Source organism: Pleurodeles waltl, chromosome 11 (assembly GCF_031143425.1).
Source record: "Pleurodeles waltl isolate 20211129_DDA chromosome 11, aPleWal1.hap1.20221129, whole genome shotgun sequence".
Classification (NCBI taxonomy): domain Eukaryota; kingdom Metazoa; phylum Chordata; class Amphibia; order Caudata; family Salamandridae; genus Pleurodeles; species Pleurodeles waltl.
The window spans coordinates 532,758,006-532,963,286 of NC_090450.1; the positions used below are offsets into that span (position 1 = coordinate 532,758,006).

Here is a 205,281-nt window from a genome sequence, read left to right on the forward strand (position 1 = left end):
GCGAGATTTTACAAAAATCAGGTGGGCGGAGGGGGTATATTTTCCCCTCTGGCCTGTACTGACGTGGAGACAATTTCGGGAAGAAGAAACCAAAATTATAGCTATTTTTGTCTATAAAAAATCAGGAGTCTCCCATCTGAATCGGGACTGTTAGCATTTATGCTTAGTGGTATGCCTCGATGGGTGTTAAACATTAGCGCGCGTTCAAACATAAGCGTGTTCAAACCACACAAACAAGTTAACTGTCCACAAATCAGAATGTTATTACTCCGGTCCCCAGTTACAAATCCAAAGTCATGGTACAAGATAGAAGGGCAGGGTGTGCTCGTACATTACAGGGAGGAGGATCCCCATGAGGCGGAATCCCTGGGGACCCTTCACTGACCATAGGGCCCATACGTTCCTTCTGTGGACTTGATGCTCCCCCAGCCACAGCATTATTCAGATCTATCAATAATGCCTCAGAAACCGGGCTATCACCTCTGTCCGGTCACTACAGCTGGGGTTGGTGACCTAACGTGGCACTCCTCCCCATTAGGCACTTCAGAGGCTCTGCCCCCGAACTTCTTAAAGAATGACACAAATGACGCATTTCTGGTGACTTCTTCTCCATCTCGACGAATAGTCACTATTGCGCCCTGCCGCAGTACTACTTGTCACGGTGTGTGCTCAAATAGAAGTCAAAACATGTTGCCAGGGTGACGATCGCACACCATTATCCAGTTACCTGATTGTAGATATGCAGTCTTGGCTCACCTCTGCTGGTTGGCTTCATTGTTCTTCCTCTGCTGATTCCTAAGCACTTGCTGCCCATCTGAGCGGGCAGCATCCTGCCAGGGTGAAGAGGTATGGTATCCATGACAAGACATCTTACGCTCTCCTGGTTCTGGGAGCAGCCAGTGGTTAACATGGGGAGTTTGACAGTAGTCAAGCGCAAAATAATATATTGCCTTTCCAATGACTGATGATTGGTGCAGTGGCGGCCGGCAGCTTTAGGCGGGAGGGGCACACACACACACATACACACACTCATTCTTTCACACACAGACACGCACGCACGCACGCACGCACATCCATTAACAACACTCATACCATTCAAACATGCACGCACGCACCAAACATTCATTTTAAAACATCACACACTCATTCTTTCACGCACGCACATCCATTAACAACATTCATACCATTCAAACATGCACACATGCACCAAACATTCATTTTACAAGATCACACACATTCATTCTTTCACACACGCACGCACATCCATTAACAACACTCATAACACTCAAACATGCGCTTGCGCACCAGACATTCAATTTAAAACATAACACACATACACACACTTACCTTCAGCCTCCAGGTCCCAGGAGGGTTGGGACTGCTGCCTTCCCTCGCCAATGAGGGATGGCAGCAGTCCCAGCCTCATCACAGAGTGGGATTGGGTCAGTTCGGTTTTGTATTGATTTTAGACAGTTAAACGCGATATCTCATTTCGATACCTACCCCATCCCTCGGGTAGACAAACTGTTAGAAAGATTAGGTAAAGCCCGTTACTTGTCCACTCTGGACTTGACCAAGGGATATTGGCAGATACCATTGGCCTCTGAAGATCGAGAGAAAACAGCCTTCTCCACACCTGCGGGCCTGTATCATTTCACTGTACTCCCATTTGGACTGCATGGGAACCCGCCACCTTCCAGAGATTTATGGACCAGCTTTTGAGACCTCACTATGAATATGCTGGTGCATATTTAGATGACATAGTGGTCTACAGCGAATCCTGGGAGGATCACCTCACACACCTCGACAAAGTATTCCACTTACTATATGATGCCGGCCTCACTGCCAACCCTTCCAAATGCCACCTTGCCTGCAATGACATAGCATATCTCGGTTACTACATAGGAAAGGGACAAATTAAACCTGAAAGGAATAAAAGAGAAGCTATCCTACAAGTACCTGTCCCATCCACCAAAAGGGAACTCCGCTCCTTTCTCGGACTAGTAGGGTACTATAGGAGATTTATACCCAATTATTCCACCCTAGCTGCCCCGCTGACTGATCTGTTGAGGAAGGGACAGCCAGTAAAGATATCAACCTGAACCCCAGCTCAGCTACATAGTTACCATACCCTAAAACGATGTCTCACCACTGAACCGGTGCTATGCTGCCCGGACTTCACAAAGCCATTCCACCTCCAGACTGACGCTTCTGATATGGGTATGGGGGCTGTACTCTTTCAGAAGGATGAATCAGACAACAGTCACCCCATCGTGTTTATTAGTCGGAAGCCCCTACCCCGAAAACAGCGGTATCCTATTATTGAGAGGGAATGCTTAGCCATCAAACGGCCTATTGAAAACCTTCAATACTATCTTCTAGGGCACTCCTTTACTTTGTATACCGACCATGCTCCCCTTACTTGAATGTCCCGTCACAAGAACACCATGCCCCGCATTATCCGTTGGTTCATGGAACTCCAACCCTTTTCTTTTCAGGTACAACACATCCCAGGCGACCAACAATGCACAGCGGATTACCTATCTCGATACCCCATGTCCTCGGAACTCCAACAGTCCCTTGCTAGGGAAGGGATGTGTAGCCGGGTGGTTCCTGACCCGGCTATGCAACGCCGCGATGACTCAAGGGAAGGGTGCCACGGGGGCACTGCAGCCGTCACCCAAGAAGAGGAAGCCGCTGGAAACCCAGAAGTCTGGGTTTCCTTCAACATAAAAGACAGACTACCGACGCACCCTGCGTCGGGAAGAGAAGACGAGGAGCAGGACGAGGACACACGGAGATGAGACTGCACAACGCGAACCAGGGATATCTGACAGCGCGGGCTACAGAAGCCCCGGGAGGCACACTGACCGCCACGTCCCTGGAGGGCGGTGGCTAAGGCAGGTACGTTCTTGCCTGCATACCGGCTATCGGACACTTTTGGGAGGGGAGGAGGGTTCTGGGAGGAGGGAAGGGTTCAAAGGGGATGACTTCACGAGGGGTAGAGGACTAACAGTAGAGGAACCTGTCTGCCTGTATCTACAGGAGTGTTCGTTCCGTTTCTTCTATTTTTTTTCCCCTTTTCTTCTCTCTTCTTTCCCCACACTGGTTTAAAGTAGTGGCATTAAAGAAGGAAAGTTGCGGCCCCCCTAACACACTGCATGCCACCCTGAGGTGGACTGTCAAATTAACAGCCCCTCTCAGTACATTGTTAGGATATCTTTATTTCTCTATTTTCTTTTTTTGGGGGGATACTGGGACTATCCTTGATCGTGTATGGAAGTACTCTGAGAGCACAACCTTGGAGGATAGAGAATACTTAGGACTGGTGTGTACCCCAAGATCCCTCCCACCTCACCGTCCTCTGCCCTTTTTAACCATACCCAAGGTCCCTAAGTCAGAGACTTACCTTTCCTTTTCTCTTTCCCCCTTCCTATGCTGGCCGTCCAACATCACCGATCCTTCACCTGGGCGGAGACTCCAGAGGCTTTTACATGAGAGGACACCTGGGAAGAAGAACAGAATAGACCTTAAATACAAGCGCTGTTGGGACTTGATATAACAAACAGCATTAAAAAGAAACTCTTAAGGAAAATATAGAATAAAATTACCTAAACATACTGATCTTCCGATATGTTTCCATTCTGTCTGTGACCGCTACACCCACACCTCGTACACCCACCTTTTTGTGTCTCTAAAAGCTGGAGATCCTAGTCACCTTACACGCTCCATCATTGAAACCGACCTTACCACTCACGACTCTGCAAAAATCAACCTGGACCCGTCCGAGAGCACAACGCACGAACTAGGAACAAGGAGCAAGGAACTGAAATACGGGCCTAACCAGACATTATCTACAACAGCAGCCCTCCCCTCCTCGGTTCTAACAACAACCACCACCCAACCTCCTGGGAACAGGCAATCACCTGGCAGCTCCAAGGATGGCAACCCCACTGTGAAAGCTAATGCCAACAAAGACGTGCTCAAAGGAGGAAATGACGTAAGAAGGAACTGGTAGGGAACGGAAAGATCAGCACTTGGGTATCCAAACCGGCAACAGACCCCAAACTGGGAACATCAGTAAATGTGTCCCCCAACAAAGCCACATCTTCCCAGACACCTAGCTTAATGGTGAAAGCAGAGTATCCATCTTCAAATATGGCCATTGATTGGGGGATCTCGGCCACAAATGATCCCTCCTCGCCAGGAGAGGGGGTGGGCACAAATCTTGCAAATTGCTACAAATCCAATATACGGAAATCATAGACAACCTACATGTTCGACCTCCTCAAACCCTTCAATCGCGCTTTCAACAAACTCTCACCCACCGGACCACAGGAAAGATCAGAGAGTGACCAGCCTACCAGCTACCCCTTCACAAAATGCACAATCAGTGATCAACTCCTGGAGTCAGTCACTGCAGAAACTTGAACCTCTACCAGAGGCTACAAAGACTAACATACTTATTTTTCACCCATATTACAATTCTAAGGGCACCGGCGACATCCTGAATAGAGGAAACATTCGCCAGCTTCTATCGCATATTCCTTCTACAAGCAGCCTGAGCACCACTGATCTCCTGGCAGTAGAATTTATCCACCCAACCACCACTCCTGCCCTTGAAGCAATCAAGGCCACATGGAAGACAAGATCAATTGTCCAAACAATCCTAGCTGAAAGAGCAACTTTTGAACGCTGGGGCATCAGTATCACCATCCACTGTGAGGTTGGCTACCCGACTCCTCTACTATCATCAGGACCTAAACCAGAACAGATTAGTGAAACACGCTCTATACTCAAGAGCCCCTGGAGTTGCTCACCACCATCTTCAAGTGCTTCCACCATCACTACGCGCGAGTCCAGGAGCCACACGGTTTACACATCAACAGACAATCTTCAACTCTACAAGGACTTAAGGTGGATCTCAAGATAACTGCAACTTGTCCTGGTGACAAACTCCAGACAAAAGGCTGGGCATTACACCACTAACGGAAGCCCCCCTCTGTGTTCTTGGAATGTGAACGGCCTACTTTCCAAAGTCTGAGGTCACGATTTTATTCAATACATCAGCACCTTTAACATAATACTAATGCAGGAAACTTGGCTGGATGAACCATTTCATTTAGAAAAGTATACATGCTTCTTTACACCAATAACCAGAAAGGCAAAGTACGGTCACACCCAGGATGGCCTGGACAACTACGTTTCTCTAGCACTGTCTGTCAGAGCCACCCCTATGGTCTCCACCCTCTCTTTTACTAACATTGTAACGATCACCACATCCTTGGACGTGTCCACAGCAGAAAAAGTTCTTGTAAACACTTACCTTCAGCCGAAACTTAAATCTGACGATGCCACCAAAATAGTGGAACAACTTGAGACCTATATAAGCAGTGGAGATATAGGTGAAAGAGCAGACATTATTGATTCAGGCGACTTCAGTCTGCATCTACTTGGGGCCTCCACAGACAAAGCTGCAATTGCGCACTCCAGTGCCTGGGGCCTCCCAACACAGGGGGCCAACAAACAAGGGAGACCCACTTTGACAAGCAGGACACTGCTCAAAGGCTTAGAACAACTACAGAAGAGCCCTGAATGGCAGATTTCAGGAGGGCTCACCACCAGCGGCAACATATTTTTCTACCACAGCCTCTACAACTATCGACTACACGTTCGTCAGTTTGCCACTATTTGATCAAGTAGCCACCTATCACCTAGGATACAGGAGTGAAAGTAACCACTGCTCGCAGAAACTAACCATTAACCTGAAGATCTCCAAAATGGAAAAAAGCAAGTATCCTACACTACCAATTAAATGCAGGTTAAATGCGGGCAAGCAACTGTGGCTCTCGTATCCAAAGCAGCAATGGATCTGGCAGTTGACCTAGAAGTGAACAACAGCAGTGAGGTGCTGAAGTGGGAACAACTAACTACCAGGCTAAACATCAATTTTGCAGAATCAATCACCATCAGACGACCCTCAGCACAATCAGCAACAACTCACTTGCCACAGGCCCACAGAACTGCACTACAGGATGCAAAAAGGAAAATCATCTCCACCATAAGGCATCTCCACGGCTGGCCTGGGGACCCAGACCTGCACGAAACACTAAGGCACCACAAACAGTCATTAAAAAAGCAGAAATTGGCAATCAACAGGAATCGAAGCGAAATCTTATGGGCCAAGCTCCACTCATACGCAATGAGTAACAACAGCGCACGCTTCTGGCACACAATATGTAACCTTACACGCCCTTCACACGGCGGTATAACATCATACATACCAGAAGCTGTCTGGGTTCAACATCTTGGAATCCACTTCACCTGCCAGCCTTCAATCCAGGCACCACACAGCTCATCCACACAAAGAAACTCTGCAGAATCTCACCTTCCTCAGAAGTCTCCAGAGGAGACTCCATTCTCAGTATTCACTGATTCTGTCACTGTAGAGGACCAGATAGCAAAGGGCAGGAGAGAAGGTGCCCTGGGCCCCAACAGTCTTCCCTCTGTAATTTTTAAGCACAACAGCCCCTTCTGGTGAAAGATCCTTGAACCTCTCTACCTGGAAATAAGCCAGACGGGCATCATTCCACAGTCCTGGAAGGGGTCCATATTCTCTCCTATCTTTAAAAGCGGGGACAGGTCGCTCCCAAACAGCTATCGCCTGATTGCCCTAATAGATAACGAAGAAAAGTATTTTGCAGGTTTGCTGATGGAGCACCTGTCTGCATGGACTGTTGAAAAAGGAATAATTCCCAAGACCCAAACAGGCTTCTCTAAACAAACTGGCACCATAACAAACATAATGGCCATTGGTCTTTTAATTGACAAAGCTAAGACACAGAAACTGCAGCTTCACCTATGTTTTGTCGACTTTAAGGCCACAGTTGATCATGTGGAAAGGAACTTGCTGTGGAAGAAGTTATCAAACTGGGGACTTCCACATCTGCTTTTACATGTGATAATAGCTTTTCACACTGATACATAGGTCCAAATAAAACTTGGAACAGGCACTCATCTCTCAAGGAAAATTCCAAGTACCAAAGGTCTAAAACAGGGCTGTGTTCTGGCACCCACACTTTTTAATTTATCCTTAGCAGACCTGGCAGGCTCACTCTCTCATACAAACTTGCGTGCCCTAAAAATTGGAGACCTGAGGCTACAGTGCCTTATGTATGCAAAGGACCTCATGCTGAGTAGCCACACGAAAATAGGGCTCCAGAGGCTGATAAATGCCATTCAACACTACTCGGTTGCCAACAACGTGACTGCGAACTTCGAAAAAACACACACAATATCAATCAGAACCAAGGCACCCCAAGCGCGTGGTACTGGGGTAATACACAGCTTTTTCAAACAGAACCTCAGTGTCACCATTGACAAATCAGGGAACTTTGTCCATCAAAGAGGGTGTATAGTGATAAAAGGCCTAGCGATAGCACAATCTTTAAAAAGGCTAAAAGTACACTTGAACGGTCCCTCATATACCCACCTCCTACAAGTGGTAAAAGCCACACTCTTGCCCACAGTAACATACAGAAGTGAAGTACAAAGAGGCAGGGATTCAGAAATCTTAAATCATAGAGTAAGTAAAGTACACCGGATGATCTTCAGTCTTCCTAAATTTACCTCCCCCGCCCAGCTGAGACTGGAGTTCGGCCTACTGGATCAATCATTGTCAAGTTGTAGTGCATATATCAACTTCTGGAATAAAGCCCAAGGCACCACTTCGGACTCCCTCAACCTCCATCTGTGGCAGGAGCTCGAACGCAAGAACACCTCCCCGCTCAGGGTCTATTTGGATGGCTCACTCAGGGTGACGGGGCTCACCGGCCTCTGGAGGACCTCAGCCCGCACAGCGCCTTCAAAAAAGAAGCTGGGAAATCAATCAGGCTCCAATCCCTGCTGGAGGACAAAGCAGCCTTCTCAAAAAGAGCTCATTGAGCTCTCACGCGTGGACTACTGTAGACCTACACCTCTCTGGTACCACAGACATACATAGGCCTCGGTTTCTCAAGGCATATAAAGTTGCATTTTTTAAAGTGTCGGATAGGGTTTCTACCATGCACTCTAAATGCAGCCACCTGGCTAAGAAACGTGACAGACACTACCTGCCGCTTATGCGGTGAGGGCACAGAAGATCTCCAGCATGTTCTCTGCTCATGCGATCATCTTGTACCAGAAAGAAAAGCCTTATTGAAAAACAAATTTAATGGAAGAGGCCTACGGGCAAGGAGGCAGGCAGTGATGGCGTGTTTTGCACGTGGGGACCCACAACTGAACTGCACCCTAGTAAAATTTCTCTCCTTGGTAACACAAAAGCAGCATTCAATATAACAGCACCACCTTTCTTCAACATCTTATACGGTCCCCCAGGTATAAGACCCCTCCACTGTGGCCAGCTGGGCCAACACAGGTCCTCAACCAACTAGAAGGAAATATGAGCCTAATGACTGCTATAAAAATCTTAGATGGCTTAGGGAAAATTGTTTCATGTAAGGCTGCACCAACTGTTCATGCAATGGTCTCAGGCAACTATGCAAACAAACAAATAACAATAATTACACCTCAGGAAAGGGGTGGGACACTGGGAAGACAGGGCGATACTATAAGATGACTTTTTTTCCTAAACGCCTGATATTGGCACTCAATGGTACTAAGAGATATTTTAACTACAAGTAGAATGAGCTATGTTTTTGAGAAGCAAATTAACTGCCATGAGGATGGATCAGCCCAATTTAGTTATCACAACATGTTTTATATGCATCAGGAAGAAGTTTATAAATAAGCAATATGGCCACGTGTAAATTAACAAGACCGCTAATGTTGGCTTATTAACAATTGAGTTTTCACAACGTATTTTATATGCATCAGAAAGAAGTTTACAAATAAGCAATATGGCTACATGCAAATTAATAAGACTGCCAGTGATGACTTATTCACAATTTGAATGTATCTTAAACCTTCTTTATTGGTTTTCTTTTTTTTTTGCATTGTTATGTTTTAAGTGACTAAACAATAAATCTATCTATATGGTCAACCCAGGAATTGGGCGTCCGACTTTCTGCATTGTAACTGTTTTGCTAACACCCAGTCTCCTACCTCAATTGGCAGGTCTTTAAGTCCTTGCTTGTGATTGGCATGGTTTTTTATCTGCTCCTTCAGGTGCTCATCTCACTCATACATTAGCGTCACTACATTGTTTCCTTTGCTTCTTCAGTGACACCACTTCTGTGACCCATGTGGGATCCAGGTACACACCACGCAAACTAGTATGAGTGGGGATGGGCAATTGCGTGTGGTGCTTTGTTTTTGTACCTGTGGGCTCTCTCTGAGCACTGTGTCGAGCGCTTTCTGCAGAAGTGTTCTTTCAATTTCTACTTGTTGTACTGCCTTCTTTAATGTGGCCATGAACCATTCTACCATGCTGTTTGCTTATAGCCACAGTGGTGTGATGTTCCAACAGGGCCAGACTGGGAACCCAAAGCAACCCTGGCAAATTCTGTCAGACCAGCCCCCATATGGTGCTAGCCTGACCACTACAATGTGGGTTAGGGTCCCCCTTGAAGACAATTTGGGGAAAATGGCAAAAATGGTGCATTGTACAACACATTTCTCATTATACATTCAATTGTATTCATTTTTAAAGCATAGTAAATGATGACCTTGAAGTGCACCAGGATACACAGTCTCTATTGGGGCTCTTCAATGATTCCTTCACTATCACCCTTTACCAGTGCCTCTCGTATCTCCATAGCCCCTCTCTCACATGAATACATTTGTTTTATAGCACCTCTCATACCAATGTAGGGTGTCAGAGCACTTATATCACACACATACAGAGAAAATGAATCATACATGTTTAAATCAGTATATAGAACATGTTACATAAGACAAAGGGATTCATATGCCATCCATACTGGTAGGCATTTTTTAAGAGTGCATGCTCTGGGGAAGCATAAACTCAGAATTCAGAACATAACACAGTGGTTTGGATTCACTTTACTAATAACAAGTTCTACCCAAACAAACCATTTTTAGCAAAATTAGGATAATCAAAGACTGGGAAAAACATTACTTTCTAACCAGTACCATGCAGTTTACATGCAGCTCTTTGATGGGAGTTCATAGCTCACTGTGCTAGATTATGATTGGAACTTATGAACTGCACATTAACAAAAGGAGCTCTGTGACAAAAGCAGTATTCAACTGAGCTATGCACAGAAAACACTGATCTGTGATCTGCATAGTACAGATTCTTTGCAGCAGGAATATTAGCCTTCTGCGCTACCTTAGATGAACCAAAACTGTCACTAGAGAAAACCCTGATCCTTTTAATCACCAGCGTTATTTTGACACTTTTTTTGTTGCCCAAAACCTGTAGGATCTACAAGGAACTCTGCAATGCATTTAAAACTGCTGCACTGCTACAAAACCTGTCCCCTGGTAACAAAAGCGACCCCACCCTTCCAGCCTCCCAGGGAAATGCCTGTTTCCCAGTACGGCCTGCACAGCCCTCTTTTCTAATGTTTGAAGTCGAGATGTTTTGCAAATTCTGAAAAATCATGCCCATTGAAGGACAGTCCAAGTTTTTTCAACTAAAGAAATGCCCTAGGCAGCAAACATATAATTTAGGGCTGGCACTACAACGGATGTGCTGGTTAATGACAACTGTTTAACCAGTGGGAATCTTGAGTATTCATCCATACCAAACCATCAGGTTTTTACCAGACTTTAAGTGTCTGAGTAAATCAGCTGCTTCTTGGCACCAGACGTGACGTTTGTTGCTGGTAGCTCAGACATATGTAATGGGGAAGGAGCCTCTTGTTGAGCTGTCACTTGACAGGTGTGAGACTCGTTTAAGGTCTGTTCCACAATTTGATCAAGCCTGGGAAATCACACTTGGTCTCTTAGTGCTCTTTTAGTCACCACGAGGACTTGATGTTCTTCATGAGTGAGGTCAGTGACTTTCTGGTATAGATGCTTATGGATGACAATCCGCAACATTCTCAGCAAGATTCTGACTTGTTACTCCTAGCTCCTTACTCACATGCTTGAAAGCTGCTACTTCTTTGAGGTTTGCTCCTATGTTGAGCTGGCTTTTCACTCTTCTGCCATTGGTGTTGGCTTACCTTCTGGGTGTCTTCCCATAGCAAGGTTACGTTAGGGTTGCCTCAATAATGGTGGTGATTGACAATGATGGAGGTGATGCCTGTTGCACCATGAAGTTGAGTTATTCCTTGGCAAGAGACGGTCTCACCCTTGTTGGCGTTAATGGGTGTCAAGACATGTAATCACTGGGTTTTGGTTCTTTCAAGGTTTGTGCTTTATAAAATAACAGAAAGCAACCACTACTGCTGCATTCAGCTACTTTTAGCTGAGCTAGACATCTACAAACTGTCATGCATCCTTCTGGATGTAGGTCTCCTGTTCACATGTGCTACCATCATTGCAGCACCCAGAAATCACTTCTTACCCATGGCCAATCCTGACTATGTGCAATTCCTGTTCCAACACGTGCAACAAGATTCTGAAAAGCATATTGACACTTTCTACACCAGGCTCAAGGAGCTGGCGAGCACCTTCACGTTCCAAAACAAGACAGAGGAGATCATGGCCCAAACCATCCAGTGCTATGCCACTTTGAACCTGAGGGAGCAAGTCCTCCAAGAACCAGGCACACTCCTGCAGTACATACTGACACTAGGATGCTCTAATGAACTATTGAACGTGAGAGCGTCTCACATGGAATTGGTTCTGCACAAACAAAGAGTGAGCCGATAAGTCAAATTACACAGCCTAAACCTAGGGAGAAAGGGAAAAAGTGACAAAGAACCCACCACCTCTGCTGGTACTGGGGAGATCCGTTACACAGACAAAGTGACTGCCCAGCCAGAGGAAAGAAGTGTGCCTCTTGCTGGAAGGTGAATCATTTTGCGAGACTCTGTCACTCCTCATGCAACCAGAAGGTGTAGACCATGGAGAAGGTAAATGTGGTCACCAATTCCCAAAGCAAGACTGGAGAAAGTGACATGGATAATTATCAAGAAGATGCCATGGAACATATACCACCTCAGGCTCTGAAAGCTGCTGCAAACACTCAGACTGTGGGCTCACATTGCATATGGATGAGTGTGAGTTCCTACGATCACATATTACCTTTGTTAGGTATTGTGTTTGAGCTAGTGTAGTAGCACCAGCTCCTGCCAAAGTATCAGACATCAAACTAGCCCCTCCTCTGTCATCTGTCACAAAAGTGGCAGGATTTCTAGGGATGACTAATAACATTGGGTGTTTTATAAAAAACGTGACATCCCTTACAACCCCTCTTCCGTGAGCTCATAAAAACATCCACCCCATGGGCCTGGGTTGAAACAAACATCCTTTTCAAAAGCAGTAAGGAGGTGTTTTTCGCTGACACAACTTTCATATACTTATATCTGGCCAAAGAAACCGAGATTTCAATGGACACCAGCCCTACAGGACTCTGTGCAAGCTCTCCCAAAGACAAAAGTTTGGAGTGGGCTCCAGTCGCCTATGTCGATCATGCACTTACTTCCACAGAACAAAGATACTCCCAAGTAAAATGAGAAGCCATTTCAATACATTGAGGATGTCATCACTTCCCCTTGTTCTTGCACGGAAAGTCATTTGTGGTGCACACCAATCACAAGAGCCTGATCATGTTTGTAGTGATGTTGCCTAAAGACAGAGACAAGCACCAGGACCTGGGACTCAAGACCCTTGTAGTGGTCAAAGCTTTCTCACAGCAGGGACAAGAAGGGAGAGGTAGTAGGTTAGGAAAGGCAGAGAGGGCCTGGACCCCGAGGACATAGAACGGAACATCCTGTGCTGCCACACAAGACAGTCTTTAAGCGCACAAATAAAAGTGTTACCCTGCATCTATAGGATCCTGTGTGATCTCTTACCAAATGCTTGGGCACTCAAAAACTGGCGACAAAGGTGACCAGAATACATGAAATCCTGCACCACATACGAGGAGTGCAGGCCACAAATTTAAGTAAAAACCACAATAAACTTAATGCACTCTGAACTGCATTGTAGCAATTAATAGATCCAGTACAGCCAGTGAAAAAAAACCATCACAGGCAGAAACAAGCAGTAATGTTAGATTTCACAGGACGTGAGCTCTCTAACAGTAGTAAAGCAGGAAAAGGTGGATCGCTTTTAGAAACAGCGATGCAAGATCTCATGAGATGAGCAGAGAACTTTTCAGCATCGTTAAAGAGTTCTCCAACCCCAACGCCGTCACGCCCTCACAAGACCTGTGCAACTCCCTCGCCACCTTCTTCCATCGCAAGATCACCGACCTCCACGACAGCTTTGGACACCAGACCCAACCAAGCATCGCCGAACCCACACCCCCGGCCATCACCCTCAACACCTGGACCCACATCAACACTGAAGAAACCAAAACCACCATGAACTCTATCCACTCCGGCGCCCCATCGGACCCTTGCCCTCACTTCATCTTCAATAAAGCCGACGACATCATCGCCCCGCACCTCCAGACCATCATCAACTCTTCATTTTCTTCTGCTACCTTCCCCGAAAGCTGGAAACACGCCGAAGTCAACGCCCTATTAAAGAAACCTACGGCTGACCCAAGCGACCTGAAAAACTTCCGCCCCATCTCGCTCCTCCCCTTCCCTGCCAAGGTAATAGAGAAGACTGTCAACAAACAGCTCACCAACTTCCTGGAAGACAACAACCTTCTCGACCCTTCACAAACCGGATTCCGAACCAACCACAGCACTGAAACCGCCCTCATCTCAGTCACAGACAACATCAGAACCCTGATGGACAACGGTGAAACAGTCGCCCTAATCCTCCTCGACCTCTCGGCTGCCTTCGACACTGTCTGTCACCGCACCCTAATAACCCGCCTCCGCTCCACCGGGATCCAAGGCCAGGCCCTGGACTGGATCGCCTCCTTCCTCTCCAACCGCTCTCAAAGAGTTTACCTCCCACCTTTTCGCTCAGGCCCCAGCGAGATCATCTGCGGCGTACCTCAAGGCTCCTCGCTCAGCCCGACACTCTTCAATGTCTACATGAGCCCCCTCGCCAACATCGTACGCAACCACAACATCATCATCACATCCTACGCCGACGACACCCAACTTATACTCTCCCTCACCAAGGACCCCGCCAGCGCCAAGACCAACCTACAAGATGGCATGAAGGACGTCGCAGATTGGATGAGACTCAGCTGCCTAAAGCTGAACTCTGACAAAACAGAAGTCCTCATCCTCGGCAACACCCCGACCGCATGGGACGACTCCTGGTGGCCCACGGCCCTTGGCACCGCACCGACCCCCTCAGACCACGCCCGCAACCTCGGCTTCATCTTGGACCCTCTTCTCACCATGACCAAACAAGTCAACGCCGTGTCCTCTGCCTGCTTCCTCACCCTCCGCATGCTCCGCAAGATCTTCCGCTGGATCCCCGCCGACACCAGAAAAACCGTGACCCACGCCCTCGTCACGAGCCGTCTGGACTACGGCAACACCCTCTATGCTGGGACCACCGCTAAACTCCAAAAACGCCTGCAACGTATTCAAAACGCCTCGGCCCGCCTCATCCTCGACGTACCCCGCAACAGCCACATCTCCGCAAACCTGAGACACCTGCATTGGCTCCCAGTCAGCAAAAGGATCACCTTCCGTCTTCTCACCCACGCACACAAAGCCCTCCACAACAAGGGACCTGAATACCTCAACCACTGCCTCAGCTTCTAAGCCCCCACCCGTCTCCTCCGTTCCTCTGGCCTCGCGCTTGCTGCCGTCCCTCGCATCCGCCGCTCCACGGCGGGTGGGAGGTCCTTCTCCTACCTGGCAGCCAAGACCTGGAACACCCTCCCCACCAGCCTCAGGACCACCCAGGACCCCTCCGCATTCCGGAGACTCCTCAAGACCCGGCTTTTCGAGCAGCAGTAACCCATCTTCCCCCTAGCGCCTTGAGACCCGCACGGGTGAGTAGCGCGCTTTATAAATGTTAATGATTTGATTTGATGCGAGATCGCCAGCCTAAGGAAAGACAAAAGAAGGACAGCCTATTTAGAATCAGGCAAGCCCAATAGAAATGCATGAAGGCTGCTGTTATTGAATCAATCACAAATGTCAAGCACAGTGCACTCAAGTAAGAGAAGTCAAAAGAAAGCCAATCAACACAAGACTGCAACAAAATACAATAAATATGGAATATAACAAAAGCACAGAAAGGCCAGAAGGCAGCCAGAGTGCAATAGAAATGGTTTGATCATGCCTGCTGATAGCATTTCAATGAAAGGCTCTTCAGCATATCTTCAAGTCCTAGAACTATTCAGAATAACTTTCAGTAGCAATCTTGGAGCCAAGTAGAAAGAAAGTCTCAATGACTTAGACAGTGTCCTAGAAGCGATAGGTGAAAAAGATGAAGCCCAGTTGTAACTCACCAAGAAAAACCTGGGAGGTAGAGATAGCTGCAAAGTAATAAAAGGTCTCCATTCCGTGAAAGCGGCAAACTACAACAACATGCACAACGTGTTCAATAGTAAATTCCTTCAAAAAAAAATCTAGACACAAAAAAATACTCCTTCAGCCTTGCCTCACAGGGAAGGGGAGTCAATTATTGATTGCATCAGACAACTCCAACGACTAGTTCAGTACTGCGAAGTCACCAAATTTAATGAAGAAAGTGCCATTGGGCTAAGCACCATTGAAAGATGCCTATCTGAGTCCTTAAGACAGAAACTACTGAAGAAGTGGCAGACCCTAGACCACATACAGGAAATGACCTGCATAAATGATCAGGAAGAAGCAAAGAAAATGGAAGCAAATAAGGCATAAAAGTGGGAGCAAGCATTCTGTTTGCATGAAACAGAGCTCAAGAGAACAAGCAAAAACTATTGTGGAAATTCTCAATCACAAGATTAGTGTCGCTATCACCGTCATTGTAACAACTCAGTCCAACTCTTGAGCAAAAGACACCAACAGTATGAGATGAAAGGGTGTTCACCTACCTGCATGAAAGCAAATGCTCAGTAATGGAATGCACATGCCACAGGTGTGGTATGGACAACCACTATGTGTCAGTCTGCAGAGCCGACCAAAACTAAAAGGACATCCCTAAAAATACCACTGCAAAAACACGAAACATCACTATGCCAGAGCAGTGAGGGGCAGGAGCAGCAGTTTGTCCCTATCTCCCACTACCTCCAGCGGGGCCTCCCTAAACTACAGCTGCATAAAAAAATATCACAGAACGAAGCCCTGACCAATGTCATGACACACTGACGTGAAAGTCTTCACATGGATGGCCCACAAATCAATGCCATGCCTTGACAAATTCAAGACCATGGTCACACACAAAAAATAAATATAAGAATCAGAAGTGCATTTCATGGACGGCACCATTCCGCAGAGCGTCTACTCAGGTTCTGTACAGCTGAAGAACTGAAGCTTGTTGTCACCCTGTACACCTTTCAAAGATGACATTTCACTGACTCAGCAACATCCCAAGCTGTTCACTGGCCTAGGTAAGGAGAAAAACTATCAAGTGAAACTGCACATAGACGAGTCTGTCAGAGTTGTAGCTCAACACCATTGCAAAGTATCATTTAATGTTCAAAAGGTGACTAAAGATGAACATCAGGATCTCCTCAGTGTGGAAGTCATCAAAGAATCTACAGGGCTGATCCTGTGGGTATCCCTGTTAGTACCGAAAAGAAACTCTGGTGGCAAAGTGAGACTATGGTGGTCATGACAACCCTGGCGGTCGGAGTTAAAGCGGCAGTAAGACCGCCAACAGGCCGGCGGTAAAAAATGTGCAATTACGACCGTGGCGGAAACCGCCAACAAAGACAGCCACTTTAACACTCCGACCGCCACGGCGGTACAAACAAACAGCATGGCGGTCACCGCCAACAGACAGGCGGGAGACAATGTACCGCCCACACTATTATGACAGGCCAATCCGCCACCTTTTCCGGGGCGGATTCACCGCAGATAAAAACACGGCGGAAACAGGAATCCCAAAGGGAAAATGCTTACCTCTACACACCCCACGAGGAACGAGGACGCCATGGACTCGGAACTCCAAATTCTCCCTGCAATAGTCTTCCTGCTCCTCTACCAGGAGCACGAACGCCGGCGGTGAAGACCACGGTGAGTACTGCACCTACGATACAGGGGAGGCAAAAAACAGGGACATATACACACACAACACCCCCACCCTCACCCACTACAAGACACACACTAATGCATATCAATACATCACAGTTACACCCCCAAGCCCCCCGGAAGAATGCAAAGACAATAGAAAATGAGTGTAACCATTCTAATATATTAAAATCAAGTAGGTAGAAATATATATATATATACACCATGTACATAATATAAACCAAGCATAGTAGTCCAGGTAGTGCACTAAGAAAGTCCGTGGAACACTGGGACCACACGGTATGGGCGAGGCCCACACAAGATCCCCGACCACGACGGAGAGAACACTGCAGGGGCATCAGAGAGCAACTAAACAGGCACCTCAGGGGGAGGGAAAGGGGGGGCACCTCAGCCGCTTGAGTGCACGACGCCAAATCCACGAGGGGGCCACATGCCCACTGTTCAATCCTCAGGAGTGCAAAGCCACAGTCTCTCAAGTCTCTACAGTGGGTGGTTTGCCCACTGCCATATCCTGGGGAATGCAAAGCCACAGTCTCTCAAGTCTCTACAGTGGGTGGGTGGGTTGCCCACTGCCATATCCTGGGGAGTGCAAAGCCACTGTCTCTCAAGTCTCTAAAGTGGGTGGGTTGCCCACTGCCATATCCTGGGGAGTGCAAAGCCACAGTCTCTCAAGTCTCTACAGTGGGTGGTTTGCCCACTGACATATCCTGGGGAGTGCAAAGCACCAGTCTCACAAGTGGATGACAGTCCCCACTGGGTCTGGAGGGGGCATGGTGCCCGGAGTGCTTCATCCTGCCAAGGATTGGGGTAGTAGATGCTTTTCTCCACTCGTTCTGGAGGGGGCTTGGTGCCCAGAGTGCTTCATCCTGCCAAGGATTGGGGTAGTGGATGCTTTTCTCCACTCGTTCTGGAGGCGGCTTGGTGCCCAGAGTGCTTCATCCTGCCAAGGATTGGGGTAGTGGATGCTTTTCTCCACTGGTTCTGGAGGGGGCTTGGTGCCCAGAGTGCTTCATCCTGCCAAGGATTGGGGTAGTGGATGCCTTTCTCCACTGGTTCTGGAGGGGGCTTGGTGCCCAGAGTGCTTCATCCTGGCAGGAATTGGGGTAGTGGCTGCTTTTCTCCACTGGTTCTAGAGGGGGCTTGGTGCCCAGAGTGCTTCATCCTGGCAAGAATTGGGGTAGTGGATGCTTTTCTCCACTGGTTCTGGAAGGTGCTTGGTGCCCAGAGTGCATCATTCACCCCGTGACGGACTCAGTTGCGTCAGTGCCCTTGCCGCTCATGGGCCAGTGGTGCTTGAGATGGCGGTGCCCTGTTCAGCGGTGCTTGAGACGGCGGTGCCCTGTTCAGTGGTGCTTGAGACGGCTGTGCCCTGTTCAGCGGTGCATGAGACGGCGGTGCCCTGTGCAGCGGTGCTTGAGACGGCGATGCCCTGTGCTTCAGTGCTTCCGGTGCTTGAGATGGCGGTGCCCTGTGCAGCGGTGCTTGAGACGGCGGTGCCCTGTGCAGCAGTGCTTGAGATGGCGGTTTCCATTGCAGGGTCTCAGCTGCTGATGGTCCTTCATGGCCCAGCGGGGCTTTTGCTGGCGGTCCTTGACGGGCCAGCGGGGCTTTTGCTGGCGGTCCTTGATGGCCCAGCGGGGCTTCTGCTGGCGGTCCTTGATGGCCCAGCGGGGCTTTTGCTGGCGGTCCTTCATAGTGGGGCTTTTGCTGGCGGTCCTTCATGGCCCAGCGGGGCTTTTGCTGGCAATCCTTCAAGGCCCAGCGAGGCTAGTGCTGGCGGTGGCCTCCTGGGCAGGTGGGCTGGTGCTGGCCTCCTGGGCAGGTGGGCTGGTGCTGGCGGTGGCCTCCTGGGCAGCTGTGCTGGTGCTGGCGGTGGCCTCCTGGGCAGGTGGGCTGGTGCTGGCGGTGGCCTCCTGGGCAGCTGTGCTGGTGCTGGCTTCCTGGGCAGGTGGGCTGGTGCTGGCGGTGGCCTCCTGGGCTGGTGCTGGCGGGGGCCTCCTAGGCAGCTGTGCTGGTGCTGGCGGTGGCCTCCTGGGCAGGTGAGCTGGTGCTGGCAGTGGCCTCCTGGGCAGGTGGGCTGGTGCTGGCGGTGGCCTCCTGGGCAGCTGGGCTAGTGCTGACGGTCCTGTCCTGGGCAGCTGGGATTGTGCTGGAGGTGGGCTCCTGGGCATCGGGGATGATGGCGGTCTTCTCCGCCTTGCTGCTCTTCCCAGACTTGCCGGGTTTCTTGTGGCCCTTCCCCACCATGGAAGGTGTCACAGCTTACTCCACACTCCCACCGGGATCCCTGGGAGCGGTTTTGGTGGCTGGAGTCTTCCCCCTCTCCCGCCAGGCACTGGCCAACTTCTGATGCTTGACAGGTGGGGGACTGTCTGTGCTGTGGCTCCGTGCCACATTGGCTGCCCTGGTGGCCGGTGCACTCCTGATTCCGGTGACTACAGGCATCACTGGTCCCGGAGATGTTGTGGCTGAGGTGCTAGTTCGGGACCTATGAGACGGACAGGGTGGGGGAGGTGTGGGAAAGAGGTCAAGGTTGGACAGGAAAAGTTTTTTGGACACACTGGGACGGGTAGCTGGAGGGGGCTTGGTAGTGGAAGTAGAGGTGGTGGTTGTAGGAGGTGTACATTTGGTGACTTTGGGTGAAGGTGCATGCGCTGGAGGCTGTCGTGAGGTGGATGGCTGTTGGGTGGGTGTGTGCCTGAGTTTGTGTATCCTGGGAGGGGGCGTCACAGACACACTGGGAGAGGACACAGGGGACGTGTGAAATGGTAGTGGGGATGGTGACTGCACGTGAGCGGTGTGTGGTGGTGGGTATGCTGGAGAGGGACGTAGTGGCTGTAGAGGTAGTGCATGCAGGTGTGAGTGTAGACAAGACTAGGAGGGAGGAGGGAGACGAGGAGGGGGACACAGTGGAGGCAGTGGATGTTGGTGTGTCTGCATGTGTGTGATGCTTGCGTGAGTGCCTGTGGGATGTGTGGTGCTTATGTTTGCCTGAACTTCCCTTGTGTGTTGACGTGTGTGCACGTTGGTCTGTAGGTGTGCTTGGGATAGGCTGTGGTACAGGGGATTGGGTCAGAGTGGAGGAAGTTGGAGGGGGGAGGCTAGAGACGGGGATAATGGCTGCCATCAGTGCTGAGGCCAGAGTTTGAAAAGCTCGCTGAAGGGCCTCCTGACCAGAATGAATGCCCTCCAGGAATGCATTGGTTTGTTGCAACTGCCTCTCTACACCCTGGATGGCATTCAAAATGGTAGACTGCCCAGCAGTGAGGGACCTGAGGAGGTCAATGGCCTCCTCACTGAGGGCAGCAGGGGTGACTGGGGCAGGGCCTGAGGTGCCTGGGGCGAAGGTGATGCCCACCCTCCTGGGTGAGCGGGCACAGGGCAAAGGCTGAGGGGCTGCTGGGAGGGCAGTGCTGGTAGGGGGGTGGCGGCTGTACCTGTAGATGCGGAGGGCACAGATGTTGCCGCCACCACAAGGGAGCTCCCATCAGAGGACGAGTCTGTGTCACTGGTGTCAGCTCCTGTCCCCGCCGTGAGTCCGTAGTCTCGCCCTCCAGGGCCATGTGGGATGTAGCTCCCTCGTGCTCCGGTGCCACTGCTCCTCCGCCTGATGATGCTAATGCACAGAAGAACAGGGAGACCACAAAAAGGGGGGGGAAGACAGAAGAAAGACATGTTGAGTGCATGCATTACCGCTACCGTTGGCGGACACGACAGACCCAGAAGCCCCCTGCACTACGCTCCACTGTTCAATTCCTGGGAAATGGCCTACAAGGCTATGGATGACATCTGCATACATAGATGACACAGGGGCATGACTAGGTGTACTTGGCACTCTACAGAGGTGGGGTGGGGTGCCACATCGCCTGCCTTACGGAGGGGCCTTGCCTACAGAACTCGTCCTGGCCTAGGGAAACCCACAGCCCACCTCCCCCACCCAGACACCTCCACTGCGCGCAAAGTCAGCAGAATGAGAGTGTACTCACCCCCTTGTGGCTGCTGTGATGCCCTCAAGCGCCCATCCAACTCTGGGTAGGCCACCGCCAGGATCCTGAACATCAAGGGGGTCATGGTGCGACGGGCACCCCTCCCACGTTGGGAGGCCATCCCCAGCTGAGCCTCCGCCGTCTTCTTGCTCCAGCGGCGAATGTCCTCCCATCTTTTCCGGCAGTCGGTGCTCCGTCTGTGGTAGACCCCCAGGGTCCGGACATCCTTGGAGATGGCACGCCAAATATCTTTTTTCTGGTGGGCGCTGACCTACATGAAATGTACAGGGGAAAAAGAGAAGTTATTACCAGCTGCACCGTCAAAGTGATTGGCCCCCATCCCTGCCCTTGCCATGTGGCACTTGCATTCTCCGTCTTTCATGCACGCAGCACTCTCCCCCCTTCCTTCTTACATCCAGCCCTCTCCACACAGGCATAGCCCATACAACATGCTCCCTGTGTACTTACCTGTTTGTCTGGAGGACCGTAGAGTAGCGTGTACTGGGGGAGGACCCCATCCACGAGCTTCTCCAACTCCTCTGATGTGAAGGCAGGGGCCCTTTCCCCAGACACTCGAGCCATTGTCTCTTCCAGACTGAGGTCACAGCAGCACTTGCAGTGTAGGTCCTATCCTGTTGAAGAACAGGTATTGAGTGATTGAACAGATAGAAAATGGCGGTCACGTCTGCGGCGGTGCGTACCATCACCGCCGGCGTACATCATCATTGGCTCCTGGGACCCATAGGGTCCAACGTTAACCAATGCAGCATTGCGCCGCGGTCTTCGACCGCCTACCGCGACGGTGTACAACGCCAGCCCAGTTACCTCACATCCCATTGTCCCACTTTACAGGTCAGGCAGCCGCCATTTCAGGGGCCCACATGGCTTCATTTCCAACTGCGTCACACATACCTAGGCCTAGACTCAACACACATAGAGGCCACCTTTTGTGTATGATTGGTGTTCTGGGTAAACTGTGTTTACATACCTCTGAGTTGTTTGACTCTGTGCTCGCTGTTGTCCTTCATAGGCACCGTGCGCTGGGACATGTGAGGAGATGGCGGCATCCTCCGGTGTACCGACCGTTGGTTGACCTTTCGACAATGGAGGAGCGACATGTGATTATCACATACAGGCTTGATCGTGCCACAATCCAGGAACTGTGTACCCAGTTGGAGCCAAACCTGTTGTCAGCAATCTGCCATCCCACAGGAATCCCCCTGAACTGCAGGTGCTGTCAGTGCTCCATTTCCTTGCAAGTGGGTCATTTCAAACAACAGTGGCCATAGCATCAGGGATGTCCCAGCCTATGTTTTCCAACGTATTGTCCAGAGTGTTGTCTGCCCTTCTGAAACACATGCGGAGCTACATCGTTTTCCCTCAGGTGGAGGATTTGCCTAAAGTGAAAGGTGATTTCTATGCCCTGGGACACATCCCCAATATCATAGGTGCCATTGATGGGACCCATGTGGCTTTGGTCCCCCCCACAGGAGTGAACAGGTGTACAGAAACCGGAAGAGTTATCATTCTATGAATGTACAGATGGTATGTTTGGCAGACCAGTACATCTCCCATGTGAATGCCAAGTTCCCTGGCTCAGTGCATGATGCCTACATCCTGCGTAATAGCAGAATCCCTTATGTGATGGGTCAACTCCAGAGGCACCGTGTGTGGCTATTAGGTGAGCACCTGGAGTGGAGGCAAGTCAGTGGGAATGGTTGTCTGGGTCTGGGGCTATCCCTCCAGGTTAGTGCGTGTCTAACAGTTGTCCCTCACCATTTGCAGGTGACTCTGGTTACCCCAACATGTCATGGCTACTGACCCCAGTGAGGAATCCCAGGACCAGGGCAGAGGAACGCTACAATGAGGCCCATGGGCGAACTAGGAGGGTGATTGAGTGGACCTTCGGCCTCCTGAAGGCCAGGTTCAGGTGCCTCCATATGACAGGTGGATCCCTATTCTATTCCCCAAAGAAGGTGTGCCAGATCATCGTGGCCTGCTGTATGCTTCACAACTTGGCTTTGCGATGACAGGTGCCTTTTCTGCAGGAGGATGATCCAGATGGCGGTGTTGTTGCAGCTGTGGAGCCTGTGGACAGTGAAGACGAGGAAGCAGAGGAAGAAGACATGAACAACAGGGACTCAGTGATCCAGCAATATTTCCAGTGAGACACAGGTAAGAGTACAGACCTGCCTACTACATGTACTTTAACACTAATACCTCTCTACTGTCTGTCGTTTTCACCCAGTGTATGGTCACTGAGTTGTCACTTTCCCTTACGATTTCACAGATGTGCGTCCCACTGTGTGACATCTGCTTAGATTCCTCATGGACTAGAGCTGTGTGACATAGGTATGTTGACATTATAATTGAAAGAGCATTTTGTCACTGCAATTGATAATACACTATTTCAAAATCACAGACAGACTCCAGATTGTTTTGTGCTTTAAGTGTGTTTATTTTAGTGCTCAATATTGGAGGGAGTAGTGAAATGGTGAGGGGTGAAGGCGGTGGAATGTCCATGGCAGAGTCCAGTCTATTAGTCTCACAGGTGCATTGCCCAAATGGGCATAGGAAGTGGAGCTGGGGCAGTTTAGGGATGGACAGGGTGACAAAGTGGGACAGTAGGATGACAATCAGGGTGGTCTCATTTCTTGGCGGGGGTCTTGGCATCGTGCTCTGTCTTTGTCCTGGATCTCAGGGACCGTTTGCGGGGTGGTTCTCGCGCTGCAGGGGGTGGGGTGCTGGTGTGGTGGTCCTGTGGTGGGGCATCCTGTCCACTAGTGCCGGCGGAGGTGGTGGGCAGTTCATCATCCATGCTAGTGTCAGGGGCCCCTGTAGTGCCACAGTGTCCCTCCTGGTGTTGAGAACTTCCTTCAGCACCCCTACAATGGTGCCCAGGGTGGAGCTGATGGTTCTGAGTTCCTCCCTGAAGCCCAAATACTGTTCCTCCTGAAGGGCGCTGGGTCTCCTGAAACTTGGCCAGTACCGTTGCCATCGTCTCCTGGGAGTGGTGGTAGGCTCCCATGATGGAGGAGAGGGCCTCGTGGAGAGTGGGTTCCCTTGGCCTGTCCGCCCCCTGTCGCACAGCAGCCCTCCCAGTTCCCCTGTGTTCCTGGGCCTCCGTCCCCTGGACCGTGTGCCCACTCCCACTGCCCCCAGGTCCCTGTTGTTGTTGGGGTGGTGGGTTATCCTGGGTTCCCTGTAGTGGTGGACACACAGCTGATTAACGTGTCCTGGGGACGGAGCTATGGGCCCGCTGGGTGGGTGCTGTGCTGGTGTTTCCAGAGGGGGGAAGGTCTGTGGTGGCCTGTGCCAGTGGGAGGGGAACCGACTGTCCCGAGGTCCCTGATGGGCCGGGCTGGTCATCTAGATCCAGTTGGACAGAGGTGCTGTCATCACTGTGGGCCTCTTCTGTTGGTGGTGTGGGTACGTGTGGACCCTCCTGTCCGGTGACGTTGGGTAGGGGTCCTGCAGGGGTATAAAAGGATGGTTATTACATCTGTGTGTATCGTGGTGTGCAATGGGTGGATGACCATGTACTCCAGTGCTTGCATTCCTGTGTGGGACCTTGTGTGATGATGGTTTAGGGGGTTGTATGGGTATGTGCAGTTGGCATGCTTTAGTGATGGGTGTCCATGCTTTGTTGTTGCATGCAGGGCTTGGTGTTGGGATGGGTGGTTTGTGATGTTGGGAAATATGTGAGGAGTTGGGGTGCTGGGGGTGAGGGTGAGGGTGGGGGTATGTGATAGCATGCAGGTACGGTGGGGGATGTAATAGTTAAGATTTGTCTTACCAGAGTCCATTCCTCCAGCTACTCCTGCGAGGACCTCAGGATGCAGAATCGCCAAGACCTGCTCCTCCCATGTTGTTAGTTGTGGGTGAGGAGGTGGGAGTCCACCGCCAGTCAGCTGAACCGCCTGGTGGCGTCTTGAGACCACAGAACGCACCTTTCCCCGTAGGTCGTTCCACCTCTTCCTGATGTCCTCACGATTTCTTGGGTGCTGTCCCACTGTGTTGACCCTGTCCAATATTCTTCGCCATAGCTCCATCTTCCTTGCAATTGAGGTGTGCTGCACCTGTGCTCCGAATAGCTGTGGCTCTCCCCGGACGATTTCCTCCACCATGACCCTGAGCTCCTCCTCCGAGAACCTGGGGTGTCTTTGCCGTGCCATGGGGTGGTGTAGGTGATGTGTGGGGTGGAGTGTGTGGTGATAAGTGTGCTGATATGTAGTGGTGTGTTGTGTGAGTTGCGTGGAAGTTCTGTGGGTGATGGTGTTGTGTGCCTGTGGATGCTGTTGTTCTTGCTGGTGGTGTCTCTCTCTGGCTTTCTTTCGGAATTTGTGGTTGTTGGGGTTTGTGGGTGCTGTGGGTGTGTGTTTTATATTGTAATGGGTGTGTGGGAGTGGTGTGTGTATGTGTATCAGGTGTGTGTATTTCGAATTGTCCAATGTGGTAGTGTTTTGTAAGAGTGTGTGTATTTTGAGCGCGGCGGTGTGTACCGCCAATGGAATACCGCGGTTGAAAGACCGCTGCGTGGATTCGTGTGTCGTGATAGTGTGGGCGTATTTCTCTTTGCGTGACGGTGGAGGTTTTCTTTTCGCCAGTTTATCACTGACCTTTGGTGTGGCGGACTTGTGTGGGTGTCTGAATTTTGGTGGATTCCGAAATGTGGGTCATAATAGCTGTGGCGGAATTCCGCGCCACGGCGGTGTGTTGGCGGTCTTCTGCATGGCGGTAAGCGGCTTTTACCTCCATTGTTGTAATGACCGCCTACAGAAGAAGGCAACACAACATGGCAATTGAGAGGGAACGGCACCCACACCTATAGCATGTTCATACTATCTAATGAAGCAACTATCTTTTCAAAATTAGACTTAAACATAGGATATGGTCAACTCAAACCTCTCAACGACTCCTGGAACATCACCACTTTCAGCACGCACCTATAATTATTCAAAGGCTCAGTTGTGGTATTTCTTTGGCGGCAGAGATCTTTTGGAAACCCACATGAAGTGTCAGCAGACACACCATGAATGCTTTCAACTAAGATGATAACACTCTTGTCTTTGAAAAAACAAGGTGTCAACATGATATAATGCTGAAGCACATCTGCCAGGTGCTACTGGAGGCAAATGCAACACTCAGTGCTGACAAGTGTGAATTTCAGAAGGGTCAACTGAAGTTCTATGGACGGATATTCTCTCACAAAGGCATGAAACCTGTCCCAAAATCCAAAGCACTCAACTGCACTCCATAACCACAGCATCTCAGTGAGCTTCTATCTTTTCTAGGGGTGGCCAGGTGCAGCTCAAAATATGTCAAGAACTATGCTTCAATCAGTGCGCCAATGAGCAAACTTACAAAACAAGGCAGAACTTTCAAATAGCCAAATGCGAACAAGCATTTCAGACCATCAAGAAGAAATTCAGCGGCACAGAGAACAGGGAGTATTTCAACCGTCAACTATGCATGAAATCAGGGTGAAGGCCAGTCCTGTCAGACTGCCACAAATCAAACAGTGGGGAATCCTTCCTCAGGAATATACCAATATGTTGTGGCATAACACATCTTGTGCGTGCCCTCTGGTAGGCATCCATCCTTCCCACGTCTTCACAGAGTCAGGTCTGGGCATCTATTTTATTATTAAGTAGGGGTTCCCGGTGCTTAGGCAGCAGGTAGGGCAGGCAGAACAAACAGAAATAGAACATACAGGTCTTCAGGTTCTTGTGAAAGATGGACAATGAAGTGCAGCTTCTCAAAGACTTGGGTAAGGTGTTCCACAGCTTGGGGCCAAGAAATGAAAAAGAACAACGTCCTATCTAAGGCAATTTGATTCTGGGAGTCATACACTGGGATCGGTTGCTCGACTGCAGCGGGCAAATGGGCTGGTAGGGTGCCCCCAGATCTTACGGGTACCGGGGACCTATGCCTGACCTAACCTTGTGCACATAGCATAACGCTTTGAACTGTATTTGTTTTCCCGCAGTGAGCCAATGAAGCTTGCGAAGGAGACACAACACAGAGGCATGTTTTGGGAGTCCATATAAAAGCCTGGTGGCAAAGTTCTCGACTATTTATAGGCATCTAATGGACACCTTGTCTGCCCCTAAATAAATAATGTTTCTGTAGTCTAATTTTGATAATATTAGGGCCTGAATAACTGCCCTTTGGTCTAGAAAAGGGCTCATCCAAATAATTTTTTCAGCCATTTCAGGACTGCAAAACAAGTGGAAATTATCTTAGCCACCTGAGGTTTCATCAACAGATTCTTAACCAGTCAAAAGCCTAGGCTCTTTACTTAGGAACCCAGTTTAGTAAGAGCTCCTAGGGTCTCAGACCAGTGCAGTAGACTTCAGAACAGATGATTCTTGCCTACGACCATTACCTTGGTCTTATCGCCATTAAGTGCAAGCAAGTTGATTTTCATCCAGGTAGAAACCAGACCCAAGCATGAGTGCTGAGATTCAGAGTTGTGGCCCTGAGCAGACGAGAAAGAGAAAATGATTTGAATGTCATCTGCATAAGAAAACAGGGTGAGGCCACAACTTTCTACCACTTCTGCCAGCAGGCGTATATAGATATTAAATAACATCGGATTTGGGCTCCTCCTTAGGGGACTCCAGAAGTAAGGGCATGAGGCTTAGACATAGAGCTGGATGAAAACACTTGAATGATGCAATCTTTCAAAAAGAGGACATCCAGGATAAGGCTATCCCTTGGAGACCCAAATTCACCAGTCTTTCCAGAACAGTGGTATGTGACACATTATTGACGGCTGTTCCACCCCATCCATAAGTCATCTCAGATGTTCCATGACTCCCAGGAGGACGGACTCGGTACTGTGTCGTGCTCTAAAACCTGATTGAGAGAAGTGCAGGAAGTTTTGGGATTCCACAAAGGTGGTCAGTTGCGTGATCTCTTGTTTCTCCAGGATTTTGGAAAGAATGGGAAGCATCAAGATCAGCCTAAAATTAGACCAGTTAGAGGGGTCCAAGTGTGTTTCCATGCTTGGTGAATGTGACACTCTTGAAAGGATGAGGTGAGCAGCCTTGCTAGAAGTTGTATGAGGTTTAAGTCCAGTAGGCTAAGATTGGTCGAAGGGAGAGGATCTGGCAGGGAGACAGATTTTACCAACCTCAGCAAGGTCAGAAAAATAGGGGTACCCAAAGGGGTCAGTAAATTCTTTTTTTGAATACATCAAGTCTCTGAGCACTCTCAAAGATTCCACATCAAGTACTTTGTATCAGCAAGCTTTTATTTTCTTATCAATGAATCACAAATGCCCATCCCAACACATGTTTCATCATACGTTGCAGGTGTCGCAACTGACTTCTTAAGGGCTGGCTACAAGTTCTTTTGTCAGAAGTCCCTAAATGAGTTCCAAAATTCAAGTCCTCTGTATTTCTGTATCTAGTATTATTCTTCCATAATGCATCTATTTCGCTTCTTGGGGAGAATGCTTTCCGGGGAGAGTACTCCTGAACCAGTGTCCGGGACACTGGATTTGATTATAATTCGAAATACGGGTTCGGGGACACTTTTCTAGGGAAGCGAAATAGATTAGGTCACAACAATAAATATGATACTGTGATGAGTTCACGCCGTGATTCTAAAGAGAGTTGCATAAAAGGAGGACTGATCAAGCCATATTGGTGCAACCTCGTTTTAGGGCCTTTATCATAGTATCATGGAATGCCCTTTACGTGATGATTGCAGAAAGTTGTTATGCTCCTAGTCAATCTAGCAGATCTAGCTGACATACTAAGGGAAGTGCGGTATTGCCTCTCCCAGCAAGGAGCGCCGGGTAGTCCCTCGAAGATCGCTCGGTTCCAGTCACCAAAATATCCCCAGGACCACAGGCTGGGATATTACCTGGTGGCAGGTGGGAAAGCAGAGTCAGGTAGGAGTTTGCTGCGCGTCCTGGACAGGGCCGGGCTGTTAGGCAAGTCTGTGCTCCTAGCTGCTGGGACACCGGAGGCCTCTCTCGTGAGGGACTAGTTGCTGGCCTGTTCTGAGGCAGGTGGGGCCGGGGGGAATGAGTGACATGTAGAGCTTTAGGCAACAGTCCATCTCACCAGCTGAAATGTGCTGCCTACCAGGTGCTCCTTGTGGGAAAGGGGTAGTCTCCCTTGGTCCCAAGCACTGTAGTTGCTGTAGGCAGGGGCTGCGCTGTACTCAGAGAGCCTCCGCTGTTGCAATCCTTAAGGCGTTTGTCCCTAGGATCAGTCAGTCAGAGCAGTGTGGCAATCCTCCTGGGGCAGCAGCCTTTACTCCAGCAAAGCTTCTTCTTAGTCCAGTAGTGTACTACTCTAGTGGGTCAAGAATCCCAGTACTTATACCAGAAAGTGCCTTTGATGTGGGGAACTACTACAAAGAATGCTTGCAAAGTGCACAGGTCCCCCTTTCAGGTCAGCCTCGGCTCCAGTTGGCCAGTAGAACGTAATCAGCCTCTTTTTGTGGGCTTTGGTCACTACCCTTTGAGATGTAAGTGGTAGCCCTTCCCAAACTCCTCCCCAGGATGACCCATCAGTACGCAGATGAATGCAGATGTAGCTGAGTATCCTGTGTTGTGGGTGTCTGAAGCAAATTCACAAGTGAAACGGTTACTTAGCCCAAGCCAGACGTGTATTGGAGATAGGCTGTAGGCACACGGGGCAGAGAGTGCAGAGAAATGTCCACTTTCTAAAAGTGGCATTTCTAAAATAGTAATAATAAAGCTGACCTTTTATCAGCAAAGATGATTTATTATTACCATGCCAATGGTACTAAACATGATGCAGCTACTTCTCTCAGATCAGGAATTACATCTTAACGATATTATGAAGAATTCCCAATGCTGGCCTACGCGAGGGGCAGGCCTCACAGTAATAAACAATGCTTTTAGGAGTTTTTCATTACTAGGATATGAAAAGCTTAAAAGTGCATGTCCTGCCTTTTGTTTACATGGCATCCTGTCCTATGGGCTACCTAGGGCCTACCTTAGGGGTGACTTATATGTAAGAAAACTGAAATTGTAAGGCTTGGCAAAAGGTTTTAAATGCCAAGTGGGGTGGCAGTTAAACTGCACACACAGGCTCTGCAGTTGCAGGCCTGAGACGAGTGTACAGGGCTACTAAAGTGGGTGGCACAATCAGTGCTGCAGGCCCATCAGTAGAATTCAGTTTACAGGCCCTGAGTATATACCACTGTACAAGGGACTTACGTGTAAATGGAATATGACAATTGTGGATACGCCAATTTTACCATGTTTAGGGGGAAGTACATGCACTTTAGCACTGGTTAGCAGTGGTAAAGTGTTCAGAGTCCTAAGTCCAACAAAAAGATACAGCAACAAAACAGGAGGTAAAGGCAAAAAGGTCTGGGGTAAGGCCACCCTAAGGATGCCAGGTCTAACATTCGGAATCAGGGACTGATATCAGAGGTAAAGAGTCTTACCATGCCTTAATGCTGAAGTAGACTCTTACTAGAAGGTGAGATCACCAAAGAGGTAATCACACAAGCCACCTTAAAACTACTGTACAATAAAGCCCCAGGAGAAGATGGCTTCCAGGGACAATTTTATAAATAGATTAGAGAGGAGGCAATATACTTACTTCATGAGGCCTTCCAAGAGACAGAATGCACAGGAACCTTGTCTGCTTTGTTCATTGATGCTACAATAGCAGTACTCTCGAAACCAGGGTGAGACCGATTTCTATGCAGTATCTACTGCCCAAAATCACTTCTCAGTATGGATATTAAGATGCAAGCGAGTGTACTCGCTACATGCCTTATGAAGGTCATACAGAGCTTTATTCACCATACTCAAGTAGGATTTGTGCCAGGATGAACATTTCATAATTACCTACATTCCCTGGCCAAGCTTTTGTAGTTGAAAAAAGGATTCTCCTGAAACCACCTTAGCCTTATCTCTGAAGGCCGAGAAAGCATTTGACCGCTTAGGTTGGGGCTATATGTTCCATACTCTGAAGACTGGGACTGTGACTGAGAGACAATTTCATCAAAAAGGTTCATTGCTTTAAACCACCCCTACAACATAGATCAACTGTGGTGCTTCTTGTCTGACCCATCCACAGTGCACAAGGGCACCCATCATGGATGCCCCCTTTTCCCATTGCTATTCCTCCTGACAATGGAACCATTGGCCGCAGCCATGAGACAAACCTTTTAACTACTGGGCCTATTGTTGATTGGAGCACAGTTATATTGATATCTAACTCCTAAACTTTTTACTGGATTTTTATTGTATTGGTCGTATTTTTATCAGATAAAACCTCGTCTATTTTTCTAAAACCTGTGTGGAGACTCTTTTATGGTATTTCCATTGTACTACTGTGGGTGTCTGTTGCACAAATACTTTACACATGGCCTTCTAAGTTAAGCCTGTCTGCTCTGTGCCAAGTTACCAGATGGTGACTAGGATTGGTCCCTACTTGGACAAGGAGTGTATCTCTGCCAACTAGAGACCCAATTTCCAACACTGAGCTGTATAACTTGGAGTAATATCTACTGGACGGGGCATGCTCTGTGAGTGAGCCCTCAAGTGTAATATAGTCCAATGTCGATGGGTGACCAATTAGGTTATTAGGAAGTAGTCAAAGCGTGATTGTGTTCTGCTGAGAAAAAGGAGTAGTCTTTTTCTTGTGGCTACAGGTGGCGCCATATATCCAGCAGTCCTTGGGCAGTAAGAACGTCCCGCATTAGCACTCTGTCCCTGTTATGTGTGTCAAGGGCGCCGGTATGGTCTAGTGCTGCATCCAAGACCAGGTTTCAGTCTCCACCTGTAATTGTGTATGAAGTGTTCACCTCTATGAGGATCCTATTAAGTCAGAGGAGAAAAGTAGTCTTGCTCCCATTAGGTGCATAGATGGATCTCACACTAATTATTTAGTGCAGAGATCTTCAAACTTTTTGGAGCCGAGACCCTCCTCTCAAAAATGTTTAGGCATAAGGACCCCCTCCTGACACAAATTTCTAGAACCTGGTACTCCTCATCATTGACAACCATAAACATTCCTAATTCCCACGGGAAATCATTTTTACAGTGAGGAAATAATATTAAATAGTGTTTAGCAAACCAAAGGTCAGTGGGTGTGCAGCATGGTCAAAGGTGTGGCTAAAAACAAAGGTCCTCATTTATGAGGAATGAATTTGGCATAGGGCAGCACCACAAGTCTTCTTGCAACACTGCCCTCCGCCAACATAAAAGGGCAGGAATGCACTGTATTTATGAAATCCAGTGCATTCCTGTCCTTTTCCCCTGCGCTGGTGCACTAATTGCTGTCTAGCGCTATTGTAGGCAGGATTGTTTTTGTGCAGAAAGGGCCTTCTTCCTGCACATAAACAATCCAGAGAGGCATTTTCCTATTTCTATGTGTTCTGCAGAATGGAAAGAGGAAAAAACATTTCTCCTCATTACACTCGCTCTGGGGCGGCGTAAGGTTTAGGCACTGCCCCAGTTTATGCGATTTTGTAAATCTGGGGTAGTTTCAAAATCCATGGGTGTTGTGTGGGAACACCCACCCCAACGCCCATGGAATGGCTCCTTGACGCACAGTAGGGCAACGCTGCAGCTTGGGCTACTTTGCCTTACTCCATATCTAGGAGGCCATGCAAAGCCACACAGGGTGGCTTTGCGTCACCTCATACGTATGATTTAGAAGGCTGTGCCACCGGAGTGTAAAAAAAGTGATGATCCAGCGGTGCAAGCCTCTCATAAATAAGCCCCAAAATATTCTGTAAGATTTTTTAGGTCTTCACCGTCCGGTAGCTACATATAAAATAACAGCCAGCTTAAATGAAATATTAAAATAAGAAAGTTGTTACTCGGTGGGAAATGTAAAAGTAGTACATTATGAAACCTCTATTAGTTAATTCGATGCAGAGGTCTGTGTGTAACCAGGGAGTCACAGAATTAAATCTTGGTTGGAGAATAGTGACTTGTGTATTTTCAGTGCTACGAGGTCAGTGCCTCTGACAGAAAGCACTGTGAATATATAAGTCATTATTTTATACTTGCATTACACGCAGAATAAGATAGACTGCTACAAAATGTGCAAATAGTTTTTACGATAAAATGGGGCCTCCAAAATGTACATTTAAGTAATACCAGACCAAATGTAATACCATTTTTTTCATAGCTGTCCTTTCAACACTCTCAGGCGTAGTAAGCGCTATGTAAATACAATTACAATTAAAAGCATGCACTTCACAGCCCAGTTTTTAACTTGTTGCACTACCACTGAAAAATAACAAATATTTATAATCACAAAGCTTTGAATGATTGGCTCCAAAGCATACCTTTACGTTTGCAGGTGAACTCATAGCGCACATGTGCATTTCCTTCAGGAAGCAGGCCCTCTGGCAGGAAGGCTTCTTTAGCTGTCTGTGCAGCTTTGTTTCACAGCACAGGAGACTCAATGAATGAAAGTTCAGCTGAAGCATTTTAATGATCAGACAGTTGGTTGTCTTTTTACAAAATGAAGTGAGTCTGGAGGAATGTGCGCCCCCCTTTACAGGACTCCACGACTCCCCTGGGGGTCATGCCACACAGACTGAAGACCTCTGCCTTAGTCTCAATTGGGTTTTTCACAAAGACTTATCTTCTATAATCCAAGACTGGAGGATTGTACAGAGAAGGGATTTGTGTATGAGAAATGCTACTCCACGCTTTTGGGAGCTAAGTGTAGATGTGGAAGGGTGGTCTGGAATAGTCTGACATTTGGACCTACAACTTAATATGACCTTTGCCACCCATTCTCGTTCATGTTTTTAAGTGTCCTTCACTGACAAGTGTGTCTCTTGTATAAAGGCTATTTCAGCTTTCCTCAAGGCCAAATATGGTGTTACTTTTTCCTGACACAGTTCTTCAGCCCTTTTATATTTAAGTGAGGGTAAGAGGTTTAGACAGCCGGTTAGGGTTAGGGAGAAGGGACAGGTATAGGGCCTCTTGCTGAAGAAAGCTATATACAGAAATGTGAAGTGAGGGTGGAGAATGCAAATGATTCTGCTTGTGGCTGGAGAGATGTTGAACAGAGAAAAATGTAGAGGGAGGGAGAGGCTAGGATAGGAGTCAAATTAGAGGAAGAGGGAAAGCGGCCTTCAACCCTTCGGGATGTCAGGGATGAATATATAGTAATATACCAGTGGAAAATCCATACAGGATCTATGAATGTCAGTAGTGGTGAAAGTGAGTGTCACAGAGGTGGAAGAAAACATGTGCACTATCTTGAGGACTGTTAGTGGTGTAAGAAACTCCTCAAGTGGCTCTTTGGGGCAGCCAGAGAAGTGCCTTGGCCATATCAATAGGTGTAGTGTATGCCGCTGCTTGTGATATGATGTCCCAGAAGAAACGGGGATGTGTGACAGGGTGATCCAGCCTATCGATATGCTAAACCAGTGTGTTTGTTTATTGGCGCATAAATCAGTCTTGGAAGGAGTTTGATGATCAGAAGCGGGACAGAGGAGGGCTTTATGTGTGACTGGGGTTGAGGAAAAAGAAAAGGATGATGTGTGGGAGACTGCTGTCAACCTTGCCCCCTCATCATGACTCTAAAGTAGTACTAGGCCCAGGGATATTTAGGAGGCACCATATGTTCACCAGGAGAAGTAGAGATGTATGTGTGAGACTCTGACTCTCTGGTTGTGTTTCCTAACACAAAGTGAATGGTGTGGTGCGATAATAAATATCCAATGCAGTGGGGAGCTTGGAAAACTTATGAGAGAAGGAGTACACAATCATTTGAGACATATAACAGCATGAGACATAGAATAATGATAAGGTATGGTCTTGCCAGGTTGAGACTCAACCAGTAGGTACTCATCTGTCCAATTGTTCGGCAGTCCCTAGTAGTCTTATTCATGTATCCACAGTGGCATATATAGGGTGGTGAGTGTTTCTGGGGTAGTCATGAGCTTTAGTGGAAGATGGGATTTGACTTTGGGGAGGTGTTATTTGTGATTTCCTTGACAGTCTTAATCACTTGTGTCCTCTCAAAGTGCAACCAAAAGGGACGTTCACATGCCCTGCCGGATCGGTTCATATGGCCTTCGCTGCAGGGTGCCACATTGGGGCCCTTGAGCAATGATGGTGATATTTGTTGATGTCGATATTGTTCAGACTTGCTAGGAAATTAGATAGTTCTGTTGGGTCATGGAAGTCCCTGGAAGTTCCATTTTTCATGGCCCACATCATCACCGGCTCAAGTAGCCCTTACATGATATCCCATTTCTTAAATTATGTTATGTGCATTTGTAAAGCTCATTCTCACCAGTGAGGTGGCTGAAGGGCCAGGAAACTCTTGTGCCCTGTATTCTGGATTTTGTGTCCATCTAGGTCGTATCTTTGAGGAGAATCTGGTGAGTGTGTTTGTGTCAGAGGAAGCAACTTTTAATTGGTGAGACCTGAGTTAGGTGGAAGTCTCGATCTGATTCAGTGCACTCTCTGATATTCTAGTGGGGATGAAAAGGATAGGCCAGTAAGACGCAGAATGAGTTTGATCAGGAAATCGATCATGTCAAAGTTTTCCATCTTATCTGGGACACCATAAAATTTAGCATTGTCACACTGTCAGTGGTCCCCTAAATCCATTTTCTTTTGAGGTGCCAGATATCTTGTCCCATAGTCTCTGTACGGTCCAGCCACATCTCCTTTTGGGTTAGCCATTGTTTGAACCCTGCTACTTTGTCATGAAATGCCCCCATGTCTATTTTAATGGTTTTTATGTCTTGCTTGAGTTAGGTGACCTTTGCATTCATGTTGAGTAATTTGCACTTATACATATCCCATCTTTCTTAGAGAATATTTTTCTCCTCAAGATATTGGTAATTAATAAATCCTGTTTTGATGCTGATGACTCATATGCTATGATGAACATTTGTTTGATGGGTCTCCTAGCGTTTCCACGTGCATTTTCTTTCTCAGTAGTGTTGTCACAAATTTGGTGAATGGAATGTACATCTTTATGGTTTATATATAGAGTTTACAATGGCAGTTATGTATGTTACCTTTTAACCCTGATGAAGTCTCAGTGACTATTCTCGCTTGGCTGAAACGGCTGAAACAGTGACTGAAAATGTGAGGAACTGTGACTATATTGATCGGAAGAGAACTTCACAACAAGAAATAAAGCAACCTGGAATTGGAGAAAATATAAAAAAAGACTGCCATGGACTTTGTTTGAATTGGGAACGTGTGCCTTGGACCAGAATACCTGTACAGCCACATACATGTTCACCAACCTACCAGGCACCTATGCTTTGCCTCATTTTCACTCACACACACTCCTGCATCCGCAAAAGCAAAATTGGAGGTTGCTCATTCTCCTACATCGCACCCAAGACAGGGAATGACCCCCTCAACACATCAGAGCCTCCTCCACACTTCTTGAGTTCTGCAAGAAGCTGAAGATCTGGCTCTTCTTCTAAGCACCTTGGGGAACACACACCCACACTCCTGCCCAAGCACCTGGATACACTCTTGGGTAATTAGTGCACTATACAAATCAACATAACATAACATAACTTAACAGCAAGGTAGCTTTCAGGTTATTCTTACTGCACAATCAGCAGGGTCCTCGTGGTGGCTAAACCACAAGCTAGAGCGCCACTATGTGTTCACTCCAGTGTCACCTCAATGGACTTGGCTCTCCTTGCTGTGAAGAGTGGGCTATGGACCCTGTCAAGTTTAACAAAGGGTTCAAATGGGTGAAGGAAAGGCTCGGAGGCAGTGCAGCGCTATCATGCTGCTCCCCAATGGTCACCACTGCTCTACACAGTACAGCCCCAAGGAGAGACAGAAGGGAGGTGGGAGCGTGCGCTGAGTTCATGGTGCACTGCAAGGCTTCTGGTGTCTGGTTGAGGGAAACATCTGACGGCAGGTTCCAAATGAATCGCGGGTACTTGGGCAACACACTCCTGTTGGTTATAAGTGGAGTCCCTGGCTACAACTGACAGGAGAGGCCATGTATTCTAGAAAGTCTGCAGAAGCCTCACAGAGAATTGGCCATCTTGGTCCGCTAAGTGCTTCTGAATGCCCCCCACCCCCGCCTCCAGTTGCTGGAACCTTAAGATAATAATTCTGTCACTATTCCAAGAATTGAGCTTATGTCTAGCACTGTTGGCTCTTTGATGTTATTGCTTTTGGATTTGTTCCAAATAAGAGGTATAGATATTTTCTTAGTTCCTCAAGATATGTATGACCTGTATTTTGCCTCAAAGGTAATTAGAATGTTACTTGTCGTCAGCCTGTGAGAACACACACTATCTCATGTAGTGTCCATTCTTCTAAAGATTTCTCTAGTGGTGGCCACCATATAAAGGTGAATGCTGGTTCCTTCAGTAGATCAATCAAGTTTCAACACCAGATTACAGAGTCACTCAGAATAAAAACCCTGGTGCTACTAACTCTTGGACTAGGTGAGCAGCCTCTGTGAACTCACCTGAAAATAGAAAGAAGTGGTAAGATTGTTTTAACAGTAAACAGTCAAATATTGATAGTCTTGCAGAACATGGCCGGGGTCTTTACTGTAAAGAAGAAAAAGCATACTCCAGGTCTCACTAATACCACACAAATTTGTCTACAGGAAGCAGAGAAAGTGATGATTTTGTACTTGGTAAACATTATGTGATATCTTGTCAAACCATCCATTCTTCTCAATGTCATGGTCGATTGGCTATTCTTTTACACACATTCATCAAACATAAATTTACTAATGTGTACCTGGATAACAACAATGTTGTTGGTGTCACAATATGGTTGTATCATCTTGATGACCCATTATTAATGTTGAATGTATATATATTCCAACACAATGCTTAAGACTATTAAACAATTGCATTTTGCAATTTCCCAGATACGGAACATAATGACAATATATTATTATATAGGTACATCTCTACATCACTGGTAAAGGTCTTTTGAGATAAGGGTTTGGAAACTACTTGGAAAAGCCCTGAACTTCTGTTAAATTCAAAGTCTAAAGCAACAAAATAGGAACTTGCTATTAAGATGAATCTTTCAAATTAGTTGTGTTTGTGTGAGTGCTCGTATTTGTAGGGATATACCAGCCAACACCACCTGCACAGGGTCTAATTCTCAGTCACTGATTGATTATGTAACATATTTAATTAATTTGTTCTATCTAACATATCTATGTTCTTCCCATGTTAGTGACCATAAATTAATTTTATGTCACACTTTTTTTACTATATCTTGAGGTTTTAGTTGCCACCTAACTGGACAGAGCTTTTAGCCCACAACTCTAGCAATCGGTTATACATGGTCACTGAACCCGTTAATAATCTATCTGACTTCATTATTTCACTAATTCAAGCAGACCCAGTGCTTTAAATGGGCCGGTACTCACAGGTACTGAGTACCGGCACTTTTTATTTTTACCGCTGTGAGTACCGGCACTTCTCTGCCTGCAATGAGAGTACCGGTACTCATAAAAGGCTTGTTGCTGCTTGTGCTTCTGAGCTCGAGACTGTGAAAGTGGAGCCTGCCTGGACGACACTTTGACAGCCAAACTGCCTTTGTAGCCCCGAGCTGAGCCACTGCTGAACTATTCAGCATAGTCTCATTTGCATAATGTCCAGTTGCCCAGGATCACACACTATGTTGGAGGACGGAGCATGGCCCATTAAGGCCCTGCACTGTCAATCTCGTTCACACTATCACGTGAATTTGTGAACACACTGAATCCAGGAAGCCCATTAACATGCGCAATTAAGAAAGCCACAAGCCACGGAGGTAAGGAGTTTAAAATGGCTTTTATCCCACCCGAGTGTCTTGCGTGAGTGTTTGTGTGTTGGCTTGCTTGTGTGTGACTGGTTTGTGTAAGAGAAAAGCGACGGAAAGAGGGAGAGAATCGGGACACTCAGGATATATTTCAAAGAAAATATGTGGAATGCTGTGTGGGTTCATGCCTGCTTGTTTATTTCTGGGTGGACGTGCACTCAAGAATATTTAGGTATTGTGCCAAATGCAAGCATAAAGTACGCCATTAACAAGCTGAAAATATTACAAAATAAGGAATATCATCATGTTTGGCCTACATTTTGTGTGACGAGTTAACCTATTCTATTAATACATTTCTCACGTGGTTTGGTGAGTGCTGCAACTCGTATAGAAGTAATTACTAATGCTGATATTCCAGTCAGTTTCCAGGGGCACACTGATTATTAATTTGCTGGGGCCAGTAGTGCTGCTGCTGATGGCTTGGATGCATTCCTGGATACACCTGCCTCTCCATCAGGTACAGTCAACTCTACTTCTTAGCGAAACTGGTAAGCACTTAATAAGATGCATGGTCAATTCCCTGTGCATAATGTTGGTGCATTAGTAGCACTTATCTCAATACACAGTGCTGGCCCAGTACAGCTAAATAAAAAGCGGTACGCAAGATCACTAAACATTGTGGCATTAGCACAAAAATTGGCCCTATTATCACAAAGCACCCACACACAATATGACAGTGCTTGTCCAATACAGTATATAGCAATGGAATACATTTGCATACTGTCTTGTCAATACCCAATATACCACAGTACTGGGATCACATAATACTGGCCTAGAACACTGTCCATGTCTAATATCACACACAGTGATGTTGAGAGTGCACCGTTCAAGATCTGTTAAATTTGTTCCAAGGATCCTTTGCCATGGCCATTTAACCTAACCTTTCACTTTAAATGCAATGGACTGTATACATATTTTTGAGGGCCATGCTGTAAATTAATATTTATGTAGTGTACCACATGTGCAGAGGGAATCTGCACATATGGTGTGTTTAGGACCACTGTCATGGGCAATGCAAGAGCAATATGAATACTGGATAGATGTATCATCATGTCGCACCCTTAGCCCCACCTCTAGCCCCGCCCACCAGCCACACCCATAATTCATTTTAATGAGTACCTGCACTTATTTTTTCCCATTTAAAGCCCTGAGCAGACCCTTTAGCAAAAAAATCAATTCTTTTTAGTCTTTACAATGTGGTTATTATTATTAGATTGGAATATGTATTAAAATTATAAAAATAATTAATCAACTATCTATTTTTAGCGAAGAAAATAATGTGGAACGGCATATATACGCAGAGCTAAACAAATTAAGGCGTAGGCAGTGCTTCTTTTACTGTCCCAGTAGGGCATGTGCAGTTCTAAGCACAAAAAAGGCTTGCTAACTGTAAAAAAAACGATTGTCACTGGGCATATCTAGACCAGGTGTGGTGCTTTCTTCAAGAGGCTGCTACAGCTAATACCTTCCAACAAGGATGGGTTCCAGTTGCACTATATACTGGGAATAAAACCACAAATCTACATTTTTTTATTTCCAAGTAGAAATGGTGTATCTATGTTTCTTCTCTGCATGCAGGAAATACAATTAACCTAATCGATTCAGGGGACTCAACTCTGTTACCTAAGCCCTCTAACACATCATTAGCAGCATCCCTTCATCCCTCCATCTAAGCAATATCGCATTATCTAAAAACGGCTAGCTGTTCAGCTGCAGAATGCTCTGACGATTCGTCATATTTTACAGTGAGAAAGGATCTACTAAGCTGGGAGCATTTTTATAACCATTGTTCAAAGAATGCTGTCAGTCCAGTACCTATTTCTTGGAGGGTGAGTCTCATTGTTCCTCTCGTCTTCATAAATGGGTATCTAGAGCCTTGCCCCAGAACTACTGGTAAAGTGCGCTCCTAGATGCCAGTGGTAAGCACTTTTGTAAATAAATCTGTTTGAACACCTTGAGAACTGGGTGATAGAAAGTTGGATCCTTCCTATTGAGCAATCTGGCTTCCTCTTTCAGCGATCAGTCTCTGATAATAGTGCTGTGGTATACGCTATTCTGGATAAATATAATGTTATTAGGTATCAGCTTGTGTTTGCAGCTTTCACTGATTTTACTCTAACTTTTGTTACTATAGACAGACCTACTTTATGCCGAGAGCTGGGTTATTTGGGTATCCCAGGCAGCGTATTAAAAATCCTAATTGTTCTTCACTCTGATACTTACTGTATGGTATTAATGGGCTCATACAAAAGCTTACCTTCCTGCATAAGCATTGAGAAAGGGCTACATCATTGCTCTGTGCCTTTTATAACTATTCATTTTTGTATTTACCAAAAATATTCTTAGGAATTAGAATGATTCTTCCATGCTTGAACTATATAGTCTTTTATATGCTGCTTTAGGAAGGTTATGATGTTATCTTTCACTTTACCACATTGACCTTATAACATGGTCTTGATGCTCTAAATTCCTTCCCTCAAGACCACATTTGAAAAGTTAATAATGACAACAATAAAACCTCAGTGAATGTTAAGTTTAATTGGAGATTTGAAACTAGGAAAATGAAGAAGGTTAAGCACTACATGTACTTTGGTACGGTTCCTCAACAAAAATGTAAAACTTCGTATTCAGCTTTAAATCTCACATGTCTTATCTCATTGAGGGGCAGTTTCCAAAATGTATCAGGTCATGGGGAAACAACACTTTTTGAATGCCCTGAAAGTGTATGAGATAAATGTGCATGCTACTCTACTGTTTCAGTTACGTTTTTTTTACGTAGTAAACTTTTGATTTTGAACAAAACCGAAGGGACATTTTTCAAGTAATTAATGACTCTACAAAAGAGTATCCCTGTGCAACTCATCCAATTAGAATTTGGAATTGTTAGTTTTTATCTCCCTTGCAGCAATGATCTGTTGGTGTTTCTATATTTTTAAATTTACAATCTGGACTTGTGTTTCTCTCAGCTTATCAACTTAGGTTCTTCGAGTCCTTAAAAGTTGCTTTTGAAGGATTTAATAAAACTCAAGTAAACATGTAAAGCTAGAATTATGTGCCATAGCTGAAAGTGGAGTGTAAGAGGGCAGCAGAAAAAACAAGTTTCCAAATTATGTTTTACACTGTAAGACTCTCAAATCCTGTATAAGAATAGCAACAAAAGCAAATAAAAGTATTTAGTCTCACTACAGGAGTACTCAGTACATCGCTTCTTTATTAAAAACTGAGAATCTTCTATTACAATCTATGCTAGGTAAACAGGAGAAAAGAATTCCCCCGGATTACACTAGTCTACTCTGTCAAAGTGATTTTCAAGATCTGAATCTTAGTTCATTTGTTTGTAAACTCTTTATACAGCACATTTATAATATTATTATAGGTTCAGTAGAACTCTAATGAATAGTAAAGAAATAGTATTTCAGTGAAGCACTTCAACTCATAACAGGAAGAAGTGCACACATCCAATACAGATATAGGGAAAATAAACATCTAAGAATGGTATCATTAATACCCGAGGAGGTACACAAACATGGACAGAAAGTAAAACATGAAGCATTAACAGTTGTGGGGTGGGAAGGGAACAGTAGTACAGAAACCAGGTTGCACTGTGCATGGAGATGGCCATGAGACTAAATTAGAAAATACAGACACAAACTTGGTTTCTCTGGTACAAACAAGCCATAATCACAGCAGTGAAGGAGGTGCATTAATGTTGATTGATGGATTGTTTGATGTAGTATTGTTATTCATAATGTTAAATGCCAATAAATGTTTGTTACTTTAAAGTTGTAATCATATAATTAAAAATTATACAAACTGAATAGTCTCTCGACTATTTATGACTTATGGATGTAGATCATCATTTTGCAGCATAAGCATGTTTAGAGCCATCTTCATGCACCCAAGAGGCCAAAATGCAAAGCTTTGAGTATGAGTAAATGTTTATGAAAAAGACTCATATGGTAATTTCCAGGCCTTGAAAAGTGTTTATTCAGTATGAGAAATGAAAGAAACAGCATTTGGAGTTATTTTGTGTTCAAGTGAAAACGTCATATTGTTTATGAAAATTGATCACCGGCAACCTTACTAAATGCACTAGAAAGGTCGAAAAAGATCTAGTTTCAAATATTGCATGTTTCAATAATTTCTACTTGTGGATGTAGATGTCTGTGTTTTATCATTTGTTTTAAGACAGTGTCTAATAAACATTTTATTAACTAAATAAAAATAACTGAGTAAAGATTTAAGAGAGCAAACCGGTGAATTGTTTACACTGTTTAGAGTAGGCAGTTTGGATTGTAGATTAAATTTATCTTTCAACACACAAGTTCTTCCGCCCTTAGTCTGAGCAGCTAAAATCCAAATGGGACAAACACACTGCACTGTGGAAAAATGAGCCCAGCGCAGTGGAGATTTTTCCATGCATTATTATCTCCTAGTATATATGCTGTCCTCTACTGTGGTCTGACTCATTGGTGTGTTTATCATAGTTTGGTTGTGATCACATAGGTGGATTTGGGGTCCGACTATGGATGCTTTAATTCTGTTTTTTTGTCTGCCACTGATAATATGATCGCTCACGTTAATGAAAGGTGGGTTCCTAAATGTGAATTGCACATAAGAGTGCCTCAGGTTCTGGCAAGTACACATCTTAGGACCAACGTTTTGGAGAGATGTAGTAATTTTCATCCACAGCTGGTTATTTTATGGTCCTAGCTCTGCTGTTGACCACTGTCAGCAAAGATATTTGGGTATGCACTACACGAAGTACAGGGTTGACCATGTTTTCACTAACCCTGCAAGCCATGCACTTATTTATGTGCTTCTACATAGAAAGTTGAGTTCTTAGCAAAGTTTTATCGTGAAATGACCTGCAAAGTTTTTAAATGTCCTAAATAATGAGAGCAGTAAGGCTGTTAGCAGAGTGTTGATGGTTAATTTATGTTTTAGTGCATCGAAAGTGTCCTTATGGCAAGGCGATTCCTCCAAGTGTTTAGTAACATTTGATCCCTGCTTTATTTACCCTTTGCCTATTTGCTATAATGTCTCTTTTTGATATACAAGTTGGACTTCTGATACCTACTTCTGTCAATCTGGTTCAAGCACCCTGAAACGTTTCATGTGACCTAATGATACCAACACATGTTCATATTATCTGAGATCTTTGCTCTGAATCCTGAGGTAGTCTGTGGCACTGGGCAGTAAACACTGTGGGTCCTGCTCAGTACCACAGTGATGTACTCTAGTACAGAAACAAGTTACTACCTGTGTTCATTTGACCTTCCAAATGTAGCTTGGTGGAGAAGCCAATGTTTAATAAGGAAGTGGTAGAAGTTTTGGAACTCAGCTGCAGCATGACACCACACCATTTTCCCACACAATAACCTAATTGTCTAGTGAGAGTTATTGTTTTTACAATGAATGGTCTTTATTTCCAATGAAAAACAGATGTTAAATTTGTGAATGACAAAACAAACCAGCTGCTAAGCTGCCTTATCACCAAAACATTTTTTAAGCACGTACACAGTACAATAAAAAAATGTCTATGCGCACTGTCATCTGAAGGGGGAAGGATCATGATTTCGTGACTGTTCCCAGAAAGGTCTGATCTCAGTACTCTTACTATTGATTTGCCTGTAGTTTCCAGCGAATGGAACAAAGGTGGCAGACAGAATGCTACAAATCAGTCAAGTACACCAAGATACGCCAACATTTTGACCAATCTCAAAGACACAAAGGGTACAGACCCAGCCTCAACCAAGGCAACGTGGAGTTTTCCAAAAATGTCACAAAGCACAACAGTATCCTAAAGATCCAACAAGACACCGTTCTAAGCAGAAATGGGATTTCCACCACATCAGATTGAATGGATTTGAGGTGCCAAAAGGGCTGGTCCAAAGTCAAGATTCCATTGTCCAGTTAATAGGGCTACTTTCCTCCAGTGATCACTGACGAGGGAGAAGATTTGAGGGTATGGGCAGAGCAGACAAAGTGCAAGGTAGGACCAGTTACACATACACTGCTCTCTAAAGTCTTACATAAATAGATAGGTTATCCAAGCAGAGTCTGATAATGCATAATGAAACGTCTTATTGGTTGTCACCCAGTGTGTGTGGTACCTCCGTGGCCAATTGCTGGTGAAATCATGAGGGGTGGCGTTGCTGCTACCTTGATGGAAGCATAGCAAGCTATTGTAATAGGTGACATCAGTTGTTAGAAACGTGGTAGGAGGGCATGGATATGTATCTGCTAACAAATTGCCTCTCCGGGTGTCTATGTACTGATTTGTAAGTGTAGAAATCTTTCTTCTACTGATGTTGAAGTCTGAATGGGTAAATCGCAGGAGTAACCTAGTTAAGCGATCCAGAGTATAACTGGAATGGGAGCGAAACTGCATTTACTTTTAGAAGTCAGAGGAGATAGTACTCCCTTTTGGTCCTCCTCAGCATCTGAGTGGTGTTTTGCTGCAACGATATGTCTTCTCTTTATGCAAAGGAATTTGTTCAAAGGTTGTTCTCTGATAGGTTCTACAGTATTCATTTTCAAATGTGAAACTGCTAATAATTTTTTGCAGCCTCACAAATAATCATTTCTTTGCCTGCAAAATAAGAAAAAAACATCAGTAAGTGCAATTAATGTACTGCAAGCACAACTACAATACATCACATATGCTCTGATTCAAAAGTGTAATTGCTTATTATCATGCATTCATAAACCTATCCCACTTACTATTATCCCCAAATTCTTCCTAGAAAACGTCAGCTCCTCCGGAAACACTGTGTTTCAGAATTCTACACTCCTACTCCTCGTGTGCTCATATACACAGTCTGATCATAACCTGAATTTAAATCTATTTTGTCTATCTGATAATTTGCAATGAATCTCTTCTAACGCTGACACATGGGATTAAGCGATTGTATGGACATAGAAACAACATTATTATGCCCGAGTTTCATATCTGATCAGGGTCCACCAGGAGTTGGTTCCAAGAGGTTCCACCAGGTAGTAAAGATTTATAAAATTATAAAATTCTTCCTTCATCCTGGCTGGCTGTTAGGACATTTGAAAACTCTTAAAATAGTCCCATGATAGCAGAATGGGGAAAAAAGTTAAGGGCACGGTGAGCATGAAGTGTGTGAACTGAAGTACACCGGACATAGACATGGACATGTCTGTCTCCCCAGTCCCTGGGGCCTGGTTATTTTTTACTATAAGGTTACCTCCAACAATTGGTTTCCCGTAATCATCTATCGGACATATGGTGCCTCACCCATCCGACTGATAGGGAATACTCATTACTCCGGGCTTCACAGACTTCACACCAGGATAGATGTTATTTTCTTCACTGCTGACTTAGTGTCCAGAGTCGGCAGGTCTCCTTGCTTGGCTTCTTCGTTCAGAAGTCTCGAGATCCCTGACAGCGGCTATTCGCACATCGCAAGGTGTATCACAAATACACAGAGAGATATCAATTACACATTCTGGGAATTCTACAGCACACTGGACACTGCTTCCGAGGAAGCAGAGGTACCTCCTATTGAGGTGTACTTGGATGCCCTTCACCTGCTAAAAATCACCCCCTTACAGCACTTAGAACAGGATACTCCACTTGCTATAGAGGAGATTCACCTGGCAACTATGCAGATGGCTATGGGTAAGACGCCGGCTACTGATGGCTTACCGGTGGAGATTTATGCCTAGTTCGCCCGCACCTGGCTCCTAAACTATTGCAAGTGTATCAGGCAGCCTGAAAGGAAGGTCAGCTTCCGCCCTCTTCGAGAGAAGCTATGACAGTACTTCCTAAACCAGGTAGGGATTCGTTATAGGTGGGCTCATATCGTTCCTTGTCTCTGTTCAACACAGATTATAAAACCCTAGAAAAAGTATTGGCGAATAGAATGGTCCCAATAGCGTGATTGATGGTCCACCCAGATCAAAATGTCTTTATTCTGGGACATAATACTTAACTCAGTTTGCACAGATTGTATTAGATAGTTGACTGGGTGCGCTCCAAAGATGCATGCCCCTGGGTCGCCTCCCTAGACAGTGAAAAGGCCTTTGATACTTTGCAGGGACCTACCTGCTGTAAGTGATCCATACATTTGGGCTGGGCCTGATAATCCTGTCATGGATACGATTGCTCTACGTCTCCAACAGCACATGTGAAAACAGGACAAGAGATATCAGATCCACTCCACACAGAGTTTGGCACATGTCAAGGGTGCCCACTCTACCCCATTCTCTATGCCATGACCTTGGAGCCACTGGCTTGTGCTCTGCAAGTGAAAGGACCTGAATGGGGCATATAGCTGGAAGGCCAGTGCCACATTAGTTCACTGTACGCAGACGACACCCTAATCAATCTTCGGGACCACTCACCAGTCATGGCTTATTTAATTGCACTGATAGAGGAATTTGGCAGGATGTCAAACCTATGCAACAACTGGGACAAATCAAATCTGTTTCCAGTACCACCACCGCAGCGCTTGGTATTATTGATCATCCCTCTCAGACATGCAAATAACACAAGTATGTACTTGGGGTCCAGGTATATCAAAGGGAGAAGGACTTGGTAGCCGAGAACCTAGGGAAAGAGGTGATCGACATGAGGTCTTCAGTGCCTTTTTGGTGTGGCCTATCATTGTCTACTGTGGGTTGAGTGGCTGTCTCGAAGATGCTAATTCTTCCTAAGCACCTTTACCACTTCTCAGCTATTCAGGTGATCCTCAAAAGAGAGTTTTTTTCTGGAGCTAAAATCCCTACTAATCTCGCTGATATGGGGGGCCGGTAGATGTAGAGTCTCCAGTTGCAAATTATATGCGCCTCTGGAGAAGGGTGGCTTGGGAGCCATAAACTACGAATGGTATTATATAGCTGCACAGCTTCATTGGCTGACAAATTGGCTGGTTGGGTGCTGCATCTAAGTTGTCGAACTGGCTTTCAGACCCACAACCGGATTCCATTCTAGACTGGCTGCAGGGATTGGATTTGACAACCCGGGGAGTCAGACATGCAGTGACTTGTCTTTTCATTGCACTACAAAATGGGAAAGATGCGCTACTCCCAACCCTGAGGGTGAGATGGGCATTGGACATGGGTCAGGAATTTAGGGATGCACAATGTGCACGGTGCCACCCGACAGTTACATTTATATCCCGTAACGCTCGCCTCAAGTACTTACAATTTAATTGTGTACACCAAATGTACCTGACGCCCCAGCAGCTAGACTGCATGTTCCCGAGGTCCATACGGATATACCCGCAGTTTCAAGAGGTCAACGCAGACTTCATCCACATGATATGGCACTGTCCGATAATCTCAGACTACTGAGAAGGAGTCATGACTCATATACTCCATATGGTGGGGAAGCAGTTTCCCCGAGCAGCCCTACACTGTATATGAGGGCTCACCACGCGCTTCAAACACACTCAGAATATGCACACATTCTTTGACCTTGCGAATTTCATTGGCTTGGAAGTCCACAAGGGCCACCCCACTGGAGAAATGTCTACTCGACCTAAAGAGTGGTACATATGCAGACACTGAGACCACGCAGTGCTTTAAATGGGCAGGTTCTATTCTTTATTGAGTCCCTGCACTTCTTTAATTTGGAAGAGGGAGTACCTCACTTCTCGGCACTGCTGCGATACATTTAATGGGAGAGCATCGGCACTTTTGAAGAGCAAGCAGGTACTCAGAAAACGGAAAAGTGAGTACCTGCACTTCGACATTTCCATTTAAAGCACTGGGCCACACCCAGTGTATTTGTATCACCGCTCAGGGACTACACGGATTGTCTACTTTCAGTTTGTTTAAGAGCTTTGAGAGTAACACCCCAGTATTGTCTTTGGAATTAACGATACTGAATTACCTGGATGATTGCACCCATTTATTATGCTTCTTATATTTTGAATGTGTGTTTGTATAATCTGCGGTACATATTATCTAAGCAGAAATGCCAATAAAGAAATACAGAGGAGGAAAAAGTGTGGGAATTGATTATAGGTAGGCGTTTGCTGGACCGAGGCCTCCCATCCATTGTCCAAACAATTGTTCGATTGTGAGTAAGTCACCTTGTATCTCTGTGCTTCAGATTTTAAGCATGTACAATGTAACATGCACAAACCAACAGTGCTTTGTGTTATTTATTACTGTCCCGGGGACGCGCCGAGAAACTTTGCCGGGAATCGAGGAGGAGGTGGGCAGCAGCTGTGTGCTGCCATCAATCAGGGCAGGAGCCCTTTAAAAGCACGTAAGCGCTCCCGCTCCGCGGGACGCGCCGAAAACTTTGCCGGGAATCGAGGAGGAGGTGGGCAGCAGCTGTGTGCTGCCATCAATCAGGGCAGGAGCCCTTTAAAAGCACGTAAGCGCTCCCGCTCCGCGGGACGCGCCGAGAAACTTTGCCGGGAATCGAGGAGGAGGTGGGCAGCAGCTGTGTGCTGCCATCAATCAGGGCAGGAGCCCTTTAAAAGCACGTAAGCGCTCCCGCTCCGCGGGACGCGCCGAAAACTTTGCCGGGAATCGAGGAGGAGGTGGGCAGCAGCTGTGTGCAGCCATCAATCAGGGCAGGAGCCCTTTAAAAGCACGTAAGCGCTCCCGCTCCGCGGGACGCGCCGAGAAACTTTGCCGGGAATCGAGGAGGAGGTGGGCAGCAGCTGTGTGCTGCCATCAATCAGGGCAGGAGCCCTTTAAAAGCACGTAAGCGCTCCCGCTCCGTGGGACGCGCCGAAAACTTTGCCGGGAATCGAGGAGGAGGTGGGCAGCAGCTGTGTGCTGCCATCAATCAGGGCAGGAGCCCTTTAAAAGCACGTAAGCGCTCCCGCTCCGCGGGACGCGCGCGGGCCAAGGGCGGGCCCGTCCTTGCCCGTCATTGCCAGGAAGAGGCAGGGCAGGGCTACCCCCCTGTCATTTACCTTAAACTGTGGTCCCAGATAAACCCTTTCCACCTGTCTGCCCGAAGGTCAAACCCAAGCCTATTTACACTGCGGAGGGGTAGCTTTCCCCCAAAGCTCCAGGCCTCTACCTAGCTATTGGTCAATTACTAATATTAACCTGCCTTTGCTCGCCCCGCTGTGATCTTACTTGAATCTCCCACTAAATATAAGGCCCTTGGTTTTTAGTAAAATGGGCCGACGACGTGGGGGGGGGTTTGGACGGGAAATTGCACTCTAACAAAACCCTGGACGGCTTTTTACAAAAGGCCGTTGGGGAACTTGAAAGAGAAATAGAATTAGTGCAACGTCGTCTTGCTGCCCCTCCTTCTGTATCCATTTGTTCACCCCATGTTAGCCCAGTCTCACAGCCCCACCCGCGGCTAGAGCTCCAGTCTGTCCCGATTATCCACTCCCCTTCTCCATCCAAAATCCCCCAAGAGACCCAAGACGACACTCCAATTGCACCTGCCATTTGTGCCGCACCAACTCCATTGGTCCAGTGTCCCCCAATAGAAGGTTCCCTTACTTTAACTGAATCTAATACCAAAGGGAAAAGGAAGCGTAGGGAACCTGTCCCCAAAAATAAACGATCTAGAACCTTGAGTCCCTCTAATCTGGCCCAACCTTCTATCAATGATATGGCTCCAATCTCCTCACACAATACCAATAACTCCCATGCAAATGAGTTCATTAGGGATCTCATAAGAGATGAGCTCTCTAAATTACTTCTTCCTATCTCCAACCGTCTTCAAATAATTGAGGACAAACTTGATAGTCTTACGAGCAGTCAGCTACCAACAATTTCTTTACCTGTAGAAATTCATTCTAATCATGACCCTATTGTTGCCATTAGTCACACTGACCAAATACCCAAAACTTCTCCTCCTATTCTAAATCATGACTGGTCCAGTTCTGCTAAAACCCCCAGTATCCCGACGAACAAGCCCCATATGGCCTTAGCTCCCTTATTAAAAGGAACCGCCACATGGAACAATCCAGCAACTAACTGGGGAGACGGCCCCCCTATTAGGGAATCCTCACAACCAGCATACCAGAAGATGGATAAGAGTAGTGTCTCTCAAGAACCTAAAGTGCTTCATTTACCACCTGAATCATGCCCCTATGTTCTTATTATTTCAAATGTTCCTGAACTCAAACCTCATTCTTCCGAATCCTTCATCGAACTCAAAAATAAGGTTATCCACTGGTTACATGTGAATGCGGGGTTTGCTTTTTCCATGTCATCTTCAATATTGATGGTGAGAAGGGTAGGGTGGGTGGGCCCTCTAGCGAAGATCGGTGTTGGGGATTGCATTGTCATTAATTTTAATTCCCCCGATCTTGTCCATCGACTTTCTCTAAATGCTAACAGATTTTATCCTACAACTGGCAAAACTTCTCTTTGCAGGTTACACGTGTTCTATCCACCTTCTATGTCGTCCTGGAGTACTCAATCACCACCATTATACGGGGCCGGCTCGGTTTTTCACACACTGCCCACCCCCGTAATCGGTCCTAGACGTCCTCTATCCTCTCGCTCTGAGGCAGATTGACTAGGAGATGCCTTTCAGGATGTGGTATTGTCTAACTGCGAAGCTGAGTCCATTGGCCTTATTGGTCTTAACATCTCAGCCGATTTTGTTGTCCCGGGTTCACCCAAAAGTTCAACATGTCAAGCAACTGAGGAATGCATTTCTAATCAGTCAAACGCTCCCTATACCTTGGGTCACACCTGCATGGTCAACTCACCAAATCCAAACACTATTGGGGTTATATCCAGCGAGGTTCTAAAGACACAGAGTAAGAAATCTTCTGATCTAAATCCACCCGAGGGAAGCACCATGGTTCTTAACAGTCCCCCCCCTAGTATTCTATATGCCCAGAATAAAGTTGGGTCCTCATGCTCAGAGGATCTCGATAAGGTGCTCAGCTGGAATATAGCTGGATTGGAAAGCAAATTACATAGCCCAGGTTGGGGTAACCTTATTGATGATCACTTGATTTGCCTTTTTCAAGAAACATGGGCATTAGAACCCAAATATAGACTCGGTTTCAAAAGTTTTTGGGTTTCGGCCCGTAAGTCATCTTCTGGGAGACCTTCAGGAGGGTTGCTCGTGTGGCTAAATACTTCTCTTAGGTGCAAGATAGAAGAATTAGACACTGGTTGCCCGGACCTGCAAGCCCTATCGTTAATGATTTCTGAAGAAAAACCCCTCCTTTTAATTAATATCTATAACAGGAATGTGAGTCCCCACTTTGAGTCTGACGTTCTGTCGAATTTGGACTATGTTCTTAAAAGTAATCCCTCCTCTTTTGTTTTAATTGGAGGAGATTTTAATGTTACCTTCGAACCTAATCCTTTAGTCCAAGGAATTTGTAAAGAAGAGGATGCCCATTGGGGCATCCCCCAGTTAGTCTCCAACAAAAAACCAAGATTGAACAAATTTGCTCGCTTTTTGGCTGACATTGCACTAGCTCATGGCCTCCGAGCCTGTAATGGGCGCTCACACTCGGATGCTATTTTGCGACCTACTTTTAGGCGCGGGAAACATAGCAGTCGCATCGACTACATACTTCTTGATATCCGTCTTTGGCGTTACATGGTAGATATGAGGGTAGATGAGCAGCCCGTGAGCGACCACGATCCTCTGATTCTATCAACCAGAGGTCTTTTTCCTTCGTTCATAGTGCCTCACTCTAGGTCCAATGTGTCCCAACTGGCCCTAACCAATAATAGATGCAATTTAAAATGGGAATCTGTTACCTCCTCTCCTAAACATCTAGCATCCATTTACAGCTTGCTTGCGAATCATATGGAGTGTATGATCCGGTTAGATGAGTCTGAGGAGGGCGATAGCCTTCTTACAGCCCACACTGTCCTGTTCCAATCTTCAAAACAATTTTTCACTAAAGAGACTGCTAACAACTCCAACAAAAAATACAATGCCCCTTGGTTCAACAATTCTTGTAGAACAGCACAACTAGCTCTCCTGGATGCAATCAAAGAAGGCCATGCTGCGACGTTAAGAATAGCCAGGGGCGCTTACAAGAAGGAATGCTCAAAGGCACGCAGAAGTTGGGAGGAGGCCAGATGGGCCACTATTCTGGTTTCAGCCTTATCTAATAATACTTCCAAGTTCTGGAAACTAATAGCTGATAATGACAGTGACTCCCCAGCCGCGCCTGGTTCTACAATCCTTTCAGCAACTTGGGTAGAGCATTTTGGGCAACTTTATGGAGGTCCACCAGAAGCTTCTCTGTGGCCCCCTAATGATTCAACAAACCAAGAGATCATTCCAATTTCTTTTTCTCTTTCCGAAACTAGAGCTGCAATAGACTCCCTGAAATGGGGGAAGGCTCCTGGCCCAGATAAAATTCCAGGTGATTTATATAAATCTAGACCTGATATATGGGCTCCCTACCTCAATTTTATCTGCAATGCTATTGCAGCAGGCGCACCAGTTCCATCTACTTGGAAAGGGGCTGAAATTGTACCGATCTTCAAAAAAGGAAATCCAAACATTCCGGCTAACTACCGTCCAATTAGTCTCCTCGATAACTTCCAAAAAATGTATGCGAAACATCTTCTGTCCCACCTTGAGGAATGGATTATAGAGTCTGAAGCCCTTTCTGATTTACAAGCGGGTTTCAGACCCGCAGTGAGCACAGTTGACCAAGCTCTAAGATTTATGTCAATAAAATGGAAGAATGTTGACCTGGGGGGGGGTAACCTTTACGTGGTCTTTATAGACTTAAGAGCCGCATTTGACCTGATCCCCAGGAATCTGCTGTGGTCAACATTATTAAACATGGGAGTGCCATTTGATCTCCTGAAACTCATAGCTCAGTTGCACCAAAATACCTTTGCCCAAATCAGGTGTGGACAGGGGGGCGAGCTGACTGACCCTGTAGCTATCAAAAAAGGAGTTAGACAAGGTTGTGTTTTGGCACCTACTCTTTTTCTGCTCTACATCAATAATTGCATCCACTACCTAGAGAACTGCATAAATGATTCTCCGAAACTAGGTGGGAAAAAAATCCCCTGCCTGCTATATGCAGATGATACGATCCTACTATCAAAATCGCCAATGGGAATTCAACACCTGATTAACCAGTTCTGTGCTTATTGTAGTGATTATGGTTTAGATGTAAACATTAAGAAAACCAAATTTATGATATTCACTACCTCTAAAAAACGATTGCGCACTAATATTAAGATGAATTCGATCCCATTGGAGAAAGTTGAAGAGTTTGATTACTTGGGTTTCAGATTATCTACATCAGGCAAATGGAAGGCAGCAATTGACAAAGGGGCTCTGATCATAAGCCAAAGAGGTGGGGCCTTAGTCCACAGATCTAGAAAGGCTCCGAGCCCCCCTCTGAACATTCTTGCGGGGATTTATAATGTTCAAATCAGAGCAGCAGCCCTATATGGAGCGGAACTTTGGGGGTCCCATAAAAACCTGGACATTCTGCAAACTAAGGAAAATATTTTCCTCAGGCAGGTGTCCAGGCTAGGTATGGGCACCCCAATGACCCCTTTAAGGCTTGACCTTGGCTTAAATGGCATTAAAACCATAGCGGCCTTAAGACCCCTTACCTATTGGATTCGTCTATGGAAATCTGCTGAACTAGAACCATACAGGCTGGCTATAAGAGAGTTGATAGCCGCTCCCAAGGCATTGGAGAGAATCCCTTGGCTGAAAGAGATGAAAATTGCCTGGGACAAAATGGGTCTTTCCCATTATTGGAACCACCCGGATCAAATCCCTGATAAGGCTAGGAGATTTGTTGCGAACAGATATTGGGAGAAAGTTAACGAAGATTCCCTGCACCAAAAGAGGGCGGGTAGGTTAACAATGGATTTTCTTCAAATTAAGCATGAACCCTGGGCTGAGAATTTCCTGAACCTCCCTATCCCTCCGTATGCACGCACTCTATACCTGCAGTTAAGATATGGTACATTGCCTACCAATGGTTTCACGGCCCATTGGCCTTCTAACATCGCTACAAACGACAGGTGTATTTTCTGTCAACATTGTAAAGAAACATCAGAGCATGTATTATTCTTCTGCCCTTTGTACAAGACACCAAGAAAGAGGTGGATTATCCCCCTCTGTAAAAACATGTCATTTCAGGATAGAGTAACTGCCATTAGAATCTGTACACATGATTTTTCTCCCAGGGTTGCCATTCCAGTTACCAAATACTTATCGGAGGCCTGGTACATCCGTCGTAAGTTCATTGCACCCAAAGGCTCCTGAGTCATTTCTATACTAGTTTTTAGAAGGATTTTAATCTTCTCCTTTTATCCTTTTTGTATTGCTTTTAGTAGGAAATTTCCATTACGAATTTGTTGCTTTTTTTATGACTACCAAGACTGCACAAGCTTATATAGCCTTCCCATATAGTTAGACTATTTTCAGTCTTTTTTGCCTTCTGGTTGTGCACACTGGTCCTCCAGACAAAAAGTTCTACATTTTAGTTTTTAGCTCTGTCACCCTTTCTATTATATCTATTTATGTCTTATTTTATTGTATTTATATATATGATGAAATGCTTTGTCCTGTTGTTCTTATTGTTTCAATGATCTGAGGTCTATTGGTTTTATATCGTTATTATGTTTTTAGCACATTCCTTTTTTAAGTTTGATTGTTATTACTATCTTAAATGGACTAGATTTCTAGACCGAATGAACTTAATAAAAAAGATACTGTCCCCCAAAACGTTTCCATACACCCTCTCTCGTACACATGCTGGTTCTTGCTGTCTGAACAGTAAACAACACACACAATGCCGCCCTATGTACAGTACTTCATTCTATAAAAACGTTCCTGCTACAGCATAAATGTGCTTTGTAAAGTGTTCTGCCGATTTTAGAGCTAGCTCTGTGCTATATAAAATACCAAAACATATATGGAAAGAAAATGTTTTCCTAAATGTCTAATAAGAGAAACAATACATATTGCTGCCTTTTCTGTATCACGAATTTTTTCCACATTCAGGCTTGTTTGGCATTTGTGCGAGGCCCGGGCCAATACTTAGGGCCTGATTTATACTTTTTTAGCGCTTCATTTGCCTAATTTTTTGACGCAAAAGCGGCGCAAACTTACAAAATTCAATTATAGGCCCATATTTATACTTTTTTTGGGGCCATAGTTTGTAAGTTTGCGCCGCCTTTGCGTCAACAAAATTACGCAAATGCGGTGCTAAGAAAGTATACTCCAGGCCCTTAATGTGGGTATTTGGACGTTTCTTCCAGGTGCTTCTTGCCAGGTGCCATAAGGACCTCTTTCTAAGTATTACAAAATGTATATATAATGATATTGTACATAAGCTGCCTGATTATTGATGACGACAGAAGGCTTGCTTTGAATGAAAAATCTATAAATCAGTCTTGCTGAATGTGGGGAGGGCCCTGTAAAGTATGGAGCATGGGGCATTATGTCTCTCGTCTTGTGCACAGTGAATGTAGAACAGTATCTCCCTTTATGTGTCCGATTCAGAAGCTTTTTGGGCACCCAAGTTCCACAATAATGGGCAACAAAATGTGTGAACATAAATGCTGCACCTCGATTCATGTAATAATGACCGGTGTAATTTTACTCTTGTAAAATATTCTTGCAAATATGGGAAATCTAACATTATGGATTTTTAAATGAAGAGGTACATGTGAGAATGCGGTGCTCTGGAGGAGGCCTCCACATTGCAATGATCACACATAACTTGCACATTTGTAGGTATTCACGAGGGATCTGCAGGCAGCTTTTCATCCTAGAAATGCACACAAAACTACTCAAGGGAAACACAGGAGTAGGTGATTTTCCAAAATGGGATAAAGGTAGGGGCGTAAGACAGTATTTTTTTTCTAACAAAGAAAACAAAAAGATAAATTATACTTCTGCAAAATCATCTTTTTGAACCAATCATTCATGCAGATTTTTCCAGCGTGAAATGCCTCATCGGTATATTTTGAGAATTACGAACTGAAGACAATCTACTACTTCTGCATAGTCCTTGTATTCTTTGTGAAAGCCATGAAAATTAGAAATCAACTCTGAATATAGGTACAATACTCAGGAAGTGGATTTCCGACTTTTAGAATTTGCACTTTGTAAATCAGTCCCATTTTCTTTATTGGTTTACATCAAAGTAATATGTTGAAAACTGCTCATGCAACTCTTGGCTTTCCTTGTGCTGCACAGCGGAGTTGCTAACCTGTTTACTGTGCCTATTACATACATAACACTGTACTCACACAGGATTTCCCTCTATTTGCTTGCAAAGTCATAAGGTCTGCAAGATGCCTCACTTTTTCAAGAAGAGTTCTGCACAGGATTTAGTTAGCAGTGCCACACTCCAAGCGGTAAGAACAGCTTCCTCGTCTACCATGGCCAGTCATAGCAGCAGAGCCTCCTCAGTTCCTAGACTTAGTCCATGGGCTGGTCTTGGTGGAAACATCAACAAGCAAAGTCTTATTTCTCATAACTGGCTCACTGGGATGATCCACGGAGTCTACCTTCAAAGTCCAAATGACTTTTGGGACTCACTGGGAGGGAAGCATTTGTCCTGCTTTGACTGGAGCGCTATCCAGGATCAACCGAAATTGTTAACATTGAAAGACTTATCCATTTAGGACTGAGTTCAACTGGGTTTTCCCCAGTTTGCATGGTTCTTTTCAGAGTAGGAGAAGAAGCATCTAACAAAAGGTAAATGTGATGTTTACCACCCAGGACATTGCCTGGCAAGGTGGTTGTTAGGAAAAGCCCAGTGAAGTGAGGAGGAATTGGAAGCAAAGGGACCAATGCTGGTCAGAGGCGAACTTGACAGGGAAAGGGTTGCATTCCCACAACCGGTTACACATTTACCATACTTTTAGGCAGACGGCCAGGAGCAGCCATGCAATAAGTCATGTTCTTCAGGAGGACACAGAAAAACTGAAAGGGAACCACGATTTTGCGCAGGTTATCATTGTGCCCTCCAAAGGGCAGATTTGACCATGCATACTTTCTCCCAGTCTCAAGACACACAGAATGAACAGGTTGAGGGGAAATAAGACCATAGTTATGGAGGATCAGGGGAAGGAATTTTACAAGGGAGATTCACTATGCCTTCTCTCACCAGGTAAATTGAATTGTGCCTATAAACTAGAATAATTTGCCACTGACTTTTTAGTCTTCGCTCAGTCTAGTAGATAGGTCAGTGGTTGTCTTTGTCTTTGACTAGGGGTGTTGGATTATGAGGAGACTGCAATAACCTTGTTGCATTTGAGATTTATGGGTCAAAAACACAGACCATCCTCAGAAATGTACTAAAGCTCTGGAATTAACGATGGCTTTGCCATCATGATGTGTTTCAGAAAACATCAAAACTTCACTTGCTGCCACGGTAGATAGCAAGCATAAAAGCATCAAACAGATTCCATTTTAATAATGAACTATGCTAAAATACATGTTTGGTCCGTATTATGCATGCTAAAGTCCTTTAATATAGCAAGGTATATACAAGGTATATACAAGAGCTTCGACTGCCAAATATAATTTAGCCTTGATTACCAAGTAAGAATCTGCTCAAATCACCTCGCCCCTTCCTCTTTTCTTAACCTGCGCTCTAAAATTATTTTAATTAAGATTCTTAACACTAAATAACTGTTTAGGTTTGTTTGCAATAGGAAACACCACTCACCATCTATTCTAGAGCATGGAAGCATATAGGATCTTGAATATATTGTTGACTGGAACCAGGCAGTGTTGGTGGGGTAAGGGAGCTTTTAGAATGTACCAAGGAGCTGGTACATTATCTGTCCTAATTGAGGGCAAATGTGATCAAATAAGCAAGGGTAATGTAAAGCAGACCTGAATGTTGTGTTATGGTAACTAACAAACACTGATTTCTCAGTAATTGATGACATTATGGGTGGGGTTACCTTTGCAGATGATCATCATAAACTATCTTTATTAACATGAAAACAAGTCCGGTCCCTCAAAAGGGACCTAGCACTATTCCCAATTTCAAATCTATATATCATCAAGGTACATAAATATAGCATTAAAAATAGTATATATATATTTACAAATGGACCCAATAGTGGGGGAAATCATGGGACAATACCCATTAATGACTTTCAGAAGAACAGCAAACTTAAGGGATAAATTAACGCACAGCCATTTCCAAACTACAAAAGCAAACTGGTTACAGAAAACTGGCTTTTGGAAGTGCAGCGGCTGTAAGGCATGTAAAATTGGGGTGAATAAGAAAGAGTACTCAACAAATACTGGCATGGAGAGAGTGATACGTAAGCACTTGAACTGTAAAAGTCGATTCACAGTATATGTGATTGAATGTCCTTGTGGGTTGAAATATGTTGGCAGTACCATATGTGAGACTAAAAAGCGAATTTTAGAACATATTCGAGCAACTATCAATATAGATAGGAGCTATGCAACAGCGAGACATATGGAACAGAAACATGATAGCAAGTGGGAACTCATGACATTCTATGTAATTGATCAGGTACTAAAATCACAACGCGGTGGTGACAGAGAAAAGAAATTGCGTCAACTAGAATCCAGACATATACTTGATATCCGATCTCTCACCCCGCTAGGTTTAAACCAGGATGAGGAGTTATTTGTACACCTATAAGAGTTGTCATAGCTCATAAGATGTTGCCATTCATTTATTTTATGTCATTTCCACCAATTGATAAGATGCTTTCTTTCCCGTTGTCATTTGTCAGATAGACATACAATTTTGGTGCTATCAATATAAATTGACTGAAGGAATAATACCCAAATATAAATTTTCTTCCATCAGAGGTGCAGGATTTAGCGAGGGCCTTGTTTAAAAGAAACTTTGGGGATTGTGCTATTGTAGGTAACATGCAATACATGAATATGAATCCAATGTGAATATAAATTAAAAACTAATGAGGGCCCCTATATTTTGTTAACACACCTCAGAAATTGTTTTGAAGTCTCCATTAGTCACTGAAACAAGATTTTATGACATATATTTAAAAATAATTTGATTTAATGAAATGCTATAAACTACATATACCAGAATGCAATGTGGAACTCAGTGAAAAACACCTTGGATTGTAGTCAAAACACTGTTACAATTTGGTAAATATGTATATAGAAAAACGTTTAATTTTTCTTTGTTAAAGTATATATATTTAGTGATGTTATGGAGTAACTCTTGATAAGTGGTGTAACCTGAGTATTTTTTCTGTTACTTTGGAGTACTTTATTTTAAGCGCCGAAATTAGCACACAGGAAACACCTGTGAACAAGGTCTGGTGAGACCGAAACACGTCAGGGGATTCCTGTTTGTTTGTTTATGATCTCACTAATGTATTAAAAGTTAAGGTATTTTTGGCACAACGACAGAGTGCGGTTTTCTCTTGCTAAAACAGAAAGAGAATCTTGTTTTTTGAAAATATGGTTGTCCTGCCTCAAACCAGCACCACCGGAGAATTAAGTGCGCCGTAACACGCAGATCAGGACATCTTTTCTTTCATATATATATATATATATATAGATATATATAGATATAGCTATAGATATATATAGATGTATATACACACACACACGCACACATAGCCGTGATTACTTTTATGTTTGTAATGCCAAAGTCCCCAAAAAGTTTTTTTTTTTTAAAGTCGAATTCATGCAGCTGATCGACCCTCTCTGGTGGTGCCGCTGAGCACTGGTTGTAGAAGACAGTGTTGGGGAAAGAATATTTATATATATATATATACAGAGAGAGAGAATGAGAAAATGAGAGAGAGAGAGAGAGGTAGCTATAAATAGAGCTACACAGCTATATCTTAATGGTACAGTTGTAGTTGATATTCTGTTTTCAATAGTTTGTACTTCGTAATTAAAAAAAACCTGATAATGTGATAGAGCACCTTCTTTTGTGCCTTGCTTCCTAGCTGAAGTAGTAGTCTTTAATCTTTGATTTAGATCACTTTCCTGTGACTATTAACAAAAAAGAAAATGCATTCTTTATATTTGTCAAAATCTAGGAATATTTTAGAAGTCCTCAAAATTACCTTCTTTTTCTTTCGCTTTTTGGTGGATTTCAGCTTTTTGCTATGCTTGAAAATTGCATGGAAGGTGTCCGGTGACATCTGACCTGTTACTTTAATTTTCAAACTATCCAAGTTGCCTGGTAGAGAGAGAGAGAGAACATTAGTTGTTAATGTCTACCCATAGTTGTCTTGAATAGCATAGCATCTTTTGTGGTACGGTTCTAGTTATCTAGCCACTGTGATTTCGTTAATGAAATAGCATTCTAATCATTTTCTTAACCAATCACTTAATCAATCACTTCTCCCTTCCCACTGACGACATGTAGAGCGCATGCTCCAATTTTTTTTTATCCCTTTATTCACTCCCGTTAACTTGCAAGGTTATGTTATTTGGGATCTTATCTCAGTGTGCGCAGCAACTTCTACTGTGCTTTGTATTTGGATTATCCTCCTCTTCAACCTCTAAAGTGTGTCACCTCTTTTATAATAGGACGGTTTCTGTTCTTAAGGTCTTCAAATATGGAACATCTCCCTTTTCAGTGGATGTCTGCTATTCCTCTTCTGAGGTTGTGCAGCCTTTTTTCACTCCAAGAACTTTCCATTGTCTTATTTGCTCACGCAGGTCTCTCCTAGCATCAGTGGCTGTTTAACCTTAATTAACCGCTGCGGTTAATCTTAATTAACCGCAGGAGAACTGTGGGCAGTTGTGTGCCCCGTCAGCAGCCTAAAGGTCAATTGGTCTACATAATGGCCTATACAGCTTGGTTCTAGCTATACATTTCATGAGGAACAGAACCCTGTGGGGAAAGCAATACATGATTGTGCGTGCCCCCCGGCGCTGTGAAAACACTTTCCTGGTTGCTAATGCTCTTATAGGTCCTTGGTGAAATACCCCAGAAGGAACGGTCAGATTTCTCACTTGTTTTTATGGTTGCTCATCACATTTGCATTATATTTTTGTTTATAGATTGTAAACAAATCAGTTGCCGACAGTGCACCACCCTGAAAAGTATTCAAAAAGTCCAATTCATTAACATCATTTTTGAACTATAGCCCGCTGCCTTCTGTTAGATACATTTTGTTTATAGATTGTACTTACTTGGGAGAGATGTCATTCAATAAAGAGAAAGTGCAAAAAGAAAGTAATAAAACATTATTTTGAACTAAAGATGTGTGTGTAGAGTACCACAGAACAATGGTGATGTACTTAGACACCGATACATTTTCTAAAAGGTGTTTCTCATGTTTCACTCACTGAAGGGGCCGGGTTAATTAAACTACGCCAACCAAGAAGGAGAGAGATCTAAGAAATACAAGTACTTTACAAGTTAGGTATGTCAGATATGCTGAAAGTCCAGAACAAGAAAAACAGTGCGCAAAATGAATACTGAAGGATGAATATGGACTCATTGTACTCCCACATGCAGGTTTGTGTAATAAAACAAATTAATTTGAATTTCATGTCATTTTACCTTTTTTACATTTGGCACAACTGCACAAGCACACCCTCTCTCTACATCCCCCCACACGCCCCCCCCCCACATACATACTTATAATTTTTTACAAACACACATATACATATAGATTGTTTCACTGGAAAGTTAAAGGTTAAAGTGACATAGTTAAGTATGGTTATAGGATCTTAACTTTCGTAAAAAATAAATAAAAATGCACTGAAAAAGCTAAAGGGTAAAATAGTGTTAGAGTTAGGTGACAGAATGAGACAAGAACTAACATTTATACATTTAAAAATTATTGAAACTGATGACATCATCCAGTGATTGTGATAGTGTGCTACAGGCGACGTGGAAGTAATTCAACAAATTTGTACCTAATTTTTTTATCACCAATCAAGTAATAATGGGCATAACCGTTAGCAACCTGTGAAAAACATAGCAAAACTCTCTGAACTCACCAACATTTGATGGATGTCACCCTGATTTTACTGGTATTCACTCACCTAACACAAAAAGGCCCTGATTTATACTTTTTGCCGCAAACCTGCGTTAGCTCAGGTTTGCAGGAAAAAATATAGCACCTTCTAGCGCCATTCCTAGATGCCGGCCGGGCGCCATATTTACGGAATGGCGGGAGCCGGCATTAAGGCCCTGTTAGCTAACAGTGTCTGGGAGGCATAGGTGAGAAGCAAGGCTTGTGCGCCAAATTATGGCACTACACTGTGGCAAAAAAATGTCCTCTGGGCATGGCCATTGGGGCCAGCGCCGTGCAAGGGCCCCGAGCAGCATTGGACAGAAAAAATAAATATTCACCCAGACTTACGTTCGGATGGGTCCCCCATCCGTGAGTGACCTTCTGGTGTGGATAGGGGTGGGTGGGGTGTCCCTGGGGATAGGGCCCCCGAGCGGCGTTGGACAGAAAAAACAAAATATTCACCCAGACTTACCTTCGGATGGGTCCCCCATCCGTGGGTGACCTCCTGGTGTGGATAGGGGTGGGTGGGGTGTCCCTGGGGATAGGGAAGGAGGGCACCTGTGGGCAATTTCCATGGTCTCCGAACGTGGAAATCTGCCTACAGGTCCCTTACCGCCTGCCCATACCCAGGCGTTAAATAATGGTGCAAAGCAGGCTTAGCGCCATTATTTAAGGCCCTCCTCTTCCCGTGCGTGATTTTTGCATGGGAGGATAAATAAGGCGCTAGGGTCTTTGAGGCATTTTTTACCCAGGAACGCCTACCTTGCATCTCATTGACACAAGGTAGTTTTCGTGGGCAAAAAATGATGTTAATTCCAATATTTTGGCGCTAGACATTTTTAGTGCCAAAATATAAATATGTAGTTAAATTTGCACCAGATTTGCATAAAAAAAAAGACGCAAATCCGATGCAAACAGAGTATAAATATGCCCCAAAATGCCTACCTAAGCTTTAATAGAGTTACCCACTTTTTACAAAATACTGTCTGCGCTTTACTTATCTTAATGTGATCACACTCTTAAAGATCTCCCATGACCTGCAATTTTGAGTCACAAATTTGACAGGCATGCATTACCCAGTGATAAGGCACATTAGCCAGGCCATTTGGACATCCCATCCTAGTTTAGCAAAATATACCACATAGTTACTGAGAAAAGTAGAAATGCATACAACGTTAGAGCTATTTTTGCAACCACATTTTGAGTCATACCATCTCTAAGTAGGTAAAGCCTACATTGGACATTTTTTAACAATGTTAAACGAAGTTCTGCAAATAAACATCTGCACGTTACGAATGTCCAATTTACATACAACCTTTCTCACAGATTATTGGAAAGAGCCTTTGTCTTCAATCTCCATCCTACTTTGAAACATGGCTCTGCGATTCACATGAAGCATGCTCATCCTTACCTTGTTTAACATAGAGTACCCATTGCACCCACAACTTTAGTGTTGGGTAAACTCTGCGCAATATAAAGTACAGAACCAGACTTGGTTCGTATATGTTTTTTATAAACACAGTAATTCTATACTGTCTACGACTATAGGCCCTTTATTACCAACTTACTTTTTTAAATGATGCAAATATTTATTGAGTAGTGTGAATTGCAGTGATATGGATGATGTAGTCAGTGATATCATCAACCAAATGTAATGTTACTTTAACGTCTTCAGTGAACTTCAATAGTGTATTTACATAAGTATAACTATCAAATGTCACTTTAATCTTTATTTTTTTAGTGAAGTTCTGACTTATTTTACTGGTATTTTAAATGTAGGTTGTGTAACACATTCTTCAGCTGGTCTTCTGGCTAGAACTTGCACTCTACTCTGTGCAAGCATCCAACCTGATTTCTCTGCAAACATCCATTAGTTGCATGGAGAGGAGACTAGACACACAGCTTTGTCTCTGGGCAACTTGTTTTTGTACTTGTGTTGTTTTTTAAAATGATGTTAACATTTTTTTCAGTTGAAACTTTTAACAACATTTTTCATTTTTTATAACAGTGTTCAACTACTATATATTTTAACTGTATTTTTAAATTATTTGTTATGTAATGTCATTTTTGGTATTTTTTTACGTTTTTGCACAAGTCTTTATGTTCTTTTCTATAATTGTAAAAAGAAAATTCCATACCACCGATACTTTTATGAGCCAAGTTGCTGCAGATGCCTACAGTGATACACTGATGTCATAATTCTGCAATGATCCAGTTGTGGAAGGGTTAGTGGATGTGTCGTTGGAGAATGCTGTTTCAGAATTTTCCCTGAGGCCATGATGATCTTCATTAGTCTGCTCACCAATCTGCCTCTGTAAAACACCAATCTTCCCTCTGTGGCAAATCAGATAGTGGCTTTCATTTTATTTATTTTTTTGATGTCCCCTCGGTACTGCAGTACTCCTGTGGTACCTGTAGTGCCACGTCACTCCTGTGGGGCCTTTACTTCCTTTTCCGGGTCCCATGATAGTACAGCGGGGTTCAGACATTTTTTAAAAAGTTTTGTTTATTATGAAGGAGTCATTCTTTTGCATTTGAGCTTAGGGATTTGCTGCAGGCCCAAATAACTAGGAGAGTTTGTCGTTTTTATTAAAAGATTTGTGTTTTCAATTGTTGCTATGGAACGTTCCTAAAAATGGCGCAGTGATACCAATGACTCACACTTAAACCTCATCTAATTGGTTTGTTGTGTTTGTATTCATCACATCTGAAGTATTCACAGCCTCCTTTCCTGCATTAGGAATTTGGATATTAGGTGGGTCACACCTTGTGCAATATGCCCGTATTGTTTTTGGGATTATTCCAAAAATATTTTGAAGAATGGCATCAGGAAGAGACCACACTGAACCTCAAGACCCCGAAGATGGAGGAAAAAAGCAGAGACCCTCCTGAATCCATAGTGTGGGAGTTTTCCACAATTCTACCCAGAGAGAAGTAGGTCTCCGCAATGAAGGTGACATGTAACATATGTCAGAAGGAGGTTAGCTAAGGAACGGAAAAGCAGTATGCCTTTGGTACTTCAGTAATGAATTAAAACCTGATTGGATGGCACTCCCTGCAGTGCAACACTGCTAAAGGAAGGCAGGAGGAGCAAGGGACGTCTACATATGGCACTTCCCTCCAATACATGATGGCTCTTGGAGAAACACTTCTAACAGATGCCCTAGTGGCATAACAGCAGAACTGTGAGCCATACTTTACTAAAGCAGGAATCTTCTGTCTGAACTGCGGCAAAGTTATGTCTGTCAGAAGTCAAAGTGCATCTGCTCAGAAGAACTAGATGGTAGCTCATCAGGCCACATGTATACAGTGATTTTTTTTTATTTCTCTTCCCAATTTTGGACACCCTGTTTTCAGATTTTTAGTTCCATCCCCCAAAAAAGAGAAGTTACCAAAAAATATTAAAATTAGAAATAGCTTCAAAATTAAAAAACAAGTTATTCACAGAACCATGTATATTGGTTTAATCCATGACAAAAATGTGCTCTTTGTTATTAATGTCCCTAGCTGTCAAATTTTAAAAACTGGGTCCAAATATGTGCACCAACGTTTTTCAAATCAAATAATATTTTTGAGCCAAGACCAGCTGTTATTGTCAGGAAAACTATTGCCAGCGTTGTTAAGTTCTTCCCTCAGCAAAAACGATTCCCATTTTCCTTGTAGCCTCGTTGGTTGCAGCGGCATCCTCAATCCCGGTGGCTCTTGCGGAGGCTGTTCTTAGAACTAGCTTCTTCAGGTTTAACTGCCACTCAAGCTGGTGGCTGCAAATCCTTGTGAGGTCAGCGCTCTAGTGTTTCTACCTTGGTCTCATGCTGAAGCTTCTCTCCAGCTGTTTCTATCTGGGAGCCCTGCACTTCAACTGTCATCCTGAGGAGAATAAGCAGGGTTCCTGAGGCGCTTAGTTTCATAGATAATTCTTCCAGTTTTGAGTAATTCATTATTTTTCTTGTTACGGTGTGCACACCGGCTACATTTCCCCTTTTGAAGAAGCTGAAGTTTTTCCTTCTTCCAACATCTGCCTATCGGCTTTCTGAGGAGAATTCGTTTTGGCATAACAGAACTTCAAGCAACTGCCGCAAGGAATCCTTTTGTATGATTTCCAGACTTACCAATATATATGTGTACATATATTCAAGAACTCTTTATTTTGCAGACTTGTCAGTCTTAGAGACAAACCTCAGTGCTCATACTAATTCCTAGAGAATGTGAGTGAGAAAACTGAACCTTGAGAAGGAGTTTTCATTTCCTGTAAAAGACATAAGTAGTTTGTATATTTGTGAACTTTTGAGCTGTTTTCCAGAGGACCTTGGAAACCTCTGACTCCTGGAGAAAAGAAGATATTAAGTTAACATTGTTCTCTTAGAGAGAGGCTAGTCTCTCAAAAGATCCAGGTTAGGAGAATGATAGAATTGGGTGAATGTGAATGGCTGAACAGTTGAATGTGTAGTAGGAATGTACTTATCTATGCTCTTATCACTGGACTGCCGGTCCTTCCTTTAAAGAAATCCCAATAAGAAGTAAGGTGCAGGTTTTCAGAGACACACACTGAATATCCTATCTTCAAGCGGAAAACACAGGCTGGAACTGGATCTGGAGGCGGGCTTTCTTTTTCTATTCCCATTCCCTTTTCCCGCTGCCGGATGCAGGGTTCAGATAATCAGTTAAAGTCTGAGCACACATCTTTTGGAGGGATTTGGGTAAAAGGCATCTACTCCTGTGGAAGTTTGATTTAATGGGTAACCTTCTGACAAATTGAAGTGCCTAAAAATACTTATTTCCACCCGAGCAGAATGGCTGAAGGTTTAGATTTTAATGCCTTGGCGGCACTTATGGACGAAATCCAAAAACAGTTAATCCTTACCCTAGATGAAAACAAAAACTTGAGAGAGGAAATAAAAAGTTCCCATGTTGATACCCAACAGCTCATGGACAAATTAAATAACTTCACTTCTGGGAATACTGCAGGGACTGGTGGGGTTTCAGGTAAAAACTTACCTACTTCTACCTCAGAAACATCCACACAAGTAATTAATTCCATCACCCCTATCATTCCTCTGGCCCCACCTGAACGTTTTAGTGGAGATCCTTACAAGGCGCAGATATTTTTAACCCAGTGCTCCTTACACTTCCTTTGTTGTCCTGTTATTTTTACAGAGGATCAGTCAAAAACAGCGTTCGTTTTGTCTCATTTGAGTGGAGATGCGGCTTCATAGTCCATGCCTTTGGTGTCACGAAATGACCCTATATTATATGATTTTGAAGTCTTTATAACGAAATTCCTTTGAATCTTTGACCGCAGAACAATGTCCCAAGAAACAGATAATGAATTACTAGACTTAAAACAAGGTAATAGGGATTTGCTCTTTTATCTGGCCCAATTCAACAAATTAATTGTGGAGACTGGTTGGCCCGAGAGCAAAAGGGCAGCGGTTTTTACCAAGGTTCGCGAGAAGAACTAAAAGATGTGCTATCGCAAATTCCAGATCTAGTTTTACAGATTGATCAGCGTCTGTTTGAAAGAAAAGATGAACGCAAGAGAGAATTTCATCCTATCCCACCACGTTTCGATAGGAGTAATGTGGAAAGTATCAAGACCCATGAGCCACACTCTTCGGAAGAGCCAATGCAAATCGTCAGTGTTAGAGGTCCCCTGTCTAACCTGTCTAAAAAGGAAAAGGACAAGCGAAGATCTAAGAATCTATGTCTCTATTGTGGGTTGTCTGGGCATTTTGTAAGAGAATGCCCAAAGAAGCCTAAACAAGATAATTCAGGAAAATAGAAAACTCATTCTACCAAGAGAGTAGCCCTGGTTGACTTACAACAATAACCAGCCCCTGAATCCCAGTTAGTGGCAAACACCGTACAGTCTGCTTTCCCTCATCTTACCATCTCTTTTGACCTCATCTTCATAGAAAAAAAGCTGCAGGAGGTTTCAGTAATGATTGACTCAGGAGCTACGGGAAATTTCTGCGACATCCAGTATGCCACAAAAATGGGAATACATTTTGTAAAAAAGAGAATAGCAGAGCCTGTTCGTGCGGTGGATGGAAGAAACTTGTCTTCAGGTCCTATCACAGATGAAACTCAACCTGTAGTTCTGAAAGATCATCTAGGACACCAAGAAAATATAACTTTCAATCTCATAGATGCTCCTCAATTTCAGCTGATCTTGGGCTTACCGTGGCTTACGGAACACAACCCTGAAATTAATTGGGAAAAGAGGACTGTCCAATTAAATTCAAATTACTGTCGGAAGCATTCTTATGGTCCTCAAGAGATAAGTAGTGCTCCATCTCCCACTCAAGTTTTAGCTACTAAATCCAATGTGATTTGTGCTATGGAAAAGGTTGTCATTCTCCCAGAATATAGAGAATTGTCTGCAGTGTTTGACTAAGCAAAAGCAGAGAAACCCACAGATCTTTTGATTGCAGGATCTAACTTGAGCCAGCTGCGAATCTACCTTGCAGTAGAATCTATGACCTTACTGAAAAGGAGAAGAGGTTCCTAAAATAGTATATGGAAAATATTTGGCAAACGGTTTTATTTGTCCCTCTCAATCCCCAGTCTCTCCCCCCCCCCCTATTTGTCCTCCCAAAGAAGAAGAATAAAGAGTTAAGAACTTGTATCAATTATACAGTGTTAAATCAAGTTACGGTGAAGAATCAGTATCCCCTTACCTTGATTTCAGTACTGCTAGATCAGGTAAAAGAAGCAAAAATCTACACCAAACTAGATCTTCGCGGAGCGTACCACTTGATTCGAGTTGCTAAGGGAGACAAATGGAAAACGGCCTTCCGCACGTGGTTTAGTCTATACGAGTACCAAGTGATGCCTTATGGGCTATGTAACGCGCCGGCCGCTTTCCAGCACCTTGTGAACGATGTTCTGAGAGAGTTTTCAGATCAATTTGTAGTAGTCTATACTCATTATATTTTAATCTTCTACCAGAATTTGCGAGACCATGTAGATCACGTGAGAGCAGTTCTAAAGAAATTGTTGGAAAATAACCTATATGTCAAGTTGGAAAAGTGTGCCTTTCATGCGAAGGAAGTAGAATTCTTGGGATTGGTTTTTATCGGAAAATTGAGTTTCCATTGATCCTGCTAAAATTCAAACAATCCTGGATTGGCCTTCTCCTAAAACAGTGAAGGAGGTGCAAAGTTTTTATTGGCTTTGCCAATTTCTACCACCGATTTATAAAAGAGTTTTCTTTTAAGGTGGTCCCCATTACAAAACGTTTAAGAAAAGGAGTACCCTTCCATTGATCAACTGATGCTGAAGAATCTTCAAAGTTACTCAAAAGAGCTTTACGACAGCCCCGATCCTTCTCCATCCTAACCCAGAGGAGCCATTTTTTGTGGAAGCTGACGCCTCCGACCAAGCGATTGGTGGTGTATTGTCTCAGAGGCACAAGGAAACAGGTCAACTTCACCCAGTGGCATTTCGATCCAGGAAATTAACTCCTCCTTAAAGAAACTATTCAATTGCTGATTGACAAAGAGCTATTGGCAGTGAAGGATGCCTTTCAGGAATGGCTGCATTATTTATGAGGGGCTCGTCATGTAGTCACTGTGTTCACCAGTCATAAAAATCTTCAGTTTTTAAAGTCTGCTAAGACATTAACTCCAAGGCAATTGAGATGGTCCATGTACTTTGCAGATTTTAATTTTACCATTACCTATCGACCTGGTTCTGCCAATGGCAAGGCAGATGCGTTATCAAGAATGCATAATATACCTGGAGCCAGGGAAGCTGAAAAGATTCCAATTATTCCAGCAGACGAGTTTGTTTGTACCTTACAATTTTCTGAAATAAAAAGTAAGGTTCTGGAATCCATGTCTGACCAAGAAATTTCAGATTGGGCCAACAAAAAAATAAGGAAGAAGGGTTTTAGAAAATATTCCTTTAGTTGAAAATGCTTTAATTTTGCTAACTCGTGAGTTGCAAGAACTAGCGCTACAAGCGTGTCATAATGATCCTTTAGTTGGGCATAAAGGAATTTTGAAGACTACCGAATTATTTAAGAGGTATTTCTGGTGGCCTGCTATGATCCCTCAAATAAGACAATACGTTCAAACCTGTGATAAATGAATTCGGAGAAAGACAACACGATTAGCTCCTGAAGGTGAGCTTCAGCCTATTCCATTGCACTATATCCCTGGCACACCAATACCATGGATTTGATTGTAGATTTACCTTCAAGTCAAGGTTTTGACACAATCCTAGTTTTTGTAGACACCTTTTCTAAAATGAGTCATTTCATCCCTCTGAAGAAGGTTCCTAGAGCCTCTCAGTTAGCACAGTTATTTTGACAGCACATAGTGAGAGCTCATGGCATTCGGGTGGTTGTAATATCAGATCGAGGTCCCCAATTCCGGAGGGCCTTTACGAAACAACTTGGAATAGACTCACGTTATTCTACCAGTTATCATCCTGAAACGGATGGACAGACAGAAAGAGTTAACCAGTAAATAGAGCAGTACCTACTCTTATATCTCCTAGACCAAGATAATGATTGGCCAGATTTCATTTGGACAGCAGAATTTGCGTACAACAATACTATTCATGTCTCCACTGGTTATTCTCTTTTCTATTTGAACTGTGGTAGGCACCCACACACTATCTTAGGAAGCTCAGTCCCAGCTGTGAATGAATTCAGTAAGAAAATTCAAAAGACCTACTAATCCGCTAGAGAACACTTGACCAAGGCGAAGGTCTCTTACAAGAAACATACTGACAAAAAGAGGAGAGGCAACCCTGGTTATTGCGAGGGCAAGAAGGTCTGGCTATCCACTCGACATTTACATTTAAGAGGGAACAAATAATTCCAGCCTAGATATGTAGGACCCTTTAAAATAAAGAAAATTGTAAATCTAGTAAAAGTCAAACTCGTTTTGTCCCCTCAGATTAAGGTTCATCCAGTATTCCATGTCTCGCTCCTGAAAAGAACCCCTCCCAATGTTAGGACAACCACCCCTCCAGATCCTATCCAAGTAGATTCACATTTAAAATATGAAGTGAATAGAATTTTAGGTTCAAAGTTTAAAAAAGAACATTATATTACCTCATTGATTGGAAAGGTTTTGGCCCAGAAGAAAGGTCCTGGGAAGCCTTCCAAAATTTTCATGCTCCCAGGTTGATAAAGCAATTTCACAACACTTTCCCCAACAAACCTTCTGTGGGAGGTAGTTCTTTGAAGGGGGTACTGTCAGGAAAACTATTGTCAACGTTGTTAAGTTCTTCCCTCAGCAAAAACGATTCCCCTTTTCCTTGTACCCACGTTGGTTGCAGCGGTGTCCTCACTCCCGGTGGCTCTTGCGGAGGCTGTTCTAAGAAATAGCTTCTTCGGGTTTAACTGCCACTCAAGATGGTGGCCGCAAATCCTTGTGAGGTCAGCGCTCTCTAGTGTTTCTACCTTAGTCTCATGCTGAAGCTTCCCTCCAGTTTTTCTCTCTGGGAGCCCTGCACTTCAACTGTCATCCTGAGGAGAATGAGCAGTGTTCCTGAGGCAATTTGTTTCATAGAGAAATCTTCCAGTTTTGAGTGATTATTTCTTTTTCTTGTTACAGTGTGCACACCAGCTACTTTTTTCCCTTTTGAAGAAGCTGTATTATTTCCTTCTTCCAACAACTGGCTATCGGCTTTCTGAGGAGAATTTGTTTTGGCTTAACATAACTTCAAGCAGCTGAAGTAAGGAATCCTTTTGTATGATTTTCAGACTTGCCAATAAATATATGTACATATATATTCAAGAACTCTTTGCTTTGCAGACTTGTCAGTCTTAAAGACAAACCTCAGTGCTCATACTAATTCTTAGTGACTGTGACTGAGAAAACTGAACCTTGAGAAGGAGTTTTCATTTCCTGTAAAATACATTAGTAGTTTGTGAACTTTTCAACTGTTCTACAGAGAACCTTGGAAACCTCTGACTCCTGGAGAAAAGAAGATATTAAGTTAACATTGTTCTCATAGAGAGAGGCTAGTCTCTCAAAAGATCCAGGTTAGGAGAACGATAGAATTGGGTGAATGTGAATGGCTGAACAGTTGAATGTGCAGTAGGAATGTACTTATCCATGCTCTTATCTCCCGACTGCAGGTCCTTCCTTTAAAGAAATCCCAATAAGAAGAAAGGTGCAGGTTTTCAGAGACGCACACTGAATATCCTATCTTCAAGTGGGAAACACAGGATGGAACTGTATCTGGAGGCGGTCTCTCTTTTTCTGTTCCCATTCCCCTTTCCCCCTAGTGGATGCAGGGTTAAGATAATCAGTTAAAGTCTGAGCACGCATCTGTTGGAGGGTGTTGGGTAAAAGGCATCTTCTCCTGTGGAAGTTTGATTTAATGGGTAATCTTCTAACAGGTATTGGCTGTAGGACCTGGCCTGTGGTCAGGGCCTGTGCCTAACCCACAACAATCGGCCATCACCCATTGCACACAGCCTTCAACTGTGTGCAGCAGGGACTGCCTGCACAACTTGGTCTGTGGCCACAGCCAGTCCGGGGTAGCTTGTGTAACTGTCTGCAGGGGACCTGGCCTGGCAGTTCGGACTATTCTTAATGGAGCTGGACAAGGACTCATTTGCATATGACCAGTGTCTGTCTAGGTTGGCTGACTGCGTGAAAATGGACTGGAATAGGGATTAGCAGTTGCCAGTGGCAGAGATTAATTAAAACATTTCTTCCATCACCTTGTTTTATGTTGAATTGTATTAATTAGGGCATATTTCAACAGATATGACTGTGTCTGACAGAGATTAAAGCACCATTGTGAGTCAATGACATTTTATAATAATTTTCATTTTTGGGCAAGAGACCATAAACACTTCACCTTGCTTCCTCTCTACCAATGCTTCAAGAATATCGTGTGCTGGCAGATCTCCAATGCTGTTATCATCTAGGTCCAGTTCCTTAAGGGTTTCTGAATACATTATCAGGCTAGAAGAAATAAGACAATCTAAAACATTTGTATTTCACAATGCACAATATGCAATACACAATATTAACTTAGAATACAGCTTGTAATTTAAACTGTCTACAACGATTAAAAGAATAATACTTTTATGAATCAAAAATGTATTTAATGTATTCAGTGTCCTGATTGGAGCAGTTATCAAATACCAATGCAGAATAAGTCCAATAGAAGTACCGGCAACTGGGCTGGTATCACGTTTGCACATATCTAGATCTGGAAGTCGTGCATATGGCAATGCTTTAAAAATGGCAGTTACTCTCTTATTCACACACAGCAAAAACTGCAGGAACTCTTAGTAAGACAAAGGTCCACTAATTACCTTGTGTGGGAAACGATAATGAATGCACCAGATAATATCCAAAACTGAGGTGTGTAGAATTTATTGGGTGCATTAATGATTGCATCTTTTGAGTTGTGATTGCAAAAATGTGGCATAACGTGAATTTGGTGCCAAGTGCACCAAAATCCACTTCTCCCAGTATCTACTGGGTGACTTTTCTCCTAGTAAGTTTTAATGGGTTTGACCTGCCGAAATTTACCTGAAGAAAATTAAGGGTAATAGTGTACGGTAACAGGAGTTACTACACAAACTGCAATTCAAAAGGTCACATGTTATGAGGGCCAAGGTGTCAATTAAATTGTCATTTGCCAACTTCAGCATACTGCACATCATTGGTATGGCATGATCTCATTAATTAGATAGATTAAATGCTACTAAGCAGAAAATGCAGCATCCCCTAGCTATACCAACCTGGCTTTTCATCCTGATAGAAGTCACGGGCCAGATTTATCAAACCTTCATGCAGCACAATGCAGCAAGCCACCTTGCTGTGTGAAAGGAAAAGTGAAAAATGTGCCATACTTACCATTATACAGTACATTCCTGTCCTTTCCTTGCACTGGTGCCCTTTTGACTGGCTAGCGCCAATGCAGGCACCCTTGGATCATGGTGCAAGAGGGCCTGCGCTGCAGGCAGAATTGTTTTGTGGAGGAAGCGACACCTTCCTGGACAAAAAAACAATCCTTAGAGGCATTTTCCTCTTTCTATGTGTGCTGTAGCATAGAAAGAGGAAAAAACGAGGAGAATTAAAGATATTGCTCCTCGTTACACCTCCCCAGGGGAGGCGTAGCATTTTAACGCATTTCCAGGTTTACCACTAATGGTAAATCTGGGAATGCGCCAAAATCCATGAGTGGATGAGTGGAAACAGCCATGCTCCACCCGTGGAACGCCTCCTGGGGCAGAGTAATGCAAGGCAGTGATTTGCACTGGCTTGCGTTACTCTAGATTTATCAAGCCACTCAGGGCTGCGCAAGGCAGCCTTGCGTAGCATTATAAATCTGACTTTAGTGTTGCATTGTCAATGCGCCCCACGGTGTCTAACAACAATAAGAGCAATATGAGCTTACAGTTTGATTTTTTTAAAATAGTAAGGGCCTTACTTATCAAGGTTTTGTGCTGCCCTTGCACCACATAAGCATTTTGCCTTGGGTGGGAAATGGTCATAATGCCATGAATTACCACTTTGCCATAAAATAATAACACTATATGAGGCCCAGAGTGTACTGGAGTGGGCAAAGAGCATCATACCTAGAATAACCTCCACTGAGAGGGGCAGTTGGCACTAAGCTCATATACACTAACACATGCATGCATGCACAAAAATCCTCAAAAAATGTGTACGACAACTAACAAACACAAGTTTGCACACAAAGCATACAAGATCATGTTTTCTAATACTTTCTTTCCACTGGTTGTCCAAACGCTAATCTGGGCTGCTCCTCTCCAGGCTTTAAATTGGATAAAAACATCTGTGTGTGGGGGTGGAGGGTCTAAAATGAGCGTGATCTGTGTAATTAAGGATGTGGCTTAACCACAGTAGCTAAATGTCTGTGTCTCCCATTGTGTGCAGCCCAGCTAGTATTGTGGTGCCTCTCTGAGCTTTCTGTTATTGCATCCAGATATATAACACAACAACTGACATACACCTAAAACTAGCCAAGACTAGTGGCTTTGTCAGTGATTGTTGGTTGTTTAAGATAAATTAGAAACAGCAATGATTTTGTTGTAAATGGTTAATATTGAAAATGTATCAATTCTGAAATTGTGAAACTGTGAATGAACATCACTGAGGCCTGTGGGAAGGGTAGTGCTCCTCAGAGTGTCTCAGTCACTTCTGTTATGTACACTCATTGTTAGAGGTGAGTGCCCTTTTTCTCCCCACATCTCCTTCTGTATATCTTATGCCTCATCTCCATTCTATTCAGCACTTTTTTTCTCTCTCCTGAATGCATTTCCTCACATCTCCATTCACTTCACCCCCTAAAACACACAACACTCCCCCTCACCTGTAAGCACTGGATTTTCTTTTACTTTTGCTTTGTCATTACTTTGTCAACTATACTCATCCTTCACACACATTTGCGCAGAATAACAACTGCAGCCGGAGTACGTGACCATTGTTCTGTGTGCTCTGCAGAGAGGCCAAGGATTGGATGACCATGTATTCCAACACCTTCATTGACCTACTGACAGGCACTGTGAGAAACGTGCACTGCCTTCAGCCCCAGCTCCAGACCTCTGAATTGTGACCCATCATGAACACCGTGAGGGGACTCAGCTCAAAGTATGCACTATGCAAGAATTATATGCTACATGCAAAAACATCCTGGAACCAGTGAACGCTCTTGGGGACTGGAAGATTAATTAAAACATGAAAAAGAACTAAATCGCTGACAAATAATCACTATAAAAATGTTTTACATTAATTGTTAAGAAATCGATCAGTGTTTTTACCAGTAAAGGACAATGGTATAGGGCCTCACAGGGACTCGTTTCAGTGTCCATTTAAAATTACTACCGAGGTTGAAACCCAGAGAGATCAGGCCCACTTAAGGCCTTGGCTTCTCCCCTTTCCCGCATGGTATGTACCTGCTGATGCAGTGGGCGTTCCCGGGACGGTCAAATTAGACGCTTTTCTAATTGTTTTTATGCAGGTGGAAGGTTTTTTCCGAACACCTGCACAGCAATAGGTACTTCATGTTCGTTGCGGCGTGTCAGAACTGTTTCTTCCTGGAGCAACAACATAATGCTTCACCTCAGGGCTGCGCTACACGGTGCCCGTGAGGGGAAACAGCGGAAAAGCCCCACTGTGAAAGTTGTTATCCTCCAACCTTGTAATGGATTTTGGCCAGCTTGATTTTGGAAAAAGAAACAAGCCGAGTCTGTTCTAAATTGACATTATATAAACGTGTATTGTTAAAATTGAGTCAGCAAAGAAATATAGGGCAACTTCAGCAACAATGTTGCCAGATGACCTTATAAGAAGACCACTCTCTGTGCAAGGCCCTTTCTTCCATGAATGAAGCCTTTCTGTACCAGAGTGAAAAGAGGTGGGCATGGAAAAGAGCACATTCTGCAAGGCTCTCCCAGGGGATCTGTACCATTCCTGCTCTCCTTTTCTTGATGAGGACAAAGCATGTGCTGCCCCTCCCCCTGTATTTTGATACACTAAAAGAAGAGCAAGCAAGCAGCAGGGGCAGCCGAAACAATCAAGAAAGGACTTCAAAGCTGATTATCCTGTCCCTTTCCACAGTGGAGTCTCCAGAAGTGAATTTTTAAGGGGGGCACAGAACAGGTGAGAATGTACATCACTATATATTCATTGAAAAAAACAAAGGTTAATGTTATAGTTAGGTGAATTTGTCAGTGACATTACATTTTGAAGTAAAGAAAACTCAGAAGTTTACCAGTTATAGTTAGCATGACATCACTCATGACGTTCTATGACATCATTTATGACATCTCAAATCGCATATTTGATGACATCACTATCAGCTGTCACTATTTTGTACTTACTTTTAGGCCTCTAAAGCCATTCTAGTTTATAGAGCAATGTGCACGAAGGAAGTTTGAATAATCTCTCATCAGTGATGTCATTCATCAATTATGTAATCGGCGATTTCATAAATGATTTCATAGGCCTTCACAAGTGATGTAATATGTGAGGTGATAAGCAGTGCATGGCAGGGGCATAAATTATAGTTAGCTCTGGTGACTATAAATGGTTAATTTCTGTGTTTATTTCAGTTAAAAAATGTAATGTGGTCGTTCACATATTCACCTAACTATAAAATTACTTTAACCTTTTTTCAGTGAATATATATATATTTATATATATATATACACAAATTCTTACTACTGAATCAGATGGCCAGAAGTACTCTCTTTTTATATCACCACTCTAAGTATTTAGCTGTTAATGTACCATTTCTACGCATGCTCCTTAAAGTGCTTTAATATAATCTGGATTACCTCTGTTATAGAAAACCCTAAATAAAAGATGTCTAATTTTGTTAGGGATTCGCTGTTCACATGTGTGTGTGTGTGACCTGTAGTTCTGACAGGGTCAACTCAGCTTTCACCCTTTATAGGTTGATACAATGGGTACCATTACATTGAATCATCTTAAAATCTGTTATTAAGGGTAGTTTGGAGGACCTTCTCCAAAGACATTGGGAGGAAATTAGTGCCAATGGTGTATATGTAGACACACATAGTACACTAGTTACAACAGGGGTTGGCGTCGATCATAATCCACATTAACATTATAGCTCTAACATGGGATTTGTGAAAGCCATTGTCTCATATCATGAGCCATTATTTGCTGACAAATTGTCTGCATTCAAGTATACAATTATGCCCACAAATATTAAATATATCCCGTATTGTGGCGTGCTAGGCTGAGCCCAAGTAAATACTCTGAAGAGATGCATGTAAGCAGCAGCTTCTGGCAGCCTCCAGGAAGCCAATAAGCCAGATACTATTTTCTGAGATGTCACTGTCCCTCTCCTTCTCAGTAATGTAGTCATTATTCTCCAGATACAATGAAGAGGCATCCATGAATTCTTCAAGGTAACCCAGAACTTATTCAGCTCTCACCGGCACTACCCAATATCTGCTGCAACAGCATCTTACAAAGGACCAACCTGTGGCACAGTTTTATCTTATGAAGGGAGTTGAAGATCATTTCAAAGCACTGGCATCACTAGAAGTAAATTTCACTGAGAAACTTTCATTGGCCCACAGGTAAAACTGGAGAGACCATCTATTAAGTTTAATCGTAAAGAGTGCGTGTGTGTCTGTGCCCTACCCCCCAGGCATGGACCAAAAAAGGAATTTTTTAAAATCTGTGGTACAGTTCAGCAGAGTATCTGCAGGGCTAATTAAAAAAATATAGCGGTCTCCTGTCTTTTTTAATAAACCTCTTTGGGTAGGCGGGGGTGGTGCATACATATTTGTGGGGAAAGGGGGAACGTGGCATCCCCTCCCCAAACCTTTGAGCACTTGTGCACCTCCCAATAAAGTAAGTGGCCAACTCCTGTGAGGGGAGGCAGCAGGAGTCATGGGGGCATTGGGGCTCACCCCCCGCTCCCAATGAGTAGACATTACATGAGTGCCTCAGGTGTTCCCCGGGGCACCCAAAACACATTGAAATGGTGCCATGGCTGCACACAGTGGTTTGATAAAAGTAAAAAAAAAAACACAAACTTTTTTTAATAAAAAATGCTTTATTTCAAATAATTTGAACCAATCAAGATTGCAATGTATGAATTTATGAAATACACATCTTTTTTTATAATTATTGGTGACTTTTTGACAAAGCCAATAGGTCTGCTTTTTATATGCTGATTGGCTGACCCCTTGATAAAGCAAAAAGGTCCACTGCTTTTCGTATTTTGAGCCTTTAACAAAGCCCGTAGGTCTGTCTTACTTAAAACAACACCCTTTATATTGTCGTCACACATGGTCAGCCATATGCCATATGCCATCCTCCAGGGCCCAGCTGAAATATTTAATTTTCTTTTGGGGAGGGGGCTGCGTGGCCCCCTCCCCAGGCCAATCTCGGCCCCAGAAACTTCGTCCCCCAGGGCCCAGCCTAAATATTGGTTTTTTTGGGAAGGGGGTCACGTGACCCCCCTCTCTCCAGGCCTATCTTGGCCCGGAGACCCCATCCCCTGGGCCTGGCCTAAATAATGAATTTTTGTAGGGGGGAGGGGGCCCAGCAGCCCTGCTCCCCCAGCCGATTTTGGCCCCAGGGACCCAATCCGCAGGGCCCGGCCCTAAATCCTGGGTACCGTCCAGGGCACCCAGTGTGCATTGGGGACCGCAGGGGAAGCCTCAAGGCCCCGCGGTACCAGCTGGCTTCCCGCCTCCTGTGGTAGCTGGCATTGCTTTTGCACACAGGGAGCTGGAAAACATGCAGCTCCCTGTCTGCAAAAGCAACTGCTTCCTCCGTTTCTCTGCCCGCGGGCAGGGAAACTGAGGAAACTTCTGCTCTGAGCCAGCAAGAGTTGTTTGGCAGATCTCCCTTACTCAGAGCTGAATGTTTGCTGTGACTTGGAGGGAACTGGCAAAACTCCAGCCAAGTTACAGCAAACAGATATGTCCCAGGGGTGGGCATCCCAGGACATAGCAGGAGCCGGCTGGGGGGTAGAGGTCCCCAGGTCCATTAATGGCTCGGCCCCCCTCCAATAAGGAAATAGCCCCGGGAGGTGGTGGTCCTCGGCGATCCCAAATGGACCCCCTTCATTATTTTACTTAAATCTCTGGGAAGGTCCCCAGGGCTGCAGGTGGGCCGGGCACCCCTCACCCTGTATTCTCATTTATTAATGCCCTTGGGAGATGGCGGTCCCCGGGGCTGCAGTGGGGGGCGGCCCCCGCATTGAATTTTAATATTACCCTGGGGAGGTGCGGGTCCCCAGGGCTGCAGTGGGGGGGCAGGCGGTCCCCGCATCACATTAACTTCAAGCACCAGGGAGGTGGTGGTCCCCAGAGTGCGGGGTGCAGCGAGGCCCCCTGCACACATTTTATCCATTGCCCCGGGGAGCCCGTCCTCCAGGGCCTGGCCTAAATATTTAAGCCCAAGGAGGTGGTGGGCCTGTGTGCCCCCCCTCCTTTTTGAATGCCCCCGGGACCTGGTCCACCCGGGGTCACATAAAAGAAAAGGGAGTGAGGCTGCCCTTAAAAAAAATAAATAAATCTTGGACAGATCCACAGATCCGGGAATTTTTCTGGGATTTAAAAATAAAAATGCTTTTCAGCCCTAGCGGGGTCTGTAAAGGACACCTAGACCAAGGCTAGGGGCTCAGTGTGAACCTACCCTAGTCCCTTTTCTTTTTCTAAATCTTTTTTTCCCCAAGATGACTGCCAACACTTCCTTGTTGAAGTGTTGCAGCCAATGAGATATCTGCATGGGGACAGTTGGGTCCACAGAGGATCCGTGTCCCTAGATATCTATATTTTTTCCCTTTATTTCTCCTAAATCACTGAACAGATTTACACCAACTCACAAAAAGCTTGCTTTCTGGACCAAGCACTAGCTTTCTGCCAAAAATGGTGTAATTCCGTCCAGCGGTTCAGGGTGTAGTCATTTTCAAAATCCCTATGGAAAATGGGTTTTGGGACCCCTCATGTTTCCTGGCCCCACCTTGATGGATCAGCCCAAAACTTTCAAAACAGCAGCTGACCTGAGTAAAGTATAAGTTTAGAAGAAAAAAATTGTGAAGATTCGTCAAGTGGCACCAAAATTATTTGAAAAACAAAAAACGCTCTTCCTATGGAAACTAGGTCTTGGCGACCACCAGTAGGGAATATATATAAATAACAATGAAATTCCTCAGGCTATAGTTAACTGAAGTTACTATAAATTGTCCCCCGCCATGCACAGTGTTATCATCAATGTAATGACATTTCAGATGTCATCAGTGGTGTCATAGAACATCATCAGTGATGATGTCAGCAGTGAAGTAATGTGTGAGGTCATAACCAGTGCATAGTGAGGGCACTTTTTCAGTGAATTTCCAATGTTTTTTGTAATGTGTTAAAATCTTACTAACTCCTCTTTAACTGGTATTTATTTCAGTGTGTTTCTACATGTCTTTTTTAACATAAAATAACATTTTATAACAATGTTTTAAAAAAAAAAATATATATATATTTTTTAATTGACATATGTGGTTAAATAACATTAGAAACCATCAAACCATAATAATAACAGTTTAAATAGGGTATTACAATATGTTTGAGGCCAACTCCTCAACAAGGAGGGCCTTCAACCGTTCATGGCAAGATTGGGTATGCTACAGGGCCTGGCCTGTGGCCAACCCTGCCACGGACAGCATTCAGCCACCCAGCCACAGAGCCCCCACATCTCTTTTTTCATTTCTTTCACTTTTGGGGTCCTGAGAATCCCACAGGAGCAGACAGGAGCTCTGCAGGATCATGAAAAGGGCAATTGTTTTAGGTTTTAGCTCAGAACCATTCCTCTGGAGCCCCTACCATAATGGCCAACGGGCAGGGGTAACCATATCGCAACCCCTTCTACCTTACTTTTTAAATTTTAAGGACACATGGAGGAGTCCCCGTGTCCTGTAATAGCACCTGCAACATTTTCCGGCCGATGGAGGGGGGAGCACTTGTGACTAATCAAATCGCTCCAAATTTTGAATTTGCAGCCCGCGGGACTCCCACAGGCGTCCCATGGGATGAACTGTCACTGATCTATACATTTTTAACCATCATTTCTCAAAATCCCCAAAAGCACACTTTCTGGATAAAGATTTAGCTTTCTGACAGATTTGGTGTGATTCTGTTCATCCGTTTTCTCATATTCTTGTCTTATTTTTGCTAAGGGTCATGCATATGGAAAAAGTGTTTTGGACCCTTCTTTTCATCAGGCTCCACTTTTCAGATCCCCCTGAAACTTTATGGGAAGATGCTGAGGTGGAGGAACTTTCCTCAAACGGCACTACAGTTATTAGCAGAACAAAAAACACTCTTCCTATGGTAACTACACATATAGCTACAAAGTAACAACCGCTACTATGTATTTTCTGTATATAAATACATACATACACACATACCTACAAAGTCAGCATAACACAGCTGCTTTGCAATAGAATTTGAGTGTGGCAAGGTGCAGTTCTGTGTTGCCTCCAGGTACACCCAACAGTTGTGGTGGTAAGGCCAACAGGGGCCAGTACAAATAGAGCTGCTGCATATGCCCCATCAAACCTTCCCTCTTGAAACGTCAGTGTTACACTGGCAGTTTTTAACCCTTCACAGGGCGTTTTGTATCAGTATGCTATGTATATGCAAAGCAACTGGAGATCTAGAATCTCTGATGCCAAATAGAGTCCATGATGCTTTTTCAGGCTTGATTTGGCAGCAGGCGAACTTGCCGAGGCCCACAATTGGGTACTGTAAAAAAAAGAAAAAGGAAATTGGGCATGCACTCTCACTGGGCACACCACTGGTCCGAAAGGGAAAACACTGCACACAACATGAGATGAATTATAGGACACAAGAGAAACAGAGGGCACTATTTCCAATGCTGGTCGCGTGTTTGAGGGAACTGGGTGAGCTAGAATTGATAATCTCCAAAGATGTTAGGTATACTGCGGGCGCCACAGATACTTGGAAGGTTTGGGACCTAAGGTGAAACTGTTAACATTGCCCTGGGTGTACTACATCTGAGAGATATAACATGGAGGCATTGGGGTGGGCACCTTTATAGGTAACCGCACATTGGGTGAAGGAGAGGGGCAGAAGTTCAAGATGAAACTTTACACATTGTGATTGGGAATCAGGAAAACATCACTTTTAACTCATGGGTATGTGTTACAAAATATCCATATTTTGGTGTCTCACATATTGTAGCTGAACGAAAGAAGAAGTGGCAGCTAGTTATTACACTGGATGATTTTTAACTGTGAGATATCAGTAGAGAGCGAAAAGTTGCACTGTGTAGCACATTGAAGGATTTGTTTAGGGAAAGCAATTTGACAGTGTGCAAAGAAAGGCCACAGAGAAGGCCCCTTCTAGATCTTGAACTATTTAGCAATGAGACTGTTGTGTAGCCATTTTAAGTATAGCTCCATGCACGTCAGTTTAATACACTAGGCCGCTGTGCACCTTGACCTAGATATATTTTATTCAGCTTTGCATTGTTATTTTTACAATAACCAGTTTTACGGTCTTATTTTAATTTCTTCTACCAAACTGTTTTGCTTAGTTCAGCACTGTGTTCTCAAACAATGCATTCTTGATCACCCTGTGCTTCAGTCAAGGCTACAGTCTGGTACATTGCTGGTAAACGTGGTAGAAGTTTAGTCTCCAACATTCGTAGAAAATACATATCCTGACGTAGGGACATTTTCTTAGAACATCTGCTGTGTTAGTTATAAAAACACTTTCTAGTCCTAGTGCACGTCAAGAGGGAGATTCCAGCCAGAGAACCACAACTGTATGCTGAATGCTCTGCTGCAGATGCTGACGCAGATCACATGCCTTTGCTCAGGTATGAGGGTTGATGTCCTCCCTGGAGAACCTGAAAGGCAGGATTAGAGCTAAACATGCTGTGCTCGAAATATGATTTAGATAGGGAATAGTCCATCGATTTTAGTGACACTACTGTATGATAGCATTATTTTTATGCTTCACTCTCATCATCACTATTCTAATATTGTTGTGTTGTGTAGTTCTGGTTATCGCAGCTCATGCTTTGCTATCCAAAATGCAGAAGTTTTATTAAACCAATCTTTAAAACTTATACTGCTTTCATTGTCATTTATATATGAGATCGCACTGTGTATGAGAGAACCGGTTGTGACCTGAGTGACCACGACTTCCCTGAGAAGTACCAATATGTCATACACTCGGCTGTCCAATCGTCTCTACCTCTTGGGAGAGATGAGGCACTGCTAGTTAGCCGGAGCAAAGCCCGGATTTGGAGTGACAAGTGTCATCCACCGTGGGTCAGACTCAGTCTCCCACACTGTGGACGATCTTGCTGCTCAAAATCCAGTAATCTCATTAGAATAATGAAAGCCCACGCGACAAGACATTCGGGACTGACTATGCCGAACTTGCTACGTTTATTAGCTCATCTCTGCAAACTTTTTTTGTTGTACTCAAACTCCCAAAGAGGAAGTTTGAGTAGCATAAAAAAGCAATGACCCAATATGCAGGAAGATTTCGCCTTGTCCGTCGGTCATTGAATGATTTCTCGATCTAGGACTGGGATTTTTTAGCTAATTAAATGTGGAATCAGTAGTAGGATGTTCTAGGGAGAGTGCTTGTATAACCCAGGGATATGGCGCCCTACAAATGTATATGACATGACAAGATGCCATGCCTCATTTGATGGTCATAGTCAGAGAAATCCAGTCAGGGTCACCCTGCCAAAATTAAGGCGCGGCGATAGTCATTGTGGCCCTGTTGTAGTGGCGGACAGACTGCTGGGTCATGGCTTTCTGAGAGTGAAGGCTGGAAACCATGTGGCAGAGGAAATGTGAGGCTGATGGAGGGTCAATTTGCTATTTTTAGGTGAATGTCTTTAATCCACCATCCTATAAATTAATTTTTTCACCTACAAATGTTCGTCAGTTCGGACCAGGATCTCGGTTCAAATTTATTAAAGAAGAAAATCGAAAATCAACAACATTATCAGAATTCTTACCCAGGGTAGCAGCAACAAAACTTACAAGGAACACATTAAAAGTGCCTAAACATAAAACAGAGGGCAAAATCTTAGCCATTCTAAGAACTGTTCATAGTAGAAGCATCGTAAAATATTACTATAAAAAGTGAGGGACAGGACCAAACAGGATGGGGAAGAAGGATGTTCCCCATGACTAGCTACTCTTACCGTTACCCTTAAAACAGCCCTAAAAAGCAGTAAAGGAAAGTTCATCAATTATTCCCCAATAATTATATAATACGTCCCTTGTTTTAAACACAGTACAGATAAAATGTAATCTTTCGTCTTTTCTGCAACCGGTGGCATATAATTTGAGCTGGTTCTTCGGAATCCAGATTTAGTTGAATTGTCAGAGGATATTCCATTATTTTCATCAATGTTTCCTTAACTTAGGATAGTATCAAATTGAACAAACATGGCAACTTCTAAAAAAAAATATATAAACAGTGAAAATAATTTCCCATCAACATTTTACTTTCAGCCCAAGCTTGCTGCATTTGTCTAACATAAATCCCAAGCGCAAAGCAAACCCACAAAAGGAAACAGATGTTTGCTCGCAGTGAAACGTATCAGCAAAAGTGCAATTATCCATGTAACCAGCAAAAATGCAATTATCCATTTAACCGGCAAAAGTGCAATTATCTATGTAACAGGATCTATGTCATGTAAAGCGTGCGACTACTGCCCAGCGAGATCGGGCTGCCTACAAAATAAAGAGAGTCCAGAAACCATATAGAAAACATGGAGCCTCGTATATATTTTCAGTAGTTGGCCAGTGTGCTCGAGGAGGGCTAAACACCAGAAAAGGTATGACGTATGCATGCTTTTCACTAATCAAAATAAGCAAATTTAAAAAGGCAAGCCCACGAACCAACCAAACTGATGGGCGTGGTTACAAGCCGTAGAGAAATAACAACAGGGACAGAGCTCTTTGCGGCACAACCCTAAAAACTGTGCAAATGCATTTTTATGGATCAATTCTGTTCATTTGTACCCACAGCAAAACAATCAGATACAGGCAGGGCCGCCTTTAGCACTGGTGGCGCCCTGTGCGACAGTCTTTTTTGGTGCTCCCACCCCATGACCACCTCCTTGGGTTCACTTACTACCACACAGAAATGTGCCCCTCATCTCTCCATAGCACCCCTCTCATATACATTTGTTTGTTTTTAAGTGCTTGTAAAGGCTGGCTTTACTAATCCACTCAGCTATCCACATAAAACATAGTTCTGTTCTTTCAAGCAGGCATATTAACCCTCTACACTACTTTATGGCAAGTCAAAGCTGCTGCTATACAAAACTCCAATCTCTCTTCCTAGCAGGAACATTAATCACAAGAAGTATCTTGACATTTTAATTGTTTCCTGAAGGCTGGACGCACAAGGAACTTTTCAGCAGGTGCTTTTAAATCTCATGTTTCGTAAGTCATTGCTAAACACAACCCCCCCCTGAGGTCAGTGCCCCCCAATCCAGGTCAGCACCCGGTGCGGCCGTACCGCTCGCACCGCCCTAAAGCTAGTCCTGGCTACACGGCTCATCACCTACAACCCAGGGGCTAGCAGCATCAAAATGATCAGCTGGAATCAGACAATATACACAGCTGTCTCCCTACATCCCTGGGTCTGGAAGCAGCATTAAGGCATTTTCCAAAGCAAAGCAACACAAACAGCCCCCTGGAACACCCAACCTCCTACGTCTCTTTTTAAGACAAAGTTATGGTGACCTTTGACTACTGTAAATTGGTTTGAAGTCGCCTGAGAGTGAGTGCACTGGCATAGAAAAGTTACAGTGCAGGTGGGTCTACAGGTGGCTCGGTTGGGGGGAGCCAATGCAGTACGTTGAGATAGGTCAGGTATGTCAACTCATTAAATTCAGAGGCCAGAATAGTGATAAATGGTGCCCACAGGTCGGGCTATTAATCACTACTGGGGCAATTGAGAGGAAGAGTTTCTCTATCCACAATATATACCATAGTTTATGAAGGTATGCAGTATAATCAGGACCCTCATGAGCAGCACACGGCGAGAATGACTTGGAGAGCAGCCCCCAAGGTCAGCGTCAGGGGATAGGTTAGAGATGTGAGGAGCCCCAGGATAGTGTAGGCTGGGAATCTTGGTATTGTGTTATTGGAGCCCTTGTCTATGTTATCCAGAATATGCCCCCAATAGCACATTAATTTCGGGCAATGCCAGAGCAGGTGCCTGTTCTTACACCCCCCCTCTAACAGTCTCTGGTGAGATTTGGGTTCCACGAGTGGACCTGAGCTGGCATGAGGTACCATAAGGAGACTATTTTATATGCTGTCTATGTGCTAGCCATGTTGTGAGCAGTGTTACATGCCCGGCAGTAGATGTCCTCCCAATCTTTAATAGAGAGTGCTCTGCCTGACTCTGCTTTCCACCTCCTCTGCCCCACTGTTTTCGCTGGTGGCACTTCCCCACCTAGTAGGGCATAGATCTCAGTTATAAGACCCTTGTCTGTCTTTTTAAGGAAGACCCTTTTTTCAAAAGGTGTGAGGGGCTACTCTGTGTGTGGTCTAATGATGCTTCTCGGAGGCAAGCAGGCTCCATTCATCCATAAAGCATAATTGGGAGGCCTGGTAGCAGGGACCTATCATGGGTAATGCAAGCCCTCCCTCACATGTTGAAGGGTAGAGAAGGTGTCTGTGGAGACATGGTTTCTCCCCATCCCAGATGAACCTGTTGATACCTCACTGCAAAGAGCGAAGGATGTGTTTGGGTGGAGTCAGTGGAAGGGCCTGAAAGATATAGAGGATCCTGGGTAGAACAGTATTTGTAAGCGGCGCCAAGTGCCCAAATCAGGCAAGACATGAGATGTGAGGGCTGTATAATTCCGTATTGCCATCCCAACCACTGAGAGGGCCAGCTTCATGCTGTGGTAGGGTATATACTCCCAGGCCACTTGAAAGGGAATAAGGAGTGGAGGTGGTTTTCCTGGGGCAGCATCAGCGATATGTTCAGGACCTGGGTTTTCTGCAGGTTTACTTTGAACCCTGATACCTCCAAAAAAGTGGAGCTCCATCACTAGGGCTGGCAGGAATGCTTCTAGAGCAATGAGGGCAAGGATGATGTCATCCATGTATAGGCTAATGAAGTTGTGGTCGCTGCCCAAGAGGATTCCAGTGATAGACGGGTGGTCCCTAATTCTTCGGGTAATGCCTCCATATACAGGGCAAAGAGGAGAGGGGAGAGAGGACCCCGCTGATGTGTACCTTTCTGGATGAGGAAAGGTTTGGACAGCATGCCGTCAACTCTTATTGATGCCCTAGGGGCACTGTAGACACTACGGATCCAGCTTCGGAATCTGATACCGAGGAAAAATTGTTTCAAGGAATCAAAGAGATAGGGCCAATGAACCCTATCAAACGCCTTCTCGGCGTTGATGGAGAGAAGGGTAGCATCCTTTTGGGAGCGGCTGATCCTGTCCATTAAATGGAGAATATGTTTGGTATTATTCCCTACAGTGGTGGTTGGGTTTGAAGCCGGCCTGGTCAGGATCAACCAGTCCTGGCATAAGGGGCTCGAGGTGGTGCACCAGGATGCTAGTAAAGAGTATGACGTCAATATTTAGGAGAGATATAGGTCTGTAAGACCAGCATAGGGCTTTGAAATAATTGAGACAGATACTTCCAGCATTGAGTCAGTAATGGACCCAATGTCAGCGAAAGAATTAAAAAGGAGGGTAAGTATTGGAGGCAGATCACGGCAAAAACATTTAGAAAACTGTGGTGTAATGCCATTGGACGGGGGGACATCATCTGCTTAAGGCGGGCAATGGCCGAGATCACCTCCTCAATCTGGATGTATTTCTCCAGACTGTTGGAGCTGCGGGCGGCAGGGGAGAGACCGCAGACCCCTCAAAATACCTGGGAAGGCTGGCAGCTGGTGTCTGTGGCTCTGGATATTGTACTGTAAAAGTCATGGAAAGCAGCTGCAATGGGAGCATCTCTGTGCTGGTGCGTATAATTTCAATAATATCCCTCTGGGTTCTGGTCCAAAGTGGATGTTCTAACATAAGCCGCATCGATTACTTCCCAGGTAAAATGTGTGCTTTAGCCATGCCTTTGCATATTCCACCCTATTGAGGTCTAGATGCTTGAGGATCAGGCACATTTTTTCTAACTCCTGGCGTACTATTGGGGCTCGTTTGTTTATGTATGATCTCTAACTCCACCACTTTCTGTTCCAGACTCACACTTTTTTCCTTGCAGTATCTGTTATCAGCCGCAGAGATAGCAATGAGTTCCCCCCTGACTACCAGCTTCAGTGTTTCCCCTATAGAGGCTAGTGGTGTCTCCTTGGTTTTGTTATTTCAGAGGTAGTTGGCTATCACCTCCCATAACACCTCAATAGTGGCTCGAGATTAAAGAAGGCTATTCCTGAGCCTTCAAAGAGAGGGCCTCTTCCAACCTGCATCCATCCATAGGACCAAGAAGAGGGATGCACGGTCCAACAAGGACCGGGGATCAATACAGACCTCCTGGACAAGGGCTTGTACCACGGGGTTGCCAAGAAATGATCGATGCAGGCATAGGTTTTATGTGCTGCCTAGTAGTATGTGTAATCTTTAGTGTTGGGGTGGAAAAGGCACCAGATGTCCCCTAGGCCACAATCACCCAGCCATTGAAGACCCTGCAGCAAGAAGGCACCGGTCTGAACGTTGACTAGAACAATTTAAGGGCCTGATTTAGAGCTTGGCAGATAGGTTTCTGCATCACAACAGTGACAGATATCCCATCCGTATAAATCTAAATCCTATAGGCTACAATGGGATTTAGATTTTGGTGGAGGGATATCCGTCACCGTTGTGAAGAAGTAACCCTTCCGCCAAGTTCTAAATCAGGAGCTAAGTCTGTATTCATGACTTGGTTCAGGTCCCTTCCCACCAGTACAGCAACATCTGGGGTTTGTAGTACTAAGGAGCTAGCACTCTCAATAAACGTCTCCTGGTGCTCATTGGTTGTGTAGATGGATGCGAGGGTAAAGCAAAAATTGCCCAGCTATAGCCGCAAAGCAATAAGGGGCCCTTTGATCTCAGCCACCTTAGTCAGGACTTTGCCGATGAAACCTCTTGAGAGTAAGATCACAATCCCCGCCTTTCTTCGCAGGGCCTGCAAACCAATACTGGTGCGGGAAGTAGCAGGTTTTCATCCTATGTTCATATCTGGAGTGGAGATGGGTCTCCTGTAGGAGATCAATGTCACTATCAGAGTGTTCAAAGAGTGAGAAAAGAGCAGGATGTTTAGTCTGGTTACTGAGACCTCGGACATTGAGGCTTAAAACTTTAAGCTCCAGGAAATCTGAAGAAAAGGAGAAGGGGTAAGAATGTGTCACACAGGTTTAATGCCATGATGCTGAGAATGCAGGGTAGGATTGATGGAGAGCGAACTATCACCTGAGCCTGCAGGGTGGTATCAGTAGGTCGTGTAGTGTGAAGGAGCGACTATAAGCATAAACAATCCCTAATTAACATTGTGAAAAGAACAGAAACATTAACAAGTTAATTGATAGTGGTTGGCCTCAAGGTGGACATAGGCCTGACAGAGGGGCTGGTCATGAGAGACAGTAAGAGTAGTAATTCTGCAGGCCTCCCACCACCACAGAACAAGTATGAAAGACCCTGGTGTAAATCAAGGAAATGAGGCATAGAGTGTGCAGAAGCACTGGTCATGAAAGAGGCTTGCCAGTCTTGGAGGCTAAGCTGCCCAGTACCGCCTGACATTCTTCTGCATGTTCTTTATGGCCGGGGCCTGGGTGCTTGCTTCATTTACCAGCTTTCTGACATTGAGGCCGACTCATGGGGGAGCTCCGGGGTGATCCAGGGATGGATCGAGGAGAGGATTCCCCTGGCAAGTTGAGGACATGGTGTGCTTCTCTGAGGGTCCTGGTTTGAAAAGGTTGGCCCTCCCAAGGGTAGATCAGTCTGGCGGGGTGCCCCAACCACAGGACACCTCCTTGGCACACAGAAATTCGGTGACCGGTTTGAAGTCATTGTGGCGCTGGAGGGCGAGGAGCGAAATGTCCTGAAAGAGACCAATTTGGTGTCCTTGGAAGTGGACAGGTTGCTGGTTTATAGCTGTCCTTGGGTTGGCTCCCTTAGTTAGAAAATTGTGGATGCAGGCCAACATGTCCTGTGGTTTGGAATTAGGGCCAGCAGTCAGCCAACACGATGTACCCTGGCCACCTATAGTTCAGATTCTTCAGCCCAGCCTAGAAACGCACGTAAATGGACCTGCACGTATCCCTGGATATCAGAGCCCACCGGGACCCCCAGTGGTGGACATTATTCTGCAGGGATCTATTCTCAAGGTCTTCTGCCTGTGCCTGGAGGGCATCGTATTGTTCATGAAGACGGATGACCTCCTGCCGCAGCATTTCAATTTCTTCACCTCGGGCGATCTCTGAGTCTTCCAGGGAGGAGACTTAGTCCCCCACCGAGGACAGGTCCTGTTTTACTTTGCGCAGTTCCTGAGAAAGGTTTCTTGTGTGGTCCCGGATGTCTGTTTAGACTGAGTCGAACAAGGAGTCCAGAAAGGCCCAAGTCACTGGAGCCTGGTTGCCATCAGAAGCCTCCTCAGTATCTGTCTGCAGGGGCATTGTGATGCTGGTGCTGGGTCTCGGGAGGCAGCTGGTGTGGAGCAGGTGAACATGTCCAGCACTGTCTGATCGCATATATCCTTTGCGGCCTCCTTGGCTCATAGGGTGGTGAAGGACGAGGACTCACTGGCCCTCGAGCTGCTCTAGTTTGCCGTTCTGCTCATTCAGGAGTCACCTTGGTGAGAAGTCTGCTCTCCGATGATCTGCAGGGGGCCCATGGACAGATGCAAGGTTTGTCCCATGTCCAGCAGGCAGGACCGGCATGGGCACTGTGTGGTGGCATGTTTGGGGGGATTGGGTGCCCTAGAGCTCTTTAGTTAGCTGTCCTCACCGACCTGATCCACTACAGACAGCAGCTCTTAGACCATGAGTCTCAGTACTCACTGCCCCGGGTGATGGCAGTCTGGGGCCATTTTCAGTGGGGCACATTTTCAGTGGGGCACTGCTGCCAGCACTGTCCTCACTGTTCTCCATTCACACTGGCCAGCTAGGAAACCAGGTCAGTTGCAGCCTCAAGCTTTCAGGCTCTCTGTCCAGTCTCCACTCCTGGCCATGTGCCCACGGACTTCCAAGTGAATCAGTGATGCCACAGAGACCTTGCTGGGCCCCCAATGTTTCTGTGGGTCAGGAGGGACCCCTCCTAGGTCTCCACTTGGGCCGGTGTCACTGCCGGCAAGGTAGGGGATGCCTTCCTCCCAGCTACCACACTGAGGCCCCAAAGAGCCCCTTTTCCACACTGCTGAAGTGTAACGTTGCAGGCGCTAAGAGTGAGAGTGCAGTGGGGAGTCAGGGCCTAGGGCTGCCATGTTGTTTCTCCTACGCTCGCTCCGTATGGACCACAGGAGCTCACTGGCAAGTCCTGATTCAGGGGCCTCTGGACGAGCCTGGGGAGACCAAGGCTGTCGGCTCACCCTCCCGGTGCTGTCTGTGGGAGGAGGTGCACCGTGTGACATCTGGCTGCCTCGCCACTCTGACTGTTACTGTCAGACACCTGCAATCTTAAGGAAGTTGCAGTTGGCTTCTGGGCCACCACATTGCTGCGCAAGAGCCCTTGAATCGGTGACGGGGCCCCGTGGGGTCCCCGGTGTTGTGCTAGGCAGTGATTGGTATTACACCTCAAAGCTTTACAACCAAATACTATGAATTACTAGCATCTGCCATCATTCATCAGGTATCATCAGTACATGCCATTGTTGTCATCATTTGCAAAGTGTATGCTCAGAATTGCCATCATTTGTCAGATATCTCCACCATATGTCAGTCATCACAACCGCATGCCAAGGGGCGTGGCCAAGATGGCGGACGGAGCGGACGTCTAATCCGTCTCCGCGCCAGGCCCGATTACTATCCTGTAAAGATCGTGACAGCCGGATTAGTCAGCCGCACGGCACGTCTCCTGGGGCTTAGCATGCTGCCTCGCAGCTCTTGAGTTGTGCACCAGTTGCCGAGGGAAACCTAGACCGGAGAGCGGAGTCGGGCCCGTGCGTCGGTGCTGAGTCGGGCCTTGCAGGCTTGCGTGCCGGCCCCCTGAAGTGCCTGGAGGAGGCCGCCGACTGTGGAAAGAGGGACCGCAGGGGCCTTTGAAGGCGGTGGAACTCACCGGGGCGATCCGGGTGGAATGGCCTGCCTCGGTGTCGTGCGAGCACGTGGCCCACAGCGCATCGGAGCCGCCTTACCTGGGTGCTGGCTCGCCCCGCGGCTGCGGCCTGAGGGAGGAGAGTGCGGGCCGTGTGGGCGACATGCGGCCCAGTGCGGCGACCGTGGAGTGGCTCGCTCTTTGCGGGGAGCGTATTGGGGTCTTTGCTGCACTCCCCTCCCCCACACAGATGGCTTGGATTGCTGGGGCTGAGTGTGCCGTGGAGGGGAGCGACCCTGCCACCTAGAGGTCCCTGGGATTGCGACAAGGGCACGGGCCTCGATTCGCCACATGGAGCACAGATTGCTGCCCTATAGCAGTCTGTGGCTTGGATCATCATCGCCATTCATGGAGATGGGGCGCTGGCTCGCGCCGCAGCCTGAGGTGAGGAGAGTGCGGGCCGTGTGGGCGACCTGTGGCCCAGTGCGGAGACCGTGGAGTGGCGCGATCTTTGCGGGGAGCGTACTGGGGTCTTTGCTGCACTCCCCTTCCCCCCCCCAGATGGCTTGGATTGCTGGGGCTGAGCGTGCCGTGGAAGGGAGCGACCTAGCCACCTAGAGGTGCCTGGGATTGCGACTCACGATAGAGTTTGAGCAGTGTTACAGCATCGTCCGATGACACAGAGATCGCTCACTTGTGCTGACCGGCATAATACAGGAAAACATTTCGTAAATAATATACAGTTGCCGTTTTTTTAAACGAGTGCCGCAAGCAAATAGCACTCGGGAACTGAGTAACCTAGTTTGGATACTTGCTTCACAGATGAGTGGTGCCAGCGTTCTCCGACAGTCCTGATGAGGCCTTGAGTTGTTAGGCCGAAACGCGTCGACATATTTCTAATGGGTCCAAGGAGTCTGGGCAAAAAATTAATTGATTCCCAAAAATTTGTATAGCACTACTTACTACCTTTCTAAAAAATCTTTTAGGTAGCATACAGCTGAGTGCAAGACCCTTGGCCACCATGTGATTGTTGATCACTACGTTTACTGTTTTTTTTTTTTGTGACTATCCTATAATATGTTGGAGTAGGGCACATGGTTTTAGACATTGTATGTATTGTCTGTTTCATAAGCCTGGTATTCATGTAAATGTGTATATATAAGTGTATATAGGTTCTCCTTAGTGTATAGATAAGCATTTTTCCTCTGACTCTGATGCTGTTGCGTATTATTAAATGAAATAAATAAGGGAAATAGCTTTACCCTTCTGAACCAAGAGTTACTATTGGTTCTGTGCAATAATTATTGAATTTGTCCCTTTCCTGCTAATTTTGTGTGAGTATTGTTGGGATTGCGACATGGGCACGGGCCTATAGCGGTCTGGGGCTTGGATCATCATCGCCATTCACGGAGATGGGGCGCAATAAATCAGATGGACCGCGTCTGGTGGGGTGGGACCCACGCGTGAAGGGTGAGCAGTTGGGCCCTGGGACCCCTCCGGATTCTTCGGTGACAGCTATCCTGGGGGCGCATACACAGAAATTTGAGGACATCCTTAATGCAGTACTGAGTACAAAGTCCACTTTGGAACCTAAAATAGATGTCCTGCATATTGATGTGGGCCACTTGCACAAGGAGCATAAGAAACTGAAAGAACAAGTCACCTCCGCTGAAGGCACAATATCGGAGCTGTCCCCCTCTCTGGAAACCGCCACCAAACACATCAAGGACTTGCAGAAGGAGGTTCTGCATTTGCGCCAATGACTTGAGGACCAGGAGGGCAGATCCCGACACAACAATACCCGTGTGGTAGGTCTGCCGGAGCAGGAGGGGGGGCCCTAGTATGGATCTATACATGAAGCAATGGCTGTCCCAATCAGTCCTACAAGGAAAACATTCATCTTTTTTCTCAGTGGAGAGGGCGCATAGGGTACCTGGCGGTCCCCCTCCGCCTGGGTCTCCTGCCCTCCCGGTGGTGGTTAGACTCTTCAACAATAGGGACACAGACCATACACTGCAGAGAGCTCGCGCCGATGGACCCTGGAGAATCAACAATGCACAGGTACACATTTATCCTGACTATACTCTTGAAGTACAACTCAAACGTTCCTAATTTCTCACGGTGAAGCGCTTGCTAAGAGATCACAACATTAGATACGCGCTGCAGTTCCCAGCGACTCTCCGTATCATAACAGACACTAACACTGTATTCTGTGCCACACTAGAGGAGGCCTGGCTCCAATGGCACCTTCATTACCCACTCAGCCGCGGAGGCGCAGGTCAGGGGGAATCCGCCTGGGGGAGCCAGGTGTACTCATGCGGCCCCTACTGTGGAGCAGGCTACTATGGAACGGGAGCGGGCGAGCGCAGAGGTGGAACTGAGAGTGGGCTCCCCTGCATCGTCGTCATCGTTGGAAAGTGTGGAGCGGCAGGATAAGACCCCTCTGGGTCTGGACGAGGAACAGCTCAGGGCGGCCTTGGGCGAGGGCCCAAAGGTGACGCCGCAGACTGCAGAAGATGTGTAGTAGTACGTGCGGCGCCTGGGTGGCGTGGTACGAACCCGCATAGGTTAATTGAAATGCTTGTCAATGCCAGCTTCACTAATGGCTGGATTAAGCTACTTTGTTGGTCTTACTCATTAATAGCACTACAGGTTACTGTGATTTGCATGTACTGACTGTGCTTCCTTTCCCTCCCCCCCTATTTTATACCTCGGTGTAATCATAAGTGAACAGTAATGTTTTTATTGCGTAGCAGCATTTCAGTGCTATTGGCTGACCTTCAGATTTTGGCTCACCCGGGGAAGAGTTATTTAATGTTATACTTATATTTTTTTTTCATGGGTTTGTTGGTTGGATTTCTGGCTGGAATTTCATGAGTGTGCGGCGTGGACTCTGGGCTGGGTGGGAGGGACTGTATCGGGGCGGCGTGCGATGGGGTGGTATTTGTTCTCCAGTGTAGCTTGTTTACATGGTCGTACCTCCTGGTTCCGTCCCATAAAATTACCTCCTACTTAAATGGCACAATATTCTTTTATAACATGGAATGTTAGGGGACTGGCGGGCTTTGGCAAGCGTCACAGGGTTTAGCAATTCCTGCGTCGTCACAAGATACAGGTAGCTTTGCTTCAGGAGACACATCTCACGGCACCGGACCTGGGACAGGTGCGCAAGCGATGGCGTGGGACATTGATTGGGACCACATATTCCAGATATGCTAGGGGTGTTCTGATATGGATGGCCCCTGGGGTACCATTGTTGATACAAAGAACTCAGATAGACCCAGACGGGCATGATGTCATCTTAGAGGGGACACTGGATGGGACACAGATTTCACTAGTTTCATTATACGCCCCCAACGCTAACCAGGCCTTATTTTTACAGACTTTGTCCATGTCCCTTCTCCTTATCCCGGTGGCACCATGTTACTGGGGATGCGATTTTAATGGCACACCTTGCATTGAATTAGATAGGTCTCGCCCTCCCCTGCGGGGAGCCCAGTCAGTTGCACTTGCACATCAGTTGCGCCTGTGTGCCTCCCATAATCAATTGCACGACGTGTGGCGTAATCTGCACCCTGCTGACCGGGTATACTCATTTTACTCAAGCCTTCATGCTCTACACACTAGGATTGATTTAGTTTATTGCAATTCGGAAGCATTGCTAAAGGTCTCCAGTGCGGAATACCTTGGGTGGGCCTTATCCGACCATTCACCTCTGCAGGTAGGGATACAATGGAGCTGCAGTCCTCCGAGTATACCAACTTGGAGACTGCCGGTTATGGCATTACAAGACACCGCTTACAGGGAGAGCTTGAGAGGGCACATTGAAACTTACTACGAATTTAACGAGAACACTGCGTCAGACATAGGGATCGAGTGGGATGCCTTTAAGGTGGTACTGAGAGGTCATGCAATTAAAACAAATTATGGGATGGCGCTGCTCTTGCGTAGGGAGCTCCAAGACTTAGAATCGGAGCTGAAACATTATGAGCAGCTTCTACCTACAGCTCTGGGGGTTGTAGCGTCCCTGGCGAGAGTGCGGATCGCCCATAGACAGGCATTGGATAGATTGGCCCAGCTAAATTACAGAGACTACCAGGCTCACAAACATACAGAGGGTGACAAAGCAGGCAAACTGTTGGCATGGCTGCTTCGCTCGGAGCGTGCCCAGACACCAATTACACCACTACGGGGCGGGAATGGTCAATTACTGAACACACAGGTGGACTTCAATGCAGCATTTTATGAATATTATTCGGCTCTGTACACAGATTCGGAGATGGGAGGGGGGGTGCAGTGGCTGAGGAGTTTCTGTGCCCCCTCCATATGCTGAGAGTGTCCCCTGCAGATAGAGAGGCACTTGAGGCCCCCTTACACCTTTCGGAAATTGAGGAGGTCATCAAGGGCTTTGCCCGGGGGAAGACGCCCGGCACGGATGGTTGGCCGATTGAATTTTATGCCACATATCAGGCAACGTTGGCTCCTAAACTGTTGAAAATGTATAATGCAGCGTATGACGGGAGGATCCTCCCGGCCTCTTTGCGGGAGGCGACGCTGGTGGTACTCCCCAAGCTGGGCAGGGACCCCTTACTACTGGGATCCTATCGTCCAGTATCATTGCTTAACTCTGATTACAAGATCTTAAGTCGTATACTAGCAGAAAGACTTATGCCCATAATCTGTGGCCTGGTGCACTCTGACCAGAATGGATTAATTCCTGGCAGAAACACCATCCTCAACCTCCATCGATTGTTCTCCATTATGGACTGGGCGAGTGCGAGGGGAGGGGATAATGTAGTGGCCTCGTTGGACATCGAAAAAGCATTCAACACTCTGGGGTGGGTCTATTTACTGAAGGTCCTGCAAACAATGGGCTTTGGACCTAGCATCATGAAATGGATAACTCTACTATATCAGGCACCATTAGCCCAGGTGAAAACAGGTGCTAGGATCTCAGAGCCTTTTGTGGAACTCGTCATGGTTGCCCCCTATCCCTTCTTCTATTCGCGCTAGCAATGGAACCCCTGGCGCGGGCCATGCGAATGAGGGCTCCCGAGTGGGGTCTGTGCGTGGAAGGGGTTTGGCATGTCGTCTCGCTCTACGTGGATGATGCACTGGTGTACCTTCGCGAACCCACCACGTCGGTGCCTCAGCTGATGGCGTTACTGCAAAGATTTGGCAGGGCATCCGGTCTTAAAGTGAACTGGTCTAAGTCCTGCTTGTTCCCTCTTACGTCCCTGACCATGGCCCAATGAGTACAATTACCCAACACTTCTCTGTCGTGGGAATGTGACACCATTAAATACCTCGGGTTAGGATACTCTGTTATGTAAAGGACTTACTAGATGCCAATATAGGCAAGTTACTGGCGGGAGTGAGATCGTCGTTACAATTTTGGAACTCCCTCCCGCTCTCACCGATGGGTAGACTAGCCATAGCTAAGATGCTGGTCCTCCCGCAACTGTTGTACCACTTCTCAGCTCTCCCTGTTTACCTCCTGCGGAAGTGGTTCGCAGAGATGCGATCGCTTTTTACTGCACTGATATGGGGCACAAGTAGAAGCCGGGTGGCTTTGTCCAAGCTCTATATACCTACATCGGAGGGTGGATTGGGGGCCCCGAATTTCGAGCACTGTTATATGGCAGTCCAACTCCAGTGGCCTATGCGCTGGTTGGCAGGGCACAACTTGCACAAATTATCCTCCACATGTCAAACAGTGAGCTCAGGTGGTCTCTTAGGTTGGTTAATGTCACTGCACCCTACTGGGTCTGTTAGTGGTAGTAATTTATTAATGAAAACTGCTAGGAGATGCTGGTTTGCTTTCACACGTAAATCAGGACAGGTATTTCCTTATGCACCACAGCTATCGCTGCGGGTTGTGCCGGAGGCGCTATTTCCCTGCACGATCCATCATTGAGAGCCTGGGAGGTAGCAGGTATAGTGGAATGGGGAGACCTATCTATGTGTAGATCACATGCTGGTCCCGCTTGACAAACTACTGAATGATTTCGGTCTGTCACCAGGGACTTTCATGGCATATGCGGCGGTGACGAGACAAGCAGCAGTCCATTGGGATACTTTGCATAGGGAACCGGATACATCGATATTGCTTCAAACGCTGCTGACTCGTGGGGGTGAGAGGAAAGCCATTACAAACATTTATAAAGCTCTACACATGGAGGCTAGTTGTCCCTTAACATCGCTCCGAGCGTATTGGGAGGATACGCTCTGCGTGAAACTTACAGATACACAATGGGAACAGGCCCTCATGGTTCAGAAAACTATCTCTGTGAATGCCCGTTACAAGTATGTACAATTTAATTATTTACATTATACATATCTCGCTCCCATGAGATTGGCACGGATTTACTCTTCAGCATCAGATAGATGCCCGAGATGCCACAATGGGAATGCGAATTTCTTACACATGGTGTGGACCTGCTCCCGTGTAGTTGAATACTGGGAAGCGATAACTGGGACGCTAAACAAAATAACAAAGAGAAACGCACGGCGCAACATGGCACACTATATGCTAGGAGTAACACATAGAACCCCTAAGAACAAATCAATGAATAAAATATTGGACTTAGCACTCATACTAGCAAAAAGATACCTAGCGATGTGCTGGAAGTCTGCACTGCCCCCCCCGGTCTCGAGATGGCTTGTTGATCTTCGCAACGGAATACTGGCAGAACAACGCTTATTATTATAATCCTATAATCAGGCGGGCCAGCTTCAGGACCCCCCAGATTGGACAGCACTTCTTGAAGGTGTTGAGAGTCAGCTCAGTCCACAGCCTGCTGTAGAATCTGATGGTTGAGGTGGAGATTTCTCTCCCTGCATCTGTGTCCCCCCCAGATGCCTCCCCCCACCCCCTTTGCCTCCTATGTTGGGACCTGCTGGGTTTTCTGCCCACCAGACTGGCTCGAGCCCTGAATGCTCCTTATTTTGCTTTCGCGTCTCCAATGCACACCAAGCTAATTGCAGTTTAGTTATGTTTTAGGCTATTTTATTCATTGGTTATCATACAAAATAAGTATATTATCCGGTGTCTTCTAAAATATATACCAGTGCAGGAATCCAATCGGTACACACTAGTCAATTTGATATGTACAACCTTATTACAGTGGATATCATGTGTAATGCAATATGTGACAACTCCGATGTATAAGCCTTGATGTGTTGCAGCTGAACAATTGACTTAATGTATAATTTTACACATGGACGTGTCTTCTTAAGTTCAAAATAAAGAAATATGGAGAAAACTAAATCACAACCGCATGCCAAGGTTCCCTTGACATGCCAGGTAGAGTAATGCTATTATATTCCCAAACACTTTCACCACATCTCACAGGCACACAAGCACAGAAACATAAATATAGATACGCAAGTGGGCACAGTCACAAACACACACACATGGGCATGTCTAGCAAATGCGCATACAAACACACTCAGGTTCATTAATTGAACTGACCTCATCCCTTGCCCCTTTAAATGAACTGGTCTTGTTCATCTCTTCTGTATTGCTCATGCAATGCTGCCATGACTTAGTGAGTGGCTTAGGGAATCTGGTATGAGGCGGCACCATCAAAGGTGCCCCTGAGCCCAGACAGACAGCACCAGCTCTTGCAATACCTGGAACAGTTATTTGGAGCAGGTTTGTTATATTGTAAAGCTGGTGGTTGGAGCAACCAGTGAGAATGGTTCAGCATGTGCTGTCCACGCCGGTCTCTCTCAAATCCAAGCCACTCCTCTTCATGAAGGTGCCCCAGTAGGCAATGTTCAGCTTCTTAGGGTGATCCAGCCTGCCAAACATTCTTCTGCACAGTGAGCAGACCAGGCTTTTCATCAAAAGCTGAGCATAACCCAAAAGCCACTTTATTCTTCACCCCCATCACTGTTTGGGCTAACAAATCACAGTGCCATTAACACTTGCCACCTCCAACAATGGGGATCCATCAACGTGTCCAAGCTGCAAACAGACCTAATGTCAAAGTGTGTTCTCTGGAGTAATAGAAGCACCTCAGACACATATGCTTGATGAAGGTGTGTGTTGGAGGACAGAGTCTATCCTTCAGTGCTGGGATTTTGCCAGGAATCAGTTGAAGTGCCTGGGAAGGGGGCATTATAATTATGAATCCCAGAAAAAACAATGCTTTTTGGATTTCAAATGTACCTCTTCCGTACCTGTGCAGAAGAAAGCAATCCATTGATAACACTCAATGGGCCTCATTTCAAGGGCTTTGTAGCCGTACCCAATAAGAACTCCCCATCTCTTAACAATGCTAGGGGGATCAGTAACACCAGAGAAGATGAAAACTAACATTAGGTGTGGGACCCTGAGAGGTCCCTGAGATATGTCAATTTACTGCAAGAAGCAGTCATTTTGAATTCAACTCTCACAGTTATTCCTCATTTCCTCTGGATTTTCTTCTGGAGATTTTTACAACAGTTCCACAGTACAGTAAGTCTGCAGATTTCTTCATTCTATTGGAGCCTGTAGCTAAAGTTACTGGCCTTACTGGAATAAAAAGGATTCAAGTATTGAGGCCCAATGTGTTTAGATTCCCAGACCTTGATTAGTTTACTCTGCAGATACTATGGGCCTCATTATGAGTGTGGTGGACTATAGAGCGCCACACATGCAGTGGCGGTCTGGACTGCGCAAATGCAGTGGTCCGACCGCCACATTACAACCCTGGCAGTTGGACCGCCAGCTCTGCCAGGATCTTGGATCCCGGCGGTCTGGAGGTTGCAGCGCTGCAAGCAGCATTGCCCTGGGGATTACGACCTCGTACTCCGCCAGTGGTTTCATGGCAGTAACACAGGCATGAAAAGGCTGGAGGATAACAGGTGCAGGGGGCTACAGGGGGGCCTCTTCACTGCCCATAGTCCCCCTGCCCAGCAGCCTTGCAATGTTCACTGTCTGCTGTGCGATCAGTGAGCATTGCCGCCGGCTCGATTAGGAGCCGGAGACAATGCTGTAGTCTGTTTCCCGCTAGGCCAGCGGGCTGGAACTTAGGTTTGCGCCCACTGACCTAGCAGGAAACCCATAATAGTGCTGGTGGGGAGGTTGCCGCGTAGGTGGCAGCCACCCTTTCGGGAGTTTGGCAGACAGAGTTTTCCATCCTCCAAACTCGTAAAGAGGCCCTATGTCTAAGTAGTATGCAACCAATCAGGCTTCAGCATATTTCATATTTCAGTCAGTAGTTATATGTGAGATGCATGTTGAATATTTAAGTAGTTCATTTAATCAAAAATATGCGGTTCAGGAGAAAATAGAGATAGTATGAAGTATGTCCCATCCAAAAACCTTGGGTGTTCTACGACGTTTAAAGCAACTGAAGAGTAATCAGATCAGGCAAGCTAAGGACAAGCTACATACATTAACATTCTCTATGACTTAAAAGCTGCTATTAGATATTCTTTAGAAAAGAAACGTTATGTTTTGAGGACTCACAAACTTAAAATCTGGATGAACCCCAAAACGCCAATCTCTCCTTCTTCACCTCTCCCATCAATGCCGTTGTCTGCCAAGTGCAATTTTGTGATCCATGCCCCAACTTCTACGGGTTCTTTAGTTTTTTTCTTTATTTCTACAACAAAATAATATATTTATACATGTAAAAAATGTGTTTATTGCACGAATTATTAACTGGACTGAGCTGTTTTAGATGTGCATGCCATTCTTCTTGAATTCTGTCGTTAGAAGTGATTCTAGATGATCATGTTTTATATCAACATAGGAACTGAGATACATATGCATTCCATTGGAAATGTAGGCAGACATAACTTGTTAATGCAGAGGACAATATGATCAACATTATAGACCAGACAAGTGACTACCTGTCATTAATTTTCAGCATTTTTGAATAAAAGTAGCACCAAAAGGGAGCGCAATGCCACCATATTCTTGTCATAGGCAGCTGGACTTGGAACCAAAGTAAGGTGCTGACGGGAGACACAGCCCTCTCTCAAGAGAAAACAACAAAGCCAAGCAGGAGGTTGTGTTTGAAAGCTGTATTTATATCTTCTCATACAAGTGTTTATCTAAAGCCTTCTAGATTACTGAGTGATTCCTGTCAATTAGAAATCTGTCTCCAGCAGGAGAATGGTGTAAGAAATTGAAGTCTGAGTATACAAACACATTAAGCACTAGAGCCTTCCTAAAGATTATTGAGGGTTTCCCGTCAATTTGAGACTGTCTCTGGCAGGAAATCAGGGAGCAATTTTTCCACTTCATTATGGTCAAGCAATGGGCGGAACAGCTGCTGCCAGGCTAATACAAATTAGTCTCCAGGAGCTTCAGACAGAGAAAAGATAACTTTCTGAAAGTTACTTTTCCTAAATGTTTTCAAAAAATCTGACTTCACCACTGAACTGGATTTTTAATATTGCAATTGGTGTTTGAATTGTTTTCTAGCTGGTCATAAACCTCAGATTTCACAGTTAATATTTTTATTGGCACTGTAGTTTTCCTCATAGTACACGAGTCCTTTACAGTGTAAAAAGTGGTTTGGGGCTTGTCACTGTAGGGACATGGCAACATTAAAGTTCTACATGCCACATTTTTAATACCATATACTGTAGCTTGTAGGGGTATGTGGCCTGCATGGGAATGATTTATTAATATTTTAAAGTACGGTTTTTCCCCTGTCAAAAGGGTCATATTTATTGGCTGGGCAGCAGGCTTAGACTGCAGCAGTCAGGTTACACTGGTAGACCTGAAGCCATGTTTTCTTTGTCAAATTAGTGGATGGCAGAATAAGTGCTGTATCATTTAACTTTTATTGTCATGAGTGTGATTTCTATGCCATATACTATGGCCTTGCAAGGGTGTTAAATATGACAATCAGGGATTTTGGCAATTTTAACTTGTTTTAGGGGTCAGAGCATATACACTTGGTGGTAGCGCTGTAGTGCGCAGAGTGTAACAACCACCAATAAAATTCAGCAAAACAATGAGAGTGACCAGGCAAAAAGGGGCATTTTCTGACACTGCCCTACAAAGAGGCAATCTATCACAAGCAAGCATTCTGCAAAACAACTAAAGTAAATAAACAATTACGTTATCAGTGTACTGTAAACTATAGTGATAGGTTGTTTTAAAGCCCTTTCTTTCCTTTCCATGCTAACCATAATCACTCCACACACTTTAGGCGTGTTTTACCATCAGAGAACTTAATGGTTTTTCAGGTTTTATAATAAAAATAGTTTGTTCACCTGCAATCTGAAAGCGTAACCAAATGCTAAAAAGATTATGTGAATAAATCACTTTGTGACTGATTGCTAGTTCTAGCTCTACCATTTTAACTAACACAATACACACATCCCTGTTTACTGGTTCATCGGTATAGTGGGCTGAACAGTGTGTGCCATGAGTCTTGGGACCAATTCCTAAATGGGGAAGATGGTGTGTCCTTTATCTGGTGATCAGTGAGGGATGGGAACAGACCAGAAGGATAAAGTGCGATGCATGTAACAGGCAATTCCACCCTTCCAGGGAAGTGACATATTGGCCTCTGTCTCCCAGAAGTGCCCACAGATGGTCAGTGGTGGAGAGTCAAGAGATAGGCAGGTCTGCACACATGAGCACCTCAAACAGGGTGAAGACACAAAAGAATCATCAGCTTCATGACTTCCTCTAGTCAAAGAAAACTGTAGGAAAGTGCCTCTTTGTGTATGGTCATCCCCCAATTTGTGCCCCCAATGCTGATGGTTATGACTCTGTTAGTGCTCTAGCACCTCATAACCAGGCCACAGTGCTCATGCTCTCTCCTAAAACTGTCTTGCCAACTTGGTAATTCTCTCATTGGCAAAGGCTTAACCCCCCTTATAAGTCCCTAGTAATAAGTCCCCAGGGCATGTTGTAAAGTGGTCCCCAGGGCTGCAGCACAAGTTTGTGCCACCCTAGGTGACTCAAACAAAATAATGATAGGAGGCCTGCCATTGCAGACTGCAGGAGCTGTGCAAAGTGCTCAAGTTTGATGGTGCCCACCCCATGAGTGGAACAGTCCAATGCATTGCCTTACATATAAGTCAGACATCCCTAAGGAAGGCCTCTGCAGCCCAGGAGGCAGGGTGCAATATATTTAAGGTGCAGGCATGTAAGCACAAGCGTATATGTCTCCGTAGTGTCTTCTCCATTAAAATAAACTATAAGTGATAACCAGTCCATATGCTAACATGGGACTTGAACCCAGGTAGATCCGGGTTGCTAGCTCCATTATGGTACCGCCTAGATATGTTGAGTTTGGTGTCAGACAACGTGCCTTCTCTCCCCTTGACACAGATGTGGTTGTTTTAAGGGATGGGTGGCATGTACCTGGGTGGCACCTTAGAGGTTACCTATCTGTTTGCCCCAACCTCTTTGTGCTCTGGCCAGTCAGGCCATGCTTTCCTGTGCCTTCGGCCACCAAGACAGGGTTCTGACCTCCTGCCAGGTAACATGGACACTCCCTGGAGTCAGAGATAAATGCTGAGGCAGGAAGGAGGTCACACCTCACGCCCCCAATTGGACTAGTGAATAAGCACATCAGGACAATGAGATTCAAAGGTTGCTATCTGTGCTGTCCCCAGAGGAGGAATGTGCCCCTAGGCACATTTCCTTGTGGTCAGGTGGGAAATTAGTTATGTGGGGTAGTGCACACCGCCAGCAAGATCACTTCCCCTCTAGGGTGAGCAGCCCACGTTTCTGCACTAAATTTTGATTGCTGCCATCTTAGGAGTGGCAGAATAAAGAATTCTGGGAAGCAAAAGTTGACCCACCCCACCGAATGTGGTCGCCTCAGGGGTGGATTACCTGCAGGCGCTAGCTGCCCATTGGCCACTAGCCTCGCACTACTAAATCCAGGATATAAGGGACACCTCTGACACCAGAACCTCAGATCTGATAAAGCAGCATCAGAGAAGGACCAAAAGGAGACCTGCATCACAGACAACTGCAATTTGCCCACTGCAACAAAGCAAAATAGGGATACCCTATCCCTGAGTCAAAATAATGTGAAATGCATCAACGACCCTTGTCCTTGGTTCAAACTCGGCACTCCAGACCAGATGGACCCCTGTGGACACCAGAAGCACCATCACTCTTTTTTGGACTAGCGTCACTAATTCCCTGCAAACTGCAGGTGAAAACACTCACAGGATCTGAAGATTCAACGGGCCCTCCATGAGATTGCCTAAATCCAGGTCATCCATTGTCATCTGGGAGTGTAATCTCACCTGCCTGAAGTTTCAGGCCACCACATCACTCCCCTGGATCCTGTGAAGTTCCCAAAGCTTTTTATCGCCTTTACCGCTGACAAGGCTTGTTGGTTGTCAGCCAGGCAACAGACCCCCACATTCGACGATGCAACTGCATGGCACACCGTGCCGCCTGCATCCAACATCATCAACTTAGCACCAGCTGAGATTTCTGAGTTTTTGCATGATCTTCTTCACTGCATCGTCATGTAAGCAGTAAAATTAGCACTAGGACGAGTCCCGCTCAGCACCACGGACAGCAGGGACAACTCTGCACCCGGATTTCATAGGCCAGGTAAAACTGAACTGACTGGTGTGGCCTGGTCCTAGGACCCCCACAACCATAACCCTGTAAGGATTTCACATAGCTCGAGTTTTTTGTATTGGTGTCGGACTTCTTTTGAATTGTGACAATTACTTATCATCCATATTGGTACTCTGAAATGGTTAGCAAATGTTCCTTTAAGTAAAGCCTGACTGCTCTTTGTAACACACCTAGGACTGAGCTAAGAGTTTACCAGTGTGAATCCAAGGATTATTTTTGAGATACTGTGAGAGTATTACATGGTGGGGACTAACCCTCACACCACATAATACTCCACTGTCCTACATCATAACCAGATCTTCTGGGATTCTTGCTTTCTGAAGACCTAACCACTAGTACATTAAGGCCCTCATTACAACCCTGGCGGTAAATCCCGCTTACCGCCGTGCTGACGGCCGTCAAGATACCGTGGACGAGGCGGAAATCCGCTACAGGTATTACGACCCACATCTCGTAATCCGCCACAATACAGACACCCACACAAGTCCGCCACACCAAAGGTCAGTGATAAACTGGCGATAGCAAAACCTACACCGTCACGCCAACAGAACTACGCCCACACTATCTCGACCCACGACTCATTGCGGCAGTCATTCAACCGCAGTAATCCATTGGCAGTACACACCGCTGCGCTCAAAATACACACACACTTACTAAACACAACTACATTGGACAATTCAAAATACACATACCTGACACACATACACACACCCACACACCCAATCCAATATAAAACACACACCCACATTACCCACAACCCCTTACAACGACCTGTTTGGAAGAAGCCCAGAGAGAGAGAATAGCAAACACAACACCAGCATCCACAGGCACACAACACCATCACTCATACAACTTCCACGCACCTCAAACAACACACCCCAACACATCCCCCACACATCCCAACAGACAGAAACTCACACATCACCCACACCACCTCAAAGACACCCCAGGTTTTCTGAGGAGGAGCTCAGGGTCATGGTGGAGGAAATTAACCGGGTAGAGCCACATCTATTCGGATCACAGGTGCAGCAGACATCCATTGCAAGGAAGATGGAGCTATGGCGGAGATTCGTGGACAGGGTCAACGCCGTGGGACAGCATCCAAGAACACGGGATGACATCAGGAAGAGGTGGAACGACCTACGGGGCAAGGTGTGTTCAGCGGTATCCAGACACCAGGTAGCAGTACAAAGGACTGGCGGGGGACCCCCACCTCCTCCTCCACAACTAACAACATGGGAGGAGCAAGTCTTGGCAATACTGCATCATGAGGGCCTGGCAGGAGTAGCAGGAGGACTGGACTCTGGTAAGTTACTACTATATCCCCCCACCCTACCTGCATGCCATCACAAACTCCTACCCTCACACCCATCACCGCAACACCCCACAGATACCACATTATCACAACCCACACATCCCAATACCAAGGCCTGAATGTCACACCAATTCATGGACACCCATCACCAAACCATGTCCAGTACAGATACTCACCCAGGCCCAAAAATTAACAATCACACAAGGCCAAAGACAATAAGCCAACCACAGGAGTAGAGAGTAACTCACACATTGGACAAGAGGGCACACACAGATACAATAACTATGCATTTGCCCCCCCAACAGGACCCCTACCCAACGTCACCGGACAGGAGGTGCCAGCCATATCCAGTCCCCCCACAGAAGAGGCCCAAGGTGACGACAGTAGCTCTGCACGCCTGGATCAAGATGACCAGCCCGGCCCATAAGGGACCTCAGGACAGTCGGTTCCCCTGCCACTGTCACAAACAACCACAGAACCTCCTCCCTCAGGAAACACCCCCACAGCACCCACCCAGCAGGTCCATGCCACTGTCCCCAAGACACATGCCAATCAGCAGTGTGTCCACCACTACAGGGACCCCAGGCAAACCCACTACCCCAAGACAATCAGGGACCTGGGGTCAGTGGCAGTGGGCACACGGTTCAGGGGGCAGAGGCACAGGATAACAGGGAAGCTGGGAGGACTGCTGTGCGACAGGGGGAGGACAGGCCCAGGGAACCCACTCTCCACAAGGCACTCTCAAACATCATGGGATCATACCATCATTCCCAGGAGACCATGGGCACGGTACTGGCCAAGTTTCAGGAGACCCAGCGGCTGCAGGAGGAACATTACCTGGGGATTAGGGAGGACCTGAAGTCCATTAACAACACCCTGGTCACCATTGCAGGGGTGCTGGCAGACATGGCCAACACCAAGAGGGACACAGTGGCACACCCACGGGCCCCTGACACTAGCCTGAACGATGAACAGCCCTCCACCTCTGCCGGCGCTTGTGGACAGGAGGTCCCGCCACAGGACCAACAGGCCACCAGCACCCCACGGCCTGCAGAAGGAGAACCACCCCGCAAATGGCCCCTGAGATCCAGGCACAAGACAGAGAACATTGCCAAGACCCCCGCCAGGGAATTAGACTCTCCTGATAGTCACCCTTCTGTCCCACTCTGTTACCCTCTCTACCTTCAACTGCCATTACTCCACTTCCTATGCCCCCTTGCACAATGCACCTGTGATGCCAATAGACTGGACTCCACCATGGACATTCCTCTACCATCACCCCAGCCCATTGCACAGCCCCTCCACTTATTAGCACAGAAATAAAAACCCTTGAATCACAAATCAATCTGGAGTCAGTCTGTACTTTCACATATGTGCTATTGCAAACTTTCAGAAAAATAGCAATGCCAATGTTCATTTTCACATACCAATGTTAGACAGGTGTTGGGCAGCAGTAAACATAGCAGAAGGCAGAAAGTGGTACACAGATCTGTAAAATGGAAAGCCAAACTGAACTGTCAGTATCCATACACAGAGGCAAAAAAGCAGAATCATGCAATTTCCTACAGTAGTCTGATATGAGAGGAGCAGTGCCAGTCTCTTACCTGTGTCTCACTGGAAGTATTGCATGATGATGTTGTATCGGTTGTCAATATCTTCTTCTTCTGCCTCCTTTTCTTCACTGTCCACAGGCTCCACAGCTGCCACAAGACCAACATCAGCCCCATCCTCCTGCAGAAAAGGCACCTGCCGTCGCAAAGCCAGGTTGTGCAACATACAGCATGCCACGATTATCTGGCACACCTTCGGTGAGTAGTATAGGGAGCCACCTGTCTGATGGAGGCACCGGAACCTGGCCTTCAGGAGGCCGAAAGTACTCTCAATTATCCTCCTAGTCCGCCCATGTGCCTCATTGTAGCGTTCCTCTGCCCTTGTCCTGGGATTCCTCACTGGGGTCAGCAGCCATGACAGGTTGGGGTAACCAGAGTCACCGGCAAATATAGAGGGACAACTGTGAGACATACACCAACCATTAGGGACTCTACCATACACAGACACCTATGTAATCCGTGTTGGGACCTTGGGCTCACCTATTAGCCACACACGGTGCCTCTGGAGTTGCCCCATCAGATAAGGGATGCTGCTATTCCTCAAAATGTAAGCGTCATGCACTGAGCCAGGATACTTGGCATTCACATGGGAGATGTACTGGTCTGCCAAACACACCATCTTCACATTCATAGAATGGTAGCTTTTGCAGTTTCTGCACACCTGTTCATTTCTGCGGAGGGGGGGGACAAATGCCACATGTGTACCATCAATGGCACCAATGATGTTGGGGATATGTCCCAGGGCATAGAAGTCACCTTTCATTGTGGGCAAATCCTCCACCTGGGGGAATACGATGTAGCTGCGCATGTGTTTCAGCAGGGCAGGCAACACTCTGGACAACACGTTAGAGAACATTGGCTGTGACATCCCTGATGCTATGGCCACTGTTGTTTGAAAGGTCCCATGGCCAGGAAATGGAGTACTGACAGGACCTGCACTAGAGGGGGGATTCTGTGGGATGGCGGATAGCTGACATCAGGTATGGCTCCAACTGGGCACACAGTTCATGGATTGTGGCAAAAGTCTGTAGGTGATGATGATGTGTCTGTCTTCCATTGTTGACAGGTCCACCAGGGGTCTGTATACCGGAGGATGACGCCACCACATCATCTGCCCCAGTGGACGTGGCCTATGAAGGAGAAGGGTGAGTAGAGGGTCACACGCCACATAGGTTTTACAAGGGTGTTTAGAACAAATGTGATGTAATCTGTGTTTAGCGCTGTATGTCCGCATTCCTGCACAAAACTGCAGCGACACAGTTAGTTGGCCTGCCATGTGGCCACCTGAAATGGCGGCTGCCTAACCTGTAAGGAGGGACAAGGGGAACTGAGGTAACTGCGCTGGCGTTGTACCCCGTCGCGGTAGGCGGACCAAGACTGCTGCGCAATTCAGCATTGGTTGTCATTAGGTCCTATGGGTTCCAGGAGCCAATGATGATGAATGCCCGCCGTGGATGTGACCGCCATTTTCTATCTCTTCACTCACCTGATACCTGACCTTCAACAGGAGAGGACCTACACTGCAAGTGCTGCTGTGACCTGAGTCTGGAAGCGACAATGGCCACAGTGTCTGGGGAAAGGGCCCCTGCCTTCACTGCGGAGGAGTTGGACAAACTGGTGGAGGGGGTCCTTCGCCAGTACACACAACTCTACGGTCCACCAGACAAACAGGTGAGTACACTGTGAGCATGATGGATGGGACATGAATGTATGGAGTGGCGTCGATGGAAGATACAGGTGGGGGGTGGGCAGAGGCCAGCATATTAGGATGGGCAGTGTATGTGTTTGTGGGCCAAGGTGGGTGGTTGTGGCCAATAAGTAAGAATAACCGGACGGGGAAGTAATATCCATTCCTACTTTACATTTCCTCTAGGTCAGTGCCCACCAGAAGAAGGGTATTTGGCGTGTCATCGCCAAGGAAGTGCGGACCCTGGGGGTCTACCATAGACAGAGCACCCACTGCCGCAAAAGATGGGAGGACCTGCGCCGCTGGACCAAGAAGACGGTGGAGGCCCAGCTGGGGGTGGCCTCCCAACGTGGAAGGGGTGCCCGTTTCACCATGACCCCCATGATGTACCGGATCCTGGCGGTGGCATATCCGGAGTTGGATGGGCGCTTGAGGGCATCACAGCAGCCACAAGGGGGTGAGTACTGTCTCATGCAGCTGACTCTGCGCGCTTTATGAGGTTTCTGGGTGTGGGAAGAAGGCTGTGGTTTCCCCTAGGGCAGGGCAAGCGTGCCAGGGGAGATCCACTGTTAGGCAGGCTCAGTGCCAGTCCAACCCCAAAAGTGGCAGTGGCCCTCTACACCTAGTCAGGCTCCTGTGGGTCCCAGGTGTGCATCAAATGGGTATAGGCACAGTCCACCATGGGCATGCGATTTTCCCCTGAACTGTTAGTGCATGGCCTAGGGCATAGGGCTGCTCCCTGTGTGTTGTGTCCGTCAACGGTGGTGTCGTTGCAGGCATTGACCATGTCTCTCCTCTGTCTCCCCCCTTTTTGTTTTGTCACCCTGTCCTTGTGTGCATTAGCATCATCTGGCGGAGGAGCAGTGGCACCGGAGCAGGAGGGAGCTACAATCCACATGGCCCTGGAGGGTGAATGTACGGCGTCTGAAGGCACCAGTGGGACGGCGGGTAAGGGGAGCTCCACAACGGGGACAGGAGGAGACCCCAGCAACAGTGACTCCTCCTCTGATGGGAGCTCCCTTGCGGTGGCGGGTACCTCTGTGCCCACCGCAACAACAGGTACAGCTGCCACCCCCCCACCAGCACCGCCCTCCCAGCAGCCCCTCATCGAGTTTCCCGTGCCCGCTCACCCAGGAGGGTGGGCATCTCCTTCGCCCCAGGCACCTCAGGCCCTGCCCCAGTCAGCCCTGCTGCCCTCAGTGAGGAGGCTTTTGACCTCCTGAGATCCCTCACTGTTGGGCAATCAACCATTTTGAATGCCATCCAGGGTGTCGAGAGGCATTTGCAGCAAACAAATGCATACCTGGAGGGCATTCATTCTTGCGTGGCTGCCCAACAGAGAGCATTTCAGGCTCTGGCCTCAGCACTGATGGCAGCCATTGTCCCTATGTCCAGCCTCCCCCCTCCAACTTCCACTACCCAGACCCAATCCCATGTACCTCAGCCTGCCACAAGCACACCATCAGACCAGCATGCACACTCATCAACACACAAGAGTGGACATGACAAACATAAGCACCACACATTCCACAGGCACTCACACAAGTACCATCCCCATGCAGACACACCAACATCCACTGCCTCCACTGTGTCCCCCTCCTCCACGTCCTCTTCCTCCCTCCCAGTCTCATCTCCACTCACACCTGCATGCACTACATCCTCAGCCACTACCTCCATCACCAGCACGCCCATCACCACACACCGCTCACGTGCAAACACCACACCCACTACCATTCACACGTCCCCTGTGTCCTCTCCCAGTGTGTCTGTGAGCCCTCCTCCCAAACTACACAAACGCCGGCACACACCCACTCAACAGCTATCCACCTCACAACAGCCTCCAGCCCATGCACCCTCACCAAAATTCAGCAGACGTACACCTCGTACAACCACTACCTCTTCCTCCACTTCAAAACCCCTCCATCTTCCCGTCCCAGTGTGTCTAAAAATATTTCCTCGCTAACTTTGCCCTCTTTCCTACACCTCCCCACCACCCGTCCTTTCCCTAGGGCCAGGATGTCCAGATCCCAGCCCAGCACCTCAGCCACGAAATCCTCCAGCACTGTGGTCCCTACAAGTCCTGTAACATCACGGGCCGCACCCATCAGGGCTGCCAGTGCGCCGCCTAATGAGGACAAGGATCACCCTATTCCGCCACCTGCCAAGGTGAAGAAGGGGACAACATGCCGTAACTACAAGCCGCACCAAGCAAGCAGCAAGGCCTCCTCCAAGGCAAAAGAGGGCAGTGCCGAGGTCCCAGCAGCGACTTCCAAGGTGGGGAAGGGACACAAGGCTAAAGGGAAGTCAGCTCAGGGCATGGAGCCTCAGGGTGAGGGACTGGTGACACCCCATCTGCAGGTCAGAACAGCAACCTGTACTACGGTGGACACTGCCGCAATCCCCACCACCTGCACCGCCACCTGCATGCCCACCTGCACGTGTACTGCCTCTGCTCCAGTCCCCAGCATCATCCCCAGTGGGTAGCCGTCCGAGGCTGCAGGAGACGTCCTGGTGTCTCCCTCCACAGGTGCTGACACATGCACCACCGCCAGCATGTCCGGCGCTGACACCGCCGCAACCACCACCATCTGCCCCGTGATGTACTCAGACTGTGCCACCACAGCCGACATGGACATCATCCCCAGTGGGCAGTCGTCCGAGGCTGCAAGAGACATCCGGGGCCCTGCACAGCGTACATGAGGCACCACAACCAGCACTGGCAGTACCAGCAGTTAGCAGGCTGAGTCGCCACAGGGTGGAGTGTGTCTCTGCCTCCATAGAGTATCATGCTACCTGTTCCCAGGACATCTGGTGGCTCTGACACCCAGGTGCAGGAATGGGAACTGCCACACATCATGTGAAGCACTCTGGGCGCAAAGCCCCCTCCAGAACCAGTGGAGAACAGCATCCACTACCCCAGTCCTTGGCAGGATGAAGCACTCTGGGCACAAAGCACCCTCCAGAACCGGTGGAGAACAGCATCCACTACCCCAGTCCTTGGCAGGATGAAGCACTCTGGGCACTAAGCCCCCTCCAGAACCGGTGGAGAACAGCATCCACTACCCCAGTCCTTGGCAGGATGAAGCACTCTGGGCACTAAGCCCCCTCCAGAACCAGTGGAGAACAGCATCCACTACCCCAGTCCTTGGCAGGATTAAGCACTCTGGGCACTTAGCCCCCTCCAGAACCAGTGGAGAACAGCATCCACTACCCCAGTCCTTGGCAGGATGAAGCACTCTGGGCACAAAGCCCCCTCCAGAACCACTGGAGAACAGCATCCACTAACCCAGTCCTTGGCAGGATGAAGCACTCTGGGCACTAAGCCCCCTCCAGAACCAGTGGAGAACAGCATCCACTACCCCAGTCCTTGGCAGGATGAAGCACTCTGGGCACCAGGCCCCCTCCAGAACCAGTGGAGAAAAGGATCGACTTGTGAGACTGTGGCTTTGCACTCCCCAGGACCAAACAGTGGGCAAACCACCCACTAGAGAGACTTGTGAGATTGTGGCTTTGCACTCCCCAGGACCAAACAGTGGGCATGGAGCCCCCTCGTGGAGCTGTGGCGTCGTCCCTTCATCCGGCTGAGGTACCCCCCCCCTCTCCTTCCCCCTGAGGTGCCTGTTTTTTTCTGACCTGATGCCCCAGCGGTGTTCTCTCCGTTTAGAGGCAGGTATCACGTGTGGGCTTCACCCATGCATTTTGGGACCACTGGTCCGCGGAAAATGAATGGAACACTATCCGGACTTGTGTAGTTGCTGTACATATTTGTATATACTGTTCTGTTACAGACCTGTTTCCATATCTGAATTTTAGATGATTACACTTGTTACATTCATTTCCTTTTATCCTTTGGTTCTTCCAGAGGGTTACGGAGTGTATTTGTAATGTTGCAGCATGTATTTGTGTGTATGGTGTTGTGGGTGAGGGTGGGGGTGTTGCGTGTGTGTGTCACTTTCTTTTTCCTCCCCCGTGTGCTAGGTGCAGTACTCACTGTGGTCGTCGTCGCCCTCTTTGCTGCTCCTGATAGAAGAGGAGGTATACCAACATTGGTAGTACCTGTAACTCGGGCTCCATGGCGTCCTGGTTCCTCATTGGGTGTCGAGAGGTGAGTGGTTTCCCTTCCAAGTACTGTTTCCACTGTGCTTTTGATGGCGTTGGTACCGCCCGGAAAAAGTGGCGGATTGGTGCCTTGTAATACAGTGGGTGGTACATTGTCTTCCACCTATCTGTTGGCGGTTACCGCCGCGGTGTTTGTTTCTACCGCCGTGGCGGTCGGAGTGTTAAAGTGGCTGTATGCGTTGGCGGTTTCCGCCATGGTCGTGATTCCCTTTTTTTTACCGCCAGCCTGTTCACAGTATTACTGCCGCTTTAGCACCGACCGCCAGGGTTGTAATGAGGGCCTAAGTGTTGGCTATTATAATGTTGGTTATTTACAGTTAAAACAATCTTTTTTGCTTATGACTTATTATGTTTACTAATCCTTTGTGAAAATACTTGACATCAAAGAATCACTCTGATTCTGCCCCATGAACTGTTTCGTAATCCCTTGTGATATTCACAACTATGCGTGACTACATTCTGCCATATGATGATGGGATGGATGTGTTTAAGGAAGCCAACAGTGACACTCTCCACAGGTATATCACCAACTAGCGGGAGGGAATGTAGAGGGCATGCCCACTAATACTCTTCTTTTTCCATTGACATTGCACTGACAGTTGATCTTGTCTCTTCACTGTCTCCTTGGTGTTGCTGTTATCTGTTTCCCTTTGAGTAGGGTAGTCTCTTGCCCTCCGCTCTTGTTTAGTGGCAAGGGATAATCCCGTGTTATGATAAGAAGGACCTTCTTCTCAGGCATCAGCCCAATTGTTGTTGACAGATACATTTGTTATAAAGTCATATCCATTTAAAAATCAGTCCATATAAAAATGTTCACTAAAGATGGCATTTAGAGCACTTGAACAGTCTCAGCCACTGGCAATCACCCAGACCACATTTCAGCCTCTCGTCCATTATTGTTGTTTTTTTGTCCACCATACCACTTTAGACGCAGGCCTGCCATATGCAAAACAGTCACAATCTTGCTCCGATCGTAGCAGTCCAGCTGTAGTACACAGGCCACGTCCTCTCTGAAGGGGAACACAAGGAACCCATGAATGGTTTAATTTTTTTTGTTTTCTAAATAAAATCTTATCCAGTGCGTGACCCCAGAGTGGTAGTCTCTTGACTCCCCTGGCCTCTGATCCTGATCCTACTAATGCTTCATTGACCTATATGGTTCATGAACAGCATCAGAACATTATGTTCTTGGAGCACGGAAAGACCATCCCCTATGCAAAAGTCTCCTGTACCACAAATTATGCATTTAACAAAAAAAAACATTTGCAATGCAATGGGTCTCGCGTTTGCTCGAGTTAGAGCTATTAGCATTGTAAACTCTTAACCTGACTTTTCTTGCCACATAGATTGAAAATTTAAAGTAAAACAGTTTTACATAACTAACTGAACTTTTCTTGCCATATAAACTGAAAAGTAAAAGTTTCACATAAGCGAGCCAACGTCCGCCATCAGCACAAAGCAGACACTCAAAGGGAATAAAAGTTTGCTTGTAGTGAAACCTATCGGCAAAAGTGCAATTATCCATATAACCAGCAAAAGTGCAATTATCTATGTAACCGCCAAAAGTGCAATTGCCTATGTAACAGGATTGATGTCATGCAAAGCACTGGACTAATGCCCAGCGGGATCGCGCTGCGAAATAAAGAGAAAAAGTAGTCCAGGAACCAGACGGAAAACATCAAACATCGTATGTTTTCAGTAGTTGGTCGGTGCGCTCGAGGAGGGCTAAACACCGGAAAAGGCATGACATATGCATGCCTTTCACTAATGAAAGCAAGCAAATTTTAAAAGGCAAGCCCACGAACCAATGAAAGCGACTGGCGAGACATGAGCGTGGTTAGAAGCCCAAAGAGAGATTACAGCAGGGGACGGAGCACTTTGCGCTCGCCCCTGAAAAGGACCAGGGTAGTATCAACCTTGCAGAAATGTTGCTGCTAAAGAAGATTACTGGATGAGGAACTCTTAAAGGGAATCAGCCCAAAGGGAAGTGTAAGACTTCCAGTTATGTCGGTGCCTTTAAAAGACCAGCAGTGCAGGGCATACACAGTTACACGGCAGAAGAGCTTCGGTTATTTATCTTTTTGCTTGCTAGAGCTAGACTGGCCTTATAGGGTATTGTAATTCATATGAACTCAACTATACTGCAAATACTGTTACCTGAACTATAAGCAGGTTGTGGCAGATTGCATCAGGAAAAGAGCAGAGATGGGTCCAGCCCAATAACCCTGATGATCAGGGGCATGGAGGGTCTTACTGGGGACCTGGAATAGCTGCAAAAAGCTGCAGGGCGTGCTGAGTCTAATTCTTGGCAGCATAGAGGTCACAGTTTCTGAATGAATACACCCACTCTGCCACAGAGTGGATTTCAGTCCTTGTCCGCTAGAGAATATTTTAGCACTGGCCAGACCTAATGTTTCCCAGTTTAGTACCCCGTGGACTAATCTTAGCCACTGCAGTCAGTGTTAGCCCATCTTTAGGGCTCTTTCTCTTTTTTTGATTGCTTTGTGTTTTTATGTGGGACCTAAAAGGCCTTTGCATAAAATAATCCCATCACACATATATAATCATGAATACTATGTAAATTCATTTTAAATAAAAATAATATCTGGCATTTGCAAGTACCACTTTGTAACCCCTGAGATGACAGTTCAAAGTGTCGCCTCATCAAACTGCTACCCGCCCTTCACCGGTGATTCTCACCACTCACTGAAAGTAAAAAGCAGTGACTAGAACAACTGGCATATCCTGGCCCAGAAACAAAGAATCTCAGACAGGCAGGAGTTTGAATGACATTAATCATTAACTGATAATCTGAACAACAATTTATGGGATGGCGTGGAGATAATTGTGGAAGATGCTTTATTTTTTATTAAATTAACACCATTTTAAGATTTTACTATTGATGATTTTGTGTGGGAAGTCTATACTATGTAAACCTTTTTAGCGAACTGATAATAAAGAAACCTAAGGTGAAGTTGTGCCTTTGTCAGCCTGAGAACCATGTGGATTTGTCTGCATCAGTAGTCCTTGGTCCTCAAAAGCACCAGCTTCTATCCATCCTGTGTTAAACAAGAACCAGAACTACAAAGCATTTTCACATCTAATTTCAGCTAAGGTGCCTAAATGATAGGTTTTAATATCACATCCATGTCTGCGGTTCATAAATTATGAATGTACACTCATAAATGGTTTTACTAACTCTTAATAATACAGCACATTGGTGGAGGGGATCGGTATTCCGAGGCAGAAATGCCTTGGAAAAGTATGTGAATATCCACAAAACCCCATGTTTTAGGGTGTTCACCTATTTTGTACATTTTGATACTGGACCCTCTTGTCGATGACGGGCCTAAAGGAGGGGGGGGGGGGGCAAGGACATAACTCCAGAATTGGCAGGGTTTAGGTTAAGGGGTTCCTCCGTGGGGAAACATTTTTCACGATGGAAAAAGGGAAAACGATAAAAAGGTTGCAAGTGCATTTGCATTTGGTCAGGAATTTTCACCTGAGCAACTATGCACATATATATTTGCTCAGGCGTATATGAAATTTACAAGCATTTCTGGAATACTTCTGGGGAAAAAGTGCCATAGGCAGCTTAACAAGAGTACTTACGGACATTCCTCTGTATACCGAAAAAGTTTAATATGAACCCGACATATGAGTAAGCCTACAGCAGTTCATTTATGGCTGATTTGTGTGAATCAGTCAGTACAGATTTCATCTTTGCTAGCCTGCCTGCCCATGTCAATGGCTTGTTGCAGATTGCCGGCCCTCAATTATTCTCGGAAGAAAACCTGAAACTTGTCTCTGGTACAGACTGAGAATAAAGAACCTACCCTGTTTTTCCCAGTTATCAAAGGGTAAATACTGTGTGATACAAAGAAACCATAGAGTACTATCTTAGAGTATTATCTGCTCACTGCAGGACAGAAGCTGGATAGGCTTCACTTCCTGGTGGAGACAATACATAGGTTGGTCTCGTTCACACATGGCCTCTAATGGTGTGTCTAATGTATGTGTTTAGCTGACAAAGGGCCTGATTACAACTTTGGAGGAGGTGTTAATCCGTCCCAAATGTGACGGATATACCACCAGCCGTATTACGAGTTCCATAGGATATAATGGACTTGTAATACGGCTGGTGGTATATCCGTCACTTTACCATCACTTTTGGGACAGATTAACATCTCCTCCAAAGTTGTAATCAGGCCCAAAGTGTTTTTGTGGCGGGGCAATGCTAACCTCTGCTGGTCAGTACTTCAATGTATTGATTGTAGAAGCAGCTTATGAGTAAGTACCCCCTAACACACACAGCAGCAGTAGAAGGGACTGATAGGCAAGACTTATCATAATAATGTGGCGAAGAAGCCAATTTGAAAGGAAAGCAAGGGCCCGTGTTAAGTACATGGTTCCAACAAAGTAATTTCTAGGCTTCTTAGACAGTTTGGTGTTTGCATTTAGGATCAATGAGTGGCGAAGCAAACTTTAGTAAGAGCAATTCCATCATTGTGATGGCAAAACACATTGGAGACATTGAATCCAAATCAGTGTGGTGAGGTCACGTGTCCCCTGGGTAAAATAGCACCTTTTTTCTTCTTTCGTCTCCTGGCGATACTGTCTGGCTTCCCGGGTGGAGGCGGGTCTGGTACTGTGTTGTCTTCTTCTGAAATAGCAGTATTAACACCTGCACTTTGGTCAGCTAGTTACAAAGACAAATACAAAAAGTTTGTTCAGCCCTCTGTTGATGCTCTTAAGTGTCTAACAACCACATTGTTGATTTTTGACAACCATACTCACTCTTAAGGTATCACATAATAACCAAAACAGCAACCCAACCCAGGAAGTGAGAAGGATGCTAAGTCAGAGTGCAGAATTATCTTCAAACTTCAACCAACCCAAATGTTTCAAACATAATTAGTGTGATTATTACAAATTCAATAAATTATTTGAGCACATATGTAATCCCTAATTTAAATTAGGTTTAGTAACATGTAAACCTACAGTTATTATATACATCACAAACAAAGGTATCGCAAGTTGTGCATGATATAAGCAGTCAAAATACTGAGAATTGTTTCCATAACCCAAAAAGGTGAAACCGTAGAATAATGTGTTTTGTAAATCACATGCCACCAGCAAGATATCGTCTCGAGCATACAGCAGGTGTACTAACTCGCTGAACTAAACCACCAAGCAGAAACTAATTTACTGAATTAATATATTTGATAAACATATTCCTAGTTGTTTTATATAACCAAGGTTCATCTTGGATAAGGCAATTGTTAAAAAATTATTTGAAACAAGTTTAACAATTTCCTGTATGGACTAAAATCCATGTGCCTAAATTTGAGAAGTTGTCAGGCTTTCTCTCAAACGTTTTGCGACAGTTGCGGAAAAATAACTATCTTAGTAAGAGGCATCTGCAAACGAGATACACTTTTAGAAACTTCTTAATGGAGACATGTGATTTCATTATTCGAAGTTCAGCGTGATCACACTTAAGTAGAAGGATGGGCAGTGTAGGAGGTGTCTAATTCTGTTTCTAGTAGATTTATTCAGAGCTCTGTGATCAAAACACAGTCACATTCTACATGGCACCAACTTTTTGTAACAGACAGAGTTACGGGTCAGTCAAGAACGCAATGCGGTCTTCTGACTTATCCTTAGTCAGGACAACCATCAGCAAGCTTGTTGACGGCGAGCTGGGAGTATTTTTGGTAACTAGCACTGCTGTGTGTTTGCACAGGCTGTGGCTTTATTTCTAGGGTTTACTAAACTTAAGAAAGGAGGCCTTTAGGACAGGGAGCTATGATCCAGCCAACAGAAAGTAACATTGGCAAATGGCTACATATTGTTAGCTTTTCCATACAAATGGTTTACACAGAGCTACTGGGAGGTGATTTGGAACAGTTACCCTGTTTTTCCTTCTTAGACCCACAGTAATGGCCGAAGATGGTGAAGGGCACATGGTATTATGAAGAATATCTGAAGCTGAAAGTGAGCGTAGCGCATCTGGCCAAACATGGCCTCAACATATACACGCATGGTGCACGTAGATGATGAACATCTTGGCGTACCTTCTGATAGGTCTGTCATTTCTCCAAATAGCGTCAGTTTTGTTACTGACAACAGTTCAGGGACACATAGCTCATAGTGATTCCGCACTCAGAAAGTTCCATTAGGGTCCAATATTCCACCAAAATTTTACAAACGTCAAAATTAAAATTAAAATCATGATACTGTCAACTCCAATTACAATGAAACCAAAAATAAACTGAGAGAACCTGGAAACCTGGAACCTAACGCCCTGCTTCAAGCCAGAAACAAGGAGAGAGGGAGAGGGAGAGGGAGAGAGAACATTGTGGCTTCGTTCACACTGGGGGAGAGAGAGAGAGAGAGAGGAGAGAGAGGAGAGAGAGAGAGAGAGAGAGAGAGAGAGAGAGAGAGAGAGAGAGAGAGAGAGAGAGAGAGAGAGAGAGAGAGAGAGAGAGAGAACACATTGTGGCTTCGTTCACACTGGCACAAACCGATCTCTCAAACATATCATACAAATGTATGTATAGTTCTGAAACAAAGCATTTATTTGAAATACACTCAGGCGGAATGGGCTGTAAATGTCACTTGGAGTCTTAAGTAACAATAACACATGGAAGATGGTCAGGAAACGTCAACTTTCATATATGTTATATATGACTCACACATCATAATATATGCAACATACACGTCATCTGAGGACGATGTAGTGGTGCTTAATACCACGTGTAATACATATGTGAAAGTTATTTATGTATCCACTTTTACTCATTCTAGGCTGCACGGAAATATAACAATTGTGTAAATGGATTTTACTTTTGGGGCAAACGCCACATAGTATGTTTTTAATGCTCAAGCCTAGTACGATGTAATCCAACCCCATATCCTTAAACGATAACTAGATCTTTCAAATACCAGGCCATACCATGTATCACCAGGGGCGTAGCTTACTCAGAGAGATTTGGGGTGTGTGAACCTCAAATTTACAAAGTAAAAATCAATGGGGGGAGGGATGATATGACCAAGGTTTGGAGTGGAGTGTTTCCGTGAGGATCAGGGTCAGTACTGATTTGCATCAAGTGGGCCTCTGCCTAGTTTGACACAGTGGGCGAAGAGCAATGGGTTGGAATGCTACCCTGAGCGATTGCTACTGGTTAGTCTATTTGCAAGCATTCATCCCATCACTTTTTGGGTGTTTGATTTCCAGTAATATGCCTGGAAACCTGAGAATAGCACAAACTTCCAAGCCTACGACCTCCAATGTTTGTAAATTACAAAAAGTAGTAAAATTGCTCCCTTTCAAGTAGTACTTTTGTGGGAGCAGATTTCAAAAATTTTTGGTATGCTAGTCACGATATATATTTAAATGTTTGCTCCAAAAAAATTAACCAGTTAAAAGCTCTTGGTGAAATGAGAACAACAAAAACAGACAGACATATCAGACCTGACTCAGGGCCACAGCTCAAATACCAAGCCAAAAATGCATTGTGGAGTGTCACACCCCAAACACCCCCTTGAAATGATGAACCTTCCCGTCCACCTGGGCCTGGTCATTCTCTCTGAGAACTCAATAACTAAGTCATATACAACACAACACCCTGAAGACCCTGACCTTGGGATCACTTTTTTAAATATGTTTTCAGTGCAGCAGTCTTCTTCTTCTCTGCTACAAGAAGTCTTTAAAGTAGAGTTGTCAAACTGGTGCATGTAGGCAGGGCTCCATTTTTCCATCTCGCATTTTACAATTCATTTTTTCAAGTGAGATATGGCCCCATGTACTGGCTTGGCTCTAAGGGTCCATGCAAGAGCCAAATTATTCAAATATTTGACATGCATATCATGCGATAAACCATTATGTAAAATTATCATACTGTCTTTTTAAAATAAATAGAAAATGTATTTCTTTACCTTTTCACCTTAGTACATCAAATTATCTCACTGCAAAGACAGACATTTATTAAAAATAATCGTTTTTTAAACTTAGAAACATTAATGGCTTGTCCCACAATGCCTATTAGTGAAGCGGCAAGTTAGTAGTCATGTAAATCCTAAAGGTGGATTAGATTCTTATTATAGATGACATACCATTGTAGTCTATTAAACTAAATGTAAGAGGTGCTTGTACAGCACACATCATAAACTCAAATATTTAAAAGTGCTGTCAATGTGATGATAAAGAAAATGAAGGCCTTTTTAAAAAAAATATTTGCCTAAGACAAATAGGATAGCCGGTATTGATTGCAGGTTATCTCGTTTCACCTTTTGAAATTCAGCCACCAGATGCATATCTCTATGTCTGTCTTGCTCTCTCTTTCTCCTTTTTTACATCAAAAGTCACAGTTTTGTCTTTTATTAATGGCAGAAAAACTAACCCTGACGTAGAATCAATCAGTCAATCAATCAATCAGGGATTTGTAAAGCGCACAACTCACCCGAAAGGTCTCAAGGCGCTGGGGGGGGGAGCTACTGGTCGAAAAGCCAGGTCTTAAGGTGTTTCCTGAAAGATAGAAGGTCGTCGGTCAGGCAGAGGTGGAGTGGTAGGGAGTTCCAGGTCTTTGCGGCAAGGTAGGAGAATGATCTTCCTCCGGTGGTCGTGCGGCGGATGCGAGGAATATAGGCGAGGGCGTGGTTGGTTGAGCGAAGGTTGCGGGTCGGGGTGTGAAAGGTGAGTCTGTCGTTGAGGTAGGTCGGACCCGTGTTGTGGAGGGCCTAGTGTGCGTGGATGAGGATTTTGAAAGTGATCCTCTTCGATACTGGTTGCCAATGTAGGTCTCTGAGATGGGGTGAGATGTGGTCGCAGCGTGGAATGTCCAGAATGAGGCGTGCGGATTTGTTCTGGATTCTTTGCAGTTTTGTCTGAAGTTTGTTTGTTATTTCTGCACATAGGGCATTTCCGTAATCCAATCGGCTACTGACCAAGGCATGGGTGACCGTCTTCCTGGTTTAGATGGGAATCCACTTGAAAATTCTGCAGAGCAGGCGAGGGTGTAGTAACAGGAAGAGGAGACGGCATTGACCTGCTGAGTCATGCTGAGTGTGGAATCCAAGATGACGCCCAGGTTGCGAGCGTGGGTGGTGGGAGAGGGTGCGAATCCTAGGGAGGTGGGCCACCAGGAGTCGTTCCAGGCTGAGGGGTTGGTGCCGAAGATGAGTAATTCTGTCTTGTCTGTGTTTAGCCTTAGGTGGCTAGCTTCCATCCAGCTGGCTATGGCATGGAGGTTGTCCTTTTCAGTGGTGGGATCTTTCGTAAGGGAGATGATGAGCTGAGTGTCGTCGGCGTAGGAGACTATGTTGATATGGTGTGTTCGTGTGATGTTGCCGAGGGGGGCCATGTATACGTTGAAAAGTGTGGGGCTGAGTGAAGATCCTTGAGGGACGCCACAGGTGATATTGGAGGCTTCTGATAGGAACGGCGGGAGGCGAACTCTTTGGGTCCTGTCCTTGAGAAATGACGAGATCCAGTCCAGGGCTTTGTCGCGGATTCCAGCGTTGTGGAGGCGTGTGCGGAGAGTGTGATGGCATACCATGTCGAAAGCTGGAAGAGGTCCAGGAGAATGAGTGCTGCTGTTTCTCCTTTGTCTAGCATGGTCCTGATGTCGTCTGTTGCAGCAATGAGTGCGGTCTCGGTGCTGTGTTTTTTGCGGAATCCGGATTGGGAGGTGTCAAGTGCCTTGTTGTCTTCCGGGAACCGGGATAGTTGATTATTCACAATTTTTTCGATGACCTTGGCTGGGTAGGGGAGGAGGGAGTTCGGTCGGTAGTTCTTGGGGTCGTCAGGGTCTGCCTTAGGTTTCTTTAGCCGGGCATTGATTTCTGCATGCTTCCATCTATCTGGGAAGGTTGTTGATTCGAAGGAGCTGTTGATGGTGTGGCAGAGATGGGGGGGCGATGATGGTGTTGGCTTTGTTGAAGATGTGGTGTGGACAGGGGTCCGATGGAGATCCAGAGTGGATGGTGGCCATGGTGTTCGCGGTGTCTTCTGTGTTGACCGGGGTCCAGGTGTGGAGGAGGTGGGGTTCGAGGGTGTTCGTAGTTAGCTGGTAGGATTTGGAGTTGAAGCTGTTGTGGATTTCTTCTATCTTTCGACGGAAGTGGGATGCAAGTGAGTTGCAGAGCTTCTGTGATGGCGGGGGTTCGTTGGAACATGCCTTCGGGGTGGTTAGATCTTGGATGATGCTGAAGAGTTCTTTGGTGTTGTGAGCGTTGGTGTCGATGTGGTTTTTGAAGTGGGTCCTTTTGGCGGTGCGTATCAATTGGTGATGTCTGCGAATGGCCTCCTTAAAGGTGCAGCAATTGGAGGCGGTGGGGTCACCGCGCCAGTTTTTCTCCGTTCTGCAGCAGCGTCGTTTGGATTCCTGTAAATCTGGGGTGAACCAGCTGGCCTTGATTCTGTGCGGGGTGTTAGGGTGTTTTTTGAGCGGTGCAAGGGTGTTGGTGCAGTCTTCTAGCCAGTGGTGCAGGCTGGTGGTGGCTGTGTTGGGGTCTGAGGTCCCAGGGGAGGGGGTCTGGGTGAGGGTGGAGATCAGTTGGTCCGAGGATATTCTGCTCCAGTTGCGTCGGGCGGCTGTGTGCGGTGGTGGTGAGTGACTGATTTTTGGTAGGAAAAGTGGATGCATCGGTGGTCTGTCCAGTAGAGTTCGGTGGTGTGGCTGAAGGCCACGTGTTTGCTGGTTCTGAAGATGGGATCGAGAGTGTGGCCTGCGGAGTGGGTCGGTGAGGTGACCAGTTGCTTGAGGCCGAGGTTGGCTAGGTTGTCGATTAGGTTGGTGGTGTTAGTATCGTTGTTATTTTCCAGGTGGAAGTTCAGGTCACCTAGGAGGATGTAGTCAGTTGAGGTGAGGGCTTGGGTGCTGATGGTGTCGGTGATATCGTCACAGAACTGTGGTCTCGGGCCGGGGGGTCTGTAGACCAGTGTTCCTCTGAGTGTTTTGTTGGCGTTTACGTAGATTGTGAAGTGGAGGTGCTCAGCGGACTTGATGATGTCGTCGGAGTTGGTGGAGACACTTATGGTCTTTTTGTGGACTATGGCGATTCCTCCTCCTGGTTTGTTGTTGCGGTCTCTTCTGGTGATTTTGTAGTTATCCGGTATAGCTATTGCTATGTCTGGTTCCGAGGCAGGGTTCATCCATGTTTCGGTGAGGAATGCGATGTCTGGCGAGTGAGTGGTCAGTAGGTCCCATAGTTCAATTGTGTGTTTGGGGACGGAGCGGGTGTTCGGCAGGATACATTTTAGGTGGTAGTCTGTTTTGGTGTGGTGTTCGGGGTTTGGCTTGCAGGTGAAGTTGCAGGCACTGCAAGAGAAGGGTCCTCTGGTGCGCGTTGGTGTGACCCGACAGCAGGGTGTGGAGTTCATCAGCAGTGTAATGTTGTGTGGTAGTACGGGAGCATGTTGGCCAGGGGGTCTGGCACTAGGCGCGGTCTTGGTGCGGACAGAGGCGGCCGACATAAGAGGGGTGGAGGGAGGGTGTGTCGGCTGGGAGGAGGGTGGCGGCAAACCAATGGCAGGGCGAGGGGCGGGCCAGTGGAGGAGCAAGGGCGGGAAAGACAAAAATACGAGGGGGGTGGGGCCGCGGGGACGAAGCGGCTACGGTGAAGGGGAAACCAAGAAAAGCAGAGAGCCCAACAGGAAATGCAGGCGGCTGGCAGCAGCGAGGAGCGAGGGGAGCGACCTACCTGCTTAAAGCAGGGTCGAAGGTCACTGTCCTTGCCGCGCTGCGGCCGGCATAAGAGGGGTGGAGGGAGGGTGTGTCAGCTGGGAGGAGGGTGGCGGCAAACCAATGGCAGGGCGGGGGGGCAGGCCAGTGGAGGAGCAAGGGCGGGAAAGGCAAAAATACGAGGAGGGAGGGGGGCGGGCCGCGGGGACGAAGCGGCTACGGTGAAGGAGAAACCAAGAAAAGCAGAGAGCCCAACAGGAAATGCAGGCGGCTGGCAGCAGTGAGGAGCGAGGGGAGCGACCTACCTGCTTAAAGCAGGGTCGAAGGTCACTGTCCTTGCCGCGCTGCGGCCGGCATAAGAGGGGTGGAGGGAGGGTGTGTCAGCTGAGAGGAGGGTAGCGGCAAACCAATGGCAGGGCGGGGGGGCGGGCCAGTGGAGGAGCAAGGGAGGGAAAGGCAAAAATACAAGGAGGGAGGGGGGCGGGGCCGCGGGGACGAAGCGGCTACAGTGAAGGGGAAACCAAGCAAAGCAGAGAGCCCAACAGGAAATGCAGGCGGCTGGCGGCTGGCGGCTGGCTAGAAGACCCGACCCAGAACCTCCAGACCTAAATACCAAGCCAAAAAAGCATCTATTTGGGGAATGACATACTCCAAACAACCCCCTGAAGTTACGCCCCTGTATATCATATGTGTAGAGAAAGAAACTGTTATATTTATAATTTCCTGCATCTCTAACAACCATTGCTAATCCAAAATTCCAGAATGTTCCTTTGTGTGGTGATGCCTGCTTGGGTTTTGTAGACGTATTGTGACATCATTCACCGGAATGCCTCAATAAGTAGTCTTAAGATTTTGTGTGTCTTGTATAAAAATAGTAAGACTTACCTTCAAGTATTTGACGGGCAATGTCCTTCCTAGACTCTATGGTGCTGGCTTGTCTTTCAGATCCCAGCTTCTGTGCATACCCTGCAATCTGAGTGATGAGCTCCAGGGCGCCCGTACATTGCAAATAGTTGCCATTTAGGTAAATCTCTCTGCCAAAATAAGAAAAAAATGCCTCTGGGTTACAATACTATGTTCAGTTTCAGTGATGTTGGGCTGATTTGCATATGGTTGGCCCTTCCTTGCACAGCAGAACGGAAACAAAAGATGGCATATAGGTATCTTAGAGGGTATTTCCCAAAAAGCTTACAAGACAAAGCGGCTAGCCTTCTCTATTAATTTACCATAACGTGGATATAGCCATCTGGGAACCACGTTGAGCGCCCCTGCTCGAAAAACAATGCAGTTCTTACATTTGTATTATCACTATTGAATATCACCTTTGTGACAGCTTGTTATGACTGGTAGTGCTAGCAAGCTTCAACATATAGCAGCAAATCAATCACACATAATTATCTCTGCAAATAATTGCATAACTATATCATAAATATCTAAAACATCAACAGTACTGAAACCTATCTGAGCATTTCATATTATAGAATTGAGTATCCAACCACCAAATCACCCTTCAAAGTCAGTTGAGATTCTTCACTACCATGGCTTGCAGGTACTCAGTAACAAGTTTGTCCAGGCAGATGACAATGTAATGGATGTGCAGGCATTTTTTGACTATGGTGATGCTTTCAAGTGGGATTTTTCTACAGCAGGCCGTTACTTGTTGCTTATGTTCAGTATTACTCTCCGCTCTGAATTAGTTTCTTAACTAGAGCCTGGTGTGTTGACAACCCATTTTCACAGATGATTTATCATGCCCATACCTTTTTCTTCAGGAAGGGCTGATTTGAACGCTCTGCAGGATGAAAATTAAGCCATATTTGAACACTGGAATGTTGAGAGTTCCACTGAAGACACTGGAGTAGATCCTGGCTAATAACAGCTGGTGTAAGCCTTCTGCTTCAACATTCCAATGTTTGACTTTATGTTTATCCCTTTTTAATTTAGAACAGTCTACGCTTAGTGGGTGGGATTTTCCGATGCGCTAATAGCCCACTGCAATGGGCTATACCTGTTGTTAAAGGTCCTCACCCTTGTTACAGGCCCTCGTCTGTGCCTCGGTCCTATAACTCAGATTCAGGGCCTTTAACAACCGGAATAGCCCTTGGCAGGGGCTATAAGGCAATATTTCCATGCTGCTATCAGGCAGTACTGTCTGAATTCCAGTCATTGGACTAAAGACAAGGATGACCATGCAGTCTTGCAGGAGCATTTTGGCTTTCATGGTTTAATACCAAGATCATGAGTCAAATTAACCAAATACATAAGGTACTTTTTGAGGATTCCCCACAAAGTGGAGGTTCTACAAGTGGAAATATCTTTGAATTTATAAAGTCTCCTCTCTGCATAGTCCCTCCCGCCCAAGCCATTTCTTTCTTTAGGAATTCCCTGAACCTTCTTCTCTGGTGTAGGAAGGTTTAGAGGGAATGAGACAGGAGACCTACGCAAGTGATTATTATGCCATGAGTTTCAACACTGGAGGTGATGCCAGCAGCACTACCGCATCCCGGTTATCGTCACCCTCCAACTTTGCAATAGGATTCTAGGAGCACCAAGGCATATTTGAAGAAGTGATAATCTTCAGGTGGAAATAGGGTATCTCTAAGAAGCATCATTATTCACAGGAAACCAACCTTCCCTTTATTTGTGGTTAACCAGAAAGTGCTCTGTGATCTCTGCAATACCTTTTGACATTCCACCCATGAAGGAGATATGAAACGGAAGTGTAACCCATATGCAATGTTATGCTTTCTAGTTTACACCACAGTCATGATGGACAGCAGTAACAGTAAACGCTTATGGTAGGTTTCTCAAAACTTCATATAACTTACTGGATAGCTGTTTCTGCCAATACAGGGCCTAGCATCGCCCCCGCTGGTGGACCCAAGTTGCAATAGCACAGGCTGAGAGAGAGGAGTTTTTTGTTTCCTTGCAAACCATAAACAAGACTCCGGAGCCCATCTTCTCCAAACCTGAAAAAAGAACACGTTAATTAAGGGAAACCATGTGAACAGTAGGCCAAGGGAAGACATCTAAACAGACATTGTGATACATCATTGATAATTAATGGAACGACATTTAGAAGAAGGAGGGATCAGTGCTTAATTTGAACCAGTGGTTGCAGGTGGTGTCCATCGCCCTAATTTGTGTGGACCCACACTTATTTTTCCTAATAAGTCTTTGAACACAAGTAAGAGACAGAATAACAACTAAAGCTTGAAAGACGGAGATAGAGAAACTCGGAAAAACAGTGACAAAGAAAGGAGGTATAAAACCTGAAAGAGTGGGATAAATTGGTAGGGAGTGTCTGGTGGTGGATAAAAGGCATGAGGTGAAATCAAGGCTACTCAGCCCTGACATTTGGCATCTTCGACATTGCTGAGCAAAACTTGGGGGACCAGCACTTATTCGTTTACAAATGAATCACTGGTAAGGGCTGAATTGTTGAAGCGTGCCTTTAAATAGCCATTTACGACACTTTCAATTACTTTTGTGATAATGCAGATCTGTATGCAAATGTTTTAGGAATAAATAATTATTTTGCAAGATGATTTATTTACACTGGTGCTTCCCTTTAACAACAGCTATCAATTCCTGATCAAGGCATTCTGACAAGTACAGTTATGAACATTGTCTATGAGGAACACAAAATCTCCTGACATTAATGATTCAACTTTGTCTTTCAGTCTTCAGCAAACTGCCACAACTAGTCTAACCAGAGTAGTCATATCTGTAAACGTATTTCTCCGATATCTTACCCAAGCATTGATGACAGCAACTCAAACTAGCAGCACTTCTGAGGAAGAATGCCTCTTCTTAAAGAGCCTGGGCCGTGGGGAAACTGTCATTGAATAGAACTGGTCAGAAATGAGGTGAAGGAACCCTTGGGGTCTTTGATGCTAATTTCATTTTTTAGGGGTAGTGGACACCCTTCAAGCTGGCATTCATTTGGAAAAAAACAGGTATTCGTTTGTTTTAGAAGGGCTGTGCTAAGGCATGCTCACCACAAACGAGATTTACAAGCCCTCTCTTTTCCCATCTGGACTTGTCTCTACGTGCTCGTTCATATTTTATCCGTACTTCTACTTCTCTCTCATTTTCTATTGCAGTTGGATCTTCTGCTTAAAAAAGAACCATTGTGAGCGGCATAATCGACATCATATGCTTTTAATTGGCAGCGCCTCCTTGTTATATCAGTACTGTAAAAGTCACAGCAATCTCAAAATGTTATTTTTCAAAGTTTCTCCTAAGGAGGCTGCATATGTCAAAAGCAAATATGTATTTAATATGAGTTGTTTTATGTTTTTTCTCCCAGAATTCGATCTCTTTTTTTTAGGTGGTAATTGAGTGCTTCCTTGTTAAATGAGTCTGTTACTGGGCGAAACTCACATATGTGAAAGTTGACTTGAATTTTCAACTGTAGTTTGCTTTTTCACCTGGGTCTCGGGATACTTGACATGCTACTAACTAGCTGGGTATGTCTTTGTTGATGTTTGCTGTGAACAACGTGGTTTTAAGCCTTTCGTTTTGGTAAATGTTTAAAAACAAGGGTGCCAACCGTCTTTATTCAGATTATTGCAATTATGTTAAATAGGAGAAAATAATAAATGTTGGGTGCTCTGTTGTTTATTTTTTAACGTTATCTTTATTGGCACATAGTCAAGAACACAGTTGAATACCAATGTGAAGTACCAGAGCATGGACTGAACACAAGTCCTAATAAGATGCCAGAGGTACCCTGGTTAGAAAGCCACAGTCCTACCCATGTTCCTTAAAGAAGTTCTAATGTGGGTAACCCAGACCCACAGAGCCCCAACGTCCTTCAATGAGCTGAGAGTTTGAGAGGATCGTGTGTGAACCAAAGGAAATACAGACTGTAGCTATGGATTGAAATTAAAAAATAAATAGTGGGCAGATGAAATTACAAATGGTAAACAGACAAATCCAGCATAGAAAAAAAGGGCCAGAGTAAGAAATGGGGTTGTCGTCACTGGTTAAATGCCCTTTGGGTGTGTAAGGTGAATATGGTAGTGCCACAGGTGTGGAGGAGGACAGCAGCATCATGTTCGGCACAAACAGTCCGTCTTTGATACCCTCTCATAGCTCCTACAGCCTATGGCAGGAGCATTATTCTTCTCGGAAGCTCGAAACAAGGTAGGAGCAATCTAAATACAGGGGGCGCTGCTCTACTGAGATCTCTTGTTATCATCAGAAGTTAATCCGGTGCTGTTAAAGGTATCAACCTGTGTAGAAGAGCCGGATGCTGGGTCCGCCCACCATAACTTCGCAGGTTCCCCCCAGCTCACCTGTCCACTTCCTCATAACATACAGGCTTTTCCCCCAGGTACCTGGCCCTGCCAATCCCCTCATATGACTCACCTTGTTCCACTGGAGACAGGCACCAATTGCGGTTTCGCTCAAATGACCAGCCCAGGGAGACAGACCGCATGGCAAGTACCTTCAGGTTTAGTTACCTCTGACGCATTGGAGCAGTCCTGTTAATGTAGCGAGCATCAGGCTGCTTTGATCAGGGGGGAAGAAGGGGACTTTTATCTTTACTGTCCTCAAATGTAACATCAATAAAATTGCAAATAAAAGCCTCGTTTGTGTCCTCCATTACCAGCTTGGACTAGCAAGGCAATCCTATGGACAGATGTTGCTGTCTTTGGGTCCCTGCAGAAGGATCTGGATTTCTGCAGTGGGAACTCTATGAGTTACTGTCTGCAGCACCGGCCCTCGGGCCACACCGCGGAGGTTTCACAAATAAAGGGGAACAATGGTGTTATCATACACTGATGATTGACTAAATGTTCATTTATCAGAGGGTGCTGAGGCTGTACACTGCTGGCTGTAATGGCATGCCGCCTCTTTGAATCAGTCTATTCTAGTGGCTGCAGAAAGACAGTCAGTTCTTGGCCTGCAGGAAGCGGCATTTCAACTGAGCCTGAGACCAAGTTCATGACCGCTATTCTCATCTGTTCTAAAAAGATGCGCCCCGGTCCAGAAGCAGGAACATATGTTTAGTGGGGCATGGCCCTCTAGTAATAACATAAATTAAAGGAATCAAAGGCAACTTTTATTGGGGTCTTCTACCTGCAGGCATGTTTTTGACACATTCTTCTAAGCCTAGCTGTGTTGAAAGCACAAAAAGGCATCTCCTATTGTATTTTTTAGTTCTGGTGGTATTCTGCCCTGGTGACATGCTAGAAAGTGTGTTACCTTCCAAAACACATTGGTCTGATATGAATGTAAGGAAATGTATAATGTAATGTGAGTTAATGCTCGTCCCTGACAACTGTTGTGATGTGCTAGTCACACATTCGAATACTACTAAGCCCAACACAGACTTAAATGACCCTTTGGAAGTTGCCAAATTGAGTACTATTAATAAATTAGGTAATAATAATAATTTGTATATACAGCTGTTAGGAACTTCAGGAATTTTATAAAAAAAAGCTATACTAATTTATGTATGACCCATGCACGAGAGTCCTGCTTACTGTGCCTGTATCAGAGGCTTCAGTAATACCGTGAAAATAGTTGATGCCTGCAAATTGTGCATATATCAGAGGCTGCGAACTATGAATAAGTTAGAGGCTTCCATACTGTAAATATATCTGAGACATTCATCCAAGGCATGCATCAGTGGCATGGAATCTGTGGATATGCTGGAGACTTGCATACTCTGGATATACCCGAGTCAGAGCTATGATAATATCCACATTACATATACATATTCCACTATAGAACATACATTTTCGAAATAACAAAAAGTTATTATTATTTGCTACAAAGTGGAGGAAACTGTGCTGATAGACATTTTGGAATGCGTACGACAAACACCACTGTTTGGAAAACATACATTGTATGAGGTTTTTCATTTTGTACGTTTACTTATTAAACTGCTGCTATTTGAACAGCAGAACGTAGACCCCTGAATATCAGACATCTTTCCAAATGACCTCAAGACCTCCTACTTCAAGCTTAACATGAAGAAACAAAACCCAAAATTCAGCACAACCTGTGAACACATGACATTCACCCAGATCTCCAACAAAGAAAATAAGAGTGCAATGCCCCACTCTGGTACTGAGTCTAGAAGACCTCAGTATTCCAGGAACCATTCTAGAGAGGGTCTCCAACAGATCAAGCATCATTGAGCTTCTATCATACTCTTCAATTCAGTTCAGCACTGACTCTACAATGTTGCAAAATTCCATTAGCTCTCAACTTCTCTTCAGTACAAAGTCCTCAGCTCACCACCAGATCTGAAGTCCTTCAATGTAACCTGTAAAAATTCCACAGATGATACACAGGTCATTCTCAAGGTCGTAAATCTAAAGCCATACGTTGCTGTTGCCTGAAACAATGCTTGAAAGCCACAGACCAATGGATTCTGATTAAACGCCGCAAACTCAACTCTTTAAAAATCATGATCCTCCTACAGTAACCAAGAGAATTACTTTCTGGCAAACATCTGGCAACATTCTTATCGCTAGAGCCGTAAATAAATCATATAACCGTAAGTGCATTCCTTACTATGCAGAACTAGCACTGCTTTTTTCCTCTTCTAGGTTTCACCCATTGAAGTTTAGAATTCAAAACGTTGCAGCCTAAAACTACTATACCTATACAAACCCATGGCTCTGTAGCCATACAAATGCTCCAATTGGTATCCTTGATGTGTACCTTCAAGGCATTCTGCTTTGCCCACAGGGCCACATATGGCACAGGACCATGCAAGTGAGCCCTTAGTGATTCATGAAAATGAGGAGCCTGCACTTTAGGTTGCACTCACCATACCATTCAACAACACATTAAATGATAGTACATCTTCGTTCATTGAGACAACTGGACTCTGGAACTTATTGAATGCAAAGATAGGAGACAACTTCAAAGAGTTGGGACTCTGGAAGACAGTAAAGACTTGGATGATCTCAAACAAATTACTCAGTTACAGTAAATACTCCTAACCTAATTCCACATGAAGAAACAATCAGTTACCCACACAAAGATGGTAAATGTCAGGACATGCAACTTTCTCTCACCCGCCTAACGCTTTACTCCACGACGATACACAGACACAGTTTCCCATGATATGATAGCAGCATTGCTATGGATTTCAGAGAAGCCACCAACAATCTTCCCACATAAGCCATACTATAAACCCACGCTCTGCCAACCAATTATAACATTTGTAAGTATCAGCTTACATGACTATCTCTCACTGCTATTTGCTTCACTCAATGCTCATGTGCAGCTACAAGTTAAGAATGGTATGATAAAAACAACCCTCAGGCCCTTCTGCACAACACCACAACTCATCCCATACAGGCCACACTATAACCCACCCTCTACCAATCACGCTCAATGAACACAGTAGTAGTTTTGACTTAAAATACGAGAACCATCCTTCCACCTTTTCAACATCAGTAAATTGAGTATTATTAAATCGGATAACACAAATAAAACGAACTCATAGCAACAACAGAAGTGCAAAATGAACTGTATAAAAGGTTATTAATAATATAGAAAGCTGGAGTGTGTTTGCAAAAAAGTTAAAAAGCCAAGATAAAAATTACTCGTTCTTTCATCAGGTCAAACTATTTCAGTGCTATGAAACAATCCTATGGAACCGAAAAAAATCAATGTCCGCAATAGCACCTATCATTATTCACAAGTATTGGCTGCCCCAACGAGGATAGTCATTTGTCATCTCATCTCTGAAACATTCAGTACATTAATCACAACACATATTCTGACCATGCATTCTAACAGCAAATGCAGTAAAAGCATATGACTGTTGCACAACAGATTTACCACACAAGCAAAAACCGATAACTTGATGGCCGCGTACAACCCTAAAAAAGACAGAGGGCCTGGTTCCAAGTGTGGCGGTCCTCAAACCGCCACACGTGCAGGGGCTGTCTGACCACCACAGTTGTGGCAGTCCAACAACCACATTACAAGGTTGGTAGGCAGCCTTGCCAACCTACCGTTGTCTCCGCCGGGATCTTTGATCCCGACGGGCTGACAGTGACGGAAGTCAGAATCAGCCAGGGCGGCACTAATGCCAGAAACGCGCTGCTGGTTACGACCTGGTTCTCCACTGGCCTTTTCTTGGCGGTTTCACTGCTATGAAAAAGCTGGCAGAGAACAGGTGAAGGGGGCTAGAGGGGATCACCTGCACTGCCCATGAGCTAGGCATGGGCAGTGCAGGGGTCCTCCGTCCCAGCACCCTCACAATGTTCACTGTCAATTATGAGCCGGCGAAAGTGCTGCCGCCACTTTTCCGCTGGACTGATGGGCAGAAACCTTTATTTCTGCTCGTCAGCCCAGCAGGAAAGTCGTAATGGGCACGTAGAGGGCCCAGCAGAGAGGTAGCCAGTATGGAGGCAGCCTCCCCGTCGGATATTGGCAGATAGGACATCTGGTCCGCTGAACTCAAAATCAGGCCCAGAGTCATTTGGTGGATATTAGCATCAGCAAAAAAAGAATTAACCAATTTAGTAAAAAAAATATGGGCTTATTGCATGCTGTTCTAAATGAAGCCCAAATGTGTAGATATTCTTTTCAACAGATCCAACATTTGTGCCACCGGCTAGCTGCTGTTTAGTTCCTGAAGGAAAAGAACCCTGAAGTATTTTGTATGATGATTGGAGAAAGCCCTAGCAAGTGCCAGTGAAAACAGGATAGACCTCTGATGTATTCTGCAGGGTAGGAATATTGGGTTGCTAGATATTCTATGTAAAGCAGAGCTAGCTCTTTGGGGTACTCTGAATTGCAATAGGATAGCACTTGGAGAACTCTGAATGGTGATGGAACAGTGATGGACTAGAAACTTGAGGTACTCTGTGTGTTGATGAAATGCTGCTGTTTGGTACTCCATTTAGTGTTGAGGTAGTTAAACCCCTCTAAATTCCTCACACAGTGTGTGTGAAGCGCTATACTTCCTGGGAGGGGTTACCCTGGCAATCACTCCAATTTTGATGTGCAAGTATATTTTCTATTTATTATTGACATGTCCTGGCTTTAGTCTGATGCCTCTGATCCACGTCTGCGCCACATAAAATCACAAAAATGAATATAGAAATATGGTCCATTGTCGAGTCCTTGAACACTTGATCCCAATTCCATGAAGAAAGTTTCCAGGACAAAATTGTAAGTTTGAGCATTTTTCCATAAGGGAATCTTAGGCACTTTACATGTGGTTAGCAGGGGTAATATGCACAGAGTTCTAAAGCCAGCAAAAAAAGTGTTCAGAAAAGGCAAAAAAATCAGGGGTCACCACGCAATAAAGGCAGATTATCTACAGGTTTTAGAGTCTGCTGGTTGACCTATTGTTTGGCTACAGAGAGGCGACAAGCTGCAAGAGGCCTTTTCCCAGGCTGACCAGTGGCAACTGGCACTAGAACGTACCCTGCTGTTGGCCTCTGCCTGACACCCTCTAAGTTTCTAAGGGCCAGATGTATGAAACTTTTTTGCATTCGCAAACGGTGCGAATCGCAAAATTCGGCTGTTTGCGAATGCAAAAACGTGGTCTGCGATGCATGAAAGGCATTCGCAGACCACAAATAAGAAATCATAAAAATTTCAATTTTTTGCATTGCGACCTGTTTTTGCGAGTTGCATTTTGCGATTTGGTATTTCCAGAAGGAAATTGCAAGGTGCAAAATGCGATTCGCAAAATCCAAGTCGCAATTCGATGCATCAAAAAATCGCAAATTGCGATTTTTCGCAGAATGGCATTTTGCACATGCAAAATACCACTAAGTGAAACCAGGTGGTAACCAGGTGCAACCTATATACAGAGGCCCAGAATGCCTCAGACTCTTTTCCACAATGGCTGCACTCTACGTAATGGCGAGGAGGATCTTGGCAGGTTTGAGGAGAGGGAGGAAGAGACTGGAGCGCATTTTCAGAGTGCACATTACACTTTTTGGCCAGACAGAGGAGGAAATATTTGAGAGGTATAGGTTGAACTCAGCCATGATACTTGATCTGATAGCTGAGCTACAACCCATACTGCAGCACAGAACACATAGGACTCATAGCATCCCCACCCATGTGCAGGTATTATGCTCCCTCCACCTACTTGCCTCAGGGAGCTATCAAGGGGTCATAGCAGCAGCTGGAGGGGTCTCACAGAGTACCCTCTCTAGATTTTTCAATGCATTTATTAACGCCATGCTGAGCAGGATACACCAGTACATCAGATTCCCCCACACCCCACAGGAAATACAGCAGACAAAAATAGATTTCTACCAGATAGCACAGTTCCCCCATGTCCTAGGTGCCATAGATGGGACACATGTTGCAATCTGTCCACCATCAGCCACAGAGTATGTGTACCGCAACCGTAAATACCAACATTCCATGAATAGTGAAATGCAATGCCTCTTATATCATAACTGATCTTGTGGCCAGGTACCCAGGAAGCACCCATGATTCATACATCTTTCGCCGTAGCGGCATTCACACAAGACTGCTAGCTTGGGAGTTTGGTGAAGGATACCTACAGGTATTGACACTCTGTACACTGGCGCACTGATGGCGTGCTGATGTCAGATGGCTCAGTTACTCAATATACCCTCTGTCCCTTCCAAGAGACAGTGCCTATGCAGTGCGCACCTACATGATGACGCCCTACCTCAATCCTGCAACACCAGCAGAACGGAGATACAATGCAGCATACAGGGCGACCCGCAACGTGGTGGAGCGCACCTTTGGCCTGCTGAAGAGTCGCTTCGGTGCCTCCACAAAAGTAAAGGGGCACTACAGTACAGCCCAGAGACAACATGTAGAATAGTGGCTACTTGTGCAATCTTACACAATATAGATACCGCCAGGGGCATACCTGTGGAAATATCGGAGCCAGACTCAGATGAGGATGATGATCCCACACCACCCCTACAGCCAGCAGACAGGACCAGTGCAGCAGAGGAAAGGCAAAGGCGTGCTGACATCACACACAACCATTTAAGATGTAAGTATGTAAACACAAATCCACTGACAAATGTACCTGTAGTGAGTAAATTTATTACCTTAATGTCAGGTAATGTTAGTCCAACGAATACCAACAAAAGTAATTAAAAAAAAAAACAATAGCAGTTCACAGTAAAGCACTATTCCTTCTTAGTGTACTCATTACAGACACACATACAGTCCCCTGTGGCCACTACAGTCACTTCTTTCGGCCACACAAGCCACTCGAGTGCCCAGTTGCCTCACTGGCACCTCAATTGTCTGCCTCTGTGGCAGTGCTGTGCCTGGCACTGCGCCGTCTGGTGTCCATTGCGGGCACAGCTAGGCTGCTGAGGCTGGATGTGTCCTCTGTGTCCCCCAGTCCAAGCTCGGTAAGTGTGGCTGACCTGTTTCCCATGATATTGTCAATCACATTGGTGATTTGGACTAGTCCTTGAGCCACATCCCTGCTGCTGTGTGCTGCCTCAACCTGTGCAGCCACTGCACGACGTGAAATTAGGGAGGTGGAATTAGTCAGCCTAGTCACAGAGAGACAAAATCCCCCAAACATGCTCAAGAAGCGTCGCTCCTGCCTGCGGTGGCTCACCCTGTTATGGTGCAGCTCCTGACATAGTTCCCTCACAGCAGTAGTGAGCTCCCTTGTGTCCTGCGATGCCTGGACCTGTCCCTCATGCAGCTGTTCAATGTTGGTATTCAGGCACTCCAGCTGGCGATGCAGGCCCCCATGTTGGCATTATGTTGCTGCATCTGCCTTTGTAATGCAGTGATTTTTTTATTTTGCAGGCGCTGCTGCTGCAACATAGCCGATTCCAGGCCACCAAAGAAGGAGGTTCCCTCACCTGCCTCATACGCCTGTGCACCTGCATATCTAGGCATCCTGCGGGGTGCTGTGGTCTGCTCCGAACGGGGCTCCTGCATCTGGGTGCATCTGCCAGTTGGGGATGGTGTTTGTGGGCCTTCCTGCTGCTCATCGGAGTCCTGACTCAGTTCTGGCAGTGGCAGTGCCCTAGGCGTGCGTCGGAGTGGCGCAATGTTCTGAGTCCCACTCGTATTGGAGTCTGAGGCAGGATGGGTGTCTGTCTCCCCTAAACTGGCACATGCTGTGGCTGCTGGGCCTGGCCCACCTGCAACGACAATATGCAGCATGTCAGTTATGTTTGTTACAATTAAGGTCACACAATGGTAATAAAGGTACAGGTACTTCTCTTCACTGTGTTGTGGGTGTTTTGTTCTTCTAGGTGTCGCTCTACTTAATTACATTCTATGTGCTACTTTCAGCTCTGGGTTGTGGACTACCACTCCCAAAAGGCATTGTTGTGCTGCTTCTAAGATGTGGAATGGACTACTTCTCACAATGTTTTACATTACTTGCTAATTCCTAAGGGGCTTTTGTGCATACACATGTGGGGTTACTATTCAATATTGCACTTACCTTTGCTGGTACTTGGTGTGCCGGAGGTGTCAATCTCAGTGACCCCACTGACTGCTTCCGGGAGGAGTGTGGACTCCACTGGGTCCTCTATCAGGGTGGAGGGTGTCTCAGTGGGTGGTCCGCCTCCTGTGCTCCTGGCCTCCTGCAGTCGTCCTGCCATCCTCTCCTTGGCACGGGACCGCAGGTCGTACCACCTCTTCTTGATTTCTTCTACCGAGCGCTGTGCCCTCCAACAGCGCAGATCTTTGTCTGTATTTCTGCCCAGAGTCTCCGTTTTTCACTCTCAGGCACCTGGAGCGAGCTTTTGCCAAACAACCGGTCATGGCTCCTGACCACCTCCTCTGTCAGCACCTCCAGCTCTTGCCCGCTAAATTTCAGCTTAGGCTTTCTTTCTCCCTTCTCCTTTCCCTGGGCAGAGGTGTCCATGTTTGTTCAGCTGTGCTGCTGCCTTCTCCAGAGACTTGCTCAGTGTGGCTGGGCTGACTCTCTCTGAGTGCTGGTTTGGGTGTGGCACCTGAAACTGCCTGGGATGACTCACTTCCTGCTTGTGATGTCATCAGGCTCCTCCAGGTGTGCTTTCTTGCAATTTCTCGCAATTTGCGATTTTCAATTACCGTATCGCAATTTGCGAAAATGCAAATTGCGATTCGGTAATTGGGCCTCGCAAACCACAAATAGCGATTTTTAAGAAATCGCTAATTCCGAATCCCAATTATGATACATGGCCTATTGCGACTCGGAAATAGCGATTTCTTAAAAATCGCTATTTGCGATTCGAAAGGCCATTTCTTCATACATCTGGCCCTAAGTGCCTTTCCTAAGCTCCTGCGGATCTTAAGAAGTGTATTCATGTGGTTCTTTGAGAAGCAGAAGAAATTATGGAATATTTTGAAAACATTTTCTCCAGACCAGGAAAACTTGGAGCCAGATGTACGACCATTTCATTTTGTGAGTCTCTAATGGCGATTCATTGAGAATGAGAATTAGAGACTCACAAAATGAAATGTACAAATGTGTCTCAGACACATTTAAGCCCTCATTACGAGTTTGGCAGTCCGAGGACTGCTGCGGTGGAGGTGGCGGTCAGACCGCCACGGGCCTGTGGAGTAGACCGCCATATTATGACCATGGCGGTGTTCCGACCGGAACAGAGGCAAATCACCTCTAGTACCGCCAGTGCAGACAGGCCGCCACGGGAAGCATGTTTCCGCCTACGAGGTCACATCCCGCCAGGTATCCGCTGCAGTTGCCCTGTCACGAAAAGCCTGGCGGAAACGAACTACATAAAAGGGGACACTCTCTTTCAGGAACACAGGCACGTCCGCAGCTGTCATGGAACCAGAACTGGAATTCTTCCCAATGCTCCTGCTGGCCATACAACTCTACAACCAGCGACGGTGACACCAACCATAAGTACACCCACCTAGCACACACTGAAAGGAAGGCCATTAGAACACACACACACCACACACACCCGGCACGGCTAGCGGCTGCCACACAAACATGCAAACACCCGTACCAACACACACATACACACACTCACACACAGACCTCACACAACCAATTGCACATATGCAACACAAACATGTTGAAGGAAACCAGGACAAGTATGTCACCCTTAACACCAAGGGGTCCCTGGTGCAGCTATATTAAAGAGCAATGGCAACATATTAAAAAACTATATACAACAGAGGCCTGGCCAGTCCAATTGTAGTGTGTGCTCCAGGCACACAGGGCAATGTCCATGGCCCCAACTGGACTCTTGACGGCAAAGTGGCATCCACATGGCAGGGGCATCAATGGGGCATGCAAGCACCTCAGGAGTGATGGGGGTGTGGTGGGGGCTTGGGTTTTGAGGGTGGGTCCTTAGGTTTGGAGGGGGAGTCCTTTGGTTTGGGTTGTGGTGGGGGTTAGGTTTGGACTTTGATTTTGAGGGAGGGGGCTTGGGTTTGGCTTTGGGAGGGGTAACCTTGCCCTTTGTGGGGGTAGAAGTCTTATGTGGGGGAGGGGCATGGCCTGGACCAGGGGGACAATGGGAGGAGTGAGAGGTGAAAGACAGGGGTTTTGGGAGGGTAACAGGGCACTTGGGGGGGGACAGGGACTGGGTCAGTGGGAGGGAACAGGGAAAATTATTGAAGGAAATATTTCTTAGGGGCACAAGGTTGGTAATAGGCTAAACGTTTGGGAGTGGAGAGAGAGGAAGTGGTTGTGAGGTGTGTACAGTGAGGTGCCTTGGGGGCAGGTGCATGCATGGATGCAATGTGTGTGCTGTGTGGCTGTTGGGTGGGTGAGTGTGGGCATTTAGTTGTAGTGGGAGGAGGGGGGGAGATCAAGGGAGATGGCAGGGTGGAAGTGTGAATGTATGTTGTGGTGGTGTCTGCAGGTAGAGTGGATGTGCTGCATGTGGGGGTTTTGACAGTTGTGCTGAGTGAGCATGTGGTGTATGGTGTGCATGTATGGGGATCTGCTATTGTGGTGACGGTGGGAATGTGTGCACTTGTGGCAGGAACTGGGAGTGATGAGTCAGTTACTGCAGGTATGAGTGGTGTGGTGACTGTGAGGGGGGAGGTGGTGAGGGAGTCCGTGTAGGGAGATGATGTTGTTGTGTCTGCATGTGTCTTGTGTGTGTGCATGGTGGTGGTGTCTTTTGTGGTGCTTGTGTTTGTCCTTGCGAACTGTGTTGCTGTGAATGCATGTTGGTATGAAAGTGTACCTTGGATGGGTGAGAGGAGAGGGCTGTGGGATTGGGAACAGGTAGCGAGAGGGGGGACAGAAGAAGAAGGGACACTGGCTGCCGTCAATGAGGAGGCCAGAGCCTGAAAGGCACTCTGCATGGCAGGCAGGGCACAGGAATGCCTTCCCAGTAGCCATTGGAATGCTGCATCTGTGATGCCAGTCCCCGGATGCCATTCATGATGGTTGACTGCCCCACATAGATGCACTTCAGGAGGTCTGTAGCGTTCTTACCGAGGGCAGCAGGGCTGACTTGGGCTTGGGCCGAGGTGCCTGTGGCAAAGGAGATGTCCACCCTCCTGGGTGAGCGGGCACGGGCAACTTGGTGGAGAGCTACAGGGATGGAGGTGCTGGGAAGGGGGGTAACGGACAAGGACGAAGCTGGGATGGTCCCAGATGGGTCCGCCATGGCCAGGGAGAGTCCATCGGAAGAGGAATCCAAAGATGTCATCAATCCTGTCTCCGCTGTGGCACTCCCGCCACCCTCCGTCCCACTGGTCCCCTCGGCTCCGTTGGTATCAGCCTCCTAGGTCCAGTAGCTTTCCTACTCGCCAGTGCCCCTTCTCCTTCTCCTGATGATGCTGATGTACACAAAGACAGAGGAGGAGAGGGAGGTAGGGTGGCAGAGAAAGACAGGGTGCAATGGGTTAATACAACCCTACATTCACACAGAGTAAAAACATCATTATCTGCTGCTATGCCATGGCAGGTCATGCCCTCACCTATACATGCTAGAACAGTAGGATACCATGAGGGAAACTACAGCAATGCTGATGTAAACTGCTGATGGTGGAGCAGTAGCACCCATGTACTTGATGAGGGTCATACAAGTCACACTTGCCCAGTGCCTGGCATTCTCATGATCGTGCATGGAGACATTTCCTGTACTGCTTACTCAACAGAATCCTGCACAGGTAGATAGCATGTCCACTAATCCATTGACAAATAGCACAGGGACATCTGGGCCCACTGTGTCTAGCTACACATACAGTACGTGGCAGCTGATTGATGAATCACTAATTACCTCTGTCACAGTGGTAGGCTGATTCTGAGGGCAATGCCCTGACACCTTAGGTGTACTGATGATGATGGTAGGAGCTGGGCTCTTAAACCTTGTTGAGGGTGACCACACAAATCCCAAATTGGAAGTATGTGCCCCATAAGTCACTGTCTCCATGGTATGGGCACACATCTATGAAACCAATGCTGCCAGGGTGGCTGATACCCATAGTCTGCGTGCAACTACCAATGACCTACACTACATCTTCCCACTAGTAGTCAACCCAAAGCCACACACACACAACATTATTGAGGTGTGAGTGTGTACTTACCCCCTTGTGGCTGCTGGGGTGCCCTCAAGCACCCATCCACCTCAGGTTAGGCCACTGCTAAAATGCGGATCATTAGGGGGGTCTGGGTCCAACGGGCTGCCCTCCCTCATTGGGAGAATGTCCCCAGCTGGGCCTCTGTGGTCTTACATGCCCAGCATCTCAGGTCTTCCCACTGCTTTCTGCAGTGGGTGCTCCACCGGCTATGGACCCCAATGGTCCACACTTGCCTGGCGATGGCACGCCAAATCCCCTTTTTCTGATGGGCGCTGATCTGCATGGGTGATAGAGAAAGAAGGACAAACTCATGTAGAGTGGCATTACAGGCTCAGCAGTGGATATCACACTCACGTGTCTTCATTCTACTAATGCTCAGACTCCTCACCCATCTCCATGCATCCACTCCGTCTGCGTCTTTCCCACGCCTTTCATCCTCACACACATCACCATCAAACAGGATGGTGACTTAAGACCCACCTGCTGCTCTGGTGCCCCTTTCAACTGTCCATACAGGAGTAGGACCCCATCCACAAGCTTCTCCAGCTCCTCCTGGGTGAAGGCTGGGGCCCTATCTCCTGCAGGATGTGGCATCTTGGCTTCCAGAGTCAGAACACAGCAACACACACAGTGGAGGTCTTGCTTGCACGGGTGTCAGGAGTCAAGTGAACTATGCCAAAGTAAATGGTGGTCACACCCGCCGTCTACATGATTGTCATCGCTGGCGGTGATCACCATTGGCCCCAGTCTCCCATAGGCAACAATGTTATCCAATGAGGAGTTGCAAAGGCGGATCAAACCGCCTACCGCCATGACGTCTAACACCGGCAGAATGAGGTAACTTCCATCTGTCCTGTGCATGCAGGACAGGTGGCTGCCATTTTACAAGCAATAAGTGATTATTAGATTAATTTTAGGTGCGCCATGGATGAGATATAGTGACTACTGCATATATCGACAACGTTCACACATTGAATACATCAACGTTTGACTTCTCCTCTCTCCTATTTCCAGATATGATGCAATGGTGGTGATGAGACATGCCCCTGTGTACCGGCCCCTAGTTGACCTTGCTACCCTGGAAGAGAGACCACGTCATACAGACCTAGCGTCTGAACCGTCAGACCATCATGGAGCTGTGTACCCAGTTGGAGCCTGATCTGTTGCCTGCCATACGTCATCCCTATGCCATCTCTCTCTTAGTACGTGTTGTCAGTTCACCACTTCCTTGCCTCAGGGTCATTTCAGATGACAGTGGGCTTGGCAGTAGGAATGTCACAGCCGATGTTCAGCAATGTGTTGAAGGATGTACTGTGTGCACTGCTCAAATATCTGCCCTGCTACATCAGGTTTCCCCAACGTGCGGATTTGGCCACTTTTAAAGCTGCCTTCTATGATGCGGCACATGTCCCTCGGGTGATAGGGGCCATAGATGGCACCCACATTGCCTTGGTTCCACCCACGACAAATGAAAAAGTGTACAGGAACCGGATAAACGTTTATTCCATAAATGTCCAGGTGGTGTGTCTTGCTGACCAATATATCTCCCAGGTTACAGCCAAGTTCCCTGGTTCTGTGCATGATTCATACATTCTGTGGAACAGCAACGTCCCACACATGATGGCACTACTACAGGGGGCCCATGCCTGGCTCATGGGTATGTATCCAACAGTAGGTGTGCCCCTGTAATCTCACCTCTCTTCCCGATCTGCCCTGTGTCCCCACCGGTATTGAGATGTGTCCTACCTTTGTGCACACAGGTGACTCTGGCTACCCTAACCTTCCCTGGCTGCTGCCACCTGTGAGATATCTGACTACAGATGGTGAAAACCATTTCAATGAGGCCCACGGCAGGACGAGGTGTCTCATCGAGAGGGCCTTTGGGCTACTGAAGGCCAGATTCCGCTGTCTACAGTTCTCCGGAGGTGCCCTACTCTACAAACCACCTAAAATCTGGCAGATCATTGTTGCTTGCTGTATGCTACACAATCTGGCCCTGAGGAATCACATCCCATTGCTGGAAATAGAGGAGGTGGCAGCTGGACCAGTGGCTGATGAAGGATACATAGTAAGGGATGAGGAGGAAAATGATGAGGATGCAGCTGACTCTAAAGCAGTTAATTCAACAATACTTCCGATGAGAAACAGGTATTTGTCAAGTGTATAGTATGTGACCTGTACTCCTGTCTGCCTTGTGACATGGCTCCTCCTGGTGTCTGTCATCAGTGGAGGTGTTGAGTGCAGCTTTCCCTCTGGGTGGTTTTGGGGTGGGAACATATAGACCATCAGAGGAGGTGTTACTGTTCAAATGTCAGTGCTATTTTCACTCTGCTGTTGTGTTGCATCACTCTTGCGATTATGTGTCCAGGTGCTATGTTCCCTGTACTGCTTTGTCAACTGCAATTGTAGTGCCAAACATAGTGGTGTCATCAGTAATGCTATTTATCCTCACAGTGCACAATTGGAGAAACCCACCTGTTACTGACTGTGGAACATGCCTTTAGTTGAGTCTTGTCAGCTGTGAGGGAAGGACCATTGTGTATGGATGTTTTGGAAATGTGGATCTGTAATGGCCATGTGGTTTGACATTCCACCTGCCAAATCACACTAGGAATTGAGACATTGTACTGCATGTGTGTTGAGTGGCCAACATTGACTCATATCGTGATAGTTGTCCCTGTCTTGGTCTATTTGCAGGGCATTCGTGTGGTGCAACTCTGGTTCCTGCCTTGCCTGGTGGCTCCCTTGACACGTGTATCCAGAATATGTCTGTACTACCAACAACCTTGCTGCATATTGCTCCCCTTTCTATCTATCTCACAGACTTTTGCAGGACAATGGTTTGACTGTAATGACATGTTTTACAACAGAAATTCTTACTCATCACAATAAAGACACGTAGGCAGTAGCTGTGCTCAAAGGTGTTTCATGTTATTCACAAGTACAATGTTGGATGAGTGGGGTCAAGGTGGGTGAAATAATCAGAGTTGTTGTTCCAGCTGTAAGTAGTCCAGGTCCAGTATCCAAATGGCCATAGGAAAATGGAGATATGACAGTGGACAGTCAACAGGGTGTGGCAGTGGCAGTGGCAGTGGCAGACAAGCGAGAATGTTCAAAAGAGGGCCACTTCCCGGCAGTGGTCTTGGCATCAGGTCCTGCAGAATGTCTGGATGGACATTCTTGCTTGCGTGGGGGTTCCTCAGCTACAGGGGGAGGGGTGCTTGTGGTCTGCGGGTCCTCTGGCAGGGCCTCCATTCCACTAGCTGTAGCAGAAGTGGAGGGCTCTGTTGCGATGTGGCAAGTGGAAGGGGCCTGCTGGTGGGCGGAGAAACATCTGGCTGTTAGAAACTTTTTCAAACTTTTTGACTTCCAGACTTTCAACAGGACCAATACACTCAGGTGTATCGTGCCCGGGCTTCACTTAGCTTGATACTGTACTTTCATCCTGGTCTACCATAACCATTGATTACTGTTGGCGCTTATCTTTTTCTTGGCACCATTCCTATGTAAAATGTAATAAATTCATATATGTGGTTCTCCTTATTGGAATTTTGTCATTTTGGTGTCATTTTGTTTTATCACATTTTCCTGTATTTTTCTAATTTAATTTGGGATGTTTATTGTTTTGACTATAAAAATTGACTTGATTACTGTTTTAGTGCTGCATAAATACTTTACAAATTGCCCTAAATTGAGCATATCTGCTCTGTGCCATAGCTATCAGGGGTTTGGGCTCAGATTAATTTAGTGACTTTAAGGGTTCACCCTGACAAGAGTTGTGATTACTCCATCAGGTAGGCAGTTGCCTACCCAAAAAATAATGCAATTTCTTACAGGAACTAAACATGAAAAACTTAGTCCAGAATGAAAGCAATTGATTGAAGGAAATATTTTTCCTTCTTAAAAAAGGGGGATTTTGTTGCTATGCGTGCTCATTAATTGTGTAAACTTTTAATCATGTTCCAGAATTACCATTGCAAAAGACGTGGGGCTCTACCCTGAAGCACGTGATCTGGTTCTTCACACCCATAACCTCCTTGATAATAGCTCATCATGCTGAAAACAGGGGCACCTCCTTACTACTTTTTCTCATCTGTTCTAATACTCATTTTAGACAAACCAAACATGGCAGAAAAGAAAGTGCTCTTTTCAAGCGTAAGCGATCCCACTGAAAATAACTCCTTTACCCCTTAATTGTTAAAAACATATTTACCTTCTTTTTAATATTAGCTCCCCTAATTATTTGACACATTATTAGTGCAATTTTTTACATTCTCCTCACATTTTTCAGCTCCTAAAGGAGCAATTTTCTGTAGTTAAAATAAGGGCCTGATTACGAGGCTGGCAGTCGGACCGCCACATTACGAGGTTGGTGGGCAGACCTGACAACCTACCACCGTCCCCGCCAGGATCACTGCTCCTGATGGGCTGACGGTGGTCCTGGTTGTAATCAGCTAGGGCAGCGCTGAAGTCAGCACCACCATGCTGATTGCAGGGTTTTCATGGCGGTCTGACCACCATGAAAAGGATGGCGGAGAACAAGTGCAGAGAGCCATAGGTGGACGCGGCACTGCCCATGCCAATGGAAGGGGCAGTGCAGTGGTCCCCCTGTGCAGCATCCTTGAAACGCGCACTGTCTTCGCGGGTGCTCCCTGCATGCAGCAGCATTGCCACCGGCTAAATTATGAACCGGGAACAATACTGTCACACCTTTTCCACTGGGCTGTCGGGCAGAAACCTTGGTTCCCACCTGTCAGGCTAGTGGAAAAGTGCTAAGGGGGCAGGTGGGAAGACAACCTACCGCCATCCCCGCCAGGATCAGTGCTACCAATGGGCTGACGGTGGTCCTGGTTGTAATCAGCTAGGGCAGCGCTGAAGTCAGCACCACCCTGCTGATTGCAGGGTTTTCTTGGCGGTCTGACCACCATGAAAAGGATGGCGGAGAACAAGTGCAGCGAGCCACAGGGGGGCGCTGCACTGCCCATGTCAATGGCATTGGCAGTGCATTGGTCCCCCTGTCCAGCATCCTTGAAATGTGCACTGTCTGCGCAGGTGCACCCTGCATGCAGCAGCATTGCCGCCAGCTAAATTATGAACCGGGAACAATGCTGTCGCACCTTTTCCACTGGGCTGACGGGCGGAAACCTTGGTTCCCGCCTGTCAAGCCAGTGGAAAAGTCGTACTGGGGCCGGTGGGAAGACCGCCAGCACTGTGGAGTTTGGCAGACGGATGTTTCCGTCCACCAAAGTCCTAATGACCCCCAAAATGTTTTCAAATAATGTTTCAAATGTGAATTCAGTATATTTGTTCCAGACTTTTAATGTAATACTCTCTGGATTTCTCAGCTGTATGGCTAGAGCTGAATACTGTTCTGCTCAACATGAGATTATTTACTTAATGCCACTTACAGACCAAAAGAAAGCCCTTATACCAAAATAAAAAACCTGTTATCTGTTTTTTTTTTTATTACAGAAAGTCACAAATCAGCGTCTAACCACAAAATCAAAAGTGTCCCCTTTAGTAACTGTAAGCACAAAATGGCATCATCTCCAAATGCTGAACTCCAAATCCCAGAAAGCAAGGGACTGTTGGTAAAAATCTTGGAGTGGCAGAGGTATGCATGCCATAACTTGGTCACTGACTTCCAACCCTGAAACATGCTTGTCAAGATGTAAACACATCAGTGTAACCAACCAAAAAAAAAACACAAAGAAAACTTTGATCCTAATCCAAATCATCATGCTGAGAAAGTCTGCACACATATTAGTTTAATAGATCAATTCTGGCTTTTGCTGGAAAAGCTGTATATCTTCCGCCCTCGCCGTGACTGCAAACCTATAATTTTCTCTCAGGACCTGTTTTAATATGTCTGTGGTAACATACGTGTGCCTAGATTTTATCAAATACTATGGATTTTCCCCTTTTTACTCTTTCTGCAGAATGCATAAAACACTAAGAAGCGTTTGATAGTGTGAATTTGTTTCCTTACGTGCTTTCACTTGAATCGCACGAGTCCCCATACTACTGCGTTTTACATGACACTCAATCATACTGGCCTGTATTTATTCCCCTCATGCTCGTTGTGTCCATTTCATTTCCAGCCTAAATTCACTGCTGCCCCAAATTGTGATGGCATGTTCTGGTGCAAGGTTCGATGTCCATTTCTCTCTTCCTGTGCACTGTTTGGGGAGGCAGTCGCGTGCCATGCTTGGTAGCTGAACAAAACCAAGGGCCTCATTACGAGTCTGGCAGTCTTAAGACTGCCAGACTTGTGGTGGCGGTCTGTCCCCCGCACTCCTGGTGGTCCAACAGCCATATTATAACCCTGGCGGTAGGACTGACAAGGGACCCCGCTACCACTACAAACATTGTTCCAGACGGGGTGACTGCGGTGGGAGTCGTGGTCTGCCACAGTGGCGCTGAGTGCTGATCAAGAGTCCTCTTTCACCATCCTTTTCGTGGCAGGTCTCTGCCATGAAAAAGCTGGTAGAAAGCTGGTGCTGGGGGCTACAGGGGGGCATGTCCTGGCAGTGCAGCCCCCCCTTGCCCAGCACCCTTGCTCTACTACAGGAGACAGTGCATATTCCAAGAGTCCGGGGGCACTATGAGAGAGGGCATTGGCTTCGGCTCCCTGAGGAGTCAAGGCCAATGCTGTCGCTCAGTTTCCACTGGGCTGACTAGCGGAAACCTCCTGATTTGGAAGTTTCGCCCGTCAGCCCAGTGGAAACCTCATAATAGTGCCAGAGTAGGGGGAGACTGCCAGCTCAACAGCAGTATCCTCCGCACAGGACAGCGGGCTGGCGGTTGGCCCACCAATCTCGTAATGAGGCCCCAAGTTTGAACCCAGGCCTCATGTCAGGTCTGATGACGCTCCAATCACTTACCACAACATTCCCAATAAATACACAAGAAGCGTGCTGAGTGCTAGAGGCACAGTGATAGACGATTTAATTTGTAATGCCATGGTTTCAATATAGATGCATTCACAGAACAAATGCAAGCCTCAGATTGGGACTGCATATAGCTCGCATGAACGAAGGCTCACACTAATAAAATTAAATATTTACGCTTATGGCAGCTCAACTATGCTTGCGGTTTAGGGGGGCAAGTCTGCAAATGGACTGGCCTGGTGCTGCTTGACCCCCCCTTGCTTGCAGCCCTGGATGCCCTATTTGCCCATCTCCTTATTGTGTGTGAAGCACAAGATAGGCTGCAGCTTCAGCAACAGCCTTTGATAGGTTGAAGCATGTCTGAAATGAATAAACATCTCTACTGTGTATAATGGCTATGATCGTGGAATATGAGTGCATATGAGGGGATGCTTGGTTACAGTGAGACTTGACACAACATAGGAGTGCACTTGTATTTATTTGGTGCCTTTCAAAGTTTTAGGTGCAGCACAACAACCAGGTTCCTGCTTGCCCATGCATCAGCATCTACTTACTTTGCATATAACTGGGCTCTGTGAGCCAGAATATATGTTCACCCTTTGAATTCAGCCAAGCTCTGTGCCCAAACAGAAAGGAAAAGAAAGAGGATGCAGCAGGAACCTTTACTGCTCTCCTCTGGGCCTCAGGCTGAGACTCCAGGACTGGGAAGAAAGTTTGCTGTTTGTCTGGACATGATGACAAGGTGATACAATGATCTGCATGCTTAGAATCTAGCTAGGCTCATCTCAAGAGACTATGAAGGGTCAGCTGCTTCTAGCCGTTGTAAGAAACTGCTGCCTGGGATGAGGCACTGGCAATAACTGCTGTCACTTCTCAGTTTGACCCTCACGTTTCTCAAAAAGCCTGAATTTATCCCCTGCATCTCTCCTAATGTTTTCCTTGCAATTAAGCACAAGTTCTGCTGGACTCAAGATGATAGAAAAAAAGCTCAAGAGACTCTGGGCCAATCCTCAAAATCTTAGTGTGTTGTAACGGTGGTCTTTCTACCCCCGCAGCCGGTCTATCCCTAGTGTCTATGCAGCTTCTGTCTTCACAAGCTTTGCCTCATTGATGCTACTGTTAGCCGCGGCGACCAGTTTGACTATTAAGGTTACATCATCATCAGCCCCTTTAATGCACAATGTTACTACTGTCTCAAAACTATTGTCAGACACAAATATCAGCAAACATATTATGGTGAGAATAGCGTGGTACAGAATATCGCAGGTAAAAATATAATTTTTTTATTACTATCATATATTACTATATGATTGTGATATCTTATTATTTTGTACTATTCTCTGGTTTTGTGTGTTTTAATTTGTTAATTGGTTAATGTTAGGTGTTTGTAATTTTTTAGTAATTGTTTGATTGTCATGGTAATATTTTGTTCTGTTTCTGAGACTATTTAAACATTTTTTAATTAAATTATTGCCTGGTTGTGCGGTTTGTAGAGGAGTATGGTGGGAAGATATTTATATATATAAATATATATATATACATATATATATATATATATATATATATATATAATTTATATATTTTTTTACAAGTTGTAAATAAAAGTGTTATTTATTACTTTTATAATTGATTAATTATATTGTAACAAATTATTTAATTTTTTTAATTAATTTTAAAAAATTTAATTGGATATCCCTTGAAATGTATTTAAATTGAATAAGATTATTTAATGTTATGTTTTTTGAAATGCACTCTTTTGTTAATATTTATTTAATTTTAGTATCTTTTCTCATTATTTTGGGTTGTTGGGAATTGGAAGAGAATAAGATGGGAAGTGTCTTGTTTGTAAATTATTTTTGAGTTTTAACTCAGAAATGATGTTTAAATTGATAATTTTCTTATTAGTACTTTTTTAATTTTTTAAATAATGTTGTCGAGTTTTTGATTGTTTATAAAAATCGTTTTCAAAGTAAATATTATATTGTTATTATTTTTTTGTGTTTTACTTTCATTTTTAATATGATGTCTTAAAATATATTTCACAATAATTATTATATATTTCGTAAACGCTTCAACTCATGCTGAGGTCGAAGTGGGAACAGTAAATTTTACCTATCCAAATTCCAACACTTTGGTGGTCATTAGGAACGTGGCGGTCTGGACCGCCACGTCGGCGATGGCGGTCATTACCGCCAATGGCATGGCAGTCCAGACCGCCATATTTTGAACATAGTAGTGAACTAGCTGCAAAGCAGCCAGTCCCCCACCACCCACCTCCAGGCCAGATTCGACCACCGGGCCGACTGTGAGCACATTCGACCCGGCGGTGGAGGCTGAACAGGCGGTGGGATTATGATCCCCTTTCCACCAGGGATTCCCTGGCGAGTTACCCCGCCAGGTAATCCCTGGAGGAAAGCATATGGGTGACAGGAATAATCATTCCTGTCACCTGTATGTGACATGCCTGGCCCCTCCCCCTTTTCCACAATCCCTACCCACCCCCTCTGAGCCCCTAGAAAAGACCCACCCCTGAAATCCGAAAATCAACCCTCCACCCCCAAAACCCCATGTAGGGCCCCACCCGAGCCTCGCCATCCCCCACCCCTACATACAGGTCCCCCAAAACCCCAACCCCCCCACATCCACATGCACCCATTAACTTACATGCACACATGCATACATGCACTCAGACACACCACCCCTTCCCTCTCGGACAGCACTTACCTTTTCCGTCGCGCTGCTCCGGGAGCGAACAGGCTCCCTGGAATGCTGCTCCGCTGCCATCGCCGCCTCTCCATACACCGCCACGCCTATAACTGCTTCATTATAGGCATGGCAGTGTAGGGAGTGATGTGGCCGTGAGGGTGGAGCAGCATCCACCTCGCCACCGACCGCCAGCAAAGCGCATGGCGGGCCTCACCGCCATCAATGGTGGGGAGGCACCATGTGTCATTATTTGGCTGGATGCCGACCGCTCCCACTGGCGGTCTTTTGTTGACCGCCGGAACGGTTGTCGGTGGGGCATCCCGCCAAGTACATAATGACCCCCTTTGTCTTTTCTAGTTTGAGTGTAAATAGTAAATTTGATCCTTAAAAAAAGTCTATACTTTCCTACTGTTTTTTAAATTGAGAAGAAAGTGGTACATTTTATTTCTCAATTTGTTTTCACTTTTTTTGTGGTGAATTTAGAATGCTAGTTTCGTTTTATTTGTTTTTTTGTTTAATTATTTCAATGGTTGATATCAATTATAATTGTATTTATGTTTATGACTTTGGACCTAGAATTTAAAATATTTTCCATTTTTGCTGGGGAGTTATCTATTGTTATTAGTTGTAGTTATTTTCATGGTACTGTTTTTTAATTTTGCTTATGTTTTTATTTTAATTGATGTTCTGTTAGTTGGAAATGTTTTAGTATATTTTGTGATTTCATTGTACACCATAATTGTATTATAATTTAATATTTTTTATTTTATGTAATATGGATTTTATTAATAATAATGTCAATATTGTGTCTGTAAAATATCATTTCAATTATTTGGTAATTGTATTGTATAATTTTAAATTTTTCAATGTTTTATCATAAATGCATAATATATATAATAAGGGAGGTTGGGAGCACACTGCCTCACATCCCCGCAAAGTTTGCCCCTTTACATCCTGGTAAGTGCAGTTCACAGTTAGCATTTACTTCAAAATTATCTGTAGTTTTTCACCAAAGATGGTGCAGACATTGCTGTATATCTCTAGACACGTGTTTCTGGGTTCATCCCTTCATCAGTGGAGAGTGGAGAACAAAGAAAATTTATTTGGGGTTGCTGGAAATGCTGCCAAATTCCTCTCAGGTCAAGTACCACTCACAGGCCCACAGGTGCATCTCCAAAGCTCGTCAGCTCACTGGCTCAAGGGAGCCTTTTAAACAGGAAAGGGGGTTGGGAGCAGCAGCACAGTTTGCCCCTTTACATCCTGGTAAATGCAGTTCACAGTTAGCGCTTACTTCAAAATTATCTGTAGTTTTTCACCAAAGTTGGTGCAGACAATGCTGTATATCTCTAGACACGTGTTTTGGGGTTCATCCCTTCATCAGTAGAGAGTAGAGAACAAAGGAAATTCATCTGGGGTTGCTGGAAATGCTGCCAAATTCCTCTCAGGTCAACTACTACTCACAGGCACACAGGCGCATCTCCAAAGCTCGTCAGCTCACTGGCTCAAGAGAGCCTTTTAAACAGGAAAAGGGGTTGCGAGCACACTGCCTCACATCCCAGCACACAGTTTGCCCCCTTACATCCTGGTAAATGCAGTTCACAGTTAGTGATTACTTCAAAATCATCTGTAGTTTGTCACAAAGGTTGGAGAAGATATTGCTGTATGTCTCTAGGCACATGTTTCTGGGTGTAGCCCTTCATCAGTGGAGAGCAGGAGTATTAGAGAGCGAAGAAAATTAATCTGGGGTTGCAGAAAATGCTGTCAAATTCCACTCAGGTCACAGTACCGCTCACAGGTACACAGATGCATCTCCAAAGCTCGTCAGCTTGCTGGCTCAAGGGAGCATTTTAAACAGAAGGTTGGTTGCGAGCACACTTCCTCACATCCCAGCACAGTTCCCCCCTTTGCATCTTGGTAAATGCAGTTCACAACTATTGCTTACTTCAAAATTAACTGTAGTTTTTCACCAAAGTTGGTGCAGACATTGCTGTTTATCTCTAGGCACATGTTTCTGAGTTTAGCCCTTCATCAGTAGAGAGCAGAAGTAGTAGAGAGCAAAGAAAATGTATCTGGGGCTCCCTTGAGCCAATGAGATGACAAGCTCACCTGGGATGCATCTGTGTGCATGTGGAGCGGTACTGTGATTTTGAAGACGTGGGCAGTATTTCTGCAACTTCTGATTTATTTTCTCTGCTCTCTACTACTTCTGCTCTCTACTAATGAAGGGCTAGACCTAGAAACACATGTCTAGAAATAACAGTACTATCTGCACTGCCTTTAGTGAAACATTACAGCAACTTTGAAGTAAGCATACAGCATTTAGCAGGATGCAATGAGGTGAACTGTGCTGGTATGAGAGGCAGTATGCCCCCTCACCCCATGCCTGTGTGTGTGTATATATGTGTATGTATGTATGTTTACATACTTTTACATATAAACTTACTGTTCTAATCTTGATTTTTAGTATCACAATATTTTGTAGATGATACTCTTGTAGTTTATATCATAAGCATGTAACATTGGTATTTAGTACTACAATATTTTTACCAATATATTTGAGTTTTGTAATATTTTTTATGTCGATATAATCTGTTGGAAGAGCCCCTGCACACTAGAATCTTCTTTATTTTAGACCGAAACAGAGTATTATCCAGCCAGTGTGAGCTGTGCTGCAGATGCTCATCTGATGCAGGGAATTCCACATCCACATCCCCACCTACTGAGAAGCATTCCAGTTATAAACGGCCCTCAAACACCCAGGGGCAGCTTTATCAACGCTTTGTGCTTGAGCAAAGTCACAAAAAGTGATGCAAACCTGCACAGAGTGTTGATACAGAATTTGCTTTCCAGTGTAAAACTTTATTTGTTCTGCAAAGTAGCCTTATAATAACACAAATAGCAGCACCTTGTGCTGCTTTGTGTCGATAAGGCTTTCCAAGGCTAGCACATGGGCGTTCCCTTGGTACCACCCTTGGGTTTTGATGCAAAGCCTGTTCTACTAACAATGATAGACAGGGTTTTGCAACAACAAATAACACCTCCTCGAGGCAGGACTTAATTTGGGGAAAACTTTTGATTCTATAAACGTTTCCCACATTGCCTGTCTACTTCATTGCACAGCACCTACAATGTGAGAAAAGCTTTAAAGCTAGTCTAAGCATGGTATTTTGTATTGGAAGGCTATCCTTCCAGTATAAAACTTATGTTAGACATTGTGGTGATCTGTTTGACCACCAGCACAGGGGATGACAACAGCTTAGACATATCTTTGTAGCTAGAAATCTGTCCTGTATTTTCCCCCTTGCAAAACACAATGCAACTCAGCAACTTTGGTTTATGCCCTGCATTGTGCAACGTTCTATGTGAGCCCTGATCATATATTTGCGATTGTCAAAGCACATACGTTTCTCTACACATGCAGCTAGTTCTTCTTTGGTGTCCAACAGCTGTTGTTGCAGCCCCCGATTACCAGGATGGGCCCTCTCTACCTCTCTTAAAGCTTGTTCCTGTACCTCCACCTCCCTCAGCAGGGTGCACCTAACACCCACTATTTCAGCAAGGTATTGACCTCTGATCACCACCTCGAAAGTGTCCCACTCAGTTAGGGCTGATTCCGTTGAGTGGGCATTCTCCGCAAAATAATTGCTATTGGCTTCCCCTATAGTTTGTTTAAATACCAGGTCCTCTAGTGTCTCTACATGTAGGCACCAGTTCGTAATTCAAGGCCGCTCCCCACGCCAGTCTAATGCTACTAGTATCGGATTGTGGTTCAAGACCGTGCGGCAGAGATATTCTGCATGTCGCACCCTTGCATGCACTCCTGGGGAGCACAGAAATGTGTCCAATCGAACATGTACGTAATGAAGCCCCGAGAAAAATAAATAGTCCCTTGTTCCCGGATGCAGCCATTTCCAGGAGTCTACCAGGCCCCATTGTTGTTGCCAGTCTTGGAATGTCCGTGTCAACCGAATCACAGGAAAGTCCCTCAGGGGCGGGTGAGATCGGTCCACTGTGAGATCAAACACACTATTGAAGTCCCCCCTAGTATGACAGGGTGTGTTAGATGTAGAGCCATCGAGTGGGAGCGTGCCTGGAAGAATGCCCCCTGGTTGGAACTTGGGGCTTAAAGCCCAAGAAAAGTAATATCCTGTCCTGCGAGTCTGCCAGACACCAAGGCATAAAGCCTGTTGGGGTCAATGAGTTCCTCAGTCTTTTGAAATGGCATCACAGGGCGGATCTATATCAAGACTCCCCTGGCAAAGGCTGAGTAGATCATGGCGTACACCTGTACTCGCCATCGCCTGGGGAGAGCCTCCTGCTCCGGAGAGTGAGGTGGGTCTCTTGCAAAGGGGCGATGTGGGCACCTCGTCTTTTTAAGTATGCAAATACCTTGTACCTTTTTTGTCATATTGTTTAAGCCCCTGAGGTTCAAACTAAGAAGTGTAGAGGTTAAGGGGGATACTAGGAGTGATCCATACAGGGATATCCAGGAGCCACTGTCCAGACTTAAGAGCTCCAGGGAGGGAATGGGATACCAACCCACCTTACAGAGGACATAATAATGGAGGCACAGGCAGCAGAATCTTCCAGTCCCATTATCCAATTAACATAAGCACCCCAACTAACCGATCCCAGGACAAGAAGTGCGTTCACCCCCATCCAAACTAGCAAACAGTACAATAACATTTGGGCCCTTTTCATATGCACAAATTAGAGCTGCTAGAGCTACTGGGACTGTTTTAGGTGGGAGCCTCTTTGCCCGTCATCCAGGTAATATAGTAATATAGTATATAGTGAAAAAGGATATATGAACTGATCTCAGTCAGTGGTTAGGGCTCATCATTACATTAACAGGTCATTCAAGCATTTCCAGTTCCAGCATAGGATGTCTTGTCCCTTCTTCTGCAGGTTCTTTAGATAGGTTCATCCGCTGTGACAGGAGTGACCTGTGGGGGAGAGTCTTCGAGCTGTGTGAGGAAACTGATGCTTGTTGTGAGTCAGAGTCCTCTGGGTCATCTTTAACTCCCTCCGATGGGGGAGTCAACCCCACCTTGCCAATTGCAACCTCCTCCTACTATGCCCTATGGTGCTGTCATTGGGCCTGGGAGGGGGACAAGATTGCATTCTTCATGGTTTTGACTCTATTTCTATGGGATATCCGAGTGATCTGCTGGATACCATTGGCCGAGCTACCCGCCAAGGCAGCTGCTCTATCCAGTCCCATAATTGGAGTGGAGATGTAAAGACCTGCACAGAGTTGTCATGTGTCACACGGAGCCAGGCAGGGAACAGCATTGTTTACATGATGCCCAGTCTTCTAAGTTTCTTTTTTGCATCCATGAACGAGGCCTTTTGCTGATGCACTTCTCTGGTATAGTCAGGGAAAATCATGACCCTCCGTTTTTGTACGTGACATCTCCTTTCACTCGTTCCTGAGTCAAGATGTAATCTCAGTCTTTGAAGTGCAGTACTCTGGCCACAACTGGTCTGGGACCCACGCCAGGTGGCAGGGGCCGAGAAGGCACCCGGTGGGCACGCTGAAGGGCAAAGAATGGGGAGAGGCCCTTGAGGGCCATCTCGGTGCGGAGCCACTCCTCCAGGAAGGCAGTCATATCAGCTCCAGGTCCCTTGATATGCTCTTGAGTTCCAGTGAGCGCATTGACTACCTGAAGAATGATAGCCAGCATTGCTCTGCAATGCTCCCCCTTTGGAATACCCCCTGCTCCGCCCACCACTGCCTGCGCAGAAGCCGGATGATCTGGCACCTGGGAGGACTAGCTAATTTTCCTCTTTTATTCTATTTATCCATCATGGCACTGTCTCTGGGCAAGCAGGCCGAATATTTTCCAGGTCTTTTCAAGGAGGTGAAGGTTTACTGGTGGCGGTCCCCTGCTGCTAGGCACTGGTACAGGGAAGCACCAGTTCCGATGATGCGCATGTCCTTGAGTCTATGTCTGGTAATGTAGGACCAGCTATAGTGTGGCCCGGTCAGACGTGGCAAGAAATACCAGCACAGCTGTTAGGATCCAGAGTGATCTGTTAGGTAGTGCTCTGCAAGAGGCCTTTGCGTCCCTGAATAACAAGCTTCTCCCCTCTGCTGGGACGCCCCCTTTCAGTTCTGCAGTGGCCCAGGAAGGGGCCAATTATGTCTATGTGGTCATGCAATGGTGTTAATTTCCTCCTCTGCGCAGCCCCCCCTCAGCTAATTCATATATATATATATATATATATATATATATATATATATAAATAAATATAAAAATATTTCAAGGCACGGGTGGGGGCGATCAGTGGTGTCATCCCCCCCCGAAGTGCTGATGCCACAAGACTGATACCTAAGCTCTGAAGAAGTTGTTAGATACCTGCATACCCTTTGAGCCGTTCAGGACCGCAGGAAGATCAGGAGCCAGGCGGGCCCTCCCAGGCAGTGTCTCCAGGGCCGGGCATGGGAACAGCTAGCAGTAAGTTGCTGCACTCACCGTCGCTGTTAGGTTGCTTCGCCCACTCAGGGCTCAGTCTCCACTCCTTTCCAGACCCAACCAGGGCCCCATCTGCTGCAACGATGGGTCTCTCAGGGATCCGCAGGGAGAGGCAGCAACCCGTCCTTCATGCAGGCCACCTGGCGATCTGCCACAAGGAACACAGCTCCAACACTATCTCAGCCATAAGTTGCCCCTGGGTCCAGTTGAGTACAGCCACAGTGCCGCTCCAGGGCCCACGGGCTCAGCCACAATCGACAAAGCCAAGTTACAGAGGCCCACATGCCGCCATCTTGGAGGCAGAAGTTTTGTGTTTTATTTTTTCCCCTTCCTTCTCTCTCCACCGCTAACCCCCAAAGCCCTGTGTTACTGGCCCGGCAGTACACAGCGGGGCACACCCCGCTGTAATATTAGGGACGAGGTCAGTGTTTGCCGATCAGAAGGGACCCGGATGGCGGAGTCAGTCGGGAGCTCCGTGCCTTCGCACCCTAATTTATCGGCAGTTAGCCATGCCACATACTAAAGCTCTCTTATACCTTAATTTTTGCTTGAGTGTTACACAAAGTTGTTAAATAAATATATACTTAAATAAATATTAAAGCTCATTGTGTCTCCTTCTCCTCAGAGGAGGTACAGCCATCTGCACTGCAGAAACCTCCCTCAGTGCAGCCCCCCTTTCTTCAGCAATCACGACAGGGTCACTTCGCCACTGCTCCTCGCAAACCCCTCCTAACACTGTCCCCCTCTCAGTCTACAGTTCCTGGAGGTGTCTCGCTCTCCTCAGAGTAGGTACAGCCAGCTAGAGGAGCAGAATCCGGGAGCCGTGCTGTGGGGCACCGGTCATTGCAAGAGGTTCAACTGCAGTTTCACCTCCATGAAACCTCCAAGGCAGCCCCCTGGATGACCCTGTTGCATGGTGCAGCAGGTGCAGTGGCAAAGTGGCTAAAAACTCCAGGAAAAACACTGAACGCCGAATATAGCTGTATGTTGCTACTAAGCAAGCAGTCACATGCGCAGTTACCTTGCAGGCACCAGGGCCATGATTTGAATGGTGCAGAAGGTGCAGTGGCACAGGTGCCAAAAGATCCAGGAAACCCACTGAACATGATTATTGCTGTATGCTGCTACTAAAGAAGCAGTCACAATCGGTTACCTTGCAGGAACCAGGGCCATGATTTGAATAGTGCAGCAGGTGCAGTGGCACGGGGGCCAAAAGCTCCAAGAAGGCCACCAAGCACAGATTATTGCTATATGTTGCTACTAAACAAGCAGTCACAAACACTAGGGCCATGATTTGAATGGTGCAGCGGCACAGGGGCCAAATGCTCTAGGAAACCGATTATTGCTATATTTTACCACTAGTAAGCAGTCAAGAGTGCTTTTTTGGTTCTATTGTAACTATTGCACCCAAAGTCATACAGCTTTTTTACATTACTTTCAGCTATGTGTAACATAGCTAAAAACATTAGCAAATCCAATAAATCTCACATAGGCAAGACCTATTGTCTTTGCCAATGCTTTAGTAAGCTTTTTGCTTAAATTGCACAACTGCTCACCACGCTACAACTTACAATAAAAACAGCTTATTACTAATCATACAGGCAAAACCTATTGCCTTTACCAATGCCATACCCATCTATCTCACTGTCTCACGCACTATCCCCGCCCCACTAATATGGTTAACTTCAGATCTTCATGCACGGTTTCTTTCCGTCACTCAAACAAATGCTCTCCTCCTCTTAGGGTGTCTTCTGCATACACAAAAGCTCCCTCTTTAGGCATCTGTGACCTGCTCTCCCCTTCTTTCTCTCTTTCTCACACATTATTTCTGCTCCTCTGTCTCAATGTCAATAACCACTACCCGCACAAACTACCTCTCCCTCTCATTCTTCCTTTCTATCTATTCTCTGCAGCTCTCACCACTATTCACCATGCCACATAATTCTACTCCACAGCACACAATTCCACGCAACATAAATAAACAACTAACAATTCCAATACAACACACATAATTCCACTACACACTACATACACCCACTACAATACAAAACAAAACACATAGGTAAAAAACATTATCGTTTACAATGTCAATAGCTCTAACTCACACAAACGCGAGACCTGTTGCAATGCAAATGCTTGTTCATTTTTTTTATGGTGCGGTACAAGTGAACAATAAAAATATTTCTAGCTTTTGCGTCAATAATTTTCAGTTCTATTAAGGACACGGAGGTGAGAATTATGCTTCTCTCTCTTTACTGCACAAAAACCAGCAACCAATGAAAACACAAAACTACAAATTCCATGATACCCAGTAGTCCATAACACTGTCCAATCATACGTAAGCCTCATATATATAAGTCTTATGCAACAAAGTCCTTCCTCTTTCTTTGCGATGGACATAACATAACCTGATGCTTGAACTGAGCGAACCCAATCTCACAAATCCTTCCCAGCGACTAAACCAACAGGACTCCAACATGCCAGGAAACAGAACTCTGAATTCTGAACCTCAAGCGCTTTTATTATCTGCACCTAGAATAAAAGAAAAACATACCAATAATAGCCTTTCAAATAAGGATCAATGGGTGAGTGTTAATAACGTTTAATTTAATCACTACATGGCATTGTCAAAATCAGTTACAACATAATCTCGGCAATCCTACGGGTGGGATAATCCTCGCCTCCGTGTCCTTAATGGAATTGAAAATTCTTGATGGGAAAGCTAGACATTTTTTTGTTTTATGTCAGGACAAGAGGCTTCGGATTATGCTAGTTCAAAGCTGATCCAACACCACTGATGCTATAGCAACAATAGGTTAATGATAAAACACCTTGAATGAAGAATCTCAGGATCAGTCTACCGCTGTCATAATGTCCTCCAGACGTGAGCCTGAACAAAATGGCTATGGATGCCATAGCACCCAGAGCAGAATGAGCTCAAAACAAAGAAATATCTACATCAGCTTCATTAACCAACCATCTAACCCACCTGGCCAGAGTGGCGGATGAAACCAGACCAAATGGTTTCTGTAATGAAAAAAAGTAATTGTCCCTGGACATCACGACGAACCTCCTGCGTAGATTCCTCATACGCTTACAAACATTTAACATCACACAACGTTTGGTGATGAGGAAATGCAGGATATGAAATACATTTAGAAGCCGTTTTTGTTCTTTTGGAAATTGTAAAAGACACTCCCGAAGGGGTAAATATTCTGCCTGCTAAATCGAGTGCCTTCACATCTGAGACCCATCGGCAAGAAATCAAACAGAGAAGAATAGTAAGTTTTGCTGACAACAATTTTCCGCCAAAGGTCCTCGTTGCAGGGCCAAGCTCTCAAAAACCATAAAACTATACTAACATCCCACAAAACTGAATATTTAGGCTGAGGAGGATTGATCATCCTGATTCCCCACAACAATTTGCAAACTAAAGGGTGTTCCCCCACCCGTTTACCCTCTACATGGGGATGCCCTGCAGATATTGCTGACCAAACATTGTTAATGGTTCTATAGGCGAAGCCCTGACATGCCAAATTGGAAAGAAAATTAACGATCATATTAATACTTGTTCCCATGGGATAAATACATTGTTCACCACACCAACTAGTCCATCTTTTCTAAGAAGACTCGTAACGCTTGTGAGTGGATGGGGCCCAGGATTGGGACAAGAAAAACAATGCTTTGTCCGAAACTCCTGGCACTTTTCAACGTCTCCTGAAACTCTCTATGCCATGAGACAACTGCTCTGTCAGAATCATGGGATGCGGAAACCCCTCTGGGTCCAGCAATAGAGATGGATGGTGGGAAATGCACAGAGGACGAGCGCATGACAGTACCACAGCAACTGGGAACCATGGCTGAGCCTTCAACAGGGGTGTTACCACAACCATCTCTGCTGCCTGTCTCCTCACCTGAGAGAGTAATCTCTGAATCATGGAGAAAGGAGGAAAAGCATGCAGGAGCCCTGTCTCCCATGACTGGAGGAACGCAAGCGACCCCGCAGCTAGGGGATCCAGTCTCCAACTGAAAAACCAGGGCAACTGAGTATTCAGTCGAGAGGCAAACAGATTGATCGCATATTGACCCCACCACTGATTCAGGCTGGAAAACCTCTGAGGATCCAGTCTCCAGTCACTGTCGTCCCTCAGGAAGCGAGAATTCCAGTCCGCTACTAGATTGGAACGTCCCGGAATGTACTCCGCCATCACAGAAATCTGGTGTTGAAGATAAGACTTCCAGAACTCTTTGGCTATCGCTACCAGCACCTGTGAGTTGGTACCCCCCCAGTCGATGTATATATATCGCACTGCTGAAATGTTGTCCATGCGAAGCAGGATGCAACAACTCGCTTTGCGAGGGGAAAGCGATTGAAACACAAAGGCCCCCACCAGAAGTTCCAAACAATTGATATGGAGCTTCTGCTACTGAGAGGACCACCGACCCCCCCCGTTTCCACTGATCCGCAGTGAGCTCCCCAGCCCCAAAGACTGGTGTTCGACTCTAGCACTACCTCCTGGGTAGCTGCAAACTTTGCTCTGCTATTCCAGGCATCCATATGATCTAACCACCAGGTTATCTCTGCTTTGGCTTCTTCTGACAAAAGAATCTGCTCCGAGTATGACAGACCCTTGCAAAGATGCAAAATCTTTAAGTGCTGGAGGGCCCGATAGTGGAGAGGCCCTGGAAAGATCACCTGGATAGACTAGGCTAGGAGACCCACCAGGTGAGCTAGGGTCTTCAATGATTTAGTCGGAGAGACATGGGCTCTCCTCAACTCCTTGATATATGTCCTCTTCGCGAGAGGTAATAATAGCTGTGCTTTGATAGAATCTACCTGGAATCCTAAAAATTCTATGTTCTGGGATGGAGTCAAGATTTAAAGGTTTGTGGGCCTGTTTTATGGTCTGCTGGGACATTTTTTTTATTTTATTACGTTTGAAATCGCCAAACACATGCATATAAACACAACTCCCTTCCACCTCGCCACGGTTCCATTATATCTTGTTGTGCATACAAAATTAGAATCATTTTGCCGCTTCACATTTGAATGTCCAACGCATCGTCTTTACCAGGCAGGGAGCACATAAAAACCCTCTCCTGCGCTTCCATTGTAAGCTAGTTTTTAATGTTACTTTCCCTGATATTACCACCAACTTTGCCTGCAGCAAGCTCAAATACATACATACCTTGCAAACCACCTGTGCAAGTTCAAGATTGCCCTATTTGCAAATGTGGGCCACTTTTTTAGCTATATGATTCGCAAATGTGGGCAACATTTTGGTGCCGGGCCTATTTGTTTTGTACCAGTCCAAGCGTGATAAATGTTAAAGTTAGATATTAATGACAAACAAATATGTTTTTATATGCTAGCACAAGTGAAAAAGGTGGATAGTTCTATTATTCTATAGTCAGGCAAGGATTTAAACAATCAATGTCACACCACGGAGCACTTTGAACAAGGACAGATGTGTGAACATTGGACTATGCACATGTTTACAGGTCCATTGAGCTGTGTGTGATTACAGAAGATTCTTTACGTGCATAATTTCACAGGCCATTTTACCACGACTGGCACAACAGCCTAACACGGGTTGCTTCATTTGCTAATGATTCTGAGAGCTTAAGGCTTGGGAACAATATAAATCAGTGCTTCCAAATCTTTTTGAATGACAAACCTTTGCAACCCAGCTAGCTTTAAAGGACCTGAGGCAGGAGTTTTTTTTTAATGTATCTAAAGCATAATCTGGTAGCGCACTGTCATTTACAGACAGCATATTTTCCATAGAAATGGCCACTAAATTTGCACAGACACACAGTTTTACTGATAAAACTATATTTGATACAAGTAACATGGCCTTATAGGCTGCCGTAGTGGGCTGTACCGGCCATTAGGGGCTCGCTCCAGCGTTAAAGGCCTGAGCCAAAGGCGAGGGTCCTTAACAAGGCATCAGGACTTTAATGGCCAGTGTAGCCTTCTTTGGCCTCTGTGATGCAGGACAGTTGTCAAAGCATTTACTGAAAAGACTGAAATCTACGATAAAATATATGGACTGCAATTATTAGGAAGATGAGACATAGCACAATCAAGATTGTTACCATAAGTGAAAAGAAAATATACAACCCCAGCATATTGGAATAAACATGTGCCTAAAGAAATCCTACCCACACATCTAGCTCCTAAGCGAGAGCATAACAGGGATAACCCTAATCTGCCCGTACTTAGTCCATGGAAGGTACACCCACCCCTATTACCTGAAAACAGGGGTCTGCCCGCTGTCTACTTGGTTGGTTGCAGAGACAGCCAAGTAGCAGTGAAATGGCATACTGCATGGATAGATCTCCTGGCTGGAATGACCTCTCTATACTTCTTTGACCTCTGTGATGTTTTTATAATAAAACATGTTAGTGTTCTGAGAAACAGGCCTGAAGCAATCATGTGTCTAAGTGGTGGGCTGTCTGCAGACTTTTGCGATGGAAATACTGGATAGTTTATCATGTACCACCCCCATGAGCCTTGGGGAGAGGTGCACAATGCAATGTTGTGCACTGAAAGTAATAGCAACCCTTTTCCCAGAATAACAGCTGATTAGAGAAAATAAAACATCCCTGCTAAAAGCAGACTGTTCAAAAATGAATTAGAATGAATAAATGAAAATAGATCATGTAACTAGGTGTTAGAAATAGGATCTCTAGTTGGCAGTTGTTTGCACCCGGTCCAAGTGGGGACCCTCACTCTAGTCAGGGTAAGGGAGCCACACAGCTAAGATAACCCTTGCTCACCCCCTTGGTAGCTTGGCACAAGAAGTCAGGCATATCTAGGAGGCAATGTGTGAATTATACCACCGCCACCACCACCACAGAAGTACTGCACACCAGTGAAGAACAATAGCCAATATTTATCTGAGTAAAACATGATCAAAATGACAAACATACAACATACACAAGTAGAGAGATGTATTTTCAAAGATTAAGGCGGTCACTCTGACCGCCGCCCGCCATGCGGTCACCGCCAAATGGCCATTCTGACCGCGGATGCCATTCTGGCTTTCCCGCTGGGCCGGCGGGCGACCGCCAAAAGGGCGCCCGCCGGCCCAGCGGGAAAGCCCCTGCAACATAGAAGCCGGCTCCGAATGGAGCCGGCGGTGTTGCAGGGGTGCGACGGGTGCAGTAGCACCCTTCGCGATTTTCACTGTCTGCAAAGCAGACAGTGAAAATCTTCATGGGGCCCTGTTAGGGGGCCCCTGCACTGCCCATGCCAGTGGCATGGGCAGTGCAGGGGCCTCTAGGGGCCCCACGACACACGTTCCCGCCATCCTGTTCCTGGCGGTAAAAACCTCCAGAAACAGGATGGCAGGAAGGGGGTCGGAATCCCCATGGCGGCGCTGCATGGAGGATTCCCTGGGCCAGGGGAAAACCGGCGGGAAACCGCCGGTTCCCCTTTTCTGACCGCGGCTTTACCGCCGCGGTCAGAATGGCCCCGGAAGCACCGCCAGCCTGTTGGCGGTGCTTCCGTGGTCCCCGGCCCTGGCGGTCATGGACCGCCAGGGTCGGAATGACCCCCTAAGTCCCAGTAAAGCACTTAGAAACACAATAGCTCCAACTTGGGCTATCACAACGTCTTGACGGAGGCATTTCCAACAATCTAACACCACTCGTGAGGGAGTGCTGGCTGGTCACAGAGTAGCACGGACCCCAAGTACAGCAAGTACACCAAGCAAGTACACCAAGACCTCTGACCTCCAAGAGCAGCAAATGTAACAAGATAAATACAGAATTTAAAGGATTATTTATTTATTGCTTGGACTTTCATGGCCCACCAATAATCGGCTCTCACCCATCTAAATGTTTAAAATGTTGAATTACTCTGAGCTACTCACAGCCAATTTATGATCATTGATATATAGGAACGGTGGTGAGAAACGTGGCCTTCGAAACGCAGGGGATGCATGAAATGCTTCTTATGGGTATTTATGGAAAATAACCTTTGTTTCATGTACGCTTCTTAGCCACAGTGCTACGCTTAGCTGCATCACATGCTCACCACAGTATAGCTGCGTATATATCTTCAGCTCTCATGGATCACACCGACATGGGGCCACCCCATTCACATACCATTCTAATTATTGTATCATTTTAGGACCATGCGCCATACTACACCACTCACATAAAAACGTTGGCTTGCAGCCACTTCAGAAGAAGGCAACAGTGGCACACCAGTAAGCACTAGATAACATGATGTAGCATAAAGTTGCTCTGACCAACAAGCACCCCACTAAACCTCTTACCTCACTATTGTCTTTTTTAGGTTTACTGCTTGCTCCTCTTATAAGGACTTCAGATGAAGCTTTAACTCAACTCCAATAACCATTTTACACATTTTTCCATCTTCTTTTAAAACATTTGCTTCCACTAAGAGTTCTATTGATCTTATTTCCCCAGCTCCACTATGATCTTCAACGCAAAGAATGCTTTCTATTATATTTAAAGGCTTGCCCCAATGTAACTTTCTTTGATAATTTTCTCTACGGTTCGTTTTGCTGCCTTGTCCCCACTTCCTGTGCCCCTCTGCTCTTTTCTCCGCTCCTCCGTGTGCTAAATGGCTCTTTCGATCTCTCGCTCCAAATCAACCTACGTTCTAAAATTCATTTAAAAAATCAATGTCAGGGTGGCTCCCACCTGCTTTTTCTACGTCCTTATATAGTGTGGCTCCACTTCTCGTCTTTGACTTTATGTATATGATAATTTCATAACTTACATTATGGCTCTTAATAATAACAAATATGTGAAAATTAAAAGACTGAACCTAATAATACCATGCCCAGAGTGAGCACATTACTTCCACAAATGATCCATGTGAGGACACCATCACCCTTTCATACAAAAATGGCATTGTAATAAACAGATAATACGGAGTGAGTCTGTAATAATAAATCTGTTGGGCCATTGCTCACCATTCTAACAACCAATAGCCTTCTCTGACACATTTTCTGGATAGGGTTAAATCCGATACGAATGGATGAACAAAACTGTACAAAAATGGCTCTGATTGCCAGTAAGTGCAAACAAGAAGAGCAAACTAGACACATGACACCAGAGGCTGCACCAAGCACCCTTCATTAGTCTTTATCTTACTGGAAGGTATATAAGAGCAAGTCTCCCTAAAGTTAGGTTATTTTGGTGAGTACACCATTCTTCTATTGCTTTGTTCACACTTCTTTCTCAGACACACATTGTATACTCTTTCTTACTCATTATAATCCAGAACAAGGGAGACCAGGTTGCTGAAGTTGATGACTTTCCCAAGTCGCTCCAAAGACCAGGTGTCTATTCCACAGTCCAAAAGTTCCAGTTTACTAAAGGGGTAGACTGTGCGTCCACGCAGCCCTAGAAGGATTGCCTACAACAGAAAGTAGTCACTGTGAGGGTGGCATGAAACATGCTATGACTTGTATGAATATTATTTGTTTGAATTGTTACTACTGCAAGGGCAAAGAATGGCATTCGTTCTGGGACCCTCTAATTTGTACACCCCATAAAATGGCTGAACTCTAAAGACCTCTTATGGCTGAGTTGACTCACAGCTCCAATCATATGGATCAAGTGTCAACAAAGACTGGCAAACAGTATAGTTTTCTCAGTTGTATAATCAATTAAACTTTCATTCCAAGCACAGTGCACCACAATAATATATAGAACTAAACAATGCTATCAATCATGAAGGCCAATCTCTGCATGACTAGTTACAAATTCTCACATACTCTAAAAGTAGACAATATTCCACAACTACTTCGAAATGTGGTATTGTCAGCGAAGTAAAGGATCTTGCAGATTTAGTTAAAAATAAAGTTTCATGAAAAACTACTGACTGACAACGGATGACTAGTCCAAATTGACCACTCACCCAAACTGATGACCAACGGCTTACAAGTGTCCCAAGCTCATTTATCAGTTTGGTGTGCTGCTGCATGAATTGTCTATGCACGTGGACAATCTGACTCAGGGTAATAAAATTAGTACAGTTCGGGTTCTGTCCAGTGATAACACCCTTTTTAGGTCTGGCTAGAGACTTCGCTTGTCTCCCGAGCTTATAACATTGAAGCACAATGCAAAGATGGTCAATAGAACAGCTCCCCTCGGCCATTGCTCTGCATCACAGGCCTCTCCCAAAATGTGGTTTTCCTGAGACGAAACGTACTACACCAATTTATGAAGACATTAGGGTTAATCGTAACAATGTTCTAATAATAGGTTTGTTATACTTACAAGATTTGCAATGTCTTGATTTCGCAGTTGAATACCCCATACGAAGAGCTCTTTTCCCAACATATAGCGCTCATCACGGATGGTCATCAATAAAGGGTTCAGGAACTCTGGCGGTGCATCTTCCAAGGAGATTTCGGGGTTGGCCAGCACAAACTTAAACAAGAGAACAGCAAAATGAAGGCTTCCAAAAGAAGAGCTAAAAAGCAGACTCTAAACCCATCAGGCTTTGATAGTTCATCCAGGAAAGGTCTTTTTTAGCAGGTGAAATCATAGATAGCACACCATTAGTGCCATAATTTAAACCCTGGCATGCTACCTGCAAGTCAGCGTGGCTATGGCCTCCAGTCCCCTGGGATAAGATCGACCAATCATATTAGGAGATCCTTACATTTACCTGGTGGGGATCACTTAGCCTTCAGACCAACTGCCCCTAAAGTTATTTCAAAATGAGGCCTTCGTTGTGATATATATATTTACAACAGTGAAATTGATAGTATGGCCCTTTAGTACTTACTGGCAGCATTACATTTGTACTTAATAATTGTAAGTAGTTTTTTCGATTGCTGCTGGGTATTTACAATTATTATTATGTAATACCATCTGTAAGTACACAAATACTATAATTGATTATATACTGAAGCCCCGCCGTAAATCTACATTTTAACCCTGCATGCGAAATGATGAATTAGAAACAATCCGTGTTGGAACGGAAGGATCTGTAACCTGTTTGGCTAGAAGTAGTGCGATCAGTTCTGCTATTTTTGCAGTTGAATCTCCTAATGACATCACATGTATGCGCTTCATTTTAAGCTCCATGTCTTCAAATACTTCTTCCAATGTTGCCCATTGCAAGCTGCACCAACCCATCTTTACAGAACGATCTTAAAGATTCTGGATGACATTCCTGCAACAGCTTCTGATCATCACGAGTTTCAGACTCTGGAATGGGGTATAACATGCAAGCCCTCTAATTACTTGGTGAAACACCATAGATTTTTTTCCGATTCCAGGGACTTTTCTGCATACATTTTTCACATTTTTCGAGCGGGTAAGAAATGTTTAGGGGGCTAAAATGAGTTAGGAGATCAATTCTGTGAGTCAAAGGGTGAGGTGCATGATGTAACCTCCGCAACCTCTGAATATTTTGTGACTCCACATACATACAAGACAATCTGGCTTAACATTTCCCTTTCAACTGACTGCGGTCCCATGCACCAGAAGTTTTTCTATTGTGAAGTTCTGCTTACTTATTTGTAAGTTCAGTTCTCCATTAACCCGGCTTTAGGTCTTCAATAAACAAATTCCTGTATAAATGTATTAACTAAATAATTCAGATGTATACATTTATTTCTGTTTATAGCGCACTCTTTGGCTGATTTAAGCATTTTTATGGTTCAAGTCCTGTCTGTGTTTTGAAGCCCATTGAAGATTGTAGAGTTACGTCTTTGTGCGTTCTTCCTAGATATTAAGTCTCCTCTGTATTATCAGTGTCTCATAACACTTTCCAGTCTTAATCTGGAGAGAATTGCATCATTTGGGTAATATCATTAGGAAATTATAGACATAGTGGACTTAAGTATGAATGTTTTGAGCCTTTAGGTGAAGTATGTACTGACATTTTTAAGATGCCATGTCACCTAGTAAGTTGGTCTTAGTTGGATCTCGTTGGTGATTTGGTGAAGGGTCAAGGGTCTAATGAGGCTTAACATACTGTATCTACAGTGGAACTGGCTGGGCAGCTACTGTAATGGTAATGCAAGTTAGCCTCCAGGAGCTTCAGGCAGGAAAAAGGTAATTTTCTAAAAGTTAGTTTTCCTACATATTCTTTAAACATCTGCCTTCATCACTGAACTGGAATTTTAATAAATTTTACAAAATAGTAGTTGAATAATTTTTTCTAGTGGGATCCAAACCTGAGATAGCAGAATTAATATTTTGATTTGCACTCTACTTTTTTAATAGGACAGTCAGAGCCTTCCACAGGGAAAATAACTTTTTGGTGCTTACGACCACAGGCTCATGGTAACATTAAATTTCTATATATCCTACTTTTAAATACCATCCATCCTACCTTGTGGGCTACAAACCCTACCTAAGGGGATGTGCTATCATTTAAAGGAAGGGTTTTCCCCTGTCAAAAAGGTTATTTTGACAGGTCAGGATAAAATGCAGCAAATCAGGCTAGCCATGAAAAAACTGTTATTTTATCACATGTATGCTTTTCATTAATCGTGCGTGAAATGCTGCTTATACTTCCCCTGATTAGTGGGGCATTCTATCACTGAAAGAATACATACATAACTATGATGCAACCTGAGATGTAACACCAGCAGCGGGTGAGCTAAAGACGTGGATGTGCTGTTTGTCTCTCCTGCTCTCTCAAGTCCATTTCTTATCCCCTCCAGCTTTTGGCCCTGCCTGATATGTCTTCATTGGTATGGACAGAGACACAGTGTGCGGAGCGAGGCAGATTGTTATTGGAAATCATTAGGTAAAGAAATGGGTGGCAAAGGATGGGGTTAAATAGACAGGAGACAGGTTTCCCATATAATGGAGTATAACCGAAAAAGTGTACTTGCTTGGGTTGAAAATGAACTGCAGGGGTGAGTATCATTTAACTTAAATTTATGGACCAGAATAAATGTGATTAAGATGAGTGCTTCATCAAACTTTTTCCATTAGTTTAGTGATTTGCATTTGCACATTTTAATTCAAAAAGTTTAATCAGATTTATAAAGCCTTCTGGAAATTCTCGAGAGGAAATAAAGAGAATTAAAAGGTTTCAAACTACCTTCTCTTGGCTAATATGTATGATGGGGTTTTTGGTTTTCCAAACATTAGAAGATATTAAGCTGCTTACACTTTGAGGGCATCACATTTGTGGAAGTATGCCACTGATTTAACTAAAACTGATTTGACTAAATAGGCTTGAATTGAGCAGTTAGTAGTTCATCACATTCCGATGGATTGCTTGTTGACAAAATTGCAGTGTTATCCCTATTACGGTGAAGCACACTGTTAACATGTGGTGATACTGCTTTGGAGAGCAAGAGGATGTATTCCTTTTTTAGAAGAATGCTTAATTACTCAAGTAACTAAATAGGCATTTAAAGCGGGCTGTGAGACCTCTCTGCTGGATGTGTTTGTCTTTCATTGTATTAGAACAACAGCACATGAGACAGTGCCTGGTTTCCAGTTGAATGCCCTAGCTTGGAGGCTCCGGTTCAATTGGTTGCCTCAACGGATTCCACTAGATGGGTATCCAAACTATACCATACGGTCACGAAACCCAGGGCAGTGTGCCCAATACTGGGTGAAAGGGCATAGTAGCTAGATACCCGAGACAGGATGACACATGCTAAATGGGGTAAGCAAACTAAGGCAATCTCCCCAAGCTACAAACATAAAGTACCAAATTTTTAATACCTGTATAGAATATACATCACACCATAAAAGGCAACATAGGATGGACCATACACACTCACATAGATGTCACAGTTATAGAGCCCCTCATCCTGATTTTCTACATCTTGCATGGTCCTCTCCACTAATTCATACACTTCGGGGTGATTTGATTCGTACTTTATCAAAGATAACAGATACCTATGTGAACCTTGACCCAAATATAGCACGTAAGCGTAAACATTTTCCCTTGCAATGTCAGACAATTCCTGAACATGGCACTCTTACTGGCAAAGCGTAGAGTATCTATACATTGATGCAGGGTTACCATACTTAAGAAGGATGAATGGATTAAAGAGGTAGTGATGTGTGGCGATGCTGTAGACACATATTCAGTGACTCAAACACAGACACCTGGACCCAAAGACGTAGAACCCACTGCAAGCGCATCTTATGCATGCCTCAGACCCCAGCAGTCTAACCACAGAGCTGGCCAAACCATGAATGACACGAATGTCTGAGTGGGTTCATCGTTTCCCAGCTTGCTAAGGGAGATAGGGGCATGAGCGGTGTCATGTTTCAGCAGAATATTAATCTCAGATTCAAAAACACTGCCACTAGCAAGCGATGGCTGTCATAGATTAAACACTTCTTTCCTCTTAGTTAAACCTCTAGAAGGATCATGTGATAAGTGTGTAAATTAGGGCAACGTGGCATGCTCAACTATGTTTACACGACATGCTCGTTTTTTCTGTTTCTTTTTCATTTTTGGTAAAAAAAGATAATTAATTGCTTCATTGGAAGTTGTGGGTGAAAGAAGGTATTACGATGGAAAATGTCTCGAGGGATAGTGCCATGTTTAATTATGAATTCTTAACATTTAAGAATAAGTTCATAAATAATCAGCAGCATAGACATAATTTGCTCTCAGAACTGTTCAATATAATGTCATCAATCGGGGAATTACTTACATACCTTTTCTCTTGCACACATTGCAATCAAACATTTTTACAGCTTACATTCTATAGAAATTACTGTAAGGTGTGTGCATATTAGGAAGTGTGAGAAACAAAAACACGGTGGTTTGAAGTTAAAGGCTTACCAATTAGTTGTAGGATGATGAGGACATATATAAAGTAGTTTATACGTCCGAATTTCATTTGGGATTAGCAAAAATACAACAGAGAATTTTCGCACGGCTTTAGTGGTCACCAGTTAACATGGCTTCAGTTCACTGTTGGGTTTGCCCTTTAGTCTCTAGGATTAATACACATATGTTGTGGAACTGTCAGGCCATGGTCTCCTTTACGAAGCAGAGATAGGAAAGTTTAGAGCTGGCACTTGGAATGACATTAGATACTACGCCTCTGTTAATCTTAGTACACCATTTCACAACTTAAAGCAAATTTACACATGGTCAGATTTTCACAACAAGTCTTTATCTAAATGTATCCAAATTTATTATGTTGTCTTGATCATGTGTAAAGAGTTAGTGTACCCTACTGCAGGGTGGCATTCTGATGAAAGGACACAGCAATGTCATCGAAAACAAGCATTTGCAATCCAATAAGTCTCACATTTGCTTTGAGTTAGAGCTATTGGCATTGTAAATTCATAACTGGACTTCGCTTGCCACATAAATTGGTCAACCCTGCCTCCTAATTTTGTCTTTTCCTGCCATATAATTCCAGAGGCCCTGCATATAACTAAAGCACTTCCATTTACCTTCTTCCTCTATGTGCAGAAAAAAATGATAATGTTGTCATTTAGTATCCTAATTTAAATCTGCCATGCTAATTCCAATAGAATATCACTTTAGCCACCCCACCATCACAGTTGCTGGCAGGCTAACACAATTCCCCAAAAAAGGCACAAGACAGCCACAGAGGAGAAATAAACTAAAAGGGTCACCAAAACATATCAAGAGTGTTCAAACAGTTATAGTGTAATAAGGATGTTAAATTGGCCTGAATTATAGTCATAATTGTAATAAGGAGAGAATATTAAAATATATACAATCAGTGTAGAAAGCTGGCTTGGTGTGTGGTGAGTACCTATGGTATTATCACCTTGTACCAGGTCCAGTTATCCCCTTATTAGTGAAGTGTAGGTAATGTCTAGAAGTCAGGCTCTCTAGGTAGCTGTGGATGAGCAGCGATGGCTTATCTAGGAGACATGCAGAGCTCATGCAATACCACTGTAGTCCCACAGCACTTACACACATGAAAGAATCACACAGTGTTACAAAAATAAAGGTAATTTACTTTAGCGACGCAAGTACTAAAATACTAGATAGGCAATTCTCCAATAGGAGGCAAGTAAACACACTATATATGTACAATAACAATCAGGAATAGGCATAAAAAGCAATCGAAAACAGTCAAAAGCAATAGGCAATACTGAAGGCCTAGGAGGAGACCAAAACATATACTAGGAAAGTGGAATGCAAAGGTCAGGTCCCCACCCAAGGAAGTGGAATCTGTAGAGGGGAGCTGGAGGTACTAGGAAACCCCAAAAAATAAGTACTGGAGTACCCACCAGCGACCAGGAGGAAAGAAGTAAGTTAATGGTTCAATCCAAACCAATCCACAGGACTTCAGGGAAGAATATTGCAAGACCCAGATAAAACTGCAAGAAGCCAAAGGTGGATTCTAGAAGAGGAAGACCTGGAAAACAAGGGGAACAAGTCCAGAACCAGTTGGAATGTCCGGTGGTGGCAGGAGCCACTACCCATACGTCTGTGGATGCAGGAGTTGGTCGACGGGGAGACGAAGACGGTCAGCAATGCAGCACTGGAGCAGATGAAGAGATGACCACCAACGATGCAGGTTCCATGCAACTCAGGATGAGAGGAGATCCATGCAGCCGGTCATCATTGTAGTTGATGCCTGCGGATGCAAGGGAGTAACTCCTTCACTCCAAGGGAGGTTCCTTCTTGTGCAAGCTGGAGACTTGCTGCCCTCAGAGGACGCACAGCCAGGGAAATGTTGCAGTTGCTGGAAGGAGCCGGAGAAACAAAGTTGTAGGGCAAATTTGTCGCTGTTGCTGCAGATTGTAGGTTCCTTTGGGGTCCAGTTGTGGTTCCACTGGCCAGAAGTTGAAGTAAACGGTGCAGAGGAGTCCTGCTGCAGTCTTACCCATCGAATCTCAGGACCCACCCAGGAGGGATACCTTAAATAGACCTGGAAGGGGGACTGGTCACCTAGCCAGGTGATCAACTATCAGGAGAGGGCTCTGATGTCATCTGCCTGATCTGGTCACTCAGATGCTCAAAATGGTAGAATCCACTCAGATGCTCAAGATGGTAGAATCCAGGGGCCATATGGAGGAGCTATGGGGTGGTGATGGACAGTGGAGTGGTCACTCCCCGTTCCATTGTCCAGTTTCGAGCCAGAGCAGGGACTGTAGGACCCTGAACCAAATGTGCCCTTCAAAGCATACCAGTGGCTTGAAGAGGCTACCCCTACCTAGCCTTTTAACACCCATTTCCAAAAGGACAGGGTGTTGCCTCCCTCTCCCAAAGGAAATCATTTGTTCTACCTTCCTGGGCTTGAGCTGTTCAAGCAGCAGGAGGGCAGAAACCCGTCTGAGGGGTGACACCAGCTTGGGCTGCTCAGAAAACCCCAGAAAGCTGGCAGGAGCAATGCTAGGGGTCCTCTAAGGAGCCCCCAGAGTGCATGGAATCATACTTCCAATACTGGCAACAGTATAGGGAAAGATTTTGAAATGTTTGATATCAAACATGCCCTGGTTAGGAGTTACCATTTTGTAGCTGGACATAGGTAGCGACCTATGTTCAGTACACGTGTAAAATGGCATCCCAGCACTCACAAAGTCCATGAAAATGGAGCTGGAGTTCATGGGGGCACCTCTGCTCACACAAGTACCTGCACTCTGTCCTCTGGGCTCGGAGGGCCTACCATTGGGGTGACTTACAGTGACCTGTAGTGAAAAGAGTGCATGCACCCTTTCACGCAGGCTGCAATGGCAGGCCTGCAGATACACTTTGCATGGGCTCCCCATAGGTGGCATAATACATGCTGCAGCCCATTGGGGACCCCTGGTGTCCCAAAGCCCTGGGTACCATATACTAGGGACTTATAAGGGGGCACCAGTATGCCAAATGCTGGGTGTTTGTGGTCCAAGCAACTAAATTTAAAGGGAGAGAGCACAGTCACTGGGGTCCTGGTTAGCAGGATCCCAGTGAATACAGTCAAAAACACTGACATCAGGCAAAAAGTGGGGGTAACCATGCCAGAAAGAGGGTGCTTTTCTACAATTATCATGTAAACCTTTATCAGAAATAAACTTTTGGCATTCAACTGTAATGCTCAAAACAGCCCCAGAGGGCACCATAACAAAAATATCATTTGTAAGAAACATGGTCATATACCCATTTTGTTAGCCCCTAGAGGGTATAACCCCATAAAAAAATAAGAGAAAGTAATGCAATGTAACCATATACTTAGCCCCTAGATGGCGTTTTTAGGGCTAGCAGGTCTATTGCAATGATATTACCAACAAGGACTTTAAAACAAAACGCCTCCTAGCTGTAAAACAAAAGTTGTGGCCATGTGAAAGCTTAAAAGACAATGAATGGTGGGAGGGGTTATTATTTTGGGGTCCCCCCTACTGAGTGTGGGGACCCAGAGATGATGTAGACAGAAAGAGTGTTTTGAAGGTGGTCCCATTGTCCTAGGCACACCACAGGCTGAGTTATGAGCAAAAGTGTTTTGTAAAAGTAATGCGCTGCTAAGCATTATGGGGTGAGTTTTCGTGCCACGAATATTATAGCATGTTAACTACAATGCTCAGAACAGCCCATAGAGGACACCACAATAAAAATAGCATTTGTAAGAAACATGGTCATGTATCCATACAGTACAGAGCATAACCAGATGAAAAAAGAAAGGGAGAAAGTAATGAAGTGTAACCATATACTAAGCCCCTAGAGTGCATAGTGCATTACACATTTTCAAGGCTAGCAGGACTATTGCAATGATATTACAAACAAGACCCATAAAACATAACTTCTCCCATCTGTAAACCACCTGTAAAACAAAAGAACCAGCCATGAGAAAGATTAAATAGATAATGAATGGTGGTAGGGGTTATTATTTTGGAGTCCCCACTAACACAGTCTGGGGACCCAGAGATGATTGTGTGCACAAATGTTTTGTAAAATGAATGCCCTGCAAAGCATTATGGGGCAAGTTTCCGTGCCACATATATTTTAATATGTTGATATGACTGTAATGCTTAGAGGACACCACAATGAAAATAGCATTTTAATTAATTTGATCATGTAGCCATTCAGTTTGTCCCTAGAGGGCATAACCATGCGTAATGAAAATGGCAATAAATAATACAAAAAGAAAATGGCAATAAATAATTCAAGGTAACCATATTTTTAGCCCCTAGCGCACATAGTGCATTATATATTTTCAGTGGTAGCAGGCCTTTAACGAACAAAGCCCCTAAAACACAAGCTAATAACAGTTGAAAAATAAAAGTTCCAGCCATGAGAGAGCTTAAAAAGACAGCAGTGGGAGAGGTACTTATTTTTGGGTCCCCACTAACACAGTGGGGGGACAGAGGTGACCTAGACAGAAAGAAAGTGTCATGCTGAACGTTTTGGTGGTGGTCCCAGTGTCCTAGGACCACCACAGGCTGAATTATGAGCAAAAATGTTTTGTAAAAGTAATACCCTGAAAAGCATTATGGGTCGAGTTTTCCGATTGCAGTGAATATTGTAGTATCAGCACCCCCGCTGTGCTGGGAGAGCCGCTCTTCCTTTAAGGATTTCTGTTGCACGTAAAGCATTTACCAATTTCAAGTGTTTTAAGGGGAGAGCCACACGAAATTACTCTGATTAGGTAATTCTGAACAATGGAACAGTACTGCTGATCGAGTTCACACTGTTGTGCCTGTTCATGCTGTGAGTGCCATGGCCGCCATGCAGCACAAAGGGGAGAGACAAATGAAAAAATAAATAGTTCACTCATGCTGAATTATATCGCCAATTGTGCAATAATCCATGTGATGGGGCAGTCTGCAAGGCGTGACAAAAACCACCCCAAAGTGAGACAAATGCAAAGCATTTACCAATGGCATCAAGGGATTTTTTGAAAGGCAAGCCCACAAATGAGTGAAAGTGATGGGCATGATATGTTTGTGATTAAAAGCCCACAATACTTACAACAGGACAAAGCCATTGCGTGCTCGACCTAAAAATGAACAGCAGATACTGGGGAAAAAACAATGAAAAAATAAGGAAACAAATTCAACACATATTGCATATCTTTGTTTTAAGATGCAAGGTTCACTAGGTGCAATACTACCTATATGGTTTGATGTTACCAACACCACTGCACATTCAAGGAGTCAATGGTGCTATTTGCATGCTCCCTGTGTGATACCTTTTGTAAATGTTAACCAGTTTGTATGGAAGCAAAATATTTTGTGAAAAAAACATGTCAGTTTTAAGGAGCAATGAATTTATGATGACCGAGGTTATACTCAAGGTGGAATTCTTCTATGTCAGGCATTTAATGGAGAAAGAATGCATGAGCAGCATCCCAACAGAGGGGGTGGTAGGTAAAAAGTGTCAGAGTTGAGAAGGGAAATGTGTTTTTTTGCATACTGATTTTGAACTAAAGCTTAAACCCTACCTAAGCCCTAAAATGCGGGTATCTAATTGGACAAGTCTCTCTTCCTTGCCTAAAGCACTGGTAATATATAATTTAGCATCTGAACGGTCTGCTTTAGCCATGGTCTTGATGTGGATGTGTGACTTTGTATCCTGAACGACCATCCAGGACTGCTGGAACCCTAGAGATATGGTGTTATCTTCTCATAAGCTCGAGCTCCAAATGGAATCTATTTGGAATAACAGAGATATGACAAGAAAGAGAAAACGGATATACTAGTTGTGTCTTGGGGCTCAAGCTCATGAGGCCCCACAAGGCGCAATTAGTCTGAGGTTGCGTTTGTTCATACTCAGAGGTAAGGTAGAATGGTAATTTAGACTGAGCTGGTTCCGCAGACGGAAACCTAAGGGACCAGAAGGAATGTCTGAGGAGAAACAGACTGATATGTGGCTGAGAGTAATTCCAAGATCTTAATTTAAGCATTGCACTCATCACTTTCTTGTTTTCCTAAGAAAGAAAATAGGATCTCAAGATTTGAGTTTCACTCCACTTTAGTGTCACAGGAAGTTGTGTTGTGTCTTGGTCTGATGTCACTAATCCTTTTCTTTGCTGCACTAGCGGGTGAGTATTATTTATTCTTTCCCTGAACATTCCAAAGAATGATAATATGTGCCAGTTATGTGTTTTATTACTTTCACTACCCGTTACTTGAGTTTTAATAGTGTTCTACTTTTTTCGATGGTTCATAAAATCCCAACTGACTACTGGCTCTTTCCTTCCACTCCAGAACTACTGTGGCTCAAGCCGCCTGACCCCCCATAATGGTTTCTCCCACTTTAGGGAAATTTGTTCTGGTAGCGACGCTCGGCGGTCCCAGTACTGCCCACTGCCATTATTACATTATTTTGAAGGCTTGGAGGCTTCCTTTAGTTTGGTGGTGTGTTTAACAGATGTGGCAATTCTTCACCCAAATTACTGGCAGTCAATAGAAGGCAAGTATTCAGGTTAATATTGCAATGCAGCAGACCCTTTGTTATAGAAGAACTTTTGATCGAGAAGGCTCTTTGACTCCTGAGGGAAGGTGAAGTCCACAGCCTGAATCATGAGGACCATATGTAAACAGGATATCCAGGGCTGTAAGTTGTACAAGTACAAACTCCCCAGTTTACTTTTAGAAACAGTGGGGTAGTCTTGCTTGATACACACACAAGTGTACATGTGTGTGTACATATATATTGTTGGGAATGGCCTTTTTGTAGGGTTATCCCCAAACTTTTTGCCTTCTTTCTCCTATTTTTTCAGATTTGTTTTGCTGGCTTATTGTCTCTGTGCACTTTACTACTGATCTCTGCGCACTTTACCACTGCGGATCAGTGATAAAGTGCAACTGCTCCCTGTGTAAATTGTATTGGTGATTGGTTTATCCATGATTCGCATATTTGATTTTCTAGTAAGTCCCTAGTAAAGTGCACTATGCGTGCCAGGGCCTGTAAATCAAATGCTACAAGTGAGGCTGCAGCACCCATTGTACCACCCACATGAGTAGCCCTGTAAACATGTCTCAGACCTGCCACTAAAGTGTCTGTGTGTGCAGTTTTAAACTACCAATTCGACCTGGCAAGTGTACCCACTTGCAGGCCCAAACCTTCCCTTATACTACATGCAGGTCACCCCTAAGGTTGGCCCTAGGTAGCCCCGTGGGCAGGGTGCAGTGTATTTAAAAGGTAGGACATATATTGGTGTGTTTTACATGTCCTGATAGTGAAATACTGCCAAATTTGTTTTTAACTATTGCAAGGCCTATTTCTCCCATCGGTTAACATGACGACTGCCTTTAAATATCTTTTAAGTGCAGTTTCCCATTGAGAGCAGATAGAGATCTGGACTTTGGGGTCTTTCAACTCACAATTTAAAAATACATCTTTTAGTGGAGTTGGTTTTTAGACTGTCTATTTGAAAATGTCACTTTTAGAAAGTGGGCATTTTCTTGCTTAACCATTCTGTGCCTCTGCCTGCCTGAGGAATCCATGTCTGGGTCAGACTGACATTTGGGCTGTTGTGAATTCCCTCTAGACAGTGACACAGAGGGAGCTGAGGTGTGTCCTTGATATCCTGATGAGTTTTCCTGGGCTAGAGTGGGGAGGGATGAGCTGACATCTGCACCTGAAAGGGCTGTGCCTGTCCTCACACAATGCAGTCTCCGGCCCCCTGGAGTATGTCTGGGGCCAGGCCTCAGCAAGGCACGATCTTGTGAACAACAGAGACTTTCTTTTGAAGTTTGCCTACTTCAAAGGCAGAAATGAGTATAAGTAGTGGACCCACAATCCCAGGCTTTTAGAACACTTTATGATCAAGAGGAACCTCTGCCATAGGAGAAGAGCTGAAGAGCTGGAGGAGGAGTACTGCCCCTTTGCTGTGTGTGCTTTGCTGGGTTGGCCCGCAGTTGCTGCTCCTACCTTAGCGAGGACAAAGACTGGACTTTGCTATGTATCCTGCTTGTGAAGTTTCTCCAAGGGCTTGAAGCAGAGCTTGCCTCCTGTTGGAAGTCTCGGGGATATCAAAGACTTTAGGTTCATCTGCCTACAGCACTGGGAACTGTGTGGTTTGTGCTTCAACAGAACAAAAACCACCACCACGCTGTCAACGTCGCTGCTGCCTGCACCGGGACCTGGCGACGATGCACGGCGCTGTGCCCCCCTTCGCAGCGCAACTTTGGTATCACCAATGTCGCCACCTGACGCTGTCACCAGGCCACCGCTTGCACCGTGGCCTGTGGGCCCTGCATTCTGCTTCACTCACACCGCAGCCTTGGTATCCCCAACGACGCCGCTCTACGTTGACAACGACGCTGCTGCCTGCACCGTGGCCTGAGGACACTGCTCGTGAGGTACACAAAGCACCATCCCGTCGCGCATCAAAGCCCCAGTACACCAACGCCATAGACTCCAGTATCGTTGACAGACGCCCCTGTCTGCATCACGACCCGTGGGCAAGCACTGAGCCCGCCCCGCTTCGTACCCCCACCTTGGGCCTACCGACGACAGTGCTTCAGCAACAACAATGCTGCTGCCTGCACCACCACCTGTAGACACCACACGTCATACTGATCCGCTTCACACCACAGCCCTGGTCTCACCGATGCAGCAGGGCGCCGTCACCGAGCAACTGCCTGCTCTGTGGCCTGTGGGCACCGCACCTCGCATCATCCTGCTTCCCAGCACAGCCCCAACGCCATCAACGTCAGTGACCCTGACTTCGTCATCAGTTCGGAGATCGAACTACAACGCGTGTGACTTCAAGGGCTTGATGACCCCTGCACCGACCGCTGGAACCGACACCCACTGATGACAGCAACTCCACACTCCAGATCTCATCACGAGGATCACGACGCCCTACCCCCTACATTTCCAAGGTACTGTTTGCAGGTCTTCCTGACACCGTAGCTGGCCCGAGACTCAGCGGTCAGTCTGAACTGTTGGATTTGTTGTTCACGATGCCATGATAGCCCCAGACAGAGCTATTGACTTCAAAGAACTGTATTTTTAAGTTAATTCTTGCAAAATTCATATCTTTATTACTGTATGTTGGATTTTTCTTGTTTTGGTATAGTTTTACACAGCTAAATATTGACTATTTTTTTTAAACTGGTGTGGTGTCCTTTTGTAGTGTTTTCACTGTATTACCGTGTGTTATGTTCAAATGCTTTACACATTGTTCGTGAGATAAGCTACCAAGAAGGTGAGCAGGGGTTATCTGAGCTGGGTATCTCCCTTACCTTGACTAGAGTGAGGATCCCCACTTGGACAGAGTGACAGCACCAAGGAGTGGCAAATTGTCATCAAGAACTTAGAACCGTCAGAGGAAAACTCTGGTAAAATGCCTGGATGAATTCAAAGAAGGTGTGGCCTAAATAATTAGATCAAGCACATTAACCTACCTGGAGACCTTTCAGTCTATTCAAATCTGTCCAGTCAAAGCTCACAGAAAATGCATTGAAGGGTATGGACGGATCCCTTCCACTCTGCAGCAGTGGGAAAAGAAGAGCTCTTCAAAAGGGCATATTAAGAACCAAGCATTGGCCAAATTTGGAGACCTTCAAAATTCTAAAGCCTTTTTTAACTTGGTTATTCCTCTTCACTGTGACTACTTGAATAGTGTAACCAGCTTTGTAGAGCCCTCATCCAGTGAGATACTTTGGCCTGTTTCAAGAGTGAACCTTGAGCTCCAGAAATGTTACGTCATCCAAGGCCAGGTTTCCTCACTAGACCTAACTCTTGTGGGCGCAGGGAACACCAAACATCTTACACCCCAAAGTTAACTCAATAGCACGCCCACATGTGGATGGAAAAATGTGTGCTTCGTGAAGCAATGTGTCCTAAGATATGGTACAAAACAAAAAAAATTCAAATACAGTCACTTAGGTAGGACAGACTTAATAAGTGAGTTCTGGGTTTGAATTAGAACATTTAAAGAGGTTTATTACTAAAATTCAGTGGGCACATGGGTAGCAAATAGTCCGACATCATGAGAAAGTAGATGAAAATTCATAAATCATATGCTTAGCTTTGTGATCCTGCGGAGGAGAGTAAAATGAACAGATAGTACATAATGGACAACACACTGCAAGATCTATCATTGTAAACAATAATTTGAGTAAAGTTTTGAAGGAGGGTTCGTAATGACAAAGCTTTAGTTTTAGGAACACTGAGGTACTAGTTAATAATATTCACCTTTGTAATGTTCACCTCATTTTCTATGCAGCGACGCAAGCCTTTTTTGATGGTTAGACTGACAGCGCTCTTTTCTTTGGTACAGTGGTTCTCGTAGGTCTTCAAGAACTTCTTCAGAATAGATACATCTGCTATGGAGCCCTTCTTGCCTTTCTTGGCCTTTTTCTTTTTCTCTGGCATGGCTACGTCTTTTTTTCAAGAACAATTCTATCAAAAACACATAATTGTATTATCCTCTTTATACATAATTGTAGTGTGCATCCATATAAGAACCGTATAAATAAAATGAATAGGTTTCATTAATTGGAAGCTGAACAAATACTTAATTTCAAACTATCACCCATCACTATTGCTGAGAATAGTGCAACTTGCAATATCAAAGAAGTAACAATCAACCAAGGGGAGTCAGCACTTAAGATGGCCGCTATTATCTTGGGCTCCCAGTTAGTACTTTGACTCGTGGCTTACACCACAGGTTTGAATGCACAAATAGGTTACAAATGTTTGGAAGTCTGCAGTTGAAACTGCAAGGCCTCCACTGTTCTGAATGGGAAGGTACATGCCTCGCTATGACTAAGCAGATCAAGCATCTTTTATCGCCCCGTGGGGAACATACCTAAGGAGGCTGATTCGCCATTAGTGGCTGCAGCCTCTCCCTCCATTGAGAGGAATAAAAGAGATGCACAGGCATCAATGGAGGTTAAGAAATGAGAGATGAGGGAGTTGAAGTGGCATACAGTATAACCAATACCTTAGAGCAGAGTGACACGCAGAAATGTTTCAAGGCATAGGCAAAGTAGGCAATTGCCCAGGGAACTCAACTTCCAAGGACCCCGGGGAAAAGAAACATTCTCTTTCTCTCTAGCTCACCTTTGCCCATCTGTACATCTAAACCTCTGCCTTTTTTCTATCTTTGTCTCTGTCTCCCTTTGCTCAGTGTAAGCTTAAGCTTTTTTGGGGTCCTGAAAAAACATATTTTCTATGAACCTTATTTCTCAAAGTTTAGCATCACGAGGACTTCAATTAGCAGAAAATTGTAAATGAAATTAAAAGTTGTTATGAATGGGGGCCCCCCATAATAAGTCTTGCCTAGGGATCTAACAATTCTTAAGATAATACTGGTGACATGTCTGGACAGATGATTCTCCCTGCCAAGGCCCCCAGCTTCAAGCTGCACGTTCAGCATGGCCCCACTTATGAGACAGCTGGGCTGGCTGGAACCGCCATGACAGGCAGCACACGTAACTGCTGAAACACTTGAAGCAAGTTTGAGATTGCGGGGTGCACTCGGATTCTACTGAAAGACTGAAGGCTCAATGACATTTCTTCTTTATTATGTATCCCTAGCACCAAAATGAAATAACAAATATACTTTCAAAATCGCTAGAAAAAGGTCCATTGTTAGAAACAGTGTCCTGTTCCAGAGTTCCATTTGGAATCACGTCCCAACGTACCCAGCAATCTTCCTGCAGACCAACCTACTGGAGTCTTGGTCTAATGTCACAACCTCTTCTTTGCTGCTCTAGCAGATGAGTATTAGTGACTCCTTCCCTGGATATTTCACAACATAATAGTTTGTGCTTTATTACAATCACTGTATGTTATTTAGGTTTTAATTGTGTTTTCCTAATAAAACACTTGAAGGGCCCATCTTGCTGGCACTGTAACCTGCCCCACACAGTATACCTGGTCCCACCGGGCTGTTGACTGTCCCCCCTCCCTGTCCGCCCACCCTTCTTTCAATAACAGTCAGAGTCCCTGGGTGGAGATAAAGTTCACAATTTATTAGCTTTAAGTCATAAATCAGGAGAGGGTCATAAATCATGACAATAATTGATTGTTGATATACGCCATCAATCGTGCAAATAAATTACAAATCAATCATAAATAATTAATCCCTAGCCTTAGGCCAGTTTGGCATCACCGTAAATCATCTTTGACAACACCATTCGAATCAGGTCCTTGTCCATGTGGTGGATGTGAAGGTCCCTCAGCGCGCGCAGCAGCTTCTAGGCTTCCCTTGCTACCGATGTGTGACTATCAAGGCCCTTTGCAGCTGTAAGTGCTGTGTCTGCTTTGTGACTATCCCCTCTGGCTCTCTACGTTGCCCCCAGGGTCCCTGATGTCAGGCATCTCAAGGACCACTGTTATGGAACTATTTCCGTTCCGATGGCATGCTGGCCGCCCTTATGTGTTGTTAATGCAGTTTTTTTTAAATGTATTTCAATTCTTTATTACATTTTCCAAATTGATTCAGTTTTACTGTGCTGTCTCTGCCCCGTGTTCCAGCCGTCAGGCATCCCAAGCACAACTGTTGTGACAACTCTCCTTTCAGCGGCCTATCACGCAGTTTGTTCATGCTAGTTGTTACGGATCCCTTCCTCCTGTTGTGAGCAGTGGCTGTGACGGCCACTGTCCTGGTAGGTGTAGGAGGGTAGGACAACATTTGCAGTGAGCAACTGACCGCTGACCCCAGGTCTCAGCCTTTAGGCTTTGGGAGGAGCTCACGCCCTCTCCCAGGTATTGGTTCCTTTAAAAGGACCTCGGCCAATCTTGAGCATAGGTTTCCCTCACGTCAAGGTATGGTTACCTGTGGAAGCCGGAGGGGGAGGGGCGGGGTGTGTATGCTGTTTGCTTCCATGCCCCATACTCCCCTTACTTCTCCTCGTCAATGCCTTTATGTCCTGAAGACCTCGGGCGAGTTAGGCACAGTCCTCTCGTGGTCCAGCTTGAGGGCACTGGTGCACTTTAAAGGTTTCTCATGCTGTGTGAAAGGTTGTTTTGGTAGCAATGTTCTGTGGTGCACATAATGGCCACTGTACTTGTTAAACTAGTTGGAAGGTTTGGCAGCTTTCTTTCTGATGGTGGTATGTTTCACAGGGGTTACGAGGAAGGGTTTTCTTGCCCACAGTTGCCGGCAGGTTTGGTTTAGCTGGTCTGCTCTGGTTGCACACGTGCCTGCACTGTTTTCAACCTGAAAGAGTTTATTTCTGCCTTGCAGCTGATGTGCTAGGGGCAGCATTCCAGCTGGTGCTACTGTTTGATCTGGGCTTAGCTCTCAGGCTGTGCTTCAGCCATTCTTATAAGTGAAAGATCTCCAATGGGGTTGGATGGGTTTTTTAAGAACACCGTGAGTGTTAAAACAAGAATGAACATTTTATGCACACTGGGGATAGTTGGTATTTTACAGTACTGCATTTTTTTCTCCAATGCGGGCTGTGGGGTGCTCGCCCATTTTGGATATTTATTATTACATATTTTAGGGGGTTTATGGAAGGTACTGATAGGAGGTAAAGAAGCTGAGCTTGAGGAAGCACAGAAGTGCTCAGGGACTCTCTCTCCACGTTCTTCGTCGTGAAGGTAGGGGAAATGGTTAAAGATCAAAGCCCCGCTGCCATAGATATACACGCTGCAGTGCAATATGTAGTGCAGTCACCCATAGTGTAGCTATGCTACCAATGAATGTTTTAACTGGTACATCAATCATCTCAGATATGCCTGGTCAGACTGGGTTACCTGGTGTGTGGAACAGTATATTAACCCTTCTTGTGGACCTCCAATAATAATTTTTTTTTTTAAGCCTCCCCATTTCTGGTGGGAAACCTTACTAATTGCCATGTTTTAGTTGAAGGGGGCTGGTTGGGAAGCATTTTCTAGTAAAAGGCTTTCTGTTCCAGCCCTATTAAAATCCATACAAACCTAAATGTGGGATGTCAGGATGAGAGTGCATGGTTTTTCGTAATGAAAGTAGTTTTTTCAGCCAATTGATTGCTAGGTAGACCATGCTTTGTAGTCTGATTTCCTTCAGAAGGGCATTTAATCATTTTATATGTAAAGTGTGCAAATACATATTACAATATTGAGGGATATATTGAAAGCAAAAGGGAAGAGTACCATTTTGTTGGTTGAAGAGCCATGTTTTCAGAAGCTTGCATAACCCACAATGAGATGAGCAGCACGAGAGTTCCAATAATTTGCAACTAGAAACAAGAAGTATCTACCACACTGTGATAATTCCAGATCTTAGGTATGAGCCAAAGCGTCAGAGTAGCAAAATAAAGGGGGGGGGGAAGACGCGTAATAGCTGTGAGAAAGTAGCCTCTTTCTAGCCTTGTTACCCCCACTTTTGGCCTGTTTGTGAGTATATGTCAGGGTGTTTTCATTGTCTCACTGGGATCCTGCTAGCCAGGGCCCAGTGCTCATAGTGAAAACCCTATGTTGTAAGTGTGGTTGTTATGTGTCACTGGGATCCTGCTAGCCAGGACCCCAGTGCTCATAAGTTGGTGGCCTATATGTATGTGTTCCCTATGTGATGCCTAACTGTCTCACTGAGGCTCTGCTAACCAGAACCTCAGTGGTTATGCTCTCTCTGCTTTCCAAATTCGTCACTAACAGGCTAGTGACTAAATTTACCAATTCACATTGGCATACTGGTACACCCATATCATTCCCTAGTATATGGTACTGAGGTACCCAGGGTATTGGGGTTCCAGGAGATCCCTATGGGCTGCAGCATTTCTTTTGCCACCCATAGGGATCTCTGACAATTCTTACACAGGCCTGCCACTGCAGCCTGCGTGAAATAATGTCCACGTTATTTCACAGCGATTTACCACTGCACTTAAGTAACTTATAAGTCACCTATATGTCTAACCTTCACCTGGTGAAGGTTGGGTGCAAAGTTACTTAGTGTGTGGGCACCCTGGCACTAGCCAAGATGCCCCCACATCGTTCAGGGCAATTTCCCTGGACTTTGTGAGTGCGGGGACACCATTACACGTGTGCACTGTACCTAGGTCACTACCTATGTACAGCGTCACATGGCCATGTAACATGTCTAAGATCATGGAATTGTCCCCCCAATGCCATTCTGGCACTGGGGGGACAATTCCATGATCCCCCGGGTCTCTAGCACAGAACCTGGGTACTGCCAAACTGCCTTTCCTGGGTCTCCACTGCAGCTGCTGCTGCTGCCAACCCCTCAGACAGGATTCTGCCCTCCTGGGGTCCAGGCAGCCCTGGCCCAGGAAGGCAGAACAAAGGACTTCCTCTGAGAGAGGGTGTAACACCCTCTCCCTTTGGAAATAGGTGTGAGGGCTGGGGAGGAGTAGCCTCCCCCAGCCTCTGGAAATGCTTTGATGGGCACAGATGGTGCCCATCTCTGCATAAGCCAGTCTACACCGGTTCAGGGATCCCCCAGCCCTGCTCTGGCACGAAACTGGACAAAGGAAAGGGGAGTGACCACTCCCCTGACCTGCACCTCCCAGGGGAGGTGCCCAGAGCTCCTTCAGTGTGTCCCAGGCCTCTGCCATCTTGGAAACAGAGGTGTTTGTGGCACACTGGACTGCTCTGAGTGGCCAGTGCCAGCAGGTGACGTCAGAGGCTCCTTCTGATAGGCTCTTACCTCTCTTGGTAGCCAATCCTCCTTCCTAGGTAGCCAAACCTCCTTTTCTGGCTATTTAGGGTCTTTGCTTTGGGGATCTCACCAGATAACGAATGCAAGAGCTCATCAGAGTTCCTCAGCATCTCCCTCTTCACCTTCTGCCAAAGGATCGACCGCTGACTGCTCAGGACGCCTGCAAAACCGCAACAAAGTAGCAAGACGACTACTAGCAACCTTGTATCGCTTCATCCTGCCGGCTTTCTCGACTGTTTCCAGGTGGTGCATGCTCTGGGGGTAGCCTGCCTCCTCTCTGCACCAGGAGCTCTGAAGAAATCTCCTGTGGGTCGACGGAATCTTCCCCCTGCAACCGCAGGCACCAAAAGACTGCATCACCGGTCCTCTGGGTCCCCTCTCAGCACGACAAGCGTGTGACTCCCACAGTTCAGTGACTCTTCAGTCCAAGTTTGGTGGAGGTAAGTCCTTGCCTCCCCACGCTAGACTGCATTGCTGGGTACCGCGTGATTTGCAGCTGCTCTGGCTCCTGTGCACTCTTCCAGGATTTCCTTCATGCACAGCCAAGCCTGGGTCCCCGACACTCCTTCCTGCAGTGCACAACCTTCTGAGTTGTCCTCCGGCGTCGTGGGACTCCCTTTTGTGACTTCGCCTGGACTCCGGTTCACTCTTCTTCCAAGTGCCTGTTCAGGTACTTCTGCGGGTGCTGCCTGCTTCCGTGAGGGCTCCCTGACTTGCTGGGTGCCCCCTCTGTCTCCTCCTCCAAGTGGCGACATCCTGGTCCCTCCTGGGCCACAGCAGCACCCAAAAACTTCTACCGCGACCCTTGCAGCTAGCAAGGCTTGTTTGTGGTCTTTCTGCGTGGGAACACCTCTGCAAGCTTCATCGCGACATGGGACATCCATCCTCCAAAGGAGAAGTTCCTAGCTCTCTTCATTCTTGCAGAACTCCAAGCTTCTTCCAACAGGTGGCTGCTTCCTTGCACCCTCAACTGGCATTTCCTGGGCTCCTGCCCACTCTCGACACTGTCGCGACTATTGGACTTGGTCCCCTTGTCTTATAGGTACTCAGGTCCGGAAATCCACTGTTGTTGCATTGCTGGTGTTTGTTCTTCCTGCAGAATCCCCCTATCACAACTTCTGTGCTCTCTGGGGGTAGTAGGCGCACTTTACACCTACCTTTCAGGGTCTTGGGGTGGGCTATTTTTCTAACCCTCACTGTTTTCTTACAGTCCCAGCGACCCTCTACAAGCTCACATAGGTTTGGGGTCCATTCGTGGTTCGCATTCCACTTTTGGAGTGTATGGTTTGTGTTGCCCCTATACCTATGTGCTCCTATTCAAATCTACTGTAACTTTACATTGCTTGCATTACTTCCTTTTGCTATTACCTGCATAATTTTGGATTGTGTACATATATCTTGTGTATATATCTTATCCTCATACTGAGGGTACTCACTGAGATACTTTTGGCATATTCTCATGAAAATAAAGTACCTTTATTTTTAGTACTTCTGTGTATTGTGTTTTCTTATGGTATTGTGCATATGACACCAGTGGTATAGTAGGAGCTTTACTTGTCTCCTAGTTCAGCCTAAGCTGCTTTGCCATATCTACCTTCTATCAGCCTAAGCTGCTAGAAACACCTCTTCTACACTAATAAGGAATAACTGGACCTGGCACAAGGTGTAAGTACCTCTGGTACCCAATACAAGCCAGGCCAGCCTCCTACATTGGTTGTGCAGCGATGGGATAAGTACTTGTAACTACTTACCACTTTGTCATTGTGTACTTTTCATAAGAGAATATACAAAACAAGTTCAGTGTATGTACACCTAACCAAAAAGTTTTGCTTTTCTCCTCTTACACTTTCTACTAAGTGCTGAAGAGTACTCTGAAACTTCTCAAAGTTTCCAAAAAGTTAAGGCTAAACTGATTTGCCATAGCTACCTTCTATCAGCCTAAGCTGCTAGAAACACCCCTTCTACACTAATAAGGGATAACTGGACCTGGCACAAGGTGTAAGTACCTCTGGTACCCACTAAAAGCCAGGCCAGCCTCCTACAATAGCTTCTGGAGAAAAAGAGAGCCTTTACAGTTGACAGCTCGGTGACACATGCAAAGGTGCTTAAAAACAGAAGGGTTCCTACGAGGAGCAAATGTAGTAGAGAAAAATATGCAGGAGCTAAAAAGAGGCGAGCGGATCTGTTTAATAAATTTACTACGATCAGTAAGGTAAGCCGGAAGCCTCAGCCAGTGGGAGCAGTGTAAGTCAGTATCAAACAGGAAGGCTCTGAAACTGACAACAGAGATTCCTCCTCTAGAGGAGTTAAATGATATTATAGGTTGTTCTTACCATTAGATTGTATCTTATTTTTCCTAATAATATAAAGGTGTGCGTAGTTAAATGTAGATATATCGTCAACAATAGTTTAATTCGACAAGGCGCTCTGTGCACAGTGCAAAAAATGCTTGTGGAATAATTGAACACACATGAATAGATATGGTCAATAATGATTAATCATAGTTGTTCGAGTCTGCCCATCAGTAAACAGACATATGTTTTAGGCATGATAGGTTCACTTGTTGCACAAGGATTTTTTGCACGGAGAACTTCGTCAAGCTATAGTGAATAGGTTTGTAGTGAATTGAACTATTGTGGGACGTTTGTAGCACTTCTGTCTCACAGGTTCAACTGCAAAGAGTATTAGTGATATCAAAACAGGAAATGAAGAGAGAGATCTGTTCGAGGACCGATCAATATATTGTGAAACTATTTCAGCTGGAACTCTAGAATGGGAGTGTGTGGTTTATTGCTGAACCTTTTTCATCCATTTTGGAAGGGAGTTTGTTTTTTCTTCTTTTCACTGCCTGAGTTTTACAGCAACCAATAAATGTCACACAATTTGTCTTTGTCTCTGCTTAATAGAATTCAATAGGATCCCCGCCTCTCGACCCACTAGTTAGGAAGGTTTCAATTATTATAACGTACTGGTACATTCTTCCCTCAGATCGCAGACAGTGTTGTTTTTCCAGGTAAAGACATTAGCCCGGCCCACACAGCCTAAGAGGTCTTCTTTGCCCGTGGCAATTCTTCTACATGCCCAGCAGATCATCCATTCACTTGATGGTCTGCCCACCTCCCACAATCCTCCCCAGGTTAACATTCTACCATGCTGTTGTTGGTCTCTGTCAACCCCAGTAGATATTTCTGCTTTCCCACAAGTCTTCATCATTCCATGCAGGTATTCCTTCCCCATGGTCTCCACCTTTCCATCTGCATCTGCACCCAGATATCGGAGAAAAACTCGAGGAATGTCAGGGTTTTACCAGCATGAGTGGAGACAACCAGTAGCAACACCTAACCAAAATCTGTCCTGATCTTTGTATTTAACTTCACCTTACTTCTACCTGCTCCAATGTCAGTGTAGGACTGGCCTCTTTGGCAGTCTGACAGTGCTAAATGGTCAGCTTCAAAGGGCCAGAGTGTGTTTTTTTTAATTTATTTTTTTGGGGCCCCCATCGCAAACCCACTGTACCAAGGAAAAAATGTCCCACACACTGGCTCTTTCCACCTGGCCCATCTGACATGCAGACTACCAGACTGCCCAAAAAGCCAGTCCACCACAGTCTAATGTTACATAGTTAAGTAGTGCTGTCCTTAGACAAAACAACAGAAGACCAAGCCAAAGGCATCAGAGGGACCTTACTTCTTACACTGGGGAGCCTTGACTATCCAGATGAGCTAACCTTTCTCTCTCACATATAACAGCATATGCATGAAAAAATGTCTCGCTGCAACATATAAACACAGAAAGTGGGCCTGAAGATCAACAAGAAAAAATCAGAAGTTATGCCACTCAACATTCCACACACCCTTCACCAGTAATTGTGGAGAGGACCGAGCCAAAACTGGCGAGTTCACCTACCTAGGCAGTACTATCAGACATAATGGAGAGACATCAACAGAAGACTGACCAAGGCCAGTAATGCCTTCAGGATGCTGAACAATGTGTGGAGATAATCTCAGCACCAACACCAGGCTGAGGCCTTACCAAAGCTGCGTTCTGTTCACACTCTTGTATGGATCAGAATGCTGGCAGATGACCTAAAGCGGCATCACCAAACTATCAGCCTTCCACACTAGTTACCCCGAGAAGAACCTTGCACATTTTCTCGCTGCGAACAATCTTCAATCAGGAACCACTGACCAGATGCAAATAAGAGAGCAAAGACACCACCATTATGAGACGATGGAGATAGACAGAACCCATCATCAGAAGAGAACAAGACTCCTTTACAAGAACAGTTCTCCACTGGTCCCCAGAATACAGAGGAGAGCAGTGCTTAATTTGTAAATAAAAATGTGCCAATGCCCAAAGCTCTCCCCTGAAACACGCGGCTGCTGCAATTGAATGTGCAAGTGCATAAAGCCATCTCGGGCCTCTTTAATCCATTTATAGCCAGTACCTGCCCTGTCAGCTCACTCTTGCACCTTTCTGCTTTCTCCGTTTGTGACACTTTTTTGTTTTTCTCTTCCTCCATCTTTCCCATATGTTTTTTTTTTTGCTCACAGTACATGCTTGAGGCAGAAAAATAAGTGCTGCCCCCCAAAAATAAGCACCGGAAACCACCAACACAAATTAAGCAGTGGAAGAGAGGCAGACCAAGGAACACCTACAGGCGAACTGTTGAAACAGAAATGAAGATAGTGAATCACAGCTGAGTACCGTACAGAAGGTTGCCTAAAACAAACAGAAATGGAGGTCCTTTGTTGCTTCCCTGCATGCAAATCAGCATAATGGGTAGTAGTTAGTAGTAGTCCTTACAGAACTGATTAAATTGAGCCCCCTGCTTGCTCAAAAACCTCTAAAGGAAGACCTTCCCAGGTTTTTCAAAAATATTAAAAGGTGCACACTTTTTGATCATCAACAATAAATCCATACAGAAGGCAAGTTGGGAGATACAGTCTAAAATCAGGGTAGATGGAAGACTGGCAAAATCTTACACAGCCATATGTACTTGTCTCTCAATATCTTTACTTCTTGTTGGTGAAAGAGATGGATAAGAGAACACAGCATCAGAGGCTGGGTGAACTGTAGCCACTTTCAAATATGTTGGGCTGATTCACAAAGCTGTTTCTGGCCAAAAACACATATTTGTGGCCAGAAATGGGCAGAGGATAGATAGGTATTCTCAAAAAGATACCTGAAGGGTATAAATCCATTGACTCATGCATCGGTTTATGCCACAATTAGGTACATTTACACAGAGCAACCCCCAGTGCCCGGGAAGTGGGTCTAACAAGGTGTGGTTTGCTTTGTGAGTTTGTGATTGCCCACAAACTTGTCAGTTTGTGAGCATTCACAAAATATGGAAATGGTTGAAGTTTGCTTCTGCAAAGTGAAGGAATAACTTCCATTCTATGAAAGATGAAGGGAAGGGGTATGTGAAGAAGTGTGGATAATTATATGGTGTGGTTGTGCGAACTTACCATGTAATAATGGCAAGAATCATTTTAGGTCCAATATGATGTATTTGTAAAACCTTAGCTCAGTCCTGTAGCTGTGGCTCACAGCAGTCAGGCTTTATCAAATGAACAAGTGTAAAACATTAAGAAGTACCAAAACATCAAATAAGATAAAAGAAAACAGCATAAAAATCCAACACCAATTTATAAAATTAGGTTGTATGTTTATCTTTAAATAGACCCCTCGATGACAAATATTTACCAGAGGGTTCCTGAGATATGAATCTATAAAGAAACAACAAATCATTGATTTTTCACTGACTGCAATTAGTCATTGTAATCTACAGCGAACGGGTTTTAGGGCAGAGTACCACAAATTAACAAGCTGAAAACAGCTATGTGGGTACTCTTGGGGTTGACAACGTTGATAGCAAGCCAGTTACAGGGACCACTTAGGTCCAGGGGGACACTTTCCTGTTGGTATTAGCAGTCTCCAGTCCAGTTCTTAATCCTATGGGCAAACCACATTTGAAGTCAATGGAGTGGTCCTAATACAAGGAATACAGGATTCTGAAGATGCTTAAGGATGCAGAGCCAGAGCAGGGATCTTCTTGTGGCCACCCCTTGGTCCCTGAGCTTGGGGCAATGACTGTGTTGCTCTCCTATGAAGTCTGGGTGCAGTCTAGAACAAGACCAGTTACGACTGGTCTACTGGCCTCCAGTTACAGCAGTTTTCTTTTATTTGCGAAAGCGCTAACTTCCTTGCTGGACAATCAAATAGCACTCTGACAACTGTCCTGGGTCCAGCAGACTCAGTTACCACTTTTGAGGGACTGTGCCTCCCAGGATGTACCTCAGCATCCATTAGCAATCAGTTTTCTTGACACTGGACTTTCAAGGGTGCAGGCTTCTCAGCTTTTATGGCCGTGTGGTTGTAGCAGGAAGTCAGCAAACTTTCTTTGTCTGGCACCTTTCACCAAGTTGGGCACTACAGACACAGTCCTCTCTTTGCTAGTCCACAGGTGTAGTCCAGCTTTTGGTGGAGTCGCTTTGCTGAGTCTAGGGAACAGCAGGGCAGTCCTTCTTTGGTCCTCTCTCCAGTAAAGAAGTGAGCTGAGGTGTGAATGATTGGGGGGCTACTTTTATGAACGCTAGGAGCTTAAGGGGATGTGGCGATTAACTAGAAAATGGGCTTCTGCCTGATGATGACTTCCTGGGAAGTGTGGCATCTAGCTAGCCCAAAATGCACTATTCTGCCCACTTCCAACATGACAGAACTCTCCTCCCAGTGTGTGGAGCTCCACAGCCCAACCCAGAGGTATGGCTACTTGGGGCTACACTCCCCTTAAGAGGCCAGTTTAACAATGGCTTTTTCCTCTCTGCTCACGATGCCAGCCTGCCTCCCTAAACAATAGAGCAGTCCCTTCCTATTGTGACTACCATTTGCCTTCAAAGGCGGCCTCCACACTGAAGCTCGCCTTTTGGACTTATTCCCACTATGGCCATCCTGCCAGGAGAAGGTCACAAGTCTTTCCTTAGTAGTTCGTTTGTTCTTCTTTCTGACAGTCATTCTCACCTCTCTCCAAGATGGGAGCAGGCTGTCTCGAGGACAGCAGCTGTCTACAACCGTAAACACCTACTGGAAACTATGGGCAAAAAAGAGGCAACTTTCTAAAGTTGCCATTTGAAAAGTAGTTACAATAAATTTGACTTGAGAAACAAGTCAGATTTGATGCAAAAATGTGGTGTTTTCACTGTCAGAACATGTGTTTATACATTATCCTGACAGTGAAAACCACACATTGTCGTTTTTACCTTGGAAAACCTAGTTGCCCCATTGGAGAGTTCGGAGTTACATGCGGACAACTCAGCTGTGCTAATATCCAAATGGAATTACTAAACATGCTATTTCAAGCTGTCAAAAGGCTCACTGGATCAAATCTGACTTGACAGTTCTGGGTGAACCTATTATACATATACCTTTAAAGGGGTCCGTGCACTGGCACATTTGGCTGGACTGATTGAGCTTTCAGAGTTGAAAAACGAGCAACATCAGATCAGTCCAAAAGTTTGGGGGTGACTGTGCAAAAAAAGGCATTTGCTTATCAGGTCTTTTGGAGTAAATGGTTTCCCTGTGGAGAAAAAAGAAAACAATGCAATTTCACAGTGTGGCTCCGTTTTCCTATTGTGGAATTGTATCATGAGCACAATTCCTCATTAGTGAAACACATTTTAAAGAAATCATCTGACTTAATGAAGTGCATATCTGGATAGCTTCGACTGGTGCAGAATTACAGACCTACTGCGTTTCTGACTAGAGAAGCATTGTACATCTGCACCTAGACAGGGTGCCCCTTTTTGGTTGCAGGTTTACAAATCCCCTGGTGAATCTGGCACATGGTGTTGCGAGCAGGACAGTGTGCAACAAAATGTATCAACATTTTTTTTCTGGCTATAACTTTTTTACACAAGCCCTGCAACCTTTTTGGGCCCAGTGCGAGCTTTCTTTACCAAATAGTGCTAAACAAAAAGGATTACTGACAGAAAGTATTCAAAATACATCACTTTAAAATGTAACTATCTGTGAGGTAAGGTTAGCTAGAAGAATGAATTACCTCGTTTAGAAATTTAAAGAGTGAAGGAAAGCCAGCAGTACCCATCCTTAAGTATAAGACCAGTTAAACATTGCCTTTAAGAGGCCACTGCTGCTGGAAGAAGCGGCATATTTGAACATCTATTAATCAGTTGTGGAAGAGTCCAGCTTTCATAGGTCCTTGTCGGTTTTTAATATCGCCTGCCTGTTGGAACAAGTTGGTATACTGCTCTGATAACATCTGTATAATCCAATGTGCAAACTATATAAACCAAGTGTATCTGGGCAACTGGGTTTTACGTTCTTGCAAGAATTTAACACTCTTCATGCCTGTTTTTAGCGAAACATGCCATTCTATCCCAATAAACATTTTACTAGTTCGTGTGTAGTTTCCAAAAAGACAGAACATTGATTGTATTCTATGCCTATTTCTGTTGTTAATTCAAGTGAATTATAAAAGTGCCTAGAAGCCACTGAATTCACAGTGGCGATGCGGTTTATTAAAACTGGCATGCACAATAATGGTGTGACTGAGTTACCTATCAGAATTCGGCATACTTACCTGCTCTCTCATATACACACACACTTTTCCCCCAAAATAACTTTTAGCGAATTTTCAGATTGGTTCACCCTGATAGAGCAAAATGCATATTCCAGAAGTATAGCCCGCGCAGGGCACCTGGTAACCAAATAAATCACGTAAGGAGCGCCTGTGCTTTGGGGTGGCGGGGCAAGTGCAAAGGCGCTAAGTCAGTGTAACACCAAAATAAATACCTGTACATTTCGGAAAATGTCCTCGTGTGTGCCATTAAATTGAAAAACTGTTTATAGTGAAACAGAAAATGCTCGCACGTCCCTTCTAGATCGAATCCCGACAGTAGGCACTGTCAGTGTCTCCGCTTCCGTTTCTATGGCAGCAGACAGCTAACCAGCGAGCAACCACGCCTTCTGTGCTGTAAACGCCGCCCTGAAGGCTAATTGGAGAGTACCGGCACTTCTCAGAAATGAGCAGGTACTCCGGTACAGAGTACCTGCACGTCTATTTTTCCATTTCAAGCACTGATACACACAAATATACACAATGAACAAGTCCTAAAAAAAAAATTACAAAAAAAGTGGCAGGATTAACCATGTAAGGCAATTTTGGGCCCAGTGTGAGCTTTCTTTACCAAATAGTGCTAAACAAAAATGATTACTGACAGAAAGTATTCAACATACATCACTTTAAAATGTAACAATCTGTGAGGTAAGGTTAGCTAGAAGAATGATACATCCAACAAAGAACCCTCCGCTCAAGACTGGCACCCCGCCTTAGAACACCACCATACAAGAAAAAGACTATAGGTGGTACATCCTTCTCCATCCAAGCAGCCAAAATATGGAATTCATTACCCCCAACTATAAGAGCCACAGATAACTTTCTTGTCTTCAGAAAACTACTCAAGAGTTGGCTCTTTCCTTCATAACCACCTTTTTCAAACAACTATGAACTCCATATGCCTATGTGGATAAATATTTTTTTCAGATTATATGTATATTTCTATTTATTTATAGTTTGTTTGGAAAATATGTATTGCTACTGTCATAACAATAAAATACACACACACTCTTTAAACCTGTATGACTAAGTATTTTTTACCCATGATTCTAATTATGTATTGTATGTGCATATGTGTGTGTATTCATGTGTGTGTGTATATGTGTGTGTGTATATATATATTTATATGTGTATGTATGTGTATATGTTGTTTCTGTGCTTGGCATGTTCGTGGATCATTGCATGGCTCCTGGTTTTTTGGGTTACTAGATATCTATGAATTCCTGCTCTCATCTTATCACACTTATCTACTCATCACTCTTATGTCATGTCTCTATCAAACTATCCTCCATTCTCACTCTGACTCATCCCAAATCCCTTCTACCACTTTCATCTCCTAAATATCTCTGCCTAAGCTCTTCCCTCCACCTCCACATCTAACTCACCAAACCTCACTCTACCTCTGTGACCTCCCACACAACCCTACTAAATTCTCCTGCATTCATCTCACCCTGCTACTATGCTCTCCCTAACCCTTCCACATACTCTTCCCCCTCTGCCCCCCTTTATTCATCCCAAGCCTTTGGGTTGAGTAAATGAAGGATATACTCCCAATTAACACTTCTGGATTTCTTTCCTCCTCCACCCCTCCATTACTCCAGTCAATCTAACTAACAAACTCTCATATCCGTGGCTCAAATTAACTCATAATAATACTAAAACTGTACTCATTATTAAATGATACTAATCCATCACTAATTCTTGTTGGGTTCCGGAGTAGCGTGCTACTCATCAAAAAGCGCTTCGACGCCACGTCAGGGGTAGTAAGCGCTATATAAATACGATTACAATACAATACAATACAATATGCAAGTCACATCACGGCGCATGACGTCGGGTGTGACATTGCAGGAAGTGGCATCATGACCTATGACCTCACAGGAAGTGATATCATAATAAGTGTCATCAGATCTTAAGACCTCGCACTTATCTTTAGCAGGTCTATCATTTTTTTTTAAATCTGTTTATTGAACGCAAACTGCACACATCAATACAATAGCTGTGCGTTATTTTGCAATACATTTACACACTTGTATAATTTAACACAGCATTGCCACTACGAGAGGTGTAAAAAAGAAAGGGGGGGAGAGAGGGGTTGGAAGAGGAAAGCGGGGATATAAAAAAGGGAGAACTTTAACAGCGAATCTTAATAATGCGAGAGAGTTAAGGGCGTTGTAAAAGGAGAGTGCAGTGACATTAAACATGCAAGCTGTTATGAGGGCTGGTTGCAGCTTACGGGGTCTGGCCAGACAACGACGATATTCGTAACTAATATAGTAATCACTTCAGGGGTGTAAAGGGTGTCTGTGATGTTAACGGGTTCAGGGGCAGGACTGTTTTACTTGTTGTGATTGTGTGTTACAGGCCTGTATAGGCGTGTGGGGAGTAATTGGGCACAGGTAAGAAATATCTTTTGAGGAAGAGGAAGGATAGTAGTAATGAGTGTGTTTAAGGATAAACCGAAGTTGCTGCTGTGCGGTCACAGCCTTAACAGCGTCAGCTCAAGCTGTGGTGTAAAATGAGTCGAGACCTGTTCATGGGGGATACATGTCGTCTCTGGCCTCCATTGCCACCACGAATGTGTCCCAGACCTCCGGGCCAGCTAGGATGAGACCTCTGTGTTGTAGCAAGTGAAGTGTCTGGGCTTCAGCCTGAGAGCGTCTGTGTAAATCCCGTAGCCATATCGCGTGGGAAGGAGCATGGGAGCTTTCCAATGTATTGCTATCAAGCGTTTATACACCACGAAAGCCAGGTCTATAAACCTGTGCGTGTGTTTGTCTGCTTTAATACGATGTCTTATGCCGAGTAAGCAGGAATCAGGAGTGGGCACTAGGGTGTGGGATTAGATCTCTGCTGTAACCTCCGTCACGCGTTGCCAGGCCGAGTTTATGGAATCGCACTTCCAGACCATATGGTAGAAGTCAGCTGCTGGTGTAGCGCATCTAGGGCATGTTGGTGTTGTATGGGGGTAGATTTTTTGGATGCGGGCTGGTGATAAGTATGCTTGGTGCAGATAGTTAAATTGAGTGTACCGTAGGCGAGGATTACGGGATATTGATTTGATTGTTGTGAGAGCAGTGACCCAGGTCTTCTGTGGTAGTGGGGTAGGAAGGACAGCGTCCCAACGCACCTTTGCGTCTGGCAGTGTTTTGCATATTGCTTCAAGCAATGCTTTATACAATGTGGTAATAATACTCTTTGAGCTGCCAATAGTTAGTATAGTGGTGAGCAGCGAGGATTCGGGAGGTTCCGAGTCACCTGTGCCCCAGATCTTGTTAAGCAATAGCCTTATGGCGTTGAATGTTAGAAAGGCCCCATTTTGCATAGTGCCTGCGGTTACCAGTTCAGCGAAAGTACGCAGCGCGGATCGAGAGTATAAGTCGCCCAGTTGGAGCATGTTCATTTCGCGTGTATCATGGTGTATTGACAGGTTTTGGGTGTCCGGCAGTTGAAGTAGTGGCAGCAGAGGCGAATAGGGGAAAGATGCGGCCTTAGTTTGGACATATCTGCGCCAGCAGAATCGGGCAGCCTCTAGTAATATTAGTCTTGGAGACGTATGGGGGGTACTAGTTAGTATCGAGAGTAGCAGCCTCTGTGATGGTATATGTGTCTGTAACATCCTTCTTTCGGGCGACGGGGTGTCACATAGCCATGTAGACAGCCATGATAATTGGGCGGCTGCATAATATCTTTCGAAGTTAGGCATTCCCAATCCACCCATCTCTTGCGGATGTTGCGTTATTGACAGCGCCACTCTGCGTCTATCTTTACCCCAGAGTAAATCCGTTACTATTGATTGCAGCTTATTAAAAAAGGAACGCGGTAAACACAGCGGGAGAGCTGTAAAATAATATAGAAACCTTGGAAGGATGAGCATTTTGGCTATCGCCACCCGGCCCATTGGAGACAGGGGAAGGGAGCTCCAAAAGGGAATTGAGCCGCGAACGGAGCCAAGGATTCTGTCTATGTTTCCTTCTTTTAGATCCGTAATAGAGTGATAAATCTGCACACCCAGATATTTGAAGGTTATATGCGACCAGGGCAATTTGTATTGCGGTAGCGACATATGGTGAGCTACCGGGGACGGAGAAATGGGGAATATGCTTGATTTGGACCAGTTGACGTGCAGTCCGGACGCAGTAGCGAAGGAGTCCAGTAACTGCAGGGCCTTAGCCATATAGGCTGAATGATCGCGTAGATATATTAAGGTGTCATCTGCATACATAGATACGACGTGGTGGGTGTTAGCCTCCGGTATACCCCATATGTGTGCATAGCTCCGTAATTTAATCGCTAGTGGCTCCATAGCAATAGCGAACAGCAATGGGGATAATGGGCAGGCCTGTCTGGTGCCTCTGCCTATGGGGAATGCTTCAGAGATAACTCGTCCATTTTTGACACGGGCAGTAGGCCTAGAGTAAATCGTCCTGATCCAGTTAATGAAGCCGGCACCAAAGCCGAACGCTTTAAGAGTGTGTAACAGGTAGTTCCAACTAAGTGTGTGGAATGCTTTTTCTATATCTAAAGATAGTGCCACTGCTGCCGAGTTTGTATTACTGTGTATTATGTGTAAGAGTCTTCTAATGTTCAGGAAGGTGCTTCTGCCAGGAATAAAGCCTGATTGATCATGGTGTATCATAGTCGGTAAATAAGGGAGGAGACGGTTTGCGAGTATTTTACCTAATAGTTTGCAGTCTGTATTCAGCAAGGAGAGTGGCCTGTATGATTTAACGTCTAGAGGGTCGCGGCCTATTTTTGGGAGGACGACGATCAGTGCTTCGCACATTGAGTCTGGCAATTGTAATTTATGGTGTGCTTCGTTAAATACTTCTGTTAGTGGGTATAATCAAAGGGAAGCATGGGAATTGTAATATTCTATCGGTAAACTGTCTGAACCGGGCGTTTTATTACGTGCTATTTGTGATAATGCAAGGCGCACCTCTTCAATAGTAACGGGGCCATCTAGGGTGGCGGTGTTGTCTAGGATAAGCTGATTTTGGGGGACCAGGCTTAGTGTGTTGATAATATGTTGTTCTGGAGGTGATGGAGGAGGCGTGTATAGGGTCC

General features: G+C 45.5%; 1 protein-coding gene across 1 annotated transcript; it reads right to left on the reverse strand.

Annotated features, from left to right (window-relative positions):
• Positions 1-43,156: 43,156 nt before the first annotated feature.
• On the reverse strand, positions 43,157-200,511 carry LOC138265844 (uncharacterized). The gene is made up of 11 exons (XM_069213938.1): positions 200,391-200,511; positions 186,161-186,367; positions 171,379-171,531; positions 170,364-170,512; positions 130,394-130,534; positions 128,451-128,599; positions 120,464-120,577; positions 103,038-103,173; positions 73,698-73,804; positions 60,960-61,075; positions 43,157-45,564 (listed from the first exon to the last, which is right to left on the reverse strand). The coding sequence occupies exons 2-11, from the start codon at positions 186,338-186,340 to the stop codon at positions 45,553-45,555; spliced, it is 1,257 nt and encodes a 418-aa protein (XP_069070039.1). The 5' UTR covers positions 186,341-186,367; positions 200,391-200,511; the 3' UTR covers positions 43,157-45,552.
• Between the last annotated feature and the right edge of the window lie 4,770 nt (positions 200,512-205,281).

Coding starts and splice junctions, on each gene's coding strand:
- LOC138265844 (XM_069213938.1), bottom strand. CDS start 186,340: ATGCCAGAGAAAAAGAAAAAGGCCAAGAAAGGCAAGAAGGGCTCCATA. Junction 128,600..130,393: donor TTGGCAGAAACAGCTATCCA/GTAAGTTATATG, acceptor TTATTTTGGCAG/AGAGATTTACCTAAATGGCA. Junction 73,805..103,037: donor TTCATCCAGATTTTAAGTTT/GTGAGTCCTCAA, acceptor TATTTCTTCTAG/CCTGATAATGTATTCAGAAA.